We start from the raw sequence: 288,358 nt of genomic DNA, 5'->3' as shown, positions 1-288,358 counted from the left end.
AAGGGGGACCCTAAATCTAGCTGGTGTAATAGGTAGCAGTCGGTGTGATAATGCAGCATATAGCCTTTCTCTCCTCCATGTAACAGGTGTTTCACAGCTTACTGTTTTCTGAATGTACCACACAGTCCACTCTCAAATTTACCTGTCTTTGTCGAGTCCCACAGCCCACAGTGTCCCAGTTCTTTCTTTAAATTATTTTGCAGAGTAGTGACACTCTTCTTTGTCATTAACCCACTCTTTCTGCCATACAGCTGTGGGGCAGAGTCAGGTCAGGGACACCGACTCCCTTAAGTTATCTAACATGATGCGATGTTGAGGGCTTGTGTTCTCAGACAGATCCACCCCTCGCTCCTCCACAGTTCCACCCTCTAGCCCAAATGATGGTCACTTCTAAATTTTATACTGTATATGTTATGTTTTATCCCTGTATATTAACTTCGCACCATTTTAGGTTTTAGACTTAAAGCTATAGTGCGTAACTTGTACAGGTCCGTAAATGTCCGTTTCACCCAAGCCACTACTAGAGGAGATGACACAATGCTGATTAAGCCGATCGGCTCCTCTAACATCTCGCGGTATTTTTCAATATATATCAGTTTTAGTATGCATGTCAACCGGTGACATTCCCGCGCTGGCGCACAGGAAATGCTTCCTCACAACAAGAAGGGAGGGGGAGGAAGAGCGGAATGTCTCATAGCAAGAGGTAGAGCGCAGGTACAAAGAGAAAGCAACATGGCGGAGAAGCGGCCGAGACACGGTTCAGAAGTGGATCCTACCACAAAGGCAAGTGTTACTCTGTGTACACAGTGTGTGGCGAGTGTTACTCTGTGTACACAGTGTGTGGCGAGTGTTACTCTGTGTACACGGTGTGTGGCGAGTGTTACTCTGTGTACATGGACGTGCCGCCAGCTTATTAGTTGTAATAGCGCATTATCAGCTGGGAGGCGACAAAAGTTACGCACTATAGCTTTAAAGCAAAGATCTTGAGCCCTCAAAATATATATCCAAGACCCTTGTGATGGTACATCAGCTCACAATAGGTTGGATGACACCTCCGTCATTGCTTGAGAGCGTCTGTTTCACTAGCACTGGCACTATGCAGTTTCGGGGTTCGGGTAGAAACCCAGACACAAAAAAGACTACAAAATTTGGCTGCTTTACGGCATGTGTCATATCCCCCTCCTCTCTTCAGAGTAGCGTAGCCGAACCAAGGTGAACGAGGTTAGACGTGGTTGTCATGGCTGATGCGACAAAGACAAGGAAGAATGTGAAGGTGTTGTCTGAGGAGACAAAGAAAAGAAAATGGGAGAGCGATAAAACAAGAGCTCGAACAAGGATTAATATTGGCCCGGCTTTCACACACTGGCGAGAGCTGAAAGAGGAGGAGGGATGCCTGACCACTGGTGACCTGGCGCTGTTACTGCTGTTACCCTCTACTGAGGAGACTCACTGTGTGCAGGTCGGCTGCCTCAGGTACATTTTAAGATAAAGTGTTAGCCTACATACAGACAGCTTTCATTTTAGTTTGTCTTTAACTCTTTGCTGTTAGCACCGCAAGCGCAATGTGCTTGTGTCGACTGTGTTTGTAAATCATAATAGTGGTGAATGAGAGACTGTGGACAGAGCAGATTGAAATATGGCTTTCTACATGCTGATCACATGTATTGATAATGTATTGGCTTGGCTGGCAGAGATTTTATCGCACTTACTGACAGTAACAAGCGTAGTTGTCGTTAACTAGGGTGATCTTGAAGTTATATTCCCTTCATCTGCACCATGGCCTCTCTGTTGTTGTCTGACTTCACTCTGTTGAGTTTGTGTGTGTGTGTGTGTGTGTGTGTGTGTGTGTGTGTGCGTCTGTGTGTTTGTGTCTGTGCGCGCGCGCTGTGAGGAGGTCAGCCCTGACATGCAGAGAGCAACTCATTTCTGAGTTTCTAAGATGAATAAATACATAAAGCAATTGGCCTAATCATGTATGTACAAAATGCTATAAGGCTACTTGACCTGTTTTGACATGATGATCGCGCATTACACAGCCAGCTTCAGGAAGTTCACTGGTATCATTCGCTTGTCAACAGGTGCACGCGCAGAAGGATTTTTGCGACAGACAATACCGTTTTTCATCTGTAGGGGGACCCAATGAGGTAAAAAGCGCAATCCTCCATTGTGTTGCTTTAACGTTCAGGGAAATACAACTTAATGTTTTATTGGTCTGATGCACTAGTTTGTTTTCGTTAACCCTGCTCCCTCTCTTCATTCACTCTACATCCCTTGACCTACAGAGAGCTCTGTCAGTCTCTTTGAACCAAGGAGAAGAGCCATGTTTGAACGTTGTTATTACAGACAGTACGTGACAAATCCTGTGTAGTATGCCTTTAAGCTCATTGCTTTTTATTTAAAATTTAAGTTTAAAATTACTGTTAATTGGACAAATCTAAAAAATACTATGCTCCTCCAGATGTCATCTCCCCTGAGTATTGAGTAAGACATCTACCAGTTGGCTGTTGAATGTTGCACAAATGTGACACCTGCATGTGCGCAAATGCACTCACTCAGTCACTCAGTCACACACTCACACACACACACACACACACACACACAAATACTCTGCTGCCATTACCTTTGGTGTGTAATAGGATCTACAGCTGCCTCGTTCACTGAGCAGAAGATGTTTGCTTTCATCATGTGACGGCCTCTGAATCACCGATTGGACACACAATCACAGCACATGTGATAAACACTGCCCACATTGCTCATGCACAAGACTGGTGCATGACTACTGTGATGTTTTGTCCATCTGGACATGGTCCTGGGGTGGGAAACCCTCAACAACTAGGATTAGATCATACCACACCATAACACCACTGTTCCAAAGTTACTCATATACAGAGCAACATATTCCAAGTCAGGACAGAAAGATGATTTTTAAAGTGAGTCGATAAGCTGTCATTATTTGAGTTTTCACAGGTTTTATAAAAACTTTTTAAGCCTTTTCCCAGCTTCATTTGTGCATCAAACACAGTGAAATAAAGAATTAGTTTTCATCATGTATCTGTACATTAACTGTACAGCTATCTGTACAGTTGCTTGAGTATATGTTAAAAGGGGCACTTACTCTAGTATTTATAGTAGATCAAGATCCCTTGTTTATTTCTCTACCTGCAAAATGTTGAACTACTTCTGATGACTTATCCAGATTTTTCCGTTAACTCAATTTATCCGACTTGGTACTAAATAATATGTTAGCACCTATAAGCAAAACAAACATGGATGCAGGAGCGCAGCACCAAATTCTGGGCCCAATGCATAAGCAGTCTCTGTGGGCCCCCTACTCTTCCTCTCTTGGTCCGTGTCTCTCTCACACAACTTCCTTTACAGAGTCTGCTTTCTTTCCTTCTCCTTTCTTTTTCTTCTTTCTAATTTATTTAGAACCCTGATTTCCCTGTCTTGGGGAAAGACATGACAGTGTACGTTGGTGCTCCAGCGCCATAAGCAGTCACTCACTCAGCTCTGGCTGTGTTTAGAGATGAATCCTAGTGCAGAGTCGTACTAAACCATTTTGCACCTTTTAGGGAGAGGGGCCTCAGAGAGCCTCCGCTATTTTTTTTTTTTTACACAAAGTTCAGTCTTCTAGTTGTGGCACTAATTACTTACAAATAAAAAATTGCAAATAAATCCAAACTTTTCATTCCAGGCTTTTTGAGGGGCCCCCTCCTATAGGGACCCTGCGTAATCACTTCCAATTTCCTTCTACTATGATGCCCCTGCATGGATGCCTTACGAAACCAAAAGTCCATCATGCTAGCTACACTGAATACAAAAGTGAATACAGGCCAGTAAATTAAGTGTTGTCAGGGAATAAGGGGACAAGTTTATGTTGACTGCTGTGTGTGTGTTTGTGTCTGTCTTTACTCTACAGGGGAAGGGGGAAAAAAGAAAAAAAAAGACATAAGGGGACGAAAGTATATTAAAACTACTACTATTAAAACCTACCTTTACCCTGTTACCACCAATTCCAATAATTACATAATAATAAATAAACAGGGCATCATCGGAATACTCCATAACAGGTCAGCAGAGTCCGGCAGGCTCAACCAGGTTATTGTTGCATCTAATGGTTACTGATATGAAGTTTGGACTAAAATTTTGTATTGTTATATTGTTACAACTGCAGTTTCCATATTTTTTTGTCTGCAGATTTATTTATGTTGTTATTATTAATATTTTCATTATTGTTATTATTATTATTATTATTATTATTATTATTATTATTATTATTATTATTATTATTAATAATAATAATAATAATAATATTGTTATTTTATTATTATAGGTTGGTTGAGTTTCTTTATTTTGGCTAATCTGCCTGGCTTGGGGTCAGACCCCAGACCCTTACATATATATATATACATATACACACATATATATATATATATATACATATACACATATATACATATATATATATATATATGTATATATATATATATATATATATATATATATATATATATATATATATATATATATATATACATATATATATATATATACATACATATACATTATATATATATATATATATATATATATATACATACATATATATATATATATATATATATATATATATATATATATATATATATATATATATATATATATATATGTATGTATGTATGTATGTATATATGTATATATATATATATATATATATATATATATATATATATATATATATATATATATATATATATGTAGCTGGCTACATTGCTAATGCATAGTATTTTCAACCCCCAGGCGACAAACTCTCCATTCATGACTGTCTAAAAGGTCACCTGGATCAAAGCCCTCACAAAATGTTTCCATTGACAGGCTTTAATTTTACAGCGATTGTAAACAATAAGATCACAAATATACAAAATATTTCCAAAACAGGACCTCTCACATATTTAAGAGTATAAAAATTTAATTTCTGGGTGGGACTAACAGAAACTGTATTTCCAGTGTAAATGATCTGCAATTTTGTCTTTGGTCAAAAATGAATATTATGCACAACGTGGTCATTCTCTGCCTCACACAAACACACTTATATTCACACACAATCATGCACTTAGAAAGAGCTAAACACAAGAACATCACATTTCTCTTCCCCCCTCTCAGCAGCAAGTCCACAGCTCCTTCTCTGCTCTCTTCTTGCTCATGACTTTAAAGGAGCCGTACGCCGAGGGGTTTGCTGCTAAAGGTTTCTTCTGTCTCTTCAGTTTGGCACCAACAGCAACAACGATGTCATCCACCTTATCCTGCTGACACAGAAGCTCCCCGTCACCTTTCTGAGCATTCCCATATTTGTTAAGGGGGTTCTTCGCGGACGTCTCAAAACACATCATGCCGTTGGCTTTGGCGAAGCTTATCGCCTGCTCCTTGCTCACCTGGCTGTCAGTCTTGCTGGAATCACGGAGGTCACTCTTATTACCCACCAAGAACCTGGGAAGAGAAAAGGCAGCAGAAAGGAATAAATATGGGTGATGATTTTGTGCCTTGCACAAGGTAATATGGTTATTGGATGTTGACTAAACTACAAAGAATTTGATCTGATTGAATGCAGTAATAGTACGTTACCTGGGGAATTCTTGCCCGAGGGAGTTCTGCCTGCACTCTTCTATCCAGGAAGTTAGGCTTCTGAAGCTGGCAGGGCAGGTGACATCATATACGAAGAGCACGGCATGGACATTACGATAGTAGTGTTGCACCATAGACTTACGGAAACGCTCCTGTCCTGCTGTATCCCACAGCTGGAGCTGGTGGTGGTGTTGGGGGGAAAAGTGAGGGATTATTGACATGTAGGCTGACACTGAGGCGGATGTGACACAAACGTAAGGAGGGAAACAAAGAGGAAATAACTTAAGGGAAATCACATGTTGAAATACCCCGAACCAGGCATAAACACACACACACACACACACACACACACACACACACACACACAGTGAGTCATCACTGAGAGGGAACAAAGGAAGTTGATCTGATCATTAGAAAGTCAGATCTCTCTGCTGAGTTTTGTCATAGTCTCCTAAAATAAGATAAGTCAATCAATTGATGACACACCTTTTGACGCTGTCTAAAAATGACTTACACATTTGGTACAACATAAACATGATTACTAGTTCTGTGCTTTGACAGGACTTGATATAAAAGGCCGTAAATACAGTTTTGAAAGGAAAACCTTAAGACACTGAGTCGTTTGTCAGTATTTCAAGACCAGGGCCCATTTGATAAAAATGTAATCTGGATCAGACTAATCCAGATTTGTAAATCCCATGTTTTGCTAACCAGGAGCAAATAATCCATAATACTTGTGTGCTGTTTGTTTTTAAAGCAACATTGGATTGGATCACCCTGATCCAGATACAAACTTTTAAGATGACCAAATCTGAATAACCAGTGCTCTAAATGGGAGTACAAATCACAATGTAGGCAGTCTGCCAACAAACACACTGCAATTACCATTTATGGCCAAAGGTGCAGCCAAAGAAAACAAAACAGATCTTTGAAATGATCATTTTTAATCATTTTGGTTTGATTTGACAGCTATATACATACATTATTTATATTTATTTATATATATATATATATATATATATACACATATATATACATATATACATACACACACATATATATATATATATATATATATATATATATATATATATATATATATACACACACACACACACACACACACACACACACACACACACACACACACACACACATATATATATATATATATATATATACATATATACAGTACAGGCCAAAAGTTTGGACACACCTTCTCATTCAATGCATTTTCTTTATTTTCATGACTATTTACATTGTAGATTCTCACTGAAGGCATCAAAACTATGAATGAACACATGGAGTTATGTACTTAACAAAAAAAGGTGAAATAACTGAAAACATGTTTTATATTCTAGTTTCTTCAAAATAGCCACCCTTTGCTCTGATTACTGCTTTGCACACTCTTGGCATTCTCTCCATGAGCTTCAAGAGGTAGTCACCTGAAATGTTTTCCAACAGTCTTGAAGGAGTTCCCAGAGGTGTTTAGCACTTGTTGGCCCCTTTGCCTTCACTCTGCGGTCCAGCTCACCCCAAACCATCTCCATTGGGTTCAGGTCCGTGACTGTGGAGGCCAGGTCATCTGCCGTGAGCACTCCATCACTCTCCTTCTTGGTCAAATAGCCCTTACACAGCCTGGAGGTGTGTTTGGGGTCATTGTCCTGTTGAAACATAAATGCTCGTCCCACTAAACGCAAACCGGATGGGATGGCATGTCGCTGCAGGATGCTGTGGTAGCCATGCTGGTTCAGTGTGCCTTCAATTTTGAATAAATCCCCAACAGTGTCACCAGCAAAACACCCCCACACCATCACACCTCCTCCTCCATGCTTCACAGTAGGAACCAGGCATGTGGACTCCATCCGTTCACCTTTTCTGCCTCACAAAGACACGGCGGTTGGAACCAAAGATCTCAAATTTGGACTCATCAGACCAAAGCACAGATTTCCACTGGTCTAATGTCCATTCCTTGTGTTTCTTGGCCCAAACAAATCTCTTCTGCTTGTTGCCTCTCCTTAGCAGTGGTTTCCTAGCAGCTATTTGACCATGAAGGCCTGATTCGCGCAGTCTCCTCTTAACAGTTGTTCTAGATATGGGTCTGCTGCTAGAACTCTGTGTGGCATTCATCTGGTCTCTGATCTGAGCTGCTGTTAACTTGCGATTTCTGAGGCTGGTGACTCGGATGAACTTATCCTCAGAAGCAGAGGTGACTCTGGTCTTCCTTTCCTGGTCGGTCCTCATGTGTGCCAGTTTCATGTAGCGCTTGATGGTTTTTATGACTCCACTTGGGGACACATTTAAAGTTTTTGCAATTTTCCGGACTGACTGACCTTCATTTCTTAAAGTAATGATGGCCACTGGTTTTTCTTTAGTTAGCTGATTGGTTCTTGCCATAATATGAATTTTAACAGTTGTCCAATAGGGCTGTCGGCTGTGTATTAACCTGACTTCTGCACAACACAACTGATGGTCCCAACCCCATTGATAAAGCAAGAAATTCCACTAATTAACCCTGATAAGGCACACCTGTGAAGTGGAAACCATTTCAGGTGACTACCTCTTGAAGCTCATGGAGAGAATGCCAAGAGTGTGCAAAGCAGTAATCAGAGCAAAGGGTGGCTATTTTGAAGAAAGTAGAATATAAAACATGTTTTCAGTTATTTCACCTTTTTTTGTTAAGTACATAACTCCACATGTGTTCATTCATTTTTTTGATGCCTTCAGTGAGAATCTACAATGTAAATAGTCATGAAAATAAAGAAAACGCATTGAATGAGAAGGTGTGTCCAAACTTTTGGCCTGTACTGTATATTTATTAAAGTGTAATGCAATTCACGTACAAATGGAAGCTATCTCATAGACTTAGAATGATTTCTCTATATATACACAGGCAGGCGTGGTATGCTGGAGTGGCGAAGGGATATATGCGCTTCACCTTTCACGTTTACCTAGAACTTGCCGTCACTGGAGACAGAGAAGGTGAAGCACAATCCAGGGCGCTTCTGCGTGAACCTGCTTTGTACTTTTATGATTCTGTCGCACTTTAAATGGAGGACCACACATATGTTTTGCCCCGTAATAGGGAAACCACGCCACCAAATAAAAGCAAAAGATCAGATAAGCGAGGACGGGACAAAACGCGAGTGAATATAGGCGTTGCTTATTCCAGGTGGGAAAAAACTCCTGTGGAAGGACACTCTGGAAGCGCATATATTATAATCATACCAACCTACATTTGCCGCACTGTGCCGTGACTATCACATAAACGGTTATTTTAGCATTACTGTGCTAATGTTTGCTTGTGTTACCAAAACAATTAGAAATAAAACACTACTAGCATAACGTTATATCTCACAGATAACCTATATCTCACTGGTAAGCTATAGCATATTGTAGTGTCCGCCAGGACATGTGGAAAGTATGACACAGTTATTCGGCAAATCACTGTTTATTACTGAACAGTACAGGTTACTGTTGGCTGTAACTACGCCAAAACAACCAACAAACAAGAACTTAGCTGTAACTCCAACTGTGCACTGCTGCTCTCTCCTCCAGCTCGCTCATACACACACCAGCACCCGCAGTCACACAGCTCTCATCCCTGTCACACTTGCACTCCGCCCTACCTATACTCATTCAATCCCAAACATGCCATTAACTCACAGAACATTGACATTATAACAGAACATTTACTGCAGGGTCGCTACAATATCGTAACATGGTTTAGATTCCTAAATAAACATTCACCTCATCGCTAGATAGGCCTACTCCTGAAAAACTTGAAAAACTCATGGATGATGCCATCTCTGTCTGCACAAGGCTTTCTGTCCTGACGAGGCCACCGTCACTTACCCGACGGAGGGTGAGGAGTGAGCGCGAGTGAGCCTTGCAATCTAGAATTTGACCACTGATGTCACTGTTACTCACCATTTTTACACACTGAGGCTTTAAGAAAGGAAAAAAAATAGCATGCATCAAAGTAGGATTGGGTCGGTATTTTGGAGGGGTGGGGGACAATTTCACCACTTGGTGGTGCAATTGACTCATGTACAATACAAATGACCGTAGGACAACAGAGTGACAGTAACAAATTGTTTCTTTCATTCCTTACAAATAAATTTTGCAACTTACTCAATCCCAGTGCAAACAAGGCTTGCCTCCTTCGTCTGGCTCAAAGCCAAAGTGTTGCCATAGTGGCGCATTCTTTGATTTCTTTGAGACTAAATTGTCCGCCATTATCGACTCCCCGTCACTACAAACTCCAGGCTACAGTAAAGGCCTCGGTGCATGCGCACTGCACCCATCCTGCTCGCTGTGCGCCAGGTGAAGAGGCAGACACAGGTGCCCACAGACTTGGGCGTACTATGAGCGGAGCGGACTCCGTGAGAAATGTCCGTCAAAAATACATGCCGAACAGTCTTTTGTGTGACACTGGTGTGCAAAGCGGTTCATGGTCGTGCTTTGCGTGCACAGGGCTTGCGGACGTCCACTTTTACGGGGCGGACCTCTGCGTAGTCCGCCCAAGTATGCAGTCCGGTCGGTCTCAAAAAAAACAAAAAAACCCCAGTCCAAGACAGAGTACCGAACCGAATTGGTATTACCGAGAACCGACCCAACCCTACACCCAAGTTGTCTCATAAGGTTTTTTTTTTTTGTATTTAAATAGTATCCAAAAAGCTTGTAATGTTACTAAATTTACATTAAATATACTATATCAGTATTGGTGTGCACTAGAGTCTGTAAGCTTGCATACTGCATGTGTAACATTTTGAACTGATACGTGTTGTACACATTACTAACAGGGAACATTGTCTCTTGTAGCCGTGTCAAATTTTGTCTTGAAGCACAGGGTATGACAGTTTGAGCCAGTGACTAGTTGAAAATCATTGTGAGCCTCAAAGTGAGCATAGAAATTGTTTTTCTTACTTCATATAGACGAATCAGCACTTGACAGGAAGTGAGATGGCTGGATTGTAATCTGTAATACTTGTTGGACTTTGCCACGACTTTCTTCCTACAGTCTCCTTTTGCCTCTTTTACTGCTTTTCTTACATTGTAGGTTGCTGCTTTATGATTTTCCAGATTGCAGTCCTCATTTGTAAGATGTGGTGTGTTGTTTATTTCAGATATTTCTGGTAATTCATGGTTTTTGATTATTTTACATCTTAAATCCACCACAGATGTCTTGCCTCACTGGGGCATGTCCCGTAGTTTGTTCTCAAAAAGATAGCTGCATGGTCACTTTTGTCAAACGGGGGTAGTAATTCTGCTCTGAAGCTGCCTCTTAACAGTGTATTGCAGGGATCCAAAGTGTTTGTACCACAAGGGGAATAAACACTTTGGATGGAAGTTAGACATAACCTTTATTTTTTATTAAGGTTTTCGAAAAGAAAAAGCTCTAGGGTTGGGCAAACAAATTCTACAATGCAGGGCCCCAGACTGCGAACAAATTGTTGCATTTTGCGACATGTCTGACCTTTAAAAATGAGAAAAAATGTGTTGTGGGTAGGTTGTACTTTGCAGATATTTTATCAAAAGAGACAAAGCAGCCATCTTCAACAATGTGCATAAGACATTACCATTTTTATTTTTTTTTTTTAAAGATACTTTGGGGGGCATTTTTTGCCTTTAATTGATAGGACAGCTGAGCATAAAGGGGGAGAAAGGAGTAACATGCAGCAAAGGGCCACAGGCTAGAGTCAAACTCGGGCTGCAGCATTAGCCTTGTAAATGGGCGCCTGCTCTATCCACTAAACCACCAGTGCCCCAACATAACCATTTTAAGTTTAGCCTGATTGAAGTCTCCAGCAACAATGAGCACAGCATCAGGATTACCTGTCTGTCTGTGAATTCCCTTTATAGAAAGTGCAGTCTACATTTGATTGACAATAATCTAGATCAGGTAAGCAGTAGGGCTGACCCAAAAAATTGAAAGCTTGAGCTTCGGCTTGATGGCAGGGGATTCGATTGTGGAGAAAAATTTGAAGCTTCAGTGCTTTTTTCCTAGTTTTTTGGGGGAGGCCTTAAACGCAATACTAACCCCCACCAGTCCGATACTGACAGCGAGCGCACTCAGAGCTGGCAGACATGTCCAAGAGGTCATCAGATGTGTGCTTGCACTTTAAAATATGCCTCAACAACCCCCAGAAAGCAGAGTGCCAGATTTGCCAAAAGCAATTGGCATATCACAACTCAACAACAAATTTGGGACATCACTTGAAAAACGTAAGTAGTAACTAGTAGGCCTAATAGTATGGTTGTAGTACATGAGCCTCACTTGGCTATAATAGCCTATATATCATGTAATTAAAAACAAAAAAATCTCCGACAAGAAAATAGAAAGCCCGACGCACAATGGAGACCTGCTATTATCCTGCTTGAACACAGACGACTAAATTCTTTCAACAATGTGACTCAAAATAACGATAAAATAGATTTTATTGATGTAAAATATGCATTTTCCAGTTCCACCGGTCCGCTCTGAGTCTGGTGTCAGAGACACTTCTGATGCTCTGAGTTGCGCATCTGTTTGATTGTGCTGCAGTATGCGCCGAGGGTTTTGATTTAGTGTTCAGTCAGAAGTTAAACACTACTTATCACCGGCCATTGGTGTTTTTTCGTTTGTGACTATTTTTATCTTAATTCTACTCCCCCCCCAGTCGTCATCGAATGCTTCGAATTAAAATCGTTCTGAGCTCTGAAGCTTCGAATGTCCATAAATGGATTTGAAGGTCAGCCCTAGTAAGCAGGAACAGGAACTGTCACACCAGTTTCTGTTTACCATAAAGCACACGCATCTTCCATTTTTGTTCCCGATACTCTGTTCTGTCAAATGGGTATATGAAGAAAGAGTCACCTGGTTGGATGGCGATGTCCGGTATTCAGGATTTATCTAAGTTTCAGTGAAACAAAGCATATTACAGTTCATATTTTTTTTTCAGCTGAAAACTGATATGGGTGAAGTAGCTTCCCTGTACATTACTGTCATTTCAGTCAGTCAGGGTGGATAAAGAAGGACAAATACACCAAATAGTACAATAAAAAAAAAAAAAAAAATTGGCCTATGTAATAATTTAAAAGTTGCATACATCAGTGCATGTACACAAGTTTTAGAGCCCTGGTTGAAAACAGCATTAGTTCTGCCTGTGGCGCTGATTAGCTAATTGTTAGTCCCCTTGCGGTGCTCATTGGATTGATGGATTGTCAGCTGAGAAACTGTTGTTTCATGCCACGATGTCAGACAAATCAGTCAGCCCTGTGAGTGGACGGATTCAGGTCTGGACCCAGGCAAGCAATCCTCTACTTAGTTCATCTGTTCATCTAGTTCATCTGTATAATTTCATAACTGACCTTGGCCCTCATATGTGAAGTTGACGTCATCTTTTCTCACCATTAATGAAGTTGATGGTGGGACAACAAAATGCCATCTGCCAGCTTAACTTTTTGTATCTCTCTCACTCATGCAAATACACACGAACAGTGAACGGCTTAAAAAGAGAGGTGGGGTTTATTGTGCAGCTGCATACTAAATACAATTTTAGGGCAGAAGCTTTCGTTAAGGCGGTATGATACTGTATGTTGTAGTGAAAAGTCTTTGTCAGCATTTAAGCTCAGTGGTGTGCAGAATGCCGATAAATGTTAACTTTTTTTTTTTTTTTTGGAGTACATCTTCTGATATTGTTCTGCTGTTGTAATAACATTGTGGGTGAACAACTATGATCCACTCTGAATATGTGACCAGAACTCATAAACTGTGAACAGGACTTAAATGTTATTTGTCCTTTACGGCGTTTTAGTTTAATCTGGTGAATGCTATACCATATAGGTCCAGCTACTGTTCACATCCTGTCCCAGGTACCAGCTTATAGTTCATCAGCAAGGACCACAAAAAAGTAAAATAAGAAGTGTAATTTTCGTAATATTTCTTCTCGCTAAGTTGAGCTAGTTGTTATGAGTCAGAACAATGCTATGAACTCCAGGATCAGTGTTACAGTGCTTCTGTCTCTCTCTGAAATTAGTGATGTGAGCCCTGAGACCGCTGGTCCTTTGAGAGGGTCCCCAAGAAAATTTGTGTTATTGACAAATTGTAGTGCGAAACTTTTTTTTGGTGTTACATGGTTCTAATTATGGTTATATTCATGTACTTTGAAAATGTAGATCTGTAGGGCTGCTCAAATATGGAAAAAATCATAATCACAAATATTTTGGTCAAAATTTTGCAATTGATTATGCGGCACACGTGAGGACTTATCTTATTTACATGACGGCATGTCATTTCTGTCTCTACATGGTCGCGTTTACAATTCTCTGCTCTCTGTATCACACACACCAGAGTTTGGCCCTGATGTGCGCACACACACATGCAGACACGTGCGCGCACACACGCACAGACCAGCCTCTCTGCTCTCTCTCTCTGCCATTTTCCGTGACGCTGTTTTTGAAATCTTCCGCAATCACTTCCCCCTTACATTATTCGTAGTTCACCTACTTGACTGGTTCGTAGAGTGAATAGAGGAGAGGAGGAGGGTGGTATTATGCATCGGCTTCCATAGAAGACAAAATAACATCTCCAGGCGTCCTTGACCAAAAATCTCTTACCCTTGAGTTCATTAATTTTGAAATTGTTTGACCTCAAAATCATAATTGCGATCACCAGACGATTAATTGCACAGCCTTAACCATCTGAAAATTAAACATAAAGTCCTGCACGTTAAAGCATCATCTCGTCATTATTAAGATGAGTTAAGCCAGCATCTCCTGTCACAGCAGATGCTGGGAACTAGAGCCCCATTTCCACCAAACACTTTTGGTATGGTACCTTTAGAACCAAAAGTAACCCTTCAGACATGGCACCTAGACCCTAGTGTTTCCACTGCAAACGGTACCCTTAACTGTGGGTGGGTTTATTGTCACTCACTGCTCCATCCAGCACTCACTGTATTTCCTCATTATCACAGATGGAGGTCTGCACCTGATTTATAGACCACAGAACAGAGTTAAACGCCGACATTCTCAGAACAAAATAAAACAGACTGCAGTGTGTCTCTCTTCATGGGATATTTAAGAATAGCGGCTTTGCACATTTAGTCCTTTTAAGGTAAGCTCAGGGGTTTCGTGTTGCCATAGCCCGATGCTCCACAAAGCTTTTTTTCTCCTAGTGAGGATTAGAATATATTCTCTCACTTAACCCAGCTGAAATTAATATATAAACACTTGAAGATCCACTCATTAGTAAGTGTATGTCATATAAAAACTGAAGTAATGGTCAGAGTTGTCATATGGAATATTTAGGGTGCGTTGAAGTCGCCGGCAGTCAGCCGAGTGAATTATGTTATTTTTTACTCCGACTACAGCTTCAGCAAGAGGCAGAAAAACATAATTTCATTTTATATTCATTTTATAGTTACAGTCTACTAATAAAACTCTCTACAGTGTCAACAGTGGTTACGTGAGCTTCAAAACCAGCCATAGCGCAGCCCTGAGGAGAGGGCCCATCTGCTACTGACGAATCAACAGACTGCAGTGTTCACAGCTCCACCTTTTAGTACCAGATCTGTGTGCTAGCTACCCCAACAGAAGGGGCACCAAAAATGGGAACAGTACAGAATGGTTCCATTAGTACCCTCCACAACTTTTCACAGTGGAAACTAGGGTTGTCATGAGAACCGATACTTTGGCACCAAGTCGATACCAACACACAAAAAATACGTCGGTACCTGTTTTTATTCGGTACCGGATACAACTTTGCCCTCAGCGGGCCGTGTCAATTCCTTTCAGACCTGACGGGGCAGTATACGCACATCAGTCTGTGCCTAGGACGAGTGCCGAAGAAGCCCAGTTTAAACCCAACTTTTTTTAAGAATACGACCGTGGACATTGAAGGCTGACTCTCGTCTTTCTTTCCATGGCAAGCCTTTGTCATGTGCCTCTTAAGTGTCGAGGTCCCCGTTTTGCTGTCATATACCAGCATTGCGCTGCACGTGGTACACTCAATGAAGCCAACACACGCGCGTTGTCACCGTCGATCACTCACATGCGTGGCGAGAATCGTGGAAATTCACTGGTATTGGTATCGACTACTGCAATTATGGTATCGTGACAAGCTTAGTGGAAACAGAAAAAGCGCACAAACTGAACTGTACCATTACCATACTGTACCGTGCACCGTACTGCTCAGTGGAAAAGGGGCTTAGGATTACAGGAATGTCTGTTGCAATATTAAGGCTGCCCTCCCTCCCCCAGTTGACCAAGCGTTAGTCGACTAGAGAGGTCATTAGTCAGCAAGATTTCATTTGTCGCTTAGTTGCAGAAAAAAAAACACATGTTAAACTCTATTAGCAGCTGCACCTTGTCAAATAAATCATAACCTATATGACTGGACCATCAGCATCAGCAATCAGACAGGAGTCATGTTACTAACCAACACAGCTGACAGATATCTTTCTCTTTTTCTATAAATATTCAGTCTGATAAATATGGAAGAGTTTACCATTTTAGTGCAGGGCTACCCAGAGCTTTACATCTGTTCCATGGATGATAGGCCTACACACTTATAAACAGCATCTGGAAGAAGATCAGCTCTGCACTCAGGATTTCAGGTAAATAGGCTGTACAGTGCTTGTTAAGGTTGCAACCTCAGACACAACCTGCCGCCATGCTCTTGAAAGCTGGCACAAACAAGGCACAAGAGCAGCACCTAGTGTTTTCCAGGCAATTAAAGAAGCAGCATGTGTACGGTCCCTAATTTATAGGGCTGGTATCTGCTCTTATTACACAGGCTAGTTAATAACATGTCAGGCAGGAAATCCAAAGTGTGGAATCATTTTGAGAAGGTGAAGAGAGCTGGGCATGATGGTAATAGGGCAAAACACTGACGCATCCAAAACACAAGTTTCATTCTTAGTGCTTTCTGTGACATGAGAAATACTGTTGGATTTGTTTCACAATGTAGCCTAATTGGGGAAAATAAAGGATATGACTCAGGACACATTGATAGTGAGTTTATTGCATCCTTTCAGATTTAAAGATTTTTCCTTTTTTATTTATTTATTTTGGCTTTTCCCCTTATTTGACAAGACAGTATTAAGGCATGAAAGGAGGAGATAGAGAGAGGGGATGACATGCAGCAAAGGGCTGCAGGCTGGAATCAAATGCGCAGCTGCTGCGGCAAGGACATTGCCTTTGTGCATGGGACGCCTGCTCTACCAAGGACATTGCCTTTGTGCATGGGACGCCCGCTCTACCAAGGACATTGCCTTTGTGCATGAGAAGTCCGCTCTACCACTGAGCTACTGGTCACCCCTCCTTTCAGATTTCAAAGCATCAGGGACACAGGATGCATACCTAGAAACATGACAGGAAATATCACTCTTGTTCTCTTGACTTAATGGGGTTTCTGTCTTCTTCTTTTCACAGCGATGTTACGAACACAAGCAGTACAGAAACGGGCTCAAGTTCTGTAAACAAATTCTGTCCAACCCTAAGTTTGCTGAGCATGGAGGTAAGCAGCAGACATACAGATAAAAAGATGGATGGAAAATTTCTTGTATCAGTGGGTAATGTACTGTATTTCTTACTATATGCTGTACCATTGGCTCTGTAGAGACCCTGGCGATGAAGGGACTGACCCTGAACTGTCTGGGGAAGAAGGAGGAGGCTTATGACCTGGTGAGAAGAGGCCTTCGCAATGACCTCAGGAGCCACGTCTGTATCCTTAATCATGTCACTGCACGCATAGTTTGTTAGTGAAGGAGAGATGCTCTAAGCTGTTGTCACTTAAGACCTCTGGCTGGTGTGTCTTTTATAAAATGTGTGAATGTGTGTGATGCCACAAGATATCATGCCACACATGCTCTTGTCTTTTGTGGAGTATAGTCAGCACATCCTCTTTCTATGTCACTATGCATATTTATAATGCAATATGTAGAATTCAAATACTTTGCATGCCAAGACCAGGACCTGAATCAGTAAACAACACTACTAAATATATATTGGTTTTCAACTGAAAAAGGTTGTCTGGGGCTTTAGTTACTCTTTAAGTGATTGATACATTATAGACCAGTAAAACCAGTTCTTGCTTTCACCAGGAGAGGCTCATTGGCCCCAGTGACCCCAGTAAGCACAACATCTCTGTGCACTTCTGTATATCTTTTTAATAGTAGTCTGATAACATCCGATGGAGTAGGTGGTTCCTATCTTCCTTAACTGTGCGTCCCAGGCTGGCATGTGTATGGCCTACTGCAGCGCTCGGATAAGAAGTACGATGAGGCTATCAAGTGTTACCGCAATGCTCTGAAGTGGGACAAGGACAACCTGCAGATCCTCCGAGACCTGTCGTTGCTGCAGATCCAGATGAGAGACCTCGAGGGCTACAGGGTGAGGACTGTCCTGAGAACTATGAGTGGATCCTTTCTAGCTCAAATAATTATTCTAAGATAGGTGTTGGATTATCATAATGAAAACCCACTTTCAGTCTTCCTGGCCCACTCAAGATCAGGACACAGGGTCAGCTGTAGAACAGCACAGCCTAGAGTCCATACCAAGCTGTGAGAAGCAGATTTAAGAAATATAGCAACTTTTATTTTTAATACAAGAATAACGACTTAAGTCATTTGTGTAGAAAAAAAACCCTCAACACACACTACCATCTGTCGCTCTGCCTTGTCCAGGATGCAGCATTGCACTGACTGAGGCAGGAATCAGGTAGCAGTAAGGTTTCACAATGTAGAACACCACCCATGGGACACAGCCTGGGATTTAGATGCTTATTTGGTGAGAGGTATGAAACAGAAAGATGAAAGGATTAAAAATATGTATGAGGGAGGTAAAGGGAGGGGCTCTGAGTCAAAATGCGTTTTTTCAGTTCTCTCTTAGCCAGCTAGTATCAACGTGGTTTTAATACCATGACTCGGCAAAATTTCTCTTCTTCGCTTTGTGCTGCTATCCATTACCTTGTTTTCTAATCATTTATCTCTCCAGCTACACATCACGTTACAAATCCTTTGGGCCACATATGAGGGATTCGTAATAGAGGGGACATAAGTTGAGTCTTTTTCACCCTGTTGGTTCTGATGGTAAGCATGGCCAAATAAACCTGTGTTTACATTTTTTTTTTTCTCTGTAGGAGACACGGTACCAGCTGTTGCAATTGCGTCCAGCACAGCGGGCATCCTGGATCGGCTATGCCATCGCCTATCACCTATTGGAGGACTACGAGATGGCAGCAAAAATCATTGAGGAGTTCAGGAAAACACAACAGGTTAGAGCCCATGATGGCTTAACATTTGTCTAATGTATTCTGTAGTCCATCTTTCTAATCCTTCATACACAAGGTGAGATATGGTTATAATGATCGGGACTGAGAAACTGATGGAACAGAGAGTAATGATTTATGAAGCATTTTGTGTATTAGAGATGCTGTTCAACGCACTGCAGTGTAAGATGAGTAACAGGGTTGCCCAAATTTCATGTTTTTCATGTCTGACTTGGTGTTTGATGCATCTCAGTTACAGTGCATGGTTTAGTCCTTCCTCTCAACAGAGTTGAAAAATGGGTATTGTTTCTGTCATCTGTGTATCGGTCACAACTGCAATAGAGCTTACTCTCTCAGTCTCTCTGGCTTGCTCCTGATAGGAACAGTCTGCTTCCTGTCTATGTGCCATCTATTTAATACAACAACAAGCTTGTGTCACTAGGCAACTGCACAAATACACGAATAATGATGGAGAGTTTCCTGAATTGCACAGTTACACCCAGCAGGTCCAATAGATTTTCACTGTTGCTAGTAGAAAATGTTGATTTCACTAACAGTCATTTCTTTGACCAGACGTCTCCAGACAAAGTGGACTATGAATACAGCGAGTTACTGCTGTACCAGAACCAGGTGCTGAGAGAAGCAGGCCTGTACAAGGAGGCCCTGGAGCATTTATCCAACTATGAGAAGCAGATCTGTGACAAACTGGCTGTGGAGGAGACACGAGGTGGGTCACAGTGCTCCATACTTACTGACAATGTCACACTGAATCCAAAATCTTTGAAATCCCTTGTTAGAACTTGGTGGTTCATCACATCTCAGGTCAATCAAAGGGTAAACAATCCAAGGCACACTGTAGGGTTTGTGCAAAAATTAAAAGTCTTAATTTTACATGGCAATATAGATAAAAGAGACTAAGCATCAGGGTCATTGTCTGCTGTAGCTTACATACCTGTCAGGTGTGTACCTGTCTACAGTGTGTCTTGGATTGTTTCTAAAGAAGACTTACATTTTATATTTTTCGATTGAGAGTAATGCAATTAGGTCTTCAAAGATGGAATAAACACAGTATACCTTAAGTATCCAAAGAGCACCTGTATGTGACTACTACTAAAACCCAGCAGGGCTCCTACTTCTTAGTCTTCACTACTGAAGGTTACTGTGCCTCAGATGGGCAAAGGCAAACACAGACTGGAGCAGCTCCAGTGAGCGAGCAGAGCTGTGAGTCGAACGTAACAACACAAAGCTGGTTCTAAAATGAGAGTAAATTTGGGGTTATCTTTCACTTTAGCGGGTGAGCACTGAAGGAGAGGATGGGCATGAAAGTGACATGCAGTTAGTCTTCTTTGTTGCACCTGTAGGTGCCTGCATTTAGTTAGCTTGCTAAAGTATCAGCTTTCCAGTACAACAGAGGTTTGAAATAAAGGATATTGGTCTACTTGATTATTAATAATTGGTTTTGGCGCTGAAAAAAAAATAGTTTGACCTCTAGCAGATTTTTGCAGAAACATCCAGCTCTTTCAGCAGGCTGCTTTGCCCTTCATTCTGGCAAATACTTAAAAACATGACAGGCAATTTGATGAGTTAGCTCTTAAAAATGTAGTTGCTTAGTACCTGCTGTGCTTTAGAGAATCTCACAACTGACATGACAGTTATGTATTTATTGAGTTGTACTTTTGCAAGATTCTAATTCATATTGTGTGTATAGTGTTAAGCTTATCCAACCTTTTTTATGAATTTTCGCTAACTTTGGGTTATCAGTTCAATTTGAGCAGCTGTTGTCTCTTTTTATGTACGTTGACACCGGAGCTCTTCTGTCATGTTACTACAGGAGAGCTACTGTTGAAGCTGGAGCGTCTGGATGAAGCAACAGAAGTCTACCGTCGCCTGCAGGAGAGGAACCCAGAGAACTGGTCCTATTACCGCGGCTTGGAAAATGCCCTAAAGCCAGGTATAACAATTTTTTCCTTTCTGTTTAAAACACCAGCATTGTCATGATAGACCACTGACTATTAAAATATCCACATGCATTGTACAAGCAACAATTGTCAACACTACTGAATGTTTCTGGGGGGGTGGGGTTCGCCAGGCGGTGTAGAAGAGAGACAAAGATCTATGAAGATGCCTGGGAGAAGTTTCCCAAAGGATTGGTTCTCGCCGGCTGCCCCTCAACTTCCTCTCTGGTGTGGCCAAAAATACATCTTACTTAAACTAAAATGTAACTTAAATTTCATCCATGTGTTAAGGAATAAATGACAAAGCTAGGAGCTGTCTTCACCTTAGTTGTTGAAGACGTTATTTTGGTTCCAGGTCTTTTTTTTTTTTTTTTTTTTTGTGTAACTCCACTTGCACTTCCACAATCATTTTGACCATGAGTGAATGATCTTCTCCATCTCACCTTATTCCTCTGCAGGTGATAAGTTCAGAGAGTGTCTGGACAGGTATCTGCGAATGAACTTCAGTAAAGGCTGTCCGCCCGTCTTCACCACCCTCAAATCACTTTACAACAACAAAGAAAAGGTGACAGCACTGCTGCTATTCATGTCAGATGACCGTGCTAAATCTAAACCACACTGATACTTGTTCCTCAATTTATTTGAAACCAGCTTACATAATGCACTATAGGAAGGGAGGTCAATCTGAGGGAAAGATTCCAGTGTTCTAGATCAAAGTTATTCACTTGCAAATGTGTACTCCATTCTGCAGGTAATGTGTCCTCTTTCTCTTTGCAGGTGGCAATAATAGAGGAGTTGGTGGTCGGCTATGAAACCTCATTAAAAAGCTGTAGAATGTTCAACCAGAATGGTGAGGAGAACATTTATTAATCAGGAAGATGATAATGAATCTGATATCTTTCTAATCAGCAGTATTGAGTGTCATGTAGTCAGTGTAGCACAATAGACAGTTTTTTAAAGTTGTAATCCTTAATGATTTATTAAAGAAGTCAGTGGAAATAATTGCATTCATAAACTGATTTCATGCTGTGCACGTTGCAAGAAATTTTCCACACAACTGCAGAGCACAGTGAAGGTGGTTACCTTGCTCAGGAGTTGGAGGTGTGCAGCTCTTAATCTAACAGCTCACTTAGGTCGCTCCCTCTAGTGTCAATACTCCCTGCAAAGTTTTAAAACAAATCTACTAAGAAAAAATGCAAAAAATGACGGTATAATTTTGTAGATGCATTTTTGATCAATGATTAGAGATAGTTCTTACCCTCGTAACAAATACATTGCCCTTCGTAGGAGTACCCTTAAGCCTGATTTATGGTTGGGCGCCTGACACTTTTGAAGAGTTGCTCGACAGAGAGCAGCGCAATAATTTGAATTTATGCTTTGGCGAAAGAGTTCAGTCATCAACCAGAGATGCCCTGTGATTTTTTTACAGTCTGTCTACAGTCTATTTCTGTTATTGTTTAGTGAAGTGTAATGTGAACAGACAGCAGTTTAAAATGACACATATATCCCACTGTATATGTTTTTTAACTGTTAACCGTATTAATTGATTGATCAGCTCCCAATCTGTCTGCTAGCAGCAAATTCTTACTCTTTATGGTGGGTTGGGAAATAAAATCAGTGAATCAATGTTGATTTCTTCTTGTGGTGCTGACGTGAAAAATATTTTTAGTTCAGTAATTATCTGTTGTCAGTCAGCCTGGTGAAGGCAGTTTGGCCGCTCTCTGTCCTCTCAGTTCTGCAGGAGTTGCTGCTGACAGACGGCTGCTTCTGTGAACAGAGACACTGAGTACAGGTCGGAGTCTGTGTGGATTGAAAACTGCCATCTCCGTGGCAATGATAGTAATACTACCAATCACATTGTGCAACAAAATATGACGTTTTCCGTGGCATAAAAAAAAATCTTCAGGTTCTCAACGTGAAAGAAAAATGTGGAGCGACACATTATTAATATTGAAAATACATCATTTCTGTCAAGCAACACTTGTCAAAAGTTTTGAGCGCCCAACCATAAATCAGGCTCAAATGTGACACAGTAAAAAAACCTTGCTTTGCAAGAAACTTCATCTCTGATATAGCTGTGGTAGAGTGAACAGTAAACTGTGAGGCTGATTTCAGTAATATAACATTAAACAGTAAAACTGAATCACTTGTTGCATTGTGCATTGTGCATAGTTAGGTAATTTAAAACCATTGCTGGAATGGCAGATTGCACCTAATGATGATAATTAAGAGAGGTAATCACAGTATACAGATACATAAATGTTTACCGTAGAAAATGCAGACTTAAAAAAATGTCCAAAACCAAGTTTGATTTCATAAAATTCTAAGAATTATAATCAACTTCTCATTCGTGGTTATGACAGGTTTAACTGTTGTAGTGTTTTGTGCATAATCCCAAAGACCTAAACTAAGACCTAAACTAAGACAATATGCCCTTGCACTGTCACAGATGACGGTAAGGAGGAACCCCCGACCACTTTGCTCTGGGTGCAGTACTTCCTGGCACAACACTATGACATGATTGGCCAACAGACACTGGCGCTAGAATATATCAACGCAGCAATTGAGAGTACGCCTACGCTCATCGAGCTCTTCCTTATCAAAGCCAAGATTTACAAGGTAACATACACCACACATTTGCACACTCATTTACTGTTACAACTGAGGAGCAGGGTGTTGCTGTGCTGTTGTCATGACTGTTGTGTTGACCTTTATCTTCCTGCAGCATGCTGGGAACATTAAAGAAGCTGCTCAGTGGATGGATGAGGCCCAGGCTCTGGACACTGCCGACAGATTCATCAACTCCAAGTGTGCCAAGTACATGCTGAAGGCTGGCATGGTCAAAGAGGCCGAGGAAATGTGCTCCAAGTTTACACGGGTAAGAGAAACTGTCTGTGGATGTGCACAAAAGTACACACTAACAGCTGACGAGCTGAGGGAAATGTGAAAATGGCATAACAAAATCATGGCTGTTTTTTCTGTGAAGTCAGTTTGCTAAGAACTAGTATAAAGTGGAGACCTCATGATCGTTATGTATTACTGTCCCACAACCTAGAATAACTGAAGGCGGAATTCTTTTCACTTACGTTGTGTTTCGCCAAGGATTTTTTTTAAAGCAGCAGTGCTGAAGTCTGTGACTTTTATTTTATGCAGCAGAAAATATATAGGGTTTCTGCTGACACGAAAAGGGCTTTACACACATACTTGTACACAGTTGTAGATGCTAGGAGATAATAGAACAATAGTCACGCATCAGGAAGATGAAAACACTGAATTTGTCAAAACAGAAGCCCATTAAGTATGTATGATTGTTTAAAATTTTAAAATATATATATTACAGAGCATTGTATTAAAAGTTCTTAAAATATCACAAATATTTTAATTAACCTCAAAATTTATCCATATTGCTTGTTTTACACAAATTGCTTTCACTAGTTAGGGTTAATTGTACAGTTCATCATTTGTTCTGCACTGTTACTGTAACACATTGAATATAATATGAAATATCCATAAAATATGTCACTTTAGGAATATTATACAGTAGTGTAAAAATTTTTGGGACACTCTTCAGATTTTGATCTCAAATATTTGCAGAAAAATCTTTTTTTGTGTTTCAAAAGGTGGCTGCATCAGACAGACACAAACAAATGCATTTTTTTGTTTATTAACAAGAAAAAATAAAACTAAATTCTTGATAGTTTCAACATGTCAGTTCTCAACATTGTCGGTATCAAAGTCAACAAATAACAGAAAATGTGTTAAAAACTGAACAAAAAATAAACCATCACATCATCAAATTAATATTTAGTAGCCTTGCCATTGGCACGCAGTAGAGTTCTAATTCTTCTTGAATTACTGCTTTTAATTCTTCTAAATTCTTTGGTTTATGCTTCGAAACAGACCTTTTGATCATCCACCACAGATTTTCAATGGGGCTCATGTCCAGGGATTGAGCTGGCCACTCTAAGACCTGGATATTGTGCTCCTGCAGCCAAGTTATATGGTGGTATATTTATTTATTTATTGCATTGCACTGTTCTCTTTTAAAGTGTTTTAACTTGCGAAACAGTATTTCGTTTTTATGTACCTGCATAAGAATGACAAATAAAGTGAACCAACCAAGTTCTACGTGTGGCAAGGGGCATTATCTTGCTGAAACATCCAGTTTTTACCTCGACGGAACAGTGCACGCGCAGAAGGGAGCATGTGGGTTTCGAGAATGGTACAATACTCTTTAGAGTTCAATGTGCCATCACAGACAGTGAGATGACCAACACCAGCAGCACTCATGCATCCCCAAACCATGATACTGCCTCCACCATGCTTGACAGTAGGTACTGTACCTGCTGGAGATAATGCTTCACCTGGCCTTCTGCGTACCCTCACATTAGTAGGAGGAAGATAAAGCTGGAAACTGGACTCATCTGACCACAAAATCTTCTTCCAATTCCTGGCTGTCCAGTTCTTGAGTGCCTGGGTCCAACGATGCCGGGCAAACCTATGACTCATTGATCAGAGGCTTCTTGATAGCCTTGTAGGATCTTAAGCCATGATCTAAAAGTCGGCCACGTACAGTGCGGGTGGAACACTGGACACCAGTTTGGTTTGACCACTGCTACTGAAGCTCCTGTGATGTCATTTGGTTTTGCCTGCATCATGCGGATCAGGATGCGTCATTTTCTTGCTGAAGAAACCCTTGGACGATCTTGGTTTGTCTTCCAAGCTGTTGGTTCATCTGTATTTCTGCAGAGTGTATCCAACTGCTGAAGGACTGCATCTGCACTTCCTGGCTATCTGGCGGCAGCTGTACCCTTCCTGGCTGAGAATCTTTATCTTTGTGTTTCTTGCATTAGGTTCCTTGTTTTAGCCATTTTTGTATCTGTAGAACTTTCAAACATGCTGGCTTTACATAGACACTTGTGTATCTTTATGGAACCAATCAATTTAATTTTAAGAAATTGAAAGTCTTTAATGGCTTTTTTAGGCTATGACTATACTAAAAGAAATTGCACTTGGGGACTTAAGAGTGATTCTTAATGCAATATATCACAAATGCATGGGGTGTCCAAAACTTTTTCCATCACTGTAGCTGCGCTGGCCGGCTCAATGTAGAGCCTATGCCATAGCCTACACACATGGCCTTGTGGTGAGACCATTGCGAGCATTTATACCTGGGTGATGGTGTGTCAGTGGTCGCACTGCAGAGAAAGCTGCCTGCAGCAACACACAGGCCAAGCACTCAGCCTGTTCAAAACAGACATGTTTTGAACAGGCACTGCTCTAGTAATAACAGATTTACAATAATACAAAATGACTGTTCGCCCTATAATTTGTTTATCGGAGACTAGGCATTTTGCAGTAGTTGGCATGGTTAATTAGCTTGTCCCTGTTATGCTGTTTACTTTGTTCAAGCATGTGTTTTTTTTTTTATTCTCTGTCGTTGTCCAGGAGGGAGCGTCAGCAGTGGAGAACCTCAACGAGATGCAGTGTATGTGGTTCCAGACAGAGTGTGCACTAGCAAGGCCATGAACAAGTTTGGGGAGGCCCTCAAGAAGTGCCATGAGATTGAAAGGGTGAGTCCTCAGTATCAGGGATTCTAGTTGATGACATGACCAGGCCCAGGAAGCCGGGCTCAGCCTTGCAGCCATTTTTTTTCAGTGGCCACTCTCAGTAAAGAAAACATGACCCAAAAGCATTTTCCATAGGACATTGTAAAAGACACATCTGTAAAGCTGCTGACAGAACACCTCAATCTGGTAAATTTAGTTTTATTCTGAATTGAGTTTTTTCTGAATTCTTAAATGTTAGCCATGGTGGTTTTATAGTTGTTACAACTTACTTGTACAGAGAGATACACCCAAAATCCTGAAGTCATCACAATGTAAAGCCTTGAGACATAAGCCAGTAAGAACCACTACTGTGTATATTCAGTGGTACATGTCACTACTGTGAAGTAAACCTGAAGCAAGAGAACCTTTGGTGTATGTGCCATGTTGGTTGTCTGTTAAAATTTATAATTATGACATGCAATTTTGCGAGGTCTTAAGACTCCTTAGCCCCCCACATTAAATATTTTGTATGTATGGGTCAAATTCTCAATTGGTTGTTTTTTATTACAGCTTCCTCATTTTTCCCCTCTCTTCTCAGCATTTTGTGGAGATCACAGACGACCAGTTTGACTTCCACACCTACTGCATGAGTGAAATTCCGCTAGGTGAAGTCAAACTGGTCGTCTGTGATCTCCACAAAATGCTGAGAAGAGAGGGGAAAAATGAGGAAGCTGTAATAAAAAACAACCAATTGAGAATTTGACCCATACATACAAAATATTTAATGTGGGGGGCTAAGGAGTCTTAGGAGCCTCGCAAAAATTGCATGTCATAATTATAAATTTTAACAGACACCAACATGGCGCATACACCAAAAGGTTCTCTTGCTTCCAGGTTTACTTCTGTGGTATGTGCCCACTGAATATACACAGTAGTGGTTCTCCCACTGGCCCCGCCAGCTCAAAGGCTTTACATTGTGATGACTTCAAGGATTTTTAGATTGTATCTCTCTATTACAAGTAAGTTTAACAACTATAAAACCACCATGGCTAACAAATTCAGAAAAAAACTCAATTCAGAATAAAACTAAATTTACCAGATTGAGGTGTTCTGTCAACAGCTTTACAGATGTGTCTTTTACAATGTTGGTCTATGGGAAAAATGCTTTTTGGCCACAGGGGATTTTTTTTTCACTGCAATACTGTGAGAGTGGCCACTGGAAAAAAAATGGCTGCAAGGCTGAACGGCTTTCCTGAGGGCCTGGTCATAATGCATCAACTAGAATCCCTGATACTGAGGACTCACCCTTTCAATCTCGTGGCACTTCTTGAGGGCCTCCCCAAACTTGTTCATGGCCTTGTAGGCTAGTGCACACTCTGTCTGGAACCACATACACTGCATCTCGTTGAGGTTCTCCACTGCTGACGCTCCCTCCTGGACAACGACAGAGAATAAAAAAAAAAACACATGCTTGAACAAAGTAAACAGCATAACAGGGACAAGCTAATTAACCATGCCAACTACTGCAAAATGCCTAGTCTCCGATAAACAAATTATAGGGTGAACAGTCATTTTGTATTATTGTAAATCTGTTATTACTAGAGCAGTGCCTGTTCAAAACATGTCTGTTTTGAACAGGCTGAGTGCTTGGCCTGTGTGTTGCTGCAGGCAGCTTTCTCTGCAGTGCGACCACTGACACACCATCACCCAGGTATAAATGCTCGCAATGGTCTCACCACAAGGCCATGTGTGTAGGCTATGGCATAGGCTCTACATTGAGCCGACGCGCAACTACAGTGATGGAAAAAAGTTTTTGGACACCCCATGCATTTGTGATATATTGCATTAAGAATCACTCTTAAGTCCCCAAGTGCAATTTCTTTTAGTATAGTCATAGCCTAAAAAAAAGCCATTAAAGACTTTCAATTTCTTAAAATTAAATTGATTGGTTCCATAAAGATACACAAGTGTCTATGTAAAGCCAGCATGTTTGAAAGTTCTACAGATACAAAAATGGCTAAAACAAGGAACCTAATGCAAGAAACACAAAGATAAAGATTCTCAGCCAGGAAGGGTACAGCTGCCGCCAGATAGCCAGGAAGTGCAGATGCAGTCCTTCAGCAGTTGGATACACTCTGCAGAAATACAGATGAACCAACAGCTTGGAAGACAAACCAAGATCTGGGCGTCCAAGGGTTTCTTCAGCAAGAAATGACCGCATCCTGATCCGCATGTGCAGGCAAAACCGCCAAATGACATCACAGGAGCTTCAGCAGCAGTGGTCAAACCAAACTGGTGTCCAGTGTTCCACCCGCACTGTACGTGGCCGACTTTTAGATCATGGCTTAAGATCCTACAAGGCTATCAAGAAGCCTCTGATCAATGAGTCATAGGTTTGCCCGGCATCGTTGGACCCAGGCACTCAAGAACTGGACAGCCAGGAATTGGAAGAAGATTTTGTGGTCAGATGAGTCCAGTTTCCAGCTTTATCTTCCTCCTACTAATGTGAGGGTACGCAGAAGGCCAGGTGAAGCATTATCTCCAGCAGGTACAGTACCTACTGTCAAGCATGGTGGAGGCAGTATCATGGTTTGGGGATGCATGAGTGCTGCTGGTGTTGGTCATCTCACTGTCTGTGATGGCACATTGAACTCTAAAGAGTATTGTACCATTCTCGAAACCCACATGCTCCCTTCTGCGCGTGCACTGTTCCGTCGAGGTAAAAACTGGATGTTTCAGCAAGATAATGCCCCTTGCCACACGTAGAACTTGGTTGGTTCACTTTATTTGTCATTCTTATGCAGGTACATAAAATGAAATACTGTTTCAAGTTAAAACACTTTAAAAGAGAACAGTGCAATGCAATAAATAAATAAATATACCACCATATAACTTGGCTGCAGGAGCACAATATCCAGGTCTTAGAGTGGCCAGCTCAATCCCTGGACATGAGCCCCATTGAAAATCTGTGGTGGATTATCAAAAGGTCTGTTTCGAAGCATAAACCAAAGAATTTAGAAGAATTAAAAGCAGTAATTCAAGAAGAATTAGAACTCTACTGCGTGCCAATGGCAGGGCTACTAAATATTAATTTGATGATGTGATGGTTTATTTTTTGTTCAGTTTTTAACACATTTTCTGTTATTTGTTGACTTTGATACCGACAATGTTGAGAACTGACATGTTGAAACTATCAAGAATTTAGTTTTATTTTTTCTTGTTAATAAACAAAAAAATGCATTTGTTTGTGTCTGTCTGATGCAGCCACCTTTTGAAACACAAAAAAAGATTTTTCTGCAAATATTTGAGATTGTGCAAAATCTGAAGAGTGTCCCAAAAATTTTTACACTACTGTATAATATTCCTAAAGTGACATATTTTATGGATATTTCATATTATATTCAATGTGTTACAGTAACAGTGCAGAACAAATGATGAACTGTACAATTAACCCAACTAGTGAAAGCAATTTGTGTAAAACAAGCAATATGGATAAATTTTGAGGTTAATTAAAATATTTGTGATATTTTAAGAACTTTTAATACAATGCTCTGTAATATATATATTTTAAAATTTTAAACAATCATACATACTTAATGGGCTTCTGTTTTGACAAATTCAGTGTTTTCATCTTCCTGATGCGTGACTATTGTTCTATTATCTCCTAGCATCTACAACTGTGTACAAGTATGTGTGTAAAGCCCGTGTCAGCAGAAACCCTATATATTTTCTGCTGCATAAAATAAAAGTCACAGACTTCAGCACTGCTGCTTTAAAAAAAATCCTTGGCGAAACACAACGTAAGTGAAAAGAATTCCGCCTTCAGTTATTCTAGGTTGTGGGACAGTAATACATAACGATCATGAGGTCTCCACTTTATACTAGTTCTTAGCAAACTGACTTCACAGAAAAAACAGCCATGATTTTGTTATGCCATTTTCACATTTCCCTCAGCTCGTCAGCTGTTAGTGTGTACTTTTGTGCACATCCACAGACAGTTTCTCTTACCCGTGTAAACTTGGAGCACATTTCCTCGGCCTCTTTGACCATGCCAGCCTTCAGCATGTACTTGGCACACTTGGAGTTGATGAATCTGTCGGCAGTGTCCAGAGCCTGGGCCTCATCCATCCACTGAGCAGCTTCTTTAATGTTCCCAGCATGCTGCAGGAAGATAAAGGTCAACACAACAGTCATGACAACAGCACAGCAACACCCTGCTCCTCAGTTGTAACAGTAAATGAGTGTGCAAATGTGTGGTGTATGTTACCTTGTAAATCTTGGCTTTGATAAGGAAGAGCTCGATGAGCGTAGGCGTACTCTCAATTGCTGCGTTGATATATTCTAGCGCCAGTGTCTGTTGGCCAATCATGTCATAGTGTTGTGCCAGGAAGTACTGCACCCAGAGCAAAGTGGTCGGGGGTTCCTCCTTACCGTCATCTGTGACAGTGCAAGGGCATATTGTCTTAGTTTAGGTCTTAGTTTAGGTCTTTGGGATTATGCACAAAACACTACAACAGTTAAACCTGTCATAACCACGAATGAGAAGCGTTGATTATAATTCTTAGAATTTTATGAAATCAAACTTGGTTTTGGACATTTTTTTTAAGTCTGCATTTTTCTACGGTAAACATTTATGTATCTGTATACTGTGATTACCTCTCTTAATTATCATCATTAGGGGTGCAATCTGCCATTCCAGCAATGGTTTTAAATTACCTAACTATGCACAATGCACAATGCAACAAGTGATTCAGTTTTACTGTTTAATGTTATATTACTGAAATCAGCCTCACAGTTTACTGTTCACTCTACCACAGCTATATCAGAGATGAAGTTTCTTGCAAAGCAAGGTTTTTTTACTGTGTCACATTTGAGCCTGATTTATGGTTGGGCGCTCAAAACTTTTGACAAGTGTTGCTTGACAGAAATGATGTATTTTCAATATTAATAATGTGTCGCTCCACATTTTTCTTTCACGTTGAGAACCTGAAGATTTTTTTTTATGCCACGGAAAACGCGTCATATTTTGTTGCACAATGTGATTGGTAGTATTACTATCATTGCCACGGAGATGGCAGTTTTCAATCCACACAGACTCCGACCTGTACTCAGTGTCTCTGTTCACAGAAGCAGCCGCCTGTCAGCAGCAACTCCTGCAGAACTGAGAGGACAGAGAGCGGCCAAACTGCCTTCACCAGGCTGACTGACAACAGATAATTACTGAACTAAAAATATTTTTCACGTCAGCACCACAAGAAGAAATCAACATTGATTCACTGATTTTATTTCCCAACCCACCATAAAGAGTAAGGGGAATTTGCTGCTAGCAGACAGATTGGGAGCTGATCAATCAATTAATACGGTTAACAGTTAAAAAACATATACAGTGGGATATATGTGTCATTTTAAACTGCTGTCTGTTCACATTACACTTCACTAAACAATAACAGAAATAGACTGTAGACAGACTGTAAAAAAATCACAGGGCATCTCTGGTTGATGACTGAACTCTTTCGCCAAAGCATAAATTCAAATTATTGCGCTGCTCTCTGTCGAGCAACTCTTCAAAAGTGTCAGGCGCCCAACCATAAATCAGGCTTAAGGGTACTCCTACGAAGGGCAATGTATTTGTTACGAGGGTAAGAACTATCTCTAATCATTGATCAAAAATGCATCTACAAAATTATACCGTCATTTTTTGCATTTTTCTTAGTAGATTTGTTTTAAAACTTTGCAGGGAGTATTGACACTAGAGGGAGCGACCTAAGTGAGCTGTTAGATTAAGAGCTGCACACCTCCAACTCCTGAGCAAGGTAACCACCTTCACTGTGCTCTGCAGTTGTGTGGAAAATTTCTTGCAACGTACAGCATGAAATCAGTTTATGAATGCAATTATTTCCACTGACTTCTTTAATAAATCATTAAGGATTACAACTTTAAAAAACTGTCTATTGTGCTACACTGACTACATGACACTCAATACTGCTGATTAGAAAGATATCAGATTCATTATCATCTTCCTGATTAATAAATGTTCTCCTCACCATTCTGGTTGAACATTCTACAGCTTTTTAATGAGGTTTCATAGCCGACCACCAACTCCTCTATTATTGCCACCTGCAAAGAGAAAGAGGACACATTACCTTACCTGCAGAATGGAGTACACATTTGCAAGTGAATAACTTTGATCTAGAACACTGGAATCTTTCCCTCAGATTGACCTCCCTTCCTATAGTGCATTATGTAAGCTGGTTTCAAATAAATTGAGGAACAAGTATCAGTGTGGTTTAGATTTAGCACGGTCATCTGACATGAATAGCAGCAGTGCTGTCACCTTTTCTTTGTTGTTGTAAAGTGATTTGAGGGTGGTGAAGACGGGCGGACAGCCTTTACTGAAGTTCATTCGCAGATACCTGTCCAGACACTCTCTGAACTTATCACCTGCAGAGGAATAAGGTGAGATGGAGAAGATCATTCACTCATGGTCAAAAATGATTGTGGAAGTGCAAGTGGAGTTACACAAAAAAAAAAAAAAAAAAAAAAAAAAAGACCTGGAACCAAAATAACGTCTTCAACAACTAAGGTGAAGACAGCTCCTAGCTTTGTCATTTATTCCTTAACACATGGATGAAATTTAAGTTACATTTTAGTTTAAGTAAGATGTATTTTTGGCCACACCAGAGAGGAAGTTGAGGGGCAGCCGGCGAGGAACCAATCCTTTGGGAAACTTCTCCCAGGCATCTTCATAGATCTTTTGTCTCTCTTCTACACCGCCTGGCGAACCCCACCCCCCCAGAAACATTCAGTAGTGTTGACAATTGTTGCTTGTACAATGCATGTGGATATTTTAATAGTCAGTGGTCTATCATGACAATGCTGGTGTTTTAAACAGAAAGGAAAAAATTGTTATACCTGGCTTTAGGGCATTTTCCAAGCCGCGGTAATAGGACCAGTTCTCTGGGTTCCTCTCCTGCAGGCGACGGTAGACTTCTGTTGCTTCATCCAGACGCTCCAGCTTCAACAGTAGCTCTCCTGTAGTAACATGACAGAAGAGCTCCGGTGTCAACGTACATAAAAGAGACAACAGCTGCTCAAATTGAACTGATAACCCAAAGTTAGTGAAAATTCATAAAAAGGTTGGATAAGCAACACTATACACACAATATGAATTAGAATCTTGCAAAAGTACAACTCAATAAATACATAACTGTCATGTCAGTTGTGAGATTCTCTAAAGCACAGCAGGTACTAAGCAACTACATTTTTAAGAGCTAACTCATCAAATTGCCTGTCATGTTTTTAAGTATTTGCCAGAATGAAGGGCAAAGCAGCCTGCTGAAAGAGCTGGATGTTTCTGCAAAAATCTGCTAGAGGTCAAACTATTTTTTTTTCAGCGCCAAAACCAATTATTAATAATCAAGTAGACCAATATCCTTTATTTCAAACCTCTGTTGTACTGGAAAAGCTGATACTTTAGCAAGCTAACGAAGCTAAATGCAGGCACCTACAGGTGCAACAAAGAAGACTAACTGCATGTCACTTTCATGCCCATCCTCTCCTTCAGTGCTCACCCGCTAAAGTGAAAGATAACCCCAAATTTACTCTCATTTTAGAACCAGCTTTGTGTTGTTACGTTCGACTCACAGCTCTGCTCGCTCACTGGAGCTGCTCCAGTCTGTGTTTGCCTTTGCCCATCTGAGGCACAGTAACCTTCAGTAGTGAAGACTAAGAAGTAGGAGCCCTGCTGGGTTTTAGTAGTAGTCACATACAGGTGCTCTTTGGATACTTAAGGTATACTGTGTTTATTCCATCTTGCGAAGACCTAATTGCATTACTCTCAATCGAAAAATATAAAATGTAAGTCTTCTTTAGAAACAATCCAAGACACACTGTAGACAGGTACACACCTGACAGGTATGTAAGCTACAGCAGACAATGACCCTGATGCTTAGTCTCTTTTATCTATATTGCCATGTAAAATTAAGACTTTTTAATTTTTGCACAAACCCTACAGTGTGCCTTGGATTGTTTACCCTTTGATTGACCTGAGATGTGATGAACCACCAAGTTCTAACAAGGGATTTCAAAGATTTTGGATTCAGTGTGACATTGTCAGTAAGTATGGAGCACTGTGACCCACCTCGTGTCTCCTCCACAGCCAGTTTGTCACAGATCTGCTTCTCATAGTTGGATAAATGCTCCAGGGCCTCCTTGTACAGGCCTGCTTCTCTCAGCACCTGGTTCTGGTACAGCAGTAACTCGCTGTATTCATAGTCCACTTTGTCTGGAGACGTCTGGTCAAAGAAATGACTGTTAGTGAAATCAACATTTTCTACTAGCAACAGTGAAAATCTATTGGACCTGCTGGGTGTAACTGTGCAATTCAGGAAACTCTCCATCATTATTCGTGTATTTGTGCAGTTGCCTAGTGACACAAGCTTGTTGTTGTATTAAATAGATGGCACATAGACAGGAAGCAGACTGTTCCTATCAGGAGCAAGCCAGAGAGACTGAGAGAGTAAGCTCTATTGCAGTTGTGACCGATACACAGATGACAGAAACAATACCCATTTTTCAACTCTGTTGAGAGGAAGGACTAAACCATGCACTGTAACTGAGATGCATCAAACACCAAGTCAGACATGAAAAACATGAAATTTGGGCAACCCTGTTACTCATCTTACACTGCAGTGCGTTGAACAGCATCTCTAATACACAAAATGCTTCATAAATCATTACTCTCTGTTCCATCAGTTTCTCAGTCCCGATCATTATAACCATATCTCACCTTGTGTATGAAGGATTAGAAAGATGGACTACAGAATACATTAGACAAATGTTAAGCCATCATGGGCTCTAACCTGTTGTGTTTTCCTGAACTCCTCAATGATTTTTGCTGCCATCTCGTAGTCCTCCAATAGGTGATAGGCGATGGCATAGCCGATCCAGGATGCCCGCTGTGCTGGACGCAATTGCAACAGCTGGTACCGTGTCTCCTACAGAGAAAAAAAAAAATGTAAACACAGGTTTATTTGGCCATGCTTACCATCAGAACCAACAGGGTGAAAAAGACTCAACTTATGTCCCCTCTACTTAATCCTCATATGTGGCCCAAAGGATTTGTAACGTGATGTGTAGCTGGAGAGATAAATGATTAGAAAACAAGGTAATGGATAGCAGCACAAAGCGAAGAAGAGAAATTTTGCCGAGTCATGGTATTAAAACCACGTTGATACTAGCTGGCTAAGAGAACTGAAAAAACGCATTTTGACTCAGAGCCCCTCCCTTTACCTCCCTCATACATATTTTTAATCCTTTCATCTTTCTGTTTCATACCTCTCACCAAATAAGCATCTAAATCCCAGGCTGTGTCCCATGGGTGGTGTTCTACATTGTGAAACCCTGCTACCTGATTCCTGCCTCAGTCAGTGCAATGCTGCATCCTGGACAAGGCAGAGCGACAGATGGTAGTGTGTGTTGAGGGTTTTTTTTCTACACAAATGACTTAAGTCGTTATTCTTGTATTAAAAATAAAAGTTGCTATATTTCTTAAATCTGCTTCTCACAGCTTGGTATGGACTCTAGGCTGTGCTGTTCTACAGCTGACCCTGTGTCCTGATCTTGAGTGGGCCAGGAAGACTGAAAGTGGGTTTTCATTATGATAATCCAACACCTATCTTAGAATAATTATTTGAGCTAGAAAGGATCCACTCATAGTTCTCAGGACAGTCCTCACCCTGTAGCCCTCGAGGTCTCTCATCTGGATCTGCAGCAACGACAGGTCTCGGAGGATCTGCAGGTTGTCCTTGTCCCACTTCAGAGCATTGCGGTAACACTTGATAGCCTCATCGCACTTCTTATCCGAGCTGCAGTAGGCCATACACATGCCAGCCTGGGACGCACAGTTAAGGAAGATAGGAACCACCTACTCCATCGGATGTTATCAGACTACTATTAAAAAGATATACAGAAGTGCACAGAGATGTTGTGCTTACTGGGGTCACTGGGGCCAATGAGCCTCTCCTGGTGAAAGCAAGAACTGGTTTTACTGGTCTATAATGTATCAATCACTTAAAGAGTAACTAAAGCCCCAGACAACCTTTTTCAGTTGAAAACCAATATATATACATATTTAGTAGTGTTGTTTACTGATTCAGGTCCTGGTCTTGGCATTTGGGTGCAAAGTATTTGAATTCTACATATTGCATTATAAATATGCATAGTGACATAGAAAGAGGATGTGCTGACTATACTCCACAAAAGACAAGAGCATGTGTGGCATGATATCTTGTGGCATCACACACATTCACACATTTTATAAAAGACACACCAGCCAGAGGTCTTAAGTGACAACAGCTTAGAGCATCTCTCCTTTACTAACAAACTATGCGTGCAGTGACATGATTAAGGATACAGACGTGGCTCCTGAGGTCATTGCGAAGGCCTCTTCTCACCAGGTCATAAGCCTCCTCCTTCTTCCCCAGACAGTTCAGGGTCAGTCCCTTCATCGCCAGGGTCTCTACAGAGCCAATGGTACAGCATATAGTAAGAAATACAGTACATTACCCACTGATACAAGAAATTTTCCATCCATCTTTTTATCTGTATGTCTGCTGCTTACCTCCATGCTCAGCAAACTTAGGGTTGGACAGAATTTGTTTACAGAACTTGAGCCCGTTTCTGTACTGCTTGTGTTCGTAACATCGCTGTGAAAAGAAGAAGACAGAAACCCCATTAAGTCAAGAGAACAAGAGTGATATTTCCTGTCATGTTTCTAGGTATGCATCCTGTGTCCCTGATGCTTTGAAATCTGAAAGGAGGGGTGACCAGTAGCTCAGTGGTAGAGCGGACTTCTCATGCACAAAGGCAATGTCCTTGGTAGAGCGGGCGTCCCATGCACAAAGGCAATGTCCTTGGTAGAGCAGGCGTCCCATGCACAAAGGCAATGTCCTTGCCGCAGCAGCTGCGCATTTGATTCCAGCCTGCAGCCCTTTGCTGCATGTCATCCCCTCTCTATCTCCTCCTTTCATGCCTTAATACTGTCTTGTCAAATAAGGGGAAAAGCCAAAATAAATAAATAAAAAAGGAAAAATCTTTAAATCTGAAAGGATGCAATAAACTCACTATCAATGTGTCCTGAGTCATATCCTTTTATTTTCCCCAATTAGGCTACATTGTGAACAACAAATCCAACAGTATTTCTCATGTCACAGAAAGCACTAAGAATGAAACTTGTGTTTTGGATGCGTCAGTGTTTTGCCCTATTACCATCATGCCCAGCTCTCTTCACCTTCTCAAAATGATTCCACACTTTGGATTTCCTGCCTGACATGTTATTAACTAGCCTGTGTAATAAGAGCAGATACCAGCCCTATAAATTAGGGACCGTACACATGCTGCTTCTTTAATTGCCTGGAAAACACTAGGTGCTGCTCTTGTGCCTTGTTTGTGCCAGCTTTCAAGAGCATGGCGGCAGGTTGTGTCTGAGGTTGCAACCTTAACAAGCACTGTACAGCCTATTTACCTGAAATCCTGAGTGCAGAGCTGATCTTCTTCCAGATGCTGTTTATAAGTGTGTAGGCCTATCATCCATGGAACAGATGTAAAGCTCTGGGTAGCCCTGCACTAAAATGGTAAACTCTTCCATATTTATCAGACTGAATATTTATAGAAAAAGAGAAAGATATCTGTCAGCTGTGTTGGTTAGTAACATGACTCCTGTCTGATTGCTGATGCTGATGGTCCAGTCATATAGGTTATGATTTATTTGACAAGGTGCAGCTGCTAATAGAGTTTAACATGTGTTTTTTTTTCTGCAACTAAGCGACAAATGAAATCTTGCTGACTAATGACCTCTCTAGTCGACTAACGCTTGGTCAACTGGGGGAGGGAGGGCAGCCTTAATATTGCAACAGACATTCCTGTAATCCTAAGCCCCTTTTCCACTGAGCAGTACGGTACGGTACAGTATGGTAAGGTACAGTTCAGTTTGGTGCGCTTTTTTCTGTTTCCACTAAGCTTGTCACGATACCATAATTGCAGTAGTCGATACCAATACCAGTGAATTTCCACGATTCTCGCCACGCACATGTGAGTGATCGACGGTGACAACGCGTGTGTTGGCTTCATTGAGTGTACCACGTGCAGCGCAATGCTGGTATATGACAGCAAAACGGGGACCTCGACACTTAAGAGGCACATGACAAAGGCTTGCCATGGAAAGAAAGACGAGAATCAGCCTTCAATGTCCACGGTCGTATTCTTAAAAAAAGTTGGGTTTAAACTGGGCTTCTTCGGCACTCGTCCTAGGCACAGACTGATGTGCGTATACTGCCCCGTCAGGTCTGAAAGGAATTGACACGGCCCGCTGAGGGCAAAGTTGTATCCGGTACCGAATAAAAACAGGTACCGACGTATTTTTTGTGTGTTGGTATCGACTTGGTGCCAAAGTATCGGTTCTCATGACAACCCTAGTTTCCACTGTGAAAAGTTGTGGAGGGTACTAATGGAACCATTCTGTACTGTTCCCATTTTTGGTGCCCCTTCTGTTGGGGTAGCTAGCACACAGATCTGGTACTAAAAGGTGGAGCTGTGAACACTGCAGTCTGTTGATTCGTCAGTAGCAGATGGGCCTCTCCTCAGGGCTGCGCTATGGCTGGTTTTGAAGCTCACGTAACCACTGTTGACACTGTAGAGAGTTTTATTAGTAGACTGTAACTATAAAATGAATATAAAATGAAATTATGTTTTTCTGCCTCTTGCTGAAGCTGTAGTCGGAGTAAAAAATAACATAATTCACTCGGCTGACTGCCGGCGACTTCAACGCACCCTAAATATTCCATATGACAACTCTGACCATTACTTCAGTTTTTATATGACATACACTTACTAATGAGTGGATCTTCAAGTGTTTATATATTAATTTCAGCTGGGTTAAGTGAGAGAATATATTCTAATCCTCACTAGGAGAAAAAAAGCTTTGTGTAGCATCGGCTGGCAACACGAAACCCTGAGCTTACCTTAAAAGGACTAAATGTGCAAAGCCGCTATTCTTAAATATCCCATGAAGAGAGACACACTGCAGTCTGTTTTATTTTGTTCTGAGAATGTCGGCGTTTAACTCTGTTCTGTGGTCTATAAATCAGGTGCAGACCTCCATCTGTGATAATGAGGAAATACAGTGAGTGCTGGATGGAGCAGTGAGTGACAATAAACCCACCCACAGTTAAGGGTACCGTTTGCAGTGGAAACACTAGGGTCTAGGTGCCATGTCTGAAGGGTTACTTTTGGTTCTAAAGGTACCATACCAAAAGTGTTTGGTGGAAATGGGGCTCTAGTTCCCAGCATCTGCTGTGACAGGAGATGCTGGCTTAACTCATCTTAATAATGACGAGATGATGCTTTAACGTGCAGGACTTTATGTTTAATTTTCAGATGGTTAAGGCTGTGCAATTAATCGTCTGGTGATCGCAATTATGATTTTGAGGTCAAACAATTTCAAAATTAATGAACTCAAGGGTAAGAGATTTTTGGTCAAGGACGCCTGGAGATGTTATTTTGTCTTCTATGGAAGCCGCGCATGCGCAATACCACCCCCTCCCCTCCTCTCCTCTATTCACTCTACGAACCAGTCAAGTAGGTGAACTACGAATAATGTAAGGGGGAAGTGATTGCGGAAGATTTCAAAAACAGCGTGCGGAAAATGGCAGAGAGAGAGAGCGAGAGAGGCTGGTCTGTGCGTGTGTGCGCGCACGTGTCTGCATGTGTGTGTGCGCACATCAGGGCCAAACTCTGGTGTGTGTGATACAGAGAGCAGAGAATTGTAAACGCGCGACCATGTAGAGACAGAAATGACATGCCGTCATGTAAATAAGATAAGTCCTCACGTGTGCCGCATAATCAATTGCAAAATTTTGACCAAAATATTTGTGATTATGATTTTTTCCATATTTGAGCAGCCCTACAGATCTACATTTTCAAAGTACATGAATATAACCATAATTAGAACCATGTAACACCAAAAAAAAGTTTCGCACTACAATTTGTCAATAACACAAATTTTCTTGGGGACCCTCTCAAAGGACCAGCTGCGGTCTCAGGGGCTCACATCACTAATTTCAGAGAGAGACAGAAGCACTGTAACACTGATCCTGGAGTTCATAGCATTGTTCTGACTCATAACAACTAGCTCAACTTAGCGAGAAGAAATATTACGAAAATTACACTTCTTATTTTACTTTTTTGTGGTCCTTGCTGATGAACTATAAGCTGGTACCTGGGACAGGATGTGAACAGTAGCTGGACCTATATGGTATAGCATTCACCAGATTAAACTAAAACGCCGTAAAGGACAAATAACATTTAAGTCCTGTTCACAGTTTATGAGTTCTGGTCACATATTCAGAGTGGATCATAGTTGTTCACCCACAATGTTATTACAACAGCAGAACAATATCAGAAGATGTACTCCAAAAAAAAAAAAAAAAGTTAACATTTATCGGCATTCTGCACACCACTGAGCTTAAATGCTGACAAAGACTTTTCACTACAACATACAGTATCATACCGCCTTAACGAAAGCTTCTGCCCTAAAATTGTATTTAGTATGCAGCTGCACAATAAACCCCACCTCTCTTTTTAAGCCGTTCACTGTTCGTGTGTATTTGCATGAGTGAGAGAGATACAAAAAGTTAAGCTGGCAGATGGCATTTTGTTGTCCCACCATCAACTTCATTAATGGTGAGAAAAGATGACGTCAACTTCACATATGAGGGCCAAGGTCAGTTATGAAATTATACAGATGAACTAGATGAACAGATGAACTAAGTAGAGGATTGCTTGCCTGGGTCCAGACCTGAATCCGTCCACTCAACAGGGCTGACTGATTTGTCTGACATCGTGGCATGAAACAACAGTTTCTCAGCTGACAATCCATCAATCCAATGAGCACCGCAAGGGGACTAACAATTAGCTAATCAGCGCCACAGGCAGAACTAATGCTGTTTTCAACCAGGGCTCTAAAACTTGTGTACATGCACTGATGTATGCAACTTTTAAATTATTACATAGGCCAATTTTTTTTTTTTTTTTATTGTACTATTTGGTGTATTTGTCCTTCTTTATCCACCCTGACTGACTGAAATGACAGTAATGTACAGGGAAGCTACTTCACCCATATCAGTTTTCAGCTGAAAAAAAAATATGAACTGTAATATGCTTTGTTTCACTGAAACTTAGATAAATCCTGAATACCGGACATCGCCATCCAACCAGGTGACTCTTTCTTCATATACCCATTTGACAGAACAGAGTACTCCGGGAACAAAAATGGAAGATGCGTGTGCTTTATGGTAAACAGAAACTGGTGTGACAGTTCCTGTTCCTGCTTACTAGGGCTGACCTTCAAATCCATTTATGGACATTCGAAGCTTCAGAGCTCAGAACGATTTTAATTCGAAGCATTCGATAACGACTGGGGAGTAGAATTAAGATAAAAATAGTCACAAACGAAAAAACACCAATGGCCGGTGATAAGTAGTGTTTAACTTCTGACTGAACACTAAATCAAAACCCTCGGCACATACTGCAGCACAATCAAACAGATGCGCAACTCAGAGCATCAGAAGTGTCTCTGACACCAGACTCAGAGCGGACCGGTGGAACTGGAAAATGCATATTTTACATCAATAAAATCTATTTTATCGTTATTTTGAGTCACATTGTTGAAAGAATTTAGTCTGTGTTCAAGCAGGATAATAGCAGGTCTCCATTGTGCGTCGGGCTTTCTATTTTCTTGTCGGAGATTTTTTCGTTTTTAATTACATGATATATAGGCTATTATAGCCAAGTGAGGCTCATGTACTACAACCATACTATTAGGCCTACTAGTTACTACTTACGTTTTTCAAGTGATGTCCCAAATTTGTTGTTGAGTTGTGATATGCCAATTGCTTTTGGCAAATCTGGCACTCTGCTTTCTGGGGGTTGTTGAGGCATATTTTAAAGTGCAAGCACACATCTGATGACCTCTTGGACATGTCTGCCAGCTCTGAGTGCGCTCGCTGTCAGTATCGGACTGGTGGGGGTTAGTATTGCGTTTAAGGCCTCCCCCAAAAAACTAGGAAAAAAGCACTGAAGCTTCAAATTTTTTTCTCCACAATCGAATCCCCTGCCATCAAGCGAAGCTTCGAAGCTTTCAATTTTTTGGGTCAGCCCTACTGCTTACCTGATCTAGATTATTGTCAATCAAATGTAGACTGCACTTTCTATAAAGGGAATTCACAGACAGACAGGTAATCCTGATGCTGTGCTCATTGTTGCTGGAGACTTCAATCAGGCTAAACTTAAAATGGTTATGTTGGGGCACTGGTGGTTTAGTGGATAGAGCAGGCGCCCCATTTACAAGGCTAATGCTGCAGCGGCCCGAGTTTGACTCTAGCCTGTGGCCCTTTGCTGCATGTTACTCCTTTTCTCTCTCCCCCTTTATGCTCAGCTGTCCTATCAATTAAAGGCAAAAAATGCCCCCCAAAGTATCTTTAAAAAAAAAAAATAAAAATGGTAATGTCTTATGCACATTGTTGAAGATGGCTGCTTTGTCTCTTTTGATAAAATATCTGCAAAGTACAACCTACCCACAACACATTTTTTCTCATTTTTAAAGGTCAGACATGTCGCAAAATGCAACAATTTGTTCGCAGTCTGGGGCCCTGCATTGTAGAATTTGTTTGCCCAACCCTAGAGCTTTTTCTTTTCGAAAACCTTAATAAAAAATAAAGGTTATGTCTAACTTCCATCCAAAGTGGTTCTTCCTTGTGGTACAAACACTTTGGATCCCTGCAATACACTGTTAAGAGGCAGCTTCAGAGCAGAATTACTACCCCCGTTTGACAAAAGTGACCATGCAGCTATCTTTTTGAGAACAAACTACGGGACATGCCCCAGTGAGGCAAGACATCTGTGGTGGATTTAAGATGTAAAATAATCAAAAACCATGAATTACCAGAAATATCTGAAATAAACAAACACACCACATCTTACAAATGAGGACTGCAATCTGGAAAATCATAAAGCAGCAACCTACAATGTAAGAAAAGCAGTAAAAGAGGCAAAAGGAGACTGTAGGAAGAAAGTCGTGGCAAAGTCCAACAAGTATTACAGATTACAATCCAGCCATCTCACTTCCTGTCAAGTGCTGATTCGTCTATATGAAGTAAGAAAAACAATTTCTATGCTCACTTTGAGGCTCACAATGATTTTCAACTAGTCACTGGCTCAAACTGTCATACCCTGTGCTTCAAGACAAAATTTGACACGGCTACAAGAGACAATGTTCCCTGTTAGTAATGTGTACAACACGTATCAGTTCAAAATGTTACACATGCAGTATGCAAGCTTACAGACTCTAGTGCACACCAATACTGATATAGTATATTTAATGTAAATTTAGTAACATTACAAGCTTTTTGGATACTATTTAAATACAAAAAAAAAAAACCTTATGAGACAACTTGGGTGTAGGGTTGGGTCGGTTCTCGGTAATACCAATTCGGTTCGGTACTCTGTCTTGGACTGGGGTTTTTTTGTTTTTTTTGAGACCGACCGGACTGCATACTTGGGCGGACTACGCAGAGGTCCGCCCCGTAAAAGTGGACGTCCGCAAGCCCTGTGCACGCAAAGCACGACCGCGCGAACTTCGCTTTGCACACCAGTGTCACACAAAAGACTGTTCGGCATGTATTTTTGACGGACATTTCTACACGGAGTCCGCTCCGCTCATAGTACGCCCAAGTCTGTGGGCACCTGTGTCTGCCTCTTCACCAAGCGCACAGCGAGCAGGATGGGGGGGGGGGTGCGAGTGCGCATGCACCGAGGCCTTTACTGTAGCCTGGAGTTTGTAGTGACGGGGAGTCGATAATGGCGGACAATTTAGTCTCAAAGAAATCAAAGAATGCGCCACTATGGCAACACTTTGGCTTTGAGCCAGACGAAGGAGGCAAGCCTTGTTTGCACTGATTGAGTAAGTTGCAAAATTTATTTGTAAGGAATGAAAGAAACAATTTGTTACTGTCACTCTGTTGTCCTAAGGTCATTTTTATTTTAAATGAGTCAATTGCACCCCCAAGTGGTGAAAATGTCCCCCCCCCCCTCCAAAATACCGACCCAATCCTACTTGGATGCATTCTTTTTTTTTTCCTTTCTTAAAGCCTCAGTGTGTAAAAATGGTGAGTAACAGTGACATCAGTGGTCAAATTCTAGATTGCAAGGCTCACTCGCGCTCACTCCCTCACCCCTCCCGTCGGGTAAGTGACGGTGGCCTCGTAGGACAGAAAGCCTTGTGCAGACAGAGATGGCATCATCCATGAGTTTTTCAAGTTTTTCAGGAGTAGGCCTATCTAGCGATGAGGTGAATGTTTATTTAGGAATCTAAACCATGTTACGATATTGTAGCGACCCTGCAGTAAATGTTCTGTTATAATGTCAATGTTCTGTGAGTTAATGGCATGTTTGGGATTGAATGAGTATAGGTAGGGGGGCGGAGTGCAAGTGTGACAGGGATGAGAGCTGTGTGACTGCGGGTGCTGGTGTGTGTATGAGCGAGCTGGAGGAGAGAGCAGCAGTGCACAGTTGGAGTTACAGCTAAGTTCTTGTTTGTTGGTTGTTTTGGCGTAGTTACAGCCAACAGTAACCTGTACTGTTCAGTAATAAACAGTGATTTGCCGAATAACTGTGTCATACTTTCCACATGTCCTGGCGGACACTACAATATGCTATAGCTTACCAGTGAGATATAGGTTATCTGTGAGATATAACGTTATGCTAGTAGTGTTTTATTTCTAATTGTTTTGGTAACACAAGCAAACATTAGCACAGTAATGCTAAAATAACACGTTTTATGTGATAGTCACGGCACAGTGCGGCAAATGTAGGTTGGTATGATTATAATATATGCGCTTCCAGAGTGTCCTTCCACAGGAGTTTTTTTCCCACCTGGAATAAGCAACGCCGATATTCACTCGCATTTTGTCCCGTCCTCGCTTATCTGATCTTTTTCTTTTATTTGGTGGCGTGGTTTCCCTCTTATGGGGCAAAACATATGTGTGGTCCTCCATTTAAAGTGCGACAGAATCATAAAAGTACAAAGCAGGTTCACGCAGAAGCGCCCTGGATTGTGCTTCACCTTCTCTGTCTCCAGTGACGGCAAGTTCTAGGTAAACGTGAAAGGTGAAGCGCATATATCCCTTTCGGCCACTCCAGCATACCACGCCCTGCCTGTGTATATATAGAGAAATCATTCTAAGTCTATGAGATAGCTTCCATTTGTACGTGAATTGCATTACACTTTAATAAATATACAGTACAGGCCAAAAGTTTGGACACACCTTCTCATTCAATGCGTTTTCTTTATTTTCATGACTATTTACATTGTAGATTCTCACTGAAGGCATCAAAAAAATGAATGAACACATGTGGAGTTATGTACTTAACAAAAAAAGGTGAAATAACTGAAAACATGTTTTATATTCTACTTTCTTCAAAATAGCCACCCTTTGCTCTGATTACTGCTTTGCACACTCTTGGCATTCTCTCCATGAGCTTCAAGAGGTAGTCACCTGAAATGGTTTCCACTTCACAGGTGTGCCTTATCAGGGTTAATTAGTGGAATTTCTTGCTTTATCAATGGGGTTGGGACCATCAGTGGTGTTGTGCAGAAGTCAGGTTAATACACAGCCGACAGCCCTATTGGACAACTGTTAAAATTTATATTATGGCAAGAACCAATCAGCTAACTAACGAAAAAGGAGTGGCCATCATTACTTTAAGAAATGAAGGTCAGTCAGTCCAGAAAATTGCAAAAACTTTAAATGTGTCCCCAAGTGGAGTCGCAAAAACCATCAAGCGCTACAACGAAACTGGCACACATGAGGACCGAGCCAGGAAAGGAAGACCAAGAGTCACCTCTGCTTCTGAGGATAAGTTCATCCGAGTCACCAGCCTCAGAAATCGCAAGTTAACAGCAGCTCAGATCAGAGACCAGATGAATGCCACACAGAGTTCTAGCAGCAGACCCATCTCTAGAACAACTGTTAAGAGGAGACTGCGCGAATCAGGCCTTCATGGTCAAATAGCTGCTAGGAAACCACTGCTAAGGAGAGGCAACAAGCAGAAGAGATTTGTTTGGGCCAAGAAACACAAGGAATGGACATTAGACCAGTGGAAATCTGTGCTTTGGTCTGATGAGTCCAAATTCGAGATCTTTGGTTCCAACCGCCGTGTCTTTGTGAGACGCAGAAAAGGTGAACGGATGGATTCCACATGCCTGGTTCCCACTGTGAAGCATGGAGGAGGAGGTGTGATGGTGTGGGGGTGTTTTGCTGGTGACACTGTTGGGGATTTATTCAAAATTGAAGGCACACTGAACCAGCATGGCTACCACAGCATCCTGCAGCGACATGCCATCCCATCCGCTTTGCGTTTAGTTGGACGATCATTTATTTTTCAACAGGACAATGCCAAATACTACCCCTAAAACATCTTGACAGTCATGGATAAATCATTTCAACAGGTAGACTCAAGCCCCTTGAAGACTGCCAGATTTTCCGCAAATGTTGGGCTGTTTTGCCTGCAAGCTGCGAGCGTTTAGACACACAGGGCCGGATTGGCGAGTCGATCCAAGGTGCCCAATTTTCCGCCTCGTAGGGTAGTCATATCGGCGGAACCCTTTTAGTTTAAACAGACCAAGGCAGCCTTTCCGCAACGGGAGGGGCTTTTGAAGACTTGTGGGAGGAGCTGTTGATGATGCTGCATGTGCGAGCCACTGGCGGTGGATAAACAGGAAACAGCTGATAGCAGGAATTAACGAGCAGCTAGTAGCAAGAGGGAAACACAAACCTGACAGACACTGTAAAGATGAGCAACTGGGGAGACAAAGAATTGCGCGCCCTCCTTGTCCTCGCAAACTAAGGGACCATTAGCGTCAGATGACAGGAACAGTGAAGAACAGGCCGACTTACAAGAATTGCTGAAGGACTGACTCACCGCGGATTCCCTCCCACGTCACTGGTTACGTCACACCCTGAGCTACACGTTTTGTTACTTGCTCACGCCCCCCATTGAACCGAAAAAGGCGCATTCTGTATAAACAAAAGTAGGCAGGCAGCATTTTGCCGCACTACCCGATTTTGTTTTTATACTGCCAATGCTGAAAAATGACTGATTGGGCTTTCCTGCAAATTTGCACAATACCTATCTAAAAAGGGCTTCAGTTCCCTTCTACGAAACCTGTCCCACTACATGCAAAGCACTGCACAAAAAATTGAAGGGGCTCCACTTTGTTGTAGGCATGTTGCTACAGGTATCAGGGATATCCATAAGTCAGGATCAAATATTGTCAGTGCACTGTGTGGCGCCATAGGACTTTTCAGTTTTCCCACTCCTGTTAGATTTGTAGTTTTTGTACTTTTCTGTATTGGCCCAGAATTTCACAATTGGTGCATCCCTAATTCATTTCCCTGCAAATTCAGATACAGCACCAAACTTTTCATGCCCGATCAAGACTCCAATGAGACACTGATGAAAATTATTTAACTATTTCAATGAGATTGATGATGCAAAGTCCAACTTTAGGTTAGGCTAGAGTAAGGGAATGGATTTCCCCATCCCAACTGAAGGAAATGGAATTTCATTAAAACTCTGCTGCCATACAGAAGCTGGAAACCTGCCAACTTCTTATAATGCATTTAGAAAGGGTAAGCAAAAATTAATAGGGGTGTGGTCCACTTCTGTCTACAGCTGGAGAGAAAACGGTTTCAAATCTCATATCACAACCCCGCTGCAGAGAGGGTAATGACAGTAATTTTAATCTGGGCTTTCTCATTTACACAACAATTTCCACCAGATGCAGTGCTTTCAGATTTCTTCACAACTAGTAATAAGAACTAAAGGTCAACTCACTTTATTACAGAGAGTGTTCAACAGTGATGTTTAGCTGAATTTTTTTTTGTGACATTAAACCCCAATATGTGCCTTCTATAGACCAAATCAATGTGACATCTTGCTAACAGCAACAATTACTTGCAGGAACTGGCAGTTGATTACAATTGTGAAGATATGCAAAATTGGCAAACATTTTTATTTCTGTTAACATTTTTAGCTGTAACTGTAACGCTTCAAGATTTATAGTTAAACAATGTGGTCCAACCTATTTGACCTTTCTAGTGCACTTAGTTTGCTGCTTGGCTATCATTTTTGATAGACCAAATCAACCGGCATGGACGCTAAACAAAGTACTGCTGTGGACAGGGGCTGCAGAAAAGCACATTTTAGCCACCTAAAAAAATAATTTAAGTGTACTATGTATTTGAATATTTGCTTCACTTTTCCTTACACACCAACTGATCGAGGCAGTGGTAGACCAGTGACACAGTGTTCAGCTAGGTTAAGTTACTGTTTTTGGTGGCTTTGATGTAACGGTTTTAATTCCCCATCAGAAAAGACTGTCTGATGGCAAAGTAAAGCAGTGAAAATATTCTTAATATAGCTTACACTTAAACTGATACTGGTTCTTTTTTTGTTGGTGGGCCTCTTTAGGAGGCTGGGAACTTATTAAGGCAGCATTTGCTCAGGGCTATTTGATTTCTTGTACATGACACAAGAATTTTCTACCCAGAAGCTGTTGTAAATTAACAATGTGATAAGGTCTGTAGACTGTTTCACTGGAATCACATTGCTAGACAACAGCTTGGGTCCATGTTTACTTCCTGTCTTCTGGTGTCTTTCACATAGACTGCAAAACATTCCAACAGGAAATACAAGGGGACCCACTTAGAATGTTTATGTTATCAAGTTGGGCTGGGAGAGGGTTACTGCCCCAAGTGAAGGAGTTCAAGTATTTCAGGGTCTTTTTCACAAATTAAGATAGAATGGAATTAGGGCTGGGCGATAACATGATAATAAGGTATCCCGTGGTATCTAAAAATAGCAACGGTATCAGTTTCATTGCCGTCATTGAAAAAAGAAAAAAATCTGCTGTGCATATAGGTCTATAGGGGCCAAACATAATATTAAATATAATTTCTTCAATGCCTAAATAATGAGCACTTGTCCAGCACCTATGTATGAGTGGTTGAGTTTTCAATTTAACACCGTTGCAATTTAAAACTAATAGTAAGCTATAATGTTTCTCTTCTAACTGCCCTTAACTGTTGTCAGGAGATGACATTTGATAAAGTTTTTGGATGTGACGTCGTCACGTGACAGCTCGGACGTGAGAAAGAGAAGAAAAGATAGCAAGCCGAGCATCAAGGGAGTTGGTCCCAAAAACAACACAAGTTAACAACTTCTGCAAGCAGTAGCAGCAGGTCCAGTGGCCATCAGAGTGGAGGAGGGAGAAGCGCAACCTGAACCACCCAAAAACAATGACTCTGGGCAGTCTACTTCAAAGAAAAGCCGATGCGGTGGCAGGTCCAGTCGGCACCATACAGGAGCGAGCAGGAGCAGAGATAACTGCCTGTTGTCGCGGGGCTGTTATTCAGGGAGACGAAGACCTCCTTCTCAGGTGGAAATGTGATGGAGCCAGGCGTTTTCCTCTGATGTTGAGGGCTCCCTGAAAGTACCTGTGTGTTTGTGCCACGAGCTCTCCATCAGAGAGGGTGTTCAGCACCGCGGCAAAAGTTGTCAATCCACTATGTGCCCTGCTCCAGCTGGAAAAAGTAAACATGCTGGATTTTCTGGCAAAAAAACCTTGAATAGTTTTGAAGCATAGGATGCTGCTATAGTTATCATTATACTTTGTTTTTATGTCATTTTCAATGAGGAGTAGCCTGTTCTGATGGGCAAAACCGTTGGGACTTGGAGAGGGTGAACTTTTCAAACTAAAGGTAGGTTCTAAAAATAAACCAACGAACAGTATTTCCCGTTGCTTCTAAGGATAGGATTATATATGCCCATTTTCAGTCATGCCTTGTTATTTATTGTTCTGTTCTTCTTATTTGATAAGCCCTAATACTGGATGCTGTAGAGCTGTGCTTTTAATGTATTTGATTTATGTTGATAGGTTCTAAAAATAAACCATCGGACAGTACCCGTCGCGGTCTCAGGATACGCTGTATAGCACACATTATCGTTACTGCCTTTGTTGTTTATTGTTACTTTTTTATTATTTGATAAGCCTTAAAGTATTGGGTGCTATAGGGCTGTGTATTAATTTAATTGATTTGTGTCGATTGCTGTCCTGGAAGTGGACTGTAGCCCACAGACAATTTGTTATCATTTCATTCTGTTTGGTTGACTGCTGCATTTGCATAATTGTTAATGAAAGTTGTTAATGTTGTACATGTTTTGTTGTTATTTTTTCAGTATTCTTAGGCCTATGTAATGTTTGCTATTCTGTTTCTGAACGGTATAGGCTCAAACCGATATTTTGGCGACTCCCTCTGAGCCCTTCAAAGTGATTTTTAATTAGTCGCAGTAATACCGTACACCCCGGGAAAATGTGGGGAAGGTTTAACAGTAACAAAATTTGGATACCGCCCAACTCTAAATGGAATGTGAGTTGGATGGGCAGTTTGACATGGCATTTGCAGTGATGTGGGCCCTGCACCAGACCATCACGGTGAAGAAGGAGCTGAGCTGAAGGACAAGGCTTTCAATTTACCGGTCCATCTATGTCCCAACCCTCACCTATGGTCATAAGCTTTGGGTAGTGACCAAAAGATAAAGATTGCAGATAAGCTGCCAAAATAAGTTTTCTCTGTGGCATGGCTGGGCTCAGCCTTAGAGCAAGGGTGAGGAGCTCAGGTATCTGGAGGGAGTTTGGAGTAGAGCCACTGTTCCTTCACATCAAAAGGGGCCAGTTGAGGTGGTTCAGGCATCTGATTAGGATGCCTCCCAGACACCCATTAGAGGAGTTCCTGGTACATCCAACTGTTAGGAGGCCCTGAGGTAGACCCAGAACACACTGGAGGGATTATATATCTCATTTGGCCAGGGAATGCCTCAGGATCCCTCAGGAGGAGCTGGAAAGCATTGGTGGGGACAGGTTTGTCTGGAGCACTTTGCTCAGCCTGCTGCCCCTGTGACCCAACCCCAGATAAGCGGGCGAAAACAGATAGATGGATGTTGTCAAGTTTGAAACAGTCTATACTTATTTACTCATGTTAGATGCTTATGCAGAAATTAAGACAACCACAAGACTGTAGAACCAGTAGACTCATTAAAAAAGCAGTGCTGTGCATGAATGAGAATGGCTCTTCTATAATTTTCTGTTAAATGTTTCCTGTATTACTGGCTGACATACACACAAAAAAAATTCAGCTCTTCTTTATTAAGTGATTTAACAAACACCTCATTTTAGCACATATTCCACTCTGTGTTCCACAGAAAATTTAGTGTTTTAAAGTTTATTGGTTAACTCTAGTGTGAAATAGGAAAAACACAATTCCAGTCTGACACAATAAACTGTGTGGGCCAACAACAGTTCAAGCAGTACTCCCTCTTAAGTGTGCAGCAAATACAGGGTCTAACTTTTCAAGATCAGGTGCAGGTCACAGGTCTGTTTGTCCTGCCAGAGGTAGAGTAAATTAATGCCCTCTGCCAAATGTGCTGATAAACATCTACCAATCCCCAGCAGAGCCCCTGCCTTTCAAAACAATGAAGGTTATCTGAACTGGTCAGTGACGTTAAACTGGTCACTGCCAACGTACTCCACACACTGTCAACCAATAAGCATGGCAGAAGAAGAGCGAGACTTGTTTAACATGCGACAAACTACGCTGAGCTCCTCCACAACTCAGCTACTGTCATATTGTAACTAAGACTTCATCCACACCTGTCACCCACATAAAACTTTGCGCAGATAGCAAATAAACAGTGGAGCGACACAAGGAATCAAACATGGACGAGAAGAATGGATGGATGGATTGATAGCAAGCTGCCAGAGCAGGGCAGGCCTGAAGCAGTTACAGATTTGATGATAGTCACACCGGTCCACCACGTACTTCCTCTCGTTTTCACGCCAGTTTGTCCTACTCTAACCTATACCGGTGACATTAATATCTGCAGACCGAGGTCCCAAACAGATGGATTAAGACTGACAATCACACAAAGTCGGCTATACCAAGATACCTCACGCTAGGTAGCTAGCGTTAGCTGATTGGCTAACGTCAAATGGCCAGTCAGTGGGCTGAGTTGCATAGCTTGTTAGCATGGCCCACGTCTAGCAAAAATCAAACGTACAATTCTATTTCGTTTACAACACCCGATATGCAGACAAGCAACAGCAAACAGATGTCAAACGTTATGCGAGGTAGTCTGAGAAACAGCTAACTTAACAGTAACTTATATATGACCGTTACAGTGGCTAGCTAATTGGCCATCGTGGAAACTAGCGTCACGTTAATGGTTGCTGTGTATTATAAGCGCCGAGGCCTATTGCAATTAACTTGCCTGGCTATTTAAACTTGCACCAACCTACTTTTTATTCGTTCTGCATTTTAATTACCACAACACGTCTGTCAAAATCACAGCATAATCACGAACAACCATTTTGGCGTTGCGGTGACAGCGCTTGTCAGGGCCGGGCTAGCTAGCCCATTCAATGATGCCATTTTGCTAAGACACTGAAGCTAACGCTAGCAGCCGGAGAGCTACACTGGTACACAGAGTGCCGCCGATTAATCCTAAAACTAGTCAGTTGTCTGTGTTGACGAAACCTATCGTTATGCAACTCTTTAACAACCAACTCACCAAAATCCTCTTGAAGAGAGCGTTCTCCTTCGGCGGTAAAGTAACTGTCGGCATTGTTGCAGTTGAGATCAGTTTCCCCCTCGACCTCAGCACATGTAGCTAAAGTTAGCCCGGGTAGTCAAGACGGGTAGATTTGGGTGATGGCTCAGGCTCGACTGCTTCAGCCGCTCCGCTCGATTGCTCCGTCTTCTCTCCTAATTCACTTCCTGCTCACGTGGTGACGGAAGATCCGAAACCCTTTCAAAATGGCGACGGCTGGTAATAATAATAATAATAATAATAATAATAACAATAATGATGATGATGATAATAATAACAATAATAATAATAATAATAATAATAATAATAATAATAGGCTAATAATAATATGTTTTCTAGTGTGAAAGCCGCAGCCCACGGTTCTAACCCTTGTCCCCACTCAGTGACACAGACCAATGAGAAAACTCTGGTCATTGGCAGTTCTATTCTGAGAAATGTGAAGTTAGCAACACCAGCGACCATATATATATGTAAATATATGCTTCCCTCAGGTAACATCAGTAAAAATCACTCCATTTCCATTGTTATGCAGATGATACACACTAATATCTATAGGTAAAGCCAGAAGAAGCAGATTAACTATACTTCAAACATGCCTTAAAGACATGAAATCCTGGATGAGCTCCAATGTCATTAAATTCAGACAAAACTGAAGTTATTGTTCTTGGCCCCAAACACCTCAGAAACTCTTTATCTGATGACATAGTTTCTCTAGATGGCATTGCTCTGGCCTCTAACACTACCGTAAGAAACCTCGCAGTAATATTTGATCAAGATTGGTCTTTTAACTCCCATGTAAAACAAACTCCATGGACTGCGTTCTATGTCCCAAAAAGATTGGTCCACTCTTTTTTTTTTCATTTTTTTTTTTTTTTTACCTATAGGCTGGATTACTGTAATTCCCTATTATCAAGTTGCTCTATTAAATCTGTAAAAACTCTCCAGCTAATCCAGAACGCAGCGGCACGTGTACTGACAGGAACTAAGAAACAAGATCCTATTTCTTCTATATCTTTTAGCTTCTCTGCACTGGCTCCCTGTAAAATCGAGAATTGAATTTAAAATCCTTCTCCTAACTTACAAAGCTCGAAATGGTCACGCTCCGTCATATCTTAGAGAGCTCATAGTGCCCTATTATCCCACCAAAACACTGCGCTGAAAATGCAGGATTACTTGTGGTTCCTAAAGTCTCCAAAGGTAGATCAGGAGCCAGAGCCTTCAGCTATAAGGCTCCTCTTCTGTGGAATGATCTTCCTGTTTTGGTCCGGGAGGCAGACACTTTCTCCACACTTAAGAGTAGACTTAGGCCTGTAACTTTCCTTTTTGATAAAGCGTATAGTTAGGGCTGGCTCAGGCTTGCCTTGGACCAGCCCCTAGTTAGGCTGACATAGGCCTAGTCTGCTGGGGGACCTCCTATAATACACCGAGCACCTTCTCTCCTTCTCTCTCTCTCCTTAGTTTCTAAAAGGTTGGTTCTTCTTGATTTGCTAACATTTACGTTGTATTTCTACATATCCCTAACTCAGCTTCTTCTCCAGAGCCTTTGTACTCCACTGTCTCACAGGTTAACTTGTATTGCAGCTATGTCTGGATGGTGTGTGGTGGTTGTGCTGCTGCCATGGTCCTGTCTGATGGTCCTACTACTGCTGTTATTACTAGTCAACCCTCTACTGTTATTATACACATATGATTATTATTGTCACATACATATACTATCATATTTTAGTATATATTAACAACATATGCTACCACAATTACTGTTATTATTATTATAATATTATTACTAAAATTAATGTTGTAGCTATAACTGTCTGCCCTGCATCTTCAAAGTGTGTCTGGGTTTTGTCATAGGAAATGGGGTGATAAAGCCACAAGTAAATAAGATCCATGCCATTGAGTCCTGCCCCTACCTGAGACAAGGAAGCAGTTCAGGTCTTTTCTGGGAATTAATGGAATTTTACCATCGCTTTATCCTAAATTCTCTGCCAGGGCAGCTCCCCTCACTGATTTTACGGGATTCAGATGTCCCAACCTGATTCGGTGGACATGCCCACAGCCACACAAAAGTTACCTGAAGTCACTTCCAAGTTGGAGCTGGTCAAAAGATGGGGTTGAGGGTGGAGCCTGTTTTTATGCAGAAGGCCATCCCACAGACTGCACCAAGAGTTAATCATGGGGGGATAAGGGGTTTCTTTGTATTAGTCTTAGTTATTGTCTATGTTAGTTCTCCCCTTTGTGTTTAAGCTGGACTGATCAGCCACTACAGTATGTTGCCCCATCGTCTCTTTCTGTCTGTTCTGTTTGATGAGTTAATGTCTAGTTTTGTTAGCCTTATTTTTCAGCAGAGTTATGTTTGGTTGACCTCTTTTAAGGGCCCTATAACTCAAATTTTGTTATCTTAAGTCATTTGCTTTGTAAAATTTATTTTTGGAGAAATTAAACCCACCGTTTTTTCTGTGGACACGGCCATCACAGACTCAAGAGCATAAAGGAGATACCAGGAGACCGGCAGTTACACCAGGAGAGCTGGACAGGGCTGTAGAGGGTCATCGGCCCAGCAGCAGAACCGAGTATCTGCTCCTTCGTGCGGGGAGGAACAGGAAGAGCACTGCCAAAGCCTTACAAAATGACCTCCAACAGGCTACTGATGTGCATGTTTCTGACTAAACTGTCAGAAACAGACTCCATGAGGGTGGCATGAGGACCCGACATCCTCTAGTGGGACCTGTGCTCACAGCCCAGCACCGTGCGGCTTGATCTGCATTTGCCAGAGAATACCAGAATTGGCAGGTACACCACCGGCGCCCTGTTCTCTTCACAGATGAGAGCAGGTTCATGCTGAGCACATGTAACAGACGTGAAAGAGTCTGGAGACGGCATGGTGAACGTTGTGTTGCCTGTAACATCATCCAGCATGACAGATTTGACAGTGGCTCAGTGATGGTCTGGGGAGGCATATACGTGGAGGGTCACACAGACTTCCGTGTCATAGCCAACGGGACCCTGACTGCTGTTAGGTATCAAGATGAGATCCTGAGAGTGATTGTCAGACCCTATGATGGTGCAGTGGGCCCTAGGTTCCTCCTGGTGCAGGACAATCCCCAGCCTCATGTGGTTAGAGTGTGTAGGCAGGTCCTCAAAAACATAGGCATTGATGCCATTGACTGGCCCTCTCGTTCCCCTGACCTAAATCCAACTGAGCACCTTTGGGATGTTCTGTATCGGTATATCCAATGCCACCAGGTACCACCACAGACTGTCCTGGAGCTCACTGATGCCCTGATCCAGGTCTCGGAAGAGATCCCCCAGGACACATCCACCAACTCATCAGAGGCATGCCCAGACGTTGTCGGGAGTGCATACAGGCATGCAGGGGCCATACACATTACTGACTCACAAGCAAGTTGGATCAGCCTGGGATTTCAGCTTTTTACTTTGATTTTGGGTGTGATTTTGAATCCAGCCCTCAGTGGGTTGATGATTTTAGTTCCATTGACCATTGTTACGTCATTTTGTTCTCAACAATTTATACAATGTACATTAGAAAAGAGTGATTTGAGAAGTGATTTAAAAGAAGGTACTGAGTTTGCTAACCTCAGCTCCTCGGGTAAGGAGTTCCACAGCTGTGAGGTTCTAGCAGAAAATGTCCCGTTTCCTTAAGTAACAAGGTAGGCTGTGGGAACAGTTAGAAGGGTCCTACCTGAGGAGTGCAGACAGAAGAAGCTCAGTAAGTCTATAATGTATGTAGAAGCAAGGCCATGTAAGGCAATTCGTCTTGTTTCAGACTCAAGATGGCTGCAGCGTGAGTGAGCGCAACACAGGCCTGTCTGCTTGCTTAATGTAGCTCTATAAACCGCCCTACCAGTGTGCCTATATACACCTGACTTGTTTTTTACAAAGTCTGGTAGTTTGTCAATTTTCTTGGTTCAACTGGATAACACTGATCGGCTTCACAATGTCTGTGGATCAACAAAATCAGATCTCTCTACAAACTTTATGGGACGGCATACAACAGATGACTGCCTGATGTGCTTGCTCATCTTGATGCAAAGGTTGATCCTATTCGAACAAAACTGAGCAGCATTTAGATGTCCCTGGATACTCTGGGAGAACGTGTTTCTTTACTTGAGCAACGGGTCAGAGCAAACGAGGACAATATTCACCTAACCTCGAACAAAAAGCTATCTAAAGATAATGCCTACCTGACTGACAAGATTCAGGATCTGGAGAACTGGAGCAGATCTTCCAACCTTCGCTTTGTTAAGATTCCCGAATCCTCTGAGGGCCGTGATATCCTTGGCTTCATGTCCCAGTTAATCCCACAGCTCCTCAGGTGAGAAAACTTCCCCAGTCCTCCGGCTATTGAGCGGGCTCATCTGCTCCCCCACTCCGCCACAGTGATAGAGCTGGTCCAAGACCGATCCTGCTCAAACTTCTTCATTTTCAGGACAAGGTGAGAATCCTCCGTCTTGCCAGAGAGAAGAAAGAGCTGGTGTTTCAAGGTACACACATATACATTGCAGTTTAACGGAGACTCCGTGAACTTAATTTAAAATATTCTCTCTGGTATCTGTGCACTTTGAGTGTCATTGTCAATGGAAAACCACAGCTGTTCACTTGTCACAAATCCGCTGAATTATTCTGATAATGACATATAAATGTACACTGAATAACATGCATGAATTGAATTGAACTTTGTTATCTCACTTTCTAAGAAAAAGTATATTCAAAGTAGTGCTGCACGATTTGATAAAAATGTGCGATTGCGATTTGAGTGGACAATATCACGATTTGCGATTACAATATAATGTCAAGTGTGCCGGAACAGAGCAAAATTGCTCAGTTTTTCATTTGTTATTATATAGTTTGTTACAGAGTCAGTGATTCCCCCGTGACACTTACAAATGTTTACGTAACTGTTCTTGGATGTTGTTTTATGAGGCTCTGGCAGCTTTCAGTTGTCTCATTGTCTTTAACGTTACACAGCTTGGCTTTCTCTTGCATGCACTCTTCCTACTTTTCTCTGTGCTGTCTCAAGTGCTGACATAGATTGGTCGTGTTGCTGCGGGACGTGGCGACTTCAGCTTTTAAAGTTACACAGCACGTCTTTCTGTTCAACGCCGCTGTACCTGAATCCAAAGTATCGCCATGTAATAGACACCAGCTCAGCCTGTTCATGGTCATGCTCATGCTCTTCTTCAGCGTCTGTGTTGGTCACTGCTGCACACCGGGTGGTAACCTGACCATATGTGCTGCACACACCAGGACTTGTGGGCGTAATGTCAACAAACTCCACACACTATAATAATAATAATAATAATATTAATAATAATAATAATAACTTTATTTATATAGCACCTTTTAAAAACAAAGTTTACAAAGTACTTTGACAAACAAAGAAGTTACTGATTCTGCAAACCTTAGATCCTTGGGCAGGTCGTTCCAAAGCCGAGGGGCCCTGATGGAAAAAGCTTGGTCGCCCTTAGACTTCAGCCTCGACTCTGGAACAACCAAAAGGCCCCTGCCCGAGGATCTAAGGCTGCACACAGGCTCATATGGGGTCAACATATCTGTTATATAGCTAGGGGCCAGACCCAGACATGCTTTAAAAGTGATCAGTAAAATCTTAAAATCAATTCTAAAACAGACAGGGAGCCAATGAAGGGAAGCAAGAATAGGGGTGATGTGATGTCGTCTGTTAAAACCAGTGAGAAGCCTAGCTGCTGCGTTCTGAACTAGTTGGAGGCGGCATAGTGATTTATGGTTGATGCCGGAAAGGAGGGAGTTACAGCAGTCTAGTCTGGAGAAGATGAATGCATGGATAACTTTTTCTAGGTCAGGGTGTGAAAGCATGGGTTTAATTTTTGAAATAATTCGTAATTGATAGAAACAGGACTGAACAACTTTCTTGATGTGGGGTTGAAAACTGAGCTCTGAATCAAATATAACTCCAAGATTTTTGGCTGTGGGCTGAACATTTGGACCGAGATTGTTTTTGATGAGGCTGATTGATTTTGAGGAACTGAACAGCAGAATTTCTGATTTTGAGTTGTTGAGTTGAAGAAAATTTTGTGCCATCCAACAGTTGATATCTTTGATACAGTCTACGACAGCAGCTAGGCTTCTGGGGTCACTGGGTCTCAGCGGGAGGTATATCTGTGTGTCGTCCGCATAACAATGAAAAGAGACATTGTGCCGCTGAATGATACGACCGAGAGGAAGCATATAAATACAAAATAAAATTGGACCTAAAATCGAACCCTGCGGTACACCACAGATAATGTGAGCTGTTGAAGATGAGTGATTACCTGTGGTGACCGCAAAGGTTCTTTCTAAAAGATAAGAATAAAACCAACTAAGTGCAGTGTCCCTGATGCCAACCCAGGTTTTAAGGCTGTCGATTAAAATGGCATGATCTACAGTATCAAAGGCTGCGCTTAGGTCTAAAAGGATTAAAATTGCACTCTCCCCTCTATCGGTTGCTAAAAGAAGATCATTAGTTACTTTGAGGAGGGCAGTTTCTGTGCTGTGTAAAACTCTAAAACCTGATTGAAATTTCTCAAAGATGTTATTATGACACATAAAAGCTAAAAGCTGTGTTGAAACCATCTTTTCTAAAACTTTGGATAAAAACGGAAGTTTAGAAATTGGCCTAAAATTATTAAGAACTGAAGGATCAAGGTTAGGTTTCTTTAAAAGAGGTTGGACCTCAGCATGTTTAAAAGCAGCAGGAAAAATACCTTTTGTGAGAGAGCTGTTAATAATCAATAAAATACTGGGCCCAACTGTGTCAATGACATCTTTAAGAAAACTGGATGGAATAAAATCAAGACTGCATGTAGTTGGCTTCATGTGAGAGATAGTTTTAGTTAAAAGGGATAGAGAGATGGGTTCAAAACTGTTAAAATAGATGTGACTCTCCCTACTGGCATGTACAGCATGAACTGGGGGGGTAATCTGTTGCCTAATATTTTCAACTTTATCAATAAAATTTTTTAAATACCTCTCACAGAGCTCCTGTGAGGTGTCAGTAAAATGACTGGGGGAGGGGGAAGTAAGGGAATCTAAAACCTTAAATAAAATTCTGGGGTTAGAATGATTAGTTAAAATAAGATTAGAATAGAAGGAGGCTCTTGCCTCCTTAACTGCCCTTTGATAGTTAATCATTGCATCTTTCCAAATTTGACAAAATACTTGTAAACCTGTTTTCTTCCATTTTCTTTCTTTTCTTCTGCAGTCTCTCTTCAAATCATGGGTCAATCATGAGTCAAGGACAATCTGGCAGGTTTCGTTAAAAAGGGAGACCAGCTCCTCTGTGCTAAAATGCGAGATTAACTCTTCTGTGTTAAAATTGGGATAAGAGGCAGTTAAAGAAGCAGGATTAAAAAGCTCAGAAAACTTAAAAACAGAGGAGGGGTTAAAAGCACGGTGGCGGACAGGTGTACAGTGATTAAAAGGTATCTGGGATAAAACCACATTAAATAAAACTGCTTTGTGATCAGACACACAGATATCCTCCGTCTTAAAATTGTTAGGGCTGAGACCGGTAAATAAAACAAGATCCAGAATGTGTTCCTTTGAGTGTGTAGGTTCATGAATAGCTTGAGTGAGGTTAAAAGTTTCCAAAGTATCCATAAAATCAGTCACAAAGGTCTGGGAGGGACAACACACATGTATGTTAAAATCACCTAAGATGAGGACTTTTTCATACTTTACCATAAAATGTGATAAAAACTCTGTAAATTCTTCGATGAAAACATTATTAGGCTTAGGTGGTCTGTAAATAATTAAAATTAAAATGGGATCTTTACAATTAACCATAAAACCAAGATGCTCAAAAGAGGTAAAATTACTATGAGAGACAGAGGTGCATTTGAAATCTTTTCTATAAATGACAGCTACCCCCCCTCCCCTACCTGACAGCCGAGGCTGATGAAGGTAAGTAAAATCAGGGGCGGTGGCTTCAATAACAGGGCTGCAGTCTTCTTGGGATAGCCAGGATTCAGTTATAATAAAAAAGTCCAATTTATTACGAGTAATAAAATCATGACATAAAAACGATTTTTTATTTAGGGATCTGATATTTAAAAGGCCGAAATTCACAGGGTCACTGTTAAAAACAAGGGGTGGAAGACACTGACGTTGTACTTGAATTAAGTTTTCATGATTAGTGGCAGAAGGGCGTGATGATGAACCTGCTGTTGGTTTGCGGTGGGAAATCACAGTGGAGATGAAACACTACAGGAGAGGTCGTCACGTTCACAGGCCCACACGTTAATATTTATTTACATTAAATCGCAAATAGCAGCCTTTTATGCGGTTATGTAATCGCACAGCCTGGCATCGCGATTGCGATTAGATTAATCATGTAGCACTAATTCAAAGTATATACTTTTGACACCATCAGCAGAATGCTCCACATAGGAGGCCAGACCTGGCTGTCTCCATCCAATGTCCAACCCCATCCTTCTGGACTGGGTGTCAGCTGCTGGGCCAGTTTGCAACTCACTTCACGTGCTGCAGCAGCGAATCTTGAGTTAGTGGAATGTGTTCCACACATTCATTTGTTCTTCCGTCAGAAGAACAACTCTCTCCGTGCTTAATTGACAGATTCCAAATCACTCGTCTTGTCGTAAAGGATGACTGTGTAGCACTCTAGAAGGCAAAAGTGTGGGGCATCTATGGTCACAGGAGTGTTGGGATTCGCTGCCATGTAGTTGAAGGCCTGGGTGACCTCAGCGTAGGAATTCCAAGCCATCCATGCTGATTTCTTCCTCTTTCCACAGGATGCTGAGGTTGTGTCACAGCCTGTGTAACAGTGGAAGACAGGAAGTGCTGTGGACATGTCATTGCCCAGAGCATGGTAGATGGTATTTATATGAAGATATATGTAGTTCTTGCCAGTGCCAAAAGCGACCCAAAGGTCTGCAGCTGGATACTTGGTGAGCAGGGCATGGAACTTGCCAATGAGGATAACAACAACAACATCTGTATCCACAGTGCGTACCAAGCAGGTAGAAGAGCCATGTTCCAGGGCATCAGGCAGGTGAATCAGTATCCTGGTGTCGGCCTCTTCATAGTTACGTGGCAGCATGGAGTGGCTGGTATCTGTGCTGACCACCCCGATGCCGGATGTAATGAAGACCAGCTTACCCTCTGGCCAGCCAGTGAATGCAGTCTTCCTGGAGAGTAATGTAAAGAGTTCCTGCTTGTTCATAGGGTCACGCAAGAAATCTGGCCAGTTCCCTGGGAGCTTGTTTTGACCAGCCACCTTCCATCATGTCCCTTTGCCTCGCTTCTCCTCTGTCGACTCTTTGATGCTGCTGGTGATGTAAGTATCCCAGACCACATCAACTCTTTTGGAGGTCTCCCAAGTGTTTCATGATGTAGGGAACAATACACAACTGGCATATTCGTCAAATGTGGTAATGTTGGGAGTGGACAGAAAGTGCACCACAGCTGCTCCATCAAGTACTTTGACAGCAAAAGTAACTGGATGTTTCTGTTGTGTCTTCTGTGTCAGAACATTTAGCAGATCTGACTTCTTTCCCAGCCGTAGTTTCCCTCTGTCAGATAGAGAGAAAGAAGGTGCTTAAAGAAGGTGCTCTTATCCCCTTATCTATGTTGCAAGGGCACGTATAATCGGGAGAAGAGGGCCACATCATCCTTCAACACTGAGATCTGCCCTTCCTGCTTGATCTTGGTCTTGGGTGTTGGGCATTTGAAGAGAGGCAGTAAGTTTTTTTTATGGGCTCATGAATGGATTGTGTGCTGTCCATGATCACTGTCTTAAGGTACTTGTTGTACTGATCTCTGCCCACTGATTCCACAGTGAGAACTGTGTTAACCACAGACTCGTCAATAACATTTTGTGTGTCCAAAGTTAGAAGCTCAGAGGTATCATCTAAGAACTGATGGTATGCACCAGAGCTAGTGTTTGGTCTTTGAATGTTTTGTGTAGACATTCCTTCTTTGTGGTGTTGTTGTGTATTGTGTTCTTCTAAAATATACTCCTACTCAAACTCGTGCCTGTTCAGGTCCTGCAATCATCCACTTGTTGAATGCTGAGGGGTTTTCGGTGAGTCCCACTGCACCCCCAGAACCCTTCACCAGATTGTTATTCTGCTCATGAGCCTTGTCTATCGGTATGCTCGAGAATCTGTTTGTGGACTTGGGAACAACCCAGTGTCCATGTTCTTCAAATTCCTTGTGAATGGATGTCGGCAAGCTTTCCGTGTCACAGTTATGGACAGGAATCCATCTGGCGTAGTTCTGGTGATCAAGGGCAAAGGACCATGGGACAAGAGCCTTCAGTGATTCCACATAGAGGGGGAAGTCCTGTTCTCTGTGGGCCCGAACAAATATCAGATCCAGAATTTCCATGTTAAGGATGGTATCCCAGTACTGGAATGTTGGACTCTTGGTGATCATATCTTGTCTCCAAGCTTCTTTGGTCTTCTCATCATGTGGTCCATCAGTCACCATGTCCAAGAAGGCATCCTGCTGCAACTTCACCAATACCAGAGCGCTCTTTTGGTGGGCATGTCTTGTCCTACTTTGAGGAAGGAGTCGGCTGTACCAGAAGATGCAATACCGGCCTCAGTCAGTGCAGTGCTCCATCCAGAGGCCTCCAAGTAGTCGCCATATGTCTTCCACATTGCCATTTCAATATAGAGATCGCCAAGCATGATTACACACTTGTCTTCACCATGCATTTGAGGCCAGTTCCACTGAATACATTTGGCCAGTGCAAACAGTGGTGCATCCACAGCCACTACTGGGATCTATCCTGGATTCAGAAACTTTGTGGCTTTGTGCTGCACAACCATCCCATGTTTAATCATGGAAGCTGTAGCAGCCTTCTCAATGAACAGTGGCTCAAGAGCTGTGTGAGAGTGGGCAGTAATCATCTGACACATTGTGTAGAGTATGTGGTAGGCTGACCAGGCCACAATGTCTCCCTTGTCTAGCTTATAATTTTCGATCAGCTTGAGTGAATACTTGAGCCAACACTTCTCTTTCATCTGTGCTCTACTCAGGTGCCCCTCGAAAGCTTTATTGGATTGGGTGTCTTGGGAACAGCCACACTGGCCTTCTTGAGTGCAACCGCCAGCACAGTGGTGAATTTGTCAGGCAATCGATGATTCTTTTTTGTTTTTTGGCAAAGACATGCCTATTCCATCCTGGAAGTGTCCCACATTGGACTTGGAGGGGAACTGAAAGAGACTGATGCCTGTGGAAGGAACCTTCAGCTGTGGTACTTGATGGGTTATGGTCATGGTTGTCTAGGGCGCTCACAGTGAAGAGCCCTTTACGTAGTTGAGCAGGACACACAACACCACTCTTTGCAATGTTCTCACAGACAGCAGTAGCCAGCTGATTCTCCAGTTCCATAACCCAATCATAGCTTACACTGAGGCCCAGCTCATACAGCTGTGCCATCAATTTCTTTGACCTGGGCTAGGGTGGTTCATACTCCAATGAATGCTGAGATTTGTTAGTTGGGGCCCTCTTCTTACAGTTACACAGGATGGTCTGTGAGATATTGAGGCAGTCCTGGGAGTCACTAGAGCTCTGATCCTTCAGGTCGGCTCTGACCAGCATCATGGTCACCGGGGACTTGAGATTGGTGGGTACGGAGTTCTGCTGGCATTCAGTGAGGAATGAGGCATTCAATTTGAATCCAGTGAAGTTGAATATATCACACCGCACAATTTTAGCAGCCTTGGCCAGAATCAGTAATTCCTCTTCATAGTCACAGTTCAAAGCCTGCTTCAGTATTTCCCGCATTCCCTCTTCAAAAACAAGTATCCCATTCTTTCCATCACTCTGCTCCTGGGCATGGGGAAAATACTTCAGGACTTGTTTCTTGAAGCGAACCCTGTTGATTTCCTTGCGGATCCCAAAATCGAGCACGTGGTTTTCAAACATTTCATGCAGGGATGAAAACGTAAAATAAAACTGACCACCTTCCACACAGTTTTCCACATGAGTAACAAGCTCTACAAAGGCTCTGGCTTTAATTTCTTGTTTCTGACTGTCAGAGGAATCTTGGCATTGCCTTGTTAGCGTCTGATGTTGATTTCGGAGTCCAGTCGAGCAAGCCAGGTGATATTTTGCTTCAAGTGCAATGAGATCACCACCCGCAATTTTGCTCAGTAATTCAGTATCTTTCAGGTGTGTGACCATAATCCAGACATTTGCACCTGCTTTAAGAGTCATGAACTTAGAACTTAGAAGATGTCCATCAGACTTTCTGCAAAACAAACATGTGCTCTTGTCCAGGGGCTCACGTTGTCGAGGTTGTTTCCCAACTGCAGAGTGGGTGTCAGAAGATCCAGTGCTCACCCTCTTCTGTGCTCTTTCCAGTTTGTTTACATTAAATTTTGAGTGACAAGATAAATGCCACTGTGCTTGATGCCTAACAAACTGGTCCACATTAATGTCCCCTGCAAAAGGAAGTGGTACTGGCAGTTGATTCAGCTCCCTGAAAGCATTCACATTGTTCAGGAAAGATTTGTATGATTCAGATAGATCTCCAGATTCCGGTGCATTTAAAGGGCATCGGAGTGCTTCAGTGGTAGACTTTTGGTGTTCAATACACAATGCCCAATCCATTATGTTCACAAGACTTCAGTCAAAGGCTGCTGCAACATACACAAATTACAGGTATCTAGTTAGTTATTTACTGTCTGAAAGAAACGTTGCCCTGCTTTCTCTGCATTCATCTCCACTGACTGAACATCTCTATGGAACAAAAAAAAAGAAGGTATGATTAATGTTATTGCTATCAACACACAGAATGACATGAGGTACGTAAATTAGAAAGTCATGAGATCTTATTCTGAGCTAGCAGCTAGTGAACATTAAAAATAGCAACAACAATATACTTACAATACAATCAGACAGAGTTGTGCTAGCTAACTAAGGTTAGCTAAATTCCTTGTAATATTACTAGCAGAGCTGTGTCTCTGATTGCAAACCCAACTCTTCTGCTTTAGCTTGCTTGCCAGTTAGCCAAGTACACCTATTCACACGTTTTCTGATGGGAATATTTTTTTCAAATAAATAGGAAATTACAAGAGACAGATCCATCAAAGTAAAAAAAAAAATAATTTCAACTGGACTACCATCAATGTATGTTGTCCCCAGGTTTCCCCTAATGAATGTGTTGTTAAGCACATGTGCTCCAGGTTAAGAGTGAAAGGCTAGTGTTACTTACCATGTTGTCTTCTGGAATGCTTGCACTGTGCGTTGAAAAAAATATGTGTTGTGCATAATCTACGTATTTGTGTCGATATATTGCTAGAATTAACCAAATGATCTAATATTGGCAGAAATAGTCCCCTGGTGATATGCTCAATAGCTTTAATGCAGTGGCAGCCACCACAGTGGGCATGCAGTTGTGTTCACTGCAGTGATTTTACACACAAAAAAACTGTTGTTGACAAATTCTATTGTGATTGGTGATATATATTTACAGTATGAGAAGATATTATTAAAAATCTGTTGATGCTCTGTTTTGCAATTATTTAGTGCTATTTGATGTGCACTTCACCACTGACCACGAGTGTCAGCTGCATCCCTCTCCTCTGTGCTGTGGGGGTATGTGATGAGGGGACAGCGATGATGAAATAATGAGCAGAATTGGACATGAGATTTGAGTATGCTTATAATTTTTACAACTGAACTTTACCACTGTCTGTGAAAAAGTTATGGCGTACTAGCATAAGAACTAATAACACAGCTGGATTGAGTGTTTATGATGAAGTATAATTAACGTGTGATATAAGGCGCAGTTAAATGTGTGAGAGCCATCATTATACATATAATGATGGCTCTCACATCTAATTTTTGCATTATGGCTTCAATTCAGCACCACACCATCTGCACCACCAATTTCCTCTCTCCAAAATGTTCATAGGCATGGGTCAGAGTTTCCCTATAAGTGTGCACATTCTCTTGCCAAGTGGAAAGTGATGTACACCTCTTTCAGGCCATGTTTTGTGTGTACGCCATGGTTATAAACAAGACCCCAGGTCATTTAAAGCAGTAAAACACTGAATAAAACAGTTCTATGTTACAAATCAATGTTTCTCCTACACCGTTCAACAGCTCGGAGACAGGCCGCTAATGTGTGGTCATCTGATTTCTGATCTAGGTGTTATGGAGGTTTTAACTGGGAGCTGAATTATCCACAGAGGTCTCAGAACAGACAAACAAACAAACAGACCCGGTAATTTTAACTGGTACAAACATCGATTTAAGCAGTTTCACATGACAAATCGGTCTTTCTGTGGCAGTGCTCAGCACAGATTGGCTACAAACTATGGTGGCCAACGCCAACGCCAAAAAGATAGTGACCCACCATGTGCTAATGTGTGGTCACCTTTTTTCAGATCCAGACATTCAGGAGGTTTTCACCAGGAGCTGAATTATCTGCAGATGTAACAATTGGAATTAATGTTGTATTTGTTGCAATAGACCTGCCTACGTGTACTAATGTTGCAGCACGGCCCTGTTTGTGGTTGCTAAAGGTATCTAAAAGAGTAACATGCCGTTTCAACATGTGCACCTATACAGTTCAATAAAATTATTGTCTGGTTGGGTGAAATCAGAAATTCTGGAGTTTTTGTGATTGTAAAAGATCAGAATTCAACAGCAGATGTGTCCTCTTTTCCAAAACAAACAGACCTGCTGTTTTAAAGCAGTAAAAACACTGAATAGTCTCACGTTACAAATCAGTGTATATCCAACCATGTTTTGCACGTTGCTGCCAGCAGCTCATCCACCACATGCTAATGTGTGTTCACCTTTCTTTCTTACTTATTAAGATCCAGACAATCAGGAGGTTTCCATTAGGTGCCAAATTATCCACAGAGGTCTCGTCCTCTCCAAAGTGCTAAAAACAATAATAAAAATAAAGTAAAGTAAAAATAAAGCAGTTTCATGTCACAAATCAGTGTTTTTCCAGTGCAGCTTGTCACAGATGGCTTCTGCCAACATATCCCCCTAAATCCCACACAGTGGACCTTTAAAGGGACTGGACTTTAATATAGCTGGGCATCTCAGACAGAGAGAGACACATTAAAAAAAGAATGGTCAATTTTTTATCTTATTTCACACCTCCCACAATGCAACTCAGCAGCAGCTTTTTGTTAAATCCTCCTCATTAGTAAACTCCCATGTCTTTCAAATTCCCTTCCCTGAGTTTGCAACATTGGCTCTCTGTATAAATGCTTGGTCTCCAGCTCAAGCCAAGATAACCCTGATCATATCAACATGGCAGCATCTGAGTTATTATTTCAGTCATGGAAGACATTCTGCAAATGTTTTCACAGGCTGAGTAGTATTCCTTGTGGAGTGCTCTGAAATGAAAAATGGAAGAAATGCCCCATGATAGGTTTTACAGTACATCAACAGAATTGCCTTCATGGCTCCACACTCAAGGCTGCTGTTACAGTATAAACTGTGGAAATGTGTAGTAATACAGTGAGCAGAATGAAGCCTTTCTCAGTTCCTACCAGCACCCACTAGAGGGCGCCATATCAACAGAAAAAAGGTGAAACCACATCACTGCTCACAACCAGACAATTCGTTTTCATCATTAGCCAACAGGCAAACTTTGCACTACTTTTAAGCTGTGAGAGAGAGTAGAGAGCTCACTAAGCATGTGTCTGTATGTACTGTATGCATATACACGAGCAGGTTATCTGAAACAAACTGGGGGAGCATACAGAGCATTTATCCCACACTGATATTCTCCGTTCAGATAACTAAATGAAGCAGAAAGATAAAGTCATCCGAAGGTAATTAGAAATCTTTCTGTGTGTTTGTGTGTGTGTGTGTGTGTGTGTGTGAGAGAGAGAGAGAGAGATGGTGTTTTATTCATGGTGTGAGACAGCTCAGGCCTTGCTCTGCTGTTATCTGGTGGCCTCCTACTCCTCCACCACCACAATGGCTCCTGCTACCACATTCATCAACTTGACACCACACACACTTTCTCCCTCACTCCACACCATCCCATCCCCTGTTTTCTCTCCCCCCCTCCATATGTCTTTCCACTACACATTTCTCCAGCTACATTTTTTCACCTTATTACTCTCCGAGAGGGAGAGAGAGTGAATGATTCTTCTAACTCATCTTCCACTCTTTGTGACACATCATTTGTCGTTGTGATTAGAGCCCATAAGGGTGCCCCTGGAGTGTGTGCACGGCTGATGGTGTGTGTGTGTGTGTGTGTGTGTGTGTGTGTGTGTGTGTGTGTTTGGCTACAGGAGGAAACTGTCATTAACTTGGACTTGTGGCTGGCTTGTTGTCCATGCTGCTGATGATCTCCCGAGCAATGATGAGCAAGAATGACAGTTGTGTGTGACTACACGGGACATTTCTCTGCCACAGGCCCTTGTAATAACACAATTAGCTGGGTTAGATTTTTACACTTTACAAAAATTTAAACACAGCAAATTTGTTATTGCTCCCATTTTTCACCGGTTTAAGATAAAGACCTCTTGACCATATTTCTCTGAAGAATCATCTTAATTGGTCTGTCAAGAATATTAAGTATTTGGGAATGTTCATTCCTAGAAAACTGGAAGACACCTTTAATTTGAATTATCTCCCATTAGTTGATACAGTATCAGAAGAGGGGTTTTCGGTGGCTTAATGGTAGAGCAGGCGCCCCATGTACAAGGCTGTTGCTGCAGCAGCCCAGGTTCAACTCCATCCTGTGGCCCTTTGCTGCATGTCATTCTCTCTCTCTCTCCCCCCTTCACACTTGACTTTCCTATCAATTAAAGACAAAACTGCCCAAAAAATATCTTTAAAAAATATCAGAGGAGAATTGGTCTTCTTCCTATTTCTCTTGTGGGCAGAGATAACATAGTTAAAATGTCCATTTTGCCTAAGTTTTTATATTTATTTCAAAATCTTCCGATTACTCCACCACAATCCTTTTTTAAAATAGTAAAGAGTTTAGTGTCATCCTTCATATAGAACAATAAAACCCCACGAATTCGGATGTCAGTGTTACATTTACCATACGAATCTGGTGGCCTGAAGCTTCCCAACTTTTATTACTATTTCTTGTCATCTCAGCTTACTCAGTTTAAACAATGGTTTTTAGACACTTCATGTTCATGGAAAAGAATAGAATCTTTGGATATCTATCCATACAGCTAGAAGCATTTAACATATATTAAGTTCAAAGACGTAGACAAAATGACCAAGAATGCTGTTATATTAAACAGCCTCAGTATTTGGAATTTATCTCATAAGTTGTTAGGCTATAAGATTTCGATCTCTCCTTTCACTACAATTTGGAGGTGTCTAAGTATTGCATGCTATAAGGATGATACCTTTAAACCTTGTCATGATAAAGGTATCCGAGAATTTTGTCATCTGTTTGAAAATGGGACATTTCTTTCATTTGCTCATGTGCAACAGAAATATGGACTAAATTCTTCCCATTTATTTAGATTTAGATTTTTCCAAATAAGACATGCAGTAAATGCTGAAAATGGTTCTCTTGAAGAGCCCATACCATCAAAAATGAATGATATGTTAAACGCTAAGGAGATCAAGGGAAAACTTATCTCTAAAATGTACAATGTCTTTACTGAATGTTCTGTGGTAAATATAGATAATGCAGGACAAAAGTGGGAACAAGACTTACATTTGGAAATACAGAGAGGGGATTGGACTTACATTTGTAGGCACGTTCATAAATGCTCTTTTAACCTAAGGCACAAACTAGCTTTTTTAAAGATGATACACAGGATTTATTATACCCCTGAGAACTTGGATAAAATGAACAGTGAGATGTCATTTCTTTGCTGGCGCTGTAAGAAACAAAAGAGAACATTTTTTCATGTCATGTGACGCACTTTCTGTTTTTTGGAACTCTGTTATTCAGTTGACATCTCAATGTTTACATGCATCTATCCCTCTGTTACCTCCTTTATATCTTTTGGGAACTAGCATGTCCGACAAGTGGAACAAATACCAAAGCAGATATATAGATCTTGCCATGCTGGCAGCGAGGAAATGTATAACGCTGAACTGGAAAGATTCCACAGCCCCAGGAATTGTACATTGGTGGAAAGAAGTCTCAAGCTATTTTACAGTGGACAATGTATATTACAGGAGTAAAGGCAGATCCTCAGACTTCTGAAAAATCTGGCAATCTCATATGGAATCCAACTCTATGCCTTATATTGGGGTCAATATAAGGCATAGAAAACATTAAGACCTATTGTAATAACCTGTTTTGTTTTGTCATGGTGTATTTTGTTTGTTCCACTTTTTATGTTTGTTTTGTTTGCGTTATGTTTTTTGTTTTGGTCTCGTTATTGTCTGTTTTGAGGGTATATATATCCAGATGTCATTCTGGCTCTCCGATTGTTTTGAACGAGTATACTGACTCAGAGACATTCTCATTGTATTTTTGATGCTGTCAAGTTTATTTTACTGTGTTAACTTGATTTATCCTGTCAGGGGATCTGAATTGTGGGGCATGAGCTCTATGTATGTACACCCCTCTTTGAAATATGAAAAATAATATATATATATATATAAAAAAGATAAAGATCTGTGTCTAATGCACTCAATAGATACATTTTTCTCAAATTTTGGTCACAAATGTGTTAAAATCCATGTCAGTGAGCACTTCTCTTTTTCCATGATAATCCATCCCCCTGACAGGTATGGTATATCAAGGTACTGATTAAACAGCATCAATACTACACAGGTGTGTCTTAGGATGGTCACAATAAAAGGACACTCTAAAATGTGATGTTTGATCACACAACACAATGCCACAGATGTAGCAGGTTTTGAAGAGGTGTGCCATTGGCATACTGACTGCAGGAATGTCCACCAGAGCTGTTGCCTGTGAACTGAATGTTCATTTCACCACCATAAGCCACCCCCAATAATGTTTCCATGAATTTGGCAGTACATCCAACCGTTCTCACCATTACAGACAACCACAACCACACCAGCTCAGGATCTCCACATCCAGAGTCTTCACCAGCAAGACTGTCTGAGACCATCCACTCAAAAATCACCCCAACAACAACAACAACAACAACAACAACAACAACAACAACAACAACAACAACAACAGGTGAAGAATTTCTGCAAGAATCTGCAGATCAAATCTTAAAATCTGCAAATAATTTCTTTTTTGTCTGGGAGGCTCATCTGCATTCTCATCTTCCTCACTGGGTCTTGACCTGACAGCAGCACGTCATCATAAGAGACATGTGTGATTGGATGTACTGCCAAATTCAAGGAAACATCACTGGGGACGTCATGTGGAGAAATGAACATTCAGTCAGGTAAATGGATTATCTTGGAAAAAGATGTGTGATAAGCATTCATCATTATATTTGACACTTGAAATAATAAATGATTCATCAATTCAGCAACAGATTTAGTAGTAAAGAAAATAGCTGTCTCTCACAGCCCTGCAGCTGTTCTAGCCTGATTGGATTTGTGAAGGAAACCTATAGTTTTAATCTTCCAGGCAGCTGGGACTATCAACAGTTGCTCTACTTATTCACACTGGAAATGAACACCTCAACATTGTGCTCTCTGGACATGTTAAGCTGTGTTCTAGGGGTGGATTGTAGCAACCCCCCTCCACTCCTTTACTCGCCATCTTCCTTCTGTCCTGTCCTTCATCCTCCTTCTTCCTCTCGTTTTTCTCTGTCCCAGGTGGTGTCGCTACTGAACATGAGTAATGATGTTGTCATCTCTGTTAGTCTCCATTTATCAATGTCAAATGGGATGCAGGAGTGTGGTGTGTGTGTGTGTGTGTGTGTGTGTGTGTGTGTGTGTGTGTGTGTGTGTGTGTGTGTGTGTGTGGTGCTGGATGGTGGGGGGTAGAGTCGAGGAGAAACAAGGCAGTCAGGGAGAAGGGAACGGAGAGAGGGAGCAGGAATATGAGGAGAAGCGATAGAGGGAGGTGGCCACGATGAAGAGGAGAGATGAAGAAAAGGGGCACGGCTGACAGAGAATGAGAAAGAGTGTGTTTGAAAGGGGCAGAAAAGATGAATTACAACAAAAAGGTCGTGGCCTGCATGTGGTCATGTGGTCCGTCAGTCTGTCTGTCTGTCTGTCTGCTGACGCCAACAGGGAGCCCATGATTCATCATCGCTATTACTGCCAGACAGAATTAAGGCTCTGCTCTTTAGCATATGCAAGTCTAATTATGCAAATAAGGTCTGTTAGACAAAACATTACTATGGCAGTTAGTCAGTCTGGTTTTAGGCGCTACATGAATGTGTGTGCATTTGTCTCCGTCATTTTTGCGACCCTGAGTAATATGGATGTTGTTTGTATCCGCAGGCAAAGCGGGGTGCTGTATGGAGCCCAGGAATGGACTGTAACCACTAACCAATTGATAAAACACTTTGAAAAAAACTCTTCTTCTCTGTTTTCCCCAAACATTTCCTTTTCATTACTGCATTTTCAATAAACCTAGCTTTCATCATAAAACTACAACAGCCAGTGCATTTATTGTAAATCATCCATATACTGTGCTGTACTGCTGTAGCACCACTGTATAAACTCTTGTACAGAGGGTGAAGAAAAACCCAGATCTTTAACTTAAGTAAAAGTTGTACTACCACAGTGTAAACTCTAGCTGTAGCTCTATTACTATTACAAGTCCTACATTCAGAATCTTACTTATGCAAAAGTACAAAATTATTAGCATCAAAATATATGTAAAAGTCCTCATTATGCAGAATGTCCCATTTCAGAATCATATCTATCAGTCTATGTTACTGGACAATTATTGAATCATTATTGTGTTTATTACTTTAATGTTACAGCTGTCAAAAGAGTAGCTCATTTTAATTACTTTACATACTGCTGGGCAGCTTGTGAATCTCCTCCAACTGAATTTTATCTTAATCTACATTAATACATCACAATTTAATTGTTGAATATATTTTGTATTGAGGCGAGGCAAGACACCCCTGGTGAAAACATAGTGTTTTTATGCAATGCTCAGTTTTTTTTTTTGGCTGTTTGGCTTCCATAACATATCTTCTTTAAGACTAGTGGAAATAAAACATCCAAAATACACATTTAGGGTTTTTATTTTATCTTAGATTTGTGTTATGGAAATTTATGAAAAAAAGTGCATATTTAATTAGATAATGTCTCATTTGCATATTCACACATAAAATTTCAGAAAACTTGTAATACAAAAAAAATAAATAAATAAAAAATCCCCCTAATGTAAGTAATTAGCATGGGAACTTTCAAAGTGATATCTGTTAAGTTTTTACCCTACTGTCCATCTTGCTTTGCCTCTAAAATGACAACAAGGTGAAATTAAAAAAAAAATTGAACCTGGCTTTGTCCAGTGTTCAGATTTATGTTCTGGAAACGTGCAAATCGCTAGATATTTAATCAGATAATGCATAATTTGCACATTTAAACATAAAATTTCAGAGAACTATTAAGATTATTGTCTTACTAAAAGTAATCAACTGGCAAGTTTCACTGTAATATCTATTACTTATAATTTTTATCACCTGTGGTGTCTCCTCTTGATAATCTGAATAGAGCACTCCAGGAATGAGTCCTAAAACCCAGACATGAGTTAGAATTTTTGCTCTCCTTGTTCCCTTGTTTCAAAGTCAGTGGGTGTTTTGAATGGGTTTTTGGTTAGATGGCTGAAATAAGGTCTGTGGTTACCACAAGCTCAAGACACTTTCATGTTTGTTATACAACATAGGATACGTCAGTAAATACCCCAATGAAAATGTTGATGCTTCTCTGTGTCTTAAAAAAAGCAAGTGGCTAGATGAGACCACAGAATGTCATCACACCGAACACAGTGTGATACAGTCTTGTTGTGGTGGTGACATTAAGTTGTGGAACCATGGTAGACAAAGCAAACAAAGGAAATAGGCCTGCTCACATAAAGTTGGCCTACAAGTATCTCAAAATTGTACTTAAGTTCAGCACTTGTGTAAATGTACTTAGTCACTTTCCACCACTGCTCTTGTAGCAGTAGCTAAAGCATTTTAGTTGATAGGCTAAAAAAAGGGGTTAGCTAGGTAGTTACATGCTATGTCTATCTTAATAACATTATTTTCATTTTCAAAAGCTTGTCCGTCATCATTATTAAGGACTTTGTGCCAAATAATGTTAGCAAGTCAAATTTGACAATTTGAAATTATTGTCTTAGTCTTTCTTTAAGGCGCAATTGTAATTCTTTTTTATTCAGTACTAGGCTTAGGCCAAATTGTCTGTGAAATTATCCCAAAATGTTTAATTTGACCAATTATGCTGTCTCTTTTTCTCTCTCTCCTGTGCACCACACTGGCTCACAGGAGCACAGCACACATGAAGCGGAAGATGACCATCAGTCGGGGATGAAACTGGCTCCCTTTCTCAGACCACAACCGTTTGTTTGTTTGCTTATTGTTTATTGTAGTGTGTATGCATCTGTTTACAATATATATCTTGAATCTGCTTCCAGAGTCATCCCTGTGTCTTGCCTCTTTCTAACCTTTAGAAATATCTGGTTGTGATCTAGTCAAGTCAGTTTTATCTATATCACACCAAATCAGAAGTCTCAGGGCACTTTTCACATGAAGGTCTACACTGTACATGCAGTTTTTATTTTTATAAAAACTATATAAGGCACAAACGAGCTAACTAGAGTATATCGAGCTAATTCTGCTAATTAAACAAATTGCAAGTCCTAGCAACCAAGCTGAATTGCAAGGCAAAGTAGAATTTGATGGAATTAGTCTTCAAAGTATGTATGTGGGTGGAATAAACCTTTAAAACTATAACAGAAAGTGCTTGGACTGCCTTGTTTGCACTTTTGCGGTCATTGAGTTTAGAGGGTGGCACTGTGGCAAAAAACTAGGGTCCTAGAACTGTGGTCCTTAAAGTGCAGTCTCCTTTACTGCAGGAATGCAGTATTAAATCATTGTGCAGCACCCATCCATAACAGCAAGGTGAGCGAGTTAGCTAAGAGTTAACACACTATTTAAACATACTGCCTAATTGGCTGTATTATTACATTAAGTGTACGGACATTCTTCTAAGCTACAGTTAATCATTTTGTAACTTCTCTGTTATTAGGCACATTATTGGAGCCCCAATTTAATATGCAACTTTTTTTTAAATACAGTACATGTAGTAGGGGTCCCTATTCTGTCTCTTTCACCTATGGGGTTCTTGGCCTGAAAAATGTTGAAGACCCCTGTTTAACTACATTCAGTTAGTTTGGAGGCTCCACAGTTGTAGTCTGACTACACCAACAAATGAACCCAATGAATGTTCATTTAATATGATCAGCGAGAACATTCTCTCTTTATTGTATCTTTTTGAAAAACAAACAAAAAAAAAGTCTTTTGTAATTCTCTTTTGTTAACATTTCAGAATTCTGTACAGGATAAAAAGAAATAAGCACTGCTTAAGAACAGAGTCAAATCTCAAACTAGAAAAAACAAATGAAAAAAAAAAATCCAAAAAGAGAGGTTTACATTACAAATTAGTAGTAAGACATTGTCTGAAGTGCAATGGCATAGCTCAGATGGGTTAAACGTGAAACCAAAAAACTTCAAAATAAAAATACTTCTCTATTTTCCAACAAACAGTAAATTCTTTACAGAGTAGAGACTGTATTATCTGATGTATTTAAACCTGTAAAAACATATTTACAAATAGCCATTATCTTTTATATACTTTTTCTCATAATCACATATATGTCAGCACCAGTAAAAAAACAACAACCAAACGAATAAAATAAAATAAAATAAAGAACATCAACAACAATTTTTGTTAAAATGTTGTCTACAGACTTGGTCCCAGTACATAATGATATTTGGAGGAAGCTTCCTTTCTCTTCTTGAAGGGATTTCAAATCATAACATGAACCCTTACTTTGAAGAAGACAAAAAGGTCACAAAGGCCGTTATCTTAACACTGATCCACAAATGTCTCTCTACCTTCCCGCCTCCAGTTTGGAGTGGTAAAACTCAGGTGTTTTCCTACACACCATCTCCATTTCACTGGTCTGACACTGAACTTTTATTGGAGCCTGCCTGGAGTACTAGAGCGGTATCAAAGTTTTGGAAGCATGAGCAAACAATCCAAGAGTTTATTTAGACACTGACACAGAGTTTTTATTGATTTCACCATCTTCCCTGATAAACCAGGAAACGCTACAACCCTAAACATCTGCTTGCTGTTGACCTTCAGATTCCACACAGTGAGACGGAGGACTTCTGCTCCCTCAAACATGACACAACCAAAGAACAAAACCTCATTCGTGGGTGCTGCCATATGCAGCAATGCTTACAGGACAATGGGCGTGGTGGTTAAAGTTTGTATTTAAAGGGTTGGATTATACAACATCAGCAACCATGAGATAATGCATCAAATGCGTTGATGACAAGGAGTTAGTTTACAGAGAAGAAGAAGGCTTTTTGGTTTGTTGATTACAGTATCACTCTCCAAACTTTCACTCTGATGAGCTAAACACAAAGTAATACAAATACAAACACGCTCTCATTCACCTCTTCACCTAGATTACAAAACAGTTAGAGAAGTAAAGTGTTATCTTACCAACGACTACTGTATTAAAACCTATTTGACACATATTTATTACTCAACCATTAGGGCAAAAGAGAGGACAGCTTGTTGATGATGAATGAAAGCCAGAAGGTCTGGAGTAAAGCCCACAGTTTACTTAAGTAAGTTCAGAGAGGGGGAGACACTGATGACAGTGGAAGCACTTATTGTTTTGGCGCTAACTGGCGCCAACCGTCGTCACCCTTTAAAGGGACAGTTCACCCCAAAATCAAAAGTACATCTTTTTCCTGTAATGTATAGTGCTATTTATAAGTCTAGATTGTTTGTGTGAGTTGCAGAATGTTCGAGATATTTGCTGTAGAGATGTCTGCCTTCTAATTAGCACTCAGTGTGTCGTTCAGAAGGAAGTGTGCATCTACTCATGGATGAGAGGCTCGTCCTCATGACAGTGCGAGATGTAAACTTAAATGACGTCCTCCTCGGCTGAGCTGTGACATTAAGCAGGATTTATATATATATATATATATATATACATATATATACATATATACATACTTTAAATATTATATTATATATACTTTAAAGTTTCAGGTATAACGTGTGTGTACATATATATAAATATATATGTACACACACGTTATACCTGAAACTTTAAAGTGCCGTGCCTACAGCATAGGCTCTGCGTAGACACGTAGCCTACATTGTAGCCTGACGTGCATCACTGCAGAAATGTAAATGCATGTCATTGTAACAGAGCACTTCTATTTTTTATTTTTCTTTTGTATGCAAGTGGAAACTATGCTTTTATTTACATTTATTTTACAGATAAGAAACTGGCAGTTTATGTCCCGTGTGTGATTTATCCTGGCTTCATAAGAGTAGAGAAAAACTCTGTGAGCTGCTAGGCTAATTTATGCAATGTAAATCGTGATAGGCTCACACTAATAAGGTTAGCATGTTGTATTTTGGGGGGAAAAGTGTTTAGTACAAGGCAGCTCTTTTGTTGGTGAACCTTGTGAGTTATAATGGAGCCAAGTTTTGAAACGTTACCTTCGTTAAATGTTGCTGTTGTTTCTGGGTTCATATGAGTAGAGGAAGAGTCAACTAGTTGTAGAGCTGACGCACAATTAGCTCAGTGGTGTTAGGTGAGCTAGCATGCTTTCTTCTGGACGCTGACACAGTTGGTGGGTGTAATTCGGTATGAAGAAAATAGTTCCAACATGAAACTGATCACAGCGAGGTCTGTGGATTATCTTGAGTAACCACATGATGATTTCTGGAAAAATGAAATTGAGTATCTTTTGGTACTCTGAGCACCAAGGCCGAGTGCTATCTTGTTCCATTGTGTTGGAGAGAAAACGGACATCACTACTGTGGATATCTCCAACACTCATCAGCTCACACCAAAACTATCTAGACTGACAAACAGCACTGCAGGTAAGAGAAAAAATTATGTATTTTTGATTTTGGGTTGAACTGTCCCTTTAAGTCCAGTCTGAAGTTTCTCAACTGTCTATAAAACAAAGTCAAGGCTTAGCAGTGGTTCATTTCGTTGTAAAGCTCTGGAAGGGGACAACTGGTATTTCTTCACAGTAGTGTTACAGTATAGCACAGTTATGATCTAGTTTGGAGCAAGGGTGTTTTATAGCTGCAGTACAAGAGAAACCACAATGTAAAGCAGGGCTACGGTGATTGACAACCAGCTGTGTCACAATGGAAGGGAAGGCTGTGCTGTGATGGGAGGACAAACAGATTTTCAAAAGACAACACAAGCTAAAAGAAGGCTAACTTTGTTTTTGTTTTTTTGTTTTTTGTTTTTTTTTTTACTTTTAATTGACAAAACACAACCAGCATCATTGTTAGAGATAAAACACAGCAACAAACAAAACATGTTGGGTGGGCATTCAATGAGCTTTTTTTCCCCTAAAAAGAAGTCACTTGTGGTGCTCAGATACATTCAGTGCCCAGCGATCATTCTGCTTTGTGTTAGCCTGATGAATGCAGTGTGGTTTGTGTCACACAGGCAGATGGTTTAATGTAATATTAGCTGTGCTAGCTGCCTCTCACACACATGCTCATCCTCCCAGGCTGATGCTTGTTTGTCTGTTTGTATACGTGTGTGTGTGTGTGTGTGTGTGTGTGTGTGTGCATGAGCTTTTGAGTCCAAGTGCTTGCTTTAGCTGCCTATTTTCTCCCTCTTTGTCTTCCCCTGCATGCACACCCGTCATCCACAGCCACGCACAGGAAATGAACCCCCCCCGAAAAAAACACACACACAAAAAAAAACGCCACCATGGTCGGTTGCCTACCAAAAGCACTAGAGGGCAGAGTGCGCTTGTGTGGGAAAATAGGGGAACATCATTTGTTCTGTTGTGATGTTCACAAGTTAAACAGAGAAAGGAGTGTTGAGAGCGAGGAACGAGTCTCGGGGGGGGTGGGAGAGAAAGAGAGAGAGAGAGAGAGATCAAGTGAAGAGAACAGAGAGACCGTGGAGGCGACAGATTTGTGTGCGTGTGTGTGTGGGGCAGAAATCTGAGAGAGGAAATGGGAGCGCTGAGAGTGCTTTTTATTCCCTTCAGCTCCTCACATAGTTGAGAGATATGAAGCATTGAGCTGGGTGGCACGAACACACAAACACAAATAAATTGCTGTCTTGAGAACAAGTCTTCCTTCCCCTTCATCAGTCTGCGGTGTTCAATCAGCCCCTGCTGAAGCTCAGGCGCCGCTGTGTAAACGGGGCTCGCTTTCAAACACTGAAACTTGAGAAATATTCATTCCTTGGAGAAAAAAAGGAAAACTAATGAAACACAACTCTTAATCACTATATTGGTTTTTCATTAATATGCACGAGACATAATGATTGCTCTCTCCATCTCTCTCATACACACACACACACACACACACACACACAAAACATAACATAACACAAAAACTACTTTATAACCTTGCTCATGTTGTACAAAACAAAAACATGCCAGTCTACTTCATGTCATCCTGTTTGTTTTACGTTCTCAGGTTTTAACATATATCCTACTTAAACGTTTAGTTCATCCAGTAAAAACTCTTCTCCAGTTTCCCCATTGGCTATTGGCTTGGGAAAAACTCCTCCATCCAACCATCGCTTGAGTCCAGCTCCGCCCCTGTGCCATCGGCCAATCCAAAGGCTCCTCCCCCTGAGGGCCCGCCCCCATATCCATAGGATGACATGTCCTGATTAGCTGTCCTCTGGTAGCCTGGTGGCTGACCTCCAACACCTACACCCCCTGGTCCGTAGGGTCCACTCCCTCCTCCCCCTGCTCCTATTCCAGGCCCCCCTGGGCTCGGCCCGAACCCCCCCATCCCAGTCATCCCCTGGGCCATCACCCCCTGGTTCATCCCCTGGTTCATGACCATGGGCCGGGGCTGGTTGGTCCTGGGCTGACCACCCATGTGAGGGCCCATCATTTGGCCACCCATAACAGCCGCTGGGTTGCCCAATCTGGGGTCCATTCCCTGGCTCAACCCCTGGCCCGGTCCCTGAAAGTGTTGCTTGGCCATGCGCGGAGGTTGACCTGGCTGCATCCCATAACCCTGGGTGGAACTGAACCCCACCATGTCTCCTCCCCCTCCTCCTGTAGTCCTTCCAACTCCTCCTCCCATGGCCTGCAGACTTTGTCCTTGCTGCTGCGGCCAGCCACCTGCCGTCATTCCCCCGCCTCCCCCTCCTGCTCCCAGCATGCTTTGCAGTCTCTGTGCTTGGGCTTTGGCATTGGGAGGGCCTTTGAGGGGTTGCTGGGTCATGGAGTTCATCAACATTCCCTGTCCTCCATACCCTCCAGCTCCACCACCTCCTGGGCCTCCAGGCATACCCCCTACCCCAGGACCTGCACCTGCCTGACGGGGCGGCCCTCCAGCGGGGTTGTGCTGCGGTGGAAGACCCATGGAGGCTTGCACACTTTGGCTCTGGTGCTGCTGCTGGTGGATCATTTGGCTCATGGAGGGATTGAGCCCATACAAGGAACCTTGGTTTGACCCCTGGTTGCCATAGGGTAAGCCCATGTCAGTTTGGGGTCCCACGGAGCCCCCCTGGCCCTGTACAGAACTCATCTGGACCATCTGCTGCTGGTTCTGCTGCTGCTGTTGTAGGAGACGGGCGGCCCGAATGTTCTGGAGAGCCTGGCTTCTGGACGCTAGATCCTGAGGAGGACCTACGAGAGAAGAATTAGAGGAGTTAAAAGTGAACTAGAATTACAGCCCTGCAGTTGTACGCCTCCACACACCAATCACGTTTCTCTTATAGTTTACATCCATGTCTGTGAAAATATAGATGCTTGACACACATCTTTCCCCCAGCAGCACAAATTACCTACACAATCAGCACAGTTTCAAGGTGGGCACCCACGATTAGTGACACCCACTCAGTATCTCAGCAGATGTCTCCCCTTCTCTTCCTGAGATATGATGTTGAATAACAGCCAGAAAAGTGTTTTTTGCAGAACATTATGATGTCACAGTGAAGTTGATTTTGACCTTTTGTAAATGAAATGTCATCACTTCTTTATTTTATCCTATTAGACATTTGTGTGGATTTTTGTCACAATTAGTCTAAGAATTCTTGAGTTATGGCCAAAAACATGTTTTGTGAGGTCACACTGACTTTGACCTTTAACCACCAAAATTGAATAAGCCTGTCGTTGAGTCTAAGGGGACATCTGTGCCAAATGAAAGAAATTCCCTCGACATGTTTGGGAGATGTCATGTTCACAAGAATGGGGCGGACGGACAGACAGACGGACGACAACTCGAAAACATAATGCCTCCAGCCAGTGCTATCGCAGGCACAAAGGCATATAAACAGAGACAATGGAGCCGCACATCCGTAACAGCTTTTGAGCCTGTATACTAGATCCACTAAAATCACCAAATGGCACACAAGACCAATCTATTCAGTTGGTGCTGAGGCAAAGATTTCTGATCCATGACAACCTGTTTACTCTGGAAACAAATGCTTCCCTCCCAGTTAAGCTTCAATCTGACCACACTAAAATAGATCTCAAAAGTGCCAGCACCTCACTTCCCCTCTTTCTCCTACCAGAGCCTCAGTGGCAGAGCTGAGGAGGTCTGCTAGTGTGTAAATAGCTGTAAATCCTCTAATAAACCCACTTCTGACATCATTCCTCTAATCCTTCACCTCACAGCTTGGACTGTAACTGCAACAGAGGAGTCAGAACAGACACACTCCAGAGTTGTAAGCAATGTAACATCACACATTAGCCACATCTTTTCCACATATCACTTCATGTATATATAAATGAGAGCAGTATTTGATTATGTTCTGATTGCAGGTGATACTACCGCTGCATTGCTTTTAAATCACCGGTATGCTGCTGGATAGCTGAACTAACAGAAATATTTCTGGGCCAGAGTTCCATGCTGCAACCCCCTCCTCCTCTTCACATTATCTCCTAGACTTGCAGTCAGACTCTCTGATGGCTATAAATGGCTTTCGACTTGTCTCTGCTCTCCCCTCTCTTAATTTTTCTTCATTTCTCCATCATCCTCTCGCCCACTCATCTACCTCTTTCTCTCTCTTCCCAAGCTTTTCTTCTACCTACCAGGCTATCTACCTATTCCTCTTGTTGCCAGCATCCCCCCTTTCTCACCTCCCTCCTCTCATCCATCTCTCTGACTTCACCGGAACTCTGGGGGATCCAGGACAGACAAGTTGCCGTGGTAACAGGCAGAGCAGGAATATTCTATTTTTTTTTTTCGGAGGGAGCAAGAGAGAAAGCGAGAGAGAGAAAGACAGAGGCTGAAGAGCATCTGAGCGCCAACTGATGTATCTGACAGACAGACAGAGTGGACGAGGTTTGGTTTCAGGGTGATACTCAGTCAGCGCTGCTGTTTGCATACATGTTTTTATGTGTTTGTGTGTCTATCTGTCTCTGAATATGTCAGATTGAACTGTAAAATCTGTTAAATGTCTTGGCTCTCTAACATGTATACCATACTTGTTGAAGACCAGGTGCACATTTGCGATTGTGGACCTTTTTAATGTAACCATCAGAGTGCAGAAGAAGAACTACAAAACTGATTTACCAAAAAATCCATTTACTAATGTGCTCATCAATAAAATGCGGAAGAATTTAGGTCAGGTCTTGCCTTATTCATTGGGGTGCCGCCATTCCTATGTTTATGCACAAACTGTGTGTATTGTTGCTCGGAGGAAATTAATGCATGTGATAGTGTGTCTCACCTTGGTACTGATTGACTTGGGGGTATGGATTCCTTTGGCCTTGGCCCATCTGTCTGGGGAGATGCTGCTGCTGTTGGAGCTATGTGCGCACGCACACACACACACACACACACACACACACACACACACACACAAACACACAAACACACACAAACACAGACACACACACACACACACACACACACACACACAGTTATTAAGAGTGTATGTTAGAAATGTGTTACATGCTTTCATTTTATTTCATGCATTCAAGATCTTGTATTGTTGGTTGTAGAAAAGTAAGAACAGTTCATCAAAACAGAGTTCATGAACATAAACAAATGCATATTGAAGTCTCAGCTCCAGAACAAAGCAAAGCAGACCTTCATCTGGGCAAACATATTTGCCTAATCTGTTTTAATTAAAACTGCATTGGACTTAAGTATGTTAAGGCTTCTTTTCTCCGTAGTAGATTTTTTCTGGCCTTCTCACAACTGAACATTGTTTCTTGAGTTGGTTAAACTTTCAAACAGTACGGTGTCAGGGTCACAACTTTAAATACATCCTGAATGAGAATCCTGCACTGACAGGTATAAGCAAAGGGACAAACCTCAATTTTAATTTTGATAGCTGGTCAATTATTTAAGTCATGGTTTGGTACGAATGCCACAGCACAGGTTAATCAGATGCTGGTACAGCAGAGACAGACAGATGTTGGTACAGCAGAGACAGACAGATGTTGGTACAGCAGAAGTGAGACAGATGTTGGTACAGCAGACACAGACAAATGCTGGTATAGGAGAAATGAGACAGATGTTTGGAACAGCAGAAGTGAGACAGATGTTGGTACAGCAGAAGTGAGACAGATGCTGGTACAGCAGAGACAGATGTTGGTACAGCAGAGACAGATGTTGGTACAGCATAAGTGAGGCAGATGTTGGTACAGCAGAGACAGACAGATGCTGGTACAGCAGAGACAGACAGATGTTTGGAACAGCAGAGACAGACAGATGTTTGGAACAGCAGAAGTGAGACAGATGTTGGTACAGCAGAGACAGATGTTGGTACAGCAGAAGTGAGGCAGATGTTGGTACAGCAGAAGTGAGACAGATGTTGGTACAGCAGAAGTGAGGCAGATGTTGGTACAGCAGAAGTGAGGCAGATGTTGGTACAGCAGAAGTGAGACAGATGTTGGTACAGCAGAAGTGAGGCAGATGTTGGTACAGCAGAAGTGAGACAGATGTTGGTACAGCAGAAGTGAGACAGATGTTGGTACAGCAGAAGTGAGACAGATGTTGGTACAGCAGAAGTGAGGCAGATGTTGGTACAGCAGAGACAGACAAATGCTGGTATAGGAGAAATGAGACAGATGTTTGGAACAGCAGAAGTGAGACAGATGTTGGTACAGCAGAAGTGAGGCAGATGTTGGTACAGCAGAAGTGAGGCAGATGTTGGTACAGCAGAAGTGAGGCAGATGTTGGTACAGCAGAAGTGAGGCAGGTGTTGGTACAGCAGAGACAGATGTTGGTACAGCAGAGACAGACAGATGTTGGTACAACAGAAGTGAGACAGATGTTTGCTACAGCAGAAGTGAGACAGATATTGGTACAGCAGAGACAGACAGATGTTGGTACAGCAGACAGACAAATGCTGGTACAGGAGAAATGAGACAGATGTTTGGAACAGCAGAAGTGAGACAGATGTTGGTACAGCAGAGACAGACAGATGCTGGTACAGCAGAAGGGAGACTGGTGAGTTTTTTCAGGATTTTATTAGTGGACAGTGCCTTTCCTACACAATCAATAACAAAGTGAACAGAGTGCAACCAGGAAACCAAAGGCAGCCCTGATGATCTGTTGTAGCCGTAGCTGAGGTGCAGATATAGAACACTGAATGGAAAAACATATCAGTCTGCATCCTTGCAGTACAAAAAGCAGCTACTGAATGTGTGTCTGGAGAGTAGACGGTGTTACTCATTTAAATTTGAGGTATGATATCTATTATATTTAACAATATACACTAAACCTTAGCAGGATGTTTCCTCTCAGATACCTATAGTTGTGCCTGTGTATGTTTTTGCACATCCAATTAAAACCAACTTGGTGGGTGGTGACTTCAGAGTTCAGAACTCTTTAACACTTGATTCCCTCACAGAGAGAAATAAAAAGAAAACACCACATTATCACAGCAGGCGGCATGTGGCAAACACACACACACACACACACACACACACACACACACACACACTGCAGAGATGAAAAGGAAGTAGTGAAGAGGGGGCTGGTTGAGGGTAATTATTATACATGCAACCAGACAACAGTAAGGAAGAGGAGAGGATGAGCAGCAGACACAGGCACATATACAGGAGTGTATGAACAAACAAAAAAACAAATTTAAGACATGACAGATAAATCCCAGAGGCCTAGCCATTTTGTTTTATTACTACACCATCACACTAACCTTAAGCTAAGCACAATAATTTATACCTACTCACCTGCTCAGCCAGTAGTTGCTGCTGCTGCTGCTGTCTCTGCTCTCTGAAGAGCTGCTGTTTCTGTTGCTCCATCAGTTGCATCTGCATCCTCTTCTCCTGCTCCATCGCCATCATCTGTTTCATGATGGCTGCCTGCTGCTGGTTGCCCACATAGCCCGGAGGTGGTCCTGACCCCTGATTGGGCCCCACCCCTGAGGCCACGCCCCCAGCAGGGTGAGGAGGCGGGATGGCGCCTGGAGGTCGTGACATTCCTACCACACCTTGTTCCTGTACAGACAGAAAGGAAAGGGCAGCTGGTCAGATGGACTGTTGAGCAATCAATAACTTATTAATGAAACAAGTAAAAGGAATAGGTTAACATTTTGGGATAAATGCTTATTTGATAGTTTTTGCTTGAAGACTACCACTACCACTATCATAAGTCATGTCTGTTACACATAAGGCTACACCACGCCGCTGGTTAGCTTAGCTTAGTATAATGACTAGAATCAGGGAGCAAACAGCTAGCCAGGCTCTGTCTTAGGTAACAAAATCTTCCATCCAGCATCTCTGGAGCTCACTAATCCACATGTTATTGCCAACACTTCCTGGAGTCTCCACTGGTTGCATTGCAACTGCTCCATGCTGAGAAATAGACTGATGCATAACCCTGCACTCATAAAATGGTGAATTATTATTTACATACTTTGGTTTAGAGCTCTGACTGTCCGCCCAAGCCCAATTGGACCCACAGGCCAGGTTTACAGGTGTTTTTATTGTTTGTTTGTTTTTTTCTTTCTCTTTTTTTGGACTGAATCAAGAGGGAAAGAGGGGGAGAATGAGAGGGGGACTGTGACTGAAAAAGTGGCAAAGCAACGCAGCAGCAATATACTGGAGAATCTGGAGAGAGACAGAGCGTGTGCAAAAGAGAGAGGAAAAACAGTGGTGTAGAACAACTGTTAAGAGGAGACTGTGCGAATCAGGCCTTCATGGTCAAATAGCTGCTAGGAAACCACTGCTAAGGAGAGGCAACAAGCAGAAGAGATTTGTTTGGGCCAAGAAACACAAGGAATGGACATTAGACCAGTGGAAATCTGTGCTTTGGTCTGATGAGTCCAAATTTGAGATCTTTGGTTCCAACCGCCGTGTCTTTGTGAGACGCAGAAAAGGTGAACGGATGGATTCCACATGCCTGGTTCCCACTGTGAAGCATGGAGGAGGAGGTGTGATGGTGTGGGGGTGTTTTGCTGGTGACACTGTTGGGGATTTATTCAAAATTGAAGGCACACTGAACCAGCATGGCTACCACAGCATCCTGCAGCGACATGCCATCCCATCCGCTTTGCGTTTAGTTGGACGATCATTTATTTTTCAACAGGACAATGACCCCAAACACACCTCCAGGCTGTGTAAGGGCTATTTGACCAAGAAGGAGAGTGATGGAGTGCTGCGGCAGATGACCTGGCCTCCACAGTCACCGAACCTGAACCCAGTCGAGATGGTTTGGGGTGAGCTGGACCGCAGAGTGAAGGCAAAGGGGCCAACAAGTGCTAAACACCTCTGGGAACTCCTTCAAGACTGTTGGAAAACCATTTCAGGTGACTACCTCTTGAAGCTCATGGAGAGAATGCCAAGAGTGTGCAAAGCAGTAATCAGAGCAAAGGGTGGCTATTTTGAAGAAACTAGAATATAAAACACGTTTTCAGTTATTTCACCTTTTTTTGTTAAGTACATAACTCCACATGTGTTCATTCATAGTTTTGATGCCTTCAGTGAGAATCTACAATGTAAATAGTCATGAAAATAAAGAAAACGCATTGAATGAGAAGGTGTGTCCAAACTTTTGGCCTGTACTGTATATATATATATATATGTATATATATATAGCGCTCTGCCAATCCTGTTGTGTACAGACTATTGAAATAACAGAAGGAAGAGAAGGAGAAGTGGCATGAGGAAACAAGTCAGCCCTTTGCTTGTAATAAATGTTTTAATATTAAATATTACATAATATTAAATATTTAAGTATATGATATATTTTTTACGGTAAAAATTCAGGATTTCAATTTGGCTCGGGCCCAAAACTGCTGCCGTAGGTTGGGCTTAGTTTATGGTTCATGGTTCATGGTTGGTTCATGCAGCTTGATGTTTTGGGCCCGATCTCAGCTCTACTTTGGTTTTGACAGACGTGGGCTGTAAATAGAACAAATGAGATATAACATGTGAGATGAATTGTGTTATCATCAGACAGGACCAGGCTAGCTGTTTCCCCTCGCTCTTTGTGTTAAGATAAGCTAACTAGCTACTGGCAGTAGCTGCATATTAACTACACAGGTATATGAGTGGTATAGATTTTCTTATTAATACGTTTTGGCAACAGAGCAAATAAAGCCCTTTTTCCACTGCACAAAACCCCTGCTAACACCTGCTAAAATCTGGCTTTTTAATGTGATGGGTAAGGTTCTAATCAGCATTCACACTCGGGTCAAATGACTTTGCAGTAGTCACTGATATTTATCAGCTTAGGCTCTGATCGACATTGATGGAAACACAACACCTGAGTGAATGCGCTGATTTTAGGCCCTCAACCAGCGAGATGCAATGAGGATGCCACCATAAAATGCCATCCACCTCTGCCTAAGCAGTGCTTAAACATCATTCCAAAGTAGTCTGCAGGTTGAAAGACAGACTGAATAAGAAAGAGATATGCTAAACGAAGTAACCACCGAAGTAACCACTGAAACATTTTTACTAGCCTCCATGCAGCTTTCTGTTTACTAACCTGTTTCCCAGCCTGTCTGTGAAGTTGAAAAAAAGTTAAAAAAGTAATTTCGAATTATGCAAACTTCCTCTTCCACGCCTTTGTTACTGTTCTTTAACACAAGTGAATGTTGCACAATTACATCAGGTACAGAAATAATACAAACTCAGTACACTCCCTATTGTGTTGCCATCTGCAGTGACACCTTTGCACAGTCTGTTTTAAGCCTATAACTGTAGTCAGCCATTATGTTTTATGACAGCTCACAGATCCAGCTGTCTGTGAATGAGAAAATGAATAAAATACAAGATAAAGACAAGACTGCCTCAAGATTCAGCTTGGCCACCCTGAGTCCTCCCAGTGGGGCATTGGTTGGTCCTCACTGCATACATTAGATTCTCATTAGCATATAAAGAGCACTCGTCCTCCACTCAGCCGTATGCTAATCTTTAATAGGATGAAATGGCCTGCTCTGGCCAATGGCAGGGGAGCATTTATGAATCTATTAAAGGTTGGACAGCTGAACGAGAGTGGACATCGTTTAGGACCGCTGGCAGTAAGAGAGAAGAAACGCCCGAGAAAAGAAGAACGAACGATTCAGGCCACATAAAAATGCAACAACACACAGCCACCCACAGGAACAGACAGTGTGCAACAAATCACATTTAACTGCAGGGCAAGAATGAAACAGCAAAAGCAGGATTACAGTAGCGCATCGTAGCATTGGCAGAGTCTGTAACACACCACTATACTCAATATGTTTTGAAAGAGCCAAAGCCTCATAATCCACATTGAGGCTCCGCTCTTCTTAGACAGGAGTTAGGTGGAGATAAACCTCATATATTAGAGCACAAAAAAACCCTGTGGAGCAAACAGAATCGGCTGCTTAAGACTGGCTCACCAGACAGCCAGACCAGACTGATCGATGTTCAGAGCTACGTGTCTCATCTTTGGTTGGCATGTTCCTACCGGATGGCAGCAGGGCAGTGAGACAATATAAGAAAGACGTAGTGTCAGAAAATGACCAACAGGTGGCAGTGGTGATCTTTAAGCATGCACGTGTGTGTGTGTGTGTGTGTGTGTGTGCGTGTGTGTGTGTGTGTGTGTGTGCGCATGTGTGTTTGAGTCTCACTGGCCTCTCAGCAGATGGCTCAATCATGACGGTTCTGATCTACGATCTCTCCCTCTCCCCCACTCACTCTACCTCTTTTCTTGCCTTCACTCCAAACACCCAGCCATCAAACTCCTTTCTCCAGTCTTTCTCTGCTTCTCTCTCTTTCTCTCTGCAGACAGGGGGCCCTGAGTCATGTCCGCACAATTGCCAGGGAGTGAAGGAACGGAAGAGAGATGGATTTCAAAGGAGGGAGGAGGGGGAAAGTCTCGGAGAATTAAAGATTTTGGTGGAAGTGTTGTTTGTGTTGCAGGGTAGAAGAGGCAGTAGTAGCACAGTAGCAGTTAGTTGAAGAGATGACAGAAAACTACAGCGTAGTTAGTTAAATAAAGACATGCAGAAGAGAGGCATATGAGGGAAGGACTGAAAAAAATGCTCATGAATTACCAGAAGTATCAGTAGTATTTCAGTGTTATTAGTGCTTCACTGAAGTGTTGCTAATAGGCAATGGATTAAATGTCACCACAATAAACCTTATTGAAATAAAGCAGGTATCCACAAATTAATTAAAGGGAAGACAAAAGAACACGTATGAAGAAAGAGAGGAGTCATGACAGCAGATCTTGCTTTGGGAAAGACAGGAGGAAACGAGGAGGTGATAAGCCAAAAGCGGAGGAATAAAAGGTGGGATAGGGGGGAGGAGAGGAGAGCAGGTACCCTGGCAACAGTTGCTGCGGTGAGGAGCAGATGGCGCTCTGAGGAGCGGTTATGGCCACCGTGCATGGTCACCCTCCACAACACTTGGCAGACCTGAACAAGTTACACACACTTGCATTTAGCCTACCTTAAAATTTAACTTTGGCTTTCTTCGACTTCTCTCTCTGTTGAACAGTACATCTTCCACTCTCTCTGTGCTAACTCATGAATGTTGGTTAAATAATGTAACAAAGAGCCTCTACGGTCTATTTGCTCTTTTAGCCCTGTCAATCCAACCATCTCTGTCTTTCACTCTGTTTTTCCGTCAACCCTCCGGATGCTTTATTTTGGCACCTTGGACCGGCTCCAGTCAGTCCCCGAACTCTATGCTTTGCAACAGAAATGGGTCAGCGGGTAATGAGACTCAATGCTTAGCTCCTAACTGAAGCAAAATAGAGGAACTGCAGCAGCTATTGTACATTGCAAATAGATCAGTTTGTAGTGGGAAGGATCAGAGAGGCTGGAATGAAAGGAAAGGTGAATGTATCACAGGTTGTTCCAGGGGATGTACGTGATTGTTAGTGTGTGTGTGTGTGTGTGTGTGTGTGTGTGTGTGTGTGTGGTGGAGGCTGTCAGCATTATTGAGTTAGGAAGCATGGAGAGCCCAGGTGATTACATTACACATGAAGTGAGCGGAAATGTGTATGTGCATGTGAGAGAGTGGGGTGAGATTTTCCATTTCATTCCTCTGTCTCATTGAACAGAACTATGCGTCCATTTTCAATGTATGTGTGCATGTTTCAAGATGTATCTGCATTAGGGGTGGGCTATATATCAAATATACTTGCGGCTTGTTACATGTGGGAAGTATAAAATGACTATATCACAAACATCAAGTATAAATGGTCACATCATTTTTATGTCACAGGCATGAGACTCGCTTCAGTGTTTCAGTTCTCTCACTCTCTCCTGTGGCTCTCTCCCTCGCACAGACACACACTCATGAGGAAAGACTTACAAACATTACACGTCACACACTCTCCTCTGCCCATCTAGATCACTTTCTAGAGCCAGTGTGTGAGCAGGCGAGATGTGTTTTTCATCTGCAGGGCTCCAGACTGCCACTATATTTAGTCACATTTTGCAACCATGAAGCACCAGTGTGACTTACAAATACTATTAATATATGAACAGGAGAGCTGTTAGTTTGTTTCCAGGTTACAGTGAATAAATCCTCACATTTAATGGCGCAGGGGAACAGTTTAACTTTTATAAAGTTTGATGATAGTGTGAGCACATGAAGTGCGTGTTTTTGTATCTGCAGTGCTCCAGACCCGGCTATCTTTAGTCGCATTTTGCGACCATGGAGCACCACTGTGACTTGCAAATATTGTTAGTATATGAACTGGAGAACTGTTAGAGTGTTTACAGCTGACAATAAATCAATTCTTGTGTTTAAAGGCGTAGCAGCAACAGTTTAAACAAGTACTTTGCGTTGCATTCTGTTTGTATGAAAAGTGCTATATAAAGAAAGTTTGATAGATAGATAGATTTAACTTTGTGCCGCTAACATCTGACTGCTGACCCGAAACTTCAAGTTCACAGCAAAAACATCAACACTTTCTGCCTGAGATGAGCCAAGTGCTTCAAAAATAAAAGCACCAGTAGTTCTGCTTTGATTGATTTAATTATGACAATTATTTATTTAACTTCATTACGACTTTTGTTCATAATTTTGTATTTTAGTGGAAGAAATTTAAAATATTGCGATAGATATCATGTATTGTGATATTGCCTAAAAATATTGCAATACTATTTTTGAGCCATATCACCCAGCCTTAATCTGCATACACTAGTGAAGCACGCTCACACATAGAAAAAGGACAGTACATGCAACCACATTCAAAAACCACTGCTACAAAACAACATGATGCCTTACTGTTCGTGCATACAAGCATAACACAGCTGCACATCATGTGTAAACACACACGCACGTACGCACACCTACGCACGCACGCACACACACACACACACACACACACACACACACACACACACACACACACACACACCCTATAAAAGCAGCGGCGCCTGGCAGCACAGTGCTCAGTGTCTGTGTGCTCTCCAGAGTGGCTCACATCTGTTACCCACTTGTGTAACAGAAGAAAGGGAGGGAGTGTGAAGAGAATGAGAGCAAGAGCAGTGAAAGAGTGGAAACAGAGAGAGAGGGCTGAATGGATAAGGAGATGCTTCATTAGACTACGGCTGCAATCACACTGAGAAAGTGGACAGGAAGTACATCTGCTTGTGTTATTATTATGCATTGGCGCTGGCGACAGCCGTGGCTGGAGGCGTTATGCTTTGGGGTTGTTGGCCCATATATCCATCCGTCCTATTCTTGTGAACACGATCTCTCAAGAGGAAATTTCTAAAAAGTTGGTACAAAGATGCACTTGGGCACAAAGATAAACCAATTTTGGTGGTAAAAGGACAAGGTCACTGTGACCTCACAAAAAACCTTAAAAGCCATAAATTAATGCGCTAATTATGACCAAAAAAAAAAAAAAAAAAAAAAAAATCACACAAATGTCTAATAGGAGTAAATAATTAAGTGATGACATCTTATATCCAAAAGGTCAAAGGTCAACTTCACTGTCACATCAGAATACTCTGCAAAAACACTTTTCTGGCCATTACTCAGCGCCAGAACTGTATAGCTCTTCTGTGCTTCCAGATTAAAGATCTGTATGAAGCATCCATGTTTCTCCAAAAAACATACCCTTAAGCATTTATCAAATTCCTTCAAGTTTTCACTTATAAAAATCGTATGGACAGACATGGATGTAAACTGCAACTTGACTTGTTGGTGGAGGCATAGAACCGTGAGACGTTAATTCTAGTTTGGATTCTGCATGTGGATCAGAGGAAAAGCTGAAGTGATGGGGAATTTTGCAGTACACTGTGGTACAGATGCATGGAGTGAGTTAAAGCTCAAGGGTTACAGGTTCACATCTCTTTCACAGCCAGCTGTCATCAATGTCTGAATGTCCTTGAGCTTTACACTGGTGTACCTTGCACTGTGATCCTGCTTATGATGCCTGAGATGTGTAGAAATATGCGTATCAGAAAGCTGGAAAACATACTCTTAGTAATTAGAATGGATGCCTCATAGAAATATAAGGCCCCTTATATAAACATATAGTTCAACAAGTGCCTGACATCTATAAAAATAGCCGAAACCTTATAAGACAAATAACATTATATTGTGTGGTCATATAGAAAACATACAATGCCTATAGTGTTATGTTAATACATTTTCACTATATGCAAAGCTCCGTTAGTGTCTGATTGGCTAGAGGTGGTTTTAAGTTTTTACACACTGAGGCATAATACAGAGGTAAAATGCCACACACCCATCGTGACATTTGTTGTCTTCCATACAGTCGCCATGAAACACCAACACTACCATACACTAAAAGCAACTAGCTGCTTTATATATCCTCCCTGCTGCAGGTAATTAAGTGAACAAGACAACTTAGGTGAAATATAAATATTTACATGAAACCAACACCAAAATTAGAAATGAATGAAAATTTACATAAATATAAATTTCTATTAATAAATCAATAACAGACTCAAAATGATCACATCGATCAACATTGTTTGTACTTCTACATCCCTCCTTCATCTAAATGGTTCGCTCTTAGAGCTCTTGAGCAGGTGCTTTGGCCTGCCTCAAGGCAGATATATAGCCTTGAGATTTATAGGCTACTCGTGTGGCCTATGTTGTTGTGAGCATTTATACTTGTGCAGTGCTGTTTCTGTGTTGCTCTGCAGTTACACCTCCAAAACACTAGTTGGCGGTGGGGTTTCTGTGGAGTACTGTAAAGTTTCATTGATTCAAAACACACCTAAAACACACATTAAACATGGCTTATAGCGACAAATACACAAATTGGCTCCATTATAAGGTTCACAGACAAAACACTTGTCTTTTGCTGAACATGTTTTCCCCACAAATATAACATGCTAACATTATTTGCGCAAGCCTATGGCATTTCACATTGTATAAATTAGCCTGGCAGCCAGCTGAGTTTTCCAATACTCGTGAAACCAGGAACAACGGCAACATTTTGCAAAGGTAATGCTACAAAATTGGGCTCAATTACAGCCCACAAGGTTCCCTGACAAAACAACTATCTTAAACACATTCTTAGACAAAAATAACGTACTAATGTTATTAGTAGAAGCCCGATAACAGTTTGCAGTTTTTTTCTCTACTCGCATGAAGCCAGGATAAATCACACACAGGACTTAAACTGACATTTTGTGGGGCCTTTATTGTCTTCACAATTTATTGTTTCTTATCTATGACATAAAAGTAAATAAACGCTTTATTTCCACTGAGGGAATGGTTTTCAGCTTGAAAAAATAGACAGGAGGTCTGCATTACATTTCTGAAGAGGTGAACGTCAGGTGTAGAGCATGCATCTATGCAGACCCTACGCTGTAGGTACAACGTTGATCCTATGCAGAAGCTTAAATCCTCCTTCACTCTTTTGCCTCCGCCCCCTGTTGAGGAGACACCCAGGAAGAGGTGAGTACTGCCATTGTCTGACTTTGCTGTCCCAGGTTGCCAAATATCTTGGTGTTGTGATCACTTTATTGCTGCTGTTATAGCAGCATTTTCGGATTTGCAATTTGTGTAGCAGTTGATAAATGTCTTAAAAACTTGTTAAGATTCTTCTAGTCTGCTCCCATCTGAAGGGCAGAAACATTGTCCGTTGAAGTACACGAACACAGGTGCTTCAAACTATGTAAGATTGATTTCAACTCATTTTACTTTTTAACCACCACAAGTGCCGTCGGATTCTTGCTGCAAGAAGCGCTATAACATGAAACAACAAGAGAAAGTTGACTTCTTCTGTTTGGGTTCACTTCAGCTCAGAACAACCAGAGCTGACCAGTTTGACAAAGTTGTAGCTTAACATTTCTGTACGCTTAAGCATGTTTATGACACTTGTCAGACACATCCCGTTGTCTAAGTTTTCTTTATTTCTTCCTTCTCTGCAGTAAGTACAGCAGTGCACGTTTCTCCACAGATGCCATGTTTGTTTACTTCTGTGGTCATGGAAACACTCTGATTAGCTATATATTGCCCTGTTGAGGACTGATATTTAGTACCTCCATCAGTGCGTATGAGAGGTTGTTGAGTATATTCGCTGGGGCTGTGTGTTTGTGCCAGCTTTGGCAGGCGTTATAATTTACATACTTGCCGCCAGTCTTCTTCACATCTGTTGGTGCCCTCATGACTCCAGTCAGATCCAGACTGTCTAGAGAAGACTTATGGGTTGATGCTGTTTGACAGGCAGGTAGGAGGCTGAAGCCCTTTTTAAACAGGAATTGTGCAAATTTGCAGGAAAGCCCAATCAGTCTTCTTTCAGCATTGGCAGTATAAAAACAAAATCGAGGAGTGCAGCAAAATGCCGCCTGCCTACTTTTGTTCATACAGAACGCGCCTTTTTCAGGTCAATGGGGGGTGTGAGCAAGTAACAAAACGTGTAGCTCAGCGTGTGACGTAAACAGTGACGTGGGAAGGAAGCCGTGGCTAGTCAGTCCTTCGGCAATTCTCTAGTAAGTCGGCCCGTTCTTCATCGTTCCCGTCATCTGACGGTTAATGGCCTCTTCGTTTGCGAGGACAAGGAGGGCGTGCAATTCCTTGTCTCCTCAGTTGCTCATCTTTACAGTGTCTGTCAGGTTTGCGTTTCCCTCTTGCTACTAGCTGCTCGCTAATTCCTGCTATCAGCTGTTTCCTGTTTATCCACCGCCAGTGGCTCGCACATGCGGCATCATCAACAGCTCCTCCCACAAGTCTTCAACAGCCCCTCCCGTTGCGGAAGGCCGCCACCCTCTTTTTAAACTGAAAGGGTTCCGCCAATATGACTATCCTACGAGGCTGAAAATTGGGCACCTTGGATCAACTCTCCGGCTCTGTGTCTAAACGCTCGCAACTTGCTGGTAAAATGGCCCAACAGTCGCGGAAGATCTGGCAGTGTAAAAGGGACTTAAGTTAGTGTAGCTGTGCTGTAAGTGAACAGTCTGAACTCAGATCAGTTTTCTCCGACAGGTTAAAGTTTAGTTTCAATCACAAACTCTGTGAGAGGATACGAGTATAAACCTCCAGACTAACATGTTGCAGATTAAATAAGAATTCAGGCTTTAAGTAAGTTACTTCTCTGCCTCTTAACAGTGAGACGTCAGAGAGTCAGAATTTACAATGAACCTGGGTACAAATCCTAGTTGTCTCAGATTAGTTATTTGTGGTGTCAAAGTTTTTGAGAGCATAAATAGAGAGATGTTGAGCTTTTCAAATGTTGATCAGTAAGTGTGTGCTCATTAATCACCCTTTTAACCTTTCAAAAACTAATAGACAAATGACAGTTTTTAAGTGTACAGAAATTATATGTAGTTGCAGAAAAAAATTGTCTAAATGAAAATTTTATAAAAACCTCCTGTCTGAATTCTATTTTCTGATACCCCTCTTAGCCCAACTGGATAATTTAAAGAGAAAAAAACTTTTGACTAAAAGTTGACAAAGTAGTCATGACTAAGGTCATGACCTTTTGTCGACTTAAATATTTTGATTTGTCATTGACTGAAACTCAAAAAACTAAAACTGCTACAATGTGACTAAAACTAATAAGCTTCCTTGTCTGATGACTAAGACTAAATCTTAAATAACTGCGAAAATGAACCCTGTTAGAGCGCATGATTAAAACATAAGTACTGTGCAGCACCTGACACACAACTGTACTGACACACACACACACACACACACATACACACACACACACACACACACACACACACACAGGTGGAAGTATGAGGGCAGTGGTTTGATTCTTAGCCACCAGTTGTGTGGAAACATCCACCCACCTTCTTTAACCTAACCCCGTCAAACACGCACGAACGCACACACACACACACACACTCAGTTTGTCCCTGAAGAGAGTTATATTTAAACTACTGGAGAGGAGTCTTGCTCCCCACAGAGGTCTGTTTAATCTCTTAACATCTCTCTGCTCTAAACCCTAACTGGCCTATTTCTGAATGTCCGGAACCTGCAAACATGCATGCGCACACACACACACACACACACACACACACGCACACAGACATACACACACACACGCACAAGCACACACACACACACACACACACACACACACACACACACACACACACACACGTGTATATAAATTAAGGTAAGGTAAGGTAAATTAAATTAAGGTATAATGTCAATGTGAAATATATACACCGACTTACTTTTGGTAATTCCCTGCACAGACTGAAAAACAATGGACTGGGTTAACAGGTTTTCTTTAATCGTAACTAAACCAACATGTTGCCATGCAGGGATTCTGTGAAATACATGCATGCAGGAGTGCATCAATTTAATTGTAATTTAATTGTACCCCTGCAGAATGCTGTATGGAGGTGCTGTGCTTAACTGAGCCATTTTTACACACACACACACACACACACACACACACACACACACACACACACCGGATGCCACCCACAGACAGCACACAAACTGGAATGTCAGTTCATGCTTGTTTGCAATCATGAGCATGACATTCTGTACATTACAATTTACCAAATAAAACATATATTAAATATTTTTCTCTTTAAAGTTACAGATACAGCAAGCATTTAATACTCGCTCTGGATTGATAAAACATTTTTTTTTCCTTTAGTCCCTGATTTCACATCTCAATTTACCCCAAATATGACCAACTACTTGCAAAACTAACCCTCAGTACTTTGGGTTTAGTGCTAATTAGTAAATGTTATCATGCTACCACTCAAATCTACAGTGGTGAGACTGGCAAATACTGTACCTACTTAACATCTGCATGTTAGCTCTGTCATTGTGAGCATGTAAGCCTGCTGGTATTAGCATTTAGCTTAAAGCACCACTGTTTCTAAGTATTGCCACAGGCCTCAATTACACCAAGACATGTTACTAGAAACATGTCACAAACGAAATACTTGTTTTCCTATGGTATCATGTTTTTCTTCTGTTTGTTCTTTTTTTTTTTGTTTACATACATAAAAGTTAAGAAGAATGAGCGCGGCTGTGCTTGGAGGAGAAGAAGAGTGCAACATAGTGCACAGGATTCAATCCTTTTGAGACGATGGAGGAGCATGGCCACAGAGCCCAAAACCTCCAAGTGCCAAGCTCTCCAGCTCCCAGTAAAGAAGTTCAGCAGCCTCGTATCAAATGGCCTCCAGCAAACCAGCACAAATTGTGGCACCAGTTTGATGAGGATGTAGCCAGAATCATCAAATCAACAGCAAAAGGGGATGTCGACAAACGGCTGCAGACCATGACCACCATCATTGTCACCCATGAACCCACCTTGAAGGAAGTCCAGGAGGTGGTATCTGCTAGAGCTAAATCAGATCCTGGACCCAGTGGAGTGTCCCATAAGGTGTACAAGCGCTACCCAAAGCTCCTCAGGATCGTCTGGAAGACCCTGCATACGATTTGGCATAGAGGAGCTGTTGCTGACCAGTGGAAAAAGGCAGAGGGGGTCTGGATACCAAAGGAAGAGAATTCCACGAAGCAAGAGCAGTTCAGATATATCTCGCTGCTCAGTGTAGAGGGGAACATCTTCTTCAGCATCCTGTCCAGAAGGCTAACAGAGTTTCTCCTGAAGAATGCATACATTGACACTTCAGTCCAGAAAGGTGGCATCCCTGGCATACCTGGGTGCATCAAACACACTGGAGTTGTGACTCAGCTAATTAGGGAGGCACAGGAGGGAAAAGGAGACCTTGTTATGCTGTGGCTCGCCCTCACCAACACATATGGCTCAATACCTCACAAGCTAGTTGGGACTACCTTGGAACGGCACCACATATCCAGAAAGATCAAGGACCTCATACTGAAGTACTATGAAAACTTCAGGCTCAGAGTCACTTCTGGGTGTGTTACATTTGATTGGCACAGACTTGAAAAGGCGATAGTAACTCTGTGCACCATCTCAGTTAGCCTCTTTTCCCTAGCCATGAACATGGTAGTCATGGCAGCCGAAAAGGAGTGTAGAGGCCCTCCATCTAAGTCCGGAATTAGGCAGCCTCCCATCAGATCCTTTATGGATGACCTCACAGTCACCACAACATTTGTGCCTGGAGGAAGATGGATTCTTCAAGAACTGGAAAAGCTCATCTCCTGTGAGATATGAGCTTCAAACCAGCTAAATCCAGGGCCGTGGTGCTGAAGAAGGGTAGAGTGACAGACAAGTTCCGTTTCTTTCTGGATGGCATTGCAATCCCATCTATTACCGAGAAACCAGTCAAGAGCCTAGGCAAGGTTTTTGACTGTAGTCTCAGGGACACTGCCGCAGTCCAATCAGCTTTCAAGGAGCTTGAGACATGGCTCACAGCTGTTGACAAGTCTGGCTTACCCGGCAGGTTCAAGGCATGGATTTACCAGCATGGCATCTTACCTCACATAATCTGGCCTCTGTTGGTTTACAAGGTGATCCTGTCAACAGTGAAGTCCTTCGAAAGGAAGATCAGTAGCTACCTCCCCAGATGGCTGGGCCTGCCATGCAGCCTATGTAGCACAGCGCTGTATGGCAAGACCAACAAGCTCCAGCTTCCTTTCAGCAACCTCGAAGAGGAGTTCAGGGTCTCTCGCAAAAGAGAGGCAATGCTCTACCAAGACTTGAAGGACCTGAGAGTGGCATCAGCTGGCATAGTGGTGCGCACAGTCAGGAAGTGGAGAGCTCAGGAAGGCCTGGCGTTAGCTGAGTCTCGCCTAAGACACAGGGCATTGGTGGGCACAATGGCAACTGGTCGAGTAGGGTTGGGAGCTCTTTCTCAACCCAACAATGAAAAGGCACATGGCAAGGACAAACGCCTGCTAGTCCTGAAAGATCTGCGAGCAGGGGTTGAGGAAGAGTGAACAACGAGGATGGTGGGCATGAAGCAGCAAGGAGCATGGACACGGTGGGAGGGAGCTCTGGAAAGGAAGGTGACCTGGTCTGTGATCTGGCAGGCAGAACCCCAACGTATCAAGTTCATGGTGACAGCTGTATACAACGTCCTACCCAGCCCAGCAAATCTCCATCTCTGGGAATTTAGAATTTAGGAATAGAAATACAGAATTTAGAAATATAGAATGTAGGAATGGAACACAAAATTATACAAAGGGACACACAAGCATTAAAAAAATAAAAAATAAAAACAAAATCAGACTTCTGTAGGAAACACTGAATATGGTTACCCTTTCAGGTCATTTTGATTAATTAAAACAACTCTTACCTTTCTTGCATTTCACACAGCACTTAGAAAAAATTTGAACATCAACAACTCCCGCCTCCCTCCAAAGTCCCATCCCCCTTCTCCTGCAACGCCACCTCCCTCCAAAGGCCTACTCCCCCCCTCCTCCATTATGTCCTCATTACGTCTATGATAGACATAGGTGTTGGCATGGTAACGTTAGATACACGGAAGAGGAGAGCGAGTATAACGTTACAACCTAGACAGTCAAACGCAACCCCGGAGTTTTAAAACTCAACCAGAGTCAGTGATGACTGATGAGTTTTAGAAAAAGGTTACAATGCTAACGTTAGATTCTACGCGAGCGGTTAGGTCAGTCGGAGGCCTCCACGTGGGGAAGACAGACAGGACAGGAGAAAACTCTCTTAGAAGTTTTCTTAGAACCATATGAGAATGGCATAATTATTTGTTTTTATTTCTGGTGGAATTCACTTACATTTTAGCATGCCATCAGCTTATTAATAGCATTTTAACCAAACAAAGGAAGTGTAAAATTTCCAGAAAGGTAAGGGTTGCTTTAAGATACTATGCAAAAAAAACCCAAACATTGTAGTTTGTCTTTTATCTGATACTGTGTAATGTTATAAGCTAACATGTCCACCATCAATTGCTACATTAAATGCCTGTGCACACACAAGTAAACGCATGTGCAGCATTCACAAAATGTCTGTAGAGGAGTGCTTCCAGGACTCAAATTGTTTGCTTGAGGTGCTCTTTGGATGGGACAATCATATATAGCAAAACTCAGGAAACTCCAAAGCACTCTCTATGGAAAAATTAAAAAGCATTTATTGTTATTGCTTGGTCATCTTAAACCTTTAAAATCTCTGACGTGTTTCGGCATACAAGCCTTCGTCAGGGAGTCAGTTTTCAAACTGGAAAAGACTTTCTTATAAGGTTTCCTAGCTTATAAGGCTTAGAAGGCTTGTATGCCGAAACGCGTCAGAGTTTTTAAAGGTTTAAAATGACCAAGCAATAACAATAAAGGCTTTTTAATTTTTCCAAAGAGAGTGCCTTGGAGTTTCCTGAGTTTTGCATGTGCAGCATCGCCTGGTTCAGTCTGATTCCGACTGTGAAAGAAGTTGTGAAATATTTGTGATTTCCTTATGCCCACAGTGACATCTTAAAATTTTTGGTTTTGTCCAGAGCTAATTAATATCATTGATAAAAAAAGAGAGAAAAGCAGCAACTCTTTGATAAGAGACTTTCCAAAGGTGAGTTCAATCAGTGTTTGTGAACATAAGCCACTCTGTCTCAAAGCCAGAAACAAGAGAAGTCTCAAACTTGTGATGTCATATGTCCCTTTTCAACAGTCATGGCCAGACATTGTCTTGTCTTTGGGCCATTGGCCTAGCACAACAGGATTTGTCATTTCCATTACAACAGGGCTACCCTCTTGAGGGTGTTTCTTAAAGTGTTAATGACTTGTCTTTGGTGATGATGTTTAAAAGCAGTGGGCTGATCCATGGCTTAAGTCCCCTGTTATTTTTGCTGTAAGTGTTTTTCTACAGTAGGGCAGGTAAAAGATGTTTACCTGTTGGAGGTGAGCTGCTTGCAGAGGCTCAGTAAGAGCCTGCTGTCTGCAGCTCTTCATCTAACTATCTCACTGCGGCTGATTCTGCTTTCACTTTCCTCCTTGTGGTATTATTAGACTTGCCTTTATTGAAGAAAAGCCGCTAACAAAGTTCCGCTATTACAGTAACAATGCATGACATTTCCCAGCGATTCTTCACAATCAAAGTTCCCCATTATTTTGTTATGGATGAACTTTTATTGTGAAGCAGCAAAATAAGGAAATCTTGAGTTTTCGTACAGCAACTTCACACCACTTCTAATAGTCTGGCTGATAGTGAACACAAAACAGTAAAATAAAGCAGATATCTAAAGTAAAAACAGGACGCAGAAGAGAAACCAAACTCCAAACCACAGACATTCAGTTAGAAGCTACTAAAGTACTGAGAGCTGAACACACAGATACTTTTAAAAATGTCTTTCTCTCTGGACTCCTGCAGATGGAGGTGAGTAGAGTCTAGCAACACACACACACTTGTTTGAAGGGGAGAAGAGGGGTTGTCAGGGGTTGGCTGCGGTCAGTGGGATGTCACCGCTGCCCAATTGAGGGTGGGCAGCCCGGCTTTTGGACCTACTCCAGAGAAGGTCCATCTCTGGCGTGGCTTGGCGCTGCACAGCGCGTCTAAACTGACAATGGAAACACAAATCGGCGCAGCATGGCTTTACTCGGCGTGGCTAAGAGTGACAATGGAAAAAGGGTGATAGGGTATAAAGTCTGGAGCTGCTTCATAGACAATGAATGGGAGCCTGATTTTGTGGACCCACAGTTTGTTGGTTTTCTTTTTTGTTGGTTTTTTATATATATATTGTCACTATTTGAGTTTTAGCACTCTAGTTTTTGGATCTGGGAAAGAGAGTTCTCCATGTGTTTTAGACTGTCTTGGCCCATAGGAATAACATGTATGGCTTTTTAAAATGGGCGTAGTTCCCCTTTAAAAAAAATAAATCAGAATCTAATCAAAAATCTTAATGTCAATTAACTATCTCTCAATCAACTAATCACTGATCAACAAATAGTTTCAGCCCCACTTTTACTGTGTTGCTTTGCTTTGTTCTCAGCTCCACACCAGTTCCCTGTTCAGACTGTTATTAGTGAGGCGGATAAACGGTGGCAGACAGTGGAATATGACGAGCAGTGAGAGGACAGAAGACAGGAGTAAATTATGTTCATGACAACAAGCGAGGGAGGGAGTGTGAGCGGAGCAAAGGGATGAGATCATTGGTGGCTGGGGAGTGATTGTGGCGAGCAGACGAGTGTACCACCCTGAGAGGGACCAGGTGCTATACTAAATCACCCTGGAAACGGTTACCATGGAGACCTTAAAGACACATGTGCGCAGACACAAGAGAGGGTATGTCTGGCAGAGTGTTTGAGAGAAGGATGTAAATGTGAGTATTTTAAAACAGGAGAATAGTGTGCATGTGTGTGTATGAAAAAGAGGGAGGGAAAGATTGATGTGTTGCTGTGTAATCTAATCATGGAGGCTGAGAATGGTACATGTGAGTGACAACTTCGAGCCACAGCAAGTGGATTGCTCTTCATCTTCTCTTCTTCTCACTGTCTCTCCATCACTCTCTCCTGTCTTGTGCACTTTCATATCATAACCTCCTTTATTACTGCTGTGTTCATGTGCACACACATATATGTGTGCTGTGGCTGATATACAAAGCTTGTAGCTAGAGGTAGCAATAAACAGTGAGAAGAGCGAGAGGAAATCAAACACTGTGGTGTGTGTGTGTGTGTGTGTGTGTGTGAGTATCGCATTCGGGCTCTTCCCAGAAAGAATTCCCAACTAGAGGGTTTGACTTATTCACAGCTGCGATCAGTGCTATAACACGACTCTTATCGGAGGTAAAGATACGCTCAACACATCTGTTCATTCTCCCATCTTTGTTTACCTCCCTCCTTCTCTCCTGTTAAACTGCCTTTTTATCCATCCAGCCATTTCCCATTTCTCTGAATAACCTCCACTTCAATTTCCTTCTTTACCCTCTCACCACACACTGTGTTCCTGTCTTTTATTTTGCTCTCACTCAGTCTATCCCTTCTTCTCTTCCCCACCTCATTCAATCTCTTTCGTTTCCCACTGTTCTCTCATTCATCTCTTTTTTCCTCAAATTTCTCCCTTATATTCTAAGATCCCTCCGTCTAGCCACTCCTCCGTACCACACCGCCGTTCCTCCCTTGTTCTCTGTCTACCTTTCAAATCCGTCCATCTTTCATTCATTCCCTCCTTCTTTGTTCACCCGAGGGCTGATCCTTCCTCTTCCCGCCTGCCTCATGCACCTAACAGTGCTTTTCTCTTCTCCTCCTCCTCCTCCTCCTCATTTCAGCCCTGCTTTTATTTGTTTTTCTACCTGTTTCACGTTTGTTTTTCGAAATCCACACTCCTCCATTTTTATTCTCGCTTGTGCTCATTTCAAGTCTGGATCGTTCTTGCCTCAGCAGCTATAATTTTGCTGCTCTGCCCCCCTACCCTTTCACAATTTACTGTGTTCCTCTTTTTCTCTCTCTCCTCCTCTTTCCTTTGACTGTCTTTACAGAATGGTCGTATAACCTCCACCTCTTTGTCTCTCCCTCCATCTACCTCTCTAAATCTATCTCTGCCTCTGTCATAGTCCCCTCATTATGCCTTCTCCTCCTCTCCACTCCCTCCCTCTCTCCAGAGAAGCCATTAGGTGCTGCTCTAAGGCTATCACTCTTTTGCTCTCTCCCTCTTTTTCATTCTCGTTTTCCTCTCTCTGCCATAGTCTTGGGTCAACAGGCTCCCCCTTCCCTTCCCTTTGTCCCCCTGCCATCCCTCCTCAGTCTCTCTACCTCTCTTCCTGCAGTTCTTCAGGCACTCTTTTCTCTCCTTTTCCCTTGCCCTCTCCTCGCGTCTTTGCATCATCCGACTCCCTTCCGCTTCCATCCTCTTCACCCTACCTCCATCTTGATTTCTCCACCCTTCTAACTACCCCCCACCTTTCCCTCTATCCTACCATGTTGCAGTGAAATAGTCCACTGTAGTGGTGCGCTCATATAAACTCTATATGCTACATATATTTAGTTTATACTGTCACAGATATTGTGTTTTTTTTAAATCATCAAGAATACATCTGCTGCAGAATTCTGTCTGCTTTATTCGCTCTGGAGAGTAGATATAACGATAAATAAATCCTTTTTTTTAAATCCACTTACTGTATCAGAAGCGTACCTTCACAAATCAGTCTAAGCACACATGCAAACACTATCTACAATGACAAACTATCCTTTTGTCTTACACATTTAGCTGCCTTTAAGCGCTGCACCTTCAGCTATCTCTATCGCCCCAGACTCTGCCCATCTTTGTATGCCATTAATCTCTCTCCTCCTTTACCTCCTCTGCCTTACCTCCCCCTCTCTAATGCAGGGGAGAAAGAGCAAGGGAGAGAAATATGGAGACAGAGAAAAAGAGAGTGACCATTATCTAAGCCAGCATCTGCAATAATTCCACAGCAGCCTATTATCCACAATAGAGCCAAAATGGCCTTTGGTAATATGATGAAATCTGCCGTAAAAAGTAGAAATGGGACTAAAAGCGTCAGAGTGTAGAAAAACCTCCATTCCTCAGCTGCTTTATCACATTATTGCATTCTACTCATCTCTCTCTTTCTGTCTGCCTCCCTCCCTCCCACGTTCGGTGCATTACTTTCTCCAAATTCTCTCTATTTCACTGTTTGTCTCTTTCTCTCCGCTTGTTTGGTGATACCCTTCCCTCCATCAATCACACGCTCTGCTCCTCTCTATTGCTTTCCTCGTTCTTCACTTTCTCTTTCTGTCTCTTCATTGCTCTCTCTCTCTCGCTCTCTGTCTTTGTGGCTCTCTGTGAGTTTGTGTCGATCTGTTGTCGGATAACATCATGTTCTCAAAAAGTGAAAAATGGAAATTCCATTAAAGTAAGTGTTGGTCTCAGTCTCTTCCTAGTACAGCTAAAATGCTAATCCAACTCACACACACACACACACACACACACACACACACACACACACACACACGGAGAGACATGGATGTGCATGGATGTGACTGTGACGAATACAATAGAGGAAGGACATTCCAATCAGTAGTGAACCACAAATAGGCGCAGGGAAAACAATTTGCCGTCATTGTTAACAGCTGCTGGTGGTGATGATTCTGTGTGTGTGTGTGTGTGTGTGTGTGTGGGTGTGTGAGCGCTTGTGTGTGTGTGTGTGTGAGAGAGAGAGAGAGAGAGAGAGAGAGAGAGAGAGCACCAGGCCCATCTCTCCCCTATTCTTGTCCTCCCCTCCTCCACTGTGTCGTCCCAAGGGAGGTGGAGAGGTGATGTATAGACCCTCTCCTGATCGCAAGACTCAGCAGAACAGATGGACAGGGAGAGAGAGAGAGAGAGAGAGAGAGAGAGAGAGAGAGAGAGAAAGAGTGAGAGAGAGGTGTATAGTTGTAGACTAAACAAAAGAGCTATGTGATGGTGTGTGTTTGTAGGCGTGCACATTGTGTGTGTAGACTAAAGATGCTGAGAGCTTATATTGTTTTAATAATCTTTAAAGTTGGTAATCATTGTGTTTCCTGTTATATATATGTAAGGCGAAGTATCTTCAAACACCACGCTAGCACATTTACTGTGGCTAGAGATGTTCTCCGTAGTGAAAAATATTCATCAACATGTCAGGTCACACCTGTTTTAGCAAGCAAGTCTGTTCAAGACAGAACTGACCATGGCACTGGAATAAACAGCAGTATCATACTTAACTTGCCAGCATCATCCTTGAAATTTTACAGGGGTTATTTCAAATAAATAGCAGGCTTCCACCCCATTCTATAGTCCTATTTACTGTAGTTCAAACATAATTTCAATTGCTGTATTTGAGACATACCCATGGAAAACCCAAATCTGATGTGTTTGAATTAAAACTAGGGATGCACAGTATTGGATTTTTTGCTAATATCTAATATGCTAATTTATAACAACTAATTTCCCTGATAACTGACACTGATATTGATATATTTATTTCTTTTTCCCACCTAATTTTAGTGATTATCAAGTCTCTTCTGTAGTGGAATTAACATCATAATATGCATGCATACTCTAATCATGATTGCCCACCAGCAGATGGAGAAATGATATAAAACGCTTTTCACTGTATGTAATATTTATTCATTGTAAAAAAAAATGAGAAAAAGTATGTTGGCCAGTTCCGATAGTTCAAACCAATATAAGCTGACACCAATGACGCGCCGATATTATTGTGCATCCCTAAGTAACTGCCTGCCATGGTACGCCTCCACAAACCAGTCAAGTTGTACATACAGTTTACATCCATGTCTGTGAAAACATGGATGCTTCACACACATACTTCCCCCAGCAGCACAGAAGATCTATTATTAGTGTCACCAGTTCAGTATATGACCAAATGTCTCTCTTTCTGTTCCTGAGATATGATGTTGAAGAATGACCAGAAAAGTGTTTATGCAGAACATTATAATGTCACAGTGAAGTTGACCTTTGACCTTTTGTGCTATCACTTCATCATTTTATCCTATTAGACATTTGTGCATTAATTCTTGAGGTATGGCCAAAAACATATTTTGTGAGGTCACAGTGAGGTTGACCTTTGGCCACCAAAATCTAAACAGGTGATCGTTGAATCCAAGTAGATGTTTGTGCCTAAATTGAAGCAATTCCCTCAAAATGTTCTTGAGATATCACGTTCACAAGAATACAAGGTCATAGTGACCTTGACTCTTTATGAGTTATGACCACCCAAACCTAATCAGTTCATCACTGGGTCCAAGTGGTTGTTTGCGCCAAATTTGTAGGAATTTCCTCAGGGCGTTCTTGAGACACTGTGTTCACAAGAATGGGAAGGACAGACAGTCAGACAACCCAAGAACACAATGTCTGTGGCCATGGCCATTGCTGGCATGGAGGCATAAAATAATAAAATACAAGCAGGACATCACCACACACTGTTAGTGTTTTTTTGTTGTTGGGAAAATCCTGCGTATAATGCCTTTAAAGAGGCTAAATGCTCTGTAGAGGTGAGGGGAACTGAGAAGTGTGGTGATACTGTCTGGGTTCGTTACTAATTGCAACCCCTTTACATTTCACATAAACACTTGATCCACTGTGTTTCATAGTTTCATAAAACAATGTTACAAAGTGAAAAAAAATACATACATACAACACACACAGTGTACAGTATGCATTTATGATGAATTAAATGCCATGGTAAGGAGGATGGCTGTCAGTCATTGACCACCGAGCCCTACGACAAAGAGCAGAGCACAAAGCAGGAGCAGACTGTTGACATAGAATGGCTCATCAAAGACCATCGGTCTGTTCATTTATGCTAACATGTTACTTGTTTGAAAGTCTACCTGTGTAGAAAATGGCAGACCTGCACTGGCTGACATGACATTGTGGGGCTCTGGTGAGGACAGAGATGAATTGGTGAGGCTTCTATGCCAGACTAAACCGGAACACTCTTCGCACAAAAGTGAGCCATAAAGAGTCAATTACCTCGGCTGTGACCAGAGACCCTTCCTCCCGCTGCCTTATCATTTCTACAAAACAAGGGCAATCGAGGAGTGGTTAAGAGGGAGGGAGAGAAGCGAGTGAAGGGTGGGTAGAGGAATGATTCAAGGAGGGGTGGAGGGAATGCTGTTGTTAAAGGAAAGGGAGTAAACAGCCACCCTGAGGAGATGAAGAGTAGTGGCAGGGGGGAGGGAGGGATATATAGGGGAAATCATTTTTGAAGGAGTGGACTGTCGGCCAACCTAGGGGGGAGAAATAGATGTGTAAACAAACACTGGCTATAGGGACAAACACGAGTGAGCTGGAGAGGGAGGGAGAAGAGGGAGGGGAGGATGGAAGCAGAGTGGGAGGAAGGTACGGAGTGAAAAAAAAAACAAGCTCGACCATGTGTTTAAGTCAACAACAGCAAAAGAAACCTCAATAAAGAAAAAGGTGTGGGCAGGAAAACACTCCACGGGGAGAGAGGAGACAAATGTAGAAGGGAAACAGGCACTGTGAGATGTAGAGAGAGACAGAGAGAGGACAGAGACGAATTGAGAGATCCAGAGAGAGATGGAGAGAAAGAAATCATGAGATACTTGCATAGTGATGGAAAGTAAAGGAAAGCAGACACTTCCTGTAGCTCAGTGACAGTGTTGTACTCAAACTAAGGTGAGGTGGGAGGAGAGGAATGGAGTGATGGAGGGTGGTGGGAATTCAACAACAAGAAGAAAAACTAATTATTCTGTGATTCCGCTAATTAGCTCTGGCTTTACTGACAAGCTTTGCAAGGCAACAGACGTTTACCAAAGGATTCACACTACCCTGATGGCCCGGGTGGGAGGGACTGGAGGAGAGAGAGAGGGAGGGAAAGATAGAGGGAAGCCGAGGTGGGAGGGAAAAAGAGAGAGGGAGCTACAAAGATGGGGGGGGAGGCGCGGAAAGACGAATGAACGGAGACGGACCGAAAGAGAAAAAAGGGAGGGAGGGGTGAGGTGGTGGCAGTGATGTGGGTCTGAAGTTATCTGAAGCCACTCCATCAAGTAAGAGAGAGAGAAAGAAAAAGAGAGAGAATAGCAAACCCCAGAGGATAAACTTGTGACGTCTTTTTACCCATGCAGCTTTTACATAAACTAACAATTAGAAAGCCTCATTTAGGCTCTTAGCACTGCAGATTAAACACAGACTGTACTCTTATATATGTACTCTACTTCGAAAAGGCAGAAGCAGGGTGTGTGTGTGTGTGTGTGTGTGTGTGTGGTGGGGGGGAGTTAACAGTTGAAGGGTTTTGTGTAAGTTTTATTACTTCCTAGGAATAAGTTGCTCTTTTCCTGGGATTTCCCACCCTGAGAGAAGTTTAGTTTTACACAGAACTATAGATAATTGATCCTTCATTAAGTCCGGCCCCTCAAATGCAGCCTTGCCAATCAGAGTGTAGCTTTGGCCAGCTTTGACAAGGGTCTGACAACTTCATGGCTTCATGGCTGTGCTCCATAGACTCTCATTTTATTTATTTTCAGGCTGGTTTTGTAGATTTCAAGCTAAACATTGCACCCAGGGCACATTGTAATAATGATATTCTTTACGTGGAGAGTTTGAAAGGAGATACATGTTTCTTCCCTGTTCCATAACCAAAATCACACCCTGAAAAGTGAGGTTAGCTAGCCAGCTAACCTCACACTTTTCAGGGAGGCTAGAGAAGCCACACTTTTCAGTAGCTAGCTAGATATAGCCTGCAGAATGTATACACGCTTCTTTTGCTTTTTAAAGGAGACATATTATGCTTTATGGGGTTTTTCCTCTTCTGTTGTGTGTTATACAGCATTTTTCTGCCTCTATAAGGTCTGCTAAGTAAAAAAAAAAAAAAGTCCAGTCTAAAGGGAGTTCTGTTCCTGACCTGCCTGAAACAGCTCGTTTTGAATTTCCCACTTTTACTTCCGTGATTAGTTTCATCATAGCGTGTATGGCACACAGTGCCCGCCTGCCAGTGCCCACCTGCTCCGAGCAGAGGCGGAGGAGAAAGGCTGCAGAGTTTGAACCATTGAGGAGCTGTTGAGGAGATGCCATGTTTAGGAGACACTGCTTTCTTCAATGTGACCAAAATTACCCTTGTTTGGACTGCCAAAGGACGAAGGAACAAATAAGAAGTGGTTGGAATTTATATTTGATACAATTCCTCCACAATACAACCCGGACATTTAATTGTGTTCGCTCTATTTTCCTGAGGACTGTTTCACAAACCAGGAACAGATTACTGCTGGATTTTCACAGCAGTTACTGCTGAAAGATGGGGCAGTTCCCCTTGTTGGACAAATCTGGAGATTCATGATCACAACCTGTAAGTATGCTTTATGAATTGTGAATTTGTTGTGTAAAAACAAACTAGGAAGCTGCTACTGAGTGTTGAAGTGTGGAGTAGATGGCTGTAGGAGCTAACGTTAGGCTGTACACCCAGTGCTTAGCTGTAGGCCTCGGCTAACTGGCTAACCAAAGCTTGTTTAAATGCTTTTGCTACTTGCCGTAGAGTAAGTTAAACTGTTAGCTGGGTGGTGTGAGTAAGATGAATTTAATGACTTAACTGTGGAGAATTTAACAGAGCTAAGATGTGCAGCATGTCCATATTGACAAAAGCTGACACATTTCAATGTGTGATGCTCGAGATAATCAGCCACTGCTGCTAGCCGACAGGCTAATCGTTCCCTTTTCCTTTGTGTTTTACACTGCATAGCAATTGGTTGATCTCACATGGTCTCATGCCACACCTCCAATTTCTCACTCAAGAAAAAAAAAAAAAAAAAAAAAAAAAAGTGCTGGTAGTCATTCCACTCCTGTATGGTAGGTGGCGCCACCTTACATCACTAGGCTACTACTACCTACAATGACGAATGATGCCCTCCTGTTAGTAAGAAGAGGAAGAAGAAATATTTTCAAGTCTTGCATTACTCACCTCCAGGTATGCTGGCATGTGTGTTGTGAAGTAGTAGACGTTGGTAGCATAGTGGATAGTGCCGATTCCCCATGTACAGAGGTGATACCTCGCCGTAGTGGTCATGGGTTTGACTCTGACTTGCAACCATTTATTGCATGTCATTCCCCCACTCTCTCTATCCCCATTTGACTATGTTCTATCCATTAGAGGCGAAAAAGCCCCAAAAATCTAAAAAAAAAGCCTTTACATTTAGTTTCTTATATGTGTTGTGAAAGCATGTAAAGGCATTTGGAGAGCTTTGTAAATGTCAAAAATGCTAAATTTGCAGCAAAGAGTTCTTTATGTTAGCAGCTAAATTAAAATAGTAGCCTATTGCTGCACTAGCGATCCCTTCAAGCAGCTGGGCAGAGCAAGCAGTAGATAGGCGGAAAATTCCACTGTCATAAATTTTGGGCGCTAACTGAGCATATGCTCACTGATGGACATATTTAACACAATTGAGCCATTGTTTTATTTTGTTTTTTGTGATTGAAATTATGTGACAGGAATTGCACTTATGAGTTCATTTGGTAGTCACCACACTAAAATGATGTAAAACAAGGCAAATTAGAAACATGATTCATGACAAATGCAAGAGACAAATTTATATTAATATTGACACAGCATTTATTTTTTAATATAAATTTATGTCCGTGTAATAGGCCATGTTAAATGAAGGTTTTTCTGGTTACCTGTTGTATTTGGTAAAGAAAAGAAAAATGAAGTATTACAACATAACTGTCTGTGATATTAATAGGTAATATTTAATAGGTATTTGCCTAAACGACAAAATTGTGGTCAGCCCCGCTGAATCTCACTCCAAGGTTTTATGAAAAGTTGGCAGCCCTGTTTACACAGCCTTATAGCTGTAGGCCTCGGCTAACTGGCTAACCAAAGCTATTGTTTTGAAATGCTTTTGCTACGCGGCGTACAGTAAGCTACACTGCTAGTCTCAGTAAGATGAATTTAACAATTCAATAGTGGAGAGTCTAACAGAGCTAACATTATGCAGCATGTCCATATTAACAAAAGTTTCAACAAGTCTATCTATCTATCTGAGCAGCTAACTGCTGCTAGCTCTAGCAATTAGCCGACAAGCAGCAATCAGACCTTATTGTTTGTGTATTAATTTGTGGCTGTACTTGGTAAGTGTGAATTGGCTTTTATCATAAGTTTTACGGAAAATGTACAATGTGTTTTTTTTTTTCACTTGGAGCTTGACATGGAAGTATGTGATGAAAGGATGTTGTGTGTGTCTGTCTACATGTGTTTGAATACGTATGTTTGGTCTGCTGATTTTTCAGGGAGGAGACAACACTGTTAAGTGTTTTAGATGCTGACTAGGGTTGGGACTCATTAGGATTTTAACGATTCCAATTCCTTACCGATTCCTTCTTAACGGTCCGATTACTTACCGATTCCTACATTATATTCATTATACTTGCTATACTTAAACAAGTATATAATAAACACAAATGCAATCATACAAATACAAAAACTTTATTCTAACTGTTGCACAGTACAATTAGATGAAAACACACATTTGTGTGTGGTGTGTATTTCAGATTTAGAGCTTGTATCATCTCCCTGAGAATATATAACAACAAAAAGTGATTCTCTGATTTCTACAGTAACACTATTAAAATTAATCACAACAATGTAATAAAAAATACTTATATGCATTCATGCTTGAACACTGTTATTTACATGACAACACCTGAACATAACACACACAGACACACACTGGCTGTTTGTTTCTACCACTCCCCTCGCTGGAAGCGGACCTCCAGTCGCCCGCCTCCGCCTTGATTAAACGCTGAAAATAAAATAAAAGAGGGAGACAGGTTTTTCCTATTTTATCTTATTTTGTTATATTTCTCCCTCTCCTCTCACTGGAAGCGTTGGACCTCCCGCCGCCCACTCCTGTCTCAAACACGGAGGTCTCTCTCCGCGGAGCACCCACGGCGCACGCCCGGCCTGTTAAACAGCCTGTAACCATGACAACTGTGTGACACAAACTCAGTGCTTTAGTAATGAGATAATGTCGGGCTCGGACAGAAATATGTGGCCCGTGCCGCACTCTAATGGAAATGCACGTGACTTTTTTTTTTTTTTTTTTTTTTTACAATCTAGGAACCGTTTGCAGGAACCGTTACGCCAAATGTGATGGAAACGGTTCCGGAACTGGAACTTTGGACCCGGTTCCAAAAAAGATCCGGATCCGGATCCCAACCCTAATGCTGAATATGAATGGGTATGGTTATGTCTAATATCATAGACCTCACTGTCTACTTCTCTCTGGAATTCCTTTTTAGTTTTTCAAAAATGTGACGATATTCATATTATTCATGGTGACTAGTCACTAGTCACAGTGTTGGCTCCATGTAAGCTCCAACAGCTTTAACGGACCAGCACAAAGGGATGGAGCTGAGAGAAGAGTCACATAAGTATAAAAACATTCTTTTAATATAAACACAAGTGTATTTTAGTACAGTTGACCCTTCTCTAAGCCCATCCCCCTTTACTGTTGCTACTCCTGTCAAGGTTTCTATTCTAGTACAGCACATTGCTATCAGAATTTTTTTTATCTTTAGCTAGCTAATATCGGCTAACTCACATTGACTTCATGCAATACAAAAAATACAAAAACATTCTTTTAATATAAACACAAGTGTATTTTAGTACAGTTGACCCTTCTCTAAGCCCATCCCCCTTTACTGTTGCTACTCCTGTCAAGGTTTCTATTCTAGTACAGCACATTGCTATCAGAATTTTTTTTATCTTTAGCTAGCTAATATCGGCTAACTCACATTGACTTCATGCAATACAAAAAATACAAAAACATTCTTTTAATATAAACACAAGTGTATTTTAGTACAGTTGACCCTTCTCTAAGCCCATCCCCCTTTACTGTTGCTACTCCTGTCAAGGTTTCTATTCTAGTACAGCACATTGCTATCAGAATTTTTTTTATCTTTAGCTAGCTAATATCGGCTAACTCACATTGACTTCATGCAATACTCTTTAGAATGTGAACACAGGTGTTACTCCTGGGAAAAGGTAAGGAGATTTCGGCGAGATTTTCCAGAAAATCCTGTGATCCTGTAAAATGTTAAAGAGGGAAAGTGAGTGTGTTTGTGAGTGTTTCTGCCTATGCTGAGAACTCATTTGCAGTTCCTACGATTTACTCTGGCTGTGAGATACGCCACGTGCCAGGAACGTGGCACTCGACAAAGCATTAGTTTACTGATCACATACACACACATTCACACACACAGGCACGCTGCAGCTAATAGTTACTGGCAGATCCAAGCACGAGTGAGGGGGGCGAAATGAAAGAGAAGGGTTAAGTCACTGAGTATGGAGGGATTTAGACCTCAAACAGTTAGAGGAAAGGGGTTTGTGTGTGTGTGTGTGTGTGTGTGTGTGTGTGTGTGTGTAAAAAAAAAGTGCAGCGAATGACTCACTGAGCGTGTAAGTGTTTAACTGTGCCGTACTGGTGTTAGTGAGTGATAGGGAAATCTACAGGGACCAGTGGTGAAGGTAATGCCACCAGTGCGGCAGTAACGTCTCTCTTTCTCTTGATTTCACTCTGTTTCTGCTTTTCTGGTTCTCTTGGAGCCTCAGGAGACTGAGGAGGAGGATAACATGCTGCGGAAGGAAGACGGGATATCCCTGCATCTCATTTCTCTTCTCTGACTTTCTATCCATTGTGTGGTACAAATGGATGCATCTTTAACAGATGAGATATCCCAGATTATTGACCCAGTGTATTGATATGTTCCACATGTCTTTGTGTGCATGTATGTGTGTGTGTGTTTGTCCTGGGAGACTAATGTTATGCATCCAGGTTTTGCTGCAGAGAAATCAATGACAACACAACCCTTCCACCTTACAAAACCAGATGATGAGGTGGTTAGTAACACAAGTGTGTGGATCAGTCTGCACTTTGTCTGTATGTACATTTGTGAATGTTATGTGAGCTAGTTAGTGGACCTTTGCACATCCTCTTCATCCCTGTAACAAGGGATAACAGGGCAATTCATAACAACAGCCATGACATATGCCAACCAATCTGCTAATTCTCACTAGTGACACTGTCTTTCAAACCAGGAGGTGTTTATTAGTTCTGGCTAATGGCAACTGAGGTGGGCTAATGCGTCAAGTCCTCTCAGAGACCAAAAAAAAGGCCATTTACGCCAGGGCTGCTGAGATTGATTGGGGTGGGCGAGAGCGGCATATTGTAGCGTCATTAGCCTTGCTCATTGACCATATGGAGATCAATACTTAAAGCGGCCCGAGGACAGTCAGAAACACACGCACACGCACACGCACACACGCACACACACACACACAACATGAGCACCAAACATTCCTCTATAGGCAAATATGGAGGGAGAGAAGCGCACACACTCTCTCACTCACTACATCCACAAAGAGCCTGTGGTCTAAAAAATGTTAATGATTTGACCATTAGGAGTGAGGCATGAATCAGTGGTAATGGCTACAAGAGAGGGGCTGTATTGACAAATTGTTACACATGGACAAGCACACACACACACACACACACACACACACCCACACACACACCCACACAAATACACATAATGTAGCATGGAGCAAAATACAGTTAGAGCCACACATCTACAAAACCCAGAACGTGTCCAAGGGTTGGAAGGAAGCAAAGACATGTTCTGACATGTTCTGACAATGGTTATCGCAGCAATTACTTTGTCACAGCAAGTATTTTATCTTCCACTTTGACAATCATAAACTATACAGTAAAGGTTCACGTTAAAAACGAATCTATCTGTGATGTAAATTTACATTATGAATGTCAACAGTTCAGTAAACCACCAAGATCATTTTTGATGGGTTACACTTGTCGGTCTATCGGTTAATTTTGTCTGGTAGGACTAGCTAGTGGCACCGTTCATTTGGTAATTTCCGCTATTAACGTTGCCCAGACCCAACAGCATTGCTGTAGAGACACTGTGCCCAACCTCCAGTCTCTGCCAATTTCTCCCCAGTGAGTAAGCAACTCAATTTTGACCTGCAAGCAAACCTACTTTGATTTTCTTGACCAAAACTGAGTGTTGCTGCTAGCTAGCTAACATTAGCTCCCACTTGGCCTAGGTGGTGTGCAGTGCAGCGCAGTCAAGATACAAGTAGAGACCAGAGATTGGACAGTGGCGTTATGTTTCCGCATGTTAACGTGGCTGGCTGGCTGTCACCAATGCCAACAGAAAATAAAATAAAAGGCAAAACATTTACATCACAGAACACTTCTAAATGGATAACGTTAAAGCTTTGAAATGCAGCGCTAAAGGTTACTGAGTCCGACAAGTCCGACAAGTGACAGACTAAAAGGAGAGGCCTCTTGAGTTTCACATCTCTTTTTCTTTCTTTCTTTTTTTTTTTTTTTTAAATTAACCTCTTAGTTACTTATTTATGGGTGTTGAAAGCACAATGAACCAAAACTGATATCCCTATTTTTCACACATCTGAATGACTAGCTTTTTTTTTTGCTGGACAGCCCTCTGTCTTTTTGCAACACAGCGTCCTAATTGTTCACAGTGTTCGATGTCGGTCTTAGCAATATACAGCTACTAAAGGGGAGATTAAGAATGATCTGTAACACTATCTATGAACGTCATTTAAAAGGGTTTATAACACTCATTATACATGTTCATAATGATGCATAACAACGAATAACAAGGTCTGTAAAGTGACAACAATGTTTTAATGGGCTATTTCTCATCCTCCTGCAACAGGGTATCTGTGGGGTCTTACAAGTTTAAAAAAAACATTAAATTTAGTATTCTAAAATAAGGCCTACAAGCATTGAATTTCATTGACAAAGTACTGAATTTTCTTTACAAAGGTCTTACATTGTTTTCCTATCCTTTGGATCAAATAAATACCTTAATGTCACAATGAACTGTCAACTGTACAAAATGTTTTCTGAGTGTGTAATGCTGCGATTTATTGTGTTTGGTGTGATGCAGATGTATTGAGAGTTGCAACTTGGATGTTATACAACACTGTTTACATCAGTGTTTTGCTTTATACTCTTGATATGCTAACGTTAGCTCGTCACATTGTCTGTAGTGCAACCTGTGAACCTCCTAGTTCATTGAGGCTCTCACAGTAGGCTACGCTATACTGACGTACGTCATCTTGTTGCATCCACGAGCAAAATTAGCGGCCATCTCAGAGTCCGGAAACTCTGCTTTGAATACTGCCCTGTTTGTTTTTAGTAGTACATGAGAGTTGGTCCAAAACAGTTTTCAGGATCCAAACCACTTCTGCCTGAAGAGTTGGTGTAGAGCAACAATGAGCTTGCAGGTTTTGAGGTTGCACAATGTGACAAGCTAATGTTAGCTTGTCAGCAGCAAGTTAACAACAGACAGAGCTTGCTTAATACACTTAAGTAAATGGTGTCATGTAACATCTAAATCACACCTCTCAATACTTCCATGAGTCACACCAAACAGTAAATTGTAGTGTTACACACACACATAAAACACATTTAACAGTAATTTATGAAGTTACAGTATTAAAGGAGCTATATGTAAGAAATCTAAAGCAAATAGTCGTAAAATCATCCTAATATGTCACAGAGACTAAGGAATAATGTTCATATAACATACTGATCTCACCGACAACAATAGTACAGCCAGAATATTCGCATGTAAAAAACATTTTTACAGTCCGCAAATCATGTTTGTTTTGAATTTGTGTTTTGGCCTGTTGCGCCACCCACCGCCGTCTACCTGTCACGCAGTCAGTAGAGTCTCAGCATCAGTTAAAGTTACGACTGAGCTACAGCAGCATGGCAAGCAGCATTAGCAGTGTCCCGGTACACAGCATTAGCAGTCTCCTCCGCTGTATCCCGGCAGCAGCGTTAGCAGCAGAGAAGCCGGACTTGCTCGAACGGTCTGCTGGGAAACCGAAGATCAAGGACGCGGTGACGCGGCCCTGCCACGGCAGCCGCCCGTGGGCAAACAAATCAGTCTCCAGCATGCCGCTGTCCAGCAACCTCGAATCTGTAGGGGAGTTGGGGCGGACAAGAATTGCGGCAGTATTTTGAATTTGAGTGCAGTAACTGTTTTGACCACATTCTTACATACAGCGCCTTTAATTTAAACCTAAAAAATGTTAGGAAAACAATTTAAGACCTTTGTAAACAGAATTCAATACCTTGTCAAGGAAAAGGAGGTTGAGAAAAATGTTGATCAGAACTCTGCTTTGTTGGGGGTCATCCCTATGTTTCCCGGGTTCTATGTTCCCCACTTAACCCTGCATAAAAGGTTCTATGTTCCCTGCTTACACAAAAAGTGTTCTATGTTTCCCGCTTGGTTGAGCGGTCAACATAGAACCCAGGAAACATAGAACCTTTTTTGTGTAAGCGGGGAACATAGAACCTTTTATGCAGGGTTAAGTGGGGAACATAGAACCCGGGAAACATAGATACGCTCCCCTTTGTCGTACAACTGGCCAGAATTCAAACTCTGCCAAAACAACCTCCCCTCAAGGTCCATTTAGAGGTTATTCTAGTTGTTTCAATCATATAACATGATGCTCAGAAAAATCCAACAATTCTATGACACCTAAAAAAAGACTTCATCTTCATCAATTTACACTCACACCTATCATGCCAGTATTTTTGACCACCAAATATTAAGCTTATACCAGGCTTGACTTAGGTTTGGAAAACATGCACTTGGGTATCAAGAGGTCGCAGTCACATAAATATGACATAGCACAGTGCACAGTTCTGGGCAGACATGAGGATGGTGGAGAATGACGGGAGCGTTTAGGGCCCATGCTCCCAGGTGAGTCGCAAGACACTATGCCGGCTATTTCAGTCTCATCTGCAAAGAGGGAGAAAAGGAGGAGCAGGAGAGAAGGAGTGGGAGGGTAGGAGAAGGAAGAACGGAAACTAAGGCTCTAAATTTAGCCTGATGCGACATTCCAGAGAAGAATAATACTGCTTCCCCCTGCTGCTGCTAGTGGAGGAAGACAGAGGGAGAGGGAGGCACCAGAGGTGGGACATATGCAGAGACAATGATGATCCCATTCTTACAGGCCCCAAAACTCGAGACAATAGACTACCAATGAGAGTCTTAGAATGTTTCTGTGGTTCAAAGGAAACAATGCTGCAGTATGAAAAGTTTCCACTCATTGACATGATGCAGAACGTGGAAGTTTTAAGAGCTTGAGTGCTCAGGGATACTATCATGTGATTCTCTGTTCGTCTTCGTATCCCTGACCTTCTGCTGGGGCACAGATAGAGACAGGTTAGTGGGGGGGAAAAGAGGAGAGGAGAGGACGAATGTTGAAAGAGCAAAGGAGTGGAGGTATTAGAAGTAAAGAGGCAAAGGGGAAGGGAACGGAAGATGAAAGGGACGGAGGGGAGGAGAGAATAAGAATGAAAAAATACAGGCCAACAGGAATGAAAACATACACCCACATACAAGGAATGAGTTGGTGTGGTTCCCACAGTATGATTGGTTTGTGTGTAAGTGTGAGTCAGTATGTGTGTATGTGCTCTACAGGCTCATGCTCACATGACTACACACACAGCTTGGGGTGTGTCACCCACCAGGTAACTGTATGCTTGTATCAAAACACCTGCTAAATGTGTTACACATGACCTTTATCTTTCAGTGTGGTTCTGTGAATATGCATATCCAAGTGAGCAAGAACAAAGGAGAGTATCATCAACTATTCACTTATACAGATTCAAACCCCTTAAACAGTGTCCACTCTCTGAGAACTGAAACATATCATTGAAATGAGGTCTCTACACACATATATTTTGTTTCAAGGATTATTCTGCTTTATTGCTTGGGTCTGATTTTCGTAGCTTTGCCAACCTTTTCTATCAGTTATGGTAACATTGTATTCATCAAAGTGATAGGTGAGATCTGGCAACACAGCAACATCGCTGTCCAATAGTGCAAGGGCAAAAAACAACAGCAGTCAGACCATCAGACAGAAGAGCCAACACATCAGCCAGATTTTCTGAACCAATTTATTTGGAGGTAAAACTGAAAGTGAGAATCCAAAATGTCAGTAACAACCCCTCACTGGACACAACTACTTCAAGGTCAATGTAGGAAATTGGTTTGTAAAGTGCAACTGGCACTTTAGCTAGTAATTTTGCCTTTGTTTGCTCATCGAAATATGCTTGACTAACTTCGACATTTTATCTCAATCCTTGATTGATTTCCTCATGTTACTGTTGTGAAGAAAGCAAATAAGCATATTCCCCAAAATGTGGAACTATTCCTTTAAAATGTAGCCTCTTTTATACTGCGTCTTCAAGGTGGGAATATGGTGCTGTTATGCCATCTCACCATTCTGTGTGAAAGGTACAATCACAGAATAGGGGGACAGGGTTGTCCAAGGGTGATGGGAATCCGACACCGTGCTGGATTTCCGGCGTGTGACGAGGGGGAAAAAAAAAAAAAAGTTGATGCGGGATACATGCATTCGTTGCAGACAGTAGATGGGCTCTGGTAGAAGTGCTATAAACAGAGACCTCTCGCTCTCAACCTATGGCTTTCGCTCCCAACCAGACCAAAGTTAGGCAACTAGCCAATCAGAAGTAGAGCGGGGGCGAGTCTTGGGGGGGAGGGGAACAAACTTGGTTCAGAGCCAAATTCAGATTCTAGTGGAGCCCATGCCGTAGACACTCTCATCAAGATGGAAAATAAGTTAATGAAACCAGGGGAAAATGTATAGATAATTGATAAAGGACTCAAAAATAAATGGCGTTGGGTGTGGGTAGAAGAGATAAGCATAGATGTAAAGCCTTTTGGGAGCTGGTGCAAAAAATTAAGGGAACTGGGTGCGTGTTTCTGCACACTGTACTCATGTAAATTGATGTATGCAACCAGCGGCAAGAAAGTCCTATCACGGCATGAATAAGACCCCAGTCATAAAGCCGCTGTGCGTGCAATAAAGCACGTAACGCGTTTACCGCGAGCTGCATTCACCGCTGACATACTGGCATCGATGACAGATCGTGTTGTCTTGTTAATAGGCTTGTTCGAGATGAACTGCGCCTCGCCTGGAGAGTAGACGAGAGCAGGTGGCTGCAGCAGGAGGCGCTAACAAAACAGGACAGATTTCGGACAGTTTCCAGCAGCCTTCAGTCTGTACAGGAAGTCACAGAAACATTTACTGTACATTGAAAGGGTGCTGTGTTCAGACTATCAGCCTGATTATAGCCTAACGTAGCATTGTACGGTGTTAGCTTGGATCATGAATGGCAATGAGTGTTGTATGTGATAATCCATTGTTTCATCTCCTGTAGTATGCCATAGTAGACGACAACCAACGCAAAGTCTTGAATGCCTCACGGTGTCCCGACAGAAAGTCTAGTATGTTTGGTTTTCTTTTTTTCTTCCACGACTTCTTCCATCACAGCCATCACATTGACCAATAGGAACACAGAGTGAGCTGCTGCTGTGGACAACTGTATGGCAACAACACCCCAGTCTTTTTGATATTTCCTCCAGAGACTACCACACAGAGTAATAAAGGAAAAATGATGGCGAAAACAGAGGAGGCACTTTAGGAACCTGGTGAGTACTGCTGTGGGCATCAAGCTAACAAATAATGACATTTCTTCATATTAGAGGATATAATGGAATAAGATTAAAAAATAGTGGCGGGGCTTTTTCTTATCACAATTGCAGAGGGTACCAGCTTTATTTGAAACAGACTACATTAGAAATGGGGCTTCATTTCCTCTGTATTTTTGTATTTTTATTTTTAAATAGCTGCCGTTTGTCCTGTTAAACCTACTGCATCACACTGTCATTTCAAACTTAACACTTCCTGAATCCATTTAAAATTAAAAGCCCCTTACAATTTTGGTCGAGAGAATCCCTTCATTTTCTAAAAAGGCTTTTACATTTGCAGGAACTTGTTGTGGAGGATTCAGTGACTTGCATGTTTGCATGCAGTACTTAAAATGTAGCTCCTGCCATCTGGTGGCACTTTTTACGTTACTACAATAACAGTTCAGCTGGGACATGAACAGCCATATTAACTAAAATAATAGTAATAATATTAAAAAATAGGACAAGAATCCGTTGACATAATGCACATTGTGACAGATGATCAGCGATGTAATCTGTCACATCTGTTACTCCATAATCATCTAATCTGACATTATGACTGCCGGAACAGACAAAATGTTGTGTAGTCTGAACCTGGCATTGCTCTCTGAGCAGATGAAAAGATCAGCTGCTGTAATAGAGACGATAAATGACTGTTATTGCCACGTTAATGCCATTGTTGTGGTTTCTAAAATGCTGCCGATAGGTACGTTATATGTCACACTGGAGACCAACTCTGTTCTGTTTAATGTCACGCCTTTTATGCCTCTTTTGCTTCTACGATGCGGGCTTTCTGTCTAAAATCACACACGCTATGATGTCGTCGTTTGGTTCTGTGTAAAAATGCAAAGGGGGCATAAAGATGGGACTTGGTAGCAGCCCTACAGCGCCATCTCTGTGTAAAAAGGCTTCTGAATGATCATCAGACTTATTTTTAGCGAGGTTACCGTGTTCCCACTTCTCAATTAACTTGGTGAGTACAATTTTAAAAGAACTGATAGAAACAATAATCTAACCCACAAAAATAAAAGCCAGGGTGGAATAAAGAGTCATCCTCCTATTAAAGCACTTTAACTGAGCCAGAGTGGTAGGGTGACTGGAGGATAAAGCAGACTAGGGTTAACTCAACTACAGTGCAGTGTGTGAAAAAGTGAAAAGAGGAAAAAGAGAGTGACAGAAAGAGAGGGAAAGATCAAGCCAGGGGAGTAGGATGGCAAGGGCAAGTTTGTGCAATTTTAGCAGGAACTGTTTGTGCTGTTCCAGACCAGGGTGACATGACGGTGGCAGACATGAACAAACGATCAGAACACCGTGATCAAACTGCAGCCCAATTAAAGTTATTTCTCAGCCCACTTGGGAAGCACTCCTGGTAGATGGCACAGATATAGCAGTGAAATGATTGAAGGTTTGGTGAAGGAATGATGGGAGAGCGTGTGTGAGTGTGTGTATTAGTGACCTCTTGTTACATGCAGACAAACAACCCCACCACCTCTATCTCCTTCTCTCTTCCTCTCTCAGGGATAGAGGAACGGCTGGGACCGCCCACCGCGATGTCAAAGAGAAATTGACTTCCTTATCAATTGGTCCAGACAGCTGCCTGTCAAAGGAAGGTGAGACAGAAAGATGGAGAGAAAAAAGATGGAGGCATGGACGAGATGGAGGGCTGCGATGGGCAAGGTCACGTTACTATGGAGATTTTACAGCAGGATGACGTTGAAGGCGACTGTTGTGACTATCTGACACAGACGCACACGTCAAGGTCTCTAGTCCAGAGAGTGAAAGACAGGCAAGGGGGTGGGAAGGAGAAAAAAATGGAGCAAGAGTGATAGATGGAAAACGAGACTGATTTGGTCTTTGCGACTGCAGCAATGGAGAAGAGCTCAGTGTGTGTGTGTGCTGCTGCAGTCCTCCTCTGCCAGATTACAGAGTGACGTAGTGTTATCATTTCTCTGATAGGAGTTCTGCCACAAGAGAAGGAAGAGGAGGAGGCTGGGGATGGGGGGAGAGGACAAAAAGGGGGAGGGGTGACAAGTCTCAATGCTGGAAAAATGGTCTGATAGCCAAGAAAAGGGCAGGGAGGGAGGGAGAGAGAGAGGGAGGGAGGGAGGGAGGGAAAAGGAAAAGTGAAGCAGAGAGAGCAGCGATAGAGACATAGTGCCACACAAAGGAACAGAGCATACACAAAGAAAGAGAGACAGGCAGAGGAAAAAGAGGGCAAAGGAAAGAAAAATCAGTTGAAAGTGAAAGAAGAGGAAAAAGAATAGTGAGCTTGAAAAGAGAGAAGTCTTTGTGTGTGAGATGAGAGCGCAACAGCGAGGCGAAAACTTAAGCAAAGCAAGGTAAAAAAAATCGGGGCAGAAGAAGAAGCAAAATGTAGAGGTGACAGAGAGGTGAGAAGACATAGGGAGAGAAGAAAAAAAACAGGAAGACAAAGAAAGAAAAAAAAAGATGAGGGACAAGACACGGTGAAGTGTCCTGAGAGACTGGTGGGTCACAGAAAGTGTGTGTGCATGTATGTGTTCATGCGTCTGCATGGCAGCAGCAAGCAACATTTACAAAGAGGCAGCTGTTCCATTAGCTACTGCCATTGTGTCTAATTACATCCTGGTCTCCTTAGACACACACACACACACACACACACACACACACACACACACACACACACACACAGCATATGTGCATATAAACACACAATTGCTGCCTCTCCAGCCAACCAAGAAATCCCTACTATGCAAGCTAACAAGGAAAGGAACTTGGAGCGACAGACCCACAGCATGTGTGCGTGTGTGTGTGTGTTAGTATGTGTGCGTATGTCTGTGTTAATCACAGTGTCATGCACACTCCCTTACAAACCCAACCCCCTCAACACAAGAATACAAGGCAGAGAAAAGATCCACGAGTGTCTGTGTACGTGTGTTATCCAGACTCTCTCTCTCTCTATCACACACACACACATACACACACACACACACACATACCTCCCCCAGTCTTTGAGGAGAGGAGGATCTGAGGCTTTGTGAAATACCAAACATACCAGACGAGCCACATGAGAGAGAAAAAGGCAGCTTTTGAGGAGCCTTAAAAGACACACACACACACACACACACACTTGCACATGCACTCCATGAGACACAGGGCTTGCAGTTGTTACAGGAATGAGGCTTTTCACACACAAACACACATGCACGCTAAGCTAACATGATGTAAAAGCAGATAGACAAACAAATATTCACACAAACCACACACCCACACACACACACACACACACACACACACACACACACACACACACAAAGACATCCTCCCTAATCAGCTCAGTGGTGTAGCATTTGGATAAGAAGCCCTCCTAAGACTCCTCGACAATGGTGAGACAGGAGAGCTTACATTGTATTAAACTGTCCAAACCGTACACAAGCATCCTTCAAACTAAGCAGCGCTGCTAACCTGCTGTCTGAAGACACACCGGCACAGAAAAAAGAAAACCCAACAGGGGTACGGGATATCAACATACAGGGTGATTTTCCATTAAGCCAAGCTCAAAGGGTTTATCCCCACATCATCTACACAAATTCAAGGACGTAAAACATGATAGTAAAACAAAGAATGCCAAACGCAAATAAGGACCTAAGAATAGTCATTTCATTAATATTTGGATTTTTTGCTGTTGTATAAAATATCAGAGTCATGAAAATCTAGTTGCCACAATGTGGACTAACAGGTAGACACCAAATAAAATTTCCGACATGATAGGAGGTTACAATAGCTATCTTGAGTCACAAGAATATTAGTAGGTGTGTAAGTCCCAAGTTTCATTACTACACAATTTTATTTCATTCTACGGACAATGGCGGCAGTAGAGGTAATAACTGTGCCAAAATGATGTCTATAAATGGGACACCTAGCAGGATGGGATCATGGGTGGCATGGGTGTGACGTTTTGATGACATGTAATGTGTGCAGCCCACTGTGGGAGATTGAAAAAACAATTGATAGCTGTCAGCTGCTAAGCCAAAGAAGAACAGCATTCAAAAATGTCTGCAAATTGGGCAAACAATGAGGTCGGGGAGCTACTTACCCTCCAAGCAAAGGAAGAGACCAGCCCCCAAATAATTGATTGTTATTGTCATGTTATGCCATTGTTATTGTTAAGAAAGCACTGCTGACGCATTTGTTATATATGTCACATGTCACATGATAGGCTGACGCTACTGATCTGTGATGCTGGCATGCTGTCTAAAATCTGATATCATAAAGGCTGCCATGATACGTTTTCAATTCAAAAAAATTCAGGGGCCTGCGACTGATATGAGACAATGTTAGTAAATACCCTCATTTACTTGGCTGCTTACCATTATCTGCCTAGTGCTATACTCCTTGAATGTTTAGGAAGGAGGTGTCCTTGGAATGGTGACAAAGACCTGTTGTGGGAATTTCAAAATAAATGGCTATTAAATGTACTGGTGTTTTCACTCTGCATCAATGATGCTGGATTGTTGATCACTGTACATTAGTAATATACATTACACCGCTAATTACTAGTGAATACATACTATATACTTATTTTTAAATATGTACTACATACTAGATATATAGATCATTTATTGTCCTCCATAGAGGAAACTAGTTTCCACAGCCTGTACACACATAAGAACAATGTAAAAACATCAATCGAAAAACACAAATACGATCACAAAAACATGAGTCCATTGTATTATTTCTAAAGTTTGCTGAGGGCAGTGATGGCAGACGGCACAAGGCTCTAACTGTAGCATGCTTTTTTGCATAACACAGATCTGTATCTATGGCCACATGTAAGTAGCGTAAAGCATGAGTTCAAGGGGTAGCTGGGGTCATGTGCTGTGGTAAACGTTTTGCATGTGATGGCAGTGCCAATGAGGGCTGGGGTGCGTGTGATTTGTAGAGTCTCTGTTGGTGACAGTGAGCATGGTGAAAAAGCATGCGGAACAGTAAGGGAAGATGGGTTCTGTGATGCTCCTGTATAGCAGGAGCAGAAGATGAGGTGTGACTGAGAGCGTCCTATTTTTCTGGGTAGAGGAGAGCCTCTGTTGGCAGCTCTTACAGATGTCAGTAGTGTGATGATCAAAGCTGAGTTTGTCAATGGTGAAACTCTCCACCATTTCAACTGGCTCACTGCTGATGGAGATGTGACAGTGATGTAGTGGGTTTATTGCAGGTTTGAGGAGTTTCGTTTGTCTTGGTGACATTCAGGAGTAGGTGGTTGTCTGTGCATCACTAAGCGGAGTGGGAGGTGGAGTGATGATGGGCCATGGTGAGGATACTGTCTTTAGGAAATGCAAGTATGACTTTGCCATCTGAATATTTGAAATACTGTGTAGTGGAGGAGGGGCTGAGACAGTCACCTTTAAGCCGTCATTGGAGGTAATAGTGCCAAAACTATGTCTGTATAAACAAAAAAAACTGGTAGAATGGGATCATGGGCAGCACGAGTGTGACGTTTTGATGATGTGTTATCTGTACGGCCCACCGCTGGAGATTTTAAAAGTAGCTTGTAGCAGTTAGTAGCTAACTCAAAGAAGAACAGCATCCAAAAATGTCCACAAACTGCGAAACAATGAGGTCCTGGAGCTCCTTACCCTCTGAGCAGAGGACAAAATCAGCCACAATATAACAGGGATGGTAGATGATTGTTATTCTCATGTAATGCCATTGTTACTATTTATAAAGCTCTGCCAATGTTGTATGTAACACTGGAAGCTGATACTGCTGTGTTAAACATTATCCCCGTATCGCCTCTTTTGATTTCATGATGCTGGCATGCTGTCTAAAATCACACACTGGGGCGACATGATGCTGCTGTTTTTTGGCTATGTGTAAAAATGCAAAGAAGGTGTAAAGAAGGAACTTTGTAGCAGCTCTATAGTGACATCTCTGTGTAAAAACTGCTAAAGAGACTAACCCAGCCTGTTGAAGGTGGGACTATTGTGTTGTTTTCTGCCTTGCTGTTCTGTATAAAAGGTACAGACATGGATTGGGGGGCATTGCTTCACTGCTAAGCCAGAAGCCAAGGTAGAAACATACTTTTTTTTTTACACGTCACACCTCTTTTGCTACTGGTTTAGTTTAGCGTAGAAAAGCTAAGTCTGTGTAATGGCAAATCTTCCTTATGGCAGTATTGCTGAATCTCCATTTAAAAATTGCTAGAGAGAGAGAGAGAGAGAGAGAGAGAGAGGAAAGATGAAGCAGGCAGGTCACCTCGTTGAGCTCCTCATCAGCAAAACCAGACATAGCTCTTTCTCACACACACACACACACACACACACACACACACACACACACACACACACACACACAGGTTTCTCTCATCTCACAGTTAGTAGGGGAATGGGAGGAGTTTGAGTATGAGTGACTGCATTACCATTGCTCTGAGGGCACATTGTCCATTACAGCTCATTAGTTTCCTAAATTGCTATTCATTTTCAATGGGGCGCCCAGTGGTGTAATCCCACCATGAGGAGGAAATGGGAGGCCATACAGGAGGGAATGAGAGAGATTGGTCATGTCATCAACAAAGAGGCTGACACTGGTGACGTCAAGCAAAGCAAATAAAACATCTGAGAAGATGCTGCTATACCCCACCACCACCACTACCACCACCATTAACGGCAGGTATGAGCTTGGTGAAAGAGTGTGACACACACACACACACACACACACAGTCTTCATCCCCATTTCTATCCCCCACCCTGATTTATGAGCTCAACCTGGGAGATTGCTTTCCACAAGAGAGGGAGAAACATATACCAGCCTGCCTTTTGAAAGACACACACACACACACACACGCACACACACGCACACAATGCCATAAACCCATGCCTGCCATCCATGTCAAGGTGAAATGGAGTAGGAAAACAAATAGATGTGCTCGTGGCAAACCACTGGTCTGGTGAGCACCGGTTCTGGAATAACTGTTGGACATGCACGCACGTACACACACACCTGAATGATTTTTTTTTTTCATCTGCATTTAGTAATCAGCATGGCAATAAAGTTGTAGAGGTGTGCAGGTCTGCAGATTGCACCTGACCTAAAGAATTCAAATGGTCCTAAAAGATTATACCATTTTAATATGTTTAATGTGTTGCTTCTCTTACTGCTGCTGATGCTCAATATACAAACAAACAAACAAACAAACAAACAAACAACAACAACAACAACAAAAAACACTGTCCCATACACTTACTCTTAACAGTCTAAGAGCTGTGGCCAAAAACAGTTCAGACAAGACAAGTTCAGACAGCTGATTTAATGATTTAATGAAAGCTAATTTAAACCACAGTAGCAGGCAGATATGTCACTGAAAGTTATACTTTGCCAATTTTCAGCAGACTTTGTATCATAACAGTGTGGGTAGTTTGTGTTAAGGAACTGTGTTAAACTTCCCTTCATCTTACCAGTGGCCAGATCTTTCTGCTAAACTACAAATTGTACTTTCTCATTCTTGTATGCCCGCCACCACAGACACAAAGAGTATAGACGTAGACCAAGAGAGAGAGACCCGCCCCTCTCTCTCTGTCTCTCAAACTCAGACAAAACTCTGTTCAAAACTGATCACATATAAACCAAGATCCTGTCACTGTGATGTCTATTTCTTACCATTAAATGTTTTCAGAAACATATTTTAGCGCACTGTGTAGCTGTAAAATTAGATTATTTGTTACAAGCCAGCCACCATATTGTTACTGATGGAACACTTGTATTAATCTTGCAAACTACTGGACCAATCAGCCCAATGTTTTATGTGCACATATATAACTGTATGCTATAGAATCTCCAGCGGTTGTGGTGATTTTTAACTGTTGAAAAACCTGTTTTATTGATTGTTTTATACCTTCATTGACTGCTGACTCCTCACTCCTCTTAAATGGCCGGTAGGGGCTCAGCTAAAAACAAAAAGACTTACCCTCTGTTGCGGGCCACAAAGTTGACATCCATAGAAATGTTTGGTCTAATTTTGAACCGGAGCATCTGCAGATTAATTCAATACCAGATATGTTATGGAGCCGGGAGGGACAATTCCACCGGGTGCAGCTCTCCGTGGTTCGACTGCGACCCAGTTTTGTTCCATCCTCAACCCGGTGTCTTACCATACCGGAAGCACTAAGCATTTTGCCTGCCTGGTTTTGTAGACTTGCAGATTTTGCTGATTTGGTCATTTTTCTGTGATTTTTGTGCTTCTGCCATAAGTAAGTAAGTTAGATCAAGTCAAAGTTGATTAAAGCCCAGTACCATAATGCATGCCTCAAAGGGCTGTGCAAATAAAAATTTCAGGTCAATTTCAATATTATATATTAAGTCCAAAATCACAAAACTCACCCCCAAAAAGCAGCCTATGTAGTTACATAGTTTCTTTGTCCTTTTAAATTGTCGTTATTTCCTACTTTGTTGTGCTGACAAACAATGGCAAAGTTAATGCCGTTCAAAGTCAGTTATAAATGACATGGATCAAAGATTTGTGGCAGTGTTTTACTTATTAAAAATACATTTATCCTCACAATTACATCATAGGCTATATATATTTCACATACAGTGACTGTTTGCAGGAAAAAAATCGATCTGCTCTGTGCAACACGCCATGGCTCCATCAAAAATTGATGAGGTGTGTATTTTTATTAGCTTCTGGGACACTTCTGAAATGCGCTAGTTGTGTATATATTCTCTAATCTTTGATGATAAATAGTAAATGTACTGTACCTGCAATTATACAGTACTTTTCTAGTCTTCTGACCATTCAAAGACCTTTAACACTAAATGCCACATTCACCCATTTACACACACAATCATACACTGGTGGCTGAGGCTACCATACCTTTCAGTTAACCATTCACACACTCACCCTGATGGCACAGTATGGGTTTCAGTTTCTTGCCCAAGAATACTCTGACGTGCTGGATTGGAGGAGTTGGGAGTCGAACTACCGATCTTCCAAAATCCAAAATCTTAGTAGCCGACCAGCTCTACCATTGCTACTACCACTGCTGCAACATTTCTATTTCAGGTCTTTAAGGATGACATTGTGATGCATGCCTGGAAGTGTGTGTTTGTGTATATTTCTGAGATGTGACAGTGTCCAAAACGGGCAAAAGAGACCCAAATGCCCTTGTGTGTGACACATAATAGCAGTCAGCCAAGAGCCCAGGTGTCAAAGGGATACTGAAGACCGATGGTAGCTCATTCGTGTTTCAGTCTATGGGTGTGTGTGTGTGTGTGTGTGTGTGTGTGTATGTCATTGCTCTGAAAACAGAAACATATAACCTCTAATGCCCAGAAATAGTCTTCTGAATGATAGTGTCAGCATGATCTGAAGTCTATTACTGTCCAGCCAGCAAGCTCAGCCATGACCAGGATCTGTAACAGCAGACAGTGCTGCTGTGGATTAGCCTACATAACCGTGCATGTATTAAAGGATGTAATGCAGGTATTTAGCATTTGTGGATTTAGAGCTACCTTTGCTTCTCTGCTGTCAACCAGAGGAGGAGCACATTTTTTGCCCACTGTGGGATTCTGACATTCACATCTTTAAACCAGCAAAACTGATGGGTGGTGGTGGTGGTGGGGGGGGCTCTCAAAAAGCCTGATTTATTTATTTTTTTATGTAATTATTGCCACAGCTAAATTAAATTTGAATGCATCAATCGGTTGAAAGACTTAACTTAGTATAAAAAAAATATAAGTGGAAGCTCTCTGAGGCCTCTTATGCCTGGTACACACTACAAGACATTTCTGTCTGTTACGACAGTCACTATGTTACATCACACAATTGTGGAGTCATAAAATCGCGCCGTGACTTGGCCGACAGACATGACACACTACACGATGGTCCACACCAATCAACCCTGGTCGTCTTTCACGATGTGTGTGATGTCATCGGCTTATTCTTGTCTTATTTTTATCATTTTTACTATTATTTCAGTCACTGTGTCTGTTCATGTGCCAGTCGACATGTTGTTGTAGTAATGTAAAAAGCGGCAGCAGGTGGCAGGAGCTACAATTGAAGTACCGTACACAAACATACAAGTCACTGAATCCTCCACAATAAGTTCCTGCAGATGTTTCACAATAATAGCGTATTTAGAAAATGAAGGGATTCTCTCAACCGAAGATATAAGGGGGTTTTAATTTGAAACAGATACAGGAAGTGTTAAGTTTGAAATGACGGTGCGATGCATTAACTTTATCAAGGCAAATGGGAGCGGATCAAAAGTAAAAATCTAAAAATACAGAGGGAATAATAAATAACAGCCAGTTTACAATGTAGTCTGTTTTAAATGAAGCTGGTAGCCTCTGTAGTTGTGGTGAGTAAAAGCCCCGCCACTATTTTTAAATAATAAATAATAATAAATAATTTTCTTACTTTATGTCTGTCTTCATTATGAAGAAATAACATTGTTTGCTACCTGAACTCCAGGATCAATTGATGTGAAATTATGACAACTTAAAATTGAATCTTTAAACAGGTAGCAGGTATCGCAAATTAATAAATGTCCCCCCCTTGACAGCACCACTGGCGCGCACATGTGTGTTGTTGACAGTGACAACGTGTGTGTCAGCTTCGTGGAGTGTACCAAGTGCAGCACGGTGCTGGTATATGACAGCAAAAAGACAGGGATCTCGGCACTTAAGAGGCACATGAGGAAGGCTTGCCATGGAAAGAAAGATGAGAGTCAGCCTTCAATGTCCACGTTCGTATCCTTAAAAAAAAATGTCGGGTTTAAACCGGGCTTGGGCTCATAATTACAGTTAGAGGGACGGGCCGGGTCTGCTGGACTCATTTAAGCCATTTTCCATCAATATTACACAAAGTGATGAGAAGTTAAGTTTAACTGAGTTTAAAACAAAGCTAAAGAGCTATGAGAGCACAGAAAAGTTCAATGCCACTTGCTCAGATGATGACAGCGTGATGAAAGTGAGAGGAAGAGACAACTGGAACGTTAATGTTAATGTTAGGGTTGTTTTCACAAGCTTGAAGAAAAAAATGCATCAAACTTTTTTTTTTTCAACAATATTTTTATTGAAAAATTACAAATGCATTTCAAACTCAACATTATAGGCACAAACATTTTCACCCATATCCCCTCGAGCAGACAAAAAAAAAAAAAAAAAAATAAAAATAAATAAATAAATAAATACAATTAACTTAACATAAAATAAAAGGCAGGATCATTTCATAACCTATTATTCAGACAATGTTATCTGTATCATTGGTCAGGAATGACATAAATGATTCCCAAATACAAGCAGACTCCTCCTGTTTACCTTTAACAATGTATGTCAATCTCTCCAGTCCAAGACAAGTTATCAACTCCTTTTTCCATATTGCCAGCGAAGGTGGTTCTACATTTTTCCAATATAGTGCAATCACTCTCCTTGCATGGAGAAGTCCAAAGTCAATCATTTTCGATTGCTTCTTTGTTCTGATGAAGTCCTTGGGGTATATTCCAAGTATACAGATTGTTGACATCAAAGGAATGTTACACTTAACCATTATGCATCAAACTTAACCTTGCTTAGGTACCTTTCTCTCACCCTTTTCTCTCCCTCTACTTCGTCTCTTTGCCTCCCCTCTATATACTTTACATTGTTTTAACATCTGGAAAAAAAAAAAAAAAAAAAATCATCATTCTGAAGGCATGGCGGCTTTTATTTTGTCATGGCGGTGTGCCACGATCAATTACATGTAGAAGAAACCCTGAGCTGTGATATAGTCTCAGTACTGTCAATAAAACAGCCAGCAGTTGAAATCACCATCCTACTCCCGTTCAGCTGAGGTGGACCATTAATAACATTCTGTGTGTCACAGCCGCCGTCCAATCTGCTAGTCCCGGGACTAGCAGGGATGTGAGAGATGTCCGGGGTTCTCACTTTTGTCGATGTGCTGACGGGCAGGATTTCCACCGCTAACAATGACAGAATACAATTTTAACTGCTGAGCGGCTTTGTTGTTCAGCGCACTGATATTATTTAAAGGAAGCTTGGCAGTAAATTTTGCTGTTGTTTCTCTATTGTGACTTTACTGGGCAACACTCTAGCATTTTCTATTTCTCTTGGTCATCTCTGTGCTGACATGGGACCATGGTGCTGTCTCCACCTTGTGCTGATTTAAATATGCTGCCTCATGTGCCAATTTGACCAAAGGAAACCAATGTTATGCCTTAAAAGAGTTTTAAACTTTTAAAAAATACACTATCTATCTACTTTTGATGTATTATCATGCTGTGTCTGAAGCTCTTGTATTATTTGACATTACAACTCAGCATGATAGCCAGATGTACACATTGTACAATACAGAACAAACGAAGCATGTGAGATGACTTAGCACTACTTTATGTTCCAGCATGCTCTTTACTGTGTTTCAAAGGAAATCAGCTGTGCTGAACTGTCAATTATCAAAACTGATCTACAATAAAAGGTGTTAATAGTCCACTGTTTTGTTCCCACATGAAGGTGTATGCCCCAAGGCAGAAGGAACCTGTCCTTGTAAACACAGAGGCAGAGCCGCAAACACACACACGCAAACATGTACAGGCATTGTTTACTGTACACACACACACACACACACACACACACACACACACATACAGAGCCATGGGAGAGAATATGTACACACATACAGTATATACACACTGACACACGTGCACACACACACACACACACACACACACACACACACACACACACTGTTGATGGTGCAGGTAAAGCTGTGCTTTCACAAGCAGTTTGAACTTTGTGTGAGACTAGCAAACATCCCTGTGTGTAGGGTAAGCAGATTTTTTGCCTTCTTGCGCAAAAACTACAATAAGGGAGAGTGGGAGGGAGGGAGGACGGAAGGAGGGAGGGAGGAAGAGAAGACGGAAGGGATAGCAAAGGGAGAGAGGAAGGCATATAGAGAATGACAACGTGTTTTAGTGCTTACTTTCAACAACATGGTGGAAGACCAGGAAGGTCAGAAAATATATGGGGAAGGTGAGATCTCTTTCCTTTTCACTGTGGAGAATGGCAGCAGCACTGAGCATTTGCTTTATGCTACTCATTGGTAGACCTCCTTCCTGCATGCTGCATCTAGGGCTGAAACTATTCCTTAAGTAACCTGAATAACTTGATTAGTAAAAATCATGGATACAAATTCTCCGCATCAAAGCTTCCATTAATCCATGTAACTCGTGGATGTATGAAGGGACCTAAATATAGCGTAGGAAGTGGGACCCTGTTCATTCCTGTCAAAGTTGCTCAGTTGCACATGACACCAAAAACATTTAACTGCCATGCAGAAAATTACCTGGATGATTGGTGCTGGTTTGGCATTATTGGGCCCATGGAGCAGGCGCACTAGAGACTTACACCGGCCACACCTGCTACTTCCAGTTTAGCGCTTGGCTAACTTGAATGGGGATAAAATGATTTAATCTTGCAGCTCTTCTAGTTTTTCCAAATGTTATCAGACTAAATGGATTAAATCCTGATGGTGAAACACTTATTTTGCAGGGGTTGTGGCATTTAAAAATGTATCCAATGATTTACAGATGTCTCTTTCCCAATGTAAGTCTATGGGAAAAAGACTTTTTGGGCCCAATAACATCACATAACTAACACAGAAATTGTAATTTTACCATTTAGACACTATGAAAATTGGTTTCAATTGGCCTGGAGCACTTCCTGAGGCCCTGATAAAACTATATACAGCCCTCTATGTTTCACATGGATGATTATTACTGTGGCAAATTAAACTTATGCATGTGACGTGAGGAAGACACCTCCAAATCATACATTGATGCTAAAAATAAAAGGCGTGATTTAATAGCGTGAAATGCAGAAAGAGAATAAAGTGAGGGGTGAAGAGAAGAAGACAGGCCAGAAAATGTCAGAAAGCATTAAAGTTTGGGATCTTTTCAAGCTGACACAAATCAAAACTCTGTACAGTGCAGCTATTGTAAAACCAAACAAGCTTAACATCATAGCATAGTTAGGATTTTAACGATTCCTATTCCTTACCGATTCCTTCTTAACGGTCCGATTACTTACCGATTCCTACATTATATTCATTATACTTGCTATACTTAAACAAGTATATAATAAACACAAATGCAATCATACAAATACAAAAACTTTATTCTAACTGTTGCACAGTACAATTAGATGAAAATACACATTTGTGTGTGGTGTGTATTTCAGATTTAGAGCTTGTATCATCTCCCTGAGAATATATAACAACAAAAAGTGATTCTCTGATTTCTACAGTAACACTATTAAAATTAATCACAACAATGTAATAAAAAATACTTACATGCATTCATGCTTGGGCACTGTTATTTACGTGACAACACCTGAACAGAACACACACAGAAACACACTGGCTATTTGTTTCTACCGCTCCCCTCGCTGGAAGCGGACCTCCAGCCGCCCGCCTCCGCCTTGATTAAACGCTGAAAATTAAATAAAAGAGGGAGACAGGTTTTTCCTATTTTATTTTATTTTGTTTTATTTCTCCCTCTCCTCTCGCTGGAAGTGTCGGACCTCCCACCTCCAGCTCCCGTCTCAAACACGGAGGTCTCCCTCTCCGCTGAGCACCCACGGCGCACGCCCGGCCTGTTAAATAGCCTGTAACCATGACAACTGTGTGACACAAACTCAGTGCTTTAGTGGTTAGATAATGTCGGGCTCGGTCGGGTTCGGACAGAAATATGTGGCCCGTGCCGCACTCTAATGGAAATGCACGTGACGTTTTTGGTTTTTTTTACAATCTAGGAACCGTGTGCAGGAACCGTTATGCCAAATGTGATGGAACCAGTTCCGGAACTGGAACTTTGGACCCGGTTCCAAAAAAGAACCGGATCCGGATCCCAACCCTATCCGTCACATCCTGGTTTTCTTTGGAGCCAGAAGTGACCATATTTGGACAAGAGGCTGCTGCTGTGCAGGGGTGGATCTGACTCACAGACTGCCTCTAGCTCAAGCGGCCCAGCCCTTATATATGCGTGACTTTGGGCCTTAATCGAATGTAAACAGGTGACTTATCAAAAAAGTGACCCCCTGTACAGTTGTCAGGAATGTTGAAATTAGCTTTAGGTCAAAAAATGTTTTTTGTACCAGGCTGTAAACATGTTTATTTCTGCTGTAAGGTTGGGCATTTTAACATGGGGCTCTATGGGGATTTACTCACTCTTGGAGTCAGCCTCAAGTGGCCATTCGGTGAACGTTTTTCGCAATTTTGCATTGGCTTCATTTCTCAGCCTCAGAGGTGCTGCTTGAGTGGACCCGACAATATTGATGTTAGCATTAATATTAGCCTCCCTCCAGGTATCCAGTACCTGGAGCTCCCTGCTCATCTGCCTGCAGCAGTTTGCCAGGTGATGCGATACCCAGAGACCTCCACCAGATGATGAGCAGGGAGCTCCAGGCAGCATGGAGGGAAGACAAACACTGTTCATCTGCACAGACTGCCCACACTGCGGTGACAAGAAGCTGTTTGGAAATCGTCAATGTTTCCCTTTTAAGAACGTAAATCAGTTGGGTAGCTAATTAGGTTTTCAAACTGACTGCAGCATTTTATTGTCTAAATTTATTTTCTTAAGCAAAACTAAGCTAACAAAGGGCGACAACCACAGAAAATAAAATGCTGCAGTCATGTTTAAAGAGGTACATTTAAAAAAAACGCTAATCCATTTATAAAACAGATGACAAACAGGCTATGACGCCTTTAGAAGAATAAATGCAATTTCAATAATATTTCTCAGTTTTTCCACATTCAGCCAGTCTACTACTCACAGTCATTACAAATGCATTTTTCCATACATTTCCACTCCTGTGAAGAATTCCTGACATCTCCACATCATCATCATCATCTATGGTCGGGGTGGAAAAGCCCCCGAGGCTGCATTTTACATGAAGAAAGCTACTTAGTGTTTAACTTGCTCCTGAAACCTGGCACCTCTTAGCCTTCACAAGTACACATGTAATTGATCATGGCACACCGCCACGGCAAAATAAAAGCTACCACGCCTTCAGAATGATGGGGGTTTTTTTTTTCAGATGTTAAAACAATGTAAAGTATATTGTATGAATGGATACACACACACACACACATATATATATATATATATATATATCTATATCTATATCTATCTATCTATCTATCTATCTATCTATATATCTATATATATATATATATATATATATATATACATATATATATATAGCTTATATTTGCGCACATATGCTTAAGGCAAGGCAAGGCAATTTTATTTATATAGCACCATTCATACACAAGGCAATTCAATGTGCTTTACAAGGGAAATATGTTAAGATAAAACATTAAAGGAACAATAGATCATTAAAAACACAAGCTAAAAGCAAGAAAAACAGTGCAGAAAATGTATTTAAAAAGCAAACATAAAGCAAAAGCAACAGCAGACAAATATAAAAACAATAGCTACAGATTATCCTAACAATAAGTTACATATCTAGTTCACTGGTAAGCTGCAGTAAATAGTAATGTTTTAAGCCCTGATTTAAATGAGCTGACAGTTTCAGCCGACCTCAGATATTCTGGAAGTTTGTTCCACAGGCGGGGAGCATAGAAACTAAAGGCTGCTTCACCTTGTTTGGTTTTGATCCTGGGAACACTGAGTAAACCTGTTCCAGATGATCTGAGAGGTCTGGATGCTTCATTACGTACAAGTAAATCAGAGATGTATTTAGGCCCGAGACCATTTAGTGCTTTATAGACAAGTAACAAGATTTTAAAGTCTATCCTTTGACACACAGGAAGCCAGTGCAGCGATTTAAGCACTGGTGTAATGTGCTCCACTCTCTTGGTGTTGGTGAGGACTCTGGTAGCAGCGTTCTGGACGAGCTGCAGTTGTCTGATTGATTATTTACTCAGGCCTGTGAAGACACCGTTACAATAGTCCAGCCTGCTGAAAATGAAAGCATGAACAAGTTTTTCTGTATCTGGTTTAGACAGAAATTCTTTTATTCTTGCTATGTTTTTAAGGTGGTAGTAGGCTGATTTAGTAATTGTCTTAATGTGACTATTGAAATTTAGGTCTGAGTCCAGAACTACACCAAGATTTCTGGCTTGATTTGTAGGTTTTAGTGTCATGGCATCAAGGTGAGTACTGACTATTGATCTTTGTTCCTTGGGGCCAAAAACAACTATCTCAGTTTTTTCTGTGTTTAGTTGTAGAAAATTCTGGCACATCCACGTATTGATTTCGTCAATGCACTTATTTAGCAGATGTAGGGGACTGTAGTCATCAGGTGACACTGTTATGTAAAGTTGTGTGTCATCTGCATAAGTATGGTAGGAGATGTTATGATATTCCATAATCTGAGCAAGAGGGAGCATATAGATGTTGAACAGAAGAGGCCCAAGAATGGACCCTTGAGGAACTCCACATGTAATCTTTGTTCGCACAGATTCATAATTGCCAAGTGACACAAAGAAATCCCTGTCTTGTAAATAAGATTTAAACCAATTTAGCACAGTGCCAGAAAGTCCCACAAACTTTTCTAGTCTGTTGAGCAGTATCTTATGGTCGACTGTGTCGAATGCAGCACTGAGGTCCAGTAATACCAGAACCGAAATCTTTGATGCATCACTGCTCAGATGAATGTCATTTAAAACTTTTACAAGTGCAGTCTCAGTGCTGTGATGTGCTCGAAATCCAGACTGAAAGGCATCAAAGATATTGTTTTGCTCCAAGAAGGTGTTAAGTTGCTGAAAGCTTACTATAATCAGAGTTTGAAATGATAATTTAAATATCATGAAATGTTATGTGACTCTACGCTGCAATTAACTTTATTTTGAAAAACGAACACTGGAGTCATCACCTGCCTGTCTGGCTGTACTGCGGCATGCTCAAGAGTGGAGGGGAGGCAAAGAGACGAAGTAGAGAGAGAGAAAAGGGTGAGAGAAAGGTAACTAAGCAAGGTTAAGTTTGATGCATGTTTTGTTCAAGCCTGTGAAAACAACCCTAATGTTAACGTTAACGTTTCCACTGTCTCTTCTTCTCACTTTCATCACGCTGTCATCATCTGAGCAAACGGCATTGAACTTTTCTGTGCTCTCATAGCTCGTTAGCTTTGTTTTAACTCGGTGAATCTTAACTTCTCATCACTTTGTGTAATATGGATAGAAAATGGCTTAAATGAGTCCAGCAGGCCCTGCAGGATCATTGCACTTAACAAGCCATCACTTAAAGTTTCTCCTGCATTCCACAGTGCTGTGATAGCAGTCTCTGCATGAATAACACAGTCTGTGACGCTCTCATTAACAGCTTTCTGAAGGGACGTCAGCTCCGTGTATAAGCTGATCACTCGTGGCTTCCCCTTACCAGGGTAATATTCCCTCAGAATCTTTTATCGTCCAACAGCTGAGTCAGTTCTGCATACACCTCTTCATTTTTCTCAGCGTCGTCTGTTGCACAGGCACCATCATCATCGGCAGCGTCCTCACCGGGCGGCTCGTTGAGTATGGTACTCTTCAAATTAAGCAGATGCAGGTGTGCCAGAAACTAAGTTTCCCACAACTCATAATTCTTCTCATCTCCGTTGAAACATAAACGGCTCATTGCCGGAGCCCTCCCCCTCTAGCCCTCCCCCACAGTTTAAAAAATCCTGGAGGAAACCCTGTATTAGGTGTGCGGGGTCATCCAGTGGGCTGGATTGGACCCTTTGGTGGGCTGGTTCTGGCCGACAGGCTGTATGTTTGACACCCCTGGTTTACATTCAAGTCTGAAAACATGGATGCTTCAGACGCACATCTTCCCCCCAGCAGCACAGACCTATACAATCAGCACAGTTTCAAGGTGGACACCCAAGATTAGGGTCATACATTCAGCATTTGACCAAATGTCTTCCCTTCTTTTCCTGAGATATGACACCGAATAATGGCCAGAAAAGTGCAGAAATTGCCTCATGGTGTTTTTGAGATATTGTGTCCACGAGAATGGACGAAGTTGCAATGACCTTCACCTTTGAACTTCAACCTCCAAATTCTAATCAGTTCATCGTCAAGTGAATGTTTTTGCCAAATTTGAAGAAATTCCCTCAAAGCATTCTTGATCATGTTCACAAGAATGTAAAGCATGTACATATGTATGTATGTATGTATGTATGTATGTATGTATGTATCTATGTATGTATGGACAATCTAATAACATAATTACTTCGCTAGCAAGGAGGCATTTTGGGGGGAGTTTTTCCTTATCCGCTGTGAGGGTCCAAAGGACAGAGGGATGTCGTATGCTGTAAAGCCTCTGAGGCAAATTGTTATTTGTGATATTGGGCTTTATAAATAAAATTGAATTGAATTGAAAACACAATGGTTATTAATCTAATAAAAAGCTTCTGCATTTTTAAATCAAAATGCCTAAAAGATGTATCCGTAGCTTCATCTGTGAAGGTGTTTATAATTCTGTGCATCCGTCGGAGATCTTGACTTGACTCACTCAATATCTACACTGTACTACAAAGTTACAAAGAGTACATATAGCCAGGCACACCATTCAGTCACAAACTTGAAATAAGCACATTGAAATATGCAGAGCACAAGACTACAGTATAGCATCTTCAGCCACATTTAATGCTCTCTCCCTCTCTCCCTCGCACTCACGCACGCGTGCACACACATACTCGCGCGCGCGCACACACACATACACACACACACACACACACACACACACAGACACACACACCAGGCAAATGGATTTTGCTTGTGCAAAGAGCAGCACAGAGTGACACGGAGCATGTGAGACTGACGCTCAGTGCCGCCAAATTGAAGCTCTGTGTCTAAAATGAATTATCTTTGGCTGGCTGGGGCTGCCACACTGCTCTGTGTGTGTGTGTGTGTGTGTGTGTGTGTGTGTGTGGTGTGTGTGTGTGTGTGTGAGACTCCCTTAACTTATAATGTGGGACTGTGAATGAATGTGTCCCTGAATTAGTGTGACTGTGCATCTTTCCTGCACTGGTGTGTGTGTGTGTGTGTGTGTGTGTGTGTGTGTGTGTGTGTGTGTTTATTTGTGCAATTGGATGGGATGTTTGGAAGCTTGGGATATAATGATATAAGACTGAGAAACAACAGATGGGAGGGGAGCTAAAACAAATACACACACACACACACACACACACACACACACACACACCCAACTCACATGTGCATAGACCTCTGCTATGTAATGTGTTAGCTTACCATGACAATAATAACAAGACTAGGTCAAAACCTAGTGTATAGCTGTACCGTGAATGAAATACTAGAGGGCTTTTAATGTGAAACAGGAAGTGGTGGCATATACTTAGTCAGGGACGTTCACTACTACAGCGACTGTATTTGCCGGCCCAGTTGTTGCGGTCCAGCCCAAATATTTGTGTCAATACATGTTGGAATGAGAAACAGTGCCCTCAGATTCAGTAAAACAGCAGAAGAGACCTGTTTTATCAAGATTTTTACCCACTGATCCTTTGACACTACACTCCCCTCTTCAGCTCCGGTCAGTGGTGTACATCCCTGTGTGACTGGTGAGGCTGCCATCGGTCACTATCGGAGCCAAGTTCTGTTGATAATGATAGTCTATAAAACATCCCATCGGCACCAATTACCAAAAGGAGAACTTTGTCATTGGGGTGGCACCCGTTATGACATTTTAACATGTAATATTCACTTCAGTTTTAATTAGCGTCTTATTTCCACCTATCTTCTCATAATCATGGCATCACCCATTCTGACACTGTAACACGCATTACTCAACGTTTAAATAAATTTAAGGCTTGCGTCATGCAGACATGGCTGCTCCTCAAACAAATTGATGAAGTGATCAATTTTCCTCGCTCCAAAACTGCCATTTCGACTATTGCTGACTAGTTAGCTAGCTAGCTTGCTGATTCTACTAACGTTACAGTGGTAGCAGAAAATGAGCCGAAAAAAGTAGTCACTCATCTGATGATAGTGTTTGCCATCTTCTGACAATGAATAATAGTTTAAACCACAATTAACTGCATGATCTCTTCATACATACTCTCTTTTTACTCAGGAGCAAAATCAGCCTTTAAACTTGAAAGAAATACTGATTTGACTTTTTCAGCGTATAAATTATTGATATCGACTGATATGAACATTTTACCGTGATAGTATCTTGCGTGGTATCACCCAGCCCTAATCAGAAGCATCTGAAATTATTGTGCATCTTGTAGCAAACTCTCCACCATATAAGGGGAAGAAGACGGAGGCAGTGAGAAAGGAGAACATAGATAGATATGTTGTAAGATATGTTCATGGGGAGAAATGCAGGTTAAAAATGCCTTTGCATCTACAAGTCTTGAAGTGTTTTCATGTATATAATTATTATATAAACTATGCACACATATTTTTGTTACATCAACAGTCCATAGGAACAGATATTCATTCTGATAACTACAAATCTTTAGAAAGAGGGGGAAAAAAAGAGACATTAGCCAAGTGCACATATTGAGGTGGATTTTCTCTCTGGACTCACAGCCTGTCTTGGAGCTCTAATGAGAGACCAGCTCCCTCTGTCTACATCTCCTCAATCACTACTCCATCACTCCTGCTCTCTGCCTGCCCTGCAGTCCCTCCCCATAACTATTTGGACAACTGTTAGTAGATAACTTGCTTTTTCTGTCTCCATGTTGCTCTTTTTACTCTGTTGTGTAGAAGCATCATGTGATTTCTTCATGCTATGATCAGTTTGGTCTCGTTCTACCATCTACCTTTTCTGCCCTAAAACAGCTCACAGTCCGTGAGCTGGTCTTCCCCATGTTCTCATACAGTTCTCTTTTTCCAGTGCAGCCCACTGCTCTGTGCCATACTGCCCGACTAACATGACTCACAATTCCATCTTGCCATTTAGCTCATTCATTCCTTCTGTTTTACCATTTAATCATCCATTTCTGTCTTCTTTTAACTCTTTCCCTATATCTATCTCTCCATCACAATCTCTTAGTTTTCAAGTTTTCAAACCAATTTTACTTTTTACTCCAAACACTGTGTGGCAGAGATGCTTAGTAAATTTTTGCAAGTTTAAGTCAAGTCTCCAGTCCTCTTTTACACTGGTGACAAGGGTCAGACCAGGGTTATCTGACTCGTGGACAATCCTTTTGTTAATTCAAAACTTGCAAGCCAACATGGGTTGATGACATGACAATTTAGATACGACCTGAGTCACAACCCAGCAGACATGCATACAAGTTACCCCATGTGCTGGAAATGGGGGCAGGGTTTACACATCATAATTAGTTGCACAATAAGATTGGGCCGACAAGAGCCAGAACGGATCAGTTAACCGAATCAAACCAGGTGTTGCACTTGACTCAATAACCACTCAAGAGTGAAACACAACGCCTCCGTGTCCCAACAGCGAATGAGTGTCTGACTACAGCAGTGCATCACTTAACATCACAGCTCACAATGAATCCATTAAATATGCACATCTGTACACTGGAGATCATATTAAAGACAAACAGTATTTTGTGGTGGTGCATCCCGCCTGTTGAAGGGCTAGAATTAGTATGTTCATCTGGGTGTTGTGTTTTGGGGTGTTCTCACAATTTTTTCTATGTTTTCCAACAAAAAGCAGTGCACACAAATTCGTACATACCCCACATATTTTGGAAGGCTGCAGTAAACAATCCCGAGCGCTTGTAAAGAAGCAGGTTGAAGTGGTGGATGGGTCACAAAAAATGGACTTTTGCCCAGGACCTTCCCCTGGCGTTGAGGATTTGGATCCAAATTATTTTAAAGGGACATTGTGTAGCATTTTCAGTTGCTTATTGGCAAAAATTGATGTCTGCATTCATAAATATGTCATCATTGGTGTACTATTACCTCCACCAATAATCTGACTTATTCTCATAAAAGGAGAATTTCGGATTTGTTTGTACATTGTGCGGATAAGTCATTCCACAATGTTTCGCCATCTTGAAAATAGATCCACCAGCAAGGGACACTACCAGGGAATAGCCCCGCCTTCGGCGATTTCGTTGAGAGCCAGGCCAGCACTGCGTGACTGAGAAGCCGAAGGAGAGAAGCAGAGGTGCGTCGCTACTACCTCCGCAAATTTGAAAGCCTGCACTACCGCAGCATAACAAAGTCCCACTCTTTGAGCATAATGCAGGATCACGCATATGCAGCATCACGGGAAACGGAATCCGTGATCCGAAGGTGACGCGATCGGCGAATTCAAAAAACGAGGGTCAACGTCGGGGTAGCCTTTCCCAGGTGGAAAGAGCTGCTGAAGGAGAAAAGTAATGCAATCACAGGCCAGCGCCGTTGTTAGTGGCGCAGTGATGCGAGGAGAGGGATGAAGTGTGTGAGGCTGAGCCACTTGTGAGTTGTCAAAAGACAAGATGTGATTGGTTTGTTTCAATTTACACCCGCCCCAACAGTCCTACGTTGTAAACACAGCCAGCATGGTGAGGAGGGGGTTTGTCAACTCACGTTGCGTGTGTCTGTGTAGGAGCCTGAATGAATACTCCATGTAGTATTGGATGACATGGTTTCATCAATGTTATCATAGCTTTTTGGTACACAGCGGCTACCATTGTTGCAATACGTGTTTGAAACAGCGCAGCGCTAGAGTGCGCTATTTGTTTGAATGCAATATATGATTTTATAAGATGGGAGAAATTCCTACACACTGTGGCTTTAAGGTACGTCCTCCCTATGTTTCTTTCCCTAAACCTAACCACAGTAACTTTATTGCCTAAACCTAACCTCTGTAAATTTACGTTAGTTACATAACTGTACGTTATGAACATAACATCATTCGTGGGGCACTAATAAGTGTTGTGCATGCATTTTTCGTGGTATGTCATACAAATCATTCTATGTTTCAATCAATGCCAATCAGAGCTGGAGTGGATAAATACCTATGACAACCGCAGAGTTATTTGACACAGGTGTGAATGCTGAATGTAACCTCTCCCATTACATTAAAAAGCTGATGTTAGCGGGTATTGGTGTGTTTATTGTGTAGTGGGAAAGGAGCTTCATTTTGCCATTCCCCACAATGTGTATTTCAGTTCAGCAGGACATACATTCTGAGTTTCATATACTGTTTATGTTCAGTATTAACTGGACCCTAAGTCTAAGCGGAACAACAATTTTTGCCTGTCTGACCACTTTATTTGGAGTATACAAGCAGTTTAACACACACAGACACACACACACACACACACACACACACACAGACACACAGACACACAGACACACACACACAGCACTCACTCCCTGTACTCCATCCCAAACCCTCCCTCGTTTTTCCTCTGTTTTTCTGCCACTCTTTTTTTCTCTTTCCTCAATATCAGGTACAAGACTGTTGGATTAGGCTCCTTTAAGAGTGGATTAGCTGTGTCGGAGCCGTTTGAGGTAAATTGCTCCAAGGAGTCAATCTACCCTCTCCAACACCACCACCACCACCTCCTTTTTCCTCTGTAAGACGGAGTCAAAATTGTCAGCGTAATCCTCAAAGAGCCTTACCACACCTCCCCCTGTATTGCACCCCCTCTGTCTGCCTTCTCTGTTTAGCTTTTTCCTCCTCTATTCTCCCCCTCCTTCTTTCAGCCCACACAGAGGAGTGATGAGAAGTGGAAGAGTGATAGACGTGTGGGATGGGTAGGGTGGAGTGTGGTGAGGTGGTGGTTGAGAGGAAAGGCTGGCATATGAATGCAGAGACTCCGATGGTACACACGTAGGTGAAGCGCAGATCGTAAACCTGACTGCTTTGTGAGTGTGTATGTGTGTGTTCACCTGCTGGAGCATGTCACTGAACAGTGGTGAGTGGTGTTAATGGTAAGTAGCAACGTGTGTGTGTGTGTGTGCGTGAGTGTGTTAGCATCTGACAGAGCAGATGGGGAGGGTGGGGTGCATGTTGGGGACAAGGGCGGGGTCACATCTGTGTCGTCCCTAGCGTTTGTCTTTGTGTATGTGTGTGTGCGTGTGTCACTTGGCATGGTGGCCACAGTTAGAGCCATCAACACAAACACGGTGATTAGCAAGTTGGGACAAACACATTATTACTCTGAATTAATGGACTGACCTCATACTCTTTGAAACAGTTGACTGTTTTCCCCTCCCATCTTTCCCACCATGTCCAAAATACTGTATTCTCTTTATTCTAGGCTTATATCCAATTTGTACGACATTGATAGTGTGCTGTTAATGCAATCTGCAGCTGAGCCTTATGCCATATTTATCACTAAAGTATACACAAGTACAACCTGCTTATAGCTGGGAACATTTGGACAGAGACAGGCTGTCGCGTGTACACACACACACACACACACACACACACACACGCTGCCTACCCTCATCTTGGAGCTGCCATTGATTTGGGCTGCAAGGTGCTGTGGGCAATGGTTGCCATAGCAACCGGCAGCCGAGCAAGGCAGCCAAAGTTTGAGCTGGCATGAAGAGAGTCTGTGTGTGTGCGTGCGTGTCTCTCAGTGTGTGTGTGTTTATGTGTGTGTGTGTGTGTGTGTGTGTGTGTGTGTGTGTTTGGACTGTTTGTGAGTGTGTATATAAGAGGTAAAGCACCCAAGCATGCATTTCTGTTTCTGTGAGTGTGTGTGTGTGTGTGTGTGTGTGTATATGTAAGGTGCTGGCGGGGTGACAGCAGCCTGTTTAGTATGCAGCCTTCTGACTGCATCTCCCTTCCTCCCTCCCTTTGGCCCACAGACACAGCATAAGAATGATATACCCCCCCATGCGTGCACACACACATACACATACACGCACTTGGCTATGGTCGCTCTTCTACATATACACACACTTAAAGTCACATACACTCAGACACCACGTGCCTGCAGACACATTGTGTCATGACTGGTTCCTTACACAGTGAGGCCTGTAGGTCAATGTTGTAGATGAGGTTAATATGAAAGAAGGCTTGGCTACAGACACATCAACATGTTCTCATCCCATGTCATCACATATCACCGCTTTTTCAGCAACCTTTCATATTTACATACTTGGACATCAGCATTCATACGGGAAACAAACACCGGGCTCCTGGATGAAAGTCCAGGGTTTGTTAGACCCATTCACCACCCTTCCCACCCACCCTATAGGGACTCTCCAGCTCCTTATATAACATTGTTACTGGCAGCATTTCAACCTGATGCCACCCAGCTACGTGTCATACCACTGCGACAGGTGCCATCTGGCCACTTTATTAACTGACATCTCCCGTCCGCGTATCAAACTGCTGCAACAGATGCCGTCCAACCGACTGGCGTATCATACAGCCGCTAATGAGGGCTTTTGGCGTTAGGTGTCTGATTCAAAAATCACTGACAAAGCAATGGCATTTGAAGACATTGGAAAGAGAACAGGCTGGATACACACACACACACACACACACACACACACACACACACACGCAAGCCCCTTTTACACTGCCTGTTCAAGGCGGGAATATTGCATCTTTATACTTCCTCGCTGTTCTGTACATGAGCTACAATTGGGGAACAGAGGTGTCTCGCGTCTGAGCCGGGAACTGAGGTGGTTACAGCACTGAAACGATGTCTGTGTAAAAGGGACAGCTGGAAGGACAGGATCATGGCCAGCATGGGTGTGACATTTTGATGATGTGTTATGTATGAGCCCCTCTGTGGGAGATTTAAAAAGTAGCTGATAGCAGTTAGTGGCTAACTCAAAGAAGAAGAACAGCTGCTGAAAATGTTTGCAAATTAGAAAAACAATGAGGTCCGGGAGCTTCTTACCCTCTGAGCAGAGGACGACATCAGCCGCCATATAACGGAGACGGTAAATGTTATTGCCATGTTATACCATGCACTTGTTATTGTTTAGAAAATGCTGCTGACGTGTGTGTTATATGTCACACTAGAAGCCGATGCTGTTGTGTGACGTCGTGCCCATCAGATTAAATAAATAATTAGATTCTGTGATGGCAGCATGCTCTCTAAAATCACACACAGGAGTGGCATGATTCCACTGTCATTTGGTTTTGTGTAAAAATGCAAAGGCAGCATGAAGAAGGTGACTTCATAGTGTATGGAGCTACATTAGGGTCAAATGTTTTGTACTTGAAAAAATAAAATTTGAAACTGAAAATTCATGTGTTGATCTTGAATTTTGAAAAATACAACAATGTATTCAAAATAAAAATAAGTATATGAAACGTTTTTTCAGGTTAAATATAATTTTGATTCATTTTGGTAATTCTTTTGAATGAATAATTTATTTTCACTTTTCACTTCCATATATATTTTAACATTTGAGGTCTTATTTTTTTCAGTTGCTTGTTTTATCTTTTCAGATTCAGATTTTATTTTTTACAGTTTCAAATCTTTTTTCTTTTCAGATCTTTTTTTTTTCAGTTTCAAATCTGTTTTTTGAGTTTCAGACTTTTGACCCTGATGTGGCGTGGGGGGGGGGGGGCATCAACTGAGAGGGGTGTGGGATCATGAATGACAGTGCCTTCAGGGAACGTAGGAACTAAAAAAAATTCTGACTCAACACTTATATACACCATATTCATGTGACTGGCAGTGTAAAATTTGATGCCAGTGACACACTTCCATTTCGAAATCTGTTTTAGACAGTACTGAGCACCAATTACGGCATAAGAGTTTTGGGACATAAAAAAAAATCATAACAAATATTAAGGTGTCGTTTTTGTGACAACGTACTTTTTTTTGGTGACGTCTTTTAAGTGGCGAATTTGTCAGAGCTGGAGAGTGTGATTGTCCACAGCTCCATCATCATGGTCCTGTTGATGCTTCCTCATCCAGTAAACGTGTCCCCTGGATGAAACCTTTGAGCTTGGGGAAAAGGAAACAATCCTAACACACCTCCTTACTCACCTGACCTGACTCCAGGTGATTTTTGTGGCACCAGGTGAATAGGGAGGTGTTTTAGGATTGTTTCCTTTTCACGTCTAGATGTGGAAGCATCAACAGGGCCGTGACGATGGAGCTGTGAAAATGTATGTTGTCACAAAAATGACCCCTTAATACTTGTTATGATTTCCCAAAACTTAGTTAACATTTCTCACCTGTGTGCTGGATGTATGGGCTCCAGCAGGTTGACCCGACTGACCGGACGCCATCATCGCAAGCAAAATGGACACTATGCTGCGTTCACAGTGCTATGTGGAAATCGGACATATCAGCACTTAAAATGTGGCTGTTGATCTGCAAAATCTGGCATAATTTATTGCTCTTATACCGCAATTGGTGCTCAGTACTGTCTAAAATAGATTTCTAAATGGAAGTTTGTCACTGGCATCAAATTTTACACTGCCAGTCACATGAATATGGTGTATATAAGTGTTGAGTCAGAATTTTTTACTTCCTACGTTCCCTGAAGGCACTGTCACTCATGATTCCACACCCCTCTCAGTTGATGCCACGCCCCCCACGCCACATCAGGGTCAAAAGTCTGAAGCTCAAAAAACAGATTTGAAACTGAAAAAAAAAAATAAAGATCTGAAAGTGAAAAAAAAGATTTGAAAGTGAAAAAATAAGATTTGAAACTGTAAAAAATAAAATCTTAGGGGCGTCAGTGGCTTAGTGGTAGAGCAGGCGCCCCATGTACAAGGCTGTTGCCACAGCGGCCCGGGTTCGAATCCAGCCTGTGGCCCTTTGCTGCATGTCCCACCCTCTCTCTCTCTCCCCCTTTCACACTTGTCTGTCCTATCAATTAAAGGCTTAAAAATGCCCAAAAATATCTTTAAAAAAAAAAAAAAAAAAAAAAGATCTGAATCTGAAAAGATAAAACATGTAACTGAAAAAAATAAGACCTCAAATGTTAAAATAAATATGGAAGTGAAAAGTGAAAATAAATTATTCATTCAAAAGAATTACCAAAGTGAATCAAAATTATATTTAACCTGAAAAAACGTTTCATATACTTATTTTTATTTTGAATACATTGTTGTATTTTTCAAAATTCAAGCTCAACACATGAATTTTCAGTTTCAAATTTTATTTTTTCAAGTACAAAACATTTGACCCTAATGTAGCTCCATAATAGTGGCCCCGTAACGCAATCTCTGTGTAAAAAGGGCTACAGAAACACACAGACACACTGGTGATAAATACTCCACCATACAATGACATTCCTCTGAAAAAGCAGCCTGTTGGTGGAGGTGAATATTGATATTTTCTCTCCAACCCTGTATTCACACCCCCAGGGTGTGTCGAATGGGTGGAGATGGTCTGTCTCAGTGTGTTTCCTCTGGTGCTGTCAAAGCCAACCAAACAGCTTTGGTGGTGTGTTTGTGTGTGTTCGTGTGTGTGTGTGTGTGTGTGAGTGTGTGTTGTGGGGTGGGGAGTTGGGGGACCCTGGGAATTGTTTTCCCTCCCGCTGCCGCTTTGCTCACAAACAATTCATATAGACACACACACACACACACACACACACACACTTATGTCAATATATTTGCATTATTATACACACACTGTCATGCATGTTTACTATGTATTATACACACACATGCATAAACTATCTTACATAACTTATATTCACACAAATACGTTACACAAGAAAAATCTTAAATAACACACATATTATCGGACACATGTACGGTCTCGTGCGCGCACACACACACACACACACACACACACACACACACACACACACACACACACACGTTTCTATACATGCTAAGATCATACACTAACACTGATGCACACACATTTTATTGATTGGGAGTGGTGAAGTGGAGCTCAGCACTAACAGCTCCCTCTAAGCACAGCAGAGTGGTTAAGGTGGCAAGGAGGAAGCAGAAGGAGGGAGTATGAGGATAAAGGGAAAGGAAAGGAAAGGAAAGGAAAGGAAAGAAAAATGTTAAGGAGAGGAGTAGAGGAGTAGAGGAAAAGGAAAGGAGAGGGGAATTAAAGAAATGAAATGAAATGAAATGTGAGGGAAGGAAGGGAAATGTAAGAAGCAGAGGAAGAGAGGAGAAAACAAAGAGAACAGGTATAAAAATGGACAGCAGAAGCAGAGAGAGAGCTGTTTGTCTTGTGTTTGTCTTAACAGGAAGCATCTCTGAAGGCACAGAAAGAGAGGGAGAGCAAATACACAGCGGAACACAGCAGTCTCCACCCTGCCCCCTCCACCTTCCCGCTCCACCTGAACACCCCTCCATAACCCTCTCCCCCTCCCCATCTTCCAAGCCTCTCTACAGGATCTGAGAGCAGCTAAGCGCAAGCTCTGACACGTGTGCCTGAGAGAGAGAGAGAGATAGAGAGAGATAGAGAGAGAGAGAGAGAGAGAGAGAGAGAGAGAGAGAGAGAGAGAGAGAATGAGCAGTATTCACTTGTGTGTGAGTGTGTGTGTGTGTATGTGTGCGACACAGAGAGAGTGTGGGGGGGTGACAGAGTGAGCAGGAGATGAAATATATGTTCGTGAGAGACGTAGTGGGGGCGGCAAGGTAATATCTCCTGCTCATGGGGATAGATGGAGGAAGGAGAGAGAGAGAAATGACCCTGTTATTCTCTCTCTCTCTTCCTCCCCTTGTTGCCCCTTCCCTCCATCTTTTACCACATGTTTGGTAATAGAGTCAGGCAGCTAACGTTTTTTGAGGCTGATACAAATATTGATATTTGTGAATTTAAAAATTCTTAGAACTTTTAAATCAGCTATTGTTCGTTTAGTTCACATAAATGCACACTAAAACCCTTTTATTTTCCAAATCCTTTAAATTAAAAATCCAAATGTTCATAAGTAAAATAACATGCTGAAATAAATAAAATAATAAAATAAATAAATAAATATAATAAAACAAAACAAAATCAAATCAAATCAGCTCCAAGGCACAGTTTCAGATTTAGGTGGATAAACTGCACCCATTCTTGAGAATTGGGACAAATCATGTCCTACCAAAAAAGCCTTAAAATGATAACTTATCAACACACTAAATTTTTGGGATTAAACATTATTTCATTTATCATTTATCATTTTAGCCTTCATTTATATGAAATAAATATGATTTATAAAATATTTATATATTCTATAATATTTCTAAATGTGCCTTGTGACAGAAAACGGTCTTGTCCCAGACAAGAATTCACAACTTCAAATAATTTAAAAACATGTTAATAGCCTTTAAAATCTAAAACAGAACATACTTATTTTTCAGTGTAAAAATGTACTGCTATAATCATCTTTGTTTTAAAAATGTGTTTTTTTGTGACAATGTTGTGGCCCTTTAAAGAGGTGTCCTAGATTTTTGTCAACTCTGTCAGATTTCTACAAAAACATAATTTAATCAGATAGGCTACAATAGTTAGCTACATCACAAGGACCCCTGTCTCACTTCCTGGTTTCCAAAAGGGTGTGAATGCTGCTCCATTACTGGTAAGCTTCCTATTTTTTGATAAACTGCGTTGCCCTTCTAAATCCTTCTAAAAAGGCTCCTCACTACGACTGCTGTGAAATTAATAAATATATAACTTTTTGTCAACTCTGTCAGATCTCCCTTTAATAGTCAAAACTTTGAGGTTTTAAAATACATTTTCCAGCCTAACTGAAGAGTAAAAATCAAAATTCTAAAGAATGGCTGATTGGCAGAAATGTAATGTAATGTATATTTTCTGAAATGTATAATCACCTGAAAATAAGAACCATTGTTTTTTTGTTACCTTGAGCTGTTAATATCAACATAGGCGGCAGGTCCTTGTCTACAGAGATGAGATCATGTTGCACCTCCATGTTTCTACAGTAGCCCAGAACGGACAAACCAAACACTGACTGTCAAAAGAGCCTTTCGCGTTTTAACATTTTTGTGTTGGCCACCATATTCAGCAGTCCCTTTGAGATGAGCCAAACCGCACTGAGAAATCACTGATTTTTAAAGTGAAACTGCTTCATTCAGTGTTTATACCGGTTTAAATCACTGGCCGTTTGTTTTGTAGTGGAAGAGGCCTTTACAGATAATTCGACTCCCAGTAAAAACTTCTCTACATGTGGATCTTAAATTATCAGAGAGAAAAGGTGAGTACACATTAGCAGGTGCTGGGGTAGCAGCCCGTCTGAGACGGGCTAAACAGTGTCAGTGGTGTATAACGTTGAGCTGCTTTTTTCAGTGTTTTTTCACATTTTAATCACCTGGTCCTTTTGTTTTGGAGAGGAAGAAACTTCTGTGGATAATTCGGCTCCTGGTAAAAACCTCCTGAACAATGAGCACTGAAGGAATAGTGACCAGGGTTAAATGCTTGGCACACGAGAGAAGTTTCAGCTGGTTGCAACCTGTAATCCTCACTACTACTGTAGATGCCACTAAAGGTGGATTTATAGTTGTGCATTGGCTTTACGCAGAGCCTCAATATAGCCTACTTAAGTGGCCTATGCCTTTGTGAGCATTTATACTTGTGCGGTAGCGTGTCTGTGTCACTCTGCTGTTACACCTCCAGAACACTAGTCGGTGGTAGGGTTTCTCTGAATCGCTGTGACGTTTGATTGTTTCAAAACACACATTAAACATGGCTTAATACTCCACAACACTGATTTGAAGTATATGTTAGCAGTCAAAATCAGACGATATTATTGGTACAGCCAATGTATTGGTGGGGTTCTAAATCAGCACAGGAAACTGGCTCTGGGTGTGTTAGGTATGCCACCCCTGAGACCTTGTGGAGGTCAGGGTTCTCTATAGAAGAGGATGGAGAAAGGGATAAAAAGAGGACAGAGAGGATGATGAGAGAGGCTTTACCTCTGGAAAGAGAGAGGGGTGGAGAAGGAAGAAAGCAGGACAGGCTTTGTCAGAGTGTGCATGCCTGTGGGTGTTTTTCAAAGCCTGTTTATTTGTCGAATGTGTGTGTGTGTGTGTGTGTGTGTGTGTGTGTGTGCGTGTGTGTGTACACATGTGAGGGGGCTGTTGTCGTGACTCACAGGCCTATTAGCACCGGCGTCGACTGCAGTCAGTGTGCGACACCGTGATCTTCTACACACACAAGCACACACATGTGCTCCCTTACACACACACACACACACACACACACACACACACACACACACACACAAAGTTAAACCTCCCGCTGCAGTTTATCAGAATGACACCAGAAACCCTCCTTTGAGCCAAACACCTGTCAGTCCATCCTCATCCAATCATCACTCAGATAACCCCAGAGACCCGCCCTCGCTCTGCTAGCTTCACACAGCTGCACACACGCTTGTGCAACAAGCCACATCCGCCTCACAATTATTCTGTCACACACACACACACACACACACAGTGAGGTGACTGCATCATCAGTCACTTGCAGACAATCACACAAACATCTTCCACAGACTCATTCACGCGCCTGTGCTCCCCCACTTGCTGCTTCCACTGAGACATCAACCACCGTGGCAACGGTAACCGCGACAACAGGCACAAATTAGTGTCATGGCAATATGCAAAGAGAGGGAGCAACAATTAAAGTTTAACTAACGAGCTTTTGAGGAGCGAGGCTGAAGTTTCCCCAAGCAGCTGCTAACTGGATTAGCCTACACACACACACACACACACACACACACACACACACACACACACACAGAAACAGAGAGGATGGAGCACAAAGACAGTGATGTTTAAGCACCTCCTGTGAGATGACACACGCGCACACACACACACACACACACACACGTTAATGTTCACATACGCTAATGCAGATAAAAACAATCAGAAACACAGCTAGCATCACTTCATCCAAACTCTAACATCACCACTACCAAGGGTGTCTCAGGGGATATCAACATATTAGGGCCATTATCTTTCATTCAAAATTTTACCGTATGTTCAAACGTAGTTAATATTCAAATTAACCTCTTTGAATTCAAACTCTATAGTCTATAAGCGCAACAGACTGTTTGAAGTAGTTTGCTTTGTGGTATAGCAGAGGGAGATCTAAATTTCACTATCAGCTTGCCCTCCTGACCTACCAGCAAACTACGTTGAAGCTACTGATGTTGTTTGTTACTAAGTAAAATGAGGCCACTTGCAACCAGAGCCATCCTAAGCAGACAACAATGACACCAACGCATCTGAGAGGTAATTGTGTAAGAATTTTGGGTTCAACACTAAAGTTGGAAAAGTAACTAACAAAGACAAAGCTGTTTGTTATTTTGTGCAAAGCAGCTGTCTTATGCTGGGTTCACACTACGAGTGACACAATTAATTTTCAATGGAAACTGGTGGCATGAATCTACAAACTGAAGTCCAACATGCCGCTGCTGATGGCTGTGATGCAGCACAAACAAAAGCTGAGCTGGCCTCAACTTTTTCATTACTCCAATGTCAAGGTGAGGTGTCAACCAGTTATATGTATTTTTTGTTTTGTTGCTGTGGTGCTGTGCTATTTAGCTTAGTTAGCTAATACTATGCTAAATTCTATGTATTGCAGTGCACACGGGGATGCAATAGGATGGTGAAATGTGATGTTAAATGGGGCTCCGACACTGATTAAAAGCAAAGATGTTTTCATGACTAAGAACATACTTTAGATGACGATCAGTCCAGGTGCACTGTTGCAAGTAGCAAAGACACACAAGCCGTCACGACGTAACAACATTAATCAGTGCTTTAGCAGCAATTCCACAGCAACTCGGTGATCATGTAGTTGGTCAAGCTGTTACATTGTTGCTTGTAGTGTGAACACGGGGTTAATCTGCAAGGACAACCAATCTGCGAACTCACCTGCTTAAGTTAGCTTGCAAGTGAGGCAGCTGAGGTGCCACACATGAGCGGAGCAATGTCAAGTGTTCAACTTCGTGTGAATGCCTACTACTATTAAGGAACTCATGATGCCATGATATAAAATTCTTAAAACTCATAGTGCAACTGTACAGCACATAGGAAAAAAAGATTATATTACAGGATAATACACTTGCTCTTACCACAGATGGGTGGACATTGCTGGCCACACATACTTAAGAGACAGTCACAGCCCACTGTACAGTTAGTCAGTCTCTGTATGTCAAACTCATAGGAACTCTACAATTATGTTCAGAGCACTAAGGAGCCAAGAGGAAACCATGCAGCTGTCCATATTGCAGAAAGCATCGGCAGCATGCTGGAATTTGACATCTCCTGTAAAATGGTTGTAATGTTAGCTTTTGTCATGGACAACGCTCTGAACTACGTGACCGCCATACACATGAAATAACTGGTAATGTAAAGTCAATATAGTAATGAGTAATGTTAAGATAATGAAATAACTGGTAATGTGAGGAGGGGAAATTCAAATTCTTTTGAATGACGTGTGTGATTTCAATTTGCTCAATATGATTTTTTGAAAAAGTGACAGCCCTACAACATATCAGCACAAATTAGCACAACCAGAAACAAACACACACACAAACATACATATAAACCGTTACCTATCCAGCTGAGCTTTAAAATATCATCAACAGTTTTACATTGATTTACCTGAATAGTCCAACCAAGGCTCTGTCTATGAACTGAGCAACAAAGACACAATTACTGCTAGAGAACAGAAACAGAGAGTTACAGTATACACACAAAGATATCAACAGGCTAACAGGTTTGCTGTTCCTTGCTGATCCTGAGATCTCTATGTGTTAACTGTTGTGACAGATCATATAAATAGTAAGCAGTGATGAACCTGTTGCTAATACTGCCTTTGGTTACTCAGGCAATATGTTAAATTTGCAAAGGAAACACTGCTATATACATCTTAAAGAAATAACTACAATAAAGACTGCTTACCATCTATCTTTTCTCTGAAAGCCATGTCCGAAGTTCCAATGTGGGGAAAAAAAGAGCATCACTCTTAATCTCAGCTTGTAACTGTAGCACTTCCTTGTTTACTGCATTTGGCATATGTTGTCATTATTTTCAAGATTTCTCACCTTGACATACTGAAGAATTTTGCAGCTTTTAGTCCAATGCGCCTACAATTTGGGCACAGATGGTTTGAAAACTCTAATATTAAAGAGCTGATTGCCAAGACCTCTTTTAAGGCTGACAAATATTGCCAATTGCATTCAGTTTAATGTCACGTCTGTAACAGTGTTTGTAATGAAGTTACTTCAGTGTTAAAGTCATTTCCATTAAAAGAATACTCTAGAGATTTTGCCACTTCAGTAAGGTTGGCAACAAGTTTGTTACACAGACTTTTCATTTAAAAATTTGTTGGATTGAGGCCAAGGTAGCCCTGATGACATCACTACGACATCATGAGGGTTATTTTCTCAGACCTGGCAAAGCCCTTCCACAGCCACAGAAGACATTATAACACTGTTTTCATAGGCTAAGGAGTACACAGGTGTGTAAAATAGTGGATTTCTCCTTGGGGTGGGCAATATAGATCTAATATACTTGTTGTATTGCTGCTTGTGGGTTGTATAAAATCACTATATCATGAACATCTAAAAGGTCACGTAATTTTTTTAAGGCACTAGCTCGAGACTCGTGTGGTGGCAAAACTACTATTTAATGAACAGTTTAAAGAAAAAGTCTTCACACGTCGGCTGTCTTTCTTGAGTTTTAATAAGCATTCATGAATGGAGACACTCAAACATACAACCGCATGAACAGTCAGTCGGTGAATGCCTACCAAGTCCTCTTGCCCTGATATCTTTATAGTTCCCATAACACACGCACATCAACAGTCAAAATATGTGGCGCCTTGACATTCCTAAAACACAACATCTCTTCAGACTAACAAGGACACTTGTTGTCCTCCCTGGCTCATAATCTTAGTGTCTGAGCCTCCCTGGCTCGTCACCTTGGTGTCTCTCACCGCTGTCACAGTAGGGGTTAAATGAGCAACAGATATCATTAGGTTAGAAGTTCAGTTTCATAAAAACAAGTAACCTTATATAACACATTATATGATAAATATGTTTAAATACCAGAATTTTCCATCACACCCACTTCGGTGTCTCGGCTCTCTTGCTCTCTCCTGTGGCTACAAGGATCCTAAATGAAGACCCTGACTAAAGGCCCTGACACACAAAGTTGACGGTTGGCCGTCGGTCAATGTTGGGCTGTTGGTGAGCGTCTGTTGCTCTAGTCTTTGCAGTGTGTCCCCTACCGTTGGCCTTAGCTGGCGAAAGACAGTGGAGCCTGCTTATGAATTAAATCCTTCTGATTGGCAGTTGAGTTCAGCGCACAAGAAAAGAAATGGAAGTGAGGAAAGTAAACAAAAGGCTTAAGTCAAGACGGAGTGAGACCCAAACAAATTTGTTACATTAGGTAGGATTATTTTTCTTTAGCCATTGAGCTCTTTAGCAGAGACGTTTCGGATTGGTTTGTGTCATCGTTCACTGGCGCACAGTCAATACGCTCTGTTATTTTAACATTGGATTGTGTTGTTAATGCACTAACTGGCTAACTAGCATCAGGAAGGTCTTCTGGTTTCCCTTTTTGTATGACTAATACAGGCGACGACCATCTACTGGTATGGAGGGGTATTTCCTTTAATGCAGGCTCAGAATGTACGTGCTGGCTGGCTGTCAGCTGTAGTCTTCATGGTGTGTTAATGTGCAACTTTTTGGCTGAGACACAGGTGACATAGCAGTTTTCATTGCTGCTAGTTCTCTATAGTTCAGTGTGTCTGGACCCCCAACCCCCCATATTTCCATGCTTTGTATGCACAAATTGATGAAACGGATGGATTGCATTTTACTGAAATTATATTCTTATAATTACATGTGACAAATAAATAGACTGATCAATAAATGTTACCTCTTACTGTACACATCCAGATGTAAAGCTCATCTGCACCCTCCTCCACCCTAATAAATATCATTCCAGTGGAACTAGATGCATGTAAAACTGTGAACATTTTGTATTTCAGACTCTCCATTCTGCATTGCTCACTTATTTTTCTCTTTCCAGACCCTTGACTTTCCTTTTTAATATGCTCCATCCTCACTCTTCAATAAATCTCCCTCTTTCTGCATTTGCCTTTCTCCTTTAAGTCATTCTTTTTTTCCCCTCTGCACATCCCTCTCCTCTCTCTTCCTGGTCTCCATTTCTCCTCTGCTCACTCAAATAAATCTCTCCATCCCCTTTTTTCTACCAACCCCCTCCCCAAATCTATGAAACACACACAAACATACATGTACGTGGACTCGCACTCACTCACTTACGCGCACAAACACACAGCCCTTCAGGCAGCAGCCACAAAGGCCCCATATTAATAAATCTGCTCCTTTATTGGTGCTGAGTGTCTCTGGCAGGGAGAGAAAGAGAGGGAGGAGAGGGGGAGGGAGGAGGAGGAGCAGGACAGGAGACGCAGAGATCACCAGAAGGGAGGAGGAGGTGGCTGACTGTAACCATATCATGAACACAAGGGAGGCAGAGTGAGAGAGACAGAGAGATAAAGGGAGAAGGAGACAACATTGACAAGTGAATCATCAACAAGCACGCACACACACCAGCACACACACTTTCTATCGGCAATAACACAATGGCCCTGGGATAATGAGAAGAACAATACAAGTGTGATGTGTCACTTGTGTAGGTGCTCATTTGTTAAGGTATAGTCCACCCACACTTCCTTAAAGACCTCCGTACTGCGATTATTAAGGACACCTGCCATGTGGCTGAACCACTGGAGCGTTCACAGTGGGCTGTGCTGGTCACTGGACTCGGGAAACAAACTGCCCGAGGTGGGCTTTCGGTAATGACAGCAGCTAGCTTGGCTTAGTGGTCCAATCTCAGCCATCAGTCAGCTGTGACAGATTGGGGATATGAGCTAAGGAGCCGTTTAGCTTTGGTGTTTGGTGTGGTGTGTGAGTGCATGCGCTTGTGTGTCTGGGGGAGGAGGAGGAGTGTGGGGAGGCTATCAGTGCTGCTCGTGTTGCAGAGGCATCAATACACTGTCGACAGGCCATTTTCCTATGCCTGTTCTCAGCCCTGGCTTGTTGCTGGGGAAACTACCGCCATTTTACCTTCTCTGGCTGCACCTCTGGGAGGTTTTGTAACAGAAATACATTTTCCATAATCTGTCCCGGTCAACTGTTAAAATAAGTTTGTATTAGCTTGTATTTTTATTTCCTTGCTATCGGGCATTCAGAGTGTAAAAATGGAGTCAAACTTATCAGTAGTGGTGTAAATAACTAATTTTATCACAATACGATATTGTATCAATTCTTTGGACGATGATACAATATTTTCCAATATTACAAAGTCTGTCACGATACGATTTTGATTCAATGCAATTCAGGGGCCTGCAATCAATATGAGATGATATTATCTGCCGATTTCACACAATCTGTTACAGAAGGCGCTGCCAACCTTTTCTTTTTTCCTTTGGGCCATAAAATAGAAAAACACATGAATAATGGAAATAATTGTAACCACTTAATTGCAGTACTTTAAACTGATGGATAAGTTAACCCTCAGAGCTTTCTTTCAGAAAGACCTTTCTGGAAGAAATGTTTTCATTTTAACCCAATCCATGATCTTTTTCCTAAAAATTGAAGGCAAGCTTCTCCCAACAGCCATAACACCCGGATTAATAGCAACATTATTTAACAAAAGTACAAAATTCGGCTCAACACTAACTATTAAGGCTCATTGACAAAACAACTGTTTTTTGCTGGTGACCCATTATTAGCTTTAGCACATTTACATTGTGTCAATTAGCCTTACCCCACTTCATCTTACTAACCATTGGTGTAAGTCACTTCATGCCCCAACAGAACAGCACATTTTTTCAGCCCATTATTGAAACAGAGCAGCTAATGTTACTGTAGCGAAAAGTTAGCAGAGTGAAATGCCCATCGAGGCAGGTACCTCCTTTTTTATTTCCATACAGCATGTGCTTTGTCTGTTGAGTCGTACTTTATCCGAAATCAAAAATATTTCCACACTGTTGATTTATACAGAGTAAACAACCTTAATGTCATTGACTTTGTCTCGGCTGTTTACCATCAGCTGCCTGGCGCTGTTTGATTGTGACAGAGAATTTTGAAATAAAGGCGCAACGCAAAGATGATGATGTTGTTCAGTGTTTTCACTTTGCATCAACGATACTGGATCTTTGATCAGTGACTCAATTTATCGATCCAGATCGATGGATGTCAGTGTACTTTATAGAAAAACTCCAGTGAACAGCCAGCATTACATATGGTGCCTCAAGGATTGACAGGCAAATACTGTTGGGTGTTTCGTGCTCCTCCCAAGGTCACGGGTTGAGTGTTCTGTAACACCACCACCCTGGCACTCATCTCCACAATAACAGCTTTCTGTTTCCATCTGAAAAATGACTCTGAAATCAGAGCCAAAGCTACAGACAAACAACTGTTGAAGGAAATCGTCCTGCTGAACCAACACAGACGCAACAACGTTGACTTCACTTAAACTGCACCAATGCAGCGCAAACAAATTTGAATAGCTGCATTGATTAAAACTGTAACAGGGAGCAACAGGTGCCTTACCTGTCCATGAGGCTGCATGGCGCTGTAGGGCATGTTCTGGTTCAACACTTTCTGCTTCATCAGCAACATCCTCTTCTGCTCCTCACTAAGGTGGGCTGTCTGGCCTGGAATTGGCCCCTGGGTCTGCCCTGGCCCTGCGCCCTGGCCACCACCTCCCCCACCACCCATGTAGGGGGGCATCATGGGGTTCTTCACCTGATTGTTCCCTCCCATGGGAGGAGTCATCCTCTGACCTATGTGATCAACCCCGCTGCCACTGAAGTGACTCAGTGGTTTGGTGTTGTTATAGGACAATATGGCTGCTGTTTGCTGCTGTTGTTGCTGCTGTTGTTTGGACAGGGTGTTCTGGTTGATGCTGTTTGGCTGTTGCTGGCCCATCATGCCCATGTGGTTATGAGGGAGGTAGTTGTTCATGGGGGCTTTGGGCCCATTGTTGGGGGCCATCCCAGCCACTAGAGGGCCCTGTGGCGTATTAAAGGCTTGCGGTGGGTACATCATAGGGCTGTTGGGTTTGTCTTGGTTAAAGGGACCAGAGTTATAGGGACTGGTTGGAGCGCCTGCAGGGGACCAGTTAGCTGCTTGTTGCTGCTGCTGCTGCTGCTGCTTCTGCTGCAGCAGTTTAGCACGTTGCTGAGCCATTGCTTTTAGCTGCTCTGCTGGAGAAAGTTCTGGCGTCACTGGTCCTACAGGCTGACCTCCAGGGGCAACTCCAGCCGCTCCAGGTCCTGTGCCTGCCTGACTGACCCCTGGGCCAGGGTTCATAATGTATCCATTCCCAGGCCTAGAGACTGCTTGTGTCTGAGCCTGGGTGGGAGTCTGAGGGGACCGAGCTACGCAGTTGTGCAATGGGGAACCTGATGCCATGGCAACGGCTGGAGACTGCTGCAAAGGTTGCTGAGGAGGCGTTCCATTGGCAGTGGTGGCAAACTGAGGGCCTGACGAAGATGGTCGGACCTGCGGAGCCCAAACACAAAAAAAATCCAATGAGACTTATTTACTATTAACTCTTACAAGAATTTTTCAACATAACAACAGGAGGCAATTAGCTTAAATAAAGACAGGAAACAGCTCACCTGGCTCTCTCTGAAGTTCAAAAATATGGCCATCAACACCTCTTAAGCTTTCTAATTAACACATCTTCCCTTGTTTGTATAATCTGAACATAAACAGTACAGTAAATTTAACAAATTGTAGTTTAAGTGAGAGTTACCTTTCAGAGTCTTGTTGTTTGAAGGTTTGATACCATCTAACCTGTGCAGATATATTAAAGCTTGTGCTCACCAGCCATATATAGCAACCAGTGACACAGCTGCAAACACTGCACGAAAGCACTTGATGGATGTTGAACTCTTGTTCGTCACAGCATGCAGCTCTCCCATAACTCACAACTTGTTATTTCTACATTTCAATAAATGAGATACAACTTGCTAATTAGACAACTTAACACATGTTTTGAACTTTGGAGAGAGCCAGGCTGTCTGCCCATCGTTTCAGTTGTAATGCTAAGGTGAGCTTATCCCCTCCTGGCTTTAGCTCCATACCTACAATGCAGACATGAAAATCAAGCATCTAATCTAACTTTCAGAAAGAGAGTTATATGAGTCACAGCAGTGGCATATTCATTTATTAAATGAAACAATTAACAATTAAACAGTATTAATTAAATACAGGGGGAAAAAGAGGTTGCCTTGTTTATTGTGGTAATTTACAAGTAACGTGAAATATCTGTTTTAAGAAAAACAAAGCCGAAGTGAGGAAGCAGACAACGGCAGATGGTCAGAGGACACAGACCTTCAGCTGCTCAAATAGCAAGTCGAATTTAGCCAGCGCAAAGTCCCCGCTGGATTAGGAGACTTTCTGCTGCTGCCTGTATAAAGATTAGACCAAGCCCACTGTGAACCTCTGTGCTGGGGTTTGCGGAGGCTGAATCTGAGTTGCTACAGCCACTACTGAGTCTGTCTCCTGAGCTTCCACCCTCTGTCCTCTAGCTCAATAGTCTTCCAGCAGCAGGTAGAGAGGGATAGACTGCAGGAGTCCTAGCTAGCTAATTCATTGCCAATGTTAAAAAAGTAAACAAAAATTGCAATTAATCAGAATATCAAATTACACTACTTGTGGAATTTTCTAAATATATTTAAAGCCCTTGCAATATCCACATAAATCTGTTCATAATTTACGAGACTATTTTTTGTCTTGCTGGAAGCCATCTGTCTCAGACCAAGATATTGTACAGCTAGCTTAAAACTTTATTAGGCTATATTATATTCCCATCACACTGTGTAAGCATTTCATGTTTGTTTGTTTCTCATTCTGCAAATCTCATTGTTTTGTCCATGTATTAATAATTTAGAAATGGTACACCGAAGGACTCAACTGTGTGAATATAACTATGAACTGAAATCAAAAATCAATTCTTATTTAAACCCAGTTCAAATTATCTGATTCCTGAAGACAGGACGAAGGAGTGACTGGGCATGTCTTACCCCCCTCCCAGTCCCAGCCCTGCCAACGTTGATACTTTTTCGTATTCTAGAAGTATTTTTTGAATTTCCAGGGTAGAGGCACTTTAGACAAAATTCTGTAGTTTAGTTACTCTACAGCAATTATTATTCATTACCTTGAATCCTTGCATCAGCAATGGACCACAAACTGCAATTTGTGCAGTGCATGTAGATTATACATGCATGTTGCTGTTATGAGATGTCAATCTATTTTGTCTGTTACAATTAAAAGCAATCAGCATTTAAGTTGGTAAGTTAGTTACACGCTAATGATGTATGATAATTCTACCTTTAGAGAAAACATCAATTCGTGACTGAATCACCTAAACTGGTAACAAGTTGGGGCAGAGATAGGGGTTACAGGACATAATGTGACCTTCTTAGTACTGACCTGTGGTGAGCCCATGGGAACCTGCGGGCCTCCCTGTGGAGGCTGAGGAGGAGGAGGCAGGGCTGCTGCTGGTGCCGCCCCTCCTCCGGGTGCCGTTGTGTTCCCAGCTGCTTCTTGTGGGCCTGGTGTCTGATTGTTTGCCAGTCTGCCAAACTCTGCTTCTTTCTTGTCCTCAAAGTCCTCATTAAAGAGGTCGTGCATATCATCCTCTGGCACAGTGTTGGCCAGCTCATCGATCAGCTCCTGCCACTCCTGGTCATTGAGGTTGATGTCAGAGAACAGTTTATTTTGATTGGACAGAGACTGGGGATCAGAGGACTCCATCCCACCTCCGTCATCCAGTGGCTCCTGTTTCAGGTCTTTGAGGAGGCCGAAGCTGTCCTCCAGGTCCAGCGAGCCATTCAGCTTCATGTCCGGAAGATGGCTGCCACCGTTCTTCCCTAGCTCATCTGATGCCTGGCCTACATGGTTGCCATTGCTGTTTGTAGTGTTGTTTCCGGTGGAAGTGTTGGGCCCCCCAAGTAAGGGTTTAATGTCCATTTGGTGATGTAGTGGAGAGATGGGTGGTACATTGTTGTTATTGTTGTTGTTAGGGAGACCTGTTAGTGAATCCAAACCACCAGAGCCCTCCTTCCGTACCCGTTTGGTAGTTGGTGAATAGCTGCCTCCATCACAGATGCCATTCTGTTCTCCATTGAGAGGCGATCGTGCGCTGTCCAGTTTTCTCTTTACAGTCTCCTGGAGCTGTATCGAAGACAAAAAAAGAAAATGGATTAGGTCGGGACAAGCACCAGAGATGGGACGTGTAAGCAATATGAAAACTTTTCTGTGGTCCTCAGGCTCCTAACAATGGAAACAACATGAGATACCAAATCAATAAGGCAACAAGCTGCTTCCTCTCTACACACATGGAGAACCGGCATGAGAATGCAAGAGGTGTGCTGGAAATCAAAACATCACCAAGCCAATTTTATGTTCTCTACAGCTTCAATCTGTCTGATCACACCAGTTCCTCCAGAGAGCATATCCATTTGTACAAAAAATGGAAATGGCAAAAAGTAAAACATGGGGCAAAGCAATGCAGGACAAGCAGCCCTCTTTGCAGACTGGAGTCAAGGTTTTCTAAGGAGGGAAGGAAAGATTAAAGAACAGCTTGTTCAATCTGTAGTATTCTCTCTATCATTAGCATCAGCCAATGAGCAGATGAGCTGCCCAGTCAAAATCCACACCCCATACTCAGCCTTAGTGTAAGCAGCCAACGCACAGTTCACCAAACTTAACTGCCTCTGTCATGACACAGATGAGATAACAACAGGGTGCTAACAAATGCTGGCTGGTAGTTTAAGGTAATCACTATCATAGACCTAGGCTAAAGAGGAGAGGAGGTGTGGAGGGCCAGCAAACACAAACTCAGACATAGCAAGTAAAAAACTGAGAAAAAGGGAAGAAAATAGGAAAAGGAGTAAAACAGGGATGGTAAAACTTTTTGACTGCAGGCCATATACAGAAAAATAGAAGCAGTCACAAGCTGAACTAAGTGCATAAATTTTCAACCAGTTACACAGCAAGAAAACCAGTCAGTACTTTTACATGACATCAAAGAAAATGGGTTTATTGTGTTAGTCTGACTAAAACCAGACTCTTAAAATGCAAACACAGAAGTCCGACTGAAATTGTACTAAACCGAATTTCTCAAAGTTGGACTAACACACCTAGATAAAGTGATTGGGAGTGAAATTACTCCTGCATGATTACAGTCAATTGGACCCAAACTGGCCTAGGTGCTCTGTGCAAGCTTCTGCCCTGGGTTCTTGACCCAGAGGTTAAACAGCATTAAATGTCTAACAGAAGAAGAAGCCAGTAACAACATAACACCATAACCACATGGGATAGCATGCATCTCATCTGTACAAGAAGTAAAGCGTACAGCATGTATGAAATGTGCAGAGCTGTAAAGTTGTTAACCATAGTACCAGTTTGTTGCCAGCTAACTGTATCTAACTTGATTGGCAATTGTTTGGTCTGTGACATAACAGGTCAACCGGAAAAAGGTCCAGCACTAAGATGTTGAGGGTATATCTCCACCTATATCCAATAAATCGATTCCCCTCTTGTGCTTGTATACTGGGACAAGGACAGTAGTCCAATTAAATGCCTTTGTCAAGCTATAATTGTAGCTCCACTTAACTGTGCATGTAAACATACAGTGTTTCCGCAGCAGAAAATCCCATTTGCTGTAGAAAATTCATTTAATTTCAAAGTTACTAAGCAACACTACTAAACGTTTGACATTACAGTAGTATACAGTACTAATATAATATTAGTGGGTTAACATATTAAAAATAGTATTTCTCTATTTTCCATCTCTCAGGTCCAGCATCATGTTTACTGAGGTACATATTTTTATTAACTGGAAATCAATCATTGTAGGTGTAGCAGCAACATCTCGTGTTCAAACAAAAAAGTGCAGTAGCAGGGCTTGGTAGTGGTAGTTGTTTGAGATGAAACCAACATTGTGTTTAAACCATATTCTAGTTTATTTTGAAAAACTGTCCGTAGTTCATTTAAAAACAGGCAGTGGGCTGTAGTAGTTTGGCCACGGAGTAAGACCTTGCCAATACAAGAAATTACAAATTCTCTCCACTTTGGCCTTTTATCAATACAAAGGTGTTTTTATCACTGAAAAATGTGCATTCAAAAACTTTTTCTAAGTTTGAACTAGGGCTGCACAATATTGGAAAAAACTGGCATTGTGATTTTTTTTCTTATACTCATACCAAAAAGAGCAGTGTTTTCCCTACATGCAACTAGCAGTAGCACACCGTCGTTTACAATTCTCCTCTGCTCTCTGTATCACGCACGGCGGAGTTTCGCCCCGATGCACGCGTGCGTGCGTGCGTGCGTGCGTGCAGACACACACACACACACACACACACACACACACACACACACACACACACACTGGCGTAGGCTCGGGCCGCATTTTCCTGACTGAACCCAACCAGTCAGTTGAGAGAACGAGCAGCTATCTAGCTAGCTAGCTAGATACTTTATTAATGCGGAGGGAATTTAAGACACCCAGTATTTACAGTAGATATGCTTATGATGGTAGTGCAAATGTAGGTGGTTGACTGTGCAGGTAATCTAATGTAAGGAGATTAGATTAAAGTGTAAGAGCAGGCAGGAGTAATGAGTACTTTGCTATGGATAATATAAATGCACCTGAAGATAAATATATGTACAGATACCAATGCAAATGCAGACTGTCTTTTGTATACAGTGCTTAAAAGTAAAAACTCTGTTAAATAAAGAATAAGGAATGGGAAGAAGTCTGGAAGCTCAATACCCTCTGAGCAGAGGACAAAAATCAACTGCCAATGGGAGAGCCAATGGTGTAGCTTCATTCTCACTCAGTCACTCACAGACAGACCTCTGTGTTTAAAGGGCTAGCCTCGCATGCTGAGGTCCAGCCAAAAAAGACTTTAGTTTCAAGAGAAGAGAGAAAGCTGATGACTCCATGCATGTATCAAACGTGGGCACACTGTAGTCTTCAGCTTCCTGAGGATAGCATGGGAGTTGGCAGTGATGAAGACTCGGGTAAACAATGGGAATTGGCACCACTTAACTGTGATGAAAAAAGGGGGGGAGTGCCTAAAAATGAAGATTTCTGTGCAATGACTGTGCAATCTAATAAACCCTCAATCTCCATTTTACTCCTCACTCCTGTTAATTTCAAACCCTAATGAAGTTGGCAGAGAAATAGTAGATGCTATTAAAATGACGGATGGGAAGCAGGGACCTCATTTATGAAAGGTTCCCAGGGTGCAAATTTTGTGCTCCGACCCAAATCCAAGCCAAAGTTTCGGATTTATTAAAAAAATGAACTTTGTGTTAAAATCAGTGGCATAGTCCTGCCCTTAACTTCATTGTGCAGAGAATAGATTGTATAGTTTCAGTATTATTTCCTTCTTTTGTTGTACATATAGCCTGGAGAAAATCTTAGGCTGTTCTTAAGAGACCATCGAAGTACAGCATTTGATAGCAGATAAGACTGCTCACTTACAGACAAATCAATTCTATTGTAATTAATATTACTTACAGGGTTGTCAAATGATTATTTTTAAAACAAACTGATTAATCGCTGAAATTAAATAGTTAATAGTGTGGTCTGACACCATGACTTAAAGGTGGAGACAACTTCAAGTGTTTATTCAGTGAACTTGTTTGTCTGTTGCTTGGTCTGTGATGTAATGGATCAACTAGAAAAAGGTCCAATACTAACAAGCTGAAAGGGGGCATATCAGCACCTATTGTAGTGCAGTCGACATACTTCAGTCAATAAACTGATTCCCCTCCCGTGCTTGTATACTGGACAAGGACAGCAGTCCAATTAAATGGCCTACTAGCTAAAACCATGCATGTAATTGTACTGATGGTTTGCTTGTCTGTTTGTTTGTGTGTTTGTTTGTTTGTAAGGATTACTGTTCCAGTTAAGAAAGTGCAATTACTCTGATATAATTTTGATTACTCACTGATGTCCAGTGATGCCCAGTTAAAACAACAGCATATGCTCTTTTCTGGAGTTCCAGTTTAGTTGCTTGCTCTGATTCATACAGGTCTTGTATGCATGAAACTATTGTTCCCCATGACAGTAAGACAAATGACTGGTCACAAGATGTCAACCTGTGGACGTCCCTTAGACCCGATGTCCTTCTTGATGTTGACTGGCCTGCAGTCACTTTCCACAGATTTAGCAAGCGCTGTAATCAACTAACTCGATTAAGTTTCATCCGCAGGCAATTCACTCACTCCAAAATAGTGCTGGATTTGGCGATGCATTTGCCCACTGATATCAGTCTAATTAGCTGCACCTGTGTGCTCAGCTCGTAGGAGGTAGCTCACACTCAAAGTACTTTGGTGATAATTTAATTTCGTTTGACACAAGATGACTTTTGACTTGTCAACAGAACCTACTGGGAGAAGAAGCCATTTAAAAGTGCAGTAGTGTCGTATTTTCCATCACTACAGCAGCAGGAAGCCGCTGCGGCAGCTTGACGACAAGTGAAGGTGCGCTGGAGAAACAAAAAAAGCAGCATGCGATTAATGCAGTAAAAAAAAACGCAATATTGTGTTGTGATTTACGTGTTAATGATGACAGCCCTGATATTTTTAAATGCTGTTAACTTTTTAAAGAAGGTAAAATCAATTAAAATGTATTAATACTGCTAAAATCTACAAGACCTGAAACAAACTATATTAATGTTTTACAAAGATAATGTAATTAAATTGCACAGTATACAACAAAGGGAAAAAAAATACATGGAACAATATGCTGGAAGGATAAATTTCATTCCTCTCTGTCAATTTACAGACACACACACACACACACACACACACACAAACACAAACACACAAAATTGTACAAACACATACATAAGCACAACGACTGGAGCAGTTTCCAGTTCTGTATACAGCAGGCCCTACGTGTATCCTGCAAATCTACATTTCAGACAGCCTTCTGTGATAAAGGAGCTCAGGAGCAGTAACATATTTTGTAAAATCCACGCTCTCAGCTGTCACATGTGAAAGAGTCAAACACACACACCCACCCAAAGGAAGCACCACTGATACATGTATGTGTGCAAATGCATGCTTTGCTCTTTGTTATTCAGATGGAACAACAGACTAAATATATTCAGATTGTATTCTGACCCTGAGGTGGACCCACTCAAACTGCCAGACGCGCACACACACACACACACACACACACACACACCACAAAAACAACTCACACACCTCAACACAAACAACAAATCATCCTTTTTGAGTTATTTGGTTTTCCGGTGTGTGTACATGTGTGTGTATGGGGTGGGGGTGGGGGGGTGGGGGGGTGGGGGGGGGGGGCTGTCAGGTTGGCTTCCCTCTCTGTTCCCCACTCTGACTGACAGTCAGCCTAATTATCTTTATGGCATGATAAACACCATTAGTATTGACAGCCCAAACTACAGTGTTTGTGTGTGGTGTGTGTGTATGCGCGAGACTTGAACTCTTATGATGGTGTAGCCACTAGGGCAACAACTGAGAAAAACACAGGAAAACACACATCTCTACTGTCACGACATGGCTTGATCAACTGTGTGTGTTTATGTTTGTGGTTGAGTGTGTGTGTGTGTGTGTGTGTGTGTGTGGTCCTCCAATCAATGGGTTTAAATAATTCAAGTCTCCTGTAAGCGGGTTTTGGTTTTGTGTGTGTAAGGGTGTGTGTGTGTGTGTGTGTGTGTGTGTGTGTGTGTGTGTTACAGGCTTTCCCTAAATGCCAGTGACTCATGTTGATAATAACAGACTCGCCTTTCAAAGCCCACCTATAAAAACTCCCATAATTATCCAGGTGGTGTGAACTACAGCACCTTCCACTGATACACACATGCACACATAAACACACACACACACACAGGTTTTGCTTGCACAACCACCTATAAAAAAATCATTACCAATTTAACCTTCTTGATAAGATCCTGAAAATAGAGACAGAAAAAAAAAACAATGCATGCAGACAGAAAGAGAAGGATGGACTGTAGTTGTGTCTGCTCAATACTGTATGAATCAGCATACCACAGCCTGAGGGAACGTGACCGGATGAATGATAATACTGTGAGCCAGAACCAAATACTTTATATTAACTGTACTTAATTAATCATTTGTTTCTTTAAGCACAATTACCAACCTAATTACACCTCTGAATTACAGCAATATACCTGGCAATGTGTCTATTCATTTGACAATCACTGCAATAAAATACACAAATTGAGAGAAACAAGTGTTGGCATGTGTGAGAGAAAGAGTCAGAGCCAGGCAAAGAGAGAGAGAGAGAAAAAGCTATGGAGAGTCAGAGACAAAGACTTCTGAAGTAGTTTAATCAAGCTGGAGTGCTTAGTGAGAGCACAGGGAAAAGAGCATCGGAGCAAAAAGGACGAGAGGATGTAAAAGAGCAAAGACAGGAGAGAGAAAAAGGAAAGAGAGTGCTGCTAGTTTCCCCTCCTGCATCTCTCTCTGTATTCTTTGACATAAACACCTGCTGACTGCTCCTCTGTCGGCTCCCACAACAGACAGAGAGAGGATGACAAAGATACAGAGAAACAAAAGGTAAGAGAGAGAAAGAGAGGGAGAGATACATACACACAAGGTAGAAGAAGGGATTCATTTGTCAGGCAGATGGTTTTTTTCCTTTGAGTGGAGGAGCAACCAGAACATGAAGATGAAGAGGAGAAGAGAGGGTAAGAGAGAGAGGAGGTAGGTAGGGGAGGGAGGGAGGAGGAGGAGATAGGTGGCTTGATGGAAAGGCATAGCGCGCCAAATGACAGCGGGGAGCAAACGATGAGAGGGTGATCAGAGACAGAGAGGGAGGGAGAGGAGAGAGACAGAGATGGAACTACTAAGGTGCTGTTGTTATAGCAACCTGCTGCTCTGGTGCTTTGTGCACTGCATCCTCCTTCTTCTTCCTCCTCCTCCTCCTCCTCCTCCTCCTCTCCTCTCACTCACTTACTCCCTCTCTTCAGAGGTAAAGCATCATATTGAATTCAAACCAAAGTCTCAACATAAAGAGTGAGTCAATGTTGAGACTGCTCCACAATATGGGGATTATTTTGATGTTAAGCCACATGTTTAGGCAGACTTGTCTTTCAATATGAAGATACTGGTCAACAGCACAAACCTTTTAACTACAGGATTACATTTGTACAGCCAGAAGACATAGTGTTGACATAAGACCTTCTATGAGAAATATTAGGAGGTGTCCTAATACTTATCACCTTATCAGAAGTTACACACATCTTGCAATCATCTCCTTTGAAAATTATTGCAATATCCATGCTGTACAGCCCTTCCTCACACCATTACACCTCTTTGCATGCTTTCTCCCTCACTCCTGCTTTTCTCACCACCACATTGTATCTACAATGACTGCATGAGACAGTCCTGCAAATGATAGGCTGACTATGGCCATGCAATGCACATGCAAACTCACACTGAGTGGCGATATGTTAGCTATGTAAGCCCATTCTGATGACATGATGTACTTATAACCAGAAATTAAGATCCAGTTGGGGCCAATCAGGGATCCCCACCGTAGCTGACAACATAAGCAGCCAATCAGGGAGTACGTTGTAACTGACGACATAAAATATAAGCCACTGCTTGCAGAACAGTAATGGTAGCTCCTAAAGCAACAAGCGCTATCTCGTAAACACAGCAATGAGTGATGTTATTGCAGAAACAGAGTCAATAACAACAATTAAACGAGGACTAGTGCATACACTCGCCAGCCTATCTCACTCCGAAGTCGTTGTAAATTGAAAAATGAAAGTTAAGGCAGCAAAAGTATGAGTGGGGTGGGCAGGAGGTGTGGTGGATGATTCTGACTGGATTTAACAAAGCTTGATTCATTAACTGGCTCCAGTGGTGATAAAGAAGATGCCCCCTGATGTTTTTTACTCTGATTAGCTGAAGGAGTTTGTCTGTCAAGGTGAGTACTCCCGCCCAGTCCAGACTAATACAGAGAGCGAAACAGAATGTTGAGCTCATGTCATCAGGAAGGTCCTACCAGGCTAACTAGATGGCCATTGTACAAGAAAAATTAAAAAAAAAAAAAAAAAAAAAAAAACTCAGTTAACCAAAAAACAAGGCATGGCACACATACAGTATGCATGCATGTTGACAAAACAGGAGTAGGTTTAAGTAGCAATATTTGCATATCAGTATGTCTGTTATGGCACATAATTAGGAGGCCTAGGTGTACAGTTAGGGGTGGAGTTAGGAAGCAGGAGAGGCTGATGTTCCACTTGGAGTATTGGGTAACTCCCCTTCCTAGGAGCTCACACACCTGAAAAGGCGGCGGTTGATTGGAGTCGAGGCTGGCTGCTGGAGATGCCGACAGACTGCCACGCCACACTTCTGCAGAAGATTCCGACAGACATTCAGAAATCCGGAGACAAAATCCACCGATCCAGGAACGCCACTACACACCTCACCTGATCTGGGGTCACATTCAACCCCCACCTATGAACTAAAATCACAACAACGTCAACAACGCTGCTTGTGCTGGCCCAGCCTGGCCGTCGATCGGAGGGGACGCCGAAGCGTCGGGTCGGGGTGGCAGTCTACAGTAGCGGTCGGGTCTGATGAAGGGTGACTAACCCATTTACCCCCTAGACAGCTCAGAGATCTACACACATTAGGTAAGTGAGGCATACGTTCAAGTGCAACTGCACACCGCAGGGAAATAACCAAGCTTAGTTAAAGGTTACAGTTACCAGCGTTAGGAGTGTCAGGTAACGAGTCAGGCATAACGTTAGGTGTCTTCTAACAATGTCTGATCCATGAAATTCTGTCTGAGAACTTGGCAGCAAAGTTCGGAGCAGCTTTTTGCAGGTAACTCCTGATCCCAGCATCACAAAGGAGCAAACAGGGCTTTTGTGCTACAGTAAAATACTACTGTAGGACTAAGTGATGTCGTATATCGGATATACTCATAATATTTTTTTTTAGCTGTTTACAGTATACCCACCTATCAGCCAAAAAGCCACTGAAATATATAGCAGAGTATACCTATCTCTCCTTTGTAACCTACCCATCTACCTAGTAGCACAACCACTTTATCAACTACCACTACACCACTGGTACGACCCATCCGCTTAATAAAGAGAGCCTATCAGCCAACAGTAGCCGGTGATCATTATGATTATTTGTGTTTCACATTTCACCTTCAAAAGAAAATATATGTGAATTTCTCTTTAAAGCGTACACTTTGAACTCCGCAATTGAAATAGTTCCCCCATGGATAGATTGGTATTTTTGTCAAATAGGGTTTTTTATTGGAGAATATTTGTGAAGTTACAAAACTGAAAGAGATACAATATTTCATATTTGTTCTCCAGGTGTAATTAAACACACAATACAATAAACAGATGGATCAGGGAGAGAAAATAAAATAAAATAAAATAAAATACAACACAATACAACACAATAATGATAAAACAACAACAAAACAAACATTAGGGATCCTGATCCATTAAGCAAAGGTTGCAAATGTCCCATTTAGGTAGAGATGCCCTATGTGATATATGCCCATGTCTTTCCAGTGTTTAAAGCTGCTATCCAGCAGCGAAGGTGGGAAGGAGGGTTTATTTGCAATAGGGAGTAAGAAAGATAGTGTATTCACACCACAGGATGTTTTAATCTGTTTCCAGACCTGTATCATATTGTGAATAGCATAGTTATCCTTGTAAATAGATTTTTAAGACAGGTTGGGGAGACTATTACAGCTGTTAGATCACAGGGAGCACACTGTTCCCATTCTATTTCCATCCATGCCCAGCGTTCATTATAGCTGTTAAGCAACAGTGCTAGAGTTCTGAGATTTGAAGCCCAATAATAGAGCTGGAAGTCTGGAAGAGCCAGCCCACCCTCAAGTTCTGGTTTGCAAAGATGTGTTTTTTGATCCTGTGACTTTTGTAGTGCCAAATAAAGGGTAAAATTAGTGAATCTAGTTGTTTGAAGAATGCTTTAGGAAGAAAAACAGGGAGATCCTGAAAAAGATATAGAAGCTGTGGAAGGAAACTCATCTTGATGGTACTGACCCTGCCAATTAGTGAGATGGGGAGGGACCTCCAGAACTGAATATCTGTTTGCGGTTTCTCCAGCAGGGGGGTGTAGTTAGCTGCAAACAGAGAGCTTGGCAGCTTAGCTACAACAATGCCAAGATAGGTGAATTTGTCGCTGGAGATTTTGAATGGAAAAGAGCAAGGCAAGAGTTCACATTTTCCCCAGTTTATTTTATAGCCTGAGAAGCAGCTGAAATGTTCTATTGTGTGTAGGATTGCTGGAATAATGATATGATATGCGGCTTTGTTGTAAAGATAAGGACATCGTCGGCAAATAAAGATATTTTGTGTAACATATTCCGGGTGCGATACCTATGTATATTTTCCTCAGATCTAATTGTTTTGGCCAGAGGTTCTATCACTAGGGCAAAAAGTAGGGGGGGTAGGGGACAGCCCTGTCTGGTGCCTCTTTGAAGATCAAAGGGTGATGACAGTGTTTTATTTGTAAGTATTTGAGCTTTAGGGTTCCTATATAAAGTCTTAATCTAGGAAATAAATATGTCTCTCATAGCAAATCTATGTAGAACAGCAAATAAATATGGCCATTCTACCTGATCGAACGCTTTTTCCACGTCTAGAGAAATGATAGTCAGGTCAGTGTTGCTAGTGTAATAGAAATGCAGAATACTGAAGATGCGCAGGTTACAGAATGAACTCCGGCCTGGAACAAAGTCTGGTCTGGTTTTATAAGTTTGCCCAGAAGTGTATTGAGCCTGTTAGCAAGAGTCTTAGCTAAAATCTTCTGATCCACATTAATGAGGGATATGGACCTATATCAACCAACCTCTTCTGGGTCTTTGCGCTTTTTGGGAATAACTGTGATCACTGCCTCATAGAGGGAAGGAGGAAGAAGGCTTTCCTCTAGGGCCTGGGTGAACATGTTAACCATGAGGGGTGATATTTCATTAAAGGTTTTGTATATTTCACAGGGTATTCCATCTGGGCCAGGGGTTTTTCCAGCTTTCAGTGATCTTAAAGTTTTGTTTATTTCTCCAAGTGTTATATCTGCCCCAAGGAAGTCACAGTCCTTTTGGCTCAGTGTTGGTAGATTACAAGCGTTCAGAAATGCCTCAATTAGGACTGGATCTTGATTGGTTTTACTGGAGTAAAGTGACTCATAAAATTGTTTGAAGCGGTTGTTAATATCTTTTGGTGTAGTCAGGGATAGCCCAGAATCAGACTTAACCTTGTGGATTGACCGGTCATTCTCTATTTTGCATAGCTGTCTTGATAGCAACTTGTGTGGCTTATTGCCAAATTCAAAATATTTCTGTCTTACATACCTTAGTGGTGTTGATAGCCTCTGTGAGATAATCTGATTATATTGGAGTCTGAGTTTAAGTATTCTCTTGTGTAAATCCAGAGATGGTTGTTTATTTCTTTGCCCTTTTAAGGAAGATGAAACAGCTTTGACTGTTTCCCAAAGTAAGAATGGCGATACGTGTGGTTGATTATTTGTATCAAAGGATATTTTGATCTCTGCATGCATGTAATCACAAAATCACTAAGAAGTTGGGAGTCAACTCTCCATACTGGGTTAGTTAGGTGAAGCATAAATGTAACTGGGCTGTGGTCTGAAATTATAATATCATGGTAGGTGGCATTTAGGACATAAGGCATCAGTTTCATGTCAACAAGGAAGTAATCAATTCTGGTATAAACATTATGAACTAGGGAGTGGAAGGAATAATCTCTACCTGCAGGGTTAAAAGTTCTCCATACATCACATATATTCGTGCTACTAATATATGCCTTTAAAAAGTCCCTGGCCTTAGAAGGAGGAGCCCATTGTGTGGAAGATCTATCCAGATATGGGTCAAGAACACAACTGAAGTCCCCTCCAATAATTAGGTTAGTGAGTGACAGCTCTGGAATCACTGACACTGACGCTTTTTTTTGAAAAATTGAGGATTATCAAAGTTCGGCCCATAGATATTTACAAGGGTTATTGGTGAAGACTGAATTTCACCAATCACAATAATGTATCTCCCCTCCGTCTGATTTATGTTTAAAGGGAATACCTTTGAGTATTAAAATGGCTGTACCTCTAGCCTTTACTGAAAAGGTAGAGTGAAAAATGTGACTGATCCAGCTGGATCTCAGTCTAGAATGTGAACTATTCTTAAGGTGCATCTCTTGCGGAAACATAATATCTGAATTCAGTGCTTTCAGGTGAGTAAGAATTTTGCCACGTTTAACAGGGTGGTTCATGCCTTTAACATTCCAGGATGTAAAGGTGAGCCCTTTACTAATTTTATCCTGATATGTGCCACCCTTCGCCAAACTCATGATGACAAAGTTAGAGTCATTGGCAAACAAATTCCATCCAACCCGCACAATCCCATAACAGCACGGAAGCAGACAGCAGCCCCTGGTCTGATGTGTGTGAGGCGCCTCGCTTGAGCTCAGCTAAAGTTGTAGCTTGGGCACTAGCTACTTCTTTCATGGCAGAAATGGTGTCATTCTTCAGAACCAGTTAGTTCATTCCTAATGGACATTGAGAACTGCTCGAATTTCTGGACAATCATCTCACCAATCTCAGCTTTGAAGGAGTGAATCTCTGTCCGTAGTCCAAATAATCCCTCCAGAACAGCGTTGTTAACATGTTGATTAGCCTCCTCGTGATCGCCAGCCTCAGGCATCTTTGATGAGCTGGTTTGTTCTGTTTTTCTACTAGCTTTACTCATAACTATTACTTTGACACTAACCTAATTGATGTGTGATATAGAAACATTGTGCTGCAGTCTTATTTTGGCGTTTTGTTTGTTTCTTTGGTAAAATTTGCTGGAGCTCACAATTCTCTGTCTTACTTGGACATGACATCACCGGAATCTCCATACATTGGTATTTTTGCTTATTGTCATATAATTTCTTGAAATATCTTCAAATCTTCAAAATAAAAACACAAAACATATTGATCCAAAATATTTTAAAATGCAGAGTCATAAACAAAACACTTGAGAAGTTATCTGAACCATGTACATTATTTATTTATAAGATATGCTCATTTTTTTTTAGCAGAGTGCAAAGGCAGTCATCATTTATTCTTCTACTGCTACCGCACGTTTTTGCATGGTTTGCACCACAGGTATCGTAGCACAAGGATGTCACTATAAGCGTACAATGTCATAACATAGACAACAGAAGCCTTAGCTTTCTGCTACAAGAAGAATGAACGCTCTAGGTATTATGGTTTTTAATTTTTGATTGATATACACATGATTATGCAAACACCGATCATTACAGGGAAAAAATGTGAAATTACAGGAAATACCATGTTTGCACTGCACGTAAGGTAACATAAGGTCATGATGAGATAGAGAACATCAAAGCCTTAGCTTTCTGCTGCAAGAAGAACGAATGTTTTGGCTATTATGGTTCTTATTAACAACAATCTCCTGCAGCCATCAGCAGGATGTCCATTTTTAAAGGAATTAATCATTGTCTACATTTGTAAATACATTACAGAACATACATTATTTTGTTTTCAAAGATGAATAATGCTGAGTGAAAATAATCAGATAACACAGACCCACAAATATGGGTCATAATTGCCCAAACTTTATTAGGTTTTCCTGGTGCAGGCCAGTATGTACTATGCGTGTGTGTGTGTGTGTGTGTGTGTGTGTGTGTGTGTGTGTGTGTGTGTGTGTGTGTGAACGCACACGCACGCTTGTTCCTGGTCTGGTCCACTAGACTGTGAAATGAGTCAATTAAATCAAACAGGTCTTTAATAAGTAAATGTGTGTTCCACTGTATTTATGTATGTGTGTGTGAGTGGTGTTGATGAGTTTTATGGCAAAAAGCTTGCAAAGCATGCATCCACCTATTTTAAACCATAAACTGCCAGCAAATGCTGCGGTTTAGTTATGGAGTTTCTGACATGATGTGACCACAAATTTGTCCTCACCAACTGACAAGTTCCTAAAGCTGTGTTCAGGAAATGACTTTAAGTGCACAGCTAAAACTGTTGGGACTTAAGGAAACCTATTTAAAAAAAATGTAGTTGAATTTATTTGTTTACAAAGATTATTTCAGAAGAAATCATTTCAAGGAGAAGGGTAACAGAGAGGGTATACTGACAAGAAAAATCACCAAAAATGTCCTTCAGACTTGTTACCGCGCTTGCTTGTTGGATTCACCAACATCTAAATAGTAGTGGGCTGCAGCATACAAAAAAGTGATATTGTAGCCTTGACTGCAGTCCCTGACTGTTTTGCTTATTATAAACGAGGCCAGGAGCAGGCACTAATATAGAGAGTGTTTACTATGATAACTCACAATTTTGTGACCAGGGATAAAGTGAAAAAAGGTTATCACTCCACCTGTGTGGAATGTCAGTTTGATTTAGATGATACTAGGGCTGGTAAATATGGCCTATAATTGATATTGCAGTATTTTTAGGCTATATCAACATACATAATATATGTCTCAATATTTTGAAGGGCCAGTGTGTAAAACGGGTTGAAAACAGTGACATCAGTGGTCAAATTCTAGATTGCAGGGCTCACTTGCTCACCCCTCCCGTCGGGTAAATGACGGTGGCCTCGTAGGGACAAAAAGCCTTGGGCATGAGTTTTTCAGGAGTAGGTCTATCTAGCAACGAGGTAAATGTTTATTTAGAAATCTAAACCATGTTATGATATTGTAATGAATCCCTCACGAGCAGGAGACCAGAGGAGCGTTCGGGAAAAAGGCCAGTTTATTTGAGCAATCCAAAAACTCCGGTAACACTCCAGGGGGTAAAAGACTCCGTCCCAGACTCTGACTCTTCTAGCGTAACACACACACTCGATACACACATACTTGTTTACAGTGTTTCCTCCTCCTTCTTATTTCCTTCCGCTGTCTTCGTTGGTTTATTTATACACGCGAAACGCGTTCTCTGGTTGGCTGGATTGTCCGCTTAGTCTGCCTTACATACATGGCAGCGCAAGATGGCGACCTCTCTAAAGCAAGGCCCTTGCTATATATATAAATATATATATATATATAATAGCATAATTATAAGGCTACGAAAAGCAAACGAATTTTATTTTATAGCGATTATACACTTATATAAACATATTAATGGGTAGAATATTCAGATTCAGATTTGACAATAAACCATGCCAAATATTACACACTGGCCCTTTAAAATCTCCTCTAAACCACTGTAGACTACTAAGCTACTAAGCTACTAAATAAACTACAGTTACAATAAAGTCAAATAAAGAATTGTTATAATTAAGTTAAGTAGACAACATTTACAATAAAATTAGATAAAGCAGCTATTGTTATATTATAAAGTATAAAAAACTACAGTTACAATTAAGTTAAATGAAGTACTATTTTAATAAAATTAAATAAAGGGCTGTTATACTAAAGTCCTGAGCCGTTGTGTGTTGGGATTTTTTTGCTGTGAACTTAAAACTTTTGGTCAACAGTCAACTGTTAGTAGTTAGTGGAAAGTTAAACTGTTACAGTGCCTACCTAAAATGTGAAGATTTATTCACTGTGAGCTGGAAACAAACTAACAGCTCTCCAGTTTATACATTAATACATTTTGCAAGTTGCACTGGTGCTCCATGGTTGCAAAATGTGACTAAATACTGGTGGTCTGGAGCCCTACATTTACAAAAACACACACCCTGTGGCTCTCACTATCATTAAACGCGTTGAAAGTTAAACTGTTACTGCAGTGCCATCAAATGTGAGGATTTATTTACTTTGAGCTGAAAACAAATAATAATTCTCCAGTTTATATACTGGTAATATTTTCAAGTTGCACTCCATGGTCACAATATGCGACTAAATAGTAGCTCGCTAGAGCCATGCAGGTACAAAAACACGCCTATACTCAGTGTTGTGATATGGGTATGTTGTACATCCCACGTGGAACAAGCAGCGATACATCAGGTATAATCGATATATGAGCACAAAACAAGAAGAAAAACAAGCAAAAGTGTTAAGAGAGTCTGTCCCTCATCTCAAGGACACTGGTTCAAGCACACGTCAGCAAGTACCCATCTTGCAGAAGTGTCCTTGTGCAAGTCACTGAAAATCACCACAAGAGCCTTGCTGCAAATGACCCTGACATGAATTGTCTGTAACTTGGTCCAAGCCCAAAATGACCATGTCAGAGAGATCTGGAACAGGTTCATGTTGGTGAGCAGAGTGAAAGTTTGGGTAAGCTTCCGACCTTAAAGGAATAGCACACTTATTTGGTGGTTTCTTGCTGAGATTTAGATGAGGAGATTGATACCACTCTCACGTCTGTGTGGTATATACGTAGCTGGAGCCAGCAGTCAGTTTGCTTAGCATAAAGACTGGAAACAAGACAACAGTTACCCTGACACCTTCACATTATTTAGATTATTGAAGACTGTAATATTTTATTTCTGTATGCTGACCCTTTAACACACAGTGTTTAGCTTTCCTGACCATATCCCTGAACATTGGGCAATAGACAGACAGAAGACAAAAACAAAGAGTCTGTGGGAGTGAGGGACAGAAAGCACCAAGTGACAAGAGGAAGGTGCAAACAAAAGAAACATTTGGCTGCCATCCCAGAAAATAGTGAGTGTATGTGTGTGCGCGCGCGTGCGTGTGTGTGTGTGTGTGTGCGTGTGAAAAAGCGCCTGCTAGTCTGCCTTCTGTACACAGGGGGCCTATACACCCCTGATTTGAATACACACGCAATTCTAATCTTTTAAACAATAACGTCTAAAATTTTAGCTTTTCCAACTTTACAGATGAATCCAGTATTATTTTGCAGTTGGAGGGTTGACAGATGTAAGCAATGCTTCTTTATCCTTCGGCCAAAATAAAAGCTATTTTTAAAAACATACTGGTATTCTAATGTCATGACTCTATATTGGGTAATTTTGTACTTTCTTAACAATTTAGTTCATCAGGGCTGCATATCCTGTCCAAAAAAGTTCAACTCTGGTATTTATTGCTGATGTTGTCAGTTATATCTATCTAAATATTTATTACAATATTTAAAATAATTATTTTAAAAAAAGAAGCCAGCCATGCACATTAACATGAAAAAACAAAAATTGTGTAAAGTATTTAAATAGTTTTTGCTGAGGCGGTGTTAGCCTGATATCAGACAACTGGTGTCATGTACTGTAGTACTAGAGGTGGGAAAAAAAAATTGATACAGCATAACATTGCTGTGTTTTGCGTAGCAATACTGTATCAATACAAGAATGCAAAGTATTGTGTGTGTGTGTGTGTGTGTGTGTGTGTGTGTGTGTAGTAAGAAAGAAAGAGTGTGAGCGTGCACTTGCACACGTGTGTCATCAGCAGTTTCAAACCTGCTGACCTGACATAAATATCTGGTGGCCACAGAAAACCATCACTTTTTCTCTCCCCATCTACCCCCATCCATCTCTGACCCCCCCAACTCAATAAGAGACCCTAATGTGTGTGTGTGTGTGTGTGTGTGTGTGTGTGTGTGTGTGTGAGTGAGAGAGAGAGAGAGAGAAGAGAGAGAGAGAGAAAAGAAGAATAAGGCAGTAGGCGAAGCAGCAGTGTGTGTGTTAACACATATTTACAAACCATTAGCATTAAACGCACAAGTAATTATCATCCAAGTATAGGACTATATGCATGTGTGTGTTTCATTGTGTGCATATCTGCATGTCTAAGGCTGTGTGTTTATATTTTCTAGATAAAGTGTAAGTAAGAAATAGGGCGAGCAGAGAGCAGAGAAGCAACAAAGAGAGAGAGAGAGAGAGAGAGAGAGAGAGAGAAGAGGGGACGAGAGACGAGAGGGGAAACTGTGTGTGTGTGTTTGTTAGTGGTTCCTGGCTGAGCAGCTCCACTCTATTTATAGAGCTGCGGCTCCTTCCTGTTTCTGGAGCTGTACCATCACACCAGGAGGGGGTGGGGGCTGAGAGAGAGACAGAGAGGGAAAGGGAGAGATGAGGAGAGGGAGGAAATGTGAGTGGGTGTGTGGGAGGGGAGACTGGTCGTGTTTGAGTCTTTAGTAAATCAACAGATCCACCCTCTCTCTCTCTCTCTCTCTCTCTCTCTCTCTCTCTCTCTCCCCCCCCCCCCCCCATCCCTTCTTCCTCCCCCTCCCTCTCTCTTACTCAACAACATGGGCTCCACCAGCAGCTACGATAAAACTACACACGAGAGAGGGTGAAGGCGAAGCAGGGTAAAGAAACAGACAAAACCAAACAGGGCTGAAGGATGATCAGTGGGATATCTGATGGTGAAATTACAGAGCTCTGTTGCACAACGGGACACTGAAGATTAAAAAGAATGTGACAAAAATGTGATTGTGGACATGAAATATTGGAGCAAATAGCCAGAACTGTTGGCCTATTAGCTTTACAAAGTCACATGGTATCTGTGATTTAAAACCCTTTTATTGTTCTTCCTGATGTGATTGTAATAAGACAAACTGGAAATCAAAGTTTGGTTCTCGGTTAGTCACGACAGAAAGAAATGAAATCCCACAGAATGAGTGAGACTCATTGAAACAGTCTGTGTAAGCAGCAGTCCTTACAAACAGCACAGCCACTCCCTTCCCATTCTGCCTGTGAAGGAAAAGAGTTCCTTATAATCTAGTTTTTCATACAAAAATTCTGGAATTTGCTACATTTAGCCTATTAAAATAGGCATTTTTAGACTTTTCAAAAATCTAAGAAATAAATAACCATTCTGTGATGGAAAATTATCACTGCAAAACCCCAAAGCAGCAACAATTTTTCATGCCATATCCTTTCAGTATATTCCTGATTAAATACAATGTTGAGTCTGGCAAGAGTTTAACAGTTACTGGAAGGGCTTTGAGAAATGTATGGGGCTAAACATTAGGATAGCATGCTTTTTGACTGCACTAGTTTTTGGCTATTTTTCAAAGCTAAATAAAAGTTGTCACCAATTTCCTATTACAAAATAGACTACTAGCTCCACTCAAACACAGTTGATTAACATGGATCATATACAGCTGCAATATACAAGGAAATTCAATCAGTTGACAGAAGAGGCCAGAAAAATAGCCCCTTTTACACTGCCTGTTCAAGATGAGAACTTCATGCCACCTCACTGTTCTATATAAACGGTACTACCGTAAAATGGGGAGACAAGAGTTGTCTCACCTCTGAGCTGGGAACGGAGGTAGTAACAGCCCACAAAAATGTCTGTGTATATGGGACAGTCTATGGGACTGGAGCATAGATGGCTCCTTACCCTCGGAGCAGAGCACGAGATCAGCTGGCATATAACAGAGACGGTAAATAATTGTTATCGCTATGTATATATATATATATATATATATATATATATGAATGAAATAAAGGTTTTGTGGTCCTGCCTGTAGATACAGAAAATGAATAGTACCAGAGGACAGAGTGACGAGGGGGACTCCTGGCCTGGCCTGGCTTCACGGCCAGATGGTCACCAGGAGGGGCCTGACAACTGTGTGTGTGTAAGTGTGTGCAAAAGATTGGGACAGATTTTGTCAAACACCTGTCCTCCCTGGACACAACAAAAGAGAAAGCAAGAAAGGCCAGTTAAACTCAACATTCGCAACATCAAACACAGAGCAAGACACAGAGAGAAGGTGAGAAAGCAATACACAGGAAAAAGAATGAAAAAGATGAGAAAGACAGGTGGAAAATCGGTGGGAGGATTTTCACCTTTGCTTTTTCATACGGAGTTAAGTGTTATTAATATTAGTATTAGGTTGTTTATGAGTCGACTGTGTGTTTGTATGTGTGTGCGTTTCAGACGGGCTCCTCTGATTGGCTCAGTCAGGCAGTGGGCCACAGAAGGCCAGCGTACGATTGGCTGTGTTGAAACCCAGTCGGCTTCTGCCTCTGCCAGAGCCTGTCATGAGGGCGCACACACACACGCACGCACGCACGCACGCACGCACAGATTTGTGGATGCTCAGTCAAGGGAACAGCAGTTTTTTCCCTCTTTTTCACCAGTTCTCCCTCTCTACACTGTTGCCTCTGAGCTGAGGAGGAGAGAGCAAGAGTTACAGTGAGGGAGAGAGGCTGCTATGGTAACAGATCACTGTGGCAGCGAGCGGAGGGGCCCTGATGGCTATTTGGCAGCAACGCCAATGTCTCACTGGCTGTACACACGCGTCAATGTGAATGAGTGTGTGTTAAATGTGTGTGTTGATTGGAGGACATGCTGAATGGGGAAGTGTGTGTTTGCATGTGTTAGCTTTTCTGAGCGGAATGAACCCATTGAGCTGGTGTGTGTGTGTGTGTGTGTGTGTGTGTGTGTGTGTGTGTGTGTGTTCTGTGCTCCAGATGTCCTTAGTTGTGCAGATCGATGGCCACACGAGAGCACATCCCACCATCTTGAGTCACGACACCAGTCTCCTTATTCCTCTCTCTGTCTCTTGTACATCCAGGCTACAGGAGTCCTCCACTTCTTCTTCTTCTATTAAAGATGTATGAATGATCAAATTCTTTCCTATGACCAATCAGTGGTTCAACTAGCTTTATCATTTCAGCCATGATAAATCACCTGATAAGACAGCTGCAGGATGATGTCTGAATAAAATCATCTTATTCCATCTCTCTCTTCCTGGCTGCCTTCTCTCTCATTTTTCTGTGTGCATAACTAGGTCATGCAGTAGAAGACCGCTGTTGCCTTGCCACTGTGCAATTCTTTGACTGTGTGCGTGCGTGCGTGTGTTTACACAGCCTAAACACACATTTCAACTAGACCTGGAAAGAACAAAGTCCAACCTAGTATGCGTGCATTCAGGAAACAAATGCTAGATCCAAGTATGCACACACACACACACACACACACACACACACACACACACACACACACACACACAGAAGTATGTCCTTTATAATGGGATGGCGTTTGGAAAAGGTAGTGTACCTGTAAGACTTCTGAGTGTGTTTGAGACTGAGCTAACATGCATAGGAGGATATTACGTTTATTCTTGTACTGTACTTGACTAAGGCTGCGTACTGTTCACATTCAAACTGATACCGGGTACATATGTATATATGTGTGTTAGTACTCTAAGGTAAAAGGCATGCTGCAAAAGCTAATGGGGATCCAATAAACAATAAACAATAAACGATACCGGTACCTTGAATTTGGTACTGGTACCAAAAGGAACCTTTTTTTAGTACCTTACTTCCTCTGTAATAACAAAAATTTAATTTTTGGATCCAGAGGTGACATAGTAGACTGCAAAGCAACACTTCTCCTCTGCTCTTTTCTAATCACACATTGAGCTAATCTGTGTGTGTGTGTGTGTGTGTGTGTGTGTGTGTTTGTTCTTGTCTCACAGTGATACTAGGCTGGCACTAAAATAATACAGAAAAGAAAACAGACCAGACTAAACTATCGCAGGAGATTGGTGCTGCCGTGATAGTTCTGGCTCTCTGGGAAGCTGATGGCGCAGCTGATGGAGCGGTCAATGGACCACTTGATGGAGCAGTCGACGGAGCAGCCATGAAGCTCTGTGACCAGCTTCCCAGCTTTGGGGCACTTCTGTCTCCAGTCTTAACATAAACCAGGTGGCTGGCTTCCAGGCTATGGGGCGCTTTTCCAGCTCTTCCACCTAGTCTAAAGCTGCATTTCAACCAAAAACTTTAAGTATAGTACTGTTAGAACCAAAGTAACCCCAACAACACCTAGACCCTAGATCTGTTTTCAATGTTTTCACCACAGACCGTACTCTTAAATGTAAGGGGGTTGTTGTCACTCACTGCTCCGTTCAGCCGCATTCCCTCTTCGCCAGTGATGCAAAGGAGCATCCAGTTGTACACCAACATTTTCATAACAATAAAGAACAGGCTGGAGTGAGAGTCTTTCCTCACTATTTAAAGATAGCAGGTTTGTGCATTAACAGCAGGGGTTTAGTGCTGCTGGAGTGCACCGGATTGATGCTCCGCCACTTTTTTCTTCTTCTCCAAGTCAAGTTAGAATATAAGCAATTTGCATAATCCGGTTGAAGTTCATAAAGTATTTTACAACGCCCGAATATCCAATCATTACTAAAAGTGTATGTCATGCAAGAGAGACAATGAATGGAATGGTCAAAGTTGTCATGTTGACATATATAGTGTGCTGATAGATTCATGTTGTCAACTCATGCATCAAATAACACACAGGAAAACGTTATTTTCCGGCCCAGTGATTGTTTTTTTTTTTTTTTCCAGTCTATAGCTGCTAACTGTTAACTAGTGAAGATGAAGAGGCAGCAAAACATCATTTCATCTTACAGTTCTGGTTTACTAATGTATGAAAAACTTGCCGCAGAATGAACAGTGGTTACACAAGCTTCAAAACCAGCCACAACTCAGCCCTGAGCATGAGTGACAGTTCTCTATTGACCAATCAACGAACAGCAGTGTTCACAGCTCCACCTTTTAGTATTGGATCTGTGTGCTAGGTACCCCAACAGAGGGGTGACCAAAATGGGGGCGGTATGCAAAGTTTCTATAGACCGTTTCACTGATGCTCTGTTGCTTGGGCAACAGCTTTGGTCCCTGTGCACTTCCTGTCAGTTACTGCATTAACAAACATTCTAACAGGAAGTACCAAGGGACCCATTAGAATGTTTATGTTGTCAAGTTTGAAACTGTCTATTGGTACCATGCACACTTTCTAAATTGGAAACTGAAAAATAACCATTCTAATGTTTGACATATTAAACTGAGTAGAACTTGACTGCTTGTTGAAAATGAAGCTAAACCCAGCTTTCTCATCCAGATGCTCCCTCAGGTACCAAAATTTTGCATTAATGGATTTAAAGTGAACTGGTACTCTGACTGATGTAGTTCTGTTAGTACAGAGTTTGGTGTCCAACCCAAATACTTGACTATGTATTTGTAAAGCTGGACACAAATATTCAACTATTTGGGTATTTGTTTGTTGGGTAGGTATTCAGTAGCCCCCTTTTACACTGCCAGATTTTCCGCGAATGTTGGGCCATTTTGCCGGCAACCTTCGAGCGTTTAGACACACAGAGCTGGATTGGCGAGTTGATCCGAGGTGCCCAGTTTTTCGCCTCGTATGGAAGACATATTGGCAGAACCCTTTTAGTTTAAACAGAACAGGGCGGCCTTCCGCAATGGGAGGGGCTGTTGAAGACTTGTGGAAGGAGCTGTTGATGACGCCACACGTGCGAGCCACTGGCGGTGGATAAACAGGAAACAGCTGATAGCAGGAATTAACGAGCAGCTAGTAGCAAGAGGGAAACACAAACCTGACAGACACCGTAAAGATGAGCAGCTGGGGAGACAAGGAATTGCGCACCCTCCTTGTCCTCGCAAACGAAGAGGACATTACCGTCAGATGAAGGGGACGGTGAGGAATGGCCAACTTACGAGAGAATTGCCGAAGGACTGACTAGCCACGGCTTCCCTCCCACGTCACTGGTTGCATCACACGCTGAGCTACACGTTTTGTTACTTGCTCACGCCCCCCAGTGACCCGAACAAGGCGCATTCTGTATAAACAAAAGTAGGCAGGCGGCATTTTGCCACACTCCCCCATTTTGGTTTTATACTGCCAATGCTGAAAGAAGTGTTTAGTTTTGGGATTCAGATTTTTTGTTTGTTTGTTTGTTTTTTGAGAGAGATGACAAAATGACAATCTGTGCATCCCATAGATTATATTAACTCAATCAACTAATTGTGGCATTATTGTGAAATATAACATTAATTATTGCTTGAACTAGGGAAGCCTAATGTAAACATCATTCAGTCAGCATCACAAACAGAACATGTATAATGTTGTCTGGTGTTTCAGTTAAATGAGAGTGTTGTCCAGACTGGGGACTCTCAACAGAATGTGTCTTGTTTGCTCATAGTGACTGCAGCTGCTGAAACCACAAACAGAACTTGAACATGTCCCCGTAAAAGCCTTCAATTTGACTTTAATCAATTTCAAATACATATTCATATGTCAAAAAAAGGGAAATCCAAGGCACTCTTCTTTAAATGTATAGAAAGCCTTTATTCAAAAAATGGCTGTTTCATTTAGAAAAGGTTAAAACATGATGAAAGTGGGTTACAGCCCACGCGTTTCGGCACAAAAGCCTTCTTCAGGGTAATGAAACAGCCATTTTTTGAATAAAGGCTTTCTATAAATTTAAAGTGCCTTGGATTTCCCTTTTTTTGACGTCAACATTCCCACCAAAGAGCACCTCGTCACATGATTAGATGAACCTTCTGAGCACTCTGGACTTTCTTTTTGACATATTCATATGTGTTGATGATATTTGCCAACCACTTATTTAAGTTACTAGCCTACGAGCAATCACACATTTGGCCTGAAGTTATCAGTAAACGTGGTCACTTGTCAAATCAAACTAACTGCATCCCTATGTTTAGTAGGAGTGGTTTGGGTATTTTTACCATGGAAAACTTATTTGTACTGTTAACATTTTATCTATTTTTTTGAAAGATTATTTTTTGGGTGTTTTTGCCTTTAATTGATAGGACAGTTAAGTCGCTGCAGCAAGGATGAAGCCTTTGTACATGGGGCACCTGCTCTACCTACTAAGCCACTGACACCCCACATTTTATGCTAAAGTTTGTCATCGATAAGCTGAGGTAATTTAGAATATAGAAAACTTGTGCTGCTGTCACTCACTGTCAGCAGACTACTGCTGATGGTTTGTGGCAGCAGTTGACTACTGAGTCAACTATGACTAGCAGTGGCACCTCCAGAAGTGGAACACACTAAGTGATTTTTAACTGATAGCAAGCACACCAACTGGCACAAACAGCTGCTAATCATGACCTCAATCCCCCTTTTTAACACCAAATTACTATTTATAACCAAATGTATCAGAAAAATGAACACTTGAACAGACAGCAGCATGATAGTGAACTACCTTGAATGACAGGACCATATTCAGACCTGCCAACCTTGAAGAAAGGTTATGAGTACCACCTTACCAGACACTCGTGCGTGGTCATGAACATATGTGGACATGGCGGCACTTTTTTTTTTTTTTTTTTTTAATACCCATAAAAGTCAATATGCACATGTGGCAAACAGAAGAAATGAGCGTACGTTTACATATTCATATCTATAGGCCTCAGCCCCACATACGTCCATAGACGCCCAATATTTGTTTTATGGCGCAGATCAAGGTCAATTTCATCAGTCTGATGGTAGTATTGATCATCTGCTTAAAAAATACAGTAATATGTCCTGTTGTGACAAAAAGAAAGATTTCAAGTGGGATTCGGGGGGTTCTCCCCCGAGAAAATTTTGAAACATCACATGGCGAAATCCTATTTTCATGCAATTTCATACAGAAACAGATAATAGATCATAGACAAGAGCATTACATTAGCATTCCTCATCATGTTCTTGTGTAGTACGACACCTATTAGAACTACTCTCTTCTTATTGCCTTGTTTTTTTCTTATAGAAATTCAGCAGACTCATCAAACAAAACGTCTTTTTATCATAAGTGTGTCATAGTTATTCAGGCAGGGCACATGGTTTCATAACACAGTTGAATGTAAATTTGTCTGCAATTTGCTTACCTTGGTACAATTCTCACCAGCAATGTATCGACAACAGGCGACTTTGACACTACTTACTTCAGTGTTTGCCCTACCATTTTATTAGGGGGGCACCCCGCCCTGCCCCCCCTTGAAGGTCAAGTTAATTTTATTTAATTTTATTTTCTATATAGTGCCAGATCACAAAGAAGTCACTTAAGGTAACCTTTCCTATAGAACAGGTCTACACCTTGTCCTACCATACCATACCAAACTAAATAGCCTTATGTTATTTATCTTATTTACAGACAGCGTGTCATTTCTGTCTCTACATGGTCGTGCGTTTACAATCCTCCCCTGCTCTCTGTATCGCGCACGGTGGAGTTTGGCCCCATTGGGCACGCACACACACGTGCCCACACACGCACACACACAAGTGAACACACTAGAGGGCGTGAAAAAATAAATAAAAAAGGACTCGGTGGTGGAGTGAGATTTCTTAAACGGGCGTGAGAAGGTGATACCGTCTACCGGACTGAACACATGGTAACTCCGGTCTGAGCTGACGGTGAGGAGCTAATAAGAGCTAACTGCTAACAGACAGAAGCTAACTGCTATGAGACGCAATATGCAGCAATCTGATTGGCCGAAATCTTTTCGTTCCGCCTACGCGCCTATATTCACCGGGTATCAACTTGAGTAACATCTTGCATAGACAAATACACTGAAACCAGCGAAATGCGCGATCGAGTGATATGCGTACTTTTAGAGCATCAAATCGTACCAGCGTACTTTGATGTCAAAATGCGTGCCTGGTACGCAAAATGCGTACAGGTTGGCAGGTCTGCATATTTGGGAAAATTTTGATGAGTACTTTGAGTTTTTAGTTTGATCCAAGTCCCATCTGCTAAAATGAAGGGAGCAGGGTTTATGACCTATACTGCAGCCAGCCACCAGGAAGTGCTCAAGATGTTTTTGCTTCACTTTTGGGGAGCATCCATCTTTACATACAGTCTGTGGGTAAAAGAGAGAAACTTCGATTGGTGCACAGTTGTTGTTTTTTTTTTCTTTTTAATAAGGAAAACAGATGTAAAAATATGCTCAAAACATGTAAGCAAGAGAGTTTGACAGACTTCATGGCCCCACTGATGTGTGTTGTCACGAGGGTTTCACCTGACTCAAAATTTGGCCAGTCGAATCAGACTTGGCTGTTCAATACAAATATTTGACTACTCACTAATTTTTCTGTTTGAACAGAGTTTGAGAATTTGAATGGGGTTTAGGTGGTAGGGATGTCCCGATCCAGCTTTTTCACTTCCGATCCGATCCCGATATTACAGCCTTGAGTTTTGGCTGATACCGATACCAATCCGATCCAAGCTTGTATTATACATATTCACTTATTTTGTTGTCAGTCATGTTAGAAAAGGTTTGATCAAGCAATATCACTCTAACAAGAACAACTACTTAATCGGGTTAGTTAGAATGATCCACAACAGTTGGTATGAGAAACTGACCTGTTTATTGTTAACAGGGTTAAATAAACAAACTTTAAACTTGAACATTAACATTAAATAAAAAATATAGCTGGTTTGCTTTAGCTGCTTTGGCCCCTTAATAAATAGAAAATAGATCAACACAAGAAATCTTTAAAATGTCCAACACTGAAATTAAAATAGCAGCAAGACTCCACACACTTGTGCTTTGGCCCCCTAATAAATAAAAAATAGATTAACACCACAAGACATTGTTGACATTTAACAAACAATGCAGCCTTTCCTTTTCACTTATTTTAGTAGTCAGTGCCAGCCTGGTGCACAGGCACACAATATCGTACAACTGTTTAAACAAGCAATAGTCCATCCATGGGTCCAATTTCACTAATTGTGCCCAAAACAATGCCATCAGTGCTCTTTACTTAAACAGTAAGAGTGTAAACCAAATAAAAATATCACTCTCAAAAAACCAGAGCAGAAAACAAATAGTCAGTTAACTAAATTGCCCGCTACTCTTCCTATCCTCCGTGTGTGTCTGCCGTCTGCATGCTGGCCTGGTGGATTGATAGTAAGAGCTGGAGCGATCACTGGAATGGACTGCTTGAATCGCGGAGCACTGGGCTGGCCGGAAACCCTGGATCGGACTCCGTGAAAAACTGGATCAGAGTTCTTGGATCGGCATTTTTCCATGCAGTCCGATCCGATGCCCGTTTTTTGCTAATATCGGCGGCCGATACCGATCCGAATATCAGATCGGGACATCCCTATCAGGTGGGACGTTCAGTGTGACAGTGACATTCATATAAAATAGTAAACTGTGCACTAATAAACATGCTAACTGCACTAAGGACAAATTGTAAATGTACACGAGATATTGTTGACACGAGATATTAAACAAAAGCCATAGACTGTGTCATATTAAGTTGCTGTGACCTGTAAATTCACCACTTCTAAGCAGAAGGCAGAAGATATCGGGCAAAGCCTCTCTTCCTCTGGGCAGCTGCATCCGTGTTTGCAGCAACATGTACTGAAGATTACGTGAAGATGAGGAGCGCTCATTCTGCAGCAAAATCCGGGGACTAAAACGTCCCCAAATGTACACTGCACACTAAGGCTGTACAATTAATTGTCTGGTGATTGCGATTACGATTTTGAGGTCAAAGAATTTCTAAAATTAATGAAATTGAGGGTAGAAGATTTTTGGTCAAGGACGCCTGGAGATGTTATTTTGTCTTCTACGGAAGCCGTGCATGCGCAATACTGCCCCCTCCCCTCCTCTCCTCTATTCACTCTACAAACCAGTCAAGTAGGTGAACTACGAATAATGCAAGGGGCAGGTGATCGCTGAAGATTTCAAAAACAGCGTGCGTAAAATGGCAGAGGGAGAGCGAGAGCGAGAGAGGTTAGTCTGTGTGAGTGTGTGTGTGCGCGTGCATCTGGGCTGAATTCCGCCATGCGCGATACAGAGAGCAGAGGAGAATTGTTAACATGCGACCATGTAGAGACAAAAATGGCACGCCGTCATGTAAACAATATAAGTCATCACATGCGCCGCATAATCGTTTGCATAATCGTGTTTTCAATTTTGACCAAAATAATTGTGATTATGATTTTTTCCATAATCGAGCAGCCCTACTGCACACTGACTGGGAAAAACTCCCAAAACAAAACTAAAAAAAACAAACAAAAAAACCCATGACTGGTCAACTTGAAGCAATCTCAGTTGACTGAGAGGTGTCTGACTGATGATTCAAATCTCCAGCTTTCAAGGGGCAGCCTGTGGATGTTGTAAGAGACCTGGATACATCATTGGAGGTGGGACCCTGTTCATTCCTATGAAAATTGCTCAGTGGCGCATGAAGCCAAAAAAAGCTTGATTTCAGTGGTATAAAATTACCCGGATGATTGGCACTACTTCTGCATCAATGGGCCCATAAAGGAGGCACACCAGACATTTCCACCAGCCAAGATGGCTACTTTCAGTTGAGTGCTCCGCTAACTTTAATGGGGATAAAATTATATAATGTTGCGCCTTTTCTAGACTTTCCAAACGTTATGAGACTGAATTAATTAAATTCTGATCGTGAAATGAGTCATTTTGTGACGGTTCTGATGCTAAAAAAAATGTATCCCCTGATTAACAGATGTCTCTTTCACAATGTTAGTCTATGGGAAAGGGTATTTTTGGGCCCAATGCCATCACATGACGGGCTTGGGAGTTGTAATTCCACTGTTTGGCCACTACACAAATTGGCCAAGCGCCCTTCCTGGAGGCCTGGGGCATCCCTAGTTGTCACCAATAACATCTAACAGCATTCACTATTTTATTTTGTACTTGTCAAAAGACCATAGCAAACAGTCCAATATCCATTCTGCTCTCATTCTATGTCTATGATCTATCCCCTCCTCCCTGTTTCTCTCACTACATCCCCCTCCATGTATCCTGTCCCATGTTATGCGCCATCTCTCTCATCTGTGCAGAGCAGGTAGACCCATCATTACCCCAGCATGCAAGTATTGATCCACTGCCCCAGTGGGTGTGTGTTATTTTAAGATGCTCAGACCTGTAATCAACGTGTTAATGATAGTTATCGCCAAAGTGACAAGATCTGTGTGGTTATTTCAGACCTGTGGATAGTAAGGCTGGCAGCCCGGACACTCACATACAAAAAAAAACCACATACATGAACATGGAATGAGGATAGATGGAGGTGTGCTCATGTTCTAATGTGGGTTAGTGCTGCTCTGGGGCTCACTGGGTCACATCTGCAGTGAGGACCGCTTCCTGTTGTCTGTCAGTTTTAAAAATGAAAGCTCATAGCTCACACAAGTCATCTCCCCAAGGGCACTGAAGGTAGACTTGTGTGCCTATCTGTGTATACAAAACAGGTGTATGTGGCGGTGGCTGCCTTATCTGAGAAAGGTGACGTGGTGTGTGTTCATGAGCACTGTGGTTAGGACTGCATATTAGATCATCTTTTATTCTTGCACTGACAGAGACATAAACAAGTGATGCCTCCTTTCAAGAGCTCAGCCTGTTCCCCAAAGACCAGGGGATGAGGGGAGAAGGATGACTCCAATTAAACAAGTTCAGAGGTTTGGTAGCCATGGTGACAACAACCACAGCAATGGTGAGACTTACAGTATGTAGTACACTTGTTTACAAATGTACAAACATGCACAGATGTCCATGTGTGCAAAGAAGCAAAATATCTGATGGTATTAGCATACACAAGAGATCTCAGAGAGTTGTAACAATGCAGGGTTGTGTGTGTGTGCGTGTGTGTGTGTGGCAAGCTTTGACTCACTCTGGACAAATGAATTCTGCATTTACAAAAAACATTGCAATTTCAAATTTCAAAGTGCTGCACACACACATGTGCTGCACACACACATGTGCGCACGCACACACACACACACACACACACACACACACACACACACACACATATATCTTCATGCACTCACAAACACACACATGCAGATACAATTGATCTTGATATATTATGGGATACTGGGGTTCCACCCCCACGCTATCCTTCGAAAAGCAAATCCATATTCTCACACACACACACACACACACACACACAGCTTTTCCAGTATGGATAAGCCCTATTTGGCAGTGTTGAGGAAAATGCATTTCAGAGGTAAATGACATCATTACCATATAAATGACTTCCAGCCAAATACATCTGCTAATGTAGCAACACACACACACACACACACACACACACACACACACACACACACACCCACAAACAAATATGTTATGGGTTACACATACTTTTAGTGCATCAGATTTTCACATAGTGTGCACACTCAACACAAAAACTCAGCCTTAACCACACACATCACAGACACTGCTCAATTAAAAAATGATGGGGTTTAATGCCCGCAGCATGGGAAGGCCAACCCTGAGCTATAGAAACAGCACCTATACACCACACAGCATGCACACACACAACACTGTAGCAGACTGAGCGGTTAGGCTAAAGCCCAAATCAAGTTACACTTTATGACCACTTCAGATAATTACTGTTACTCTAATGCTCACTCGTGTGTAGAAACCTTTATTTATACGGAGAATGTTGAGTGAAAATATATACTCTTTAACAGTGCTGCACTCATTTATTATTATAAAACCATTCACACCTTTGATTTGCTCATGATAACATTTATCTTTCTACTTATGGCCACTACAAGTCACATGCCTTCTTTAAGTCACAGTGCTAGTGTTTGTTGTATGCCGCAACACCTTATATTGTTTTCAACTTGTGAGTCTGTGTGTGTATGGCATCACGGCAAAATGTGATCCTGGTGACATCTATTGTAGTGGAAACTACCACAGGAGCAGTTTTGAGTATCTTGCCAGGTGTCTGTCTGTCTTGCTGTCTGTGGAGGGGTTTTATAGCTGTGATAGCCTCACAACTGTGCAAGATGCAGTCATGAAGCTTTACAGGTGTGGAGTTGTAGAGATTAAAATGACGGTCAAATTCAAAGATGGGTGTGGTCCGAGCAAGCGGGCCTGAAGTAGAGGGGTAGGCAGTCAGCAAGAGGCCATTAAGCCACGGGTCACTGTATCGCGCCTGGGGTGATCTGATTGTAAGATGGTCTCTAGTCTGTTTTCTTTTTGTTTTTCTGTGTCATGTCTGCAGGTATTGTTACAAGGGAGGTGTTCAAGCCCTACAGACTGAAACCCTTTTGTTTTAGTGTGATTTTTTTCTTTCCCAAATGTTTTCACAAATTTCCATTGTAGACTCGTGAGATTTTCATCAGTGATTGGAAGTTGTGTGCAAATGCTGCCTAGAAAATGTACCTTGAAACATGCCCTGAAAGTTTCATTAAAAAATGACCATTTGGAGGCGCTACCAAAAAAATGGACGTAGCATAAACGCAAAACCAGCGAGCAAAAAGCTCAATTCTCATTAAAAACAATTACAAAAAGCCGCCTCCAACAGCTAAAAAGCATTCTGTGCGAATAGGGCATTATCCAATAAAGCATGGTGCACATAGGGTGCACTTACAGACTTACAGATCAGCATTTAGACTGATCCTTGGGAGGAACATACAGCAGGGTACTCAGAGAAACATGCTTTCAGCTTCTTAAAATGTTAATAGAAACTCAATTTATTCTGTTGCTTTTTTATTGGCAAAGTCATGGTGCTAATAGGAATGGCCAAAACCTAAGGATTTAAACTCTTTTCTGACCCAAGATATGAATTCCCTGGCTGGAAATACTTAACGCTGCAGGATTTATATTTTTATTTTCTGACATGAAAAAAATATTGTGACAACATTTTTGGCCATATGACCTAACTCTGTAACACTATCTCTGGTTAGAAATGAGCAAGTCATAGCCATTAGTATCATTTCAAACATATGTGAGAATTCACGTCCCTCTTCTTCTGTGGTGTCTGTGTATTTTTTCAGCTTGCTGCCATTTTCCAGCTGTGTTGCCCCCTGTGGTGAGTTTAAAAAAACCTTTTCTGTCCAGCACTGCAACGGAGGAACAGGCACGACACAGCCTGTCTTTTCATACAAGAGATCTACAGTATGTGTGAACAAAGAGCTGTGCTACCTTACCCAGATACAATACCCTGCAATGTTACAGCTGCATACACAGTTTATGTGATGAGTACAAAGGAGTCGAGGGGTCTGGTGTGACACAAGACTAAGCTCAGACAGAAGTGCTACAGAAGCTATACAGATGGTCACTGGCTGTGTGTAGCAGGCACTAACATAAAGCTGGCATTTTCTCATGCTACAAAGACAAGAGGAGGCAGGTAGGCGACGCTGACTGCAGCAAAGCTGTGATGGCCATTATTGTCCTCAAGACTAGGACGGCTTTTATCTGCTCTCCAGGCTTACAAAGAGGAGCGAAAGAGAGAAAGAGAGGGGTGGGGGGGGGGGGGGGATAAAGAGAGCGAGCACACAGACAGCCTGCGGCTCGCTTTCAACATCTCAATGACTACATACACTCGTCTCTCTCCCTCCCTCCCTCCCTCTCTCTCCATCTCTCTCTCTCTCTCTCTCTCTCTCTCTTTCTCCCCCCTCCTCACTGGTCCATTCCTCTCTCCCTATCTGTAATTCTGTCTTTTTCTCCTCCTACTCGCTCTCTATCCCCTCATGCCCCCAGGCCATAAACATCCGCATGTCACACACATGCCATGAAACACAATGAACACACACTCGCACACAATGGCTGCTGCGGACACACACACACACAGACACCACCAACACTGAGAAATACCAGTGTTAGGCTTTGTTCCAGAGCGCTGGTTCTGGGCTCCCGAGGAACCGTTCATGCACAAAATAACACACACACACACACACACACACACACACACACACCCTTAACCCCCTCTTGCCCGACTGCCCTCCCACCCAGACTGTCTCTTCTTAACACCATCATATAGACATGTGAGTGAACATTAGAACAAGACTCCCCCTCTCTCTGTCTCTCCTCCTCACTACCGTGTGTGTGTGTGTGTGTGTGTGTGTGTGTGTGTGTGTGTGTGTGTGTGTGTGTGTGTACATATGTGCCATGTCTGAATGGATCCCTGTATGTCAAGAGAGAAAGTGAGTCTGTTTGTGTGTATGCTGGAGCACCACAGAGAAAGAGAAATAGGCAGAGAAAGAAAGCAACAGAGGAAATTATTAATTATTTTAGCTCCTATTAGGAGGAACACTTCGAGTTGATACCCCTGGAGACGTGTCACGAACGCCTCTTATTGTTCTTTAACTGACATACGTCGCTCTTCTCCTCCCCTCCCACCTCTCCTCCCCCCTCATCTATCCTTCTCTCCCTGTCACATGTACCTTTCCTCTCCTACCTCCTTCCTCTCGTTCATTCTGGCTGTGACATGCACATCTCTTTCCTCCTACCTACCTCATTTTCTATTTTTTTTTCATGCTTTCCTGCAGCCCCACCTGTCCTCCATCTCAACCTTTTCACTCTAATTTCCCCTCTCTGCTACGCTCCCCACAACTCCAATTTCCCTTTTCCCCATCTTGTTCTCATCTCATAATTTTTACCTCCTCCTTTTCTCCCATGATATTGCCATCCTACCTCAAGCTCTTCATCTAAGCTAGCTATCCTGTCCCTCCCTCCATTTTTGTTCTCCATTTATTTCATCACTGTTGTCTTCCCTCCTCTTAACCCACACAGGCATGGCTCACTCATCTCTGTTGAACTGTCACACTGTGTGTGTGTGTGTGTGTGTGTGTGTGTGTGTGTGTGTGTGTGCGCGCGCGCCCTTGGGAGATCATCTGGAAACTCACAGCCTGCCTCAGCTCATGAGCTGCCTCGGCTTTTATCCCCTGCTCAGTCGCAGTGACTACAACCCTCCCACAACCCTCCCACAACCCACTAAAGCAGCCAATGAGAAGATGGCAGGCCACTTCCTTATTTCAAAAGGCATGTGGTTTAAAGAGCCACTGGACAATTACACACACAGCGAGGAAAAAAGACAAACTGAGACAGAGAGAGAAAGAGACAAAGAGAAAGGAATTCCCAGTTTATGGATACAGCTTTCATCACAAAGAAGCAACCAGGGAATCCTGTTTGCTGTTGTTGTGATTGGATCAGCATGGGTTAATCCAACCTGGCTCCAATACAATGACTGACAACTTGGGGATTTATTGCACTTAACACAAAAAAATGACAATGTAATCGTACGCCTGGGACATGACAGCCAGTGTAAACAACCAAGATGGTGGCAGCTGATGTGGAACTTTCTGTTGAAGTAGCAGTTTCAAATTGTAATGACAAAAAAGGCAACAATCATTCACAGACATATTGATGCCACACGATCACATCATCTTTGCATACTGTCGTCTGTTTCCATTCAATCACTACTCAGTGCTACATCACGTTTCATTGCTCTGATTGGTTGCAGGTCTATTTTATCTATGGCTGTTTTTAATACCCCTTAGAAATCAGAACTAAACTGAGAGGTTCCAAACTAATTGGTCCAGCAATGCCACGCTGGGATACTGTAATTTCAGCAACTGTTAATCAAACAGGAGTAAATAGTTCTTTTTGGGAACTATTTTCTCCTGTGGATCAATAAGCATTTTGTGCTCTTTTGAATATTTCTGGCAGAAGCATGGTGGAAATGACCAAAATAAACTACAGCTCATTGTGATTAAGGAACATGTCACCCACTGAATAGTGGACAGTAGACATCAGAGAATAAGCTTTATCAGGCTGTAGCTACACAGAAAAATACTTGCTTACAAAAGATTTCATTGTTGATTTTAGTATTTTAGTGGTATTGGTGCAATAACAAAAATTAGGGCTGCAGCAAACGAGTACTTTCATTAATAATTAATCTGTAGATTGGGATTTTTGGTAAATCAATTTATTGCTTAATCTTTAAAAGAAAATCAGTCAAAATTGACTGTGGCAACAAATGCCAATTATTCCTTTGTCAATCGACTAATCAATTAATCAATTTGTCTTTGCAGCTTTAAGAATAATAGAGAACACCACCACCCTCATCCTTTATTTATTTTCAGACTAGGGATGTCAGTTTCAATTATTTTTGCTTTCAAAATGCTGACACCCATCAACTGGCAACTAACCAGTTATTCATAAAAAAATAAAAAAAAGACATGGAATACAAGAGGCCTTTCCTTTAGTCTGGTGCTCCTCTGACTCAGTAAGCTCCAGCGCTGCATTTTAAAATGCTGACGCTATTAATTTAAGGTGGTGAAATTTAAATGTTTTTGTGATGTAAATATTTTGCCTTTTATTTTTATTTTCTGTTGGCTTTGCTGACAAATCTAGCCGTGTTAACACGTGAAAAGATGCCAACTGCCCAACCTCCTGTCTCCACACCTGTCAGCACTGCACACCATCCAAGTAATGTGGACGCTAACGTTAGCTAACTAGTGGCGCTCCAGGTCACCCCGGTGAGTGAGCAGCTTTATCTTGAACCGCACACCACTTTTAGTATTGTTTACTATGTTGGCACCACAAGCCACTAGTGGTAACATAATCAGCAATGCTAAAGGGGGGTTTACGGCTCAAACATGAACTGCTTATGCTTTGTTCACACTATGAGCAATACGGCAAAAGTGCGACCAGCTACATTACAGCCAAGTTGCCATTGAAGTGTTGCTCAAATGTTCTTTAATATAGTTACACCGTGTCCTAACTGGATACTACGTGAGCTGCCTGCAAGTGGTGTGACGCAAATGTGGCACGCTGTTTTGAGCTGAACATTTGCCGGATGCTCCATTTCTACTTTTATTATTTTGTTCGCGTTGGAAGAGCTGCAATGGACAAGGAATGGCTGATTCTGAGGTTTAAATGAGGACTTACAGACACCTACAGAATACCTTCTTATTTCACTACAAAAACCTAAAAAAGTCGTCATCTGGCTGGAGGGAGATCCCCTGGAAGATGAACGTTTCTAGTAAGAATTGTGTGGGATGCTAGCAAGCTAGCTTGTTTTACAATGCGGAGATGGTGGTATGATATAGTATGGAGCTACAACAACATCAATATACACATGTACTGATTAAGTATTGGCTTCTTACCCGCTAAGATCTAATGTCACTTACAGTAATGAATCTAGCTGCAGTCAACTCGAGTACATTTTTGAGTTATCTTCACTTTGTTTCCACCACGGCTGCTCGGCTGTTCACCGGTTACCGTGTCGTGTTGGTGTATGTGTGGATGTGTGTGTGTGTGTGTGTGTGTGTGTGTGTGTGTGTGTGTGTGTGTGTGGAGGAGTTCGGCGCCAGCACAAAAGAACCGATACCATTAGCGCTTATCAATACTACGGTCTTTGATAATTTAGCTCCAGTGCTAATTTAGTACCGGGTTTTGGTACCCATCCTTAATCAAAACACAAACGAAGTAAAGCTTGTAGGAATGAAATAAAGTTTTCAGCGGCTGCCTGTACCAGGAAGTGTGGAACTCTGCAAGTGCATGTTCCACTGATCAGTGTTCTTCGGCAAACAGCCCCACCCCTCAAGAATTTCGGGTAATCTGAAAAGTCCTACCCCCCTACTAGGTACTTTTTCCAGGGTAAATTTGGGGTTGAAGGAAAGCTATTTACCCGGGTAATTTCGGTGGAAACGCACAGAGGTTTTTAAAAATTCTGGGTAATTGATAAAAGTTCCTGCAGTGGAAAAGGGGCTAATGTTTTCACAGCCATGCTGGATGGCACTACTTGTGGTGGCCAAATGAGCTGTGCTGCTAGCTAGCTAGCGCCTACCAGACCCGGGTGGTGCACGGTGCAGTCTAGAGAAGCAAATATAACCTATAGACTGACATGTGTAACCGGTCATAAACATTCTCAACGTTTAACTGAGTAGTGGTTAACCGTTGGCATGCCTAATTAAGACCAGATTCACACTGCTAATTTCTTGATAACTGTGATACAGTACAAAGTATATTTAGGGTGGTATGAGTCACATTGTTGAAAATTTGATAAACTTAGTTTGTCAACCAGCCCCAATCTCCAGTGTAAAGCTTCAGTGACCACTTTAAATGTCACTAAAGTAAAAAGCCTGCAAAAGATCTGCTAGCATCTAGCTAGCAAATGAGCTACTCTCTAATAAGCAATGAGTAGAACTTAAGTCAAGACAGGAAGATCTTTGACCTTGGAGTCAACAGTCTAATACACAAATGAGGCACTAATTATCTGTGTGCAAACATGCATACACACACATTTGTAAATACTCACACACACAAACTTAAGCACACAAACAGAGATCAAAACCCTGATTGTAAAGATGTCTATGAACATGCACACATACACACATACACACACCTCTCTACTGTCCCACAGACAAAGAAGGGAGTGCATCCCTGTGCAAGTGCCCCTGGGGGAGACATGATTCTGCACCCACCCCTTAACCCCCACATGATTGCACACAAACACACACACACAGATATAAACCCACCCCCATGCTTGACGGCCTGTTTTGAAGAGTAACAAACAGGCTAGCAGACAGAAGTGGGGGTGGGGCAAAAGGGTCCCTCTATGGTAACAAGGGCATTATAAGCCAATTAGGAGTGCTGCCTGTGTGACTGAAAGACAGGGTGGAGAGCCAACACGGCTCGCTGTCTGATGTGAAGAAGGTGTGTGAGTGTGTGTGTGTGTGTGTGTGTGTGTCTTTGTATCAAACTGCATTCCCCTCTCTTATAACTAAAGCTTTGGGCTAAAGGGCTCTAATATGTGCACACAAACAGAATCTAACAGGCACACACACAGGGCAAACATCCACACGATCCCCTCCCTTGAGGTCCACCTCCTACACGCGAAGGCATTCAAAAGATCTCTTTGTCTCTATATCGTGCCAGAGAAATAGGGGAAAGAGACGAGAAAGAGAGAAGGAAAGTGAGGGAGACTAGAAAGAGAAAAAAGAGAGAGTGAACAGGAGAAAAGAGCAGCGAAAGGGTTTGCAGGAAAGGAAGGAGGATAGAGGGAGACCTGAAGGGGGGGTGAGAAAGAGAGAAAACATGGAACGGGAGACAGAGGAACAGGAGGGGGAGCGCAGAGGACGAAGAGATGGAAGCTGGGAGAGAGCTACAGACAGCCGGGCTCCAGCGCTGCTCTGAACTCGTTTGATCCAGTTCGTCTCGCCAGGCGTTCCTCGAGATACATTCCTGTGGCTGGCTGGGCGCAGAGTGAGTGAGAGAGAGACAGAGAGAGATAGTGAAAGAGAGAGATAGAGACAGAGGGAGAGACAGAAAGAGAGTGAAGCAGGGGGAAGCTTGTAGGTGATTTGTGAAAAGAGTAGAGAGACGAATATCAACTGGAGGAAATTAAAAGACAAGGAAAGCAAGGGATCAGCTAGCAACACACAGAGAAACTGAGAGAGGCAACGTATTCGAGAAAAGCCGCAGCAGAAGTGCCAAACATTACCTGCTACAAAAAGTTCAAGCCTCCAACCCACGACTTTCTCTTTTATTTTTTTGTCTCGTCACTTCCAGAAGCCTGAGTCCTACAGTCAGCAGCTACGAAATAAAAAGAAAACACCAACCAGAGAGGAGAGGAGAGGAGAGGAGAGGAGAGGACATATTGGCACAGAGATAGGTTCTGTCACATTTTAAGTCACTAAATTAAATCCATGATACAAGCAACCGAGAACAGATGTGAGTGTGTGTGTGAGAAAAACATATTTCAGCGTTGTACAGACTCACAGCCCGCAGAGTGAAGACTGAGAAAAGGACACCATGAGAAGCAATGGAAATCCAGAGAGGAAAGATTTATGAATTCATGAATCAACTCAGCCAATTAGAGGAAGAAGAAACTGAAAACCATTTTCTTCTAAGTTCCACATATAAAACTTCTAGAATAGTAACATCCTGACATCAGACAATGAAAGAAATGAATCTGTATATGATCTACAGATATTACTGTACTGGTTCAATGTTAATTGCAAATCAATTTAATAATGTGACGTGTTGCCAAAGCACAGTCACTAGGGCCATGCTATCACAGAGGTGACAGTGATGTTGATAGGTTTTCACTGTAGTGAGTGCTTGGGTCCCCCATAAAATGTTTTTGTTTTTTTGTTTTTAAAAACTGTGGTGCTAAATCGTGTTTGATGTTTCATAGTAATAATTATAGTGATATTCAAGTTGTTGAAAATGTATCGGAAATTTTAACAAAATAATACCAAATCTGAAAACTTTATCCACAAATCCATAGAATGTATCTTAATATACAGAAGAGATTAAATGTTTTCCTTTCACTTATTGTGACTATGAACAAATGGGATTTGCTCTTGCGTGAGATATACAGTACAGGCCAAAAGTTTGGACACACCTTCTCATTCAATGCGTTTTCTTTATTTTCATGACTATTTACATTGTAGATTCTCACTGAAGGCATCAAAACTATGAATGAACACATGTGGAGTTATGTACTTAACAAAAAAAAGGTGAAATAACTGAAAACATGTTTTATATTCTAGTTTCTTCAAAATAGCCACCCTTTGCTCTGATTACTGCTTTGCACACTCTTGGCATTCTCTCCATGAGCTTCAAGAGGTAGTCACCTGAAATGGTTTTCCAACAGTCTTGAAGGAGTTCCCAGAGGTGTTTAGCACTTGTTGGCCCCTTTGCCTTCACTCTGCGGTCCAGCTTACCCCAAACCATCTCGACTGGGTTCAGGTCCGATGACTGTGGAGGCCAGGTCATCTGCCGCAGCACTCCATCACTCTCCTTCTTGGTCAAATAGCCCTTACACAGCCTGGAGGTGTGTTTGGGGTCATTGTCCTGTTGAAAAATAAATGATCGTCCAACTAAACGCAAACCGGATGGGATGGCATGTCACTGCAGGATGCTGTGGTAGCCATGCTGGTTCAGTGTGCCTTCAATTTTGAATAAATCCCCAACAGTGTCACCAGCAAAACACCCCCACACCATCACACCTCCTCCTCCATGCTTCACAGTGGGAACCAGGCATGTGGAATCCATCCATTCACCTTTTCTGCGTCTCACAAAGACACGGCGGTTGGAACCAAAGATCTCAAATTTGGACTCATCAGACCAAAGCACAGATTTCCACTGGTCTAATGTCCATTCCTTGTGTTTCTTGGCCCAAACAAATCTCTTCTGCTTGTTGCCTCTCCTTAGCAGTGGTTTCCTAGCAGCTATTTGACCATGAAGGCCTGATTCGCACAGTCTCCTCTTAACAGTTGTTCTAGAGATGGGTCTACTGCTAGAACTCTGTGTGGCATTCATCTGGTCTCTGATCTGAGCTGCTGTTAACTTGCCATTTCTGAGGCTGGTGACTCGGATGAACTTATCCTCAGAAGCAGAGGTGACTCTTGGTCTTCCTTTCCTGGGTCGGTCCTCATGTGTGCCAGTTTCATTGTAGCGCTTGACGGTTTTTGCGACTCCACTTGGGGACACATTTAAAGTTTTTGCAATTTTCTGGACTGACTGACCTTCATTTCTTAAAGTAATGATGGCCACTCGTTTTTCTTTAGTTAGCTGATTGGTTCTTGCCATAATATGAATTTTAACAGTTGTCCAATAGGGCTGTCGGCTGTGTATTAACCTGACTTCTGCACAACACAACTGATGGTCCCAACCCCATTGATAAAGCAAGAAATTCCACTAATTAACCCTGATAAGGCTCACCTGTGAAGTGGAAACCATTTCAGGTGACTACCTCTTGAAGCTCATGGAGAGAATGCCAAGAGTGTGCAAAGCAGTAATCAGAGCAAAGGGTGGCTATTTTGAAGAAACTAGAATATAAAACATGTTTTCAGTTATTTCACCTTTTTTTGTTAAGTACATAACTCCACATGTGTTCATTCATAGTTTTGATGCCTTCAGTGAGAATCTACAATGTAAATAGTCATGAAAATAAAGAAAACGCATTGAATGAGAAGGTGTGTCCAAACTTTTGGCCTGTACTGTATGACATATGGTAATGAAACGGCATCCGTCAGTGAAAATATTTTTTCAGCAGTTGCGTTGTCTGGGCAGTGAAAAATAATTAACTAGGGGTGGGGGAAATAATCGATACAGCTTAGCATGGTGATATTTTTGCGAGACTCCAAGGTCTGGCTACCTCCAAGTATCCATTTTTCTAAATAATAGAAACGATAAATTTCACAAATCCAAATGAAACTTTTGTTAGCCTACTACAATAATAAAACCAATATCTTTTTTACGTTCACTAGATACAACTTGCTGCATGTCCCCTGGACATGAAGGGCCCATACATAGGCTGTGTCTTTTGCGCCCTCAAAGCCATTGTTTTAAATGCAGATATGAGGAAGGCTCAAAAGCGAGAGCAACACCATCATGGTCCACAAGCGATCCCAAGAACCTGTTTTTCTGGGTGCAACAGCTGCACCCAGAGACATAAAAGCTCACCTTTTGGAAGGCAGCAACACGTACCGTGTGTCATGTGACATGGAACAACCACTCACGCTAGTAGTAACTCAGTCCACAGGGATTTGGCTTGGGAACCCAAGGGTTGCTGGTTCAAGTCCCTGCGCAGACCAAGTATGGAGCGTGGACTGGTAGCTGGAGAGGTGCCAGTTCATCTCCTAGGCACTGCTGAGGTACCAAACCCCCAACTGCTTGGGCACCTGTCCAAGGCAGCCCTCTCGCTCTGACAGCTCTCCATTAAATGCATGTGTAGGTCCTGTTTGTGCATGTGTGTGTATTTCAGGCCTGTGTGTATATGACAACAAGGGTGAAAAAAATTGAATTTCCAATTTTTAATCAAGTATTTCTTCTTCTTCTTCTTCTTCTTCTTCTTCTTCTTCTTCTATGGCTATGATACATTGCTGGTTATGGTCGCTTAGCAACTTCAGACACAACCTGCCTCTGTGCCTGTGAAAGTTGGCATAGAGTAGGCACAAAAGCAGCACCCTGAGCCCATCCTCATGTTTTCCAGGTGGTTAAAGACATGGCATGTGTCCCAGTCCTAAACCATGGCAGGGTCATCTTGGACATGGTTGAATACAGCAACTGCTGTCAAAGCAAATCTTGTAAGGTTACAGAAATGTCTGTAGGAATATCCTACATATCCATGAATTCAGGTTAATTTTATGAAGCTAAGGATTTATGGATATTGTCTACCAGTGGCCCCTGGGAAACGCCATGCCTCCCAACAGACTCTGCTGCCACCGAGCCTCAGCTATGTGAGCAGGCGGGCTATTGGCGGCCAGGTGTCAGACGTGTGCAGAGCACCAGAACAAAAACACCGCCTATCACACCTTTATATGAAAATAACATCCAAAACATACATTCACTCTCAGTGGTTTTGGTCGCATGAGAGACTACTACATTCTTCCAGATTTTAATGTCTCAGGGACAGAGGACGCGTACCTAACCACATCACTGAGGTGATGCTGCCTGTGGTTGCCAAAGTTTCAGTGCTTTCCACCTCAACAGGAAATATTTAACTCAAAGGGCAGAAGTAGTCCTAGTAAGGATATTGGCAAATGGCTCTAAACACATTGTGTGTATAAAGTCACTGTTTTGCTCTTTTCCATCTCTATGCTACTTCTACGTAAGTGTTGGACGAGACAAGTTTGGTTGATGTTTGGGCCAACAGTTGCCAAAACAATGTCAATTAGGCTGTGTAATTCTATTGCTGCAGATTCACAAGTCCTTACAACATGCTAAGAGAAAGTGGGGCATTTTGCACCATCAAATATGCAGTTGTTGTTTTTTTTTAAATTTCAGAATCAGAAATATTCAAATTCCCGTTTCCAATGATTTTTCAAAGTGTTTCCTTTCTACTGAAGCAACTGTCAAAGCAGGAGGGGGCATATTTGAACAAATTGTGTGTCAGTTTAAATCTGTTCAATCTTGATTTTTGGGAAAAGTGACAGCCCTACATCCCAATAAAAAATAATGATGTTTAATTACAAATGGGGTCTTATTTATTATTTCTGTTAGTCATGAAAGCATTGTGCAATGGGCCAACAGAGAGCAGTGACCAAGAGTTTGGCCAGATTATTCAAACCACTTTATTTTGAGATGAAACCAAAAGTGAGTGTGCCTAAAATGTTGGTAATAATCCCTCGGTGCAGAAGAAAGATGTGTGCTTTGAACAGAAGAGGTGAAGAGAGGTGAGGTGACTGGAAGCTTTGATCAGACAGCCTGGTGTGCCCAAAGAGAGCTGCAGCTGTCTCAGAGCTTTCAGCTCACCAACAACTATTTTATAGTCTACTTCTACAGTTCAGATTGGAGAGATGAAGCAACCAGGGATAAAATAATGTACCAGTGTTGTGCAATAAGCCCTTCACGTATAAATGTGTACGTTGATATGTGGGTGCACAACAGGAAAAAGTGATTAGTCTCGCCTCTAATAGAGTTTTTTTTTTTTTTTTTTTTTTTTAACCACCCAGCATTTATGCTTCACTATTTGTCAGTGTCACTGCTCAGCTGCTTAAGACACCGCTCCTCAAGTCCTCTCTCCCACTTCTCATCTCTACCCACTCCCCTAAACACTCAGTGTTTGATCTGTGTGATGTTAAAGTGAGAAGCATTTGGTTTGGCAATTGATAAAAATGAATAAATAAACAAAAATACATGTTACTAATTACTTTGAGAACTTACAATGCAACATCAAAAGAAAAAAAAGCAATCCTTCAAATCCTACTTCCCATGTTTTGGCTTTTTTTTTTTTTTTTTTTAACTTATGAGAGATTAATTTAAGACATTTTAATACCGATTATGGTCTTGTTTTTAGATTAATGAATTCAATGCCTTTTAAGACTTTTAATGGATACGCAAGAACCCTGTACCCAAATGAGAATTTTACTTCATAATGAGCACAGACATTCACACATTTTACTCAGATGATACTTATACTCATAAAAAGTACAATACCTACATGATTAATTGATGGATGAGAGGAGCAGCTGCTGCAGCAGCAAGTACATGCAAGCCTTTAAACGCAGTGCAATGAGCAAGTAAGTTTCAATTTCACTGCGCCTGGCGTTCTGCTGCTCTGTCTGTATACAGAGTGCACTCGGCGCTCCGAGAGTGTGGTGAATAGCATATACAGCTAAACAGCACTCCTGACAAATGCTCCAGCCCAAGAAATAGAAAATCAGTATGTGGGGGCAGAAGTTGTTGTCATGGTGGGCTGGTATAAATAAATGCATATGTGGGGAAACCCTGAATTCACCATAACTCCTTTTCTCTCTCTTCTTCATATCTGGTGTGACAAGTCAAAAAAGGGTCATCAATTGTATATGTGTGTGAGTCCACATGTCTGTAGGAGTGGGTAAAGATGGTCTACTTGAGGGAATTAAGGAGAGTAGAGAAAAACGGATCAATTACTACAGGAAATGGAGAGTGTGTGTGCATGTGTGTGTGTACATGTGAAGAGGTGGGAGAGGGCTCGGTCTTCCATTAATTCCTTCCTTCAGGGTCCATTTTATGCATCAATAAAACGCCTGAACTGCAAAAGCATTCTCTGTCCCACCCCCAAACTACTTTCTTTAACCCCCCAACAACACACATGTGGAAGCTTTGTGTGATCTATTATGAGTGTGGTTCATGCACTTCTATTAACTTCTGACCCAGTCCACCCAGTACTGTTCAGGCAATAGCTGGACAAATTCACATGCACAAACTGTGGCCTATTCAGCAAGTGGATTTACAGTACAGTAGACATAACCTGTAAAGCAAACCCTAACATACATGCATACATACAGTCAGTGGCAACTGTACCTTCACTTCCCCAATCAAACACACTAAAACCAGGACTGCTGGAAAAATAATAAACAAGCATAAAACAGCTCATATCAGTGACAAAATCTGAAATACAGTCTTCAACACAATTGACTTGACTTCAAGTTAATAGTTCAACATGCTTCATCTCTTTCTAACCAAGTTATATGTGAAAACCAATACTCTGTCTGTCTTTACAGTAAATATGAAGCTTCATCAGTCAGCTAGATAGCTAAGCTTAGCATAAAGACTGGGAACAAGACCAGAGTCCTGTCGTCACTGTAAGGATATGACGTGTTTCCCATGTTCAGGAAAAGAAATACAGTGAAGATGTAACTTAAAATTCAAAGTTCACCTAGTTCCTAACACCCGTCTCTAGGAAAAAGTCCTGTGTTTTGTAACCTATCCACCACCCCAACTTGCTTCCTAAGTGGATTGCTCAGGACAGTTTCTTTGGTTACTCTCCTAAGCGCATTAGGCATATGATTGTAGCCTTCCAAAATGCATGGATTATGCACATATTACTGGCTCATCACTATGTGGGATATGTACTTATTTTTATTATATCACTTTTCCAACACATTTTCACTCCGACCTCGTCACGTATCAACGTTTGGTCATGGACTTACCACACTGAGATATGATGTGCAAGGTACTCTGGGTGCATTGGTTGTTTATGTTTTGGGAAGCTGTCAACTTCAGCCTGTTACATGCATTGCCTGTTTTCAAAATACACTTCTGTTCTCACAGGAGATGTACAGTTTGCAAACAGTCTCTTTTTTTAAAAAAACACAGAACACCAGTACAACACTGCAAATTGTCATTTTTTTTCCTTCAAAAAATGGATGTGGTTATGTTTTATCAACACATGCACATGGTTGGGTTTAGGCAAAAAAGCACGTGATTGGGTTAAGGACACAAGAACAGGGTTTGGCTTTAAAATGTTACACTGGTCTTGAGTGAAAGTCTTTGGTTGCTGGACCCATGCACCACCCCTCCCACCCGCCCTACATGGACCTTCACCGCCTTAACTGTTGTTGTTGACGCTGCAAGTCATTGACCACGTGCCAGTCTTTGGAATGATACCAGGTTGACTTTTTATAGGAAAATGTATGGACAGAGCATGAGAACAGCTTGCCTACAGTGGCCGTAGGCTAACGTAACAATGTTAAAAGCCCTCTCTAAAGCCAGTATTTGCTTTACCCATTCTGGGCTACTGTAGAAACATGGTGATGCAACATGGTGGGCTCTGTGGACGAGAACCCGCTCCCCTATGTAGATATGAAGGGCTCATTCTAAAGCAACAAAAATACAACGATTCTTGATAACACTATAAATAATAGTAATAAAACACAATAAAACATAGCTATAAATATTTTATTCATTTCTGCCTATAGATTCCACAAAATCCCACACAGTGGTCCTTTAAATATGAGACATTTTGACACAGTCACTCCTGTCTCATTCATGGTGTTACAGTGACATAACTGGTAAAAATGAAAAAAGAGAGCTCACTGTGATTGGCCAGCAGCTGGGAGAAATTCAAACCCAGCTTTTTTCCCCTCACCAGCTGGCCAGTCACAGTGAGAAGTGGGTGTAAATGTTGGATTATCCATTTCAGTTACAGAAATTGTTGGACACAGCTCCCCCCTCACAAGGAAAGGTGCGGGGGAGGATGTTTCTGAAGCTATTTGACCATCCAGCAAGAAGTTCTGATGGACTGTACTGGCAGCTTAAGAGCCCTGCCACACCAAGTCCAACATTGGGCTGGTAAGCATCTGTCGCCCTAGTTTGTTGCGGTGAGTGCCGAACTGTCAGCCCTCATCAGATTTTGTTTGGCTGATTCAGCATGTTAAATCGATACATGCGGAGCCCATTGGTGAATAAAATTACTCTGATTGGTAATTCAGCTCAGCGCACGAGAAGAGAAACATAAGTAAACAAATTAAGTGAACAAAGACCTACAGTCAAGAGGGAGTGAGACCAAAACAAACTTGTTCCATAAGATTTGATTATTTTTCTTTATCCACTGGGCTCTTCAGCAAAAACGTTTCCTGATGGTTTGTATTATAGTTCACTAGTGCACAGTAAATATTCTTTGCTCTTTTGAAATCCGATTGTGTTGTACATGTGCTAACTGGCTAACTAGCATCATAACAGTCTTCTAGTTTCTGTTTTTGAATGACGAAGACTGACTGACTGCTGTATGTACATGCTTGTTGGACTTTGTCAACTAGTTCTTTGATGTCAGTTGTGTATGTGTTCCTTAAGATTACTCAACAACCAGTAGAAACTACAGGAAGTCTCTGTGCCAGACAAAGAAATAGTCCCACACATAACCCCCCCATAAAACATGTTGTTTTTCCTTCTTTGTACACATTACTCAAACAAGATATAACTGGGAACTTACATTGATTGATTGATTGATTGATTGACAAGATATAGCTTAAATTAACTGGTGAGCTTTAAGTGGATTTTGTTCCCTTTGGACAGAGCCAGGCTAGCTGTGTCCCTCTGCTTCCAGTCTTTCTGCAATGCTAAGCTGCTGGCTGCAGTTTTATCTTTAGAGTAAAAGTGGATCAATCTTCTCATCTAACACTTGGCAAAAAAAAGCAAATAAGCATATTCCAACATTACCCTAATTGTGAACCCTCTCCTTTAATATTTGTATAAAAAAGCTGAAGGGGGAGAGCTCATGCTGAGTAGATTTCTAGTTGTAATGATAGCCCAGTAAAAGGCAAGTGGATGCCAACCAACACACACTCTCAAGTCCACTCATAACAAGATTAGACACAAGTTTTGTTGGCAAAGGTGCTACACACAGACACAGACACAGACACAGACACACACACACACACACACACACACACACACACACACACACAGACACAGACACAGACACACATTCTCCCTGCCTCCTTTCAAGAGCTCAGCCTGTCCCCCAAAGACCAGGGGATGAGGGAGAAAGAATGTCTCCAATTAAACAAGTTCAGAGGTTTGGTAGTCATGGTGACAACAGCCAATGGTGAGACTTACAGTCTGTAGTTCACCTGTTTACTAATGTGCAAACATGGGCAAATGTCCATGTCAAAGGCTTGGGGGGTATCAAGATATCACAGTATATCGGGGTCTTTAGGAATCCTAAAGTTATGATTTTCAATACCATCAAAAATACACTCTCTTCTTTCTATCAGACTGATTGGAGATGCTGTATCAAGGCAATGCAGTGCACAGCAAGTGCTACCAGAGCTAAATTTCTACTGGTCAGCTCAGGCAGCTAAGCTGGGAAAGCTGGTGACTGCGAGTGGTGGGTACAGTGTTACAGGACTAAGAAAAAAACAAAAATGCCTCAGCCCCTGTTTGGGAGTATGCAGGTATATAACTTTCATCTTGAGATGATTTCTTTAAACTACAAAAGCAGTTTAATAGCCAATTTTATTCAACACCTCATCTCCATTTAGCCGACTGATGTGTGGGTATCTGCCGCAGCAACAACTGTCATCACTTATTTCTTAACTGTTCATTATTCTGTGGGTCATAAGTACTGTATTTTAAGGTCCAGTGTTTAGGATTTAGGGGGATATACTGACAGAAATGGAATATAATACATATGTTTTCTTTGGTGTATAATGATCATCTCAAAATAGGATATCGTCACATACCCTATACCCCCATGAAATGTAAGGATGGCACAGAGGTATAAAAACTATGGATACCGCCCAACCCTAATCTGATCATATCAGCATACTAGAAAGATCTCAGAGACTTGATACAATGCAGGATTGTGTGTGTTTGTGTGGAGGTGAGGGAAACTAGAGGAAGAGGAAAGGGAATCTGCACAGAGGCAGAGCAACTAGCATGGGCAGACTGAAGTTTTTTTGTGAAATGTTTGATCACTAGTCATGATTTGATGAGCAGCTCCTCATATTGTTTGTATCTTGTGTTCTGCTAGTCTCCAGTTCGGTATGATGAGGTGATACAGAATGATTAACTTTTCTGCTGACTGCAGAGGGTGATAGCAGGAATGTATATATAAATATTGTATGATAAAAGGAGATGCATTTATGAGTAATACTGACTGAAAACAACTGGATGTGTGTCAGTGATGATTTCAATGATTAAAGCCGATGAAATTTTTTTGTCAACAACCTTCTTTCCATGACAAAAACGAGACGATAGCAAGCTAAAACTCAATAATAAAAACTAAGACAAAATCTATATTTCATTTTCATTGACAAGACAAGATGTGATGAAAACGCTAGTGGTGGACTATCAGACATTAAAGGCCGAGAACGGCTGTGTTTGCAATTATCTTCAAATGCCACGTGAGCAACAGGCTGGCAAACACCAGTAAATAGTCGGCGCATGGATGTTTTGCTAGCCAGAAAAAACACTCTCCCCGGACCAGCAACAGCTGTTGGTGCAAGTTGTGAACTGTAATTCAGCAGGAAATTATCAGATGTGTGTGTCTGACTATGGATGGTGGAGCTGTTGAAAGAATTAGTGGAGTCTGTTAGTTGCAGTGGTGGCTGCTAGCAGTTAGCTCCGCTTGATAGCCACTGAGTGCCAGCAGAGCAAGCAGCCACCGGTTGTCAGACTTCACAACTGATCTCTGCAGGACTCCACTCAGTCCAGACTCAAGAAGGTTTATAGGTTGATGCTGTTTGACAGGCAAGTAGGAGGCTCAGTTATCTATGAGTGTGGCTGTGCTGTAAGTAAGGCTGAACAGGCTGAACTCAGATCAGCTTTCTACGACAATGATGAAAGTTTAGTTTCAATCACCAACTCTGTGAGAGGACACGTGTTTAAACCTCCAGACTAACATGTTGCAGATTAAGAAAGAATTCAGGCTTTAATTAAGTTATTTCTCTGCCTCTTAACAGTGAGATGGATGAGTCAGAATTTACAATGAACCTGGGTACCAGTTCTAGTTGTAGTGTCAAAGTTTTCGAGAGCATAAATAGAGAGATATTGAGCTTTTCAAATGATAATCATTCAGCGTGTGCTCGTGAATCACTCCTAAACCTGTCAAACACTGTTGGAGAAATGACAATTTGTAAGTGTGCAGAAATTATTTGTAGTTGTGGGAAAAAAATGTCTAAATGAAATTTTTAAACCACCTGTCACCTTGATTCTAATTTTGGATACTCACTGGATTACATGAAAGATAAAAAAAAAAAACATGTAGAAAACAGTGACTAAAAGTAGACTAAAATTATGAGGGATAAAAATGACTAAAATGTGACTAAAACTAATATGCATTTTCATCTCAAGACTAAGATAAAATCTAAGATAGCTGTCAAAATTCACACTTATGTGTGTTTGTAATTAAAACCATACAAAGTAATGTTACATGTAGCTTTAGCCACATTCTAGTCAGTTTTAAGTTTGGCTGGTTAGTTTGTGTACTTCTTTTTTGGGTAACCATCCATTATTTTACAGTCACTCGTTCTACTTGTTGTGGCTGATGGATAAAAATCAAAGTTTGTTGCCTTCTGAAGACCAGCTGAGTGAGATGAGAAGCCCACTATTACATAACAGCAGTCAGAGGTATTCTGTGTGTCTGTCTGTAACTCGTATCCGTATAGTCTCTGTGCACCAAAACAAATGACTCAATGTTGTGTACTTGCACACATACTGAACATGCAGGTGGACACTTTATTTTAGTGTAAAATTAGACACTGTAGCATTTGTGTGTTTGTGTGTTTGTGTGTGTGTGTGTGTGTGTGTGTGTGTGTGTGTGTGAGTGAGTGAGTGAGTGAGTGAGTGAGTGAGTGAGTGAGAGAGAGAGAGAGAGAGAGAGAGAGAGAGAGAGAGAGAGAAATGGAGAGTGTGTCTGAGGACCAGTGTCTTTAGTAGACTTTTGGTAATCCTCTTAGCGTATGCTGCTTGAAGCTCAGAGCGCATTATGTAACCCCTCTAATCCAGCACCGCATCAAGACAGACAGCAAAAGACCACAACCCATGCTCCCTTACACACACACACACACACACACACACACACACACACACACACACACAAACTTACTTACACTTAGAGTGCTATAGACACACTATGTCAATGGATGTTAAATCTCGGGGTCTGTGTCAAATAGCTGATAAACAAACAGATGGTTCTCACTCTAAATACCAGTGAAGAGAGCTGCCCAAGTTTTATCGCTGATGTCCAGAGTGAAGCTGCAGAGAAACTGAAGCACTGATGCTCTTTCTTTGTGTCCCTGCTGCCCTCCTCACATATTCTCTGTATCTCCCCAAGAACCAACCAAAAAGAGAAAAAATCTTTCACTCTCTCCTCCCGATATCCATTCTGTTGCCAGGGCAACAGCGGCCATCTTGCCGTGCCCCATCTGTCTTGGGTACACATCACAGGCCGGTCATAAATGTGGAATGACAGTGAGAGGGAAAGCAGGGAGGGTGAGACAGAGAAAGATACAGAGAGTCACCGGGAAGAGAGAAAGGGAGACACTGAAAAATTTTCTTCATAGTTTTTATCAATAAAATTAACACTACCACACATTTATAACTGAGGGTTTTTTTTCCATTTTCATCACAAAACAGCAGTAAGGATGGAGGCAAAGACCCTGTGACTCTGTACTGACACTGCTACTACCTGAGATCAACTACAAGTTGTCAAATGCAATATAAGCTCTTTTTATCATGTACTCAGCATTAAGAGACTTGTATTTCTTTTCTTGTTTTGTCCGCTGCACTCAAACAGAATTGTTTTGCAGTCATGAATTCTGACGCATCAAATAAAACTTGCTTGAGAGAGACTGAATAACAACAGAAATTCCCAATGTGTGAAAATCAAAACCCAAGGTAACTGACTTCACATACAAGTCATTATTACTTCAGCTGGTTATAAGCTGTGTGGACTGCGACTCTACACAGCATTGGAACCACACTGGAAGCTGGTGTGACCTCACGTGACCTGGAGCTCAGGGGCAAGTGACGAAGTGGCTGCGCTCTGCCTGTGATGAAACTGAGACACAGTCCTCTGACAGCATACAACACACGACTGCAACAGAGGCTACACACAGAGGCTACAGAAGATAGCGGTGTGATTTTAGAGGGATAAAAGAGAAGAACTTATGGCAGAAAGCCATCAAAAACAGGAAAGGAGGGGATAAGAAAACAAGACAAAAAGGACATGAAGGACACATAAAAAGAAAAGAAGAACGAAAGAAATGAACACTAATAAGCAGGAATGGAAAAGAAGGCCCAGTGAAAGGTAGAGAGAATAATAAGTGTTGCTCCAGTCCTTGGCTGGGTTGGGCTTGGTGTTGGGTTACTGTACGTGCACAAATACAAATGATGAGTCACTTTCTAAAACACACAGGCACAAGCTTGCACAGACAACTTTAAATATAGACTCATTATACTCAAATCCAAAGCCAGTCACCAGTCTCTCTATAACTCGCCAGCCATTCCCTTTTAAGTCCTGACCAACACATAGACATGTACTAATTCATGACAAATTATTACCTTTTTCCCTCTGCAACATTTCCATGACCTTTCTCCTAAAGCTCTGAGAGCAAAGAAAAAGATTATTTTTAAAGACCCCGCACCCCCACCCCCACCATGGCACAGTGTGCACATTCATGCACACGCCTAGGCCTGCTCTTTTTAACATTTTCTTAGAATTTTGTCATCTTAAAGAGCACTAATTACAGGCTTAAACATGTGGGCAACTGTAGAGTACACACACACACACACACACATATGCACTCCCACCCTCCCAACTAACTCAGCAAGTGAACATAATTAGAGACTTCAGAAAGCTATGAATGAGTGGGAAGAAGAGGAGGTTGGAGGAGAGGAGATTAGAAAACATGAAAAAGTTTATCTTAGGAGCTGAAGATCAGGGAGGAACTTCACACTGAGTTCTTGCAGTTTTCACTTTTAGACCACAGTTTTTTCATCAGAGTTGAAGCTGCACCTCAACGTCAAAGGCGGAGTTGTCTCGCCTTTAAGCCGGCATCGGAGGCAGTAACAGCACCAAAACAATGTCTGTATAAATAGGATAACCTAGTAGGACAGAGTCATGGGTCGCTCTGGTGGGACATTTTGATGACGTGTGCGACCCACCACCGGGAAATTTCGGAATTTGCTGATAGCTGATAGCAGTTAGCAGCCAACTTAAAGAAAGAGAACAGCAGCTGAAAGTGTACGGAAATTGGGGATAAGGAAACAATGAGGTCCAGGAGCTCCTTACCCATCTAGCAGAGGACGAGATCAGCCACCACATATCAGATGATAAATAACTGTTATTGTTAATAAAGCGCTGCTAACACAGGTGTTATATGCCACACTAGAGGCCAAGACTACTGTGTTAAATTTCATGCCAATCATGCCTCTTTTGCTTACCCCACACCAGCAGGCTGTCTAAAATCACACACTGGAGCAGAATGATGCAGCTGTAGTTTGGTTCTGTGTAAAAATGCAAAGGAGGCGTAAAAGCGGATTTATACTTGTGCATCAACTCTATAAAGAACCTAAGCCGCAGCCTTCGCCGTTGTGAACATTTATATGCAGTGGTGTGTTTGTGTCACTCTTTAGTTACACCTCCAAAACACCAGTCAGCAGCGGGGTTTCTGTGAAGTGCTGTAAAGTTTAGTTGATTCAAAACACACCTAAAACATATATTAAACACACATTAAACACACCTTAAACATGGATCAATAGCGACGAAACCAAACACAAGTACATAAATAGGCTCCATTATAACTCACAAGGTTCACAAACAAAACACTTGTCTTTTGCTGGACACATTTTCCCCACAAATACAACATGCTAACATTAACATTTCCTCTACTCATATGAAGCCAGGGACAACAGCAACATTTAACAAAGATAACGTTAAACAATTTGGCGCCATTCTTACTCACAAGGTTCACCGACAAAACAACTGTCTTAAACTAAAGACATGTTGCAAACAAATGCAATGTGCTAAAGTTATTAGCACAAGCCTATGGTGTTTTGCATTGTATAAATTAGCCTAGCAGCTAGCAGAGATATCCTCTACTCATACAGTACAGGCCAAAAGTTTGGACACACCTTCTCATTCAATGCGTTTTCTTTATTTTCATGACTATTTACATTGTAGATTCTCACTGAAGGCATCAAAACTATGAATGAACACATGTGGAGTTATGTACTTAACAAAAAAAGGTGAAATAACTGAAAACATGTTTTATATTCTAGTTTCTTCAAAATAGCCACCCTTTGCTCTGATTACTGCTTTGCACACTCTTGGCATTCTCTCCATGAGCTTCAAGAGGTAGTCACCTGAAATGGTTTCCACTTCACAGGTGTGCCTTATCAGGGTTAATTAGTGGAATTTCTTGCTTTATCAATGGGGTTGGGACCATCAGTTGTGTTGTGCAGAAGTCAGGTTGATACACAGCCGACAGCCCTATTGGACACCTGTTAAAATTCATATTATGGCAAGAACCAATCAGCTAACTAAAGAAAAACCAGTGGCCATCATTACTTTAAGAAATGAAGGTCAGTCAGTCCGGAAAATTGCAAAAACTTTAAATGTGTTCCCAAGTGGAGTCGCAAAAACCATCAAGCGCTACAACGAAACTGGCACACATGAGGACCGACCCAGGAAAGGAAGACCAAGAGTCACCTCTGCTTCTGAGGATAAGTTCATCCGAGTCACCAGCCTCAGAAATGGCAAGTTAACAGCAGCTCAGATCAGAGACCAGATGAATGCCACACAGAGTTCTAGCAGTAGACCCATCTCTAGAACAACTGTTAAGAGGAGACTGTGCGAATCAGGCCTTCATGGCCAAATAGCTGCTAGGAAACCACTGCTAAGGAGAGGCAACAAGCAGAAGAGATTTGTTTGGGCCAAGAAACACAAGGAATGGACATTAGAACAGTGGAAATCTGTGCTTTGGTCTGATGAGTCCAAATTCGAGATCTTTGGTTCGAACCGCCGTGTCTTTGTGAGACGCAGAAAAGGTGAACGGATGGATTCCACATGCCTGGTTCCCACTGTGAAGCATGGAGGAGGAGGTGTGATGGTGTGGGGGTGTTTTGCTGGTGACACTGTTGGGGATTTATTCAAAATTGAAGGCACACTGAACCAGCATGGCTACCACAGCATCCTGCAGCGACATGCCATCCCATCCGCTTTGCGTTTAGTTGGACGATCATTTATTTTTCAACAGGACTATGACCCCAAACACACCTCCAGGCTGTGTAAGGGCTATTTGACCAAGAAGGAGAGTGATGGAGTGCTGCGGCAGATGACCTGGCCTCCACAGTCACCGGACCTGAACCCAATCGAGATGGTTTGGGGTGAGCTGGACCGCAGAGTGAAGGCAAAGGGGCCAACAAGTGCTAAACACCTCTGGGAACTCCTTCAAGACTGTTGGAAAACCATTTCAGGTGACTACCTCTTGAAGCTCATGGAGAGAATGCCAAGAGTGTGTAAAGCAGTAATCAGAGCAAAGGGTGGCTATTTTGAAGAAACTAGAATATAAAACATGTTTTCAGTTATTTCACCTTTTTTTGTTAAGTACATAACTCCACATGTGTTCATTCATAGTTTTGATGCCTTCAGTGAGAATCTACAATGTAAATAGTCATGAAAATAAAGAAAACGCATTGAATGAGAAGGTGTGTCCAAACTTTTGGCCTGTACTGTATGTTGCCAGACCAAGAACGCATTCACACTGGCGCTATTTGGTCCGCTTTAAACTAAACCTGGTCCGTTTCCATGGATAGTTTGGTTCATTTGGAGTGGTGTGAACGCTCATTTGAACTCTGGTGTGGACCAAACAAGCGAACCCTGGTCCGCTTGAAAACTGGAAGTCTTGGTTCACTTGCAATGAACCCTGCTGTGGTTCGCTTACAGTGGGAAACGTAAATGGACTATCCAGCAAACCAAAGAGAGAAAGTGACGTAGAGCACAGTGCATTTTGGATAGAAAATAAAAAAACAAAGCCAACAGCGCGAACCGGGAAAAGCAGTGCTAAAAAAGAAAAAGTTGAAAAATGTCTCATGGGCAGACATGGAGTTGTGAGGAGGTGCAGGTGCTTACCCCAGGACTACATTAATTTGGTGATGCTCCGTTGTTTTTGTGGTGACCAAGCCAGCTGAAGGGGATGGATTTCTGTTTTCAGTCCTGGCTAATCAATGAGCCGGGTTTTCTTCTTCCTCATGCTTTTTTTCTTCCTGGTCAGTGGTAGTTTCAGGCAATACCACCCCCAAGTGGGAAGCTGTTGTAACTGCATGACGTTGTCCAGACAGTTTGGTCCATTTTAAAAAGTGTAGTGTGAAAGTGAACCGAACCAAATGAAGGTGTGAAATTTTTCAGCATTCCCTGCCCAATCAAACCGAGAACTATCCTGGTGTGAATGCACCCTAAATCACACACAAGACTTAAAATGCTATTTTGTGGTGGCTTTACTGTCTTCACAATTTATTGTTTCATATCTGATAAATTTAAGTATATAAAAGCTTTGTTTCCACTGAGGGAAATGATTTTAAGTTCACAAAAATAGAGAGGAGGTCTGCGTCACCGTGCCATTACATTTCTGTAAAGGTGCACGTCAGGCTACAGCATAGGTTACGGCATTGATTCAATGCAGAAGTGCCAATTCCAATTAAAGGAAGGACATGGTAGCGGCCCTATAGCACCATCTCTGTTTAAAACGGGCTATGAAAAGAAGCAAAAACAAAATGGAGCACAATGATAGTACACAAGCAGAGACATATTTTCAGGCCACATCTGCCAAAGTTAAATTCAAGTTGTGGCACAATTTTGGACTCACACACACACACACACACACACACACACACACACACACACACACACTGAACATAAACTAAAGCTAGTTGACTACAGCTGTGCAAAGGCATGTATGGAGGTAATTTAACAAAACGCAAGTAAATATCTGCCAATGCCATATAGAGCTAAATGCTGCTGAGGAAGAATAAAAACTTGTTTTACCTGCAAACAGACTCTGATACAAGTCTGTTAAGAAAACTTAAGTTTAACAAAATTTTCAAGACTTAGAAAGTAAAGCACTGCAAACCCATTTTCTTTATCAGCATCTTCAGAGTGACACAAGAGTCTGACATGAACACAATACCATTCGAGTTGTTTCATACAAAAGACTTCTGATTTTTTGTTTGTTGGAATCTAAATCAAAATATGATGACAGTTGTAGGGTTGTTTGCTTATGTTCGCAGCACTGTCAATAACAACAATGTTTCCATCCTACTAGTTTGAGAATTTTCAAAAGCAAAATGCCCAAAAAAAATACAAGCACAATGAAAACAGGCAGAATAAATTGAATAAATCATGACATACATGAAGCATGTGACTTAAACATCCACTAAGGAGTTGAAAAATTAGCAGCAGACAAAAACTTGTGGAGTGGAGTGTGATCTGTGTGGAGTGATGAGGAGACTATAACCCTCAAATTATTACATGGAACAAACAGAAAAGCCTTCCATAATGTAGATGAAACAACTATGTGACAATTTAATCTGATCAAACCACACCCACACTGTCCTGGTGATGTAGAATAACTGAGTTTTTATGTGTTAAGCAGTTAATAACTAAAATTACCACCTCGCAGTTGCGCACCAGTCAAATTTCTCTGTCAGTTAACATCCATGTCTGTGAAAACATGGACGCCTCACACACATCTTCCTCCGTCAGCAAAGAAGATCAACACAATCAGCACAGTTTCAAGGTGGGTACCAAAGATAGGTGTCACCAATTCAGTATCTGACCTAATGTCTCCCCTTCTCTTCCTGAGATATGAAGTTTAGTAATGGTCAGAAAAGTGTTTTATGCAGAACATTATGATGTCACAGTGAAGTTGACCTTTGACCTTTTGGATATAAAATGTCATCACTTTATAATTTTATCCCATTAGACATTTGTATGAAGTTCTGTCATAGTTAGCATATGAATTCTTGAGTTATGGCCAAAAACACATTTTGTGTGGTCAAACTGACCTTGACCTTTGACCTTCGACCACAACATTCTAATCTGTTTATCCTTCAGGCCAAGTGGATGTTTTTGTCAAAGCTGAAGAAATTCCTTTAAGGTTTTCTTGTTCACAAAAATGAGACCGATGCAAGGTAACACTGACCTTGACCTCTGACCACCAAAATCTAATCACTTTATTGTTTAGTCCAAGTGAACGTTTATGCCAAATTTGAGGAAAAACCTCCATGCTGCATCATTTTCCAATGAGGTACCAGGAACTGTCATATCCTTTGTCTCACCGAAACTTGGCTAAATCCTAGACAGCACCATTCAACCAAAAGGCTCTTTTTCAATATGCTGATCTGACAGAGCAGAGGACTCTGGCAAGAAAAGGAGAGGAGGCAGACAGTGGGAATATGAGGTGCTGTCCTGTTCCTGCTGTGGATCACTGCCATACGCTGTTCAGAGGTGGTTGCAGTACACACAGCCCGTGTCCGGGCGTAGACACCATACAGCCATATATTACCAGAACTATCCAGAAACATGCATAATAATAAAGCAGCAGCCAACAATGTCAGAGGATATAAAAAAAGATTACAGTGCACAAGTTAAAGGAGCTGAAAGGATCACATTTCACTCAAGTTGTGCCTTGTATAATTCCATGTGAAAAATGAATGATTGACTGACTGACTGACTGACTGACTAATAAAACACTGGTACGCATGGTTTAAGCACTGATTTGTGCGTAAACACTGTTTGTGAAGGAAGCCTATTGTTTTTTAAGATCATTTCCTTGAAGCAGTTCTTATCTCTGGACCTTGAACATAAAAACACTCGATTCGTTTTACATTTTGCCCGACTTTTCAAAACTTTCACACTCTGTTTACAACTGTTTTCAACTGCAAATGATCAAACTGTTCATCACAACCTCTCATGATTCCCCTCTCTGTCTGTTTGCATCTCTCTCTATTTTTAGCTCTCTCTTTCACAGATTAGGGGCCTATTTATAGACCCCCTTATGCTGTCCAATAAGAGGGCCCTCTGTGGGAGACTGGCAGCATCACGAGGATTCACACACCTCCCTCTTGGCACTGAGCCCAACCTCCCTTCCTCCCCCGTCAAGTTTATACCACCTTCTACTCTTTTGCTTTCTCCTCCCACCCGTCCACCCCCCACCCCCACCCTCCCAACACGCACGCACACGCACACGCACACTTTATGCATCATCCCCCATAGCCTGACAGTGCGTGTACAAATTGCATCCTACTTACAAAATGAATCTGCAAAGGCAAAATATCCACACTGAGCTACCTAGACATACTAAAATAACTATGTCTCATACTACATGGCATTCATAAATACTACACTCCCCAAGCATACAGAGAAATATGCAGAGAGACAGCCATACAGATGGACAGATAGGATTTTTTTTCCTTCCTCTTAAGTTTTTTCCCCCTTTAAAAAAGAGCACATTACATAATTCTCCAAACACTTCCTCTCTAAGCCGAGCACTCTGGCGTTATATCAGACACACACACACACACACACACACACACACACACACACACACACACTTGACATATCCAAGCAGACAGGCCGCCTGTTCGGGCGGTCTGCATCACAGTCGCTATGACAACAGCGGCGGAACAATCCACAAAAACAGCCACTCGGGAGGAGGGGTAGAGAGAGAGAGACATGGACAAAGAGAGGGAGAGAGAGAGAAAGACACAGAGAGAAAGATAGACAGTGAGACAGACAAAGAGGGAGCAGGGGCGAGAGACAAAGGGAGAGAGAGACAGTCAGCCGGGGGGGTGGGGGGGGTCCTAATGGGAAGCTCATGTGTACGTGCAGCTGTACCAACTCGGGCTCCATGCCATTTCTTTGCCGGATCCCCAAGTCTGTTTCTTTTACCTGCCCTCTTGAAGAGAGAAAAATTCTCACAAACAGTGGAGTCACATTTCATTTTCCAGAACATTTCCCTTTCTTTCTGGTTTCTCCATGACAATGTCTGAGAGTCACAAATAAACACGGTCACACAAAAAAATAACACCTAATCAAAATGCTGCCATTACCTCCCTAACTTAAATTCCTTCTGATATACGCACACTAAAGGCTGAAAAATCAGGTCACATTCTATACAGTTTTTACAGTACAAACCTCAACTGGATCAACTTGATGCCTGGGGGCATTCAAGTCTGATAATCAGTGCAGATTATACTGCAGCATCAAAAACTGTGGCTGGTTTTGTCCACTCAGGTCCAAGGCAGACAAAGCTGATGAGACTTTTTCACAGAATGTCACTGGGCACATTTTGGCTGACCCTAAAGCTAAAGAGTTAAGGCTAAACAAAGTGTCAGGGTGCAGCACCTGCACATTGGGGTCTTTTGGCGTTTCTGTGGGTACATAAAGTATTACAGTGTAGTTTCCATGTGCATGTGCGTCTTCAGAAATTCATCTTTTCTTTTTCTAGCAAAGCCTTCGCCACTTCAACCCAACAATGGATGGATAATTCAGGCAGTGTCCAAAGTGAAACCTCATCCATGATGCTGGCAAGAGTCAAGACAAACAAGATCAGAAAGCAGCAGAGGTCACTCTCAGCTTCCAATAACAAAGATATGTGGCCACAGTTAGAACTGGACGATATGGACAAATCTCTGTTATGGTATATGTAATAATATTTCTTGCCATACCAATTTGTACAGTATATTTTACAAGTGTGTTGTCTACCACATATACCATCTTAATTAATGACGAACACGTTCACCACTCTGTTAGCTCTGTTAAATTTGTGCTCTTGTGTCTATTTTGCAAGTGTTGGTGGTGCTTTTTGTGGCTGGCTTTGGATGGTGGTGGTGTGTGGCTGCAGGATGTGGAAATCAACTCAACAGTCTGTAAACTCTCTCTCTGCCGACTTCCATCTAGCTAGCTGCTAGCTAGCCATGTCAAGGACCTTAAATGGAAACATCAGTAAACCTGAAGGAAAAGATGGAGAAGATGGGCACCAGTTGAACTAGCATCCTGCAGGCCATTGTACAGAAAATAAACTGCAAAAACTCCCTGCCATATCAGTTGCCAACGGGATGTCAGGAACTGTAATATCCTTTGATTCATAGAGATTTGGTTATATCCCCGACAGTACCATTCAACCACAAAGCTCTTTTTCAATATGCTGATTAGTGTTGCACGGTATACCAGTACTAAAATAGTACCGTGGTACTAGAGTATTCCAAACGGTACTATACTGCATTTGGAAAACACCGGTACTTTTTAAATTGATTCAATTCATTCATTTATTTAATTCATTTATGCACACAAACGCCTTCCTTGTTCCTATTGGAGCACAGATGGCACAAGTGGTGTGCATGACAACACCTGTATCAACATTCGCAGCTGGCGTACGTGAAAAAAGACAAGAGAAAGTCTGTCTCGCAAAGGGAGACAACACGAGACAACACCAACTTGGTAAAACATTTGAGCAACCAAACCATGACGTCTGTACCTAGGTACTTACTGAACCATGATTTTTTGGTACTGTTACACCCCTACTATTTATTGTTCTAAAGGTTTGTATCTAAAAGGACTTTCCTTAGGAAAAGTACCGAAAAGTATCGAAAAGTATCGAAATTCATATTGGCATGGATATCGAAACAAAGATTTTGGTATCGTGACAACACTAATGCTGATCTGACAGAGCAGAGGACTCTGGAAAGAAAAGTGTGCTTTACAGTGAATGAGGACTGGTGTGATGGTGGGAATATGAGGTGCTGTCCTGTTCCTGCTGTGCATCACTGCTATACACCGTTCAGAGGCAGCTGCAGAGTGGCACTGCTCGTGTTCAGAAGAAGCATCCATGCAGCCATCTTGTTGAGGTCTGGATGTGTGGACATTAAATAATTCCACAACCAGAAACCATGAATTACCAGAACCTTCCTGAAACATGGACAATTATAAAAGCAGCATCCAACAATGTAAGAAGACACAACAAGGACTAAATTACAGTGCACGAGTTAAAGGAGCTGAAGGGATCATATTTTACTGGAGTTGTTTCTTGAGTGTGAGAAGAAAATATGACAAATGTGACACGTGTCACATTATTTCCGTCTGGACTGACTGCCAGTCATTGGGTAGGTAGCAGACAGGAGACATTCAGCAGACATTTACGTGCTGAAATATATTAGTGTGCTGACATTAGCATTTGTCACTTTAAGACAATCAGCATAAGAAGCAAATCCTCTTCATCAGCTGTAATCCACAGTATACAGTGTATTTCTGCTCTACATTTGTAACTCCTTGTCGTTGCCGTGTCTGAAACCACAGAAATGTAGTACCTAGTGTGAACAGCCCTCATCGGGTAGGCGTTGAACAGTCCTGTCACCAAAGCTACAGGGTCCATTCCATCTCTGTGTGTGTGTGTGTGTCTGTCTGCATACTGAAAGCAGCTTGCATTTGCAAAGGCCATATTGTTGCATTTCCCAAACATGTTTGCTTAGCAAACAGGTGTAATGAACTGGAAAAGCAATGGTGTGGAAAATACACTGTTAATGTTCCAAAATATTTAGTGTATGTGCAAAACAAAGATAAGGACTTTTCCGTCTCTCCAGGGACCTCCATTGGCTGACAGTTAAGATCCTCAAGGGGCTCTCTTTGTTATGTTTTGTGTAGCAGTCATTAAGTATCCATTAAAAAACTCAATGGCTCCTTAACTGTCAACAAGCCAAAAATAAAACAAGAATCCCAAACTTGCCATTCTCATGAACAGGGAGAAGTGACAATTACAGAGCTTGAAAGGAGCATAATCACTGCTGCGTTCAGTAGAAGTGCTGCATTTTTAAACTGCTACAAATAAAAGACTTCTCTGGCATTATCAATAAAGGCTTTCGGCTGAGCTTTATGCTGCTAACTCCACAAATCTCACTTGACAAAAATCATACCATGTCTGACCCAAATCTGCTCAAATTCTTCAGGGGAATGTGGTTTTTCTTGGCTATTTTTACTTCTTCACACTCATCTTGTGAGTTCCAGTGTTTTGCGTGATACACTGAAGTGAGCGGTTTGTGACAGCAGAGAGCAGGGTAAACATCTGCCCATCTTTTCTCCTCAGTAGAGTCCACAGCCTCTGCTGGAGGAAAGGAAGGCAGCAAGAAACAGGAGAGGAGAAAGAAGGCTACAGAGAGCAGAGGCTGAGAAGATACTGTGATATGCAAAGGCTGGCAGGCAGGAAGACTGAGCTGAGGAGAGGGGATGAAAAAAATGAGACTAAAAGGTGAAGGAAATAAACAGGAAAAGAAGAGGGAGAAAAATGAACCAGAAGCAGAGAAGCAGAGTAAAGTCAGGGCACAGAGAGTGATAACAGAGACGGACAAGGAGAAGCCAGGACAATTTAAAAAAAAAAAAAAAAAAAAAAATCTGTGACATAGATTGTGATTCTTAATTGGGGCAAACTAAAACTACTACCAGGTCCTAAGTATCATATATATTATTATTAAACCACAAAATAACAAGTTAGGTACAGCAGTCCAGCATGGCCACTATTTCTAGCAGGAATGCGGCGACATAACAGCCAATGCTCTGTCTACATTCTCTGCATAACAATGATGACAAAGCACTTCAAACTTTAAAGCAGAGGAAACAAGAAGAGACGAATGTAATTTATATTGAATACAAAATGGGATTCGCAAAGCAACAGCTCTGATGCTTTTTGTAGGGCCCCATGAAATCTATTTTAATTTTTTCCCAGATTACATTTTATTTTTTCCCCAAATCTGTGTTTTCTGTTTTAATTTTTCTCAATTTTGTGTTTTTTGATTTAAGCACATTTTGTCAACAGAAAGAGTCTGATCATGTGGTGGATGAATACAATTTCAACAATTATAGAAGAAAATGTTTAAAATATAATGAATATCAATGAATATGACATAAAACAACACTGAACTATTTTCTGCACTTTTTTCAATAATTTTGTTATTTCCTTCACAACTTAATGGGATATCTTAAACTTAATAAGGTACACTGGTAATGTGTTTTATACTTCCTGTAACTATAATCCAGTGGATCTTATTTCCATTTAAGTATGGAGACTGCAGTGACATTTTATTTCCAAAAGCAGACATTGTCATTTGTACCCTGGGCTGAGTGCATTTAGGCTACAGGTCAGAATAGGCCTAGAGGTGTACAGTGGATTCCACCTTTAGTGGCAGCTGCTGGTTTGACCACGGAGATGTGGGTGACAGCTAGCTTGATGCAGACTCATCAGAAGCTGGCTCTAGATGACCAGAGAAGAACAAGAGGACAGGATTTTACCTTGCTTGGACAGACTGTGTTCAAGCAATGGCCCAATTTTTGTACTAGGTGAACACTGGGACTGGGGAAAAAATAGATTCACTTAAGAATTGCAATTTTTCTTTTTTGATTTTTTTTTAAATAGATTTTTTTTTATGTCTGAAACAATATAATTCAAATAGGGAGGTGGAAAGAAGTTAGTGCTTTGATTGTGGTAATCTAGGCGTAATGTGACATCATATTTGTTTTAAGAAAAGCCAAGCCAAAGTGAGAAACCATTAAATGGTAGGCAGTTCAAGGACACAAAACGTCAGCTGCTTGAACAGCAACTCAAATTCAGCCAGCCAGATAGGGAAACTTTCCGTTGCTGTTGTGACACAAATTAGACCCAGCTGACACGGGAAGAACATGCAAACTCAGCACAGAAGGGCTCCCTCCTGGGATTGAACAAGGAACCCTCTTGCTGTGAGGTGACAGCGCTAACCACTACACCACCATGCCGCCTGTATAAGATTTTACTCATTTTAAATATCTATAAAAATAGAAAATCAGTACGTTGCAGTCAGTGATGATATTGCAGCAGCTGCGACAAATAAATCAATGTATGGGAAACACCGGACTCACTACACTGTACCTTTCAATGAGCAAGGTCACAATGTGCTTCACTGAAATAAAATAGTTAAAAATAAGACCATAAAACATTTTCTATGCAATACATGACACTGCTGAAGTAAAAGTCAGTCTCTGGATGTGTATGACTCAACATTTTCCCATGGTCTAGTGTTTAAAAAGTGAACAAGAATCGCAATCAATCGTAATACTGAATTGCAATACTGCGCCATCATATCAGCCCCCAAGTATCATAATAGTATCATGTCAGTTGATAAGCATATCATCTCAACCCTAGTGAAAGCATGGATTCAGTGGTGTTAGTAGGTTTTCAATATAGTGAGTCCCTGGGACTCACAGGTGGTCATTTGAGTGGGTCCTTGGGCTGCACAATTATGGTCCACAGGATAATCACAATTATTTTGATCAATACTGAGATTACAATTAATCATTGATTTTAGGCATTTTAGGTGTTCTTGAGAAATCATGTTTAGGAAAATGGAACAGATGAGCTCACAGTGACCTTGAACTTTGACCACCAACATCTCATCAGTTCATTGTTGAGTCCAAGTGGACATTTGTATCAAATCTGAAGAAATTTCCTAAAGTTTTGTTTTTTTGTTTTTTTGTTTTTTTTTTAAAGTTCCTGAGATATCATGTTCACAAGAATGGGACAGACAGATGGACAGATGGATGAATCGACGGACAACCTAAAAACATAATGCCTCTGGCAATGGCTATTGCCTGTGCTGAGGCATAAAAAAGTAAGTGCAGTAAGGCTCTAAGGCATTTTGTGTTGCTTTCAAATATTTATCCGCCTGTAGATCAACTTTTCTCATTTAATGTTTTCTCTGCTGAGTCAACACTCATGCAGGCATGATTTGCTTTTCCCTCCTCCTCTGTGTCTTTCTAGGTAAGTAACCTCGTCAAATGTGCCTCTTTATTCACTAAAATAACAGACTTTAATTTCAATTAATTACAAACCCCTGGACTATAATAGGTCACGTTTCAGCAAGATTTCTGCTCATGTTCAAATGTGTTCTCTGAGAAGTCCAAAATAAAGTCATAATTTAACCTGTCCTATATTCTGCTGTGCATTACATCATTGCTCTGCTGATATGATAATATCCTCTTCAGACCATCTGACAAACAGAGAACCTGTTTGGGACTCTGTCTAAATGAGACAAAGTTTAGCGAAGCTGCGTGCGCTGCTCCACACCAGAGGTGACAATTACAATAATTCCTGGTCTGTAGTGAGTTCACTGGCTCAGGACAGCTGTCATTCATATCACTGAACAATCGGCATGTTCATAAGATATGGGTACCATCACGGTATTATCACAGAAGGCAAAGCACCTGTGAAACCACAGCCTAGATTGACCTGTGCTCTAGAAAGGAGCTCTCTTGTCTGACTAAACACTGCACTGATTCATTCAAACTGCACTAAAGAAATCACATTGCTTTATCATAACACCAGTCGAAACTTTGTCATCCAGTAAGAACATGAGGGAGTTCACACTTTGGAGATCCAACAGGACTTATATTTGATTTAAACACTTAAGCTTGAATTAAACACGTATGCTACTAATATGAAATTAGTGGTAGAAACAATCAGAAAAGTGGTAGGGACATATCCCCACCACCTCTACCATAAATTATGCCCATGGGTGCTGGTAGGAGGATTTTCCACTTTGGATGAAGCCAGGCTAGCTGCTTCCACTCTTTATGCCACGCTATGCTAAGTGACATGTGGCTGTAGCTTCATATTTACCATACAGACATGAGAGTGGTATTAATCTTCTCATCTAACTTTCAACACGTCAAACTGTTCTATTTAACTCTTTAGCCAATGATTCAGCTGTGTAACTAAAATAGTAAGGTGATGCCTGTTTCCATACTTCCTATACCTCTGGCAGGTATGTTCTAATATGATTATACTTTCCTGCATTCCTTTCTGTTTGGAAAACTGTAGATAATTTTCTAGTGCTTTTATTAATTGGAGATGTTGTAGTTTTATCTATTGGCAGTCTGAAGATAATGAGCCACTGACAGAAAACAACTGGCTGCTCTATTTCTAAGTAGATTTATGGACTACATCTGTGTAATGTGGTAGGGTCCTGATTAACAGAGGATGTGTCCTGGCCTCTTATTTTCTCATCTTGTACTTATAATATCTAATTTAAGAAATGATTATAGAATTGCTGCAATTCAGCCAAATACTAAAATATGTGGTGTTCAATAACTTGTTGCTGAAAGTGTTTATTACTAGTAGAGCTACTGGTGAAATCCTTCTAGCCCCAGTGTGAGGAGGCAGGGCAGAAAGTGAGTGTGCTTTTGAAAAGAGCAGCTGGCGTTCCTCCTTGGTTGTGATCGTTGCTGCTGCTATTTTAGGAACCATTCAGGAAGTGATCTGCACACAGGCTGCTATCAGAGTATTCAGCCTAACCAAACACAGCTCAACTCATCACCAACCAAAACAAGTACAGCTGAATGGAACAGGGAGGCAGTGCCCACAGAGAGCAGATGACAGAATAACCATGACGGAGCTGTACATCTGTATGGACATTTTACTTTTGTGTTTGTTTGTTTGTTCTCCTCTATCTGTTCTGAAGTTTACTTTGTTCACCAGTGTAGCACCGGCTACTTATCAGACACAGGGTATGTGCTCTTTTTCATTCAGTGTCAGTAGCCCTTTTTACACAGAGATGGCACTACAGGGCCACTAGAAAATCCCTTCTATACGCCTCCTTTGCATTTTTACACAGAACCACTGGCATCATGCTGCTCCAGGGTGAGATTTTAGACAGCATGCTGGCATTATGGAAACAAAAGACTTGTGACAGGCGTGACATTGACCTCTAATGTGACATATAACATACACGTCAGCAACACAGTATAAACAATAACATGGCATTAACAATCATTCTTCATCCCTGTTATATGGCAGCTGATCTCAGCCTCTGCTTGGAGGGTAAGGAGCTCCAAGACCTCATTTTTTTCCCAATTTTTAGACATTTTTGGCCGATGTTCCTCTTCTTTGAGTTAGCTGTTAACTGCTATTAGATGCTTAGATGCTCAGACCTTGTCTTGGTGCTGTTACTATCTTTGCTGCCACCTTAAAGACAAGACAACTCTGTCTCTCATTCTGTGATTGTACCATTTATACAGAATGGCAAGACGGAAAAACTATGTGGAAATCTTGCCTAGAAGAAGTGTAAAAGGGGCTAGTGAGAACGCCAGATGTTTGTTGCTGGTTATAGTTTTACAAATTTGACCTTTTCTACAAGTTCTACAAAATAATGTGATTTGTCTCATAGCACTATGCATCACACTTGGCCTGTTGGATATTGATTTCTTAAAATTTTGAGCACTCCTGTTCCACACCTACTGTAAGCCTCTACTTCTCCTCCATGTTAGTTGATAGCCCATCCCCAACCCAGGAGGAAAATAGGGGATGTATTAGGTTCAATCATTAAACAACTTGGGGTTCAACAGGGTCACAGTGCATTATACTTTTGATGATGAAGTATATGACTGAAACTTTCCTCAATATGCCAACATCCTCTGCTAAAGAAGTCTAAAAATAGAGCTACTGATGTGTGACAGTCAGAATTTTGGGGCAGGGTCTTGTGTCATTAGCATGTCCTACAGCTAACCAGCCAACATCAGGCCTCATGCAGCAACATTCTGTTAAACTTCTCTTATATTCTTCTTATTGTTCTGAGAAAAGTATGAGAAGTCAGCTCCAGATGCAGCAAATGTTCTTAACCATGCAAATCTGCTCTTATCCAGCTGTGCTGAATGATGAATCTCACTTGATCATAAGTCAGGTATTAGCACAGGTAACACCCCCTAAAACACTATATAAGCCGTGTGCAAAGACTCTGAAGAGGTGGGCTGTAAGGAGAAGAACTTCTGCAGTAATTAAACAAATGATAAACTTAAACAAGGTAAACATGATTATCCACAGTGTTTTCCTGGCATTACAGGAAAATCAAGAAAGAGAAATGGCAAAAAAATTTGATGCCGTAAATACTGCATTAGCAGCAACGGTAGAGGAAGTACAAGTACTGATAGCACACTGCAAAAATACTCTGCTACCAGTAAAAGTCCTGCAATAAAAATGCTACTTAGGTAAAAATATCTAAATACAAAGAAAATCTATTTATAAGTACTAAAAGTAAACGTACTCAATACAGACAATAAATAAATAATGAAAAGGAAAAGCAGCAAGTCCTCATATTTGAGAAGTTGGAATTACAGAAGAGGAGCAGCCATAAGACAGGTGCTGGACCAACAAAATAGGCAGTCAGAAAAGAGGAGGAAGGTCCGCACACTAGTCTATTGAAAGTATGATGGCCAGCTGGCCTGATGGTGTTTTATTCTTTTGTCTAGTGTAGTGTAATGTAGAGTTTTTTTCTATGTATATGTACATATTCACTGTCACTTTTGGTGTCCTTGATTATGTGAAAAAATGTTTTGACTCATGTAATGAGTTCATACAGATAGTGGAGTAACTGATCAGATCATTTATTCTGGATCAAAAAAAAAAAAAAAGTGTTCATGCAGATAGTGAGGTGGATCGGATCATGCAATTGTTGCAGCTGATTGCCATGTGATCTTGATTATCATGTGATCTATGTTACCTAAGATAGCCTCTCACAACACCTAAGTTGTCTGACAAAGAGCATACCCTGCTCGAAACACGTCATTGTTTTGGGTTTTTTTGTTTTTTTTGGGGGGGGTGTGCTAAATAAATTTAGATTGCACTTCAACTGGGAGCAAAAAGTGTGCGGATCTTCCTCTTCTTTTCTGAGAAGTTGGAATTATGAAATATTTTTTACATTAAATATTATTTTAACAATTAGCAAAATAGTTGCCAAAGAATTTTCTCACTAATCGACAAATTGTTTCATTGTATATTTTCTTTAATGTGCAAACGTGTCAAAATAACTGTACAGCAGTATTTCTTTAGCCCCACAAATTTAATAATCTCTTATATTCATGCTTTTTTATGTCCCTCATTTTTAAAACTTATTTTTCCTCACGTTGGACAAATGATTTATTGACTGTGAGAACAAGATGTTTCCCTTATCTGGTTAAGAGAACTCTTAACTACTCATAAAATGTTCTCTTATCTAAGAGAAGAGCAAAAATATGAACATTGGTGAATCTAGAAATCAGTGGGTACTAACAACATCAGAACAACTCATGGATACAAACTAAAATAAGAGAAAATCTGTTCATATATTGCTTCTTGCATGAGGCCCATTGTTACAGTTTAACAAAAAAATAATAATAATAATTCAAGGTCAACTTGCATTTTCAACTCCATCTCCATAAGTCAACAGGAGTTTGCCTGTATCAAAATAAAATACGCTAAAATTGAAAAACTAAGTAAAATAAAGTGGACCTTGAGTTAAGATGTTTCTGACTACTCTTTCCAAGACCAAGAATAAAGAACCATTTTCAACAACAACGGCAAAACAGTGTTTCCAAAACAGCAACATTATGATCACCACAACTTGATTCATTTACTCCTGCATGAGGCAAAATAAATCAGCTGACACTGACAGCATCCACCTCAGAGCTTGTTTTTTTTTTTGACCAGATGTGTTGGCTTCAGGCAGCATTCACTGTCATATTTGTAGGTCCCACTGCTGCAGTAGCATAAGACTTCCAGTCTGAAATCACCTGGTATAAATCTGTTAGCAGACAGTGGCATAGCAACCATGTCATTAACTGTCTGACCACACGGTTAATATCCTTGCTCACACTGTCCTGCTCTGCCCCACTGTGTCCTTGCTCCATCTTTCCCTCCGTATTTCCCTCTGCAGTATTATCAGATAATGTGTTTTTTTTTCCTCCTGCTCTGCAGCCACTGTGGCACAATTACCCCGGCTGCTGCACTAATGGCTATTGATGCAGCTGAGGGCCCCCCACACACACTGGCACACGTAAACATTCATAAAAAATTCATGACACTGGCTCAACAGGAAGGTGCAGGGGGTCTGGCCAGCCCTAGAAAGAACAACAAATGCCAGTTAACAAAGGAGGGAAGAGGCAGATGATACCGGTCTCGACATTTTGCGCAATATGACACAGAAAAAACGCAGACTGACACAAAAAGAGAGCCATATGTGCAATTGTATGAAGACATTCAAACAGACCTGTTACCTGCGATAGAACTGATATCTGAGTGTGTGTGTGTGTGTGTGTGTGTGTGTGTGTGTGCGTGTGCGTGTGGGTATACAGTAACAGCCTGTGTATATGTGTCTGTGAGTGTTTCTGTAGTGCGTGTGGTAGGTAATTCCCTCTTAGCGCTGGATTTCTCCCTGCCACCGACCTGCACTGAGAGAGCTTTAGAGTGCTAAGCCTGCTAGCTGAGACTGAACCAGGGATCACTGGAGACATGGGGCAAAGAGATGGAGGGAGGGATGGAGTGGGAGAAAGGAGGGAAAGCACAGGTGGGTGTGAATGATTGAAAGGAAAGTAGAAAGGGACGGTTAAACCCTTTTTCCACCGAAATTAGCACGTGTATGCAGGTTTTTGAAATGTGGGAACATCTGTTAAACATAGGTAATAGACTGCGTAAGTCACGCACAAATAGACTCAAAAACAGTTTTTACCCATGGGACATCAGGGTGACAAATTTAAACATATGAAATAATCTTCTAATCCACTATTTATGGAATACTGCAATTCACTACATGCAAAGTGCAATCCACTACTTCTTAGTGTTGAAGTTGGAAGTAAGTAGTAAGTACCGCTTGATGCAGCCTCTTTGTTTAACACTATTTCCAACTTTATTATTGATCATGTTTTTTATTTACTTGCTTGTTTTATTGACTAGTTCGCACCTGATCAGATGTAGCACGCCTAATCTCGTGATATATATTGTACAATGACAACGTAGGCTTATCCATTCTATTCTATTCTACTCTGGACAAAAGGGGTATACCTTCCTGTTTTGTTCCTGATGCATCACATTTGACATCACAGGAGGGAAAACAGGTCAGTAAACAGTAGAAAGCAGCATGAAGGCCAGTAAAAAATGTTACTGTGTTAAGTCTTTTTTGTATGTCTTACTTACACAGTAGGGGCGGGATTAACAAGAGGATCCACAATACGATATTAACACAATACTTAAGTCACAATACAATGTTATTGCAAATATAAATATGTTGCGATGTGCTGAGTATTGCGATATATTGCAGTTTATTAGCTTTTTTAAATGTAAATTATGTGCCCAAAGGAAAACTTTGTCAACACAGTGTTTCCCCTATCGTTATATTAGGAGGCCACATTTTCCTGACCGAACCCGACCCGAGTCTGCGACAATTATAACCGAGGCCATCCCGAACACTGTACACACACTCAATGGAGCGGAGCCTGTGTTGCGTTCAGGCGTTGTCACATAAATAACAAAATCCAGCCCTTGAATAGGCCTTAGCACAACACAGCAGTATGCCATACGCCAATTAGTAGCTAGTTCCTAAAATGGACAGGCAGAGCTACTTGCTGTAGCTCTGGCTGAGGGTGAGAGGCTGTTAGCAAATAGGTTGTCGGGCACAGGGAACAGAGATCTGTGTGGGGACACGAGACCTTAAAAAATGAGTGTGGATCATGGGGAGTACCATCAGCTTGTCCAGGAGCTGGCTTTGATGATCCACTGTGCCTCCTAAATGAATACACTGAGATCCCTGAAGTTTAACTCACTTGGAGTTATTCTGTTACTATTAAGTATTCCCTTTTTTTTTTTGTTAACTGTGTCGAATAACTGCCCTGTGGTTGTATGCCTCAGCCCACCAGTCAAGATCCTCTTACAGTTTATATCAATGTCTGTGAAAACATGGATGCTTAACAGACATCTTCCCCCTGGCAGCACAGAAGATCTATACAATCAGCACTGTTTCAAGATTAGTTTCACCAATTCAGTATCTGACCAAATGTCTCACCTTCTGTTTCTGGGATATGACATTGAATAATGGCCAGAGAAGATACAAGAGAAGAGAAGATACAAAATGTCATCATTTCATCATTTATTCCTATTAGACATTTGTGTGACGTTTTAATAAAATTAGCATATGAACCCGAGTTATGGCCAAAAACATATTTTGTGAGGTCATGCAGACCCTGACTTTTGATCTTTGACTACAAAACTCTAATCAGTTTATTGTTCAGTCCAAGTGGATGTTTATGTCAAATTTGAATAAATTCTCTCACTATGTTCTAGAGATGTCGTATTCACAAAAATAAGACCAACAAGGTCACAGTGACCTTGACCTCTGACCACCAAAATCTAATCAGTTCATCACCGAGGCTAAGTGAATGTTTGTGCCAAATTTGAAGAAATTCCCTCTAGCTTTTCTTGAGAAATTGACTTGAAGAGAATAAGATGGATGTAAGATCACAGCAACCTTGAATTTTGAACCCTGACCATCACAATCTAATCACTTCATCCTCAAGTCCCAAGTTAATCTTTGTGCAAAATTTTAAGAAATTCCCTCACTCATTCTTGAGATCTCGTGTTGTTCAGAATGACACAGACAAGGTCACAGTGACCTTGAAGTTTGACCTATGCACACCAAAAACTAGCTCATTGTTAAATCCAAGTGGACATTTGTGCCAAATTTGAAAAAAAAAACCTTCAGATGTTCTTCAGATATTGTCTTCACAAGGATGGGATGGACGAACGCACAGAAGGAAAAGACAGAAATAAGATAGAAAGAAATATAAAACCTGAAAACATAATGCCTCCGGCCACAGCTATTGCCGGCATGGAGGCATAACATGTTAAAATGGCATAAAAAATGAAGTACATTTAACAAGGCCAAACATACTCAAACAAACTCATTTGATATGCTTGCTCAACAAACAATAGCCTCATAGTAGACTAGTCTAGCTTATTTGATGTGTTTAACACTAAAGCAGAGGTTACATCAGCAGGAGTCTCTGACATTGTCAGAAAACCTGTTTCTGTGCAGACAGTCCAGGCTGAACTGGATGGCATCCCTGTTGTCAACACATTTGATTTTTTTTGTACCTGCCTACAATACAGATATTTAAAGAACTTCTGTAACGACATAATTGTTTGATTAGTAACTGTAACGTAATTACTGAATTGGGAACAGTAACGTGATACATTACTGTGTTACAGACATCTGTAATGTGATTACAGCACCCAACACTGATAATTGTTTGTAATTGGTGGTCACTCGCTACACAAAGTACTGACAGTTGAAAAAGTGTGTGTGTGTGTGTGTGTGTGTGTGTGTGTGTGTGTGTGTTATATACAAATGACATAAACATGTCATATGCTACATGTAAGATAATGAAACATGAGACTGTGCCCTACATTCAGTCACTGTGTGGGCCAAAGTCTATCGCATACATTTCAATATCTACATGCACTGCTCTCACATTTAAGAGGAATGCAACAACGTACATATGCACATTAGCTTACACACACACACACACACACACAGACACACACAGACACACACAAACACACACAGACACACAGACACACACACTTGAGGTGGATCACAGAACCTAGGCATCTCTGATAACAACCTCATCTATATTTTAACCATTTTACTGTTTGTATGTGTGTGTGTGTGTGTGTGTATGTAAGTCCAGGAGAGGTTATGCTGCCTAATGTGTGCAGAGGAGCAAGCTGACAGCCTTTTAACAAACTGCGAACAGAGGGCCAGGCAAATATAAATTTAGATTTCCATAGCACATTTCATACCTAAAGGCAACCCAAACTGCTTCACAGATTACGCAGGTAAAAGCCCAAAAAACAAATGAAAGAAACAATAAAAGCTAGCAAGCAAAATCACATAGAATAAAAACAACTGAACAATCTATCAAAAGCACACATAAAAAACTATGATACAAACCTAACAAACAAATTTGATTTAAAAGAAAATTAATTAAAAGCAATGGTACACAGGTCTACTAGGGATGTCCCGATCTGATATTCGGATACAAGAACACAGCACTGAGTGAGTGAGTGAGAGGAGGAAGGGCTTTGTGGGCACTAAACATGTCAACTGGATGTCAGAAAAGAGAGCAAGAAAGTGCAGGAAAAGGATCATTTTATCCTATTAGACATTTGTGTAAAATGTTGTCATACCTAGAGTATGCAGTCTTGAATAACTGCCAAAAACATGTTTTGTGAGGTCAGTCATTGAATCAGTTCAATCCAAGTGGACATTTGTGCCAAGTTTGAGGGAATTCCCTCATGGCTTTCTTGAGATATTGCGCTCATGACAATGAGACAGAGGTGAAGTCACAGTGACCTTTGCCTACCAAAATCTACTGAGTTCATCGTTGAGTCCTAGACCCAGAAGTACCTCAAGAACTTAAAAATGTTCTTGAGGTACTGTGTTCACAACAATGAAGTGGGAAAATACAATGCAGTTGGAAGAAGACAAGTAGACAAAAACAAAGCCCATTAAACTATATGAGCACATATTTGAGGACTATAACATGAACAAGGCCTTCTGCCATACCCTCTTAAACAATCACTGATTATGCAAGTACAACCTTCTGTAAAGGTAGATTATGCTTGTATGTGTGTGCATGACAGAAGAAATGTTAACTAATTTATTACTAGTGTGATAGGCTTTGGTAAAAAGATCTTCGGGGCGCCGGTGGCTTAGTGGTAGAGCAGGCGCCCCATTTACAAAGGCTGTTGCCGCAGCGGCCCCAGGTTCAACTCCAGCCTGTGGCCCTTTGCTGCATGTCACTCCCCCTCTCTCCCCCTTTCACACTTGCTGTCCTGTCCATTAAAGGCTGAAAGGCCCCAAAAAATATCTTTAAAAAAATCTTCATTTTTTTCTCTTTCAGTTACTAAAACTTTCTGAGCAGGAGTTTGTTGTTAAACCAGCAGCCTAAACGTAGGGAAAACTACTCCCTCGCTAATCCTAGGGTCTGTGCCGAACGTGTGTGTGTGTTCCTGTGAACAAGCGTGGGTGGAAGGGAATGTGGTCACAGCCGCCCCAAATCAAAAACATCCAGAGTTTGTGCGTGTGTGGGGACTGAGAGTCAGGGGTGAGAAGAAGCACAAAGAAGTGACAATAACAAAGTGCACATGAGAGCAGAAAAGAGAAAGGGAAGGGTTTGAAAGACACAGTCTATTAAAAAAAAAACTGAGGGAGTCAGTGAAATAAGCAAGTAATGAGTCAATAACAGCATGCCTGTGATGTCATGGGTGTATGTCTACGTCACACTCTGTGTGTGCGTGTACATACTGGTGAGTGTCAGCTCCATGCCAGATCAGTGGTTTAAATATAGCACTTGGGCAACAGTCCCAGCTGACATTAACAATGCTTTAGCCACCAAGACCCATCTACACTACATTAGCGCTGTGCTAACACTGAAACCAGAGAAGAAGTGAACAGAGGGAGGAGGAGAGGAAGGGAGGGAAGAGAGGAAAGGAGAGAGAGGGAAGGCCTCGGATTCATGAAAACTCAGCCGCCCACACTCCGGCCTCTGCTGCCAAGAGTTGAGCAGGACAACAGTGTGTGTGTGTGTGTGTGTGTGTGTGTGTGTGTGTGTGTGTGTGTGTGTGTGTGTGTGTGTATGAGAGACATTCCTCTGCGAGGTGGATGCCAAGGAGCGAGCAGAGCTGAAGACAGACTGTCCTGAGCTACTGTGTTTTAGTGGAACTAACGAGCCCCTCACTGTGCACCTCGGCCTTGCAGCTGTAAACTTGTTAGCGATTAGGTAATCGGATCTGACTGGATGTTTTGTCAGAAAGTACAAGTCACAATTCTGTTTTTAAGCAACATCGTGGCCCGTTGGTTCAGAGACACGTGCCTGTAACCGAAAGGTCACAAGTTTGATCTTCACAACAGCCCATGTGCGTCCATCAAGATCTCAACGGAGATCCTCAAAGGAACCTGCCTGCTAACAAAAACACGGTGAAAACATGACAGCTGCTGGTGAACATGCTGTGTTTGTTTGTGCCCTTAGATAACAAGCCAAGAGCAGACAATGTCACATAATGTTAAGGTATTGAATACAGTCATGATGAGGTTTGACAGCAGACCTCTTTTTAGCGATAGAAATCGTTGACAAATGTCAGATTTTAGTGTCACTCACTCAGTATCAACATGCAATTTTAGACTCAGAATTGTGTGCTGACATTCAAGAATCATAAATTACAATAACAAGAATGCACATAAATCTCTTCACCAACAATGACCTCAACACACCCCAATGCAACCCAGGTGTTGTATCTTATGGTGTGGCCCTGTTACTGCCATCACTAACCCTCTCTATACCAACACATGTAATGATCAAGCTCACACCTGTTGTCTGTGAGTTGTCAAATGTCTACAAAGATGAACGCACCTCTAATGCAACGGTCATCACAGACTGATGATATCTAAGGGACTTTATCAGAGGCTACAAATATTTTCCTTGAGCCTCCTTGAGTAACTAGTGAAAAACTATGACCCTACCCTCACCATAAATTAGTCATTAGATTTTTAAAAAATATAAAAAAAATATTTGACATGCCAACCCCTTTTTGCATCACTCCAACCCTCCTCATTAGTTAGCAGTCCCTAACAGTGCGAGATTTTTGAAGGATTTCTCTGTTTATTTCTGGTGTTCTAATGATTGAGTGGTCCAGTCCATATGAGATTGAGTCATGATTAAAACTCATGCAGAGCTGCTGCTGCACTGCTCTCTCCTGTGCAGAAAGAAAACAACTATTTATACTATCAGGGGAGGGCGATGTTATTTCCCCTATTCAAGTATGGGCTGACAAACCTATCAGTGCCTTGCATTTAACAACATTGACACTTTAAAGAAAAGACTGTTGATGCTAATTTATGAATAGAACTGACTAATTCTGAACTATTCACTAATGGTCTCATCTTAAAATTCCTAGACTGTTTAAGATGAATGTATGTATATGATCTATAGCTCAATTCTGTTGATAGTACCACTGCAACAACATGTGGATAAATTTTAAAAACAAAAAAAAGTCTTTCTTCAACTTTCTTTTTATTGTCTTATCTCCAACAGTATCACAAAGTTACATGTCCTGGAAGATTTCAATGTCAGACAAATAAAGAAAAAAAAGAAACAAGAAAAGGAAGAAATGCCAGTCAAATATTATGTGTTTATTGAGCATTAAAACAAGGGATAGGCAGGCTAATTAAAGAATGACATCATCAAGGCATGCAGATTTATGTTTCATTATAAAGTAAGCTACTTTTGCTTGTACATTATATTCCAAATAAAATGAGTTCCATCAATAGACTCACATGCATAATAATTCATTCATTCATTTTCCATAACCGCTTATCCTGGTACAGGTTTGGGAAGGTGCTGGAATAGGTGGGTTACACCATGAGCAGGCCACCAGACTATCACAGGGCTGACACAGAGAGACAGGCCCCTTTTACAATGCCTGTTCAAGGCAATGAATACCACCCCATTATGCCGCCGCACCGTGCTGTATATAAGGTATGATAACTGAATAGGGGGACAGGTGTCTCACCTATAAGCTGTCATGGGAGATTTTAACAGTGCCAAAATAATGTGTGTATTAACAGAACAGCCGGAAGAAGAGGACCATGGGCAGGATGGGTGTAATGTTTTGATGATTCAAGAAGTAACTGTTCGCAACAAGCAGCGAACTCAAAGAGGTCCATAAATGTCCACAAATTGGGAAAACAATGAGGTCCAAGAGCTCCTTACCCTCAGCAGAGGATGAGGTCAGCCGCAATATGACAGGGATGCTAAATGATTGTTATTGTCATGTAATGCCATTGTTACTGTTTTTAAAGTGCATATGTTATATGTCACACTAGAGGCAGACGCTGCTGTGTTACATGTCATGCTCGTCATGCCTCTTTTGCTTCCGCAATGCTGGCATGCTGTCTAAAATCATACACCTGTAATTGTTTAATTCGGTATAAAAATGCAAAGGAGGAATAAAGAAGGGGCTTTGTAGTGGCCCTATAGCGCCATCTCTGTGTAAAAAGGGATACAGACAACCACTGATGTTCACATTCATACTTGCAGGGAACTTAAAGTCAACAATTAACCTAACCTACATGTGTAGGTTAGGTTAGGTGGACTGTGGTAAGAAATCGGAGTACCCAGAGAAAACCCACACTGACATGAGGAGAACATGCAAACTCCACATAGAAGGGCCCCAGCCAGCCGGGGGGTTCAATCCCAGAACTCTCCTATTGTGAGGCGACAGTGCTAACCACTGCACCACAATATATTAGCCTATGTTCATTGTGTTTATCTTACTATATAATGACGAAAACTCTGTCTGTGGGTGTGTGGGTGTGTCTGTTCCACGTTTTTCTACACACTGACTTGGTCAATCCATGTGAAACTGCACATAGGCATTGAGGATTGGCATAGATAGACAAAGCTACTTTTTCCAAAAATTACATTATTAGTATATTCTTTTACAAAGTCGATGCATTCACCCCACGAGTTACTGCGCACGCGCGTTGATATATGTATCCACCTCAAACGGACATCAGCTGTAGCCGAGCAGCGGAGTTACACTGTGCACGTGCATTAATATATGCATCCACTTCAAACAGACATCATCTCAGCTGCAGCCGATAAAGGTAGATTTATTAATTACTTAATTACATTTACACTGCTAAAACGTGCACAGTGATGTCACACTGACAATCTAACCAATTGCAATGTTGTGTAGGTATATATGTGCGTAGGAAGTTGCCCCATACCCCTCAACTTTGTGTGTCTGTGTGTTCGTGAGTGTAGCTAGGGGAGACCGGGGTCAATTGTTAAGCAGGGTCAGTTGTTATGCCAACAGAGGGCGAGGGACGAGCTCGCTCGCTCGACAGAAACACCAGAACAGCCAGCTACACTATAATGAAAGGGAAGCCTGAACCAACCTCAAACAGACATCAGCTGTAGCCGAGCAGCCAAGTTATACTGTGCACACCCGTTAATATATGCATCCACCTCAAACAGACATCATCTCAGCTGCAGCCGATAAAGGTAGGCTTATCTTATCTTAATATATAATAACGAAAACTCTGTCTGTCTGTCTGTCTGTCTGTGTGTGGGTGTGTCTGTTCCACGTTTTTCTCCTCACTGACTTGTTCAATCCATGTGAAATTTGGCACAGTGGTAGAGGGTCATGGGAGGATGTGAATGAAGCAATATTACATCAACTGGCCAAAGGGGGGCGCTATAGCAACCGACTGAAATTCCAAACTTTGAATGGGCATATCTCATGCCCCGTATGTCGTAGAGACATGAAACTTTGCACAGAGATGCCTCTCATCATGAGGAACAAATTTGCTTCAAGAACCCATAACTTCCAGTTATATAGATTTTCTGCCATTTTAAATTTTTTGAAAACTTGGTAGATAAGTAGAACAGGATGCCTCAAGGTGACTGGAGAAATTTAACTCTAATTGGCAACTGGGTGGCGCTATAACAACAGAAAAATGCTTAAAAATGGCTAAAATGCGACCGATCGCTGTGGCTCCCCCTGTGGCCGAATGTTTTTTTTTTCTAATTTTTGGTATGACTAAATCATGGTATGGTATGCTGTACATAATCACGGAAACTGTCAGCGTGCCATTCTGTCAGTCAGTCAGTCATTCTACCAGTGCGCCCCACTTTAAGTCAGTACAACATATAAACACTTTAACTATCTGCCTTTCAACGTGCTACCTCAACTACTAATGTACAGTTTTAGCCCACTAACTATCCCACTATTGGCAATGGTACCACTGTACTTTCAATGAAGCAATCGCACTATCAAATTCACAAAAACTCTGACTTAAGCTAACTATTTAATCTGCAATTTCCTATGACCTGTATCCCAAACAAAACTGTACATGGGCAACTGTGCACTCAGTGGGTATGGACTAGTATATAAATATTTGTAAATATACATGCAGGCCTATCTGGCTCTGTGTGCCGACTTAAAATGAAATAATTTACCTTCGCTACGGGTCTTTTCTCCTGAAAATTTCAACATATTTTGAATATTAGAACATATGGAAATTTAGGTCTATTTTATTACAATTCAACGTGTGCTTAGAAGAAATTATTCTCACCAGATATTATGACCTGAGAGATATAAATATGTTGGACTTCCAACAGATTTCTCCCGGTGGAAAAAAAAACTAATTACAAGATAACAGAAACTCTGAACCCAAGCTGACTAATCAGAGTTCTTGTGGTCCCCACATGGTACCTCTGTAATCGCCAAAGCCCTGACATGTTACATTTTCTGAGCAGGAGCACTTCAGCTATGGCATATATGCATGGGCTCTGTGGCTACGCTGCAACTCCTTACTGCTCCTTACTCCTTACTTTTTGTCCACAACAACAAAGGCATGTCTGACATATTTTTGCTTTCTGCCAATGTCTGTAAAGGTCTGCATGGAGGTCCGTGCATATATGCATATGAAGCATGAAGTTTATGACCATCTAGCCTGTATGCTCTGATTGCACAGGTGTAAACACGCCATTTACACAGACAGTCAATAGAGTATAAACAGACCTATGCACATGCATGTCCACCCCGCTGGATATTTGGTCCTTAAAGTTTTATGTACCCTTCATGACATGAATATTTTAGACTGATAAACAGTGACTGACAGAGAAAACGAACGCTTGACTCAGCTTTGTCGTAGGTCTAATGAGGAATTAATAAATATGTAGTAAATTACTTAACTTAATTAGTTAGGTGAGTGTAAATAATGCTGGTTATGTGGAAGTGTTTGTGTTTATGTAATGGACAGAAAGCTAACAACACGCCCTCAATATTACCCAAAGGAACTATAATTATCGGCTTTAACAATGTGCCTGTAAGGCAACACGGTCTGCTTTTCAACCATTATATCACCCATCTTGCCCATCACCTTGACTTACAGCATTTGGTGGACTACTTATCCAAAGTTTGTACAGTATCAAGAGTGCAGAAGTGAATGAATCACTGACTATCTCAGTATTAGTGTAATGTGATACAAGGTGGCCTGTTGTTTCACAGTTGACCAGACAATTACATGTTTGGAAGTGTCCATCTTGTGTAGGTGAATATCAGCAATGACTATATCCCACCTCACTATCTGGCTCTATGAGGTTATACTGGAAATATCACACCCCCAGGTACACTTAATCTGAAGCCACTACTTTGAATGTTTTGTTGTTTGCTACAATACTCCTTGAATGATGTCCAAGAAATGGTGGGAAGACAGGGCAGGCTCCCAGTGTCTTCTTTTCCCTTCTCAATAATAGTTAGACTACAAACACAAACACACGCTTTCCATAATTACAGGCTTGCCCCTGCCACAATGTGGGTGTGTCTGAGAACCATTAGACACCAGCGCAGTGTACTGGCATGTATATGACACTACCAAACACTCAGGAATATGACAAAAACAGCAACAGTGTGGACCATGCAAGTCTATTATTTCCAATGTATAACTATAATCTGACAGAGCTGCATAACCAATTTGTCAAACACTGTCTTGCTACCTTTATCTCTTAGAAGCACATCAAATTTCATCTATTTAGCCTACTTTTTGCTCATTGTAGAAATTCCTGACATTCTTCAAACTGACCATATTGGCACAGCAACCACTACAACAGCACACATACAACACACCACAGCCAAAGAGTCATTTGTCCCATTTTAGCCTAATATTGTGAAGTCTTAAAGGGACATTGTGTAACATTTTCAGTTGTTTATTGGCAAAAATTGATGTCTGCATTCATAAATATGTCATCATTGGTGTACTACCTCCACCAATACAGTAATCTGACTTATTCTCGTAAAAGGAGAATTTCGGATTTGTTTGTACATTGTGCCGGTAAGTCGTCTGGGGGGTTCCATAACATTTCACCATCTTGAGAATACATCTGCTAGCAAGGGACATACAGCCTCCGCCTTCGGCGTTTTCGTTGAGAGCCAGGCCAGCGCTGCGTGACTGAGAAGCCGAAGGAGAGGAGCAGAGGCGCATCGCTACTGCTCCGGCAAATTTGAAAGCCTGCACTACTGCAGCATAACAAAGTCCCACTCTTTGAGCATAATGCAGGATCATGCATATGCAGCATCAGTACTTAAGAAAGTACAAAAGTATCAAAAGGCAACGTGACCGGCGAATTCAAAAAATGACGGTCAACATCAGGGTAGCTTTTCCCAGGAGGAAAGAGCTGCTGAAGGAGAAAGGTAATGCAATCACAGGCCAGCACCGCTAACAGCTATTAGCCACTGTTAGCAACGCAGTGATGCGAGGAGAGGGATGAGGTGTGTGAGGCTGAGCCACTTGTCAGTTGTCAAAAGACAAGACGTGATTGGTTTGTTTCGATTTACACCCGCCCCAACAGTCCTACGTTGTAAACACAGCCAGCATGGTGAGGAGGGGGTCTGTCAACTTGCATCGTGTGTGTCTGTGTAGGAGCCTGAATGAATACTCCATGAAGTATTAGATGACATGGTTTCATCAATGTTATCATAGCTTTTTGGTACACAGCGGCTTCCATTGTTGCAATTCACGTTTGACACAGTGAGGCACTAGGGTGCGCTATCCATTTGAATGCAATATATGATTTTAACGTTAGATGGGAAAAATTCCTACACACTGTGGCTTTAAAGGTGAAATGTGTCAGATTTAGGGAGAATTTGGTGGCGTCTAGTGGTGAATTGCAGATTGCAACCAGCTGAAAGTTCTCCTGGTTAAAACTCCTTCAGTGTTCAATGTTCAGGAGGTTTTTTTTCCCACCAGAAGTTGAATTATCCACAGAGGATAACAACAAGGACAACAAATGAACCAGGTGATTGAAACCGCTAGAAACACTGAATAAAGCAGTTTCAAATTACAACTCAGGCGCTGCTAATTGCAGTTGGGATTCTTACTACAGTGGCTAAAGCCCAGTCTACACTATGCAATTTTAGGTCACCCCAAACTAAAGACGACCAACGTGAAGGAAACATGACAATATTTTTGGTCGTGGCTCTAAAACGGTGGTCCTAGGTCACACAGGGAGAAACGTTCAAGAATGGTTGTTGTCACAGTCTTGCGGTCAAAAACAGCCTGGGATAAAATTCTGACAGTGTGACTGCTGTCACCACCCACGTCTACTAACCAACCAATAGAAATGTAGCATGAAATGACACACTGGCGCTAACCCCAAACAAACAGACAGACAGACAGCAGCTTGCCATGGAGGAAACACATGCTAAAAGAAATGTGTGGGATTCCAGCACAGAGGAAAACCTTGTTGAGCTGTGGCAGCAGAGGCCTTGCCTGAAGGATGTGTCGCATAAAGAGGGACAAGGGAAAGGGACAAGGGAGGAATTAGCGGTGGAGTTGCACCTGCCAGGTGAGAAACCTAGCAGCTAGCAAACACACAGGCACACTGCAGTATATAGTGCCCACAGATCTTGAGGGTATTTAATAATGTGACCCTCAATGTTGTACTTCACAGCTAGTAATAAAGTAAAAGTAATAACCCGGGCAGTATCCTTGCTCACTCAGTGTGGAATGCTATTGCATCGTATGTTGCAGCCTGCGATTCAGGAGGCATTGTCAACGTACAGTCTGCATACATCAAACCTGATCTCGTGCCCAAGTTTATTAGATCCATGTTGTACAGTGAAGCTTTAGGGCTGCAACTAACGATTATTTTCATTGTCGACTAATCTTTCGATTATTTCTTCAAATAGTTGACTAATCATTTTATCAAAAAATTTGTGAAAAAGTTGAAAAATATTGGTCTGTCTCTCCCAAACCCCAAAATTATGTCATCTAATGTCTTGTATCATACTCACGCCAAAGGGTTTTAGTTCACCGTCATGGGAGAGTGTGTAAAGCTGCCAATATCTGAACGTAAGAAGCTGCAACAAGAGTATTTTGAGGTACTTTTATAGTACTTCTCTATGAAAAATGACTCAAACCAATAAGTCGACTACTGAAATAGTCACCAATTATTTTTATAGTCAATTAGTTATCGATTAATCGATTAATCATTGCAGTCCTTTGTAGCTTGCACTAAACTTTTAAGATTGTTAAAATCTCACGGTTCGTAGGAAACTTTAGGTGAAAAACGCTAATGGCCCAATGTGTAGCCAGTGTTAGGTTTGTCCGTTCTGGGTTTTGTCGTAGAAACTTGGCAATGCAACATGGCGATCTCCATCAAGGAGAATCCAGTCCCTATGTAGATGTAAACAGCTCATTCTAAGGTACCGAAAACTAGGGGTGGGCAATATGGATGAAAAGTATATCACAATATAGTTGGTTCATACTGATCGATAACCATAATTATCGATAATTTTTTATAACCTATTTAAAATAAGGACCAGGAGAAAATAAATAAATTTTAACACATTTATTTTAAACTCAATAGCTTTCTTCTGATTTCAATCACAACCATCAGTCAATGCACACGAAGGAAAATGTAATGTCAACACAACCATTAGAAAACACTCAAATAAATGACCATACACAAGATGGTATAAAACTACTACTCATCTATTTCCTCGCTATCCACACTCATTCTTGCTACTCACTCCACGCTGTGTTGTGTTCAGTGTTGCCAGATCCTGGGAGAGAAACAAGGAACCAGGACCAGCAACCAAAATTACTTTACAAATACATTACATTTACTAGCCGACCAAAAACGTGGAAAGAATAAATGAATGAATGAAAATGAAAGTAAAGAAGTTGCATATATCGAGCCATTTTACTTTCACTGTAACAGTGCTGGTATGCTGAACAAGATCTGAATCATGAGTACATATTTCACACAGAATCTGAATCTGCACACTGCCTTTGAATCGTCCCCCTCTTGAAGTCAAATCTTTTAATCCTCCTCGTTCAACAAAGCTTTATTGTATTCTTTACATATTTTGCCCACTTGTTAGCGAAATAGTTAAAGGACCTCCATTAATCACCCAATTTAAATGTGAAGTCTCACTGACTGACCATCACCTATGTGTATGCAGAGAAGGAGAGGGGTGGAGGGAGCGGAGCTGTGAAAACATCCTGCAGTCCGACATACTATCATGCATTTAAATAACTTATTAGACAGATATAGAGAAAGGCGATGTTTAGAGAGCAAGCCCAAATAAGCAACTCCACTTTAGAAACAAGCTCAAAAAACAGCACCCCGCGACTTTACCAAAAAACAGGCCAAAAGTCATGGCTTATAAGCGGACCTTGTGTTCACATACGAGGATGGCGCAATCAAACCTGACGCTGTTAGCTGTTTGCGTGACACTGTTGCTAGGTTACCAGGGAGCAAGTGAGTGTGTTCATGCAACCAACCTTGCACAGCCCGACTCCGAGGGTAACTTGTGCGGTTTTTTGTCATGTTTTTCCCGACAGAATACAGTAACATTATCGAACATTATATCGAACATTTTTTCTATCGACACGGTTTATCACGAGACAATATGTTATTGTTTTATTGCCCACCACTACCGAAAACACAACAATTCTCATCTTCAGGTGATTATACACTAAGAAAACATACTTATTTATTTTATATCTGCCAGTGTACCCCCCTAAATCCTACACAACGGACCTATAGATCATGATATGAGCATTTTTGCCATTGTGCTCATCTTTTATGTGTTTGTTCAACCGTCTTCAAACACACCTTCTAAACACAGTATACTTCCAAAAGTCTGTAACATAACCACTACAGATTGTGGGGTGCATGTGTGTAGTTACATTAACAGCATACTTGGCTTTCCTAGAATGCCTGCTTCTGCAGTGACTACATACAGCCATCTAGCTGCAGCTCTGTTCCTCAGAGAAAACCGGGATGAGGGATGGCAGACTCTTCTCATTCCATCTTCTTAACAATTAATGCCTAAACAATACCAAGAACTTACAATGTAGCATAAAAAACACTGAGCTCTCTGTCATTTAGCTAATGAATGCTGTGTGGACACATCTGAGGTGTTACCACCAGAGAGGGACAGAGAAGAGGGATGCCGCTATGTCTTTTAGCAGTAATCCCTTCATTCTCTGAGCATTTGTTGCCGGCCATCTAATGGGCCATTCTGATTAATGTCCACAAGGGCTGCTGGGAGGTCCTGCACTATTAAAATCACTGCTGCTCTCTCAAGATGTGGCTGGTCAGGCTTGCGTGGTTCCTAAATAACGACTGAGGCTGTCTCAGAAATTAAAGACGTTCTGATTTTGCATTTCAAAGGGGGAGAAACTGGGCTCATTGCAGAAACAAAAGGGACAACAATGCTGACATTCCCAACATGTATCCTTTGGTCTTTTCTAAAGGAAACTGGAGCTTGCCCACAGTAGACATGGTGTGAACGGGAGACACTACACAGTTCGCCCATGTCTAGCTCCATCTCTGTCATGCAAGCAGTGACTGCCAAACATCAGGAAATTTTCTTTGTAAACTACACAATCTGATCATGTAAGGATCTGATCTGCAAACCAAGATCCTCATAAGACAGCCATAAGAAACTGAACAATCCTCCAAATGTTGCCACTGCCCACTACCATCAGAGGATCACTGAAGCATTCCCATTAAATCTGGTGGGTCTATATGAACTACGTTTGACTGACAATATATTTACTAAAGCATCACTGAATTGTTTAAATTACATGCAGTTTTTTAGATATATGTGGAGCCTCCCTGTGAAATGTGTCACGTGAACACTTCGCATTAAGCTCCACAGTTATGAATGAATCTCCAAAAGTTACAGTATGAAAATGTTCAGTAACTATGTGGCAGCCAAGTCTGACCGCTGGGGACTTTCAGTGAAGAGGTGGCTGTGATTAGTTGTTTGCAACACTGTGAGGACTGATTTTGAGTGTGTGTTACAAAGGTTACAGAACAGGCTGGAGCGTAAACTGCTACTGCTTAGTGCAAGGACGTAATGTTGCAACGTTAATGCTGTCTGTCTTGCAGAACAGTTTGCACCCAAAAGCAAACAGCAGGAAAGGAGAAGTTGTTTTCATGCAAAAAACAGCCGTCCTCTAGAAGTTAGTTAAAACTTTCTGAAGTGAATATCTTAAGTTGGTTATTAGCAGTGCCTTCTAAACTTTCAGCCTTCCTTTGAGCAGAAAGCTCCACCGATCTTTCAAAACGATCTCATATCAGCTATCAGGCTTGTCTATCCCAAATCGTGTGGCATTTAAGCCCTAGCAGCCTTTTTTCTTCAATGAGTGGCTGAATGTCTTAAACAAAAGTAATAGTTGGCACTCTGGTTTGAAAAAGTGAAGTGTGTCTTTCCAAAGCAGTTGCCAGCGCTCAGTGAACGTGATTTCAACAAGTTTTCACAGCATTGAACAAGTAGTAGGAGTTGTGCAGCTTGCACCTTGATGGGGGTCCAAAATTTGGGGGGACAGAGAGATGGAGCAGAAATGAAAGACAGAGTGTGTGCTGAAGTGGATGCTGTGTTTATGTGGGTGAGGGGGGTGACTCCGGGCAGTCTCGACCCTGATTAAGAGCTCGTCCTTACCGCTATGAGCGTGTTATTCCTCTGTTCCGTGGATGAGGCAGAGTCCGGGTCCTGCTGCTTGCTCTGCGGCTGCTTGCTGCTGCCGCTGCCGCCGGTCGACTTCTTGGCCCTCTGCTCCAGACTCCGCTGGTACAGGCTGACCGTCTCTCTCCGCTCTATCTCCAGCTGCTCGGCGTGCGCTTGCTGGTACCTGTTCTCACAGTTTACGTGGTGTCTCCGGCAGCCCTCTATTCGCTGCCTCAGCCTCTCCACCACCGTGCTGTGTTTAGGTATGCCCACCGCCCCGGCGGGCACCACGCTCCCGGCGGCCGGGTTCATGCTGTTGTTGATACAGATACTGCCGTTGGGTCCGGCAGCGGGGGAGGCGAAGTCCCCCATCACTAGGCCGAGTGGCTGCTATTTTGGAAGAACTTTTGTCCCCGTCAAGCTCACGGCTACCACCGCCACCTTCTCCTCCTCCTCCTCCTCCGGCCACCTCCTCCTCCACCTCCACCACCTAGTGTCCTCTCCCTTTCTGTCCTACCCGATGAAGGGTCCAAAGCAGCCGGACAGCGGACCTACAACAGCCGCCGACGCGAGCAACAATCGGGGAGGTTTAAAGGTCTTCGAGCCTAGCAGTCATATGGTGAAGGGCTCGCGAGTGACCGTCTTTCCAAACAAACTGCTCCACAAAACACAGATAACACCCAGCCTGCGTGAGAGCAGAGGAACCCCCGAACTGAATTCAACAATAAAGCCGCTACCACGCTGCTAACAACTGCGCTGGAAAACCCAACAATACCGTGAAGGTATAAACGTTAGCAGGCACTCTACGGCCATATACACACAAACCGTCCCGCGGAGGAGCGGCAGCAGCAGCAACAGTCCACTCGCCGTTTTACGGTGTTGTCCTTTGAGAAAAAGTTTTGCTGTCTGAACCGAACGGGCTCCGGAGTTTCCCAGTTAACTTGCATCTCATATGGTTTTGGTTTGAAAGAAATCCCGGTGAAGATGTTGTTGAGTTAGGGGAAAGAGCACAAGCGCCCTAGGTAGTCCGGTTGTGAGGCAACGATAGTAGCCCAGACGGTGCAAAACGCGGATATGGGAAGCAGTGGCGGAAGTCTGTAGTCACTGGCTGCCGCCTGCCACCATCACAATAATCAGGTCCGCTTCTCCACCATGCCAGCGGAGTGATATCAGGACAGGAGTTGAGTAAAAACCAGCTAGAGGCTGTGAGGAGCCCGCTGATGGGCACTCCGAAAACCCGGAATGGAATCCGAAAGTATCCCGGAAAGGACCAAACTACGACCTGTCCTGTGCTGTGTTCATAGATTACGTCCCTTTACACCAAGTTAGCAATGCGGGACGAAAAAAACATCATCTAGTGAGTTATACCAAATAATAAGCTCATTTTGTCATTACCACGTTTCTCACATGGATCTGACTTATATAGGATGATTTGTTTTGTTTTTTTCAAACAAATAAAAAATACATTCAGAGAAAGAAATTCAAATGTAAAAACTCATTTCCTCTTATATTATTAATCACAAGCAGGTACAACTATACTACAGTAAAACTACTACTGTTTACACAAAGTACACATGGAGCACAACATAAATGGTTTACACTTTGATACTTACATTCTAGCTATCCAGTTTTTTGAAAGTAATGAAATGGAGAGACAATAAAGTGACTGACATTGATTACATCTCCCAACAGCAGTCTAGCAGTGGCTTCTGCTGGTGTACACCAACACTAGGGTTGTGAGAAAATATCACCATATTATGTTTTGTGATACTGTATCAACTCTCATAAACACCATACCAATTCTTAATTGTTTACAATTTTTTAAAAATTTGTTCACATACAGAGTCCTCCAAGCACCTGTATTTTTTTCTACTAAGAAAGCTAAATGTCAATTCTTTGCTTGGATTGCATTATTGCCTGTCATTGCATAGCAACTTTTCTTACTTTTTAAAATATTCTTATCAATATAATAGCGGGAATGTGCTGCCTCCAATCTATATCATAATTACTGCCTTGTTTAACATAAAGATTAAATATTGATGCATATAGAGGCCCATGTAGGCGACTCATTTAAGCAAAAGAAAACCAGCAGATCAGCAACAACAACAAATTGCAGGCCTACAGAAATAAACACAATAATAGAGAATTAATAAAGGCTACAAATGAAATAACATCACCACAGGTGTGATCCGGCCAGGAAATAGTGCAGCTTGATTAAGATGAACATATTCGATGGTAACTAACCAAAGGATCAAATTTGTTTTGCACAGTTGTGTACATTCATGAACTAATTATAGAGCAAACCTTTCATGACCTGGCTGTAAAAAAAACACTATGACACTATTATATTGACATAACTACTGATATTTTAATTACAAAGTTGTAGTGGCAAAGTGTTATACATACACATTAACCATAGACACAAAATAAAATTATTAATGAATTACAGGATATTAATACTGTGATATTACCTTTATTAACAGGGTATTATAATACTATAACACAGTTTGGGTTTAGTTGTGAAATGTCCTGAACTGCATTTTCAGGCCTGTATCATGTGTGAAAGATTACTGGGTAAAACCTGGGTGTGAAAGTGGTTATAGAAATCATACCAGCTACTTGTACTTGACATACTGTTGAACGCTTCACATACAAACATAATACCGATAGTGCATTACAATAATTGTAACGTAATTGTAATTGTAATTAAGGTCCATTATGGAATATCAAAGGGGATATATTGGCAGAAATGGAATAGGCTACAAGAGAGTGTTTACTTTAGTGTATAATCACCTGAAAATATGTTGTGTTTTTGTTACCTTAGAATGAGCTGTCTATATGGAGCAGGTCCTTGGGTTCATCCCAATATCCCTCCTCAGTTGATTGGACAGCGCAGTGCCACAGCTGATCGGACTGATCTGATACCTCCCAACGTCACTGGAGTTTCATAAAGAGTGAAGACAGATGACAGATTAAACTCAAATGTATCACTGCCATGTTTTATATTTTATTTGTTCTCTGATTCATCATTGAGTTAAAAATCTGAACAAGAAAAGGAAACACACGACTTTCTTCATTTATTAGAAAGACTGTTCTCTTCACGATCTCTTATTTCCGTCATCAACTTTAATTATGGATACAATCAAAGACAGAGTCCGTCTGTCAGAGGGTCTGTCTGTCAGCAAGAAACACTTTTACATCAGTGATCGTCATGTCCATTCAGTTTTACCTGAGGCTGATCATTCCTGAGCGTGGGGTTGATGAGTTACAGAATTTTAATTTTCCCTGATACATTTGACCTAATAAATTATTTCCAGCGTTCAAAGATATTGTGATCATATTCTGGGTTATTAAATAATGAACTCACAATCACAATATCAATAAATACAGAGGCAAATAATGAATAAATCATATAAACACATTGTATGACTCTGAACAGGACACAGTATCCAGGTTGTTGTTCATGTGCAGATGATCATTAGACAGAGAGAAAACATTGCTGCTCTACTACTGGTAACTTTATCTGTATCTTTATCATTATATATGTATATATAACATTATGTGTGTGCAGCAACAAACTCCATCAAACGTTTCTATAGCTGTTAATGAAGCCTCCTGACAGCTGATCCAGCTGTAAACATCTACCGCCGTCATTAGAAACAGACGTCGCTTCACGTGACGCATCAGAGGAAAGGACGTCTCATTTCTCGAAAGATATATCTCCTCGTTTCCTCTTCTCTCCTTGCGTCTCATCCTCGCACCTCGCTTTTTCACCTTCACTTCTTCTTCTAGGCCTCTTGCCTGGCAGTTCCAACCTCAGCATCCTTCTACCAATATATTCACTATCCCTCTTCTGAACATGTCCAAACCATCTCAGTCTGGCCTCTCTGACTTTATCTCCAAAACATCTAACATGAGCTGTCCCTCTGATGTACTAATTCCTGATCCTATCCATCCTCGTCACTCCCAGAGAGAACCTCGACATCTTCATCTCTGCTACCTCCAGCTCTGCCTCCTGTCTTTTCCTTAGTGCCACTGTCTCTAAACCAAACAACATCGCTGGTCTCACCACCGTCTTATACACCTTTCCTTTTAGTCTTGCTGGTACTCTTCTATCACACATCACACCTGACACTTTTCTCCACCCGTTCCAACCTACTTGCACGTTTCTTCACCTCTTTTCCACACTCTCCGTTGCTGTGGGCTGTTGACCAGAAGTACTTAAACTCCTCCACCTTCTATATTTCTACTCCCTGTAACCTCATCGTTCCACTTGGGTCCTTCTCATCCGCACACATGTATTCTGTCTTGCTACAGTTAACATTCATTCCTTTCCTTTCCAGGGCATACCTCCACCTCTCTAGATTTTCCTCCACCTGCTCCCTGCTCTCACTACACATCACAATGTCATCTGCAAACATAGTCTATGGAGATTCCTGTCTAACCTCATCTGTCAACCTGTCTATCACCATAGCAAACAAAAAGGGGCTCAGGGCTGATCCTTGATGCAGTCCCACTTCCATCTTAAACTCCTCTGTCACACCTACAGTACACCTCACCACTGTCCGACAGCTCTCGTAAATGTCCTGCACCACTCTAACATACTTCTCTGCCACTCCAGAATTCCTCATACAATACAACAGCTCCTCTCTTGGCACCCTGTCATATGCTTTCTCTAGAAAAATCGGCACCAGCACACTCCATTCCTCAGGCATCTACTCACTCTCCAAGACCTTGTTGAAAAACCTAGTCAAACACTCTATTGCCACCTCTTCTAGACACTTCCATACCTCCGCAGGTATATCATCAGGACCAACTGCCTTTCCACTCTTCATTCGCTTCAATTCCCTCCTCACTTCATTCCTACTAATCTTTGCTACTTCCTGCTCCACAATGGTCACCTCTTCTACTCTTTGTTCTCTCTCATTTTCCTCATTAATCAACTCTTCAAAGCACTCTTTCCATCTTCCCGTCACACTTGTGGCACCTGTCAATACATTCTATCCTTTCAATTCTATCCTTAATTACCCTAAACTGCTGCACGTCCTTCCCATCTCTATCTCTCTGCCTTGCCAACATGTATAAATCAGTCTCGCCCTCCTTACTGTCAAACCTATCATACAAGTCGTTGTAGGCCCTTTGTTCGGCTTTTGCCACTTCTATCTTCACCTTACGCTGAATCTCGTTGTACCCCTGTCTACTCTCTTCAGTCCTCTCAATCTCCCACTTCTTCTTAGCTAACCTCTTTCTCTGTATACACGCCTGCACTTCCTCATTCCACTACCAGGCCTCCTTATCTCCTTTCCTTCCAGATGACACACCAAGTACTCTCCTACCTGTCTCTCTGATAACATTAGCTGTAGGTGCTACAGTCTCACCTACTATGATTTTGCAGTCACTGATCTCCTTCAAATCACATCGTCTACACAAGATGTAATCCACCTGTGTGCTCCTACCTCCATTCTTATAAGTCACCCTATGTTCCTGCCTCTTCTGGAAGAAAGTATTCACTACAGCCATTTCCATCCTTTTTGCAAAGTCTACCACCATCTGCCCTTCTGTGTTCCTATCCTGCATACCAAACCTGCCCATCACTTCCTCATCACCTCTGTTCCCTGCCCGACATGTCCATTGAAGTCTGCACCAATCACCACTCTCTCACCTCAAGCAATATTCTGCATCACTTCGTCTAACTCACTCCAGAATTTCTCCTTCTCCTCTATCTCACATCCTACCTGGAGCATAACCACTAACAACACTGACCAACACACCTTTAATTTCTAGCTTCACACTCATCATCCTATCTGACACATTTTTCGCCTTCAGAACATTCCTAACAAACTCCTCCTTCAGGATAGCTCCTACTCCATTTCTCTTGCCATCCACACCATGATAAAACAGCTTGAACCCTGCTCTTGAGCTTCTAGTCTTGCTGCCTTTCCACCTTGTCTCCTGAACACACAGTATATCCACCCTCCTCCCCTGCATCATGTCAGTCAACTCTCTAGCTTTCCCTGTCATAGTCCCAACATTCAAAGTCCCTACTCTCAGTTCTAGACTCTTGCCTTTCCTCTTCTCTCTCTGCCTACGGACACGCCTTCCTCATCTCCTTTTTTGACTAACAGTAGTCCAATTTCCACCGACAACCTGTAGGTCAACAGCACCGGTGGCGGTCGTTGTTAACCCAGGCCTTGACCGATGTGGTACGAGAGTCATTTTCGTGATTTGCATGTTTGATTTGGCATAAGTTTTACATCAGATGCCCTTCCAGACACAGACCTCTGCATTTATCCGGGCATGGGACTGGCCCAATGAGAACGCTGGCTTGTGTCCCTTGGGGCTGCATTAAAAACGTCCTGAACATCTGGATCAGAAAATAGCTGGGCACACATTAGCAGGTGCTGGGCTAGCAGCCCATCTGCATCCTGCTGAACAGCATCGTAGAAACACTGATTTGTAACGTGAAACTGCTTTATTCAGTATTTTAACTGGTTTAAATCACCTGGTCCATTTGTTTTGGAGAAAAAGAGACCTCTGCAGATAATTTGACTCCTGGTAAAAACCTCCTGACCAATGAACACTGAGGGAATTCTAACCAGAATAAGTTTTAGCTAGTTACATGGAATGCAAGGATGAGATGCAAGGAGAGAAGAAACAAGGAGATATATATTTCGAGAAATGAGACGTTCTTTCCTCTGTCGCGTCACATGAAGCGACATCTGTTTCTAATGACGGCGGCAAATGTTTACAGCTGGATCAGCTGTCAAGAGGCTTTATTAACAGCTATAGAAACTTTTGATGGAGTTTGTTGCTGCACACACAAAATGTTATATATGTATATATACATATATATATATATAATGATAAAGATACAGATAAAGTTACTAGTTGCCATTGCCGTGTGTGAAATTTTGAATTGTTGCCGTTCTTGCTGGTAGCAGGCTGGTTGGGTTGCTGGGTCCTACGGGTGGTGGGTTACCGGGTGGGGCTTTCACCTTTTCCTCCAGTTTCACCTTGTACGTACTCTGTTGAGTGTTTTACCTGTGTGCCATCTTCGCTAACCGTATGTGTTTCTGTATGTATACTGCATGCTACTTTGCTGTGCTCTGCTAACCCCGTGTGCCTTTGTCTTGCAATGTGAGCAGTTGCATGACATGCTGGTGGTGGTGGTGAAACACCCTGACCTTCTCCCCTCAGTTCCCTTAACCTGTGGGTTTCTCTGGCAATTTTCCCCCCTATACTGGTAATGGACTTCCTAGAACCATTTTTAGAATTTTAAGATTTATTTTTGTAATGAATAAATGTATGTCTTAAGTAAAAGGCTTCCTTTTTAATAGGAATAAATGCTAAATTGATTGCTTTTGCATTTTAAATAAATAATTTATTATTGGCTTGAAACACATGTCTCTGCTCCTCTTTGTTCACCTAAGAACTTGTGTGGATATACTGAGTGTATACTCTCTGGGTGAAATTCCCAAAGTGGCATTGTCGGGTTCATGTAGTCTGGGTCTGGACAGAGGCCCTGGTTACATTAACATAGTGTTGTTAAAATGCACCACAGAAACTCGTCATGTTGCAGAGTGCATGTGACATGCACCACTACAACCACAAATTGTTGCCACAGGCCAAATTTATTGAGTTAATTTCTCAGAATTCAGATAAGATTCTGTTGTGAAATAACTGTCACAAAAAAATTACATGGAGGAATGACACAATTCTCATGTGTTGAATTAAATATTTTTCCGTTGATGAATCATGACTAAAACCATTTAAAGCAGCTCTTACCTTTCTTGCATTTCACACAACTCCCGCCTCCCTCCAATACCCATCCCCCTCCTCCTGCAACTCCACCTCCCTCTGAAGGCCTACTCCCCCCTCCTCCATCACGTCCTCATTATAGACGTAGCCGTTGGCATGGTAACGTTAGATACACAGAAGAGGAGAGTGAGTGTAATGTTACAACCAAGACAGTCAAACACAACCCCGGAGTTTTAAAACTCAACCGGAGTCAGTGATGACTGATGAGTTTTAGAATAAAGTTACAGTGCTAACGTTAGATAGTAGCGTTAATGTTACTAGTAAGTGGAAACGCATAAGGAAGACAATGTCAGTGTTTCAGAGGCTATGCTACAGTAGGCTAACGTTAGCCATTAGCAACTGGATGTTGTGTTGTCATATAACGTTATGAACTGAACTTCTTTATTTGTCATTATGTGCAAATGAAATGACACTTGGCACACCCCAAGTAAAACGAAACAAAACATTTAAAAACAATTTGTGCAACATATAAGAAAGAACATAGTAAGCAATAGTAAGATGAAAAGGGTCGACATTTCACAGTCAAAAACTCCACATCCTGAGAGCAGAACTGGGAGATCCTCTTCACATCACAGCACCATGAATTGTTTGTGAGCGGACGTTCGCGAGAAGGCCGCTGGGAACAGCTGGTTTGATGGGGTTAACTCCTCCACACTTCCCCCGCTTCCATGTCCTGTCACAGCGCTGTCGGCGTCTCCCGTCAGGACAGCTCCAGGCAAAACCACGGTAATCTCAGGGCTAGCTCGACATAGCAGGCCAAGCTTGCTACATATCCTGAGCTCTCTCGGTTGTAGCATTAGATCTCTGCAGCGGTTTCTAATGTCTGTTAGAAACCGTATTGCACTGAAGAATTTACTTCTTGTTGCACCGTTTCTTTCTTTTGCCAACTGATTTCCCTGTTTGAGTGGCTGGAGGTGGAAGTGGTGGTCTGCATTTGTCTGCCATTGTTACGGACAAAAGTTAATGTCCACAAGCGTCCCTGTTACTACCCTGTTTGTTGTCTCACAGACACGAGGGCGGGGGTGGGGGGTTGTGGGGGGAGATGTTACATGAGCGGTTACGTCAGTCGGAGGCCTCCACGTGGGGAAGACAGACAGGACAGGAGAAAAGTCCGACCAATCATTGCATGCGGACCGAATGCAATGATTGGTCAGAGTTTTAGACTACACTACCCAGTTTTAGAACCATATGAGAATGGTATAATTATGAGTTTTTATTTCTGGTGGAATTCACTTAGATTTTAGTGTGCCATCAGCTTATTAATAGCATTTGAACCTAAACAAAGAAAACTGTAAAATTTCCAGAAAGGTAAGTGTTACTTCAAGCGGGAGCTGATGTAATGACATCAAATGTGCTGATAGTCTTTCTATGAAGTGAGCTATTAGTCGGCCTGCTCATATGATGCATTGTTTGAGTGTATTGCATGGTTTCAAGATAATACATCATCTGTTGAGCATACAATTTATTATACTAGGTACTGATATACAGTACATTGTAAGTTAGTAACAGATGGATGAGCAGCTGAGGGATGAAGCTTCCCCACCTAAGACTACGCACAGTTTAACATTATATCCTTTAAGTTTTACATTTTGTCATTTATACGTTTTCCATCAGAAATCAAATCTCAGTTGTGTATGTTCCTTCACCTCAGGCTCTGGTTGGCTATCAAGGCCAGAGCAACAGCACTGGAAGGCCCCTTTGGGTCAAGTTAGGTGTCCCATTTGGTCAGCTTGTTTACATGCAGGACAGAGAAATTATGGATAATATGTGGAGAAATATGAATGGTCGAAACGATGCAATGGCAGTTCAAGGATATCTGTGTCATAATGTGTTTGGACTAAATATTTTGCTGGATTTAAATCATCTGGACTACTGTGTGTGAAACATGAAATAGAAGCTGTGTAACCAGTGATTCAGTGTGGATAATGTGGATCTGTGGATCATGATAATGCTTCGTAGGTGGGTTATAATTATGTTTTTGTTTTTTTTTTTGTCTGGCAGAAGTGTTTAGAATAGAATAGAAAGACCTTTATTGTCATCATACAACATGTGTATGACAAAATTAAAACAGCTGCCTCTGATGGTACTAGGAGGAATAAAAGTTCAAGTAAACTGTATAAAACAATCTACACAAAAAATACTGTAAAACAAACAATAAATAATAAATACAAGCCAAAATATGACAACAATGACAACAATACTGACCAGAACTTGCGTGAATCTTCCATGAATAATTACATTATATGCAGTGGGAATGATGGAATGAAGAAAGTTATTGTACTACCCAAACCTGTTGTGGTGGCTGTATCTTGAGATGGTCAGCATTAATGGCACTGCGAGGAGTGTAGCTTTGAAACGATATGTTGTATGAATAAACCACTTAAACAATAAGAAATACAGCAGTTGTTGATACATATGATCATCAAAAATCACCTTAGGAGGACTTGTTAAAAATACTCCTGCCAGAGAGAAGCACAACACACGCACACACAAACACACACACACACGTGCGTACATGATCACAGAAAAAAATGTTAAGGCGTTCCGTGGTGCCCTTTGACCTGGTGCATCACTGAAGGCCACAGTGGCTTTGTCACATAATGGCAGACGAAACAACGCTGTTTGGGCCCGTGAATCAAAGGTTTACATTTGAAAAACCCCTAGATGGAGCTGTTGTTAGGAGGACCATTCTCTGCAGTTTCTGTAGTAAGGAATTTTCGTATCCTCAGACAACTTCAAGCCTTAAATACCACCTCAACACAAAGCAATTAGCAGCGAACCCAGAGGTCTGAGCTAGTACAGCCTAGTGCTAGCAGCTAGCCTCGTCAAGCCTTCTTGACCAGGTATTCAGACACAGTAAGTAAGGCTGAGTAAGTCTCCTGTGACTGACTAACTTACTTCCTTACGACATGGATTGCAATGGACTGCAGACCAGGTTCAGTGGTAGAGGACAGGGACAATTTGTATCCAAAATTTAGCAGCTTCACTACGACACATCTATTATTATATATATTATTAAGGTATTATATATATTATTATTATTTTAAACGAGAGCTCTTGAAAGGTCCTGCTTGTTCTTTATGACAATCATATGATTTACATCATACTATCAGCTTCCAGGGTCTTATACTTCAATCATAATTTCACATGAAATATGATCTCAAATGCAGTGACAACATGACTTCTTGTAATCATAGTCATGTTGTGAATCAGAGGCACTTTTACATTGCATGGTGATAACCATAATGGCACTCCTCTTCTTAGGCAATAAATCACCACCAAAGAATGATCTCAGGCATGTATGCTCACATTGTGAGTCTTATCCTTACTAATGTGTGTGGTTTATTTCAATTTTATGTGGCAGTAGAGGCCATCTCTCTCTCTCTATCTCTCAGTGTTTGTCTCTCTCGTGTTTTTATTTTTATCTGCCATGTCATGTGGGAGTTCTGAGTTCCATCCCCGACTGTTCAGGCCATATGTGCTCCCTTGTCTCTTTCAAACCATCCCACCAACACACACTCGTGCTCACACACGGAATCATTCACTCCTACACATACTGTAAACCAACAGAGACATCGACCTGCACGCTCAAATAACCACACTCACGCAATCTGCATAGTAATTAAAACATGGACATCATGTGTCTCTGCTTCCTTTTGATTGGCTGTTATTCACTTCTGTTTTCAGTGGGGTTACTGCATGAGCACCAATGATCAAAACTGCATGTCAAGCATTAAGATTTGTGAGACAGCAGTTACTATTTGTGTCACTTAACCAGAGTACACAACTTAACCTTGTTAAGTGTTTGAGAACTTCTACAGCCGATGTGGATATTTTTCAAATGCTGTGTCTGCATTAAAAAATATTTTAATATACCACTTGTTTTTTTTTTTGTTTTTTTTCTTAAATCAGGTCTTCATGTCCTGATTCTTCAGTGTGAAATCTCCCAGTTTGATATCATACACTAGTGATTCCTGAAAGATGGGGTGGACAATTTTATTTTGGCTTCATTGGGCAAAAATCCCTTCATAATTTGGAGCATACTGCAATTCAGGTGGACCGACAGTTTTCAGGATTTAGAAAATCTGACTCCGTCAAACTGTGACAGGAGATTTTGACAAATCACAGTTTGTTTCAGAGAGAGGGCGTTTCTACTGGCTGTCCTATAAATGCAGATTAGTGTGCAGGCATCCAGTGGTACCAGCAGTGGGTTAAATGATGCCCTATAGTTAGGCTACATTTTGGTAAGAGGACATCTGGCATAGCCATTTTCAAAGGTGTCCATTGAACTCTCACCTCAAGACGTCTGAGTGAAAATGGATTCTATGGGTACCCACGAGCAGTGTTGTAGCGGAGGGTATAGACAGATATATGGGTATACCCACCTCTTTTTCTGGCTGTTTACAGTATATCCACTTATCAGCCTACAAGCCATTGGAATATATAGAAGAGAATACCCACCAGTTCCTTCGTACACTACCCATCTACCTTGTAGTACTTCCACCTCATAAAGTACCACATCGTCCCTGTAAAAGCAGGGATCTTACAATCCTTTTTGATTGTGACATGACAGTGGCATGGAAAGAATAAGATCTGCAGCAGCAAATGGTTACTTCACTGTTTCTGACTATTTCATCACTCCCCATCTGCCATACCTGAAGCCATGCAGATTTTCTTGAAGCATCTTGGCTTTCCCTTCACTTTGTAGACGGAGAAAAGGCTTTGGTCCATCTACTGTTGCGCAGGGTTCAGCGGAGAGATGTCTCCATTTGCCCTGGGTGAAATAATGGCTCAAATAACTCTTGCTGGTGTTTCTTATTTGTGATTATGTTGCACTACACCTAAGAGGAGAGTGATCCCTTGACTGAGAGAGGATATTACAGATTTCAGCTAGTGACAGTGGAATTGAAATTCAACAGCTGATTCCTCCCATGATGATTCTTACGATTTTGTCAGCAACAAAAACACTGTACCACAGGGCTATTTGGCCGCAACTAGATGGACCTTTCCTCCAGACCCATAGTATGTCTATTAGTCTATGAAATGTCAGATAAATTGGTGTGGTAACCAGTGGTGGAGGAAGTATTCAGATCTTTTACTAAAGTAAAAGATAATCAAAATGTAAGTACCAAAAGCAGAATTACTTATGTAGAATGTAGAAGGATTGTATATAGAACCATATATATAATATAATATAACACAATTCAATACAATACAATGCAATACAATAAAATATGGTAAGGTATGGTAAAGGTGGAGCTGATTTAAATTGCTCTATATACTGCTGAGTGACTTAACCTATAACAATGCATTATAACCTTTTTGCAAATTTAGATTATTGATACAAAATATAAATAAACTAAGTAACTAAAGCTGTAAAATAAACATAGTGGAGTAGAAGTAGAAAGTAGCATAACAAGGAAATGCTCAGCCAAAGTATTCTCAGTAGGTGCTCCAGCCAGTGCGCTACAGAGTGACCCCCAAATTCCACCAGATGCATGTGGGTTGTGTCTGCGCTCCGGAACGGCAGCGGAGCCGATACGCTTCAATTCTAGTCAATGTGCGTGCTTCCACGGGCTACAACTGCACAGAGCAGATCGTGGGGGGCAGGACGTTGTGCACAGAAACAAAATAAAACATCCGGTTTGGTTTCAAAATAAAATACACAGTGTTCGCGGCGGATCATATTTCCCTGCACTACACCTTGAAAACGTCATAATGGGCAGAGGCAAGCCTGAAGTCAACAGGTCAGAGGTTTTCAGACGAGGAGATGTTAGTCATGGAGGTGCACCAAGATGTCTTCCTACTACTCCTCTGGTTTTTGGTTCTGTCTATAGAAACTACATCTTGTTATGTCGCGCGATTATGCATGAATTCGCGAGATCTCGTGGGTCCGATTTTTGGAGACTATGGTGGGGCAAATTAGTCAATGTGTGGGAAACACTGTATATATACACTAGAAAACTTGCACCCTTTTAACCCTTGTAACTAAAAAGTTACTTTTCTCAGTAACGCATTACCTTTTGGTTTAAGTAACTGAGTTACTGAGTTACTTTTTACTGAAGTAACTAGCAATGGTAACTAGTTACTATTTTTCAGTAACTAGCACAACACTGGCAGTCAGTGGTGTGACTCTGCACCTTTTAGTGATGACACAAAATAAAAATGCTTGACAATGAAAGTAATCGACTGTAAAATTCTGAGTGTTGTATAGAAAGTGTGAACGAGAATGGACTGATTCTGAACATAGCCACAAACACAGGTATAATAGAAGGTATAATCTATTTGAGTAAGAGCAAGAGTCTACAGCCACACTAGCAGCTGTGTGAGGTTGTATTTAGGCACAGTGGGGCTTTAAGTTCAATGCAATCAATCAATCAGTTAGTTTTCACATCAGATTATACAGGGTAACTTCAGTGAACATCAGCTCCTTTAACTTGCACACTATGCTTTCATTCTTTTTTGTTTTTTCTTACATTTTTTGCTGCTGCTTTTAATAATTGTCCATGTTTCCAGATGGCTCTGGCAACCAATGGTTTCTGGTTATGTAATAATTGAACTGTCCCCACATCCTGACCTCATCAAGACGCCCGTATGGTAGCTCCGTCCAAACATGAGCAACATCGCACCGCAGCTGCCTGTATAGCAGTGATCCACAGCAGGGACAGGACAGCACCTCACACTCCCACCATCACAGCAGTCCTTATTCACTGTAAATCACACTCCTTCTCTCCTTGCTCTGCTCTGTCAGATCAGCATATAGAGAAATAGTTACCTGATTCAGTGGTGCTGTCCAGGATTAAGCCAAGTTTTGGATCAAAGGATATTACAGTTCCTGATATCCTGTTGAAAACTGATGCTGCACGGAGGTCATCCCTTTCATTTCCAATGCCTGTACAACGGCTAGCAGAATGCTAGTTCAGCACCTCTCCATCATTCCCTAATGTTTACTGATGTTTGCATTTAATAACCTTGAAAACCTTAATAACTTAGCAGCTAGCTAGCAGAAGTCAGCAGAAGGAAAGTTTACAGACTGATGAGTTGATTTCCTCATCCTAATAAGTGGGTCTAAGCCACACACCACCATCGTCCAAAGCCAACCACAGAAAGCACCACCACCAAGACTTGCAAAAGAGATACAAGAGTCTAAATATAGCACAAATTTAGCAGAGCTGACAGAGAGGTGACAGGAAATGGCGCCCCATGTTATCATCATAATTTTGGCACAGTAACATGCAAGGCCGTAACTACCATTGAGGACACCGAGGTCATGAGCTCGGTATTTTTTCCCAACCTAAATGAATGAATAAAATGAAAATAAAGATAAACCATTTCATTTGTGCAGTGAAAATACGTGGGAGGACCGATGGAAGGTGATTGAGTGACTCTCTCTTCTCTATAATAACAATTATTTAAAAAAGAAAATTCTGGTACTCTTGTTTGATCGACGCAGCTTTCATACAACTTTGCACACACATTATTCTTAGATGGATTACTCACGAATGCAGGGTCGCACAGAAATGCCACACATATCACATGAAAGCGCAGGACCAGAGCTTTCCGAGCATACCACACACATCACTGTGCTGTCATCCCATCACGCTATAAATCCAGATCAATTGTCTACAAAATAAAAAGCTGACGAATTTCTTTACAATCCATTATACAGATCTTGTTATCAGTCACTTCATATAGTGAGGATTATCGTATCTTACCATGTCTTAGGCTTGCGTGTGTTTCTCCCTGTCTCTCCACATTTGTAGTCCAGCTTTCAAGATGCAAATATCTCCATATTGTCCAGTTGACACTCCATCAAACTTTGTATGACAAGACCAGCCACTTCACTTTTGCGCACCCAGACAACTGTAGCCTAATTATGCATGCGTGACAGGGCCGTAGTCACCATATACATTGAGGGGGACCCCCCCCCCCCCCCAAAATGCCCAAAATGTCCCCCCAATATATAACTGAAACTGAAAAACAACAACAAAAAACGTTCAGGTCAGGTCAAAGAGCAGCACGGAGCACAGAGAAGTAAGTCAAGATCATGTCGACAAGAAAATGTCCAGAATTTTCTTTTTATGCAAAGTGGCAAATATTATCTTGGAGGACATCATTGCACTTGGTTGACTATTTTTCTATGATCTTAGATGTGATCTTAGACCGTTTTTTTCCCCGTTAAAGGGGTTTTTTTGGGGAGTTTTTCCTTATCCGCTGTGAGGGTCTTAAGGACAGAGGGATGTCGTATGCTGTAAAGCCCTGTGAGGCAAATTGTGATTTGTGATATTGGGCTTTATAAATAAAATTGATTGATTGATTGATTAAATATTGCATGTTTCTTTCAGATAAAACATATTTTTGACTTGTGAATGAGTCATAATGAAAAAATACTGGCAATCATGTCCGCCTGGCACAAACCACATGTTTTGGACAACTGTGAAGTGACAGAATGTCCCAGCATCATGGTTCTTATACTGCCAGATTCCAGAGAGTCTCCCCTCTTCAGATATGGCAGAATATGTCAACTTCCAACTTGCTATGGTGAGATACATGTAAAAATGTGAGCATTTAGTAACCCCCCCCCCCATGTGTACCATGACTAAATGACCTCGGTATTTCAAAAATCCTGTGTACGGCCCTGGTAACATGCAGATGTGACAGTGATAATGTTTACAATATTTAAGACCTTAGTTTAGCATGTTAGCAAGCTAAGATTTGGAAGTTAGCGCTTAACACAAAGTAACGCTGAGGCTGGTGGGAATGTCATTAGTTTTGCAAGTTTTTGATCATAAACCAAAATTTTGGACATAGAGGAAAAGTTAACAAAGCAATCACCAAAGTCAGAAAGATTCATCCTTGGGGGACCACGAATGTCTGTGCCTAAATTCATGGCAATCCATCCAACAGTTGTTGAAAAATTTCAGTCTGGACCTAACTGGACTGACGGTCCAACAAACAACATTACTATTTCTTCAACCACATTACTAGCATGGCTAAAAATTGAAATAGCAGCTTTCAAAGTATTTCAAATGAATTGATTATTGTTATAGCATTGCTTGGGCACCATTATTCAGGTTTCCACATTTGATCAAATCAGCTTTAGGCAATAAGCCAGCAGCGTAAATATAGACAGTGCAGGCAGTGCGGTTGCACAGGGGCCCATGGGGTGGAGGGGCCTGACTGCCACCTGGTAATTCATCCATGTTCAAAGAAGAACTCACAATAAAACAAAAATGGTGTCATTTTCTATACATGCCCTAAATAAGGCAAACCCATCTCCATCATGGTTTTCTGGTTTTGTAAAACAGTGTCAATCTATAACAAATTATAAACTAACTCTGCATAAACTATTTAAAAAGCACTATAATTAACCAATAAAAAACTATCAAGTTAAACTAATAATTTCCTATTTTCTTTTGTAGATTTGTCTTATACAGATATGTAATGATGATTGCTGTGTAATATGTATGTTAATGTAATGTAACGTAAAAGCATACCCGTCAAGTTTTGGATTTGAAAATAAGGGAAATTTTTCGGCACCCGCTGCGAACAGCATCAATAAGTGATTAACATAGGGGGGATCAAAATAAAATAAATAAAAATCAACCAGCCACCCTCCTCCCCTGACAGTCCCTTCATAAGTAACGAACAGTCCCTAAAGTGCGGTGAGGTTTGTGGACCATTACCTGCCACAAAGAGAGAAATGTGAACAGCTCGTTTCCCCTCTGACATGCCACATACCTGTGTGCCACCATGGCTCAGTTGTCCAGGTACTACTGGGCAGTCATGACACCAAGAAGAGGAAATTACTGGACCTGGAGTCGGACGTCTCTGTTGCCGGTAAGCCGTTATCTTGCGCCGCATGATCCTCCACCGTATTCCTGTCTGTGACCCCCGTTCAACCCACAACTGCCAGAATTCGCCTTTCCTTTCTGCTGCTTGTTGAAACGTGATAATAGGGATGCCCCAGCTAACTTGACGTGGAAATGAGCGGTAGTTCTAGAAAACTGGGGACAGAACAGAGTTCTGTTTTGTTTTGTTTTTTTGGAGGGCGCTCGTGCACCTCACATAGATTGCGCCCTGGGCGGTCGCCCACATTGCCCATAGCAAAACCCGTCCCTGGGTGTACAGGAAATCTAAAATAACCACTTGTCAACCAGACCCGCTGTCGACACTAACCTCGCGACAACTGCCACCCAGGCCACTGCAGGTGGCAGTTCTCACGAGGCTAGTGACAGAGTTCAGTTTGGAGAGGCAGAGGAATGTTTTCTTTTTTTTTAATTATATTGTAATACGGGAGATTTACAGGAAAATACTAATGTGGGAGGACAGCGGGAAAGAGGAGTAAAATACGGTAGTTTCCCGGCCAAAACAGGAGACTTGACAGCTATGCGTAAAAGCGGCAGTAAGACACACTGTTGCTAAAATATATATATATATATGTACACCTAAAACTGTGTGTGTGTGTGTGTGTGTGTGCTTCATAACTTGTAACTAGGGCTCATAAAGGAGATGCCATGGCTTTGCTTTTTCCTGTTGCCATCACCATGTTTTCCAAAGTGGTTTCCAATCTTATTAATCAATGTGGAAAAACTTTTATCCAAAAGCAATAACTGCACTTAACATATGCACAAAGGCTTGACTGTGGCAATGTGTTTGAGTGCAATATAGGGGATTTGTGCATTTTTTTTTATTCATTTTTATTATACACTGAGAAGGCTGGTTCTATTCTGTTTGCAATGAAATCAAAATGAGTCAGTCATGTTCCACTGAGAACTTTTAAGTCAATGTTGAAAATTATTGGACACTATTCGATTGTCCTTATTCATTTTTTAAATGAAACTAAATGAAATTATGTTCTGACTTATCACTGTTACTTCCTCTTCCACTCCCCTGCGCAACACAAACCGTGACCACTACTTTGCGTCATATTGACCAGCTAGCTCTACACAGTTTGATAAAGAGACTCAGCTGTGTGTGTGTGCGTGTGTGTGTGTGTGTGCGTGTTTGTGTGTTTGGCTGTAACTGGTGCTGTGTTGCTGCTGCCCAGTCTGGCTTGCTCAGTGCTTCAGGAATGAATGGAATGTTGTTTTACATGAAAACACACACACACACACACACACACACACACACACACACACACACACACACACACACGCCATACACAAACATTCACACACAGCTGATGCACAAATAAACCACATTCTCAATTCCTTGCTTTCACCTATTTTTACTCAAGTATAGTCTGTTTCTTCTCCCTCTCTGCTGCCATGAAGCTGACAGAATTTCATTCAAATTTGTTTAAATTTGTTCTACTCTCTGTCCTTTTTGGTTGTCGGCAATGACATCATGAGAGTGGGTGGTTGTGGATGTTTGCAGGATCTTTGAGCGGAGGAGTGTATTTTGACTCTAACATAGCCATTGTAAAGTTACAGGTTTCCCACCATAAAAAGCTTGAGCCTGAGCTCTCAGTGATGCATTATGATAGTGAATGCCTATGCTACACTGTGCGAAGGTATAATAATGCTGCAGACGGCTTTTAACACTCATAGTTAGCCAGTCACTTTGTAAAGAAGAGAGTTGTTTTTGAGAGGTTAAAGTGATTATTAAAAGATGTTAATAGCTGTTTTCACTGGATCTGCCTCTGTGTAGTGCACTTACACAAAAGATCATTTGTTGTTCGCTCTAGAACAAGGGAGAGACATATTTCTTTTCTTTTCTCACTGTCATGCCGGTTTGTCTGCTCACGACTTCAAGTGTGGGAGGTAAAGAATGAGTTTAAACAAAAGGTACACACATAGAACACACATAGGGATGAGAAGTAAGAGCTGGGAGGAAGTGCTGAGCGTCGTAAAAATCAACAGGGTGAACAACGATGTCTCTGTATCTGTCTGGCTGTGTGCTGCTCTCTTTGTTTCATCATACTCCAATCAAACAAATTCCAAAAACAAACATCCCCAAAGGAAAAAAAGAAAAGAAAAATGTGCTTAACCTAATTTGAGGATTTCCTCCCACACGGACACCACATATCTCCTCCTCTTCTTCTTTTTCCATGTGGCCTTTTCTGTCTTCCTCTGTGCACACCACATCGACTTCTACAGCATTTTGACATTCGGACCGCACTGTTCACCCTGTAATGACCCCCGACACATGCTCAGGGATACTCAGAGGGAGAATGGGGCTCTCCCACCCTTCGGGCTCTTCTGGAGACTCCCCTCCCTGGAGTGGTAGAGAGAAAGACAGAGAGAAAAAGGACCCTGCCTATGCTGCCTGTCTCTTTCTCAGTGGAGAGGTTGCCGGGCTGTTGCACTAGACCGTCTCTAAATATTTAATGTACCTCTGTGAGTGAGATAAAGAGAATCAGGGTGGCTGATATATTGATGAGCTACAGGGAGGGCACAGGATTGGATGGAAGGAGGAGGGGTGAGAAACAGAGGAATAAAAGGAGAGGGGAGGACAGAAGGATGTGAGAGACAGCCTTGCTCAAGAGCACACTGATGGTAGTTAGTGAGGGAGTGGAAAGAGTTGCTTGTTTGCTGTCCACACCCAGATTTTTTTCCACCCTGTTCTAAGATGTCCACACTAATACAGGGACCTTTTCAGCTTAAAATGCTGTTAACGTGTTTAGTCTGAACTGTGTTTACACATTGTTTTCTAAAACCTGACAGTCTATTTTGACCAGTGAATTGCACTAGATGAAATGTGAGGAAATCACACACTGACAGTCCATCCAGTTCATCCAGTCAGGATGATTCAGTTTGGACCAAACTGGCTGATTAACCAACATTACCATCCCTCAAACCATGCCGCTACCATGGCTAAATATCCATTGTAAAGTGAAGCTATTATAGTGCAGGAATGAGTGCTAAAACTCTAAAACTGCAGGGGAAGCTTACCTAGGGCACAGAATGTGCCATGTCTTGCAGTGTTTACAGCCTCATTGTGGTGGCGATGATAAGTTCACGCAACTGTAGTGTAGTTTGTTTATAGCCTAATGTTTGCTTCTTACTTCTGGCGATTGCATTTAGGCTTCAAAAATCATGAAAGTGGTGTTCATTTAAGAAGGTTATCTTGCTGAAAAAAAGTCTAAGTATCATAAACTTTGTTTGCCACAGAGCTTATTTTTTGTAACAATTCAAAATCCATTGGAAAAACCCCATTGACTTTTTGATGGGGGAACTAGAACCAGGGCTACGCTAACTTCTGCATAAGCCTACAAAAAACTGTCTTGCCTGCAGCACTCGGTAGTCCCATTTCTGCCGAGCAGTCTGAATCAGTTCAGTTAAGTTCGGTACATATTAGAATGGTTATTTTCTTTGTTTCCATTGTGAAATGTTGTTGATAATACCAATCGAATTGTTACTTACCGTCCTCATTTTCATCACCCCTTTGTTGAGGTAACTAACACACACTGATCCACTACTAAAAGGTGGAGCTAGACACACTGCAGAACATATTTCCGCCTTATAATGATGATAACAATAAGTCTAAATTCAAATTCACATTACTACTGGATCTAAATCAGCATTTATTCACATGTTTTACCACAATGTGGCTATGTCGCAGTGGGCTATTTATGGTACTCAGTAGGATTGGTGGTAAAAGCAAACGAATACATCCATGCACTGTTGAATTCTCTTTTGTCCTCCAAGACTTTTTTTCAATCTAGAATCCATAGCTACTTCAGCTAGGGATATCCAAAACAAGCCTTCACTATGAGATTTGACAAAATTGATAGGAAAAGGTGATAGGCTGTATAGACAGACACTGATGAAATGTAAAAACATTCGTTTTTATTTTGTGTATAGGTTACATATTTTTACAGTTGAGAATGTAAGAGTCACTCAAGGCCTTTGACAATTAAAAATGAAAGCTACAATGTGAATAAAAACAGGCATTATTCATTTCTACATAACTTTTTGCCAAAGCCACAGGGAGCCACTGGAGAAGGGCGAAAAAGCTGCATATGGCTCCGGAGCCACAGGTTGCCTACCCCTGTTCTTGGTACATGTTCACAAGGATTACTTTGTTTCCAAAGTTACTATACCTGAAGTTGTTGGTGGAGATAGGGATTATGAGGCCTCAGTAGCCTGGTATCATTCAGAGATACAGGCTTTTTAGTATGGAACTCTCATTGTGTTTCCACAGACACTGTTTTCTTGTTAAGCTGCCATATAGTAATAGTAACAGAGAGAGATCAGACTGTAACTTTGGAAGATGCCCAATAACCGATGAAACCTCATGTTACAGCTTGTTTTGTCTTACTGAAAGAATAAGCCTCTATTTTAATCAGTACAGCATCACAGCCCAAGTACTGGCTATATGTGCAATCACAACCTGAATAATCTTTCTGTGTTTCTTTCTTTCTTTCTTTCTTTTATTATGGATCCACTATTAGCACTTGCCTAAGCATGGCTATTCTTCCTGGGGTCCATCACACCCAATACATCCAACATAATACAAATCATACACGTCTACATACAATACACATACAGTAGCCACAACAAACACACAATAGTTCACAAACATTTAGAATCAGGTACAGTATAGAAAACACCTTTCAGAAATCTATACTTTCCAGTATTTTACATTTCATAATGAGTGACACTAATCAAGGGTTTATTTTTCACAGATTTTTCTTTTCCTTTCCCATAATGAAAAATTTCCTACCACATATAGGTGAGCTTAATTCATCAGCATCCAATATAGTTAAAGACATCATGCAATTTTTCTGTTTATCAACTGAACAGCACTTTCCTAATGAAGGACCAAGGGAATTTACACAACTTTTTGTTTTTATTTTTTGTTTGTCTTTACTCTTTCACCACATTTAAATCATAGTTCCTGAAATATTAGAAAGTATTGTTTTAACAGCATCTTCAATCTGTCCTTGGAATTTTCTTGCACAATATGAACGGGCACTGAATTCCACCTCACCATAGCTCTATACATGACCTATTTCTGTATGATGCTTGTGTTGACTTTGGGTAATATGAACCTTCCTTCTGTTGCATGTCGTACTTGATATTCATGTTGAGCAAAATGAGAATGTAACTTTCCATACAATCTCCTTGGAGACTGTGTTACCATTATGTTTCTAACAAAACTTAACAAAACATAGGAGGACCTCTGTCTTACAGTTAACCATCTCAGGGTGTCATGCATGTCTTTCACATTAGTTCTACTGTATAAGAACAGTGTAAAGCACAATGTGCTGCTTTATTTTGAACAACTTGTAATTTTGTCATATCCTTCATCAAAGCACTAGACCATATTACAAAACAGTAATCAAGCTGTGACAACACTAAAGCATTAAGAACCTGTTTAATGACATCTGGTGGCATACCTTTTTAAACTCTTCTTGTGACTGACACATCCCTTCCCATTTTGCTCACAATGTTATCGTTATGCTTAGACCATGATAGAGTACGATTCAAAGTGACACCCAAAATTTTACTCTCTTGTACTTGATCCACAGGAATGTTGTTCATATATAAGTTAAGTTTTGGTTCAGCTCTCAGTTGATACCTTGATCCAATTTATATAGACTTTGTCGTACCAACATTAAGCACAAGTTTATTACATGTCAGCCATTCAACCACTGATTTCAGCTCTCTCTCTAACATATCATTAACTATTTCTGTTGTTGATCCTGCTGCATATATTGTTGTATCATCTGCATACATAACAATCTGAGCTTTATCTAACACCAAAGGAAGATCATTTATGAAAATAGAAAACAATAAAGGCAACAAACAACTCCTTTGAGGTACTCCACAATCAACTTGACTAACCTCTGAAAAACTACCATAAAAGAAAATTGTCTGCGCTCTATTTTTTAAGTAGCTCTCCATCCACTTTAGTGCAGTAGAAGTGAAACCATAATGTTTAAGTTTATTCAATAACAAAAAATGATCTATAACGTCAAATGCTGCACTAAAATCAAGTAAAACAGCACCCACCCAGATGATCTCAATCAGGTGAAACAGTTAGTCCAAACACATAAACACATATTAACAAACTGCCATTGCATCATTTCAAATGTCCATATTTCTCTTCTTACCATATGTAATAACCCCAGTTTGCATGTAATTATTGCCAATAACTCAGCATTAATATGACGGCTGAACTGTGAGCTTTTGACTGACACTTCACATGAGCCAATAGGAGCTTCCATGTCCTCTCCAGAGCCTGCAAAAGCCAGCGAGAGCCTGTGTTAAAAGGAAGGGCCTGCCTCCCTTCTTGGGTTACAGAACCAATCAATAGCGAGCACTTAGTCCAATGACTGACAGGTCTTTTAGTGGATGACACTCCTGATTTTGAGTGCAGTTTTGAACTCGTTACTGTCATCATAGACTGATATAAATGTACATAAATGATAAACAAATTACTCCTCCGTTGTCTTAAGGGAAAAACACTCTTCCGTATCAATTTAGGCTTTCTGAAAGTGTAAATTTACAGTAAACTCCAAAACAAACATTTCTGTTTGTGTTTAGTTTTTTCACTCATATTAACACAGTTCAGTACATTATTTTACCCGTTTTTTGGAAATCACCTAGACAAAAACCTGAGGAAAAACATGCGGAAAATGTATCCTTTGTGATATTTCTATCTACTTTGGATTTTGGACTAAGTGAGGATTCATGCTATTGTCCCATTATGTTTTACAGTTAACTAGTCCCAGTTCTAGTTGTCTGCAGCATCTTTATTCAATAAAATATTCAGGTGATGATTAAAAAAAAAAAAACCTTTATTTTAGTGTATTTAAACTTTACAGAAGTATGTACAGTCATTCTGACTGTTGGGGGAAAAAAATCAGTGTTACCTTTCAAATGAGATCATGCATGTACATTTACTAAAAATGAAATTAAAACAGCTTTCCATTTACTTTGGGTATGCCAACATTTCTTTCAGCGTACATGTGAGTGATAATTAAGATCTAAACAATCTGCTGTATTCTGCTGTGTGCTCAGCACTTGGCTCAAATATTGTGTTTTGATATCAGTAAGTCCCCAGTATAAACATGTTAGCATTGTGACGTGTTGAAATTTGGCTTAGAAGCACAACAAGTGCATCTATAGAGCTAAACTGGTTGTATAACATGAAACAGTGCACCTGGCTAGCTAGCTAGGCATTGTGCTGAAAATACTTTTTTGTAGCCTTAGGGGCGGCTCAGCTGCCTTGTACCAGCTAGTTAGGCAGACATAGGCCTAGTCTGCCGGGGGACCTCCTATAATACACTGAGCACCTTCTCTCCTTCTCTCTCTCTCTGTTATTTATTGTACCACAATAGCCGTAATTAGAATTATAGTTTTATTACTTTCATTAATGTTATTTTAATTTACTGTCATTACCGTCTGTCCTGCATCTCTTTCTGTCTCATTGTGTCATACGGATTACGGCAAATTTATCATGTTGATCTCTTCTGTACGACATCTATTGCACGTCTGTCCATCCTGGAAGAGGGATCCCTCCTCAGTTGCTCTTCCTGAGCTTTCTACCATTGTTTTTCCCCCGTTTAAGATTTGTTGGGGGAGTTTTTCCTTACCCGCTGCGAGGGTCCTAAGGACAGAGGGATGTCATATGCTGTAAAGCCCTCTTAGGCAAATTGTTATTTGTGATATTGGGCTTTATAAATAAAATTGATTGATTGATTAATTGATTGATTGATTGAATTGATAGCCTGAGCTGACGGTATTACCAACAGTGTTGGGTAAGGGTTACTTTAAAAGTAATCAAAGTACGTTACTGCGTTACTTTCTAAAAAAGTAACAAGTTACTTTACTGCATTACTCCCTGAGTAAAGTAACTCAAGCACATTTAAAGTACTTTTGAGTATTCTACATTTCCTATTGGACAATGGACCACAGGGCGCTAAGCCTACATTTTTTTGTCTCCAAAATTAAAGTTATGTACCACTTGCCCTTCACTGAGATCCAATTCTCCCATCACAGCCGTCACTTTGACCAGTAGAAACACAGAACGATCTGCTGCCATAGACAACTGTATGACAACAACACCCCAGCGTTTTTAATATTTCCTCTAGGGATGTTACCACATAGAGTAAAAGGGGGAAATGATGGTGTGAAACAGCAGAGGCACTTTGTCAGCCCGCTGAGTTAACGTTACTGTCATTAGCATCAAGCTAGCAAACAATGGTACATCCTCATGGTCGGACATAAAGTAATAACATTAACAAATAGCGGTGGGGCTTTTACTCACCACAGCTGCAGAGGCTCCCAGCTTCATTTGAAACAAACTACATTATAGACGGTCCGTTATTTATTAATCCCTCTGTGTGTTTATATATTTACTTTTTATCCGCTCCGTTGTCTTTGTAAAGTTAACATATCGCACTGTCATTTCAAACTCGACACGTTTCAAATTAAAAGCCCCTTATAACCTAGGCTAGAGAATCCCTCCATTTTCTAAATAGGCTTTTATTCTGAAACATTTGTCAAAACTTCCTGTGGAAGATACAGTAGCTTGACAGTTTACGTGTGGTGTTTCAAATGTAGCTCCTGCCATCTGCTGACGCTTTTAGGTGACTTTTTGTGAAAAATAGAGATTTTTTTCATCGGTGTATCGGCCCAAGGAACATTCATTCATTTCTTGCCTTGTATTTTAAACCTGATGAAGGAAACTTGTTCTGAAAATGTTGTTTTTTTGATATTCAATAAATGATTCTGTTTACCATTGAGGACAATGAAAAAAATAGCAGTTTTAATTGTTGAAAAGAGTACCAGAAGCCTAAATAATAAGGTGGTTACACGGCAATGCATTTAGTATGCAGTATTTATTGCACATCAAATTAAAAAGTGTGTGCCACTGACTGTGCCACCCTCGGAGGAAGGCCACACCACCCGCAGAAGCGCTGCGAATAGCCTTGAAGCGCCGAGAAGCGAAGCCAGTTTCCTTTCGGCGCACGTGTTAACCGATTGTGTCATCCACACCAGCTGCGCCGTGTCGCGCAGCTCCATGGCTCCGTTGTTTTGGCGTCTGGTCTATTTTCTGCGTGAGCCATGAGCGAATGTGTCAAGCCGGGTGACAGAGACAACAGCTGGGAGCAGAACCACTTGTCGACCAGCGTGAAGAAATGCTTGTCTGATGAGAACGGAAGTGCTCCGGCTCGCTTGAGAATTTCGGTGTGCTGTGCTTTGCAGCACTTCCGCAGGCGGTGTGGCCCTGGCGTCAGGTGTCTCTCTTTCTCTATCCATCTCTGTCTCGGCGCTGAACTGAGCGGAAGACAGAAACCAGCGAGTGACTACTATGAAAGAGCATGAGGCCCATTTCCACTGAAGAAGTTCCAGGTACTATTTGGGGGGCAGGAACTACTACAGGAACGTCCTCTCGCTTGGCCCTCTCAACCGCCGTGTCTCCACTAGAGCGGAGTACGAGGAAGGTTCCTGTAAAGTTACAGGCTCTGGATGTGACGTAATCGCTGCGCAACCATTTTGGCCGGGGGACGTAGGGACGCCATTAGCTGATAGCGGTGTCCGTAATAACTCACTAAATGGCCCGTGAAAAAAAATATTTTTTCTAACGGATGTCTTAGTTACAACATGATTGAGCTAAATGGAGTAGTTTCATGTCGTATCCGACAACGGGAGGCTTTTAACAGATGACGTCCTGATGTTAGCTTTGATGCTGCTGTTAGCTGATGCTTTCTAGACATTGTGATTTCCCATAACTGAATAAATACCACACATAGCAGCACAAAACTGCTTTGCTAGCTCAATCATACACATATATATTTGTATGTATATGTATGTATGTATGTATGTATGTGTATATGTATATATATATATATATATATATGTATATATATCTTCATCCATTCTTCATCATTCAGAGACGCCGCTTGTGTAACTTTGTTTTCGTTCCGTGCGAGTTGCGTTGACCTACTGTATATGGTTCCGCGTCGCAGCATAATCTTTGGAGAGTGACGGTGTTTAGGAATCTTTACGAATAACTAACCGTGGTGTTTAAAATCGCGGTTAATAGTGAAGTCAAGTAATCGTGACATCCCTAGCTGTGACCAATCACGAGGTGAGTAGCACTGTAAGCATAATTAATAGTGGTATACTTCAGTTTGTCTGTGTGTTTGTGTATGCAAGCGGGTCTGCTGCTGACAGTCCAAAATGGCGGTGGTAGGACGAAACCACGGGCGAGTCTGTTGCTATGGGGCGTTCTGTTGAGCTTCGCCTCTTGGTATCCATGCTCTTTGCTACTACTACTACTACTACTACTACCACTACTACTTTTTCTTCTTCTTTTTTTCCGGCAGTATCAACGCTACTTGGCGTATCACTGCCTCCAGCGAGTGACTGAGTCACGTCACCGGCTTGCCTCATACGTGCAGGCAGACCAGGGTTGCCAGATACTGAGACAAATATCCCTCACAATATTACTTGTTTCCTTCACTGTAAAATCGGGAGATTAGTGGGGGAAATTACTGACCTGGAGCATCGTGGGAGATAGGGTTAAAAATTGGGAGTCTCCCGCGTGAATCGGGAGAGTTGGCAAGCATGCGTGTACCAGTCGTAATGCAAGTCCTGAGTCTGAAATATGTCTGTCAGCGAGTCCTACTCCACCTATTTAGACAATGGCAGCATTTCTCCGACCACGTAGCGAGCCACAAGCTCCGTGGCTTCTTTCAGACTAATAGGTTTAACATTATCTTAGATAGATATTAGAACCAAACGACAGCTGTTGCTGTTTTGGAGCTGAAGGACCAGCGTTCTAAAAGTAACGGAAGTAACTGATGTCTTGTTTGAAAATGTATTTAAGTATTTGATTACTCGAACAGCAAACTAAAGCATTAGGTTAGTCGTTACTGCAAAAAGTAATCCAAGTACTCTAACGCGTTACCCAACTCTGATTACCAACAGTGTTGGGGGTAACGCGTTACAAAAGTAATGTGTTAAAGTAATATACATTATATTTTAGCAGTAACAAAGTAATATTACACATTACAAACAGGATTTCGGGTAAAATTGCATTTCAGTGTCACGTAAAGCATTATCATCTGAAATAAACTGTTGAATGTTTTCCTTTTTCATTCATCCACACCACTCCACTTCCACCAGTGGGCCACTAGAAAAAATATCATTGTGTACGTATGTTGTACGTTGTCATGTCATTATATGCTACATTATAGAAAAGTGTCAGTGATCGGCACATCACAGTAGTGCTGTACTGTGTATCATGTTCAGTGTGTTTCCATTAGTACACTTGCAATGTCTACAATGTATTTTGTTCTGCTTTTGCGTCCTAAAGCTGCCTGGAAGTAGTGGGGACAAGGTGCTGACCTATGGTTTGTTTTTTCCTCATCATGATGACTGGCACATCTGGGTGATGGTAGTATATTGGATATGTTTCCATTCACATCTCCTACAACTGCAGAGCAACGCCGACACACAGTCCTGTTCATATGCATAACTCTTTCTCCGCTGTTGCTTTTGCTGATTGGTACACCAGTGGTGCTCTATATCATCATGCTATTATTAATATAAGCAGGGTATTTTGAAACACAGTGGTTACTACTGTATGTGAATGCGTGTCTCCTGCCCCCACTTGAATGAGAGCTATGTCCAAGTGTGTTGGATTGGAACTGACTTGACTATCTCCAGTAGACAATAAATGTCGGCTCAGAAACAGAAACAAGCTGCCACACAACCCAACACAGAGTAAAGCGGTCAGTCCCATAAATATTGTTTACCTTTTGCAAAGAGACATGTTCTTAGCAGAGCAAACATGAAAATGAAACAGCACCAGCAGCCCAAGGTTTTCAAAAATTGATAAACATCATATGAAAAACATATTACTCCTACCTTGGCAATTTAAGATGCGCTCCTCTTCCCTGTGAAGGATGGAGCTCACATCAAATATATCATAACAACATGTTGTTGAACTCATACAGCTGCACTTAAATCCGAATTTATAAGGATAACATGACAAACATATACTATATGGGTAACACTTTAAGGTACTATAATAAGTGCTAATTAATGCTTAATAGGCACAAATTAAAAGTTAATGAGCACTTATAAGACAGTATAAGATGCTTATTAACATTACTAAGACAAGACTAAGTGTTTATTGCAGCATAACTGACTGAGTTATTATTGCTTATAGGAGCATTATAAGCACTTCATAGAAACTTTGGTAACAGTTTATACATCTATACTTAATATTAATAAGATGTCTATTTACATTAATTATAATTTATAAGGGTTAATTATAGAATAATAACCACATTTATTACTGGTTTCTAAGACACTATAAGACCCTATAAGATCAAATTAATAAGGTCTTTATTAACATTAATGAGACTATAAGAAGTTAATTTAATTGTCATATTAATAAATGCTTAATTGTGCACTTAATAATTAATAGTAAATTATGATCCTTTGCAGCTACCGGATCTAAAGTGGGAACAGTGTCGTATAAAGGTTAATAAGTTATTAATATGCACTTATTAACAGCTCATAATGCATCTTTGCAGCTACTGGATCTAAAGTGGGAACAGTGTCGTATAAAGGTTAATAAATTATTAATATGCACTTATTAACAGCTCATAATGCATCTTTGCAGCTACTGGATCTAAAGTAGGAACAGTGTCTTGTTGACATTCATAAACTCTTTATTATGCACTCCCTGAAGTTAATAAATTTATTAATTATGCACCTATTGCAACATCTAGATATCAATCATTATTTCAACATTAAAGAATTCTGATGCGTTCTTTTCACTCTAGTATGTTATTATTTTCTTTAGCAAAGGATCATGGGAATCTCATTTCCTCAAAATGGCATACAAAGACAAACATGAGTTATTTGAACTTAAAAAATTTGAGCAGATTGATTCAGAGTTAGCTGCTTTATTCACTCGTGATGAGAATTCAGCCTACCAATGGTGGTGAAAACACAACATAAGGACATATTTCCTTTTCATATTGATTTTTAATGCAACCACTATTGTCAAAAACAGGAAACCCTAATAGTTGAGTTCTAAAAAAAATGACAGATCTGAGTTCATTTGGCTTTTTCAAAAGTTTTGTTACTTAGATTGACTGTTGAGGAATACAGTGTTCCACAAAGCTCCCTGTAACCCAGGCCAAAGGTGGCCAGGTCAGTGATGTCTTCAGGCCAGTTGCTTAGGTCAAACATGGTGGCAGCGGCCTTCAAGACACCCTCATCAAGGTTGCCAAACCGCGTGGTGAGGTTGTCACAGAAGCCATTGATTAGTTTATCTTTCTCTCTACCTCTCAACCCATAAGCACATTTAATCTAACTTCCCTTGTTTTTAATCCACAGCCTACTACTGAATTACTCTCACAATGGTTTCACAAGAGTGACAATGAAACACTTACACACTGGGCCTGATGCAAACTTCAATTGCCAAAACCTATAAAATGCTCCTTTAACCTTACTGACGGAGAGGGATGAAGTCAGGCTATGGCGTTAGCAAATCAGCAGGCGTTAGCATGAACATGAAGCAGCCTATATCCATTAGCCTGCTCAACATAACACACAGCTCATCGATGCTCCTAACACATTCACTCTGCTCATCCTGCTTCACACAATTTACTGTCACTCTTGTATCTCAACCATATGCATCTTCACACACATTTCACTCACTTTAACTCACACAGAACGTCATTAACGACGCGCTTAGCTACCGAAGCTATTTCTAGCGGCACTCTCCACGAGCCGCGACACACACACACACACACACACACACACACACACACACACACACACACACACACACACACACGCACTCTCTTAATCACAGTCAAAGTCAATGTCTCTGAGTGTCACAGTTACACACTAAGGTTCTGCTAAAACATACTACTGCTTACCTGTAGGAGAAACTGATTAACTGTAACATTACCATCATTATCATAAACATCAACATTTAGAACACACAGTCACATTTTTTAACTTTTTATTACACGGCTCTATTAAATGCTGTATTCTGATTGGTCAGTCGTGGCATTCAGCGGTCTGATATTACTGTATACTGTGTAATGACCATTGCTATGTATAATTTTTATAGTCACCAGGATGTCGGGACACCGTTAGTTTCGAGCCCTGAGAGCTTTTTAATAATTTATCATTCTCGGAACCCATCGGTTGTATTCGGCGTCTGACTTCCGGCAGACGGCGATACAGCCTCTGGGGGCAGACCCCCGATTTTTTGGCAATCCGGTTTGAGGAGGCAAATTTCCGTTTCCGACTTCCGTTTATATATAAGTAAATATGCTGAACCATTGCAGTGACACCAATTATGTTCCGCCTCGTTAGTTCACCGCATGGACCGTTTAACCTAGCAACAACTGCAGCCAGCTCAAACGTGATTGATCAATATCACGCTAGTCTCGCCACCAGACAATCAGAGATCTCCGCCTTCTGATAGTCTGGGGACACTCCTTTCTAAAGTGTGTTTAACACACCGGCGAAAATGGCCGGCAACAAACAACGCCTCTTGCATTTTTGAAAAGGACACGCCTTCTCGGAAATATGCGCTCACCCTTTTCTCGTTCGCAAGGAAACAAACACACAGAGAGCTTGAAAATGGATGCCGAGAGATTAAACTCTGTTTTATCAAACGTGTGCTCATCCGTGAAGAAAATATTTTTCCAGCGGATGTCTTAGTTACAGCATGATTGAGCTAACTGGAGTAGTTTCATGTCGTATCCGACAACGGGAGGCTTTTAACAGATGACGTCCTGATGTTAGCTTTGCTGCTGCTGTTAGCTGTCCCTGCCAGCTGCAGCCACTGATGCTTTCTAGACATCGTAATTTCCCAAAACTGAATAAATACCACACATAGCAACACAAAACTGCTTTGCTAGCTCAATCATGTTGTAACTAAGATATCCGCTGGAAAATATTTTTTTTCACGGACCGTTTAATGAGTTATTACCTATTACAGACACCCCTAACAGCTAAGAAATAGTAATGTTTGTTCAATCATTGTGTTTATAGACTTTACAAACATCGGATTAGTCTAAACGGTGATACAGTGATGTGAAAAATGTGATATATATATATATATATATATA

At 41.6% G+C, this 288,358-nt stretch overlaps 3 protein-coding genes and 1 pseudogene across 4 annotated transcripts; 1 reads left to right on the top strand and 3 right to left on the bottom strand.

Annotated features, from left to right (window-relative positions):
• Positions 1–4,828: 4,828 nt before the first annotated feature.
• LOC125886589 (ras-related protein Rab-33B-like) lies at positions 4,829–6,540 on the bottom strand. Of its 2 annotated transcripts, XM_049572918.1 has the most exons (3): positions 5,623–6,540; positions 5,433–5,487; positions 4,829–5,303 (listed from the first exon to the last, which is right to left on the bottom strand). In XM_049572918.1, exons 1-3 carry the CDS (start codon positions 5,841–5,843, stop codon positions 5,160–5,162), a joined length of 420 nt encoding a protein of 139 aa, XP_049428875.1. In that variant the 5' UTR covers positions 5,844–6,540; the 3' UTR covers positions 4,829–5,159. The 2 variants fall into 2 exon arrangements, with proteins under 2 accessions (XP_049428875.1, XP_049428874.1); XM_049572917.1 differs by having other exon boundaries at positions 4,829–5,487; positions 5,623–6,531.
• A 6,318-nt stretch (positions 6,541–12,858) lies between these two features.
• Positions 12,859–26,361, top strand: LOC125885634 (N-alpha-acetyltransferase 15, NatA auxiliary subunit-like; annotated as a pseudogene).
• Positions 26,362–27,042: 681 nt separating this feature from the next.
• On the bottom strand, positions 27,043–53,300 carry LOC125885633 (N-alpha-acetyltransferase 15, NatA auxiliary subunit-like). The gene is given in 15 exon segments (XM_049571307.1): positions 27,043–27,084; positions 27,687–27,815; positions 30,390–30,542; positions 30,649–30,818; positions 32,426–32,498; positions 32,716–32,822; positions 33,060–33,155; positions 33,294–33,413; positions 34,522–34,675; positions 35,243–35,377; positions 36,118–36,247; positions 36,249–36,273; positions 36,796–36,900; positions 37,003–37,087; positions 53,124–53,300. Coding segments are annotated over 15 exon segments (1,578 nt in total). The 5' UTR covers positions 53,178–53,300.
• A 23,200-nt stretch (positions 53,301–76,500) lies between these two features.
• Positions 76,501–256,664, bottom strand: maml3 (mastermind-like transcriptional coactivator 3). The gene is made up of 6 exons (XM_049572807.1): positions 255,463–256,664; positions 166,339–167,082; positions 163,447–164,400; positions 86,444–86,710; positions 83,971–84,049; positions 76,501–81,922 (listed from the first exon to the last, which is right to left on the bottom strand). The coding sequence occupies exons 1-6, from the start codon at positions 255,838–255,840 to the stop codon at positions 80,820–80,822; spliced, it is 3,525 nt and encodes a 1,174-aa protein (XP_049428764.1). The 5' UTR covers positions 255,841–256,664; the 3' UTR covers positions 76,501–80,819.
• Positions 256,665–288,358: the final 31,694 nt, after the last annotated feature.

The sequence above is a fragment of the Epinephelus fuscoguttatus genome, linkage group LG3 (genome assembly GCF_011397635.1).
Source record: "Epinephelus fuscoguttatus linkage group LG3, E.fuscoguttatus.final_Chr_v1".
Taxonomy (NCBI): domain Eukaryota; kingdom Metazoa; phylum Chordata; class Actinopteri; order Perciformes; family Serranidae; genus Epinephelus; species Epinephelus fuscoguttatus.
Note: the sequence above shows the minus strand (reverse complement) of the source record. Positions and strands in the feature narration are given on the sequence as shown.

Bases quoted from the DNA above. Each gene is read 5' to 3' on its own strand.
- LOC125886589 (XM_049572917.1), bottom strand. From the start codon at position 5,843: ATGTCAATAATCCCTCACTTTTCCCCCCAACACCACCACCAGCTCCAG. The intron at 5,488-5,622 runs GTAACGTACTAT...TTCTCTTCCCAG, and splicing joins CTCGGGCAAGAATTCCCCAG to GTTCTTGGTGGGTAATAAGA.
- maml3 (XM_049572807.1), bottom strand. From the start codon at position 255,840: ATGGGGGACTTCGCCTCCCCCGCTGCCGGACCCAACGGCAGTATCTGT. The intron at 167,083-255,462 runs GTAAGGACGAGC...TCTTCGATACAG, and splicing joins GGAATAACACGCTCATAGCG to CTCCAGGAGACTGTAAAGAG. The intron at 86,711-163,446 runs GTAAGGCACCTG...CTGTCTGTACAG, and splicing joins CCATGCAGCCTCATGGACAG to GAACAAGGTGTGGTAGGAAT.